The sequence below is a fragment of the Tursiops truncatus genome, chromosome 12 (genome assembly GCF_011762595.2).
Source record: "Tursiops truncatus isolate mTurTru1 chromosome 12, mTurTru1.mat.Y, whole genome shotgun sequence".
NCBI lineage: Eukaryota > Metazoa > Chordata > Mammalia > Artiodactyla > Delphinidae > Tursiops > Tursiops truncatus.
The window spans coordinates 59439480-59727837 of NC_047045.1; the positions used below are offsets into that span (position 1 = coordinate 59439480).

General features: G+C 38.9%; 4 protein-coding genes, 3 non-coding genes and 2 pseudogenes across 14 annotated transcripts; 7 read left to right on the forward strand and 2 right to left on the reverse strand.

Annotated features, from left to right (window-relative positions):
- Window positions 1-641: 641 nt before the first annotated feature.
- Window positions 642-34920, reverse strand: VNN2 (vanin 2). The gene is given in 10 exon segments (XM_033867738.2): window positions 642-1398; window positions 2008-2181; window positions 3097-3470; window positions 18060-18165; window positions 22166-22336; window positions 23709-24079; window positions 25400-25688; window positions 27637-27829; window positions 34440-34570; window positions 34689-34920. Coding segments are annotated over 10 exon segments (2094 nt in total). The 5' UTR covers window positions 34902-34920; the 3' UTR covers window positions 642-1326.
- Window positions 34921-45300: 10380 nt separating this feature from the next.
- SLC18B1 (solute carrier family 18 member B1) lies at window positions 45301-90651 on the reverse strand. 8 transcript variants are annotated; one of them, XM_033867746.2, is made up of 15 exons: window positions 90365-90651; window positions 89918-90014; window positions 71334-71473; window positions 64007-64102; window positions 63614-63687; window positions 62744-62891; window positions 60430-60586; window positions 56359-56495; window positions 53133-53234; window positions 51730-51821; window positions 49222-49317; window positions 47500-47574; window positions 46710-46803; window positions 46561-46613; window positions 45301-46333 (listed from the first exon to the last, which is right to left on the reverse strand). In XM_033867746.2, exons 3-15 carry the CDS (start codon window positions 71373-71375, stop codon window positions 46267-46269), a joined length of 1233 nt encoding a protein of 410 aa, XP_033723637.1. In that variant the 5' UTR covers window positions 71376-71473; window positions 89918-90014; window positions 90365-90651; the 3' UTR covers window positions 45301-46266. The 8 variants fall into 8 exon arrangements, with proteins under 8 accessions (XP_033723637.1, XP_073645708.1, XP_033723636.1 ...); XM_073789607.1 differs by lacking the exon at window positions 71334-71473; XM_033867745.2 differs by having other exon boundaries at window positions 89918-90651.
- Window positions 90652-90961: 310 nt separating this feature from the next.
- Window positions 90962-93632, forward strand: RPS12 (ribosomal protein S12). Its single transcript, XM_004324026.4, has 6 exons — window positions 90962-91059; window positions 91189-91239; window positions 91420-91536; window positions 92479-92581; window positions 93035-93136; window positions 93546-93632. Exons 2-6 carry the CDS (start codon window positions 91226-91228, stop codon window positions 93606-93608), a joined length of 399 nt encoding a protein of 132 aa, XP_004324074.1. The 5' UTR covers window positions 90962-91059; window positions 91189-91225; the 3' UTR covers window positions 93609-93632.
- On the forward strand, window positions 91761-91833 carry LOC117307578 (small nucleolar RNA SNORD101). The gene has a single exon (XR_004521345.1). It is a non-coding gene; the product is annotated as a small nucleolar RNA SNORD101 (small nucleolar RNA).
- On the forward strand, window positions 92875-92951 carry LOC117307586 (small nucleolar RNA SNORD100). Its single transcript, XR_004521353.1, has one exon. It is a non-coding gene; the product is annotated as a small nucleolar RNA SNORD100 (small nucleolar RNA).
- Window positions 93293-93422, forward strand: LOC117307585 (small nucleolar RNA SNORA33). The gene has a single exon (XR_004521351.1). It is a non-coding gene; the product is annotated as a small nucleolar RNA SNORA33 (small nucleolar RNA).
- A 24-nt stretch (window positions 93633-93656) lies between the features above and the next one.
- LOC141275665 (small ribosomal subunit protein uS2 pseudogene) lies at window positions 93657-127841 on the forward strand (annotated as a pseudogene).
- On the forward strand, window positions 93767-198863 carry LOC101321210 (ADP-ribosylhydrolase ARH3 pseudogene; annotated as a pseudogene).
- LOC101325417 (small ribosomal subunit protein eS12-like) lies at window positions 129952-132253 on the forward strand. Its single transcript, XM_073789608.1, has one exon. It carries the CDS (start codon window positions 130012-130014, stop codon window positions 130366-130368), a length of 357 nt encoding a protein of 118 aa, XP_073645709.1. The 5' UTR covers window positions 129952-130011; the 3' UTR covers window positions 130369-132253.
- Window positions 198864-288358: the final 89495 nt, after the last annotated feature.

Genomic DNA, 288358 nt, shown 5'->3' on the forward strand with positions numbered 1-288358 from the left:
GACAAAGGGCATTTTCTGCTGCCCAGAATGTCTCTAGCTTCCTGGAACTGGATTGAATTAAACCGAGTAGAAATGAACACCTGAGAAAAGATTAGGAAAGCAGTTGTCATATCTTTTTTTTTTTTTTTTTTTTTTTTTGCAGTACGCAGGCCTCTCACTGTTGTGGCCTCTCCCGTTGTGGAGCACAGGCTCCGGACGTGCAGGCTCAGCGGCCATGGCTCACGGGCCCAGCTGCTCCACGGCATGTGGGATCTTCCCAGACCGGGGCACGAACCCGTGTCCCCCGCATCGGCAGGCGGACTCTCAACCACTGCGCCACCAGGGAAGCCCAGTTGTCATATCTTTTATGGGACGGGAAAGGTGTCCCCAAACTCAGAGTCATCCTCAACCTCTCCCACACATCCTAGAGAGCACTGCTATTCTCATGTGTGTCTCTTCCCAGAGTTAATAAGTGACAAACCAGCGAAAGGACTCAGGGCGCCAGGGTCAAGGGAACAAAGGTAACTGGGAGAAAGGTAACAGGGTAGCCTTTTCTGAGGAAGTTCCTGTCTGGCACAGGCTGCAATAAATCCATGAGTATGAGGGGCTTTAACCAGGATTGGGTAAATTTTAGGAAAGAATAATTTCAGAAGGAAACAGCGTGCGGTCTGAAGGAGATCATTTATTCATTTATCTCTTTTTAAATTTCCCTTCACAAGTATCTAATTTCCATACAAATATTCCATAAAGGTAGAATAAAGAGATAATGGAACAATTTTAATTTGTTATAAAAGTCATTCATAATTACTTTAAAAGATACCCTTGTTTTTTAACTCCCTGTATCCTAAAGACTAGGACCAAATACCCACCGCGTTTTCAACGCTTACCCTGTGCATTTACAAATGAGAGACACAATATTTGCATACGTTAGAGAAGTTACCACAAAAGGACTCTTCTAGGCTCCCCTCCCATAAATACATGTTGCACTCTACATAGCCATACTGACACATACTTAAGTGCACCCACACAGAAGATGCATGCAGCTCCCAGAAATGAATATGTAAAACGTGCACACACATCCGATTGCTTTTTAAATCTTCTTAAGTTTGTTGTTTCCGCAAAGTGATGACATCTCCTCTAAACAGACACTAAAGACTCTCTCTTTTCCCTCTCTCTTTGCCAGGCTAATCCTGAAAGGATGGCGGTGAAGGAGATCATGGCAGTTGCCCAGTTCCCTGCCCTAAGCGCAGAGGGTCCCTCTCAAACACTCTTCCATACAGGGCCAGAACCAAGAAAGGCAAAGGGGCTCCACCTTGGCTCTGCAGACGTCCATCTCCAGAAACTCGATCAAAGAAAGCAAAGGATTAACTTCAGTGCAGCGTTGGTTCCAGCCCAGAAGCCTTCTCTGACAACATCACTCTAAAAGCAACATGAAATAGTCAAAAGCACACAAAATTTGGAGTCAGAAGACCCCTGTTTCAGCTCTACATGTCTAATAGTATCAGAGGGACTTTGGATGAACGTGTAGCAAATAAATCTATTGCCCTGGGGATTAAGTAAGATAATGTATAAAAACGAGGATTTTTTTTTTAATTCATGAAACACTATACAAGGTATCAATTATTACTATCATTATTATAACTATGTAGAATAATGCACCCATGAAATAAGTTATAGATGCATTATTTAATGTATTCAACTTGGACCTTCTCCACTATGCAAAAAAGGAAAACATTAGTTGCCGGCTATCATTGGCAATCAATATTTTTATTTTAATTTTTCCATAATCTCCTTGTTCCCTTGGATATCAAAATCACATTTATGTAGAAAAATAAACCCCAAATTCTCCACCACAGCCTAAGGACAGTCTAGAACCACAACTTGTCTTCCATATCATAGCTTTTTGTATAAGTTGCTTGAATAAGGTGAACGACAATGTTGCCATGTTGTCTCATTATTTCAACGAGTTTCATTATGCCAGTCTACTGCATCTGTTCAAAGGAATTTATCCCCCTGAAAATCTCCTACCTCATAATGTCTTTCAGGGGCAAGCTGACTCTCACTAAGAATGATCTGTGGGAAAACATAACTCGTTCCGAATGTGCCACTGAGGGAGAATTCTTCAAACTTGGTAAAAGCTGACCCCACAGCCTCTCCACAAGTTCTCAGGTCAGTGGTTTGACACTTCAGTAATGTGCATACCTGTGTAGGAAAAGAAAAGTGGTTGGAAATCTTGGAAATATTTTCTCAGCTAAAAATCCAATTTCAAAGAATAGAAGAATATTTGTTAGGCTGCCTCTTAAGTAGTTTTTTTTTCAATTGCAGCTCATAATCTATTAGTAAATCCTAAAATTAATTTAGTGAGTCAAGATTAGCCCTTTTTTCAATGAAGCAAAATGGAGTAGACTAGAATTTTCAAAATTAGAGTATGTTGGTTATAATTATAGCTATTTCTAATTCTGATTTGAATTATTATTATTATTTTTGTTTGTTTGTTTCGGTTCACGGGCCTCCTCTCACTGTTGTGGCCTCTCCCGTTGCAGAGCACAGGCTCCGGACGCGCAGGCCCAGCGGCCATGGCTCACGGGCCCAGCCACTCCGTGACATGTGGGATCTTCCCTGACCGGGGCACGAACCCGTGTCCCCTGCATCGGCAGCGGACTCTCAACCACTGCGCCACCAGGGAAGCCCTGATTTGAATTATTTTATAAAATGTTTGTTTCAATTAAATATCTCTTTTAACTCAGTCATACATCTTGACTGTACTTGTTTATGATGTGAAATGGACTTCTTGCTCTGGACTCTAGATGAAGACAGTTTGCATAACACAGCTCTAAAATAACCTGACAGAAAAAGAGAGTATATGCGGGTTGTAGCTTTTTAAACTTGAACCCAGTCTGCTGAGAACTAATCAATCTACTTCATGTTTTTACCTTGCAGCTCTAATTCTGTTCTCACTAAGACTGAACAAATAATGTGTTCTAGGGAGAAAAGTTCAGTGACAAATGTAACACCATTCCAATTAACTGAATCCAGCACAATTCTTAAAGAAATGCAGTGATGACCTAGAAGACAAATCAGTAGAAGAGCCATTCTAACATATTTGAGTGTTTCTACCTGTAAGTAATACTGGCCTTCTACCATGTGCAGGCTGTCAAAGGCACCTAGTGCGTACACCTCACTGTTTCATTTCTCAGACATCTTGTAAGTTAAGTGACAGCACAGGTCTTTCTGACAAACTGTGTAATTTCCTGTGTTTCTCTTAAGCTTGGTGAAGGTGAACGCATCAAAATAAATCATCCCTGGAAAATTCAACCGTTCAGATGAGAATGGCTTGACACCTCTGGCATAAGCACTCCAGTGAACAGCTGCAGAGTAACTGGGTTCTCTTCAAGGCCGGGACTTCAATTCTGAGAGCCTCAGCTGGCCACTCTCTGTTTCCATTTCATAGTAATACACCTTGACAGCCTCCGGTGAGCAGATTCCACTTTCTACGGGTGACATAAAGAAACACAAATATTGGTTTCAAATTTTGCATGGTGACAAACTAATAGAATGGCTTCCATAAGAACTGAAATATAAAGTTATGAAAGCACAAGCATTTTCAAGATAAGGAGGGAGAGAGCTTTACATTGACCTAAATTCCAATTTGACTCTGAGTCCTCCGTATGGGACTGCTTACACTGAAACTATATGACTTAGATAGCTTTTTTTGGTTTTAACTTAAACTCCCCTTTCTTTAGTCAATTTAACAGTAAACCAGAAAATCTCTCAAACATGAAGAACAATTTTAGCTCTCCACTAACCTATCTAATTTATGTGTTTGAGATTCTTCACCTGGATCAATGAAGAACAAAGCTGCTTTACCTTGAAAGTGGAGGGGAGCCTGCTTTACCTTGAAAGTGGATACTATAAAGGATAAACTCTAAAAACCTGATTAAGTCTAAAGTGATTTTATCACCTCAACAGCAAGATTTATTTCAATATTACTCGTGGATGTTAGCTGCAGCGTTCTTTAGCTCTGGCTTTGCTTTTTTTATGTAACTTGAATTCTAACTCCAATTTCCCCTCGCGTGAAACTGAGAATATAATGTTTGCCTCCTTCTTTACTCCCAGGAATAATGTTCCTTAAATAATGTTGGTATAGAAGCCCATGCTCTTATTAATTTTGTGACGTTGGAGTTAATAGAAGAATCTTTAAAGAAAAGCGTGGCTTGAAAATGAAGGAAGGCTTCCCAAGACTGTGGCTGCCTGTTGGGGCAGAACCAGGGTGAGGTACGTGTCATGTGCATGCTCGTGTTGTGGGTATTGGTAGCAAGCAGGTTGACTCCCAGGGCTCGGGCTCATGCCGAGTGGAAGGGGACCGCCGAGAGGAGGGGCAGCGTGTTGTACCAGGCCGTGGGGTAGAGAATGCTGTCAACCTGAAACTCTTCCACCACCATCACAGCTGGGTCATGAGAAAAAATGTCAAAACAAGTGAAAATGCCAAACTTCCCAAAAGGAGAGTCAAAAGGCAAAAAAGTTCTGAGTCCTTGGGGAAATCAAATTGAATTTCAGGTGCAAAATGATTGTATTGTTAAGCAAAATGCAAAGAAGGGGAAGATTAGTAAGAAAACTGTCAAATAGAAGTGATCAGTATCTTCAAAATCTTTTCTCGCGCGCATGTTGGTGTGCATACTTAAAACTGTTACACATAAATTAGTGTAAATTATACCCAGTATACCACTGTCTGTGAGTTTTCTCACTGTGACATTCATCAGAACACTTCATTTTCCCACAGCCTATGAATCAACCAATGAGTTCATATCTACAAATGATATTTATTTATTTATAATTAATTAATTAATTTATGGCTTCATTGGGTCTTTGTTGCTGTGCACGGGCTTTCTCTAGTTGTGGCGAGCTGGGGCTACTCTCCGTTGCTGTGCGTGGGCTTCTCATTGAGGTGGCTTTTCTTGGTGCGGAGCACGGGCTCTAGGCGTGCGGGCTTCAGTAGTTGTGGCACATGAGCTCAGTAGTTGTGGCTTGCGGGCTCAGTAGTTGTGGCTCGCGGGCTCTAGAGCGCAGGCTCAGTAGTTGTGGTGCATGGGCCTAGCTGCTCCGTGGTATGTGGGATCTTCCCGGACCAGGGATTGAACACGTGTCCCCTACATTGGCAGGCGGATGCTTAACTACTGTGGCACCAGGGAAGCCCCTACAAATGACATTTAAAAGGTGAATATTTGTCTTAAAATCACTTGAAATTTTGAACCTCACAAATTTCTGCTGGTTTTCCACTCTATTCTTTAAATACCAACAGCACTGTCCATGTGAAGTCTAACACGGTAATAAAATAAACTTTGTCATGTCTCCCCATGGTACTGCTAGGTCTATATAAGTGAGGTGACGTAGATTGGAACTTAATTTAGACAATGTAATAGCTAAACCTTGTTAATTAGTAAACCATTAGAATTTTTTTTCCAGCCTGATTATTGCTACCAAACTCCAACTACCTTGGGCTCAGAACAGCCTTATGTTCTGCTCACGTTTCTATTTGGCCTGATGTGTGCATATGTGCTCAGGCAACACCCCACCCCCACCCGACCAGTGAGCATCCCAAGCTCCTCGGCCCTCGGCTCAGGGGGTAGCCCATCCTTCATCCCCAGGTGATCGACTTGAAGGCGGCATGTGGCTGATTTGGAGTCAAGGAAGGCTAAGGTTTTTGCAGGGTTTCTAGGAAAGAGGAATGCAGTCTTCCTCTGGATTTTGTTGCTATTAGGATATGTACTTTGTGATGAGCAGCCATGTGGCTTCTGAAAGGACAGTGATCCTGGGAAAAAGTTGTAACAAAGGAATAAGAGAGCTAGAGGGATGGATGACATCTTCTGGGCCTCTGAGGGACAGACTGCATCGGAAACTAGACCTACCCTTTCTATGATTTATATTTTCTCAGGTACCTAAGCAAGGAAATTCTGTGCTGTTGTTGTTTTTTTAAGCCAATTTCAGTTGGAGGAGTTTTCTATCATTGCAATCAAAAAGGTCCCAATGAAATGAATGACTACAGCTTAATACCAAGTGTTACAAAATTGGGTCAAAAAACTAACTCTAGTACTAAATCTTGTGATGAAACTGAGCATTTCTCCTTTCTCAGTGAATATTAAAATCCTCGTGCAGCTATCAGAACATCTGCTTTAATAGTCTGATAGATTTGGGCTTCCCTGGTGGCGCAGTGGTTGAGAATCTGCCTGCTAATGCAGGGGACACGGGTTCGAGCCCTGGTCTGGGAAGATCCCACATGCCACGGAGCTACTAGGCCCGTGCACCACAGCTACTGAGCCTGCGCGTCTGGAGCCCGTGCTCCGCAACAAGAGAGGCCGCGATAGTGAAGAGGCATGCGCACCGCGTTGAAGAGTGACCCCGCTCTCCACAACTAGAGAAAGCCCTCGCACAGAAACGAAGACCCAACACAGCCAAAAATAAAATATATAAAAATAAATAAATAAATAGTCTGGTAGATTCTATTTTATGACTAATTCAAATTCAGAACGCTTATACGAAATCAAAGTTAAATCCCTTTTTCAACTAAAGGTAATAATTCAGAAACGCATTCACAACAGTTCCCTCACCAGCATTGACAGACAAATATACCTAGATCTCACAAACAAAAGAAGTAAATCGAGGGGCTTCTCTGGTGGCGCAGTGGTTGAGTCCTCCTGCCGATGCAGGGGACACAGGTTCGTGCCCCGGTCCGGGAAAATCCCACGTGCCACGGAGCGGCTGGGCCCGTGAGCCATGGCCGCTGAGCCTGCACGTCCGGAACCTGTGCTCCGCAACGGGAGAGGCCACAACAGTGAGAGGCCCCGTACCGCAAAAAAAAAAAAAAAAAAAGACAGAAGTAAATCGAGCTTAGCTAAGGCACAAGTAATTCTCGCCTTGTGGTAGGGCGCCACCAGCCTACCCTCAGAATCAAACACCACATCAGTGTTGTATTGGTAACGACCATCAGGGGGACACTGAGGGTCACTGGCATTTCATGGCTTCTCATCCCCAATATTTGCCACAATGTAGATAGAGTTGTCCTTGGCCAGACAGCTGAGCCTTTCTTGCACTGGGCTGCGGCCAAACCTAATTCAATAGATACTGCCTTGAACTCACTGTGTGTTAGTGATTTTGGAACTTCCAAAGTGATACTTCATTTGCCCGTTACCTATAACACACAACAGCTCTAGGTTAAGAATCAACAGTAAAGATTTAAAAACTCACATGTAATACAATCTTCTTCTTTATGAAAACTAACCTATTTTTTAACTGACAGATTCAGGATGGCAGTGCAAGACTGAAGCACAGAGAAAACTGAGGGGGAAGACGAGAAAGAAGAGAAGCAACACATTTTCTTATGATGTTCTTCTAGGAGCACAAATGAAGGGCTTGAAATTTAACACTTTTCTAATGGGGAGGACCTTTTCCATAATCCAAGCCACAGTCCTACTAGGAGGCAGTATAGAGTTGGGCCCAGGCAGATCATCTTCTACAGAGAACAAATGCAGCATTAGGTACCAGAAATATTTTTAAAAAGAAAAGAAAAGAAAAGGAAAAAAGAATTTCACTATGCAGCCTCAGTGTCCCCATTTGTCAATGCAACACAATAGCTTCCCTTCTATCTTAGAGGGCCCTTGAGTGAAACCCTGGGATAAATACAGACTATGAAATTGCTTTTCGGAGTAATGCCCAAACCACCCACCTTGGGGATATTTACCCTAGAAATAAGAAGGGAGTGAGGTGAGGAAATAGCTGGGATTATAGCTGGCTTTAAATAATTGAAAGATTCTAATTTGAAGAAGGTGAGTCACGTATCTTAATATACGATAGGCGCAGTATGAACACCAAAGGAAGTTATAGATAGATGATTTCAGTGGAAAATAAGATTAAAATTTCTAGCAACCAGAACATGCTAAGAAGTGGATTCACTAGTCACTGGAAATTTCAAGTATAAGATGGTGCTTCCAGGCACTCAGAAGTCCATTCCGTTAGTGTGGCTCAGTGGAAATGGCTGTGCTTGAATTCCAGCCAGGCTAATTACCAATTGTGAAACCTTAAGCTCCCTTCTTTTCTTTTCTTTTTTTTTTTTTTGGTGGTACACGGGCGTCTCACTGTAGTGGCCTCTCCCGTTGCGGAGCACAGGCTCCGAACACACAGGCTCAGCAGCCATGGCTCACGGGCCCAGCCGCTCCGCGGCATGTGGGATCTTCCCAGACCGGGGCACGAACCCGTGTCCCCTGCATCGGCAGACGGACTCTCAACCACTGCGCCACCAGGGAAGCCCTCCCTTCTTTTCTTCATATTTAAAATGGGAATAGGGACTTCCCTGGTGGCGCAATGGTTAAGAATCCACCTACCAATCCAGGTTACACGGGTTCGAGTCCTGGTCCGGGAAGATCCCACATGCTGCAGAACAACTAAGCACGTGTGCCACAACTACTGAGCCAGCACCGGAGTGCTGGCTCAGGAGTTTCTGTTCTGTTTGGTAACATAACAGCATGCTCATACACTGCAGCGATAAGAGTGTCCAGTGCACCAACACTCAGGACAAAGACAGCTAAAATGGTACCACATTTTGGAAAATATCATATAATCATAGCTAAAACTTAGTGCGCTTAGATAGACTCAGATTCTTGTACTTTGTATCTCTGGAAAAACTTTTATGTTAAAGACCTTCCTGTCTGCTACCACCTATCTGTACTTTCTCGTGAATAGATTACACAGCACGGGGTTGAGAAAGAATATTGTGAAAGAAATACATCATCAGATTGACATCAGATTGCGATGCTGTTGTTGGCATCGTTCAGAGGTCAACCCAACTCTAAAAGTGAAGTTAATGAGCCAGACAGATTAGTCCACCCCATTCCAAAACACACTGGCTGTTAAACTCTTTTCTTTTAATAAAATATATTTTCCTGGCAGTTCAATACTTCCATTAATAGGGCCAATATGGGATCACTGTAGTAAGAGCTATCGTAGCAACAATTTGTGAAAATTTACATATTTAGCTGTAGGAGACAGAACAGAGTGTTAGGCAAGCCCTGGTTTTAACAGAGCTCACAAAATGGCTCACAAAATATACATGCAAATGACTGAACTCAATGTTCATGACCAGTGACCATAAATGCTTGCATTTATAAGAAGCTATCAGCAGAAAACACAGGAAAGACTGCCTAATAATCTGAGATATTAGAACTTTACCTGAACACTGTGCAAAGCATAGATAGATGATAATGTGGTCAATGATGGCAAGTGTCCAACAGGTTAAAACTTCGGACCTCTTGGGAACCCAGCTAATGCTGTGGAGTTCATGTGCAGAAAACATAACTCCAGGGAGCTAGGCTCTGGGATCATACAATTTCTTCATCTTTATAGAATATGCTCATTTTTCAAGTGAACCCCTTTTCCCTAAATACTTATACTAGCACATCGCTCAAAATCTAATTTTCAAGAGGTTGTTTCCTTATGCCTCGTCTGATGTAGGGAAACTGGTAGGTTTGGGATATTTGTGCCTTTTGTTTCTTTGGTTGCTTCAGTTCTATAATTTTAAGCCCTTTAATTCTTTTTTTTTTTTTTTTTTTTTTTGCGGTACGCGGGCCTCTCACTGTTGTGGCCTCTCCCATTGCAGAGCACAGACTCCGGACGCGCAGGCTCAGCGACCTCGGCTCGCGGGCCCAGCTGCTCCGCGGCACATGGGATCCTCCCGGACCGGGGCACAAACCCACGTCCCCTGCATCAGCAGGCGGACCCTCAACCACTGCGCCACCAGGGAAGCCCTTAAGCCCTTTAATTCTAATAACTTTTTTTCATTATCTGAATATGCCTTTATTCTCCCAGACCCCCTGGTGAGTTTCCATGGGTCCTTATGAAATAATATCCATCAGACACAAATTCATTTCAGAAAAAATTATTCGAGGACAAGATGAGACCTGTGTAAGACAGATAAATTGCTTTAGAATGAGAAGGAACTTATTTTCATATGTCAAGTTGAAATTCTACCTGTTGCTTCAGTTGACCTGACTTTCTGAATAGAAGCAAAAAGAAACAAAGGAATTTCCCTTCACTCTCCCTAATATCAGGAAGTATACCAACTTTTTATTATGTTGAAATCAATAGAAACTTGCATTAACTATTTCGATAGCAAGTGTCCTTAGTAATGCCTTTGCCTCATTTGTACATAAGGAATAGGGATTGTGGATGCAAATTATTTAAACGAGGTTTGAACATAAACATTCAAGTACATAATTTGAATGACAATTCAAAATTATTGTGGGATTAGGAAGTTTAGAGTCTAAAGTTTTGTATTAAAATAAATATAATTCTGCCTTTAAATATGCAAGGGACAAATTTTAAATGAGAGAAGGGCCCATAGAATAAAATCTCTAAGTTTGTTGGCTCTCCCCAGGTCGTTAGTTCCAATATCCATTATAAAACCTGCTTTCTATTTTTACCATCAGAGTCCTGACTCTGTGGCCAAGAGTTACTCTTACAGGCCCTCCATCAGCCCTTGTGATCTCACTCCTCCCAACCTAATCTTCAATCAATACTTCAAACTATTGAGTTCCCTTAACCCTTGCTCTCATTAAGTGAAATGCTTCCCATGTGTATATCAAATCAAGGCAGATAATCAGAGCCTTCTCCCACTCAGTCCCATTTTATCTTTCTTGTTCTTAGCTAAGACCACCCTTCTTATTATATTTTAATACACTTACTACTGCTCTGATCCTGGGTTGATTCCTCGCTAAATCCTGACCTTCCAACTCAAGTTGCTCACCTCTCACCTCTGTTGCTGTTCACTTCTCTGAACTCTGAATGCGCTTATGGTCAGTAGCCACATTATTCATTACTTTTCATTCTGTATTCTACCGTCTTGCCCCCATAGCAGATCCTTTTCTATCTCATACCTTTAACTACCCTCTATGAACTGAAAACTACTGTCTCTATCTTTAGCTCAAACTTCTCTCCTGAACTCCAGGATTGTTTATCCAACTAAATAGACTTCCACGAGCTCCTACAAAGCATCAGTCCACTTGGCAGCATCCATGCCTATGAAGTCCACCTCCCCTCCTCTCAGTGTCAATGACTGCTCATGCCTCTCTATATGTCCTTTCCCTATCCTTGTCCACCAGATCCCAAAGACATTTGCTTTAGAAATTCTCTCTCTTCCTCCTTATCATCCATTTTTCTTTCTCTATTGGGTTAATTCCATCAGCATACAAATATCCTGTTGTATTTCTTACCTTAAATAAAAACAAAACAAAACCCTCTCTTGATCTGACAACCCCTTCCAGTTCCTGTCTCATTTCTCTGTTCTATTGTACAACAGAGCTCTTCTACATGGTTGTGTATACTCTCTGTCTTAATTCCTTCCTCCCCATCAGGATTTTGTCCCCATGACTTCACCGCCTTGTCAAGGTCACCACTGATCTCTGCGTTACCAAGTTAGTTGACATGCTGGCAGCATTTGACACAGCTGTGTCATTTTTGAGATACTTTCTTCGTCCACAATTTCCTGGTTTTCCTCATTCTTTCTTCTTGGTTTTTGTACTTACTTCCTTCAGAGTTTTTTGTGGGCTTTTTTCTTCCTGCTTCCTTCTCATCATCCCTAACCTCTCAACGATGTTTGCCTTGGAGCCCAATTCTTAGAAGTCTTCTCTTCCTATCTACACTCATCCATTTTGTGGCTCTAAATACCATTTATATGTTAGAGATTCAAAGATCTCTATCTCTATCTCAGACGTCTCCTTGAACTCCAGACTTCTGTGTCCTAAAAATTTTGTCTGCCCGGAATCTCCAGTTGGATATATAAAGGCGTATCAGATCAACATAAACAAAACTGAGCTTTTGACCTTCCATTTCTGACATTCCTGAAGTTAGTCTTTCAGATCTCAGTTAACGGCTTCTGTAAACTACCAGTTGTTGAGGCCAAAGCCCTTGGAGTTATCCTTCCTTCTGTCTTTGTCTCTCACTCTATACATGTTCAGTCAGGAGGTCTTTCACTGCTGCAGGTCTGGTCCAAGCCCACCATCGTCTCTGTCCTGGATTATTCCAATACCCTGCTACCCGTTTCGGGCACCGCTTCTTATATTTTGCACAACAGCAGTTAGAGTGATCCTATTAAAATGTAAAACTAATGGTGTCAATCTGCTCAAAAACTTCCAAAGGCCTCCTACTTCACTTTTCAGAGTAAAAAGCCAAGTTCTTGCAATGCCTGCAAGATCCAGCCTTCTGTTACTTCTAGCATCAATTCCTAGTGATTTCCTCCATGTTCATTTGGCTCCAGTTGTATTGGCCTTGGCCTCCTTGATGTTCCTAAATGTGTTATTCTGCCACCACTACCCGGAGGGAACTATTAGAATCGTCTCCTATATGGCTACCCTACATTTAGAATTTTCCCTTCTTATCTATCCTCCAACCTATTAGCCAAGTAATTTTTTCTGGAAATTTAGTTGATTTACAAAGTTGTGTTAATTTCTGCTGTACAGCAAAGTGATTCAGTTATACACATATATACATTCTTTTTTTGTATTCTATTCCATTATGGTTTATCATAGGATATTGAACATAGTTCTCTGTGCTATACAGTAGGACCTTGTTGTTTATCCATTCTGTATATAAAAGTGCAAAATAATTTTTAGAACTATTTAGTTCATCATGATACTTGACTATAAAATCCCTCAATGGGTCTTTTAGCTTCAGGATAAAGTCCAGACTTCATTTGTGCTTCAACGATCTGGCCCTCGTCTATCTTTCTGGCCTCATATTTTTCCATTGTCTCTCCTTACCCTTCCTCCTTTTACCCTCCCCCAGCCTCAATATATTGGTCTCTACTTGCAGCATGCCATTCTTCCATGTCTTTGTATGCATGACTGTCTCTGCCTAGGATGTTCTGATTGACTTACCCAACTGGTCTCTGACAACTCTCTTGTCTTCCAAGGCAAAATTGACCCATTATAGTATTCTGTGATGTTCATTACATGTATTAAATGAGATACTTGAAAATGCATAAGACAGTGTAAGGCATATTCTACTTATTTTGTTTTTGTTTTTTTTTTTTTTTTTGCGGTACGCAGGCCTCTCACTGTTGTGGCCTCTCCCGTTGTGGAGCACAGGCTCCGGACGCGCAGGCTCAGCGGCCATGGCTCAGGCGCCCAGCCGCTCCGCGGCAAGGGGGATCTTCCTGGACCGGGGCACGAACCCGCATCCCCTGCATCGGCAGGCGGACTCTCAACCATTGCGCCACCAGGGAAGCCCCGGTGCCGGTATTTTTGAGGGAGGGTAATGACGCTGGTTCTGAAAGTATGGAAAAAACTGAAAACTAGAACCAAGTGCTACTGGAACAAACTACTGCTGTCAGGTACGGTACTGATGATGGGACGACACTGATAGGTGAGCAAACAGAAGTCTCTCCACTCCTCGTCCAATCTTCTGTTTCCCTCTAGCGTCCTCTATTGGCAGAACCTAACAGGGAGCCAGGTGACAAAGGAGAAATATGTTTGCCTAGTCCCAGCCTCATCATCACAAAGAAGAATACAGAAAGGTGGGTTTGGAACTGAGAGACAATAGCTGAATAACTGGCACACTAAGGCAACTGTACAACGTACACTGTGAAAATGCATGAGGTAGGTTGATGCTTGTTTGCATAGATAAAGCTCAAAGTTTCTCTTGTAAAAATAAGAAATATGCAGAATGATATGTATAATTTGATGCCACGTATACAAAATCTTAAAAAATGCAAAATAGTACTAAGGTATTTATGTACATATGTAATAAACTACCAAGAAGTCATGGGAATGATCTAAAATAACCTTAGGATAATGACTTCCTCTAATAAAAGCAAACAGGGAAAGGAGAAGAATGCAATTGGAAGGAAATACAAAAGGAGCCCATTCTATTCATAACACCTTATTCCATAAACGGAGCAGAGGGTACATATTCTTTCACTTAATTTCTTGTACTATCACTTTATCTTCTTTTCTAGTATATTTGGATTCCTTTCAAATTAGTTAGATGTTTAATTGATGAATAGGTTCCTAGCCATGAGGCATGAGTTAGGACTTAATAGTAAGGCACATATTTGCCCTCCAACTACATACTTCGTACTTCTATTTTCATGTAGTCAAGAGCATGTTTATGCTAGATGTCTCCCAGCAGGAATAAATTATAAGCAATTGCTTTTCCGTCATGTCCAAATGACAGTGCTCTCACAATTCACTGATATGTTCTATGAATTGCTAAGATACTTAAATCTAAATTCATATATGGTCATATTGGAAGCATGATCTGGTCAGTGAAAGATTTATATCTTGTACAGTAGGATCTACAGAACCATCATGTCCTAAATACAAACAGACACCCATTCTGGGCACCCATTCTCTCTGTTCTTAGTAATTTTTTTTAGTTCATTCAGCAGCTTTGTTTCAGGCACTATGCCATACATTAGAAATACATCATGGTGAGTAAGCATGATTTCTGTCCCTGAGAAGTTCATTTCAGTGGTAAATATATCAAATGTGATGCTTTTTATAACATGAAGTGTTACTAGTACTTACCAATGCCATGAGGGTTGTAAGAATTTAAAATGGATGTAAAGTCTTGTAGGAATAATTTATTTTAGGCCTCACATTCTTTGCTTTAAAATCTACCATTTCTTATATTTTTAAATAAGTCTTAGATTTCTTTAGCTCTGGCTTTTCAATTCTAGCACATGGAACCTTACCTGTAATCTTGAAGTTGCTATGGTGGACCTCCTAATTACAGATAAGAGAAGGGCAGGCTAAATGCAGGTGGGTGGGGAATGAAAGTCAAACAAAAAAGCCACCTGAAGTGTCTGTGTAAGGTCTGATGCCCAAAACATTAAATTCCTGTCCTATCACTGGTAACCACATGAATGTCCTTGTAAAGTTGTCTATGAAAACCCCCATTTTAGCCTTCTGGAATTCAAATATTTTATATGTCTGCTATACCCGCTCTTCATTTATAAAGCCCTTCTGGCTCATTAGTCATCCTGGGTAACTGCATTTAAGTTTGCACTTCTGATTCTAGAAGATATATAAACGGCCATTTTTCTTTATCATAAAAAATGAGTATTGACCCTTTTTGCCTCTTTTCTCTTTGTTCATAAAAATCAGACTCTCTTAGGAAACTCATCTTCAAACAGTATAATGAAAAACTCAATATTAGCAATCTCCTAAAACATTTTCATTCTTTATTATTTATTTTATTAAAAAGATTGAAATTATAGTGTAAAATGACCTTAGCATAAGAATTCCTGAGTCTCCAGCTAATGGACTGAATTTTGAGAGTTCAACAGGAAGAAGTGAAGGGTAGCGTATCTTTCTAAAAATTAACATCTGGGATAAAAAGAAAAATGAAAAGTACATAAGAGGAGCAGGGAAACAAGGGCTCACAACTCTTATAACTGATCAAAGCTATCATCAGGGTTGTTCGATCCATATTTATATGAGGTGTCACAAGATATTTGAGGACAGGTAAATTAATATCATGCAGTTCACCCGTATTATTTTTCTCCTTTGACTTATCATCAAGTGACCTGGAAATTCTCTAGGAGATTGTTAAAATATCTTCTTTCCTCCTCCAAGTACTACTTCATGTCTCCAGGTCCAGTAACTCAAGAAATCCTCTTCCCAGTTGTTACTGTTTTTATTCAGTACATCCAAATATCTTTTTAAGAATGCCTTTGTTAGAGGTATCTGTGTGTGGCTAAGTGCTTGAGTGTGTGTGTGTGTGTGTGTGTGTGTGTGTGTGTGTGTGTTATGACCATATTTACTTAAGCAGGCATCAGCCCTAAGATATTTTTAGAACATTATCATCTATGAGATACCTAAGAGAGATGGTCAGAATGGAGTTAAAGAATGTGAATGGAATTTAAGAGAGGTCAAAAGTGAGAAAAAAATGCCACTGGAAATCACTTATGTAGATGAATATGCTAACACCATGTGGATGGGTCAAAATGCAAAGAAGGAATAAAAAAGTAGAAAGTAGAGGTAGTGATCCTTGTAGAGTAGGCTGCGAATATATCACAGAAATTACTGGACTAGATATGACAGGGGCAGTGTCACAGAATGAATGGTAAAAAGATCAAAGAGAATGCATAGACCATGTCCCAGTACCTAGTGCCTGGAACATAGTATGAAATCAACAAATGCTATGTGAATGAAAGAACAAAAGACAGAGAGTGAGCCCTGAGGGAAGGAAGCTGAAGGAGCAGCTTTGCAGTACAGGTGCCCGCAACTGGGAAGCTGTGACAGCGCATTTTAGGAAGAATCCTGGTGAAATTCAGGATAGGTGGAAACCAGCACCTTGTTTATTCCCTCCAGAACCACAGGACACTCGAGAACTAACAAATTTTAAGGTGAGACAGAAAGACGCTTATCACAGAAACTGGACTCTAACATCACATTCGTTAGAAACTAAAGAGCTACTCCCTCAGGTGTATTTCCCTAAATCAATGCCAAATGAAACTACTTGAGTTGTTTGATAAAACACAGTGGGTGTGTGAAAACCACTGATGAGATATGGGTTAAAACATTGTGATGCAATTTTGCAATTAAGTACTCTTTATTTTCCTTGGGACTTGTGCAATTTTTTGTTTTGTTTTGTTTTTATTTTTAATGAGTTGAAGTACAGCTGACAGCTCTAAGTGTGAATGAAGGGAAGAACTGTCCCTTAGAATCTGTGAGGATATCCTTGCTTGTATCTTTCTCAAACCTGTGGGTTTAGTTTCAGCAGTCGACTGGAAGTGAAATACTGTTGCCCAAGAGTCACAGAACACATTGCAAAACCATTGCATAATGTCTAACTTCCTCAAGCGAAACCTGGCAAATCTGAAATGTTCTATATTTTATGAAGAGATAAAAGAACACACAATTTTGATGATTATATGATTTTGGACTATTTACATACATATACGTTCATCATCACTAAAAAAGCAGATACTCAATGTTGAAAATAGTGTTACCATTAACAGTCATGGTGGGGCTTCCCTGGTGGCACAGTGGTTAAGAATCCACCTGCCAATGCAGGGGACATGGGTTCGAGCCCAGATCCATGAAGATCCCACATGCTGCGGAGCAACTAAACCCGTATGCCACAACTACTGAGCCTGTGCTCTAGAGCCCGCGAACCACAACTACTGAGCCTGCAAGCCACAACTACTGAAGTCTTGTGCTCCGCAACAAGAGAAGCCACCGCAATGAGGAGCCCACGCGCCGCAGCAAAGAGTAACCGTCGCTCGCCACAGCTAGAGAAAGGCCGTGCGCAGCAACAAAGACTCAACACAGCCAAAAATAAATAAATAAATTAAATTAAAAACAAAAAACAGTCATGGTCTTTGTGTTATGGGATTTGTGCCTGTTAGATTACACCACAGCCTTTAGGCAGGACTGTTTGGAGCTATGAATACCCATTAACCTGGACTAGCTATTATTTCTTCTAGAACATCTCAAAACAACTTTCATTGTTAAGATAAACATCAACGTTGGAGTTTATGTTTCCAGTGAAACTCCAATGAGTTTATATTTCCATCTGATTAGAAAGCAAATCCTCCCCAATCATTAGCACAGAAAACTAGATGAGTTCAAACTGTCTTTAATGTCAAAGGGAATTCAGTCATAAACGTCTCAATTCCCATCATTACTGTTCTCTCCCAAGGCTACCACTATATTTACAATGTCCCTGAAGCTCTTCACTCTGCTTATGCTCACACACACAGCTAATAAGGCTGGAGCCAGGATTAATCCTCATTTACATGACCCAAACCTCAATTATACCATTATACCATACTGTATTATTTCAGCGTAGCCAAAAAAGAGGCAAAATTACCATAACACTTAAATATAATCCTTGATGAGAAAAAATATATATTTGGAAATCCTTGGTCTATACTGGGGAGCGAGCCATTCGAAGTTTCTTAGTAAACTTGGGATGCAACAATGAATATGATAAAGCGATGTCCTACACCATCACAATATTTTGCAAAGCTATGATCATTAATAATGTGGATATTATCAGGTAAGTTGTTGCTGAGTTGCTGGTCCCACCTGAGATGGAACGTACGTCTTTAGTGTACCATCTGCCAAACAGTGACACTGTTAGGATAGGCTCAGATGATCCATTCTTGTTTACCAAACGCCCATCTTTTAGTACCTAAAGAAAAAGTGGGAAAAGTATAGTCAACTTGATTAGAATATACATTACAAGCAGACTCATGATTTTGAAACCATCCTAGATATCCTGGAAGGTAAGGGGGCTAGGGCTGGGGTTGGGGGTTGGGGAACAGATGGGAAAGATAGGAAACAGCTATTTTAGAGCCATTCTAGAGGGTTCAATAATTGAGTTTAAACAATCAGATGTAACCCTTAATGAAAAGTCAGAAATCATCAGTAGCAAAAATTTATTGAGTCCAATTATATGCAAGATAACCGGGAACCAGAGGAACACAAATAACACCCTTCCCTCAAGAAGCTTAAAAGTTAATGGTGAAACTGAGAAGATCCCACATATAAAGAGAGAAATCAGTATATTAGTATATTGCACAGAGAAACAGGTATGTGCTTAGGAGGTCTGAGAAGGAATAGCTGAACTGCTCTGCTTCCCAAGGTGGGATACAGTCTGCTACAAGGAGCAGTTAGGAATTTCTCCCTGGGGCTGTATGATGGAAGACTTTGTGCCAAGTGGAAATCAAGCAGCAAAGGCTCATTCTGAGATAGGAATGTATGTGACAGATCTAGGCAATGTGCTTTCTCACTCCAATATGGTTAGAACAAGTTGTGTGCTGGAGCCAGTGGTGTGTAAGCTCACAACAACAGACTGTTAAATCTCCAGGAACTTTGACAGCTGGTTGTTAAACATGGCTGTTCTTGAAATTGATGGTGGTGAGAATATTTACATCATGATAACTGGCAAATGCCACAAATCTGAACTTTTCTTTTTCTTCCTCAGAGAGTGGCTTGTTACAATTTACAGCACATCACTAGCTGGAGTTGAAGATTATTGAAGAGGAGACTAAGCCATATGGTCAAAGAGAACTGTAGGGATCGGATTTGTGAAAGCCATGAATGATCAGATCTATATCCTGAAGGCAAGAGGCTTCTCTGTAAGGGAGTAATGTATGCAAAGTAATGGAACAAGAATAGAAAAAAACACAAATAGACAACAGATAGAACAAGAATTAAAGAAAATGAGTTCATCATCAGTTGTGAGAAGGACAGTTTGGATGGGGAAGAGCTTAGAAGGTGAGAAATTAGATACTTTATAACTAGAAGTAGAAAATCACTAAATATCCTCAAAGATGATTATTGTGGTGACACATACACACAAATACATAGCTCACTGACAAGTCGTCAAACACACAACCTGTTGGTAATTAAATGAACAAATATAAAATGTTAAATGTTCATTGTTTATTGTGTTCATTGTTTCTAAATAGTCCCTTGTTTATTAAATTGTTCCTTAAAGAACAAAAATGAAATAACAGAGGTATATTTCAAATTACATTTGGGTGAAAGTTTGAAACAAGTTAAACACAAATATTTAGTTTTCTTGTGACTTTTCATCAATATAGTAAAATTGTGTCTATTTTGACCTTCTTGGAATTAATTGTTCCACATCGGTGATTGTCCCTTGGGTTCTAGTTAGAACTTAGCTTTTTACTGTTTTCTTGTTACAAATTTTCCTATACTATATAATAGTATAATAGTATACTATATAGCTGGCCTTCTAAGTTACACACTCAAGATAATTTGACCTTTTTGACTATTCCCTTAAACTGGTAGTTTTTACCCACCAAAATCACCTGTAGGACTATGAAAAATATAGGTCTCATCCTCAGAGATTCTGATTTACTGTATCTACAGTGGAACCTGGCCTCCTACTCCCCCACTCTGTCTGCACATTGATGTGTACTTCCATGATGTTCAGTACACATGGCCTAATTCTGGCAAGCTTTTCCTCCAGTTGTTGATGAACTTGGTTAACTAGGTAAACCTTTTGAGGTAAGTACCTAAAAATACATCCTGATGCTTGTATAATGCTTCACTGTTCACAAAGTGCTTTCACATGCATTACCAAATCAGTGAGGAAGATATTCTCCCCATTTTACAGGCAGGAAATACAGAGGTTAACTGACTTGCACAAACTTACATAACTAGTTAGTTGCAGAGGCCACACTTCTGATAATATACCAGAGTTAACCTACAATGTTAAAGCAAGATGTTTCCCACAGTTGTGGTGATGGTCAGTAACACTTCATGCTCTTAGCGTAGAACTAAGGATGGGGAAAAGATAGGCAATGAATATGTTGGAATCTCTGCAGAAGTGATCCTCAAAGATAACGTGTAAATATGTGTTGATGGAGAGTCCATTAGTCAAGGAAACTGGGGAAATACTCAGGAAGACATGGTCAGTGTGACTCATGTAAAAATCTTGTCATCTATGGCAGGGGTCCCCAACCCCCGGGCCACGGACTGGTACCAGTACCAGTCCGTGGCCTGTTAGGAACCGGGCGACACAGCAGGAGGTGAGTGGAGGGCAAGTGAGCGAAGCTTCATCTGTATTTACAGCCGCTCCCCATCACTCGTGTTACCGCCTGAGCTCCGCCTCCTCTGAGAATCTAATGCCGCCGCTGATCTATTTTTTAAAATCATACTCAGAAAATTAGATTGTGTGCTAAACGTAAATGGCAGGGCTTACAAGATATAGTGCACCCATACCTAAGCTTACCTGGGTGAACCGTACTTTCCCATCTCTGACTTCCTTGAATTGGCCCCTGAAACTTTCAGTTCATTTACACATATTTGTGCCACTCTAGCCAACTTTCAACTACTGGATTTGAGTTCCAGACCCCTTACTTCAGATCTGATCAAGATTTTCTGTAGTTGGCATTTAAGCTTTTATTCCAGCCTCAATTTGCTGATGAGATTCTGCCTAACTGGGTTCTATGGCAGCCAAGGATTCCCATTCTCTGGGTTTCCCAGCCTTAAGGCTGCACTGTATGTTGAACTGTTGGTATCACAGAATTAAATATTTTTATAAATATGACCAATTCCAATCTGATAAAACAGGCAGACACAGATATATGACCATAAGCAATCTGCAATTTTAAAGATTTCCTTGCTTGATGTTTTGGATTAATTAACTTACATCCTATTTTTTCTTTTATAAAAAAAAATGCAGTGATTTCACTTTAGGTTCTGAAACTCTGCCACTGTTTGTCACAGTTCAGTGAAGACATTAAGGGCCAAACTTGTAGAGTATGTGTATGTACATGTGTATATGTGCCATGTACTGACTAGAAGATACAAACCTACAGAATCTTAATTTTAATTTGAGACTAGCTTAATTTGTGGATTAATTGGCTATGGTCACTATGGTTTATGAAATAAATATTTGATTTTCTGTTTGTCTCCACATGTGACAAAAAGAAACTAAAAATCTGTAAGTAAATATTCTGCAATGAATGTTGCCTCAGGCTCATAGGGTCTAGGTATCTTATGGTGTTATTCCAACAATGTGTCATCACTTTAGAATTAGTTGCTGTATGTTGCAAAAATGGTCACAAAAATTTCCCCTCCTTTATCCATACCCTTTGCAGTATGATTTTACAGCTCTTCCCATTGAGAGTTCTGCAGCATTTATTTCTCCACCCTTTGAATCTACCTTGGTCACGTGACTTGCTTTGGTAGATGAGATATTTGCAAACATGTTGCAAGTAGAGACTTGAAAAGAACTGGCCTATTGTGTTTTTCCCTATTTATGCTCTCGGACTCCTTAATCTAACGTGTGAACAAGACAAGGCTTTCTGGAAGACGAAGGACCACAGAGGGAGAGTGGCCCCAATCATCTCACCTCTCCAAGACTATGCCATCACAAATCAGCCAGCCCCAAACAACCCTCCTGCTAGCGGCAGATGCATGAATGAGCCCAACCAAGATCAACCGAGCCTCTTCTAGTCCAGAAGAACAGCCTAGCTACACCCAGTTCACATCACCAACCACAAAATCAGGGCTAAAGAAATAGTTATTGTGTAAAGCCATGAAACTTTGAGGAGTCTCTTACACAGCAAAAGTTAACAGATACAGTTGTCATAGACTGTTTTATTTGACTTCAGAAAACAGATAAAATGAAGACACTCTTAAAGTTATCCTACCTCAAATTTTCCAGGTGCCAGATTGATTTCAGTAAGTAGCACTTCAGGAAAAACATACTCCGTTCTAAATGTGCCACTTAGGGAGAACATTTCAAATCTTGTCAGAGCAGTGTCTACTGGCTGTCCACAAGTTGCCAGATCAGTAGATTTACATTTCACCATTGTGCATACCTGTGTAGAAAAGACACAAATAAAATGCAATGTCTTGCATCTAAGTTACTTGTACTAGAACTGTTGACTCAGTTTACAAACGTAGCAAAGTAAATATTTTCACCATTTGATAAAGGGATTTGGATCATATAATTACCTGCTTTATTGAAAATGGCAAATGATTAAGAACCAATTCCCACTTCCTGGGTAACTAGTGGGATTGAAAGAAAGAAGCCAGTTTAAAACTAGATTTGTAATAGGAAAGAACAAATCCACTCCATATTGGATCTGTTTCTTTTTATTTAAACCTTTGTAGTCTACTGCTTTTGCTACAAGTTAATCACTAAAGGCATGCTGCCTATAAGCTTTAAATTATACATAATGAACCATCTCTGAGAATCCTGCCTTTCATGTAATGAGCTAAAATACCTTTGTTTAGCTCACAGGAAACTTCCAGACCAGGCATACCTATGAATGGCTGCAGGAAGGAAAAAATAAACACATCCCCTCCAGAGTCTGAATGGAACTAGGATTTTACGCCCTCCCCATTTAGTGTAAAAGAAGCCTGAATTCTACCTCAGGGAAGATGGTTCTTTGGGACACTAGTCCACCATCTTCTCAGTCTGCTGGCTTTCCAAATAAAGTCACTATTCCTTGTCCCAACAACTCATCTTTCAATGTATTGGTCTGTCATACAGCAAGCAGTACAAGCTTGGACTTGGTAACAGATATAAACCATTAGTCTGGCATGTCAGATGATGGCATTTGGTCCAAGAAAGTAGAGGTATTTGGGAAACAGGAGTACAAAAGCCAAAAGGATGATTAAAATTTTGACCATCTCTCTTTTTTTTCATATCTTTTTCCTTAGGAGAAGGCAGTGAGGCACAGAGTAAAATAAGAAAAAACAAATGCATAGCCAACATTATATAAAAAGTTTAAAAAATTTGTCACTGGAAGGGCATTAAATGATCAGGACATTTGGTTACAAGAGAAGTTAAAATAAAAGTGATATCCCTACTTATTGTTGGTTTTAAAAGTTAAAACAAGACTTTATATTCAGATGTGTCAGCAAAGCTACTTAGAGAAGCCTTCTTGAAGTTCATTTCAATATGTAAACTGGCTTCATTAGTCAAATAGAAAATCAGCATTGTCAGGCTAATGTATTCTTTTAATGTGCTCAAAGCAAACAATCAATGATACTTAGCCCCCCTGCAAATGTCACATGATTAATCCCAAAGTGTGTGTGTGTGTGTGTGTGTGTGTGTGTGTGTGACACTGGCAATGCATGCAGTCATGCCAAGGAAAAGCATTTGGTTCCCTGGGACAAATATGAAAACTTAACCCTGGAATTTACTGACATCTAAACATTCCCTTTCTCTTGAGCTGAGATTACCTGCCAATACTCTCTTCTCCTTCTGCCATGAAGTCCAGCAAAAGCTCCTAGAACATACACTTCATTCTCTTTTCCTAACATTCTGTAGCTTAAATGACAGCACAGCTCTTTTTGACAGACTGTAAGGTTTCCTGCATTTTCAAAGAGTTCTGTGAAGTTGAACTCATCCCGGGAAATAAAACGCCTAAAGGGATTTTTCTGTCCTGGGAATGGTTTGATGGTGGTGGCGTAGGCACTCCAATTCACAGCTGGTGGGTAGGTTGGAGAGTTTCGAGGATACGAATCCACCTCTGCAAAGAGGATCTTTCCCAACTCTGTTTCCATATCATAATGGTATGCTTTGGGAGAGTGTGGTGCATAGATACCACTGCCTGTGAATGGAAGACAAGTCTTTTAAAAACAAAAAGCAAACCCAACACCACCAGTTTCCCCATCAGAATTGAGCATGTGGTCATGTCACAATATCAGTCACCATGAGAAAGCACAAGGCACTGAACACCTAAGTATAATACTTCTCCTATTCTCTACTGGAGGAGATTAAACTACATGATCAGTGGTCTCATTTCAAATAAACTTTGAATATAATTTACTAGCATTATAGAAAATTAAGCCAAATATTAAAATCGTTGTACTCAGGCGTTCCTGAGAGGTAGGGAAGTTAATGCAAAATTCCCTCCTGTTCTCCATTGTGGTGGTTTTCAAATATGTTCCAAAATTCTTCAACACTCCTTTCTCCAATGGGTGCATCTAATTCCCTTCACTTTGAGTGTGGGCTTGCCTTAGTGACATACTCCTAATCAACAGAACATGGTAGAAATGATGGTTTGTGACTAGTCATTAATGGCAATGCAGCTTTCCTCTTTCTCTCTCTCTCTCTCTCTCTCCTCTCTCTCTCTTTATCTCCCTCTCTCTCTCCCTCTTTCTCCCATTACTTGTTCTGGAGGAAGCCAGCTGCTATGTCATAAGGATACATCACACAGCCCTATGGAGAGGCCCATGTGCAAGAAATGAAGGTCTCCTCTCAACACCCACTGAGAAAGAGAGGAACCCTACCAATAGCCATATGAGTGAGCCATCCTGGAAGCAGACCTGCCAGCCCCAATCAAGGCTTCAGATGACTTTTAGTCCAGCCAACAGTTTAATGTAGCCTGAAGAGATGGCCTGAGCCAGGACCACCCAGTTAAGCTACTCCCAAATTCCTGACCAACACAAAGTGTAAGATAATAAATGTTTATTGTTTTTAAGCCACTTTCACTTTTTACTTTTAAAGCAACTTGTTATACAGCAACACGTCAATAATACACTACTCTGCCTTGCCAGTTATAGAGCATATCTTGTTTAGTTCCCTGCTTTGCCCCCTACTATCTCGTGGCCTTTGGCAAGTTACTTGCATCTTTGTGTGTCTCAGTTTTCTAATCTGCAAAATTGGAATGCTAGTACTCAGTGCATACATAGAGTTGTTGTGAGGATAGATGAAATAATACATATAAAAGTCTTAACACAGCCATAGCTGTTATAATCAAGCAGTAGCTTTTGTTTTCTTCTTCCTTTTTTTTTTTTTTAATAAAAGGATACAAACATAGTGAGAAGTCTCAACAAAGAACCAAAAAATTACAACAGGTCATATCTGAGGCACAAATTTCTCTGCATTTAGAAATATAATCAGCAAACCACATGTGGTCATGAATTACCTGTCATTTTTAGGTGGACATTATGTGTGTTGGCCACAAGAAGATTAACTCTCATTCCCATTGCCCAAGCTGAATGAAACTCAATAGCTGTCAAAAAGGGCAAAACATTCATCCAAGCTGTGGGAAACAATATAGTGTCCACGTGGAAATCTTTCACCAGGGTCACAGCAGGATCATGGAAGAGGATATCAAAGCATGTGAAAATGCCAAACTTCCCAAAGGAGGTGTTGAAAGTCACCAGCTCCGGCTTTTCGGGGACATCAAACTGAAGCTCAGAGTAGAGGTTGTACTATAACAAACACACGTGATGAAACCAGGAAAGGCTTTTTTATTGAAAAGGTGACACATGAAAACTCTCCAAGTTAGTAATTTTGAGATTTGGCAATGCTCAAGAGCAGGAAATCTATAGAAGGTGAATGACTCTGGTGAGTGGAAGTTAATTTCCAAAGAAAAATACGAAGAAATATAGTCTCTCTCACTCCCTCTCTCCCTCTCTCTCTCTCTATCTTTCCCTCTCTTTCTCTCTCTCTCCCTCCCTCTCTCTCCTTATCTTCCTCCCTCTCTCAATGAGGAGCCAAATACCTCCCCATAAATCCTAAACACTATGTGCTTCATAAAAGCTGAAGACATACATCATTTTTCTTTGAGTCCCTGATAACTAGAAACATAATAGATGCACAATAAATATCTATTAATCAGATGAGGGAGGCCCTCTCCCTCTTTACAGTGTCCCATCCAAAGTAATTTCAGGGACTCTTACCCAGCTTTCAAAATTGTTGTTAAAAATAAATATTTTATTTCATTCTCTCTGATTCCTTCCAAGTAAACTTGAGAAATGAACCTAGTCTAACTTAATAATCAGGGTCAACAGCTTAATAAAATGATTTGCAAAGTAGAAAAGACTGAGGGTTGGGAGCCAGACTATTAAAACTTCTCTCTAAATTTATTTTCTACCTAAAAAAAATTTTTAATTGAAATTTACTAGCATTTTAAGAATTGATTGAAAAAAGTACTCTTATCAGATCCATATGTCAGAGAGCGTGGGTCACAAACTGTTCCAAGGTACCCTGATGGAAGAGTGAGAGCTTCTCACTTTAGGATGACCCAGGTCCTCATTAGCTGTCCACATCCAGTGCTCTGTGCCATCCTGCCGTTTACTGGGCCTGCATAAATGGATTGACCAACTATGCTACCAGTTTAACTAGGTCAACACTTACAGAATGGAAGAGTAGCTGCAAAGAAAGAGCCTTTAAAAATGATACTCACAATGCAAACACAGTCTCTGAAACAAGGAAAATGGAAGTACTGACATTTCTATTTCCAGTCTGAGACACATTTTTGAGAACACAGAAGTTTAATTACATATAAAAACAAGTTGGGAAACCCACAAGTTTATGAAGAAAACTTTTTGAAAGTTTTGTGTTTTATTTATAAATACACAAATAAACACACAAGTAAACATAAATATATTTTATTTTGAGGACTCACGTTAAAATTTTTTTCCATATAGAGGTATATGATCAAAAACATTTGAAAGTCATTGGCTCAATATCACTCTTCTTGAGTAATTTTTATTTTTCACTAGGAGTTCCAGGAGATAATTTCTCCAGTCAGAAGATTTTGAAGCCACAATTAAGATGCTTAGAAAACATATGGGAGAGGAAAAGGAACATTCACACTGACCTGCACATCCCATAACCATTTAAAAGGTCAGCCTCTCTCCCGGTCCAATTTAGTACAAAATTATGACTTCAGGTTATTTTACTCTTTCAATTCAGATTTTAAAGTAAAAATCTTATGATTTGACCTTAAATCAACAAGAGGATAATTAAGTTAACTGGTATAGAAACTAAAAGAGAAAGATCATTTTTGTGACTTGATAGAAAGCAGGGAAATTAATTTCCATGTAACTGAGTCATACAATGTGGAAACATCTTTTATCATTTCAAAATTAAATGGTATCCAGACTACAGTCATCTCAGTATCTTTTATATCAATATTAAAATTACTTGTTTTATATATGCAAAAACTTTACCTCAATCCTGGACTATTACCAAACCTTTCTTAGAGGTCTCTGCCTACAATTTTTTCCGCGTTTCTAAAGTGTCATTTTCTTTATTGCTCGCTTTAAAAAAATCTTGGTAACATTGTGTTATAAGAGAATGAAGCTCTAACTCTTAAACACAGCATCCACCCCCTCATAGCAGGCTCCATATTACACACCCACCCCCTCTTACCTTATGGTAACGTGCCACCAGCTTTCCATTTGCATCATACACCACGTTGGTGTTGTATTGATAATGGCCATTAGGAGGACACGCGGAGTCACGGGAATGACATGGCTTTTTGTCCCCGATATTTGCCACGACATAGATAGAGTTGTCCTTGGCCAGGCAGCTGAGTCTTGCTTGTACTGGTGTATGACCAAATCTAAATCCAGTTTGAATTAAGACATTTCGGTAAGTCAGAGAGAGAAAGACAAATACTGTCTGATATAACTTATATGTGGAATTTTTAAAAGTCAGACTTGGAGAAACAGAAGACAGAATGGTGGTTACTATGGGCTGGATTGTGGGGAACTGGGGAGATGACGTTTAAGGGTACAAACTTGCAACAAATAGATAAATAAGTCCTGGAGACTGAATGTATAACATAGCACTTATAGTCAACAATCCTGCATGATAAACTTCAAAGTTGCTGTGAAACTGGATCTTAATTGTTCTCATACAAAAAAGAAATGATAATTATGTGATATGATAGAGATTATATGTAGAAGTCACAAATTGTGCCTAAACTTGATGAATTTTTTTCCACATTGTATCTATTGCTCCAGCAATTTATTATTCACTCTCCTGCACCAACGGTTGTCATCTCTCTACTAGTTCATTCCATCAGCATGCAAATATGCTCTAGTACCTCTCTTCTTTAATCAAAATAAAATAAAAAACCTCTCTTGACCCCCATGCCCCTCTACTTTATGCTCCATACCTTAGGTCCATCTTACAACAAAACTCCCTGGAAGAGCTGGACATTTTGCAATCCTCAGCCCATCTTCTCCTGTTCTCTTTAGAAGCGCTCAGATCAGCTTCCATAGCTATCATCCCACCCGACAACTCTCACTAATACTGAGGATGACATCCACATGATGTCATCTTCATGTGACATCTTGTGATCTTGTGCTACTTACCTGCAGCAGTTGACACAGTTACTTACACCCTCCTCCCGGAAACACTTCACCTTGCTCATTGGACCCCACGCTCTCATTCTCCTACTCACTGGGTGCTTTTCTCCATCTCCTTTTCTGGTTCCTCCTCATCTGCACTGAGTCTAAACACTGTAGTTTCTTATAGCACAAGCATTAGATCTCTTCTGTAACTCACTCCACAGGTGAACTCATCACGGTGTTAAAAATTGTTTTCTCCCTCTTAGCGGTAAGTTTCTTTTCTTTTTATAAAGGAAGTTTATTCTTTTATTATTTCCAAAAATAATCCAGCTCCTAAAGTCTTGAAGTTTAAGATGTATTTGGGAATTTGTTTCTTGGTAGTTAGGGAATAGCGAAATGAGCTTTCCTTCTGGTGTGAGGGCAGAGGTAGTGGTCTCAGTGTGTTAGTTGTGGTAATCCGAAATGCAGACGTATTACCTGGGTAGTGCAGGAATGGAACACCACTGGAACTCCCCTAGAAATGGTAGTGCTGTGAGCCATTAGACCAAGGCCAGCTCTGAGTGCCCTGAACTTTGGAAGCCCATACTCTGAAGATACCAAGATAACTGACAAATAAATAGCAGACTACAACAGAAGGGACATTATTCTTACCTTTGTGACTTTCTTTTTAGCTGTAACTCTGTGGCCTTATGTTATGCAAAGCGGTCTATAATTCTTATCTTTGGAGATGAAAGGAGTACGAACAGAAATGTTTGCAGGTCTTATAGAAAATTTGACTACTGTGTCTTTACAATGAATTGAATAACTTTATATGATGAAACTAACTTTCCTACTATAGAAATACTTTTAAAAAGTTTATGTTTAAGGACATAAAAATGTGCTTGACAGTGAGTGCCTAGAACTGTGACACTAAAGAAGGGAAATCCTATCTAAGAAGGTACATTTCTGTACCAGAGCTGTGTCGTAACCATCCTTTGGGCCCTCTGCTGGAAAAGTAGAATCAAGTCTCAAATAATATCTTTTTAATTATATCCTATAGCATTACAGATGTAGGACAGTACTGTATCATACCTCTGTGAATGTAAAACATCTTGTACGTGCTTTATGATACATAGTAGTGACCATGCTTTATCAGATCTATTTATAATGATGTTATTCTAGAATGTCTTCTTTCCAGATGATGATTGAGAAGCTAATAAAGAAAATGGTGCCAGGTACCACAACAGTAACAGAACTTTGCTGTTTTCTGAGGTTTTGTTTTTTTACCTTTTTTTCTTGAATGGAGTGCGCTATATGTCTCTATAATTTTGTTCAGATGCCTGCAGAACCTGGAAACGCTGTTGCTGCTAGTGACGTATAAAATACTGCTCTTGGTCTTTGAATATAAATAAATATATATATATATATATATATATATATATATACACATATATATGTATATACATAAAATTAGAATTTTTGGAAACTTTAGCTGTGCTGTCAACTTTGGAAAAAGTATCCCAGTTGTACTGTGTTGGGTTGGCACTGTACAGAAATTAACAGCTATATTGGTCTAGAAACGTTAACACATAATTTTTTCCATTTGTACAGAGGTAACACACTGTATTCAATATGTAAGGTCTCATCTACATGGGTTTGATTACAAAAACTAACAAAGTAATCTCTAAATAAAAATAAAAATTAAAATGTGCTTGAAAGGTCTCTATTTTTACCCTGAATAAAGAATATGTAGAGTGTTTTTTTATTTTTGTGGTTTCATCTGTGAATAGGTAACTCTTTGAGACATTTCTGCTTCCACTGAGGACCAAGATTCTTTGCTCTTTGACATTACTGACCAATGTGGAGGTGGCAATATACTTATTGATAAGTTATTAACCTTACTTGAGAATAGTCACACTACATGTGAAAGGAACAGAGTGAGGGCCATGTTAGGGTATCTTTTTAAAACTAAATATGATTATCAATATTTAAAAATGCAACTTTATTATTCTTGCATAGATGATAGATATTGTTTTATTTCCTAAAGCTTAATAGGTTTGAACATGGAGTTTATTTATAGAAGGCAAACAAGAGGAAATTTATAAACGTGAGTGTCTGAATAGAATGATGATAAACTTATCCATCCTATAAACTACATTATTACATTAGTTTCATTTTTAAGAGCAATGTGATTTGAAAAAAAGGCCTGTATTGGGCTTCCCTGGTGGCACAGTGGTTAGGAATCCGCCTGCCAATGTAAGGGCATGGGTTCGAGCCCTGGTCCGGGAAGATCCCACATGCCGCTGAGCAACTAAGCCCGTGTGCCACAACTACTGAGCCCGGGTGCCACAACTACTGAAGCCTGTGCACCTAGAGCCCGTGCTCCGCAGCAAGAGAAGCCACCGCAGTGAGAAGCCCGCGCACAGCAATGAAGAATAGCCCCCGCTCGCCGCAACCAGAGAAAGCCCACGTGCAGCAACAAAGACCCAACAGAACCAAAAATAAATAAATTTAAATAGATAAATTGATATTAAAAAAAAAGACCTGTATGTGAGAAGATTACTGTGGACCTAGATTTACTTAGGAGATATTTATAGATGATTCCTCATTTGAGCTGCCACTGCTAAAGCACATCCCCGACCTCACCAATGAGAATCTAGTAAGGTTCACCTTTGATTTTTACAGCACAATTATGTGTTTTGGAGCTTGCATTTAACAGGCAATCTGAATCCAAACCTCAGACGCTTCTTTATCATGACTGCACCTCCTGCTTCCTTACTGCAGCTCTTTATACATTTGCTGGTTACATGGGTTAATGCGTGAATGAATGCATGAAAAGGGATGGATTGATAGTTACTCTTATCCAGGTTAGTAAATCTGATTTAAAAATTTTTTCTCCCTGACTTTCTCCCTCCAACACTGACCTTGCCAGACTCTTTCATGCCAGACTCGAATATGCAACTGCCAGGGTTACATCTCCAGTTGGATATCTATTAAATCACAGCTCAAACTTCAGATGCACAAAACTGATTTCCTGAGTTCCATCCCAGACTTTCTATTCCTTCAGTGCTCCTGTAACCGAGAGGACCCTATGGGACCTTCCCAGGACAGACTCCCCCCAACCTCCATGCCCTCTACCTGCCTCTTTTTTTGTGGAAAAGCTTTAGTCTTCCAGGCCTCCCCTGAGTCACAAAAAACTGGCTCAAGAATTAATGATTGGAAGGATGTAAACACATAGTAAAAAAAAAAAGCAGTTGGGCGGGGAGAACTGGTAACAATTTAAATAATAGATTAGCTATACAGCAGAGTCACAGAATCTTTAGTTCCTCCCCAAAGAACATAAACAACAGAGTCTGACACACATTCCTCAATCGTTTTGCAGATACTAAAATCCCCACCAGATGGAAGAAGCTAATTGCATGATGACCATGAGCACATAACCCCCAGACTGGCTGGAGCCTGAGGATAGATGATGTTAACCCCTTTGACATCACCCTGTTACCTCACCATCAACCAATCAGAGAACTGCAAGAGCTGATCACACACCCTGCCACTATCTCCCTCACCTTGCCTTTAAAAACCCTTCCCTAAAATCCATCGGGCAGTTTCGGTCTTTTCAGCATGAGCTGCCTGTATGCCTTGCTTGGCCCTGCACTTTCCTTCACCACAGCCCGGTGTCAGTAGATAGGCTTTGCTGTGCCTGGGCAAGTGGACCCAAGTTTGGTTCAGTAACACTCCCTATGTCTGTAAATGGCAATTCCACGCCTCCAACTGCTCAGGCCAAACACTTGGGAGTCCCTCTTCATTTGTTTGTTTGTTTGTTTTCTTTTGTTTTCTGGTCGTGCCGAGTGGCCTATGGGATCTTGGTTCCCCGACCAGGGATTGAACCTGCCGCCCCTTCAGTGGAAGCATGGAGTCCTAACCACTGGACCGCCGGGGACGTCTCATTAGCAGTAATCTTTTGATGTTGGGCTACCTTGTCTGTTTTTTCCTTTGGGGGGGTTGTAAAAACTCCTATATATCTTGGCTCCTACCTTACCTCTTTGGAACTGTCCGAAGAGGTATCTGAGGGGCTATATCCCAGGCTAAAGTCCTTGGTAAAGCCCCAAAGAAAACATAATTGTCAACTATTAGGTTGTGCTTTTTTTTTTCAGTCAGCATCCCTATTCTTATCTCCAAATGACATTCTATATAATAAATGTTTTTGTTTACATTTATCTTCTCCCACTAGAATATTCATAAGCCACAGGGAGGGCAAAGACTTTGTTTTAATAAGTGCTATATCTCCTATTCTTAAAATAGTATCTGGCACACAGTAGATGCTCAATAAGTAATAGTTAAATGAATTAAATGTAACTGTATTGGGTGACAACGCAAGCCCATTTTCTGACAAAATTTCTTTTTTCTAGTGTAGTGCTATGAAAGAGGTATTTACTAACCATATGGAATAGACCTCTCTCCCAACCTTCACCAGTTTCCAAAGCTACTGTGATATTTGACTAGTCCATAAATTTGCAACATATGTTGTTTTTAATAGGAAGTCCATCTTACAATCCTACTGTGAGATGAAAACAAATGGGTTGTCCCCTTTCTCAAAACTTCTAGGCAGAAAGATTGTCCAGGACTTCCCTGGTGGCACAGTGGTTGAGAATCTGCCTGCCAATGCAGAGGACACGGGTTTGAGCCCTGGTCTGGGAAGATCCCACCTGCTGCGGAGCAACTAGGCCTCTGAGCCACAACTACTGAGCCTGCGCATCTGGAGCCCGTGCTCCACAACAAGAGAGGCCGAGACAGTGAGAGGCCCGCACACCGCGATGAAGAGTGGTCCCCGCTCTCCACAACTAGAGAAAGCCCTCGCACAGAAATGAAGACCCAACACACCCAAAAATAAATAAATAAATTTATAAAAAAAAAGAAAGACTGTCCAGCTATTGCCCCTCTTCTTCCACAAAAGTGTTTCTTATAAACATCATAGGAAGCATCAGCTCAGAACAGGAATGATCGGCAAGTGGAGCGGTTGACTGTCATGTAACCTGATACTCTCCTCGTTGTGCAGTTAGTCTCTTTAGAGCTGAGAAAAGCTGTTTTCTGATAACCCTTATATAAAATTTACACTAACCACGAGTGCCTCAAAAAGCGTGGTATCCATAATCCTCCAGCAGGAACATGGCAAAGGGATGTTTAACAAACTTAATTTGAGGTACAAGAGTGAGAGAAAGTGCAAGAGGGTGAAAGAAAGTGCAAGAACGAGTGTGAAAGAGTGAGGGACTTTTTACTGCCAGTATGGAATTGTGCAATCCATGCCTCAATAATTCAAGCCTTAGTAGATAGTAGGAGTTATATATTAAATATACACACATATATTAAATATTTTACATTAGAAAGTTTCTAGGTTACTTTTTCCCAGGAAAGTTAGCTTTATGAGCCTAGGAAAATGCAAAGTTTCAAAACATAAAGTCTCACTAGAAAGTAGATAGTGAGGTCTTTCTGCCTGGGAAACAGATTCTAGAGCAGAGAGACTATGAATTGAAATATAGTACCTTCAATAGAGACCTTGGAATATTTTCCAAACACAACCCCGTGTGTCCACTTCAGAAATTAATTTTCATGAGAAATTAATATTCATGAGATCGTGTTCCCCTTAGTTTCTAATCCCAGTAATAAATATTTTTATATTTCTCCAAATTTAATAAAGATACTAGATTATAAATAATTGTTAAATGGCATCTAGGTACAATTTTTAAAAATCTAATGAATGCCAAGATATATATATAAATATAAAACAATAACATACACCACATACGTGATCATTCAGAATTTATCATTTTGCTGAAGTGAACGTGTACATTTTAGAGAACCACAGCACTTTTGTACAAACACCTAGGATAACTCAAATACCTGTGTGGGTCTTGACATGGAATCCAATTCACCAGAGGATCTGGAATATCCTCCAGATAAGGGAAAATGGCTTCCCTGGTAAATTTCCATCCATAAATTGCATCTTCCGGAGTCACAATGATCTGAGCACCCTGTTCAAAACAAGTTAAATCAAAATTATTTCCCTATGTATGTAGACAATGCAACACTCCAATCTTCACCAGCTCTCATGCCCCTCATAAATTATGATTAGCAGAAATAAAAGAATACCTGTTCAGCAGCCTGCTTAATTGCTCTCTCCAGAATATCTATATTCCTGTTCATGAGGAGCAAGGCATAATCCTGAGAAACGGGTGTTTCTGTGTCATTTGGCAATATGACAGCATGTTCATGTACTGCAGCTTTGAAAGTAACCAAAGCACTGACATGCAGAATAATTAGCGCAAAAACTGCCACGGAGGTTTGAAAAGAGGAAATGATCATGGTCAAGGTCTAGTGAGTTCTGCAAGTGAAAGTAACATTCATGTAGTATTTATAAAGGAAGGAACATTTAGGTAACATGACTGCCAGCTCTTATTTTACAATCTCATGAATATTATGCCTGATCATTTTGGAGGAAAAAAATTTCAGTTCCCTGAATACAATCAAAAAGTATTACAAGGGGTTTCCCTGGTGGCGCAGTGGTTGAGAATCCGCCTGCCGATGCAGGGGACACGGGTTCGTGCCCCGGTCTGGGAAGATCCCACATGCCGCGGAGCGGCTGGGCCCGTGAGCCATGGCCGCTGAGTCTGCGCATCCGGAGCCTGTGCTCCACAACGGGAGAGGCCACAACAGTGGGAGGCCCGCGTACCGCAAAAAAAAAAAAAAAAAAAAAAAAGTATTACAAGGATTGTACATGTACTATTGATAAGATTTAATGTCAAATTTCAAAAAGACAAAATTCAAATGTAGTACAATTGTACCCTTTTATTAATAGAAAGAAAATAGTAACTAAATTAACTCTCATGTGAAAAACCATAATACAACAAATCTCATTTATTAAATTACAAAAACTAGATAATAATTTTTTTCTGTTCTGTTGACAGATCTACATCATGTTTATTTTTAGAAGAGAAGAAAAAATTTAAAAATATTTGCTACTAGGAAAATGCAATACAGGGCAATATTGGGAAGAAAATTCACCCAAGTCAACACTCTGACTTACCTAGTAAAGACTCTGAACTTGCACTCCATAAAAACAAGATTTTGTGTCCGGTTTGCTCACTGCTGCATCCTTAGTACCCAAAGAACTGATCCTCCGGGTGCTGGTCCCTGGTGTTTGGCCGGAGGAGAAATCAAGTACTTCTGCTAAGGGGGCCCTAGCCCTCCGGGGACTAAGCCTCCTTCCTCCCCCACTCCTTTCTGCCCCATCCCTCTCTCCTTCCTTCCTTCCTTCTTTCCTTTCTTCCCTCCTTCCCCCCTTCCTTCCTTTCTTTGGAGATAGATGGAAGGGAAGGGAAGCATCTCATTCCGGTTGGTGATTATAAAGATCATCTCTATTATAACCCAGATAAAATGTAATTTTCATTTTTGTTAGAGGCAAATAACCACATAAATGAACTTAAAAAAAAAAACGCATATGTTATGTGACCTCTGATAACCTCCTAGGACATCCATATTCTCCCTTCCCCAGTCCCAATCCTATCACACAAGAGTTTAGTGGGGTTTTTCGGTTTTTGATTTTGTTTTTTAATCTGAGTCTCTTCATTCAAATGCTTTTAGACGGCATAGAAGAGTGGAAAGAAAAGAATAAAATTCTTTTATATTTTCTCTCATACTGAGATAAAAGTCTTGATATAGGTGAGATCTAAGGGCTATAAACGAGGTCTGCTCAAACTTTCTGCTTTGAATAGAAATTCTTAGTAAAGAAATAACTTCTTACCTCTATAGAATAGAAAACTGAAAATAATTTTTAGAAAAATGGTCAAGGCTTTTAGTGGATAGTGTGAAGGGAAAGAGATTCTTATAATCTAGTTTTATATAGTAGATTATGAGTGCCTTTAGAGTCTACAGAGCATGTAACGCAAATACCCACACTTTACAGGACAGGAACCTGAGGCATAGAGAGGCAGAGTGACTTAGAGCAGGGCGTAGGACTTTTCACTCCTGATTCCAGAATCTTCCTCGATACCCAAGACATCATGCGCGAGTCTGTACTCTGCTTTAATGTCTGCATCCAAGTGTCTGGACACTCACTTGCATCTTTTTTTTTAAATTTATTTTTTGCTGCATTGGGTCTTCGTTGCTGCACACTGGCTTTCTCTAGTTGTGGAGAAGGGGAGCTACTCTTCGTTGCGGTGTGCGGGCTTCTCATTGCGGTGACTTCTCTTGTTGTGGTTCGCGGGCTCTCGGGCACAGGCTCGGTAGTTGTGGTGCACGGGCTTAGTTGCTCCGCGGCATGTGGGATCTTCCCGGACCAGGGGTCGAACCTGCGTTCCCTGCACTGGCAGGAGGATTCTTAACCACTGCGCCACCAAGGAAGTCCCTCACTTGTATCTTTTAAGGAACCCCATTCAAAATGACCACCTTAGGAAGACCACAGATAAATCTAAATACTGAGTGAGTACTTGATGCAATTGAGAACTGTAAGCTCTTTCATTTCTACAAGTATCAATATAATTTGGATCATGATCTACTTCTTTGTGATTTAATCTCACCAATTAGTAATACTTCATTATCTCTTTTGCTCGTAAATAGTTAAGTAAGCTGGTGAAGATAAGCTAACATCTTTACTTTTGCAGGGTAAGAACAGAAACAATCATATATGTCTCTCGTATCTCAGTGTCCCCAAATTTCCTGGACGTTTTTCTCTCTTTGTGGCTATAAACAAGAGAAATAGTGTCATGTTTATTCAGGTTTTTTGGCTGGAGGGCGAAAGGGGAAATGGTTTCTGATGCGAAGGCAAGGTGATTAAGCTCTTTTTTTTCTCTGCAGCGTTTCGAAATTGTCATAAAAACTGAGAATCTGAGTAACAAAGACAATGGCATGGCAGAGTCAGAAGCTAGTAAATGAAACAATAATTTAAATATGGAAAAATCCATAAGACATAAGGAAAAAAGTGAATTTTTTTACATACATTTGTCATAGAAGCAGTTGATATTGTTTTAAATCTTCAGAGGTAAAAGACTAAATTCAGGACATAGAACTTTAAGAGTTTACATTTTTATGCTCATAAAGGTGGTTGATTAAGTAAGGCTTAATTAACTTCTTTAACTCTGTTATAAAATAATGTTACCTGGCCACAGGGTACATTGATTAAGTATTAGTCACTGCTAATAGGACCTATTTACTAATTTACCAATTTGTGATTAATGGACTTGATTACAAGGGTGAAAATTCCAATCAATTCAAAATTATATGGTCAAAGGGCCACTATAAAAAAAATAGACATAGTTCAAATATTTGTTTCTAACTGGGAATCTGATCATCTCTTAAAATAGTATTCAACTGGACTTCGTTTTCTAGCTGTAATAAGTAAGAAGAGTAGAAGTGTAGTTTCTGCTTTGCACTCCACTTCTCTGAAACCCTATTTCTCACCTAAAAGTTCAGGTAATCATACCTGCTCCATCACCTTCACAAAGTTATTCTGAGAGTCAAAGACATATGAAAGTCCTCTGCAAGATTATGATGGGATGACAATAATTAACAAAAAGGGGAGACAATTTAGTAATGTAATGATCCTGACTCCATAATTCATCGTTAGGTCCACAGAGCTACTATTGTTCAGCTGGACAAATCTGGTCTATCTGCGGCACTGTGCTGAGGATGGGATGGGGAACACAGCCCCTGGGCACTTACTCCTGGACCACGCCCAGCTGGGCCTGGCAGACGTACATCCTTGGCATGGCGAAGGCATCGTAAGAGCACCAAGGCCCCAGCAAGACAAGGGGTGGCTCCCGGCTCTGATTCAGGCCTCAGGACTTCCTGGTCTGGCCCCTCTCCCAGGTGTGAAATGACATTAACAAAGAGTTGGAAATAGCATGTACAGTCACTGATGGCGTTTCCTCATAAGCAGTAAAGATGGCATCAAAAAATAAGTAAGCAAAAGAGAAAATCCAGGCCCTACATTTTTTTTTTTTTTTTTTGCGGTACGCGGGCCTCTCACTGTTCTGGCCTCTCCTGTTGCGGAGCACAGGCTCCGGACGTGCAGGCCCAGCGGCCATGGTTCACGGGCCCAGCTGCTCCACAGCATGTGGGATCTTCCCGGACCGGGGCACGAACCCGTGTCCCCTGAATCGGCAGGCGGACTCTCAACCACTGCGCCACCAGGGAAGCCCCAGGCCCTACTTTTAAAACTATTTTCTCTTGATACTGTATACCAACTACAGGATGATACTGTACCCCTCTCCCCCCACAAAAGTACTTGGTGGTAAAGAACAATATTTCTGTCCCTGTCTGCATCGGAGACTTGCATTGGTCTTTAGCAAGCCTGTCTGAGTTAGCGTTTGAGAAAGGAAATGGCTGCTTGAGCAGAACCAGCCTGAGCTTTAACCATCTTTTGGGGCCACATCCCAGCCCAGGTGAGGTGCTCCTCCAGCTCTGGACTTGGATTGGTGTTCAGCTCTTCAGACAGTTGATGCAACTCAAACCAAGAGAGAATCTGAGAGTAATGATTCATCACAGCCTGCTGCTCCCAAAACGGATGGAAAGGTTTGTGCCACAGGAAGTTGCTAATCGCCACCTGTTTTGGACCTGCGGCAACAGTGATTTCATGTGGTTCAAACTACCCTTCTACTTTCTGCTGTTAGAAGTTTAGGATCGTGGTTTGCCGGGCTGCAGAAGCCCCTTTGAACTGGCAGTGTGCTCCCCCATTGTCTGAAGGTCCCCACTTCCTCAAAAGAAAAATAGGAACAAGCTCTCTTCCTGATGATTTCACTTGCAAATCCTTTATTTTGTTCGGATCCAACTCTGCCAAAGTTCATTGACTTCACCAACAGGAACTTCTGAAATGTCTGTTAGTTGGTGTCATAAACTGACCGTTTGCGTCCACCCCCCCAACAAATTCATATAATGAAATCACATCCCCCGTGTGATGGTGTTAGCAGGTGAAGCCCTTGAGAGGTGATTAGATCCTCAGGGTGAAGCCCTCCTGAATGCGATTCCTGCCCGTAGAGAGAAGACCCCAGAGAGCCACCTGCCCCTTCCACCATGTGAGGACACAGGACCACCATCTATGAACCAGGAACTGGGTCCTACCGGATCTGAATCTGTGAACACCTTGTTCTTGGACTTCTCAACCTCCAGAACTGTAAGAAAGAAACTTCTGTGGTTTTTAAGCCACCCAGTTGATGGTATTCGGTTGTAGCAGCCTGAACTAAGATGATATTGGGTGATGGTTAGGGCTATGGACCCTGTAGCCAGAATGCCTGGGTTTGAAACACTTCCTATCTGTGTGGCCATGAGCAAGTTATATGTCCTCTCAGGGCTGCAGTTTCCCTCACCTGCAAAATGGTGCTAAAATGTGCTGGATAGTTTTGGCTGGTGTTATCATCTCACGCCTGCAAGGTGGAGGCCCTATTGTGAGGGCAACGCCCAGTGCAGTGCTGACCCACGTCTTTAAATCTCTCTGGTCAGATGCTCACCTGTTCTTGGCCACTAACTCACTAAAAGAATGTCAATTCGTTCACATTCTCTATTTTCTCATTGTTCTGTCGCTTTCCGCAAAGTCCTTCATGTTTCCTGTCTACTATGTCAATCTGACCTGAATGGCTTCTCCAGGGATTATCAACTTAAAGTCCATTTCTACGAGCTCATCTGGATGGCTTTTCCTCCAGCAGTCCCACAGGTTCGCCCTCTGATCAACAGCTCTCCCTATTTCACACATCATTCTATTTTTTTAAACCTCACACACACACACACCACACACACACACACACACACACACACACACACCACACACACACACACACAAAATTTACCAAGAAACTGGGTTACTTCTGCGTTGCTGTTGGGAAGATTGTGAAATGATACAGCCACTCTGGAAACCAGCTTGGGAATTTCTATATGAGCTACTTCTTCAGGTTCTTATAAGCTGGGCCATTAACCAAAGTGACTATATTCAAAGACAGAGAAGAAAAGCCAAAGTCTGCGTTTGTCTGCTTTGACCACCCAGAATCCAAACCTTATGCTTTATTAAATGGAATTTGTTCATATGGAAGATCAATTAATGTGCAGCATCTGTTTGGGACATTTTTTTTTTTTTTTTTTTTTTTTGCGGTACGCGGGCCTCTCACTGCTGTGGCCTCTCCCGTTGTGGAGCACAGGCTCCGGACGCACAGGCTCAGCGGCCATGGCTCACGGGCCCAGCCGCTCCGCGGCATGTGGGATCTTCCCGGACCGGGGCACGAACCCGTGTCCCCTGCATCGGCAGGCGGTCTCCCAACCACTGAGCCACCAGGGAAGCCCTGTTTGGGATTTCTTGCTCTTCTGAATCAACTAACCAAAGTCCTGAGAGCTGCATTAAGACACATTCACCAGGTACAGGAATGGAAAAGTGTGGGCAGATCTTCCTTTCTTATGCAGTTTTTCTTTCCAATTAATAATGCTGTTTCACCTCAAGAATATTTGCTCTTTCAGAGAGTTTTCAGTGACACGCATGAAATTAAATCCTGCAGCTTCCTTACTACCAGACGGCAGTGCCACTTAATGCACATCCCTCTCCTCACACTATTCGTGTTTCAGATCTAGAGGTTGGACCCAGCTCTTAGGAATGGACACATCGACAACCAGGAAACTCTGATCTTTATCAGATAAGTAAATAAAACAGGCAAAAGCAAACCAGTAACAGCAAGAGAAAAAAACAGAGGAAATGAATATAGCCATTCATTTCACTTAAGTTCTGAAAGTGAAAAGTATTAGTGTGATGTTTGCAAAAAATTAATAAACAGAAATCTCAATAAAGTTGGGAGACCAGAGAGGAAGCTCTCACACCCTGCGAGGATAGCAGAGCCCAACAGGGAAAAGAAAAATTCATCTTCTTTCCTGGCAAGAACTCAACCAACGAAACACCATGGGCTGTTTTTTTGGGGTTTTTTTTGTTTTTTGGTTTTTTTTTTTTACGTGGGCCTCTCACTGTTGTGCCCTCTCCCTTTGCGGAGCACAGGTTCCGGATGCGCAGGCTCAGCGGCCATGGCTCACGGGCCCAGCCGCTCCGCGGCACGTGGGATCCCCCCGGACCGGGGCACAAACCCGCGTCCCCTGCATCGGCAGGCGGACTCCCAACCACTGCGCCACCAGGGAAGCCCCATGGGCTGTTTTTTTACCAGAGCCCTCCCAACTTCCTTTTTCCATCTATAAAAGTGTTCTCCTTCCCTTGCTGTGTGGGCACTTGTACAAACCCTGAATTGCAATTCTCTATTGATTCTAAATAAACCCATCTTTGTTGAAGAAATATCTGGCTGTCTATTTGTTTCAGGTCAATATGTTCAAATGAAATATATACCTACACTGGTTTTAATTCTCAAAAGAAAAAACCCTATTCATATTCATCCAACAACTGATTTCATGGCTGTCATTTTTTTTTTTTTTTTTTTAGCCTCAATGGTCAGCATGTGGGATCTTAGTTCCCCGACCAGGGATCGAACTGGTGCCCCTGCAGTGGAAGCGCAGAGTCTTAACCACTGGACAGCCAGGAAAGTCCCTCATGGCTGTCATTTCTGAAACATATAATAACATGACTTAACTGATTTGGTATTCAAATTTATCTTAAATGACAAAAACGTAAAAAATGATAATAATATACTGCTTTTTGTACTTGTGCTACTGTTGACCATGATCAACCAGAAATGCATTTGGCTTATTTTAGTACTGTTGATGCAATTGCACTAAACTATAAACCAGAAGTTATTACTGAACATCATGCTTTCTCAGATTGTCACCTATAAATAAACTGGGATTTGAAGTGGAGCTGCGGATTTTCTGAAAGAAACTAGTGCAAGTATTTTAAGAGTTGCTAGTTGTTCCTAATGAAAAACTGAATAAGTAGGCTTTTATTTCATTTGTTAGTACTTTGGATAACATTTTATTTTTTCTGTCTTAAGTATGTTGTTTCTTACTCTCCTGCGTGTTTATTTCACAAGTTGAGGACATATGACAGTGAGACCAAAGGAAAGCTAACTATCATAGTCTTTGGATCATTCCCTTTTGCTATGATCGTATATAAATAAAAGATATCGGTTTTACTTCTCACTTATTAATTGTACTTAATGAAAATTAGTTGGCTATGTCAGTATTTATTACCCACCTCTTTTGCCAGCTAGATATGAGAAGGTATGTTTAACATATTTAAATCTTGATAACTTAATAAACAATAGAATATTGCATTGATGTATGATATTTAATATTTATTGTCCAAATCAAATTTCCCTTGTAAAATATATGGGTTATTTGGGGAAAAAAACTAATCATGCAATTACGACACAACTCAGCAGTTGTATTCCTGGGCATTTATCCCAGAGAAATGAAGACATCTTCACACAAAAACCTGTACATGAATGTTCATAGCATCTTAATTTGTTTTACCCACAAACTGAAAACAATCCAGATGCACTTCAATGGATGAATAACCAAGCCATGGAATACTACTCAGTAAGAAATGAACTATGGACACATGCAACAATGTGGGTGGATTTCAAGAGCATTCTGCTGAATGAAAAAGGCAATCCCCCAAAATAACATACAATAGATTCCATTCACGCAGGATTCTTGAAATGACAAAATTACAGAAATGGAGAACAGATTAGTGATGGCCAGAGAGTAAGGAGGGAGTGAGGGTGAGAGAAAAGTATGGGCATGGGCAACTGAAGACTGGGAATCTTTCTTTATCTCGACTCTACCAATATATCCTAGTTATAATATTGTACTGTTAAGTGTTGCAAGATGTTACCATTGGGGGAACCTGGGTAAAGAGGACAGATGATCTCTGGGTATTATTTCTTACAACTGCATGTGAATCAACAATTACCTCAAACATTTTTAAAAAGTTTTAATTGAAAAAACGATTTGTGATTTAAAAAAATTTGTCCTTTTTATTTTTCCTTGGGATTAGTCTGTATGTCATATATGTATAGGTTGCAACGTGACCTTAACATAAAAGATACTTTTTAATTTATTATATTCTACATTCAGTCTCATTTTTTTAAAAGTGCTTTTAAATTGGGCACTTTGTTACATTTAGATGAATATAAATATATATAAATATAAACACATACACAGGTTTCCTTTGATAATTTTGACCTACCTTTTGGTTTCAAAAGGTTCAAAGTTCTGCTATTGTTTCTCATATTTTTAACTTTTTTTTTGTCATTTATCTTAATACTTCAAAATCATAAAATGAGGAAGGGGCAAAGTTGTTTTTGTACAAAGCGGCTTTAAATACACTGGTATCTACAGTAGGTACTGACAGCGGCATGTTGGGAGGGGGAACAAAAAGTTCTCTAGCCAGTAAGCCTGGAATCTTTGCGTTGACCTTGAACTAGTCTCAACAGTCAACAGCGCTGGTAACGGTAATAGGCTGACAGCCCTGAGTGACGCCGGGACGCCGGGTGGGAACGGTGCGAGCTCGGGCGCCGCGGCCCGGCTTTGAGCTGCGGGATCCCCGCGGTGCTTTAATAGCGGCCCCACGTGGTACAAATGGGAACTACAGGCACTCGGCGGCATCCTCGGCCACTGGGCGGACGAGGGGCGGCCCCGCATTAGCCTGCATCCTGCGCCCAAGGAAGGAAAGCCCTGGAGAGGGGCCAGGACGATTTAACCCGGGAGATCGAGGCCTGGCCCTTTCCGCAGTGCACACGAGTGCAGGGGGCTGCGGTCACACTCGTCCTGGTGCCGCTCCGGTAAGCAGGTGACAGGCCACTTGTGCTTGGCAGGCAAGGGACCAGCCTCTGGAGTTCTCAGGGCGAAGGGACTTGCGGGGAGGAGGAGAGTGAAGAGTTCATGGGAACTGTGAATATTCAGTTTGGGGAATTAATGCCAAACAGTCTTCCGAAACAGTCCGTGGTCCAGTTGCTGTCCATCTTCTCCAACCTGGGTATTGTGATCCTTTAAATTTTATTTATTTTTTCCTTATGGTGGTGTGAAAGGGCATGGTTTAATGTGCCTCTTCCAGATATGTTTCTCTCCCATTCTTCCCCGTTTCACTAAGAGGCACCAGTTGACCACCCATGCCCTCAAGCCAAATCCTAGGAGTCTTCCTGAATTTCTCTCCCCTTCTCTGTCCATTATCAGCAAACCCTGTTGGTTCTACTTCCAAACACATCCTTTTCTCTACTTCAGCACCACCTTCCTGATCCAAACCATTAATGTCTCTCTCAAAGCTTCCAAAGATTTCCCTCCACCCCTGGTAATCCGCATCCCCACTCACTTTGGCCCTGCAAACACAATGACCTTCCTGAAATATGAATCAAATTCTAGAATCCTCCATTCAAAAGCCGGCTCCTCTCCCCCGCCCAAATTCCTCTGTTTACTAGACTCCAGCCATGTGGGCCACGGCCTTCTCTTTGACCATGTCAAGCCGTTTTGCACATGCTAGGGAGGGCTCTCCCCTCAGAATGGCTGCCTCATTCTCATCCTTCAGAGCTCAGTTCAAGGCCTTACCTAAATGAGGATCCTCACACCTAATCAGCTCCAGCCAATTACTCTTTCATATCACCAGGTTTTTGTTTTTCATCATAGCATCTCTGCAAGATAACTAGAGATTCTGGTATTTATTTCTTGCTTGTCCCTTCCACTGGAATATTAGTTCCATAAAGACTAGACTCTGTTTATCTTGATCACAGCTAAATCTGTAAAATCAAGTGCAATGTCAATTCAGAGAAGGCATTCAATAAATATTTTTGAATTAATAAACAGATAAAAAACATTTCTTTTACTAAAAAGGGGTGGGTGGGTAAATGGGGCTACTACAGCATGAAAATGGACCAGGAGGTATGAGAGTTGCACAGCAGAGATTCACTCACTTCAAACGACAGCATGGATTTTACCTGAAGTCAGAGGAACCCCTTCCCTAACATAGAACAAGCATTCCTGGGGGCTCACTTGCTCTGGGAATGGGATACAACTATTGGGAGTACTTTTTTTTTTTTTAAATGATAGAACTAAAACAGAGACATTAAGGGAAATGAATAATATTATACAAAGCATTATTTATAAATCCAGATCCTAATTCACAGCATGTTACAAAATTGGAAGTGTTACGTAATATTATTCTTGTATCTTTCACACAAACAATAGTTTTAGAAGAGCTGATGGCCAGGGTATGCAATAGAGTTTTTCCATGGTAGGCTGGAATTTTGCCTTTTGAACAAAAACAAAAAAATCTTAGGACACAGAGAAAGCAAATATTTTAAAAACTGATTTCACAGTAATTATTATGTATATTTTGAGTTATCTTTATATTATTTTTAAGCATATCAAATCAATTCATTTCTTTCCCTGTTAATAAAAAGGGTACAGTCACAGAATCAGTGCCCTCAGAATAAAAAGTAAACAGAGGAAACAGGACACCCAGAGTCAGTAACATCCTCAGGGCCAAATCTGGTCACTCAAAACCAAAAACTTTTGTTGATTTTCAACAACTCTTCGCATACTTAAGGTTTCAAATACGGCTGGTTCAGCAGGCCAGCTCTTCAGGACAACAGTATGTGCAGCCCAACACAGGATCATCGAAAACTATGTTAACAATTTCAGGATGCTGGTGTGGAGTCCATGGAGTTTTGTACGTAAAAATTAGGAAAATCCTTCCAGCGATGAAGTTCAAGGCCAGGAGCATCCATCTCCCAGCCCCGTATCAGTAGGGATCCCTAAGGTAAGGCTACGTTTCATCAGGCAAGAGAGCAGTCCGTTCCTCCTCTGTGCCGAGGCTATTTTGAAGTTTAGATCTACGTTGAAGGAAAGAAGAGGCCAACCTCAATATTTCTCACCTTAAAAAAAAAACTCAGTACCTACATCTCTATCCAACTATTTCTGTAAATGTGCCTATCAAGTGATGAGGCTCAGAGTGCCCAGAAATCTCCAGAGTGGAAGAATGGATGTAAAATGGTGCCTTTTTTCCACTCCCACAAGCCAACTTTTAAAGGGAGGAAAAAAACTCAAGAATTGACCATACCTCCTTCTTCTCCTTGAATGCTCCAATAGATAAAACAAGCCCATCACTAGTCCCTTGAACACAATGAAAGGTACTGGTTAATGTCAATTATCCAAGTCACATTTCTCCATAAACATAAGGAAAATGAAAGTAAAAGACTAATTACTCACACTTGTCAGAGCCCAGAGACCCTGCAGAGCAGCTGCCCATTCAAAACCAATTTTCTCATACAGAAATCCTCCCAGCGTTGGTCCTACAAAAGCACTAACAATGAAAAGAAGAAAGAGGATTATAGTGCGAAAAAAAAGTTACTCCTTATAGGCTGCATGACTGCTTCAATTCATTATATTGAAACTATAAACACTAACGAAAAAAGCCAATTCCTGGACAGAGCATTAGGTGTAAGAAAATAATTCTACCTGATAGTGATGATGTTTAAAATTTTTAAACAATCCTAAAATTATAACTGCTTCTGAAAAGTTGGTGCCTTATATGAAAATTTTTAAAAGATGATATGCATTCAAAAGAACCTTTATATTATTCTCTCTACTCTTCTAGCTATTTGTATTTAAAACAACTCAGTACATACTTAGTGATGATAGCTACATGGCCAGCATACAGTTATCCCTCTGTTATAATAGAGAGTTAAAAATAAATACACAAATGAATGAATAAATGAATACATTTTCAAAACTGAGACAGGATCCTGTTAAAGGAACTTTAAAATATCACTTAAATAAGACAAAGTATATGAGACCATTTTGATTATGTATTAAAACTGCTGGTATAACCATTGATCTTGAAGTCAGACAGCTGGATAAGAACTGTAGCTCTGCCCTAAATGAATTACGTGCCTTCTGGCAACTCATCTGACCTCTCGGTGTCTCAATTTCTTCATCTGTAAAATGGGGATAGCATTTTCCAACTTGCAGGTGTGAATGAAATTCAATAGCTACTCACCCAACTGACCACAGTGCACCAAAGAGACCTGACACAAGTCCCAAGGTACTTAATCCTTCTTCAAATCCATTTTCACTGCAAAGAGAAACGAGTGTGTCTGTGGTTAAAAAGGAAACCTGAGTGAAACAAAAGAATAGTGTATGGTATAAAAATAAACCAGGGATAATCTGGATAAACCCAACAGCAAGAATACTCCATTTCTAAAATAAAAAGCTAATCTCACTTGAAGATATTACTCTAGTAATATTTCCTCCAGGGTTTTCTAAAAATACTTCTACTGCATATATAGGATACAATATTAAGAATCGTGACCCACTTGCATTAAATGTTTATTAAAGTATATAATTAACTAAGAAATTCTTCAAATGAGATGAACAGGTAGAGAGAACGATGGGCAACCTTTAGAAAATACAGAGGCAGCTCCGCATTGCTTTGAGGCTTGTTGAACTGACAACAGCAGAGCCATCAGGGTTCTCCCTGCTCAAGTTCACTTTGTGTGCTTCATCTTTATGCCTATTAAACAAAAGACTGATGGCCAAGTGACAAAGATACATTTGGCCTTCATCCCCATTTCTGGCACACAGCTCCTAAAACCCGTGGAATTTCTTAAGTGATGAAAGCCATAAAAAAAAATGTCTTTTGTTATGTCAACGAGATGACTTTGGGACTAGCACCCACGTTGCCTGGAGAACCAACATATGATTAGAGGGCTGGAACTTCAAGGCCCACACATCCCTCCCCCATAAAGAGAGGGGGTGGGGGTTGAATCAACCGCCAATGGCCAATGATTTAATCAGCCATGCATATGTAGTGATGCTTGGGAAGCCAGATGCTTCCATGTGCCATTGTGCTGGGCCCCAAACTCCACAAGGACAGAGGCTCTGCTGCTTGGGACCTTATCGCCCTGTATATCTTGTCATCTGGCCGCTGATCTGTATCCTTTAATATCCTTTGCAGTAAGCCAGTAGCTAGTGAGTGAACTGGGTTCCTGAGATCTATGAGCTGCTCTAGCAAATGAAGAGAACCCACGGAGGGGGTCGTTGGAACCTCTGGTTTACAGCCAGTCGGTCAGAAACATAGGTAACAACCTGCATTTGAAACTGGCATTTGAAGCAGAGGCACTCTTGTGGGACTGAGCCCTTAACCTGTGGGATCTGGTGTTATCTCCCGGTAAATAGTGTCAGAATTAGTTGAATTGCAGGACACCCAGCTTGGTGGTGTGAGGGAGGAAAAACCCACACATTGGAATTGCTACTAGAATCCATTTACCTGGTCACTCTGTGCCCTTGTGTGGACCTCCTCTATGAGAGGGAAATGATGCTGAGGACTTCCCACTGTGCTTTGCCTTTATTTTTTTAATTTATTGAAGTATAGTTGATTTACAATGCTGTGCTAATTTCTACTGTACGGCAAAGTGCTTCAGTTATACATATATGTGCTCTGGCTTTTCAGAAGTATACCTGTACCGAGGTATAAACTAAGCCAAGCCTCTGGCCACAACCCATTTTACCTACCATTGTATTAACATTACTATATATTATCATTTATATTATTGTACTTTTGCTTATACTATTTATATCACAATATTGCATGACACGAAATCATGAAGATTTAGTATTGTAAAAAAATATCCAACATCCTACAACATTGAGAAAGTCAAGGAAGCTTGTGATGTTTATTGCTAATCACGATACAGTTCTTCAAGCCATGGAAGTAACTTACTGTGCACAGCTGAGAATCTCTGGAAAAGTTGAAATTAAACTCATTCCAGCAGAGATACCATTTATGACTAATATCAGCACCAACAACCAGAGCTGACTGCAAGAGAGTTTGGGAGAAAAATTAACATTTAAAGAGACAGCAAAGCTTCACACCAAGGAGGGCGGGCAGGATCTCAGACAAGTTCGCTTCACGGATGACATGACTAGTCTGGTCCTTACCCCCATCTGATCCCATTTTGTTCAGTGAAAGCACCTTTTAACTCCTTACATTTTTGAGGGGGGCCAACGATCAATTTCTCCTGCTATCCCAATATCTTTGGTCACACATGTCACATGCCCAGAGTCGACCTGCTTTCTTATCACCATGTAAAAGCCTTTCAAAGTTGGTTAAAATGTCAATGTTGCTCCTTCAAGCACTTGGCTTTGAAATTCCACTGACTGAAAAATGGCAGAGACGGAAAATGGTAAAGGAAGTGACAGGAACCTGCTACGTGTTCCATGTCGGGCCCTACGTCAGTTACTTCATATCCATTATTCTACTGAATGCTTGCAGCAACCCTGCCATGTAAGTCTGTTAAAAATGATTAAGGAAGACAATCTAGGTGATACAAACAAACTTTATTTAACACTTCATGAAGTGGATGGTCTCATTTTGGAGAACTGAAAAATGGGATAGAAGGCAGGAAGCTTTGACAGGATAAGGAAAAAAAAAACAAGGAAGAGGGGCTTCTCTGGCGGCGCAGTGGTTGAGAGTCCGCCTGCCGATGCAGGGGACACGGGTTCGTGCCCCAGTCTGGGAAGATCCCACATGCCGCGGAGTGGCTGGGCCCGTGAGCCATGGCCGCTGAGCCTGCGCGTCCGGAGCCTGTGCTCCGCAACGGGGAGAGTCCACAACAGTGAGAGGCCCGTGTACCACACACACACAAAAAAAAAACAAGGAAGAGAAAAACAGGTAATATCTGATTGTCTGGGGCTACGCAGTCCATCTTGTTTGGGGTGAGCGGCCCACAGTTGGTGGCTTGGCGTTTGGGGGTGACTGGGTGACGGGATAGGCTGCTTTTCTGGTCAAGAGGAGCATTTACAGGGACATGAAAGTTTTCTAAGTTTTGGTTTGCTGACATGGCACCCTGGGCTGCAGTCACTCTGTCTTGAGCCTAGAAAATTATTTCAACAGTACTATTATTGGCTTTTTTGGTGGATAAGAAAACTGAGGCTCTTGGAAGTTAAATTATTTGCTCAAGTTCACATACCAAGGAAGGGGCAAAGCCCAAATACAAACCCAAATCTGAAAGACTCTGAAATCATTCCTTTATCCATATCATGTTTTGTCCCAGAGGTACCTAAAAAGCTCTAAGTAGCTCATTTTATTTTAGAAAATAAATGATAATAAACAAGCTTGAGCTTCCCTGGTGGCGCAGTGGTTGAGAATCTGCCTGCTAATGCAGGGGACACGGGTTCGAGCCCTGGTCTGGGAAGATCCCACATGCCGTGGAGCAGCTAGGCCCGTGTGCCACAACGACTGAGGCTGTGCGTCTGGAGCCTGTGCTCCGCAACAAGAGAGGCCACGATAGTGAGAGGCCCGCGCACTGCGATAAAGAGTGGCCCTCGCTTGCCACAACTAGAGGAAGCCCTCACACAGAAACGAAGACCCAACACAGCAAAAATAAATTAATTAATTAATAAACTCCTACCCCCAACATCTTCGTTAAAAAAAATAAAAAATAAACAAGCTTTATTAAGTAGCTACCATATGCTAAGGATGATACAGAAACAAAAATGATCTAGTTCCCTCCTCAAGGGGCAAGAAGGAATAGAAAAAACAAAAGTATATTCTAAGAACTATCAGCTAAAGGTAGATAACAAATGCTACTTTTAAAATAAAGTACAGGACTTCCCTGGTGGAGCAGTGGGTAAGAATCCGCCTGCCAATGCAGGGGACACGGATTCGAGCCCTGGTCCAGGAAGATCCCACATGACGTGGAGAAACTAAGCCCGTGCGCCACAACTACTGAGGCTGAGCTCTAGAGCCCACGAGCCACAACTACTGAGCCCGTGTGCCACAACTACTGAAGCCCGTGCGTCTAGAGCCTGTGCTCCGCAACAAGAGAAGCCACCGCAAGGAGAAGCCCACACACCACAACAGAGAGTAGCCCATGCTCGCCACAACTAGAGAAAGCCCGCGTGCAGCAACAAAGACCCAACGCAGCCAAAAATAAATAATAAATTTTAAAAAAATTAACTAAAATAAAGTACAAATGTGCAATTGAAATACAAAGGGAGAATAAGCATTTTTATCATTTGATTCAGATTTTATGCATTCCTGTTTGCCTAGATCACTGCTAGCATCCAGTAATACTGTCAGTAAAACAAACAATTCAATATAGTCCTAAATCTGGTAATTATTTAAATAAGATTCAAAGATACTAAGCATATCAGTGTTACACCAAAAATTTTTAAAATAATTCCTAATGTTATTTTGCCACAAATTCAAAAGAAGAAAAAAAATTACCTCTTAATGTGCAAGAATGGGGCAGGTCCTAAGAGCATGTAGCAACCTGCTGTGATTAAGTTTCCAAAAACGAGAAGCCATTTCCTTAGATGCTGATAAAGAAAGACCACAGAAACTCTTAGAGGTAAAGATCTTCCATAGTTCAGGAAAATAACGAAATCATTGAAGAACACAAGTCATGATATTAAAAAATCCAAATACATTGGAGAAAGCAAAATTTTACATGTAAGAGAAAACAGGTAGATGGTAAACACAAAAGCAAGTGCAATATACCCCAAGACAGGGGTTGAGCAAAGGACAAGTATTCCTTGGAAAGGGATTGTCTTGTAGATTTTGCACATGATAAACTGTTCCAAATATAACAATTTAAAAAGCAGTCACCACAAGGAATGACCAAGTGGATGCACTATCTAGAAAATTCACATTATTAAAAAGTTCCAAATAAAATGTTTCCTTATAAACTACTCAAACACAGGCTAACAGTTATAGAGGTACGGTATCTGTTCAGTTATATTAGGCTATGCCTTAACACTAAGTTACAAACACTGTTTAAGACACTTGTTTTTTTCCACCTGGATTACCAAGTAACCTCCATGTGATAAGTCTTCATAAGTATATACCCACATCTAATTAAGAGGGGAAACACAAAAATAAGCACTAAAGTCATAGAAGCTTGAGACCTGGCTAACAGTACTAGCTCTGTATACTAGTCATCTGGACTGAATGGTTTAGACCTAGTTAAAGGAGACTAGAAAGGATTTTCTGTCAGGATGGCTATGGGATAACTGAGGCATATTTACACAACCAATCCTTTCACTCCCACAGAAAAACTGAATTCTATCCTCTCAACTTGGTCAAGTCCTAACTACTTTTGGGGCTCTGCCCTACTTATTAAGGTCAAACCACTTTTTTGCATCAAGGGAACTTTTTCCTTTAGAAAGTCTAATCCAAGAGTTTTTCAACAGTTTTAGCATAAGACTCGTCCTCTTTTCCCAGATTAAGCAATTAAAAAGTGAACCTGTTCAGGGTGATGGCAGGTTGGCACATACTGAGACCTCACACTGAAACCTCTCCATCAGCTTAAAAAATTGAATATATTAAAATTTAAATGTTCTCACTGCTCTCCACCCCCCCCAAAAAAGGTAACTGTGGTGATGGATATGTTAATTAACCAGGTGGAGGGAATCCTTTCTCAGGGTGTATGTATACCAAATCACCATGATGTATACTTTAAATATCTTACAATTTTATTTGTCAACTATACCTCAATAAAGATAAAATTTTTTAAAAACTGAATATTTTAATTCTAATCAGTGGACCTCTAGAGTTCAGGAAGTACAGTTGGACAACCACCAGTCTAGACATACAAAAGTAACTCTTAAATATCGATAGAGCATACATACTGGCATTTTATCACTGAGTAGGCCCACCAGTGGTGAAGAAATGGCGTAGGATAGTGCCAAACCCAGGAATACCAGTCCCACATATCCAGCTGGTAAATTAAACTGTAAAAGAAATCCTGTGTTAAAGTTACATGGTTAAGTCATTTTTTCAATAAATATCTATCTTTTCCTTCTACCATTTCTTCAGCTCTTACTATCTGCCATGAGGCTACTACTAACAGTCAGCAACCTTCCTAATTTTTGTCTTACCCTTTTTTTTTTTGCGGTACGCGGGCCTCTCACTGCTGTGGCCTCCCCCGCTGCGGAGCACAGGCCCCGGACGCGCAGGCTCAGCGGCCATGGCTCACGGGCCCAGCCGCTCCGCGGCAAGTGGGATCCTCCTGGACCGGGGCATGAACCCGCGTCCCCTGCATCGGCAGGTGGACTCCCAACCACTGCACCACCAGGGAAGCCCTGTCTTACTCTTATAAACGGATTACATTTTCTCTATAGGGGAAAAAACCTAACCACAGGTCAGAAGTCCTGGATGTTTTTGATTTGTAGCATTTGACATTAAATATAGTATAATTATCCTTCTATGAATCATAGCATTTTTACATGTCAATCAGTGCTTTGCAAACGTTAGTATGCACAAAAAATTACCTAGAGAACTTGTGGGTTTTTTAAAAAATAAATTTATTTATTTATTTTTGGCTGCATTGGGTCTTCATTGCTGTGCCCGAGCTTTCTCTAGTTGCTGCGAGCGGGGGCTACTCTTCCTTGAGGTGCGTGGGCTTCTCATTGTGGTGGCTTCTCTTGTTGTGGAGCACAGGCTCAAGGTGTGTGGGCTTCAGTAGTTGTGGCACACGGGCTCAGTAGTTGTGGCTCGTAGGCTCTAGAGCACAGGCTCAGTAGTTGTGGTGCATGGGCTTAGTTGCTCCGAGACATGTGGGATCTTCCCGGACCAGGGCTCGAACCCGTGTCCCCTGCATTGGCAGGCAGATTCTTAACCACTGCACCACAAGAGAAGTCCGGAGAACTTGTTATAAGAGGTTCTTGGACACCAGCCCTAGAATTTCTGATTCAAAAAGTCTGGGATGAGGTCTGCGAATGTGCATTTCTAACAAAAATCCCAGGGGATGCTCACTGCCCGCAGACTGAAGTGCACTGGTGTCAAAAACACTGACAAGAATATCTATTCTATCCATCTCAAAGAGATATAAATTTCTAATTAAAGAATTAGATGGTATGACACATTTTAAAAGCCTTCTAAAGTAGTAAGCTACCTCATAACTCTGCTGCTGTTCCTGTTACCAACATGATATACATGCCTTTCTTGGTTATCTGAGTTGTTCTCATTTTCCTTAATTTCCTTAACTAATCCTTAATTAAGCCCATGAGATCCATTTATACATCAGTATATGTTTGAATAATTTTAATGACATAACTCAAGCTAAAAATCAGCCCTTTAAAGACAGTAGCAAGATACAAAAGTCAGAAATGTCCTTTTCTGATTTTACAACGGGGGAGACAGGGTGGAACCCTCCTTCCCTAAAAGGCTGAGCGACTGGATAGCAAACAGCCAATACAAAAAACTGTTAAGAAGGCAGAAGAAGGGCAACAGGAACAAAAATGTGATAGAAAAACCAGAAAGTACATTTCTAAGGATTTTTTAATAAGTTAGACACGAGCAACTTGGGTTTATGAGAGATTGGTTACAAATTTTTTTTTCATTGTTTGGACACACTTCTTAAAAGAACAGAAAAATGACTTAAAGAAACACGTTGTTGGGCTTCCCTGGTTGTTCAGTGCCTGCCAGTGCAGGGGACACAGGTTCAAGCCTTGGTCCAGGAAGATCCCACATATTGCAGAGCAACTAAGCCTGTGTGCCACAACTACTGAGCCTGTGCTCTAGAGCCCACGAGCCACAACTACTGAGCCCATGTGCCACAACTGCTGAAGCCCACACAGCCAGAGCCTGAGCTCCGCAACAAGAGAAGCCACCGCAATGAGAAGCCCGCGCACCGCAATGAAGAGTAGCCCCCGCTCTCTGCAACTAGAGAAAGCTGCGTGCAGCAATGAACCCAATGCAGCCAAAAATAAATAAAAAAATAAATTTATATTAAAAAAAAAAGAGACACGTTGTTGATAATGTGAATGGAATGTGTCACCATAAATACAAAGTATTTTTCTTATGCATTACCGCATAGATGCTTACTTCTTAAGTGTGATATTATATTATTTTCCAAAACTTGGGTCTGGCACTAAAATAACAGTCCCCAAGTTTACCTGTGAAATACCCAAAACTGTCTTTACTGACTTGAAGGGGTTGTGTTTCTGGTAACTGTGCTTTTTTCATTCTAGGGCCTCAAATAAAGTGAGTATGGACTGCAGCTAGTAGATTTCTGTCTTTATAAACATAGATTAATTCTCCAGGATAATTAACTATCAGACTTAGTAATTTATTGCATTATTTATTAATAATCTTTTTTCAAAAATATCTAAGAACAAATTGCTATAACATCAAACTTTAAAATTCAGTATATAATTTTCAGCATTAAAAAGATGGAGGGCTTCCCTGGTGGCGCAGTGGTTGAGAGTCCACCTGCCGATGCAGGGGACGCGGGTTCGTGGCCCGGTCCAGGAGGACCCCACATGCCGCGGAGCAGCTGAGCCCGTGAGCCATGGCCGCTGAGCCTGCGCGTCCGGAGCCTGTGCTCCGCAGCGGGAGAGGCCACAACGGTGAGAGGCCCGCATACCAAAAAAAAAAAAAAGATGGAGAGAGATTCTTGGTTCCTTTCTCTCATCTCAGATTAATATAGCCCACAGTCTTTTGAATATGTATGCAATAGACTAAAAAGTAAATGGACCCAGAGGGGATCTGCTAGAAAAGAAGGGACACCTCACATTAAATGAGCCACTAAGTATCCCAAATGCCTCACTGGAATCAAAACAGAGGAAAGTATCCTTATTAAGCAGCCAGGATGTTGCCCAAGCCAGACCTATGATGACTCGAGCAAGGCCTTGGAAAAAGGAGACCAGATGAAAGGCTTCTTTCATTTACACCAAATCAGACCCCTAGTTATAGGGACATCACAGAGGGAAGGTACAGGCTGTCTTGGTGAGTAGCTGTCATTCTGCCTCCTTCTTGAAGCCACTCCTAGGATTTTCCATCAAGCAGGGCCCAAGAGCAAGCAATTATGTCCACCCGCTACAATGGGGAGGTCTGCATCACCAGCATACTCACCTTCTCCAAAACAAAGAGGGACAGCGTAGGATCAAGGAAGCCAAAACCTGAGCTGAGTGAGGTAATGACGAAGGATATAAAGGCAACCTTGGGTAAAATGATGAGTTTCCAGAATGAGTGTTTCCCTGGATCAGACTCTGTGGGGTAAAAATAAAAAAAGAAATTAAAGAAAATTGCTTAACTTTATCTTTCAATCTATTTTGAAAAGTAAAATTGGTAAGGTCACCTTTATCCAGTAATCAAAATAACCACACTTTTGAGTTTGCCTAAAATTTGCATATAAGTTATTCAAACCTAGAGGCCATTTCAGTGTTCTTAAAAATAATTTCTCTAATTCAAAAAGAATCAACTGGAATCAAGAGTGTGAGAAGAAGCAGTCTTGGTTATGGGTCATAACCTAGAAGTCAGTGAGGCCTTCCCAGATGGGGTAGAGAATATGTAAAGTTTGATTTGGTGCATAGGAAAAGCCAGACGCTTTATCAGGGAACAATGTGTGTGTGCTGAGGAGGAATCTGAGTTAATCAAAAATACAAAACAACTTTTTTCTGCTCGTGAAAAAAAACACTGGATTGAAAGGGATGCTCGGGACTTCCTTGGCAGTCCAGTGGTTAGGACTCCCTGCTTCCACTGCAGGGGGCATGGGTTCGATCCCTGGTCAGGGAACTAAGATCCTGCATGCCGTGTGGTATGGCCAAAAAAAAAATGAGATGCTACTGAATCATGTGTACATTCCATTTGGCAGTAAAGGTCAGTTGAACAGCAACCTCAAGTCCTGCCATTCCAACAGCAACACAACTTCTGCACCATCCCAAGCACCAGGTATGGTGTTCCCAAGCCGCCAATCATATCCTACAACTCCCTTCTTTTTCCCCTGCTAATTTTTCAAGTTCTATTCACTCTGTAAAGTCTGGCTGTGACCCTAATTACCCCACAAATTTTACTTCTGTTTCCTACTGCACTTCTAATCTATACCATGTAATTTAGCACTTAAACTGTATTTCATTTTACGTGGTTTACTACTGTTTGATGACTTTCCTATCTTCCAACTAATTTACTGAACAAAATCTATGCTGAGTCAGATACCATGCAAAATGCTGGGCAGACAAAGGCAAAGGAGACAAACCCAGACCCTGACCTCACAGAGAAGATACAGTAAGGTGTGGAGAGAGCTAGGATGGAGCTAGGAGGGTATGGATTGGCGCATATGAGAGGGTTGCCTTAAAAAAACAGGGAAAGCTGTTTAGGAAAGAATTTCCAAAAGAAGTAATATCTAAGTTGCTGCCTAAAAGATGAGCTTGAGAGGAACAAGCAAAGAAGGAGGAAAGAATAATCCAGGCATATTATCCAGGAATGGCTCATTCCAAGACTCAGAAGTGAGGGAAAACTATTCTGTTTGAGGAAATGAAAGAGCAGAAGCAAAGGTGGAGGATGGAAATTGGAGGGTAGGGAAGAGAGATCACATTGGAGAAGGATGTAGTGATAAGATTATGCAGCACTTGTAAAATAGGCTAAGAAGCCTGGGAAATCACTAGACACTGCAAACAAAGACTGAGAATCAGATTTGTGGTTTAAAGAGACCCCTCTGTGGTCTCCTGGGAAATGCAGACAGGGGGACGAGTTAGGAGACTGTGCACTGAGCCAGGCCAGGAATCTCTCTGAGGGCCAAATCAGCACTGACATATCCTCATTTCTCCAAAAGCACCCACCACAGTTCATTACTCAATAAATTCTTGGTGAATAATGATCCAGTAGGGAGCAAAGTACCAGAAAAGCATAAAGTGTGGTTCAACTATTTTAAGTACTACACTTGGACTTTGTCAGGAGATGAGGGATAAAGTTAAACTGTGGTGTTAGTTTCTTAACTATTAGCCAAATATTCAATGATGAACCAATTGTGAGCCCAGCCTAGGATGTTTAACTACAGATTTGACTTAGAACGGGGATAGGCACCACCATGTGGCTCAGTGTGGCCGTGCCAGCAGGGAGACTTCATTGGGTATGGATTTTGGACTGTATATTACAGATGTTTATTAGTCACCTTTAAAATATAAATGATAAAAGATCAACTGTAATCAATTACATTTATTATGCATATAGAAGGTATTATGGATGTATGGTATAAGACAAATTATTATGGCATAAATGGTCCCTTTCTCTAAATCCAGTGGGAAAGGGGATTATCGCAATAAGAACATACAGGAACATACATGAAAATGAACACATAATGAGTTTAACTAAGCTGCTGATGAAGCCCAAGCAATGAAAACTTATGGTGATACCTACTTCCAGAGGCACGTGACAAAATCACCTGGGAAGCTTTTCCAAGCTACTCAGGTATTCTCTCTGCTTCCTCCAATTCTGATACATTCTTCTTGGAGGGACAGAACTCCATGGTTGACAATGCCTGCCACAGGAAACTGCTCTTAGAGATGAGGAAGTGGTGTGGCCCTCAGGTGTGAAGGGGCAGGAAAAATGCAGAGCACTGTGGCACTAGTGACTTAGCATTTAGATCATTGATTGAGAAGGTTCAGAAAAACTTCCCAGAAGAGGTCATACAAATTAAGTTTTGAAGGATGAGTAGGAGTTAGGTAGAGTAGAAGTGGGAGATAGTTCAACTCACGTGACTCCCCTGCTGACACCTAACAACAGCTCCTAGTGGCTTTCAGGATAAAGCTCTCATTTCATGGATTTAGGGATTTTTATTAAGAGGATTGTCATGTACTTGACTGTGTTTTAAAAATATTTCTTTAGTGCAGTATGGAAGAGGTGACTTGGCGAGCAGATATAAAGGATGAGAGAGAGGGAGGGACCGAAGTTGACTCTTAGACACCCAAACCTAAAGCTACATTGTTCATGGGTCTAGAAGCAGCTAAATGAGTGAGGTGGAACCTATAGAACAAAATTCTGCCAATATCATCAAAATAAAAGGAAATTTAATTTTCTAGCTTCTATCTATAAGCTTTCCTAAAACATTAATATTTAAAGGTACTCAATGGGAACCCCTAAATCAATATTTATACCCTTAACATTATCAATTTTTGAGATTTAAAAAAAATACCAGATTTTTCCATTCAATCTAAAGAGAAGATCCTTCTTTAGATAAACAGAAAGTTTGCCAAACCATTTTAAATGGGCAAAAGACCTAAATAGACATTTCTCCAAAGAAGATATACAGATTGCCAACAAACACATGAAAGAATGCTCAACATCACTAATCATTAGAGAAATGCAAATCAAAACCACAATGAGGAATTACCTCACACCGGTCAGAATAGGCATCATCAGAAAATCTACAAACAACAAATGCTAGAGAGGGTGTGGAGAAAAGGGAATCCTCTTGCACTACTGATGGGAATGTAAATTGATACAGCCACTATGGAGAACAGTATGGAGGTTCCTTAAAAAACTAAAAACAGAATTACCATATGACCCAGCAATCCCACACCTGGGCATATACCCTGAGAAAACCATAATTCAAAATGAGTCATGTACCACAATGTTCATTGCAGCTCTATTTACAATATCCAGGTCATGGAAGCAACCTAAGTGTCCATAGACAGATGAATGGATAAAGAAGATGTGGTACATATATACAATGGAATATTACTCGGCCATAAAAAGGAACGAAATTGGGTCATTTGTAGTGAGGTGGATGAACCTAGAGTCTGTCATACAGAGTGAAGTGAGTTAGAAAGAGAAAATACTGTATGCTAACACATATATATGGAATCTAAAAAAAAAAAAATGGTTCTGATGAACCTAGTGGCAGGACAGGAATAAAGATGCAGACGTAGAGAATGGACTTGAGGACACAGGGTGTGGGGAAGGGGAAGCTGGGACAAAGTGAGAGAGTGGCATGGACATATATACACTACCAAACGTAAAATAGATAGCTAGTGGGAAGCAGCCGCATAGCACAGGGAGATCAGCTCGGTGATTTGTGACCACCTGGAGGGGTGGGATAGGGAGGATGGGAGGGAAAGGCAACAGGGAGGAGATATTGGTCTCCTACAAAAGCATAAAAATACTTAAATTTAAGGTTCTTAAAGTGAGTAATATATGAGGCCTTACCATAATTAGGTAAAATACACATGTTGAGGGGAACCATCAGCAGAACTATGCATCCCAGAAGAATGAAAGGCACCTCATAGCCAAAGGATTGATACAATAAGCCACCCAAAGGAGGCCCTAGTACTAGACCCAGTCCAGAAAAAGACTCAACACTTCCCTACAAATGGGAAAACGAAAGAAAATTGAGTTAATATGTTTTGTTTGAAAAATGAACAAAGATTTAATGGGCAGGATCTGAAAAAAATTCTATCCACTTTACAATTTATACACATACCACACACACACCCAAGATGGACCAAAAATTTAAACATACATATTAAAATCATATAAGTACTAGAAAAATTAAAAATGAGAGTTTTTTGTTTTCTAATCCTTATGGTGAGGTAAATTTTCTAATTATGACATAAAAACTTAGAAGACACAAAAGAAAAGACTGATAAATCTGATTACATGAAAATATGAAAAACTATGAATGGCAAAAAAAAATCAAAAGACAAATGAAGAATGGGGAAAAAATATTGACAAAGAACTAATTTCCCAAATGCATCACAAGAGCAACTACTAATCAATGAGAAAAATCAACAGTCCTATGGGAGGAACTTCCCTGGTGGTGCAGTGGTTAAGAATCTGCCTGCCGGGCTTCCCTGGTGGCACAGTGGTTGAGAGTCCGCCTGCCAATGCAGGGGACACGGGACATGCCCCGGTCCGGGAAGATCCCATGTGCCGTGGAGTGGCTGGGCCCGTGAGCCATGGCCGCTGAGCCTGCGCGTCCGGAGCCTGTGCTCCGCAGCGGGAGAGGCCACAGCAGTGAGAGGCCCGCGCACCGCAAAAAAAAAAAAAAAAAAAAAAAGAATCTGCCTGCCAATGCTGGGGACACGGATTGGATCCCTGGTCCGGGAAGATTCCACATGCCGTGGAGGAACTAAGCCCATACGCCACAACTACTGAGCCCACGAGCCACAACTACTGAGCCCGCATGCCACAACTACTGAAGCCCACGCACCTAGAGCCCATGCTCCGCAACAAGAGAAGCCACTGCAATGAGAAGCCCGTGTACCACAACAAGCAGTAGCCATTGCTTGCCGCAACTAGAGAAAGCCTGCGTGCAGCAACGAAGACCCAATGTAGCCAAATAAATAAACAAACATATTTTAAAAAATTTAGAGAAAAGAAAAAACACAATCCTATGGGAAAATGGGAAAATGTTGTAAATAGACTGTTGACACATAAAATGAAATACAACTAGCTCTAATGTGAACTGGCCATCTCTAAGTTGCAGGACAGCAAAGGCACACTCCAAACATGTTTAGCCACAAAACCTTGTCTTACAGAGCATGTCAATGGATTAGCATCCTTCTGAATCCTTCTTGAGAAATGTAAAGAGTACACCTGTTACAGTGGCCACCATTGCATGGCAAATGACTACAGAACCTAAAGTGAATCTATACAGATATATATACATACATATATATATATATATATATACTTACATGGGTGTATAAATATATGTGTACATATATTTAATAAAAGTGTGAAGATTTATATTTTTACAGCAAACAGTTTACCTGAGTGTCAAAACTTTCAAACTGCAGTATTAATATGGGTAAATGGGAGAATCCTTGGTACTGAGCTGATTAGACCCTGAGGTCTCTGAGGGTGGTGCCTGCTCTGTGATGCAAACCAGGAGTCCTTCGGGGATGTCTGGGTCCAGAGGAATGAGCTATGGGAAAGGCTAGTTGGGATCAGGGAGACAGCAGCCAAGAGCTAGGACAGGAACCTGGTATGTCTCTAATACCTGGTGTCGAGGCGTGGAGGCAATATATGAGAATGTACGCCAATACGATGCTACCAGGCTCTGGATTTTTTTGGTAAAATAAGAGGGCGCTCCTCAGACTGACTGCACAGAAGCAGTTATGGACTTCAGAATGATCTCTAAGGTCCTTTCCGTGAACCTGGGAAAAGTGGAGGAAGGACTCTAGTATAAATCTGCTTCAGGCGGCCTAGCTACAATCTAGGCTATAGAGAGACAACGAAATACTATTAGAGAGGGTTTTTCATTTTTTAAGGGGTAAAAAGAACATTTGGTTTTGCCCATTCAGGGGCTTCTAAGCCCAGGAAGAGCACCTAAGTAGACTAAGGGTATCTTTATTGACAGCTTGCTGCTACAGGCAGAAATTGGGGTAAAAGGTAACAAAAACAGAAAGTAGAAAAAAGGCAGGTCTAGAAGAATGGGCCCCAGGTTTAACTTGAAAGGCCAAATAAATATTTTAGCCTACACTAAAAGGAAAATAGGAAAAGTGTATAAAATACCTACCATTACTGTAGCCACGTTATTTGGAAAAGCCTTTGCAAGGATAGAAGAAGATGCGGTTATTGCTGCAGCAAAACTGATTGCGTCAATTATTCTCACTAGAAAACACATAGCAATAAACATGGGTCCTTCTGGAACTTGGTCCAATACACTAAAAAAAGAATAAGATGACTCTCAAGTGCCAAATGGATTTTGATTTTTTTTTTAACTGTACTCACTGAAAACAGTAGTACCTCAACCACAGTTATTAAAATAAATCTCTTCAGAATACAAATTTTTTAAGAGTTTCTTTGTTATATTTTTAGTAGGAAGAATCTGAGTTATAATGACAGCCTCATTGCGCTTTTTTACTGATATATTTGATGCCCTAAATAATAATCCTAAGTAGGCCTTTTGAAAAATGTAGAGCCACTCTGATAAGAACATACGTAGAAAGCCTTCTTAGTTTTAGGTCTCCCCCCAAACATAAAAAAAACACAGGAAGAGGAAAGCAAAACCAGGAACCTGAGAAAGATTTCTGATGACATTATCTTAACATTTGTATCCTTATGTTCTTCAGCTGATTCTTTAGGTAAGAAATTCACCTTTCTGCTTAAGCCAAAAAGTTTTTGTGACTCAGAAAAGGGAGTTAAGTTTCTGTCTCTCACGATCACAGGAGTCCTAAAGAACAGATTCAGCAGCCGGCTTAATGGTGATCCCCTAGAGGACTCCTTTCTTAAGATCAATGTCATTCATTCCATTCACTGTATCATTCAACTCCCTTCAACATTAGTCACATGGTATTGACTGATTTACATAAACCATTAACATTTTAAACTGAAGATAAATTATGAAATCTCTTCAAGATCCCAAACATATCAGAACATGACTTACCCAAAGAGAACTGTAACTCCTCCTGAGACAGACATTCCTGCTACAAACATAAATTTTGCTCCAATATGTACAAGCTATAATAAATGTCAAAGAAAAGTGTAAATTGATGACTGCTACAAGTCTATAGTGACATAAACAAATCCACTGTATCAGGAAACAAAAGATTTGGGGAAGATATGTACAGTTAACAAAACATTATAAGTCTTTAATGGAATGACAACATGCATTGCTTACAAACATGGAAGAAGTTAAAAATCAATCAACTTTAAGAATGGAACTGTCAACTGAAGCATGATTCATAAAATATAATGGTGGTTATTTCTGTATCAGTGGAAGTTCTAGACTAGTAAATTAGAATAACTCATTACACAATTTTAAAAAATTAATACTTACATATTTTCCAAATACCAAAGATGCCAGCAAGTTAAACAAAGCATAACATCCAAAGATCATACCAATAACTGTATTGCTGGCTCCCTTCTTTTCAGCCTTTAAAGAAACAGAAAAGAAAACAAAGTTTGAAAGGCAAATTAGCACCAATATAGAAAAATGGAGCTATTAGATCAGAGCATCATCTTCTTGTAACCTTTACCCGTAGAGTAATTTCAAAGATTATTATTTTAAAATAAACAGGGTGAGGAAGGAAAGGACACTATTAAACCTAGTCTCTGACATGAAAGTAATTCACTCACCAAGCCTATAAAAAATTGTTAGCTTTACGATCTTGAGAGAAAAAAGAACAAAGCTGGCGGAATCACACTTTTTGATTTCAAAAATAAGTTACAAAGGTACAGTAATTAAAACAGTGTGTTACTGGCATAAAGACAGACATATAGACCAATGGAACAAAATAGAAAGCTCAGAAATAAACCCACATAAATATGGTCAATTGATCTTCCACAAGTGTGCCAAGGACACACAATGGGGAAGAGATATTCTCTTCGACAAATGGTGTTGGGAAAACTGGATACCCACATGCAAAAGAATGAAATTGGACTCCTATCTTACACCACTCACAAAATAATCTCAAAGCAAATTAAACATATAATCTGAAACTGTTACACTTCTGGAAGAAAACAGGGGGTGAGGGCTTCTTGACATCGATCTTGGCAATGATTTCTTGGATTTGACACCAAAATCTTAGGCAACAAAACAAATCAGACAAATGGAACTACATCAAACTAAAAATCTTCACAGCAAAGGAAACAATCAACAGACTGAAAAGGCAACCTACAGAATGGAAGAAAGTATTTGTAAACCACCTCTATATAAGGGGTTAATATCCAAAATATGTAAGAATCTCCTACAACTCAATAGTCCAAAACACCACCACAAAGAACCTGATTTAAAAATGAGCAAAGAACGTGAACAGACATTTCTATAAAAGAGATACAAATGGCCACCAGATATATGAAAAGCTGCTCAAGATCGCTAATCGTCAGGGAAATGCAGATTAAAATCATAATGAGATATCATCTCGAACCAGTTAGGATGGCAACTATTGAAAAAAACAAAAGATAACAAGTGTTGATGAGGATGTGGAGAAATTGGAACCTTATACACTGTTGGTGGGAATGCAGAATAGTGCAGCCACTATGGAAAACAATATGGAGGATCCTGAAAACATTAAAAATAGAACTACCATATAATTCAGCAATCCCTCTTCTGAGTATATATCCAGAAGAATTGAAAGCAGGGTCTCAGATATATCTGCACCTCCCATGTTCACTGCAGTATTATTCGAAATAGCCAAGATGATATAGAAACAACACAAATGTCCATTGATTGATGAATAGATAAAGAAAATGTGGTATACACATAAAATGGAATATTATTCAGCCTCAAAAAGAAGGAAATTTTGGCATTTGCAACAACATGGATGAACCTTGAGGAAATTATGCTAAGCGGAGTAAGCCAGTCATAGAAGAACAAATGCTACATGATTCCATTTATATGAAGTATCTTGGGGCTTCCCTGGTGGCGCAGTGGTTGAGAATCTGCCTGCTAATGCAGGGGACACGGGTTCGAGCCCTGGTCTGGGAGGATCCCACATGCCGTGGAGCAACTGGGCCCGTGAACCACAACTACTGAGCCCGCGCGTCTGGAGCCTGTGCTCCGCAACAAGAGAGGCCGCGATAGTGAGAGGCCCGCACACCGCGATGAAGAGTGGCCCCCGCTTGCCACAACTAGAGAAAGCCCTCACATAGAAACGAAGACCCAACACAGCAAAAATAAATAAATTAATAAACTCCTACCCCCAACATCTTCTAAAAAAAAAAAATGGGCAGAAGACCTAAATAGACATTTTTCCAAAGAAGACATACTGATGGCCAAGAAGCACATGAAAAGCTGCTCAACATCACTAATTATTAGAGAAAATGCAAATCAAAACTACAATGAGGTATCACCTCACACCAGTTAGAATGGGCATCATTAGAAAATCTACAAACAACAAATGCTGGAGAGGGTGTGGAGAAAAGGGAACCCTCTTGCACTGTTGGTGGAAATGTAAATTGATTCAGCCACTATGGAGAACAGTATGGAGGTTCCTTAACTAAAACAGAATTATCGTATGATCCAGCAATCCCACTACTGGGCATATACCCAGAAAAAACGATAGTTCAAAAACACACATGCACCCCAATGTTCATTGCAGCAGTATTTACAATAGCCAGGTCATGAAAGCAACCTAAATGCCCACTGACAGATGAATATATAAAGCCATAAAATGGGATGAAATCAGCTCATTTGTAGAGATGTGGATGGACCTAGAGACTGTCATACAGAGAGAAGTAAGTCAGAAAGAGAAAAACAAATATCGTATATTAATGCATATATGTGGAATCTAGAAAAATGGTACCGATGAACCAGTTTGCAAGGCAGAAATAGAGACACAGATGTAGAGAACAAACGTATGGACACCAAGGGGGGAAAGTGGACGGGGGCATGAACTGTGAGATTGGGATTGACATATATACACTAATATGTATAAAATAGATAACTAATAAGAACCTGCTGTATAATAAATAAATAAAATTAAATTTTTTTAAAAAAGGAGAAACACACAGGAGGAAGGTTTGAGTGCAAATAAATTAAAAAATCACTTTGCTGGTCAAAAAAACTCAAGAACAGGAAGCTCCTTAAGCTGGCACATGAGTCATCCCAAAGACTGTTCAGTGTGGTTCTGTTTCTAACACCCACTCTCAACCACCTGACAGTTCAGAGAAGATGAAGTTTCCTTTCCTGACATCAATAACACAGATGAAAGAAGCTCCCCCAGCTCCCGACATTCTCTCTGTTCTCCTGAAACATTTGGAGTAGTTTATTGCCCATCAATGATCCCTATTAATATTTGTAGCCTATTCTATCAGTGAGCTCCTAAATTTGCTACAGATGATATAGTATTTATTCTAAATCTACTTCTTTTGAACTTCAAATGCTACTATTAGTTGTGATGTACAAATGAATAGACAAAAGGTTTGAAAACCTTTTTAAAACCCTGGAACTATGGTAGATCCTTAGATCAGGTTCTAGCTATAACCATGTAAGGGGTTAAAATATGAGTTTAATTTCTTAAAGATAAGATTGGCAACTTGGCATACCATGAAGCACTAAGCCTGAAACACACATCTGTCCTCTCAGGCAGTCAGGAATCATTTACCGAGCACCTTCTATGCATCACGCGTGGTACCCAGGAGCCAGCAGTGAATAGCTATGGTCAGAAGATCCGACTTAGATTCATCCTTCTGCCAGAGCTTCAGCTCTTCCACAAATCACTTTACTCTGAATACAGAAATGCATGTGCATACACACACTCCCTTTAAAATCCGTCCTCGACAACAGCCATAATTCTATTTCTTTACCTTTTCTCCCTAACTACAATTTTAAGATAAAAATTTACTTTATTGCTTCCCATATGAAGTTATGATCATCATTCAAACCTTGTCTTTTAAAGAAAATGTTCTTCTTATGTTATTATGTCTCTAAATAAACCCTACAGTTCTCAAAGCAGCATACCACAGGAAATCAGATAGGTGAACTCTACTTTTCATGGCTAAACTATAGGCAGGAAAGGTCCCCTCACTCTAGGAAGCACCCCCTACCCCTGAAGTGTGGTCCCTAAGTGCCTGGTGGTGGGAGACAGTGGAGAAGTTGAACCCAGAGCATTGTAGAAACTGCTTGGGCAGGATTTCAGCCCATAATTCTATGAGACTCAGGATTAGCCATTCCCCTTCCATTACTAATCATCACACGAGATAATGGTGTGGAGAAAAGAGAGATCTCACTATGAACGATGCCTTCATTGGTATCCTAGCAAAAGGTTACACTGTGTGTAGACAGGAACACAGAGTCCACATTTCTACTACACAAAGGTCAGGTGGTGTTACGGGGTTCATTGTGTCCCTCAAACTTCTTATGTTGATGTCCTAACTCTCAGTACCTCAGAACGTAACCTTATTTGGAGATATAGTTTTTGCAGGGGTAATCAGTTTAAATGAGGTCGTTAAGGGTGGAGTCTAATCCAATATTACTCATATCTTTGTAAAAAGGGGAAATTTCTTCACAGAGACACGTGTAGAGGGAAGATGGTATGAAAGGACACACGGAGAAGTTGGCCATCTACAAGCCAGAGAGAGAGGTCTGGGACAGATCTTCCCCTCACGGCCCTCAGAAGGAACCAGCCTTGCCAATGACACCTTGATTTTGGACTTCTAGCCACCAGAACTGTGAGACCATAAATTTCTGTTGTCCCCAGTCTGTGGTACTTTGTTACAACAGCCCTAGTAACATAAAACAGGTACCTTGAAGGGAAGGTATCAACAAAGGGGTGAATTAAGATGTACAAAGAACATTCATTGGTCAAGTCACATCCATGTTCTTTGCTTAATAGCTCTGAAAGGTATTTAATTCTAGAGCCTGGCAGAAAATATATAATAGTCACAGCAACTAACATTTATTGAACCCTCACTATGAGCCACGCTGTTCTATATGGTTTCTAACAACAATTAAATAAGGGATGTATTTTTAGCTGGCCCCATTTTACAGATGAGAACACAGACTTGCAAAAGTTACTTGTGTCATGGTCCCAGCAGTCATGTCAGCTTCCATCTTGCACGGGTTCCCACATTCTCTGTGGAAGCAGGATGGTGACTTAGGATGTCCTAGAATCACATACCACAGCAGTAACTGAATACCACTTTTGGCATGCGGATCCTGCTTCACATTAGGACAGCAAGAACAGCTATTAAAAGCAACTTCTAGTTCACTTATAATCCTCTGCCAAAGAAGGAGGGGGCCACAAAAAGGATGAGTAGAAATAAGAATCCTGTGCCAGAAATTAAGAAGAAGGGCCTTGGGCTTCCCTGGTGGCGCAGTGGTTGAGAGTCCGCCTGCCGATGCAGGGGACATGGGTTCGTGCCCCGGTCCGGGAAGATCCCACATGCCGTGGAGTGGCTGGGCCCGTGAGCCATGGCCGCTGAGCCTGTGCGTCCGGAGCCTGTGCTCCGCAACGGGTGAGGCCACAACAGTGAGAGGCCCGCGTACCGCAAAAAAAAAAAAAAAAAAGAAGAAGAAGGGCCTTGCTCTCCCTTGATCTAGTTGGCTCTAGCTAATAGGAAGGTTAACAGAATACGAAGGAGAAAGAGCAAGTTTTGACAGTGCATTTGTCAACCCTAAGGCTGTTATTAAAAATGAAAAAGAGCCCACTCTTCAAATCTACACCTATTAAAGTTAGAGTGCTCTCTCCCCTGCCTCTTGGACGCAATAAACTAAATCAAAAACTTTGAGAAAGAAAAAACAAAAAAGGCACACAGCAACAGCCTCCTTTTCCTTTGTCTGTACTCCACTAAGAGGAATCTAACACTAGGTGCCCTTGCTGAGTTCCAGCTGAACAGGGAAATACCCTTCTAACTTGATGGCCCACTTACTCCCGTTCTTCTCCATCGTAATTCTACAGGCTCCATCCATCACTATTTTTTTCCAAAACCGGTATCTACTCAGTCTACTTACTCTGTCTTGCCCAAGCACCTCTGATGACTTCTTACTGACTACATCTTTGGCCTACATGGAAGGACCCTTGCATTCGAGCACCAACCTGCCTTCTCAGATCCTCTGCTCCCATCGGACCTAACTGAACCCCAGGCCTAAGCCCCACCTTCGTCCGTGCTTCCCTAAGAACACGCTATTTACTTTGCTAATCTCGTGACTATCCCCTGCGGGTTTCTAACCTAGAACACCTCTTTGACTCATCTTAGGGTTATGCCGCCAAGCCCCTTTCAGTATTACTCCTTCTCTCCCTCCCTTCCACACCAGCCAGCCTCTCCCGTGGCAAAATTAACCATTCCCTTCCCTAGAGCCTCCTAACATTTTGGACATCCTCTTCAAGGAGATCCTAATACTCTGCAACTTTTTTTTTTTTTTGCGGTATGCGGGCCTCTCACTGTTGTGGCCTCTCCCGTTGCGGAGCACAGGCTCCGGATGCGCAGGCTCAGCGGTCATGGCTCACCGGCCCAGCCGCCCCGCAGCACGTGGGATCCTCCCGGACCAGGGCACGAACCCGTGTCCCCTGCATCAGCAGGCGGACTCTCAACCACTGCGCCACCAGGAAAGCCCCTCTGCAACTTTTTGTTGTCATACTTTTTCACTCCCAATGGACAGACGAGAGAGGGACATTTTCCTCATCTTTTTTCCAGCCCTAACACATCCAACGCCTAGCACACTCTAGGGTGGGAAGTCGTTAAACCTCCCATTCCCATTCAGTAAACGGAATTGAACTGGGCCAGTCACTTAACCTCGGAATCTGTTTCTTCATTTGCAACATTATGAGATTCTGGCTATTCTGCCTATCTTATGGAGTTGCTATGGAAACCAAATGGGATAATGTGTGGGAAAGTACACTGAAAACTAAAAAGCACTTATGGCTACAGAGCTGTACTGCTCCTTTAGCAGAGAAGCCATGTTTCTCGTCTTTTGTAGCACACAGAAGGAAGGACCACATGTTATCAAAGAAGTCAGAGGACTGGGAGGGGACCGTGCATCATGAGGCTTTGGCAAAGAGCATGAAGCAAAACACATGGGCAGGTTATCTCCACTCAGACAAGTCAGTACCATTCCTTCCATACTATACCTCACCAACCTCCAGATTCCAGGTGGATTCTCTAGGGGTTATTCCTTCGAGTCTGTGCCATTATCCATAGACCCTAACACCACATAAAACACTATGATTAGAAGGACCTAATCAATACTAATCAGAATTCCTCCTTGGCACAAACACTGCCACTACATTCCATACGAAATTCAAGTCAGAAAAGGGTATTTAGTGGACCATGCCTTCCTAATTCCAAAATATTAATAAACCCAAACTCCAGGAAACACTGTCTTCACGTAGATCTTTTGCAATAACGTTAAAATCTCAGTTATTCAGTGCACTTCCTTTTTTTTTTTTTTTTCAGTTGCAGAAACCAAACACATGAATCAGACTACATGGTAAGCAAAGTAATCCTCAGAAGGTCAATTATACTTAGGTGAATTACTTCCCAAGATGATGTTATTTTTACTGAATTTTTTTTTTCTGGTATCAAATATTCTCTAAGAAGTCTTCTGTTGGCTGAAGTTCTATACATCGTCTTTGCCATATGCAGATTTTTACATCCCCCAAATGAAATATTTCAAAGGCTTTTTAAAAGCACTAATAGTTCATAAGGATATAAAAATGTCTTACCTCTTTGGGGAAAAAAGGTCCAAGGATAGAATAGCACATCATGGAACCTAAGTTAATGGAAGCTGCTGATATCAGTACAAAAATCTGTTCTCTTGAAAGCTGCCTGGATGTCTCCCTTGCACCTCCTGGAGGGCCATCACCTTGAAGGCAAACATGCTGTAATTACAGACATGTAATTGGGGCTACGGATCAAAGTACAGAAATGTCACTTCTGTGCACAGAAATAAACTCAAGTTAACATTTGCTGAGCTAAGGGCTATTTTGAATACAGCACATTTGATCAAATGTAACACAATCCCTGTATATCACTGCAATTTTCAAAATATATCACTTTCATTTACATACTATTCCCTATTAGGATTTCAGTGCACAATTTATCAAACCATCTGCTTTGTTTTGCCTTCACCATAAGGTCTATTTCTTTCACCTTTAATAGATTCCTTCAAGAAGGATGAGGCCACAGGGTGCTCTCCAGAGTACTGTTCTCTGAAGTATAGTGTGCTTTCTCAAGTTACTAGCTTCATATGCTACATGGACTCAATCACATTTTAAGCATGTCATGTTAGCGGTTTATTAAGAGGGTACTATTGAAGTCAAGTGAAGTGTAAGTAGGAGAAAATAAGCTAAATCATTCAACTGGAGAATTAATACTTACAATGGCAGCTCCTGGAAAGACAAGTGCCATGAATCTGTAAATCAGTGTTTTACAATAATTACAGGTCTTCTGCATCAATTAATTTAATACTTATTCCCAGGGCTAAATTTCCATTTAATTTAAAGACACGAGGTCATTTACTCAGTTCCAAACATCCAGTAAATCTATTTGCTATTTTTAAATTAAATGGTTTTGAGATAAAAGAAATTTAAGTAAGAAAAGTATATTTGAATTGCTCTATTTTTTCAGAGGTTGCCATTGTTGTCTAGAAAAAGAAATCTGTGCAACAGGAGGAAGTCTTAAGACTTAAAAATTTTGGTAGTGGATGAGGAAGGGAACTGAGAGAAAGTTAAAGGGGCGAGAGGGACAACAGTGGGGCTCGTTTTCGTTTGTCGAACAGGCACACTTATTTGAATGCATTCTTAAACACATAGTACTTAAAAGTAGAGCTACAGAGAGAAAGTCATTAGAGGCCACATCCGCACCACCCCAGTGCGCAAACTTTAACCCTTTCCAGAGAGAAAAAACACGCTGACCCGAGCCCCACTGCCAGGCCCCTCCTTTTCGAATCTCTCGCAAACAAAGCACGCTAAAGCTAATTGAATTGCTGTTAAAGAGACACGACCCAAGCCACAGAGGTACATCCGGCCTCGCTGCTCTCTGTAACCTCCTGGGGGGCGTGGGCCTTCGGGGTCCCCCGACGAGTCCATGGGCAGTGCGCGGACTCCTGCGCCGCAGCTCCCGGGTCCAAGCCCGCACCCTCGGACTCGACCTTGAACGAGCGGAAAGGCGGGCGGCGATTGCTCAGCCGGGCCCAGGCATCCCAGATTCCCTACGGGAAGCGCCCCCGGGAGTTCCACGCGGCCCTAGAGGATAGGGAGGTGCTCCGGGAGGGGGGGCGAGGGCGGGCGGAGGGCGGAGCAAGGAATTTTTTTTTAAGGCATAGGCTGTTTATGTCCACCACTTAGGATGTGCTGTACTTTTTCTCTCTGTATGAGAGGAAAAAAAAAAAAAAAAAAGGATGAGTCTATATTTCATATAGTTGAACCCCCTACCTTAAAATGAGTAAAATTTAGGAATACTAAGAGTAAGAAAGGAAGCTAGGTAGACACAGAAAAGATAGGGAACACCTAAACTTAAAAACACAAATGTGAATTAGAAAATTAGGTTCATAACGACCCCTTTTTTTTTTTAAGTGAAAGCAAGTTTATTTAGAGAGATACACATTCCATAGGCAGAATGCAGTCCGTCTCAGAAGGCAAGAGCAGCCCAGATTTTTTATTTAAAGTGTGTTATTTTTCGTAGTGGGTAAACGATGTGGTGTTTGTAATCACTGAAGCCAGACATTAGTAACATGGCAATGAATTAACTGATGTGAAGTACCCGGATTAGAAAAATATTTGCAGGAATGCTGAAGACGCATGGCGGAGTGGCTGGGAGTATCCCCCCTGAGGCAGAGGCTTGAGGTTCAGTTCAAGGCACTAGTCGGCCCTCTGTATCCTGCTTCTGCATTTCTCGAATTCAACCAAGGAGGGAGGGGACTGAAAATATATTTTTTAATTTTTTTGGAAATTTCCAAAAAACAAAATTTGAATTTGCCAAGCAGTAGCAACGATTTACATATCATTTAAATTCTCTTTACAACTATTTATACATCGTTTACACTGTATTGGGTATTATAAGTAATCTAGAAATGATTTAAAGCAAATGGAAGGGTGTGCTGTAAGATATATGCAAATTCTATGCCATTTTGTATAAGGGACTTGAGCATATGCACTGGGGAACCGATACCCTCTGATACCAAGGGATGACTGTACTAGCTGTATGTGACTTTGGACCACAGGTCAGTTTCTCCATCTGTGTGACTGGGATTATAATGCCTATCTTGTAAGATGGCTGTGAGCACTGGTGATAAACTATGTGAAGGGCTTGGCACTCGAACATGACGGCTGCTATGTTACTCTCACCCTCACAATTTTCTGGCACAAAAAAATAAGAGGCTTCACTTATCTTCAACTTATTTACTATTTGGGAAGGGTTAATGTTTGAAGACTGGGAAATTCTTAATTTGGGGCCAAGGTGAAATAAAGTAACTCAAGACCATTGAGTTACTACCTAGTGCCAAGCATTGCAAGTTCAAAGATAAGTGAGCCCCATCCAGCCTCTGCCCCTAAGCATACATACCTCCTTCTAGCAGATAAAACAGACACTGATTAACAATTTATTATAATGCAATGAGTTCTATAAGAGAAACATATTGGAAGAACTGTTTACTTTGGCTAAATGAGTCCAGGCTGGCTTCCTGAGGAAGTGATGTTACAGTGGGTCTTGAAGATTATGTAAAAATTCCTGGGTGAGCAGGCAGGTTAGAAGAGGTTTTAGAGCCATTCTAAACAGGATTAGCTCTAGCAAAGTTTCCTTGAAGCAGCCTCCAGAATCTTTATGATCTAATCCCTGCCTGTTTCCCCAATCTTATTTTATTCTGCATTCTCGCTCCAGTCTAACATCAAGTTATAGAGGAGAATTTTTTTGAATTACTTCTTTGATGACTACACCCCCCTTTTTTTTCTCTCTCTTTCTGGATTGCTCTTTATGTAGCTATTGGGTCGCTAGACTATTGGGTCCTCTTACTTATTACTCTTTTTCTCTTCTACTTTTCATCTCTTTCTCTCTTTGCTTCATCTTATTGGAAGTTTCCTTAACTTTATGTTCCAATCCTTCAACTGAATTTTTCATTTCTGTTGTCATGTATTTCCCTCTATCCTCATTCCCATTCCCTCCCCATCAGCAATCCTTCTTGCATGTTTAATACAAATTTTTTGTTTTTATATATTTTAATAAAATGCATGTTCTTGTTTTGCATCCATCTACTTTTTTTTTTTTTTGCGGTATGCGGGCCTCTCACTGCTGTGGCCCCTCCCGTTGCGGAGCACAGGCTCCGGACGCGCATGCTCAGCGGCCGTGGCTCACGGGCCCAGCCGCTCCGTGGCATGTGGGATCCTCCTGGACCGGGGCACGAACCCGCATCCCCTGCATCGGCAGACGGACTCTCAACCACTGCGCCACCAGGAAAGCCCACATCCATCTACTTTTAATTTACAATAAGATTTTGTGGTACACATATTCATACTCCTATCTTCCTCTCACATCTAACCTCTCTTTCCCATCCTCCTTCCAGATCCTTAGTGTTACGGTCGAAAATATTATCTCATTCGTCTTCTGTGGCTGCTATAACAAATAACCACAAATTTGGAGCTTAAAATAAGCTGCAGTTCTGCAGGCCAGCAGTTCAACATCAATTTCACTGAGCCAAAATCCAAAATGATCTCTTCATCTCAAGATCTTTAACTTAATCACCCTTTTTTCCAAATAAGGTAACATTTATAACTTGCAGGGATTAGGATATGGACATATCTTTGGGATCAATTATCAGCCTACCACAATCACCTATTCATATTTTTATATGTTCATGTAGACATATATACACATGTGAAACATTTTTTCTTTACAAACTAAAATGGAATAATATCGTCTCTGTTTAAATGTCACTTCCTCAGAGTTCATTCTTACCCCATATCAAAACACAGACCCATAACCTTTTTTTTTAACATCTTTATTATAGTATAACTGCTTTACAATGTGTGTTAGTTTCTGCTGTATAACAAAGTGAATCAGCTATTCATATACATACATATATCCCCATATCCCCTCCCCCTTGTGTCTCCCTCCCACCCTCCCAATCCCACCCTTCATTTTCTGCTTAAATGAGCAAAAGTTGTTTCTTTTAATAGCAACAGGGAACCCTGATTGCTACAAATGCTAGGAAGAAAAATAAAGAAGGATTAAGGGACACCATAACCCTTTGTCCCTTAATCCTTCTTTATTTTTCTTCCTAGCATTTGTAGCAATCAGGGTTCCCTGTTGCTATTAAAAGAAACAACTTTTGCTCATTTAAGCAGACACTGAATGTATCACAGGTTATTAGGTAAGGCACAGGGTTATCAGGAGGATTATGCACACCACTTAGAGGCTACGTGCCTAAAATCACAGCACAGGAGCGGCCCAGTACCCAGACTGCGTCAGCACTGCTGGAGGTAGGCACCAGACACTACAGTCAGAATCTCATCCCTACTCCCCTGGAATGCTGCCCTCCCTGCACCGGGGGGATTTCAGGTGAGGCCATCTGCTTCCACTTACTTGCTTCCATCACGTGTCAAAATCTGGTATGTTTGAAGTCAGGGAGTGAAAATTCTCCAACTTTGCTCTTTTTCAAGAGCAGTCTAAATATTCTGGGTCCTTTGAATTTCAATAGAAATGTTAGAATCAGCTCTCAATTTCTCCAAAAAAACCTGGGGGGGATTCTTATTGGGATTTTGTTGACTCTATAGATCAATTTAGAGAGAACTGACATCCAATTAATATTGTTTTTTTATTCATGAACGTGATATATCTCTCCACTGACATCAATCTTCTTTAATTTCTTTCAGAAATGTTTTGCAGTTATCATTGTAGAGGTATCTATGACATGCCTCACGTCAAGTTATTCCTAAATATTTTGGTTTTAGAAGTTATTAAAATGGATTTTTTTGACATTAACTTTTCCAATCACTTGTTGATTATATATAAAAGTAAATTAATTTTTATATTAATTTTGTATCCTGCAATCTTGCTAAATTTCCTCATTAGTTCAAACAGTTGTTTTATAGATTCTTTTAGATTTTCTGCATAATCATGTCATATATGAATGAGTTTTACTTCTTCCTTTCTGAAGTGTATGCTTTCATTTTTCACTTACTTTATTGCACTGACTAGGATTACCAGGAAAATGTTGAATAGAAGGGTTGAGAATGGAGATACTCACTTTGTTCCCAATCTTAGGAAGAAAACACTAGGTCTTCTACCATTAAGTATGAGGCTAGCTGTCGATTTTTCATATGTACATTTTATCAGATTGAGGAAATTCTCATATTTCTAATGTATTGAGGGACATTAACATGAATTGGTGTTGGATTTTTATCAGAAGTGTCTTTTGAATTTATTGTAAATAATTTTTCTTATTTATTTTTCTGATATGATAAACTGATCAATTTTCTACTGTTAATCCAACCTTGCATTCTTGGGATAAACCCAATTTAGGACATACAGTATTATCTTTTTTATATAAGGTGGGTTCAATTTGCTAAATTGGATAAGGATTTTTTACCTATGCTTATGAGTAATGTTGTCTTGTAATTTTCTTTTCTTTTGTCAGGTTTTGGTATCATAGTAATCCTGGACTTGTAAAACAAGATGGAAGTTTTGCCTACTCCCAATATTTTCTGGATGAGTTTGTATGAGATTAGTGTTATTTTTTCCTTAAATGTCTGATAGAATTCACCAGCGAAACCACTGCTTTCACTTTCTTTTGACTTATTTTGCCCTTATTTTTTATACTTTAGAAACATATCATTGATGTTAGCCCTTTCTTCTTTTCTAATATTAGCACAAAAGGTTTTAAATTTCTCTCTATGCACTACATCCTGCAAATTATCATATAATTTGAAATATTTTCTAATTTTCCTTATTTATTTATTTTTCCCATGGATTAATAAGAAGTGTGTTTCTAATTTTCAATTATTGGGGGATTTTCCAGATATCTTTATATTATTGATTTCTGATTTAATTTTATTGTGGAATATTTCTATCCTGGAAATTTCAATCTCTTAAAATTTATTGAAAGTTGTCTTATAGCATGGCATGCATCCATCTTTGTAAACCGTATCATGTGCACTTAAAAATAATAATATTCTACTGTTGTTGGATGTAGTATTTTATAAAAGTTATTAGGTCAGAGTGAAGGAACAAGATAAAAACCCAGAAAAACAACTAAATGAAGTGGAGATACGCAATCTTCCAGAAAAAGAATTCAGAATAATGATAGTGAAGATGATCCAGGACCTCGGAAAAAGAATGGAGGCAAAGATCGAGAAGATGCAAAAAATGTTTAACAAAGACCTAGAAGAATTAAAGAACAAACAAACAGAGATGAACAATACAATAACTGAAATGAAAAATACACTAGAAAGAATCAATAGCAGAATAACTGAGGCAGAAGAATGGATAAGTGATCTGGAAGACAGAACGGTGGAATTCACTGCTGCGGAACAGAATAAAGAAAAAAGAATGAAAAGAAATGAAGACAGCCTAAGAGACCTCTGGGACAACATTAAATGCAACAAGATTTGCATTAGAGGGGTCCCAGAAGGAGAAAAGAGAGAGAAAGGACCCGAGAAAATATTTGAAGAGATTATAGTGAAAAACTTCCCTAACATGGGAAAGGAAATAGCCACCCAAGTCCAGGAAGTGCAGAGAGTCCCTGGCAGGATAAACCCAAGGATAAACATGCCGAGACACATAGTAATCAAATTGACAAAAATTAAAGACAAAGAAAAAGTATTAAAAGCAACAAGGGACAAATGACAACATACAAGGGAACTCCCATAGGGTTAACAGCTGATTTCTCAGCAGAAACTCTACAAGCCAGAAGGGAGTGGCACAATATACTTAAGGTGATGAAAGGGAAGAACCTACAACCAAGATTACTCTACCCGGCAAGGATCTCATTCAGATTCGATGGAGAAATCAAAAGCTTTACACAGAAGCAAAAGCTAAGAGAATTCTGCACCACCAAACCACCTCTACAACAAATGCTAAAGGAACTTCTCTAAGTGAGAAACACAAGAGAAGAAAAGGACCTGCAAAACAAACCTATAATTATTAAGAAAATGGTTATAGAAACATACATATTGATAATTACCTTAAATGTGAATGGATTAAATGCTCCAACCAAAAGACAGGCTCATTGAAAGGATACAAAAACAAGACCCATATATATGCTGTCTACAAGAGACCCACTTCAGACCTAGGGACACATACAGACTGAAAGTGAGAGGATGGAAAAAGATATTCCATGCAAATGGAAATCAAAAGAAAGCTGGAGTAGCAATAGTCATATCAGATAAAATAGACTTTAAAATAAAAAAGGTTACAATTATAAATATATATGCACCCAACATAGGAGCACCTCAATACACAAGGCAAATGCTAACAGCTATAAAAGAGGAAATCGACAGTAACACAATAATAGTGGGGGACTTTAACACCTCACTTACACCAATGGACAGATCATCCAGACAGAAAATTAATAAGGAAACACAAGCTTTAAATGACACAATAGACCAGATAGATTTAATTGATATTTATAGGACATTCCATCCAAAACCAGCAGATTACACTTTCTTTTCAAGTGCACACGGAACATTCTCCAGGATAGAACACATCTTGGGTCACAAACAAAGCCTCAGTAAATTTAGGAAAATTGAAATCATATCAAGCATCTGTTCTGACCACAACGCTATGAGATTAGAAATCAATTACAGGGAAAAAAGTGTAAAAAACACAAACATATGGAGGCTAAACAATATGTTACTAAATAACCAAGAGATCACTGAAGAAATCAAAAAGTAAATAAAAAAATACCTAGAGACAAATGACAAAGAAAACATGACAATCCAAACCTATGGGATGGAGCAAAAGCAGTTCTAAGAGGGAAGTTTATAGCAATACAAGCCTACCTCAAGAAACAAGAAAAATCTGAAATAAACAATATAACCTTACACCTAAAGGAACTAGAGAAAGAAGAACAAACAAAACCCAAAGTTAGCAGAAGGAAAGAAATCATAAAGATCAGAGCAGACATAAATGAAATAGAAACAAAGAAAACAATAGCAAAGATCAATAAAACTAAAAGCTGGTTCTTTGAGAAGACAAACAAAATTGATAAACCTTTAGCCAGACTCAACAAGAAAAAGAGGGAAAGGACTCAAATCAGTAAGATTAGAAGTGAAAAAGGAGAAGTTACTGCGGACACCGCAGAAATACAAAGCATCCAAAGAGACTACTACAAGCAATTCTATGCCAATAAAATGGACAACCTGGAAGAAATGGACAAATTCTTAGAAAGATATAACCTTCCAAGACTGAACAAGGAAGAAATAGGGAATATGAACAGACCAATCACAAGTAATGAAATTGAAACTGTGATTAAAAATCTTCCAACAAACAAACACCCAGGACCAGATGGCTTCATAGGCGAATTCCATCAAACATGTAGAGAAGGGCTAACATCGATCCTTCTCAAACTCTTCCAAAAAACTGCAGAGGAAGGAACACTCCCAAACTCATTCTATGAGGTCACCATCACCCTGATACCAAAACATGATAAGGATACTACAAAAAAAAAGAAAATTACAAACGAATATCACTGAGGAGTATAGATGTAAAAATCCTCAACAAAATACTAGCAGACAGAATCCAACAACACATTAAAAGGATCATACACCATGATCAAGTAGGATTTATCCCAGGGATGCAAGGATTCTTCAATATACGCAAATCAATCAATGTGATACACCATATTAACAAATTGAAGGATAAAAACTATTTGATAATCTCAATAGATGCAGAGAAGTTTTTGAAAAAATTCCACACCCACTTATGATAAAAGCTCTCCAGAAAGTAGGCATAGAGGGAACCTACCTCAATATAATAAAGGCCATATATGACAAATCCACAGCCAACATCATTCTCAATGGAGAAAACCTGAAACCATTTCCACTAAGATCAGGAACAAGATAAGGTTGCCCACTCTCACCACTATTATTCAACATAGTTTTGGAAGGTTTAGACACAGCAATCAGAGAAGAAAAAGAAATAAAAGGAATCCAAATCAGAAAAGAAGAAGTACAGCTCTCACTGTTTGCAGATAACATGATACTATACACAGAGAATCCTAAAGAAGCCAGAAAACTACCAGAGCTAATCAATGAATTTGGTAAAGTTGCAGGATACAAAATTAATGCACAGATATCTCTTGCATTCCTATACACTAATAATAAAAAATCTGAAAGAGAAATTAAGGAAACACTCCCATTTACCATTGCAACAAAAAGAATAAAATAGCTAGGAATAAACCTACCTAGGGAGACAAAAGACCTGTATGCAGAAAACTATAAGACACTGATGAAAGAAATTAAAGATGATACCAGCAGATGGAGAGATATACCGTGTTCTTGGATTGGAAGAATCAATATTGTGAAAATGACTATACTACCCAAAGCAATCTACAGAGTCAATGCAATCCCTATCAAATTACCAATGGCATTTTTTACAGAACTAGAACAAAATATCTTAACATTTGTATAGAGGCACAAAAGACCCCGAATAGCCAAAGCAGTCTTGAGGGAAAAAAATGGAGCTAGAGGAATCAGACTCCCTGACTTCAGACTATACTACAAAGCTACAGTAATCATGACAATATGGTACTGGCACAAAACCAGAAGTATAGATCAATGGAACAGGATAGAAAGCCCAGAGATAAACCCACGCACCTATGGTCAAGTAATCTATGACAAAAGAGGCAAGGATATACAATGGAGAAAAGACAGTCTCTTCAATAAGTGGTGCTGGGAAAACTGGACAGCTACATGTAAAAGAATGAAATTAGAACATTCCCTAACACCATACACAAAAATAAACTCAAAGTAGATTAGAGACCTAAATGTAAGACCGGACACTATGAAACTCTTAGAGGAAACCATAGGAAGAACATTCTTTGACATAAATCACAGCAAGATCTTTTTTGATCTACCTCCTAGAGCAATGGAAATAAAAACAAAAATAAACAAATGGGACCTAATGAAACTTAAAAGCTTTTGCAAAGCAAAGGAAATTACAAACAAGGTGAAAAGAGAACCCTCAGAATGGGAGAAAATATTTGCAAACGAATCAACGGACAAAGGATTAATCTCCAAAATATATAAACAGTTCATGCAGCTCAATATTAAAGAAACAAACAACCCAATCCAAAAATGGGCAGACCTAAATAGACATTTCTCCAAAGAAAACATACAGATGGCCAAGAAGCACATGAAAAGCTGCTCAACATCACTAATTATTAGAGAAATTCAAATCAAAACTACAATGAGGTATCACCTCACACCAGTTAGAATGGGCATCATCAGAAAATCTAGAGGGTGTGGAGAAAAGGGAACCCTCTTGCACTGTTGGTGGGAATGTAAATTGATACAGTCACTATGGAGAACAGTATGGAGGTTCCTTAGAAAACTAAAAACAGAATTACCATATGACCCAGGAATCCCACTCCTGGGCATATACCCTGAGAAAACCATAATTCAAAAAGACACATGCACCCCAATGTTCACTGCAGCACTATCCACAATAGCCAGGTCATGGAAGCAACCTAAATGTCCATTGACAGACGAATGGATAAAGAAGATGTGGTACATATATACAATGGAATATTACTCAGCCATAAAATGGAACAAAATTGTCATTTGTAGAGACGTGGATGGATCTAGAGACTGTCATACAGAATGAAGTAAGTCAGCAAGAGAAAAACAAATATCGTACAAATATTCCACACGTATATGTGGAATGTAGAAAAATGGTACAGATGAACTGGTTTGCAGCACAGAAATAGAGACACAGATGTAGAGAACAAACGTATGGACACCAAGGAGGGAAAGTGGTAGGATGAATTGGGAGATTGGGATTGACATATATACACTAATATGTATAAAATAGGTAACTAATAAGAACCTGCTGTATAAAAAAATTAAATTAAATTTTAAAAAATTGCATCTCTTCCAAAAGAAAAAAGGGAAAGTCCTGGCCATCTGCTTTCACTGCAAGGGCATGGGTTCAATCTTCAGTCCCTAGTCGGGGAACTTAGATCCTACAAGACTTGCGGCCAAATAAATAAATATGCATCTCTTATAGACAGAATATAGTTGATGTTTTAAAAATCCATTCTAATGATCTCTGTCTTTTAATTTGAGCAGATAGTCTATTTACATTTAAGATGAGTATTGACATGGTTGGATTTAAGTCTACTGTTTTATATCTCCCCATCTGTTATTTTTATTAATTTCTTCTTTCTTTTCTTTTTATTTAATTGAAAACAAGTTTTGGAATTACATTTTAATTTATCTGTTGTGTTTTTAGGTATGTCTCTTTGAATTATATTTTAGTGTTTGCTTAGGGTTTACAAAACACATTTCTAACGTTTCTGATCTATTTTGAGTTAATATTGTAGCACTTCATGCAAAACATAAGAACCTTACCCCCATATAGGTCCACTTATGCTGTGCCAGCTGCTAATCATTTATATTCTAGTTTTCATAAGCATTATATCTAGAAATGATATAAGTCCATAATAAAATGTTATAACTTTTGCTTCAAATGTTTACATGTATTTTTTAATTAATAAGAAAAATAATGTATCATGAATGATACATTGCAGAGACTCTGGATTCTCTTTTATTCTTTCAAAGAATATTGATTTTTTTTTTCTTTTTAAATTTCAGCAGAGGTAATCCACCTTGACTCAAACTTTATAATCTGTTTCTCCAGTGATGGGAAGTAGCTGAAATCTCTGTGTATTTTCTTTAGCTTTAATTGTGCTGCTTTGAGTTTACCCCATGCATGTGTAGCTTGGGGCCAGTCAGAGATTTAGCTGGGTCTATACACAGAATATCGGTCTGCCCCTCTCTGGCTCTCTCCTTTCTGGGATTTCCCCCCTGCCCTCCATTTTCAGCAGCTGCGATTGCTCTAAACTCTGTCCTCTGGTTTTCAGGGCAGTAAAACTGAGGACCTCTGACTATTAGTTGTTCCATGTGGCACTGGGGGCTCCCCTCATACTAAAAGCCATAAAAATGGGAATTCAGCCAGTGCCATTCCTTTTCCCCGCCCTCCAGTTCTGTCTGCTTTTGGTCACTCTCCAGTATCTTCAGGAAGTTGTTTCTAAAATGTTTAGGCTTACATTTATTATCTGCAAGAGGGTTAGTCTTGCAGAACCACTAGTAATTAATATTTATTGTATTTTATTAAATTATCTGTTACGGACTGGGTGAAAAATCTTCATTTAGTCAAACAGTTAGTCAGATAGTTTGAGAAGCACTAACTTAAGAGACTTTGTAAAAGTTCCTGTAACCAAGATCCCTGGAACTATCCTGTTTCTACCACTCCCTGAACCTGATTGCTCAGCAAACCCTTTTATTTCCTGAGCCACTTTTTTGTTTGTTTAATGTTGACCATAAGTTATTCTGTTCCATACATAAGGACTATAATTGATACAATATTGAAAATACAAGTTTTCTATAATGAACATGCTTACTTGTCCTAATATAAAAAAGCAACAGCTGGGACTTCCCTGGTGTCCAGTGGTTAAGACTCTGCCCTTCCACTGCAGGCGGTGCAGGTTCAATTCCTGGTCAGGGAACTAAGATCCCCATGATGCGCTCACAGCCAAAAAAAAAAAGGAACAGCTGTACTTACAAATAAAGAAATCACCTATAACCTGGAGACACAGGAGGGAAGCTGGCATCAGCTACAGCTCAGTGTCTTGTGGCTGAAGTCATATGATATCAGAAAATGACTATGGCAGACCACACAGATGTTCAACATTTACTAAAAGTTAAAATTATTGTTTCAGGGCTTCCCTGGTGGCGCAGTAGTTGAGAATATGCCGCCAATGCAGGGGACACGGGTTCGAGCCCTGGTCTGGGAAGATCCCACATGCCACGTAGCAACTAGGCCTGTGAGCCACAACTGCTGAGCCTGCGCGTCTGGAGCCCGTGCTCCGCAACAAGAGAGACTGAGATAGTGAGAGGCCTGCGCACTGCGATGAAAAGTGGCCCCCGCTCGCCGCAACTAGAGAAAGCCCACGCACAGAAACGAAGACCCAACACAGCCAAAAATAAATATATAAATTAATTAATTAAAAAGTTATTGTTTCAAAGTGGTGACACAGAATATCCAAACCAAAAGAGTGTTTAAAAGCATCTCATTCAATTCTCTACTTCATTTTACAGATGAAGCACTTGAGAGGCAGAAACTAGAAGTGTTTTGACCAGAACTACAGAGTCAGAAAACGGTAGAGGAGTGATTATGGAACTAGGACTTTTTTTTTTTCTTTAATATAGCTCTAGTTTTAAGCACAGCAGTGGTCCTGGCTTCATTTCAATGATTCTGCAATAAGAACTGCAATTGTCAAACACATGTTAGATCATAAGGACCCATTTTTCAAAAAAAAGTTACACAGATAACAGCAGAGCTGGTCTACAGGAAGTAGCATTGGGATCCGGAGTCCTGCACACCCAGGTTCTCCTTGTACCCCAAGTGAATAAATTTAATGTTAATTTAGGGTTTGCTCTATTAGCCACTATTTACTTCATTTATAAATTGCTTGTGTTGTTGGTTTATAATTAGTTTATTCATAAACTTTAAGTATTGCCTCTAATTATCTTCCTCGGTACGTTTCGTTCCTACACGTCCCGAATCAGCCCTGTAGTGAGCAGCCATGGTGCCCAGAGAGCTCTGCATAGCATCCGGTAGCAAGAAAAACAAGGGCTGAGGAAACAATGTTAGTAATACTTAAGAACACTTAGGTGAGAATTACACAAAAACCTCAAAATATATAGGCTTTATACTTGGCAATACAATAAATTAGCCCCACTGTCCCGCACAACCTTTTTTTTTCCTTTAATAAACTGGGTTTTCAATGGAAGGCTTTAAATAGTAATTTTCCAAACTACTACTTACAGCCTTTATTAATCTATTCCACTCTTATGCGTCTACTTTATTTATTTTTTATTCTCTTCCCTCTCACCAACTTTCTCCTTTTCCTTTGATTCATCTCTTGATATAATAGGATTCTTTTTTCTTTGGCCCAAACCTTTTTTCAGCTACAACTATTTTTCTTCACTATGTTTAAAACCATATGCTACATAAGCCAAGGCTAGACCTATATGTTCTGGAGCTGCAGCAGGATAATATTTTTGAGTTTTCTCATGTTTCTTAACTTCCATTTCCATCCATTATATTTATTTCTACCCCCAAAGGTAGGAACATTTTAAAAGTTTTCAAATGAAAAGTGGTTTTCTGGGATGCCCAAAGCCTCCAGCTAACTCACAACAGGCACTCATTTATGACAACAGTTGCCAACATGGTTTTATTGTTGGTGTGCCGACTACACAGATGCTTAATCTTATTTCATTCCATGAATTCATTCAGTACATGTTGGTTTAATGACTCCAATATGTAAGTCACTGTACTAAATGCTAGATGCTTTAGGACAGGAGGAAGGTAATATTAAGAATCTTTCCATATATTCTCATGTGAAGTTCTTTATAAGGTAAGTAACTACTTAGCAGGCACAGTGGCAAACACTTTCAACAACTATCTCTTTTTACTCTTCACGATATTCTAGCATTATCACCACTTTACTGACTCGGAAAAATAAGTCATTTGCCAAAGGCCACAGAGAGGGCTGGAATTGGAACTCAGCTCAACTGGACCCCACCACCCCATGATATAAAATCTTTCGTGTGTACTGGTTTAGCTTCTGTTACCAGTGCTGGTCTTTCTTTCTTTCTTTTTTTTTTTAAGTTAGCTTTTATTGGAGTATAGTTGCTTTACAATGTTGTGTTAGTTTCAACTGTACAGCAAAATGAATCAGCTGTACATATACATCTATCCCCTCTTTTTTGGATTTCCTTCTCATCTAGGTCACCACAGTGCATTAAGTAGAGTTCCCTGTGTTATACAGTATGTTCTCATTAGTTATCTATTTTAGACATAGTATCAATAGTGTATATATGTCAATCCCAATCTCCCAATTCCTCCCACCCTCCTCTTCCCCCTTAGTATCCATACATTTGTCCTCTATGTCTATGTCTCTATTTCTGCTTTACAAATAAGTTCATCTATAACATTTTTCTAGATTCCACATATATGCATTAATATGCAGTATTTGTTTTTCTCTTTCTTACTTACTTCACTCTGTTTGACACTAAGTCCATCCACATCTCTACAAATGACCCAATCTCATTCCTTTTTATGGCTGAGTAATATTCCATTGTATATATGTACCACATCTTTATCCATTCCTCTGTTGATGGACATTTAGTTTGCTTCCATGACCTGGCTATTGCAAATAGTGCTGCAGTGAACATTGGGGTGCATGTGTCTTTTTGAATTATAGTTTTCTCAGGGTATATGCCCAACAGTGGGATTGCTGGGTCATATGGTAGTTCTATTTTTAGTTTTTTAAGGAATCTCCATACTGTTTTCCATAGTGCCAGCTCTAGTCTTTCAACTAAACTTTTTGCAGTTCAACTCAAAGATCTTTCCTATCATTTAATCTGTTCCACATCCCCTTCTTCTTTCACATCTGTCGTGGGTTGAATCGTGTCCCCCCAAAATACAAAGCTTAAAGTCCCAACCTCAGCACCCCATATCAAGACCTTATTTGGAAATAGAATTGTTCTAGACGTAATTAATTAAGATGAGGTCATACTGGCATAGGGTAAGCCCCTAATCTAGTATAATGGTATCCTTATAAAAAGGAAAAAATTTGCACACAGAGACAGATATGTACACAGGGAGAACATCAGGTGAAGATTGGAGTTACACTGCCACAAGCCAAGGAACACCAAGTTTGCTGGCAAACCTCAGAAAATAAAGAGGAAGGCATGGAACAGATTCCCCCTCACCGCCTTATAGGTAACCAATGCTGCAGATACCTTAATTTCAAACTTCCTGCCTTCAAAACTGTGAGAGGATAACTTTGTTGTTTACGCTACCAGTTTGTGATACTTTGTTACGGCAGCCCTAGCTAACTAATACATCTACACTTGGATGATTCAGAAACCCACATTTCTACTGCTCTCTCTTTTTCTAACACTCCAATATTCCCTTTCTCCAACTGCGCGACTTTTTAGCACAATAAGGTAGAACCAGTCATACCGTTGCCAAATGTGAGGTGCAAAGAGTTATCTTTGAAATCTACGATCTCCCTCCCACAGTTGGGCAATCATCCAAATGGCTGAAGGGTTAGAAGCATGAGCTTTGAAGTCCATTGGGCTCAAATATCAGTTTCCACATTTACTAGCTGTATGATCTTGGGCAACTCTTGAGTTACTTTCCCTGTTAAAGGGGGCTAACACCACCACTATCACATGGAATTTCAATGATTAAGGGAGAAAATATATGATAATAATTTAGCACACAAACTGGCATGTAGAAAGTACTAAACAAAATTACTTATTATCATTATTGTTTCTAAAATAAACTTTAGAATTTATTTCTCATATGTATTTCAGATACACATTTGTGTACATTATGTAAGTATGATGATCTGCTGGTATGAGAGTGACTCTACCTATTATGTTCTATTTGGTTTGTCTTTCACCTTTGGCAATATCTAAAATGGAGAGGGCGTGACCTTAAAATAGTGAAGTAGGAGAATCTATATTAGAGAATCCTTGAATCACTAGTGTGTCCTTTAACTTTATCCCTGAGATTAGAACCAGTTATATAACTAGGACATCAAAACAAAAATGCAGCTCCAGTTCTAAGAAGGGAAGTTTCAAACTGATAGAAAAAGCATTTATTAAGGTGAAATATTAACGCCCATGATACCTGAGTCTAAAAGGTATTTAATCATTTTTCCCCTACATAAATACGTTGTTTGGCAATGATTATTTTCCCATGTCTTTACCAAATTCCGTGCCTCCTCCTTAAGATTTTTTTGGGGGTGGGTGGGTTAGAAATCTACTAATATGCTTAGCATATTAACTTTTATTAACTTTAGATGAAAAATTTGCTGAAACACTATCACATTTCCTTTCAAAAATACGTGTTGGGCTTCCCTGGTGGCGCAGTGGTTGAGAGTCCGCCTGCCGATGCAGGGGACACGGGTTCGTGCCCTGGTCCGGGAGGATCCAGCATGCCGCGGAGCGGCTGGGCCCGTGAGCCATGGCCGCTGAGCCTGCGCGTCCGGAGCCTGTACTCCACAACGGGAGAGGCCACAGCAGTGAGAGGCCCGAGTACAGAAAAAAAAAAAAAAAAAAAAAAAAAAAAAAAAATACGTGTTAAGGTAAAAAAGACAAGGGGGTATCCATGCCTTTGGCCTTACTCTTTTCTTCACTTAGAATAATTTCTTTCCTTCTACCCTTCCTGTTTGAAATCCTTTCTCTTTTTTTTGTTTCTTTCTCTTTTTTTTAGACAGTTTCTAACGCTGCCACAGCCTAAAGGCCTTCTTACCTTCCCACTTTGTACATCCCCTGAGGCCTTTACGTATCCTCATCTTTGGCTCAAATCTTAATCCCACCACAAACATGAGAGCAGCAGAAATAAACATTCTCATCTTCATAAACTCTGCAGTATTTTTTAAAATTAATTTATTTATTATCTTCGGCTGCGTTGGGTCTTTGTTGCTGCGCATGGGCTTTCTCTAGTTGCGGCAAGTGGGGACTACTCTTCGTTGTTGCGGTGCGCGGGCTTCTCATTGTGGTGGCTTCTCTTGTTGTGGAGCACGGGCTCTAGGTGCCCGGGCTTCATTAGTTGTGGCACGCAGGCTCAGTAGTTGTGGCTCATGGGCTGTAGAGCACAGGCTCAGTAGTTGTGGCGCACGGGCTGTAGAGCACAGGCTCAGTAGTTGTGGCGCACGGGCTTAGTTGCTCCGCGGCATGTGGGATCTTCCCGGACCAGGGCTCGAACCCGTGTCCTCTGCATTGGCAGGGGGATTCTTAACCACTGTGCCACCAGGGAAGCCCCTGCAGTACTTTTTGTTTTTAAAGCAAAAGTTCAATAGTTAAATGAATAAGTAAAGTGAACAACATTTTAGGATGAGTCATGGATGAAAAGCAGCAGTTTCAATTTTTAAAATGAAAACTTAATAGTTAAAAATGAACGATATTAATTTATTAAAATTCCAGTATATCACTATTCTGGCTAACTCTACCTCACACTCTTACCACGTTACTCATTTTTGCTTTCTTCACAGCACTCAAGAATCTAACGTTACCTGTTTGCTCTTCGCTGTTCACTGTATGCACAGTGCTGGCACCTAGGAACTGCTTAATTGCTGTCTTGGCGACTTGTCAGAAGAGGAAGACAAAACACTAGAAAAAGGACGGTACTGATTACATTTGGCTGTATTTCATGTATTTGCGTTGCAAGTGCTGGTAGGGGAATGGCCAATCAATGCAAAATTCAGAATGTTGCTTCCCGGGAAAATCAGAGTTAAAACTGACTTCTCAGATTGCACTAACTCCGTCAGTCCTGGAAGGCGAAATTAACGCCGGATTTCTCAAAGACTACGTTTTCATCTCTGTATTTCCAGACCCTGTCCCTGTCCCTACCTGAAACATTGCAGGTGTTTCAATGCACCTGTTAAATCCCGATTTGGACGGGGTTACGAATCCAGGGGACAATTTAGTGTTAAAAAGAAAAAGAAAACAAACAAACAAACCTTATTTTAGAACGAACTATATTAGGAAACTGTAACCAACCACCGGGCTGGCCAGAGGTTCCACTTAACTAACAGTCGCCGGGAAAGTGGAATTTGCAATGCGCTCAGAAGTAGCGAGCTTTCGTTTCATGAGAACAGAGAGACGCGCGCGCGGGCGAAGATCACCCACAGAATGAAAAATTCATGAACATTCAGAATGACTTAAAATTGAAGGGAGAGAGTGTGCAGCTCAGGGAGGCCCAGTTGGTGGGGTCGATAAGAAATTACAATTATAGTGTCAGAAGGGGTTAAAACTGGTGTTCCGACAGAGCCTGGGCTCCGCGGGACTTACAAGATCGCGCAGACAGGAGAGCTTGGCCCTTCTCGCGCTCCGTAGGACGAGTTCTCTGGGCCTCCGCGGGCGCCGGCTGGGAATGACGTTGGGAGGCTGCCCGCGTTAGTGCCTGTTGTGCGGGCCAATGACCGCCGAACAGAGTCATGACCGGTCCAGCTAGAAGGCTAGCAGGACCCCTGTCTCAGAACCGCCTCAGTCCGGAAACAGAAATTCTCGAGACCGGCACTGCCAGAGCCAGCTCTTGCACGGAAGGGAGTGCACATGCGCCTAGGGGTCCTGGGAAACCCTTAAATACCGTCTTGAGGGTACGTTCGTTCTCTTTCCCTGCCGCCGCGGAGCCGCGCGGAGGCGGAGGCGCGGGGTGAGTGGAGGAAAGCTAGGGTGGTGTTTACGAAGCGTGGCTCGCTGTTTTTTGCCAGGGATTGACGTTGAATATTTGCACCTAAGTTGAATCTATTAATCAACCACTTTTTTGCTTTTTGTATTGTAGTGCATTCAAGATTCGACTCCACCCGTAACCCACCGCCATGGCCGAGGAAGGGTGAGCCCAGGGCCCGGGGTGGTGGTGCGGCCCAGGCGTGGGCTTCGAGCCGGTAGTGCGGGCTCTGGGTCGGCCGTGGCGCCTTAAGCGCGTCTGACCTACCTCGCTGATGACTGCCAAGTGCAAGGCGTTAGATGGTGTGCGGGAACTTATTAATAGCTTAATTTTTTTGTCTTTCAGCATTGCTGCTGGAGGTGTAATGGACGTTAATACTGCTCTGCAAGAGGTGCTGAAGACCGCCCTCATCCACGATGGCCTAGCACGTGGAATTCGCGAAGCTGCCAAAGCCTTAGACAAGTACGTGTATCAGTCTCAATACGGTGGGGTGTTGGAACCGGAACAAAACTGCAGCCGAGGGAAGAAAGCGTGAAGTTCATGGTGTTAGCACAGAGGTTCTGAATGGCATCCGTTCTACAGGAAACCTAGGAAAAGGTATCAGAACTCAGATCTCTAATGACCCACTTAAAGTGTGTGGGTTTGGAATGGGGATGAGCACTTGATTCCTAAAGTGAAACTACAGTGTTTGAATGATGACTTAAATTGTCGGATACCCCTTCACTCCTTTTATGAGTGAAAACTAGCAGTCTGACAAACCTGTAGCTTTTGGGGCTAATTTCACTGTTATTTAGGGGATAGGTGGGAACTTTTATTTAGCACTTTGCAAATTAAAACCATTATATTAAAGTGGCAGAAACATCTGGTTTTGGTATGAACTTTGTACAGTAGCTGTGGAGACCAATGTGGGTGTGGGATAATTGTAAATTTACTCAGTGAGGTCTCTGGGTGGGTAACATTGGCAAAACAGCTGTTAACTATTAGAGCTGAAAAATGTTGTGAAAGGGTTATTAAGTTAGGTAAATTTAAGTTTATTCAATTTGGTGTAGGTTGGCCAGTTGAACCCAGTGAAGACAGCACTTGCTGGAAAGTTCCTGATACGAGTCTACTATTTGTACCTTGAAAATACTCTGCAATATTAAGGGTCTGGGCTAGTAACAGGTAACAACTTAGTAAACTAGTTCCTATATATAACATTTGAAGTTTTAAGAGTTACTGAAGACGGGGATTCTGTAGATGAAGTTAAGGAATATATGCCTGGTGGTAGCTACGTCAAACTAAAGTTGTATTCTTCAGTGGCTGCTTATGTTTTGCCAGTGTAGCCAGTGCAAAGATAACTCTTTTAAAGCACAGTAGTGGATTTAGATCTGAATTTTAACATCTGCTGTTGGATTTGCATTTCAGGCGCCAAGCCCATCTCTGTGTGCTTGCATCCAACTGTGATGAGCCTATGTATGTCAAGCTGGTGGAGGCCCTTTGTGCTGAGCACCAGATCAACCTGATTAAGGTAAGTTTCTCATTGAATTTGGTTTTTCTGAAAGCCAAAGTAGCTTAATGGAAATTGGGCCAGTTAGGGACATGTGTCCACATAAATGCTATCCATAATGATTTTTGTCATACCGGAGCAAATTTTGTAATGAGCTCTTTGTTTTCTGCAGCTGTGAAAAGCGTCACAAATCTGGCATTGTTGGCTATGATAAAACTAGTTCTAGAAACTTTTTTATTCCTGCAGAATTAAATGCTAATTTTATGCTGGTACAGAACAAAAGATAGGTAGGGTGTTGATGGGGGGGTCTTGGTGCTGTGCATGATGACAACTGGCTCCCTCTACTGAACTGAAATGAGGAAACTGCCATGTCACCCTCTCTGACTACAGCTCCCTTTCATATAATGTACTGTGTTACCAATAGCATTAAAGCCTTGGAGTGTGGTGATCTTTGTTTTTATTCCCCCCTGATAGGTTGATGACAACAAGAAACTAGGGGAATGGGTAGGCCTCTGTAAAATTGACAGAGAGGGGAAACCCCGTAAAGTGGTTGGCTGCAGCTGTGTGGTGGTTAAGGTAAGTCGGTACCGGTGTGCGGGGTGAAGGCTGCGCTGGGTAGATGCGCTTCACTGTGAGTTAAGTCAAGAATCTCTTCGAAGCAAAAAATGCGTAATCCTCAGCAAACTTAGAAAAAGCCTTCTGCCTTGCAGAAAAGGGAAATAAGACATAATTAAGCCAGCCAATGAATCTGCTTATCTGAATGTGTTTCTGCAGAAATTTAGAAAATGCTGGCAATAGGAAAGCCGTGTTACGAGCCTTAAAGACATTGAAGTCTTTAAGGTCCCTGAAAATGGCTACAAGACATTTTAATGGTGGGAAGCGTTTTCACGAGACGTGCTGATATTTTTTAAAGCTTCATTATAACTAGTGCTAACAATTCAGTTGAGTTTCTAAATTTTAGTAAAATCACATATGTTTTTTTTAGGACTATGGCAAAGAGTCTCAGGCCAAGGATGTCATCGAGGAGTACTTCAAATGCAAGAAATGATCAAATAAAAAAACTAGGCTCTTGTTCCTCATCTCTGGTTTTTTATTTGGGGCAGAAAGTAAGGTCCCTGTTAATGAAGAACAAAAGATATTCATTGCAAAATAACTGGAAGCATGCTCTCTGTCGCCTGGTTCTAAGTGAAAGCCTTTTCTCCCAACCAGTAAGTAACTTCAGTGTTGGCAAGTAGAAGAGCCCAAGTGAAGATAGGCTTACAGTGAGGTATTGGTGACAGGGTTTCTTGGGTGTGGACATTTATCACGACTATGACGAGGCCATCCTAGGACCAAGAGAAATGGGTTGAGGCTAGTCAAGTGTGGGTGTCAATAACTTAAAATCCTAAAGCTGGATTGGATTTAGGCTGTGGGACACTAGAAGGTACATGAAGTCCAGGTGCGCTTATGCACATGCCCAATAGGGAAGGTCAGAGTGTCTTATTTACCTAAATATTAGCCACAGAAACAAGATGTGTTTCTATGTATTTCTAGTCCCTCTAGAAACTCAGTAGGGAGAAGTAATGGTGACTCATGTACTTCAAGCCTGGATCAAGTTGGGTTTGTGTGAGTACGAAATGTTGAGCCAGGTAGGACTAATGGAAATCTTAAAATTGGAATCCCTCGTAAATTGCCAACTGGGGTACTTTTGAGTTTCTCTCCCCTGGTTTGCCTGTCCTACTATACAGTTATAGGGCACATGTGAAGGGAAAATGAATTTAGTTTGCTTTTAATTGTGATTTCTTTATATCACTGTCTGCTTAACATTTTGAGTCCCTATGCTGTATTTGGTGCTGTTTGAGTCTGTTGATGCAGTGGAAAAACCATATTTTTGTTTGATCCTTTATGGGAAATTGTATAATTCAGGCTAGGGAAAACTGTTGGATTACAGCATTTTCATATTCACCCCTTTTTGAAATTAAGTGTTGGGAAGACTTTTTGAAGCTAATCTGTTTGCTGAATGTTAACTCTGATTTGGGATTACATCAGCATTGGTTTTTCGATATTTCCATATTCGCTGTCAGCTGAGCTACAAAACACACTTAAAGAAATATTTCACCCTTGACCCTATTTTACTGTAGATAATACCTGGCTAAGTCCATTGTTGAAAATTAACTTTCAGTGTGTTTTCTGGCTTCTGTCTGCTAGAATGTTATGGTCACCAAGACACTTACGGTCAAACTAGCTTCTTAATGACCTTTTTCTTTTGCCCTCTTCCTGACTTTTTAGAAAATTTTATTTGTGGTGTACTTTGGCCTTTGCCATGCTGTACCTCAGTCCCTTGTTTCTCCGTCTGCCCACCCCTTCTATTGTAATAGTTCCAGAGTTCAGACTGGTCCTATTTACTTCTCTAAGGCCAGCCTGGGACAGTTTCCACTTGTTCGTCTTTGATCAGCACTACACTAATGGTGCGCACTAGACAGCACCCTGTGAAAACCTTCAAGTTTTGTGTGCCTCAGTGAATTTTATCTTCCCCTTAAGGTCAGTGCTTTTTGTGAGAGGAAGGGGAAGAGCTGTTGACCTGCTAATGTATGCCAAGCTCTGCACCAAGTGTTAACATTTTTTTGTGTTACTTCCTGTCGATTTCCCAAGCCAGAGCCCTCCGATGTCCTCTGCCCCACCTCTGCCTTTTATAGCCTGTAGACTCCAGGTGGCAATGACCCCAGTTTTTCATCCGCACTGCTCAGTTGCAGTGAAGTGATTATCCTTTTTCTCATGACTAAATCTATTAGGTCTTTCTGCCTTTGCCTGAAGTACCTTTCTTTTTTGTCTACCTGGCAGTCTTCAAAACCTAGCTCAAAGGAACATAGCTTTAGCCTTGAAATTGTGACTTGTCTATAGCTTCTATGGGATTCATGAGGGAGGCCATCCATGCAAAGGTGCCAGGGCAGAAGCAGATGTCTTCATTCTCTTACTGGGGAAAATAATAGTTAGAGGGCATCCCTCATGAGACTCCCCTTTCACTGGGTTGCAAGAAAACCTCCAAGCCAAATCCATTTTCTTTGTTCTTAACTCTTACACTTAAAAAATTTTTGCCTGGTCCTGATTTTATTAAAATTTCTATTATGTGTGTTTTTGGTAAACCACTTTAAATTCTTCGAAAAATAATCAGGACATCCATAGAAAAATTGTAAAAAGGCTGTATTAGGTAGGTGTCCATTAAAAACAAGAATTTATCTTAAACTGGGTTGTTGAGGCAATGAAAACATAGGCAGAGGTGTTATGAACCTAGAAATGTGGAAACATCTGTCTTACTGAAGACTAGCCCTTTAAATGGAGCTTGAATTTCTTTTTTCTTTATGGATGAGAGTGCAAAAAGTTGTGCTCAAGGAATATGTTAAGCACAGGCAAGCTTTGCGTCTTCCTGCCCTCTTCATAGAGGAGGAAGGAGAGGATATTTAACCAAGGAGGGGAAGTAAGAACACAGCCTTCATTCCAGGCTGAGGGTGGGGCAGGGTGATGGCTCAGTGGGGTAGGGCATTGTCCTCCCAGCTGGGGTCCTCATAAAGCCCAATCCACAAGGCAATATGGAATTTCAGGAGTAATTTCTAGCAAGAGCAATGGAGGCATCATGGCTGGGCTATGCAGGTACCCAAGAGATGCCACCAGGCTTCCCCAGCCTCCCAGAGAGAAACTTGGATGAAGTTACGACTCGTTGCCGGTGGCCAGGTGCTGGGGGCAGAGGGGGATGGTCACAGTCAGAATTGAAGAATTGTACAGAGGGTGATCAGGTATTTAGGGCTTGGGCTACATAAATATTAACACATCAGTGTTCAGAAGGATTGGTGGTACTGGTGCTCCCCAGGCAGAAATCAGTCCTTTTTAAACAACAGCGGCTTACACTTCAAATGGCATAAGCACACCTAAATTAAAGCTTTATCATACCACAAGTGAGATGTCTCAGCCAGTTTTTTTACCCAAAACATAACAGGGCCGAGTCTGCTGATTGAAGTTGCATTACAACCTGGCTTTTGCTTGAAAAGGCTTAGAAATGAGGGAGGTGGGTGACCCTAGGAATTATTAAGACCTGCACTAAAGGGGCAATCTTTTAAGCTCTCTTATGAAACATGCCTTAAGAGTGTCGTTTCTTGACATTTCTTTTGCCCCTTTTTCACTGACCACTTTCATCACCGCATTCCTAATTTGTTTCCAGTGGCAAATTGGCTTTGGGAAGGGGATAAACAAGAGTAGAGAAGTGCTTTTATAGGTAGAAGCTGAGTCTGTGGTTTCCTCTTTGGGGACTAAACTCAGTTGTGAAACATGAAGGTGGAGACTGGTGGTTATTTTGTGGCCCTACCAACCCGGGAGGTTCTGTTAACCTTTCATTTTCTGGTAAAGGGTGAGAAAAATTATAAAGCATCAATTTAGTTAACCCATTCATTGACCAATTACAAATGAAAGAATGGTTATAGCTATAAGTATGCTTACTACAGAACTCTTGGTAGGACTTGTTGGTTGAAGGAGGGGAACAATTAGGTGAAATGTGATACATCTACATAATGGGGTATTATGGACAGAATGGAAGGGTATTTGTCAGTGTATTCTTAAAGCAATAGTTAAAACGTACAGTAAGACCACATTTTGTAAAAAAAAAAAAAAAAAAAAAAGTTTGGAAGGATATACATTAAGGTTTTAATGGTTACTTCTGGAAAGGTGGGTATTTTGGTTTTCCTTTTTTTTCTTTAATACGTATTGCTTTTGTAGTAAGAAAACATTCTTAAAGAAATGAAAGAATGGTACAAGATAGTCTTAGGATTAATTTTAAGTAGCATTAATATAAAACTAAAAATTTTTGTGTGTTTTGTGAACATGTGAATTTACTTGTCTGGTAAAATAGCACTTGGATAAGACAGGGCACTTTTAAGAGGGAGTTCAGACCTACCCAGCAGAGGGCAGTAAGAAGCTAGTGTCAGAGGGACCTATCAGTAAAAGAAGTGGAGATAAGCACAGACTGTATAGCAGGCTCCCCTTAGGAAAAGATTCTCCTCCCACTCCTTGAAAATTGTTGGGCTTCAGTTTACTATTTCTCGTTGCTCTTGCTCTTTGTCTTGATATTGTAGAATCCACACTCCCCAGCTGGTGAGGTCAATTCAACTTGTGCTTTGGGAGGTTGTCAGTAGAGGTGACTAGTTATTTTATATACAACTAAGAAATAGAGACTACAACATATTCCTAGAGGAAAAGGTTTTGCTCTGTGATAGTGGACTGTATGTTAGGCCCCTTTCTCTTCCACTAAATGAGAATTTGTCTGAAGCTACCTGAAGACTAAAAGGTTTCAGAGCAGGCGTATTCTGGAAAAATGGGCATAATTTGGAGAGCGTCAAGGCAACAGCCATACTCTGGAGATGATAATCCACAGTATAACTCCATGGAAGCACTGACATTGTTCTGTGCTGTAATCTCTGGTGCCTAGAGTAGTGCTTGGTGTAATAGGCACTCATAATCTGTTGGATGAATAGATTTGACCTGCCTATTTGTTTAGTCATTTAATTTGTGGGTTTCCTTCTCGGGCTTAAACTCCCCAGCCTCTTTTGACACTTTAATTTCTCATGTTCCTTTTTTTCTGGCAACAAAAGTGAATCTCAAGCTGGGCCTCTTCTAAACTAGAATGGTGCCAAGTTGTCTCAACTTCCCATCCCTCCAGCTCTACTCTAGGGAGCAGGGTAGAGAAACGTATCCTATCACAATATGGGGTACACACCTCTAAGAGTCTGAAAATTTAAAAGCCAGTATGAGGCTTGGGAACAGTAAAAAGCATGTGAATTCAGGGAAACTTTTTACACTGCAGTAATTTCTCTTTGAAGCTTGTTTATTGAGACACATGCCAACAGCACAGTATTGTATGAGTGATGTGAACTAAACCTTACACAAATGTAGTATTTGGCTTTTTATTTTTCCTTCTTTCAACTCAACTGCTCCCAACTAAAATTTACAAACATAAAAAATCCTGTTTGTACCTGGATGGCTTGTTAGAGAAATGTGGGGTAAAAGACCTGTGATATTTCACAGTGTTGCCACCAGGTTAAAAGGAGCAAAATGCACATAAATACGAGATCCGTAAGGGGAAAATGAAGTATTGACATACAGGATGCTGCAAATTAAACATTCTGTCTTCTCTTAGATTTGATGCTTGCATATACTTGGTGAGTTCCGGGGCTCAGCAGATGTTTTGCTACATAGGTGCATGTTGTGTCTTGCTGGGAGGTGTTTACCCACACATACGTCATAAAGTGTTGCAGTTACCCCAGTTTCAGGAGGGAGTACATGTATAGTTTTTAAGCAGAAATAAAACCTTTTCTATCCCCACCCACAAGCTAGGGTTTTGAAATTAAATTTTCCAGTTCAAACTTTTATATTCCAATTTTCTGTCACGTAAAGAGTCTAGAAATTTAATTTTCAAATAAACATGAAAATGATAATGTGGATGATATTAACATGCAAAAGCAAAGTTCAGAGCCCTACGTGGAGAGGAAACAGTTTATGTGAAATTTTTTACATTTTAAAATAACTTATCAAGGCATAAATATCCTTTATTGTTGCCTAGTGTTGTCCTGTGAAGTGAGGCTCATTCAAAGTGTCGCAGGTTGCATTGTTGCCATGTGGAGTCTTGGGTAATAGACTGCAGGGCAGATGGAGGTTTAGCTAACCTTCAGTTACAGTTTGAAACTTTCCTTTTGGGTGGTAGTAAAAATAAAGCAGGTAAGAAATGAGCTGCTCTTCAAAGAAACGTCTGTGTTTTGGTAAAACTGCTGAGGGTGTTTCTCCCGTCAGAGCCGTATAACAGTCAGAGCCGTATAACAGTGCGCAGCAAGTTTCTTCAATGAAGCAGAAACCTGCCTGCCTGATAAATCCCAGGACCGTCCAGGGCATAATGACCATTTGCAAGTAAGAGTACAGATTATTTGTGGGAAGTGAAGGCAACATTTTAAAAGCAAGCTGTGTTTCTGAGGGGTGGGGGAGAGGAGTGGGGGGAGGAGAGGGAGACAGGGAGAGAGATGGAAGGAGGGAGATGGGAGGGGAAGGGAGGGAGGGAGAGAAGACGTTCAGTTGCCTATAAACTAGTACAAAGGATTGATTTATTCTACACATTATTTTCTTCAGTTAAAAAAGAAAATGTGAACATTCACCTTTGATTTTGGAAGGTGAGCATTCACTTAACATTATAAATCAGTCGAAAATAAGTATAATTGAGTTGAATATTAGCTGACCAGTTATCTTTTATTGCATTGGGTAGAACCCCAGTAGTTATTTTCTTTGGTGAGTCTCAACTGAAATGGTATATTAATCAAGTGAAAGTGCTCGTAATCATTGCCAGTCCCCAGACTTGTACTTGTGTGTTGAAATTTTTTCTCAGCAGCAAAGTAAAATATTTTACCCTACCTATACAGTTTAACTCTTGTCTTCCTAGTAAGGCATTCACATTTAGAAATTAACAGCCAGTTTGGATAATAGATGCAAACTCTTATTTAAGGGAGAAGATATATTTAATAAGATTTATATTGCTTTATGTAGACTAGAAAATAAACAACCAAAGCAAAATCTCCCCAACATATAAACAATATGTAACAAAAACAGAACCCCTATGTAGCGTTGAGTGGAAGAGCATGTAAACTGTTCCTTTAACCCTATAATTCTGATTCCTTGATTTTTGCTTTGATACTTTGATAATGAAAGGTAAACAGTTGTGCAAAGAAATACAGCTGTTTCTTTTAACATTTTGCTCTCCTATGCGATTCCCAAACTGCTTCATGTTTTTGGTTTCGTTTTTGTCCGCACCACGGGGCATGGAGAACTTCCCTGACAAGGGATCGAACCCACGCCCCTGTCCCTCAACGTGCTTCGTGTTTTTTGTTTTCTGTTTTTTTAAAAAAATTAATTTTTGGCTGTGTTGGGTCTTTGTTGCTGTACACGGGCTTTCTCGTTGCAGTGAGTGTGGGCTTCTCATTGCGGTGGCTTCTGTTGCAGAGCACGGGCTCTAGGCGAGTGGGCTTCAGTAATTGTGGCTTGCAGGCTCTAGAGTACAGGTTCAGTAGTTGTGGCGCACGGGCTTAGTTGCTCCGTGGCATGTGGGATCTTCCCGGACCAGGGCTCGAGCCTGTGTCCCCTGCATTGGCAGGTGTATTCTTAATCACTGCGCTGCCAGGGAAGCCCAACCTGCTTCATGTTTGATTTTAGTCCTTTGAAGAGGCCCTACCAGGAAGGGGCTCTTATGTAATTCTGGGCTCTGTGTAAAAAAAAAAGTATGTTTCTATAATATCTACATGATTACCTCTCAAACTTAGTTTATTGCTAAATGATACAAAATTTAGGGAATTAAAACAAATGATTCGTCTTCTACTTAATAACACAAGTGATATTCTTTAATACTGTCATCTAAAGTAATCATTAATGATGATTGTGGTAAATTACTTTCTAGAGTTAGTAGTATCATTACTGGTTGTGTTATTTTCTAGAAGTAACTGTGGCCTGACCAAAATGTGGCCTTGCTACTTTCTTGCTGTATTTCTGGAGAAGATGCTCTCTCTTGCCCAGAGAGAATTGGGCCGGGAGTTTAGGCCTGAAGTGATGAGTCTCGCATTGCAGACTCTACTTGCAGTTAGAATCTGAATTTTTCAGTTGGAAGGACCTGAAAAATGATCTCATTTGGTTCCCTCATTTTCCGGCTGAGAAGACAGAGCCTCCACATCCCAGGATATGCTCCAAGCAGACTTGGACATGTGGGTAAACTGATTATAGGATTTGTCATTTTGTTGAAGATTAAAATATTCTATCTTTAATATATGTGGAAGGAATAGACTTTGTAAATTGATATGGGTGTATTGGTGAAGAATATCAGGGATGAGGACTTAAACAAACGTACTATGAGTCCAGAAACACTTTTTTTTTTTTTTGAGTTACGCGGGCCTCTCACAGCCGTGGCTCCTCCCGCTGCGGAGCACAGGCTCCGGACGCGCAGGCCCAGCGGCCATGGCTCACGGGCCCAGCCGCTCCGCGGCACCTGGGATCTTCCCGGACCGGACTGGGGCACGAACTCACACCCCCTGCATCGGCAGGCGGACCCCCATCAGGGAAGCCCCAGAGACACTTTTTAGTGCATGAAAAATAAGCTAACAAGGGCAATATATTGGTTTCCACAAGAGGTGTGTACAGATGTGGAAGAATGTTTATACAAAGCCAGAATACACAAGCATCATCTCCCACAGGTCATTTGCACTGTGCACTTTGAGTTTGTGCAGTGTTTCCTGATCTGTACTTGTCCCATTAATTTAGGCCACCAACAGTGATGTAGAGCGATGAAGTCTCCAGAACTAGGGATCTACCACGGAACCCTTGTTGGGCCCCTAATACACAGGTGAACTAGCAGATCCGAGGGTGTGTCTTAAAAGAGAAGGGAAGACGAGGGGAGGCATTTGTCCATAAGAACGTGATTTGAAGAAAACCTGTCTCAAAGTGAATAATGAGTGTATTTTACAAAAGATTGCAGCTAGTTCTTTGCCTTGCCATTAAAGTTAATAAATTAATGTTAATTTTCAGAAGCAGTTATAAATAACTTTAAAGGAGTATCGTTATCTATAGTTGGTTGGTAGGGGAATTGGCCTTAAAAATAATCCTGGATTAGGTATCCATTCTATAGTGTTGGCAGAGAAGAACCTGCTTCTTAAAGATCTCTTTAAGATGAATGAGCATAAGATGCAGATTCTCATCCTAGACTACAGTGCAGTTCCTGTCCACAAAAATCTGGGGAGACAATTGCATTAACACGCCAGTGTTACTGATTTATAGTTGATTCTGAGAGCAGAAGAAAAACTACTTTTTGGAGATACGGAATTCTGGTGGGTATGTTTTCAGATTCTGAAATTTAGAGATGAAAAGAACCTTTTGAAAACTTCCTTTATTTTCTTGTATGTGTGCTTCGGTAAAATTCCAAAGGAAGACTAATTTCTGTTGTTAGCTTTTCTCATCCACTTACTTGCTTTTTAAAAAAAAAAATTAACCAAATTTATTTTTGGCTGTGTTGGGTCTTCATTGGTGTGTGCGGGCTTTCTCTAGTTGCGGTGAACAGGGGCTACTCTTAATTGTTATGCCCAGGCTTCTCATTGTGGTGGCTTCTAGTTGCAGAGCACGGGCTCTAGGGCTCCTAGGCTTCAGTAGTTGTGGCACGTGGGCTCAGTAGTTGTGCACGGGCTTAGTTGCTCTGCGGCATGTGGGATCTTCCCGGACCAGGGCTCGAATCCATGTCCCCTGCATTGGCAGGCGGATTCTTAACCACTGCGCCAACAGGGAAGCCCTTACTTGCTTCTTTTTGAGTGTTTCTAAATTTGGATTCATTGGAGAGAAATCGATTTCCTGAGAATTCTTTAGCTAATATTAAAATTTAACATATGTTATTTTTAATGTTTTAAAATGTTTTATTTTTATATGTTTAAAATGTTTTATTTTAATGTTTTAAAATATTTTATTGTACAAAATAGATCATTACAATTTAGGTAATATGAAAACAATATTCAGAAAAGTCAACTACCAGTTTAATGTTTAAATAAAGACTTCAGAAATTCTCTGGAATAGCTTCTATCTAAAACCAAATTTAAAATTACTATGGCATTGCCATCTTGATTAAAATTGGTTTTGATTTACTGGCTTAAAAAACCTTTATAATAAAGAGTGAACAATCTCTAGTTGTTAGTTTTATCCAACACCACTTTGCATTCCTTTTGAGCGTCATTTCAGTACATTCTGTGCAGTGAACAGGAGAGGGCAGCATAACCTCAGCTGTTGGAAAAGCAGTGCAAACCAGTCTTTCTGAACAGAGAAGGCTGGGAGCTGATGAAGAGCAGAGTTATAGCAGCAGGTGCTGCAGTGTGTCTATCAAGCAGGATACACAGGAAACAAATGTGAAGTAAAACTGTTTAATGCCTCTGAATGCTGCGGAGTTTTACGCGTATTTTCCAGAGTAATAGCCCCTTCCCTTGTAAAAATGAAATGGGTCAGATGTTGAGATTTTTATGGGATTTAGAAAGCTGTACATGCCTAACAAAGAACTTGGCTCTACAGCTGTGGGTTTTCTGATCTCTATTTTTTTTATGGAGTAGTAATTTTCTAATAATACTAGACACTCATCTTCCTTATTTCTTCTCAAATTTCTGAACCAATTTTAATAATAATAAGTAACCAGATCTCAGGTCAGTAAAAGTACATATATGCACCTGAACTGCTACTGTCTGTTTTGTTGTAGTATTAGTGCAGGAGAGAAAAGGTTAGATTGGTAAATCCATGGATCTCAAGGTCTTAAGACCTCAGCTTCTGTTTAACATCCAGTTTGTACCTCTCCTTGAGGAGGCAGCCTCCAGGGAGTACAAACCTGCAGTGTGCAACCTGGATATATTTTGCTGGAATATGTGTGTGTGTGTGTGTGTGTGTGTGTGTAAATAAATTTACGCATGTGTATAAAGAACTTGTATTCTTTCTTAGCTTCCTTCAGGAAATTTAACCAGCTATTGGAAAAGTTCCTGGAGAATCAACATGTATTGGCTTTAAGAAAAAAGAGGAGAAAATGAAGGCCTAAATATGAAAGTTTTCTTGCTGCTTATGTTATGTCTTTACCCTGGTTAGGAAAGAAAAGATTCAAAGGATTATTTTAAATTGACGAGTTGCATTCCAGCCTCAACTTTCACTTAAAAATTCTATATTCTTAGAAATCTCGTTTAGGAGATAATTTCCGAAAATCTGACCTCTAAAATATGGATCTCTGTTGCTCATTTGCATTAACTTTTGAGCTTTAATTTCCTCATGTCTGAATATAATCTGCTTTGGGCAATGCTTGCTGTTTCTTCCCACACCCCACCAATTTGAGAAAGCAACCCTTTTGTAATGGCATAAATTTGACTTTTGTGCACTGAACAGAACATTTTTAATATGCTCACTTTCCGTTAAAATCCTTGGCTAACAAATGCATAATACAGCACTTATGGATTCAGCAGAGATCCAAAGGTGAACCTGAAATTTCATCTACCGCTTGGTGGCTTATATCCCTGGCAGGGTTACTACATCAGAAATAATGACTTGAGTGTGAATTTGAATGAGTGAAAACCATAGATGTTGAATCACAATGCAGTCAGAGGTTTATCCTGGCCTCCATACGTAGTAGGGAGGGAATATCTAATGTTAAAACCCATTTCACCTTTTTTCAGTATGCTGGGTCTCATTAAATAATTGTGAACAAAGACACTGGTACTAATTTTCATCCCTTTTGACATACTAAGGACTTCAAAATGGGATTTGACAGGTTTTTGGTGTGTCTGTAGGGCCGACTGCTGGGCATCAGATTGGTTACTAAAGGTTGTTATAGTGCCTGTACCAATCCCCTTGAAAAGGGGATGGCAGTGGTGCACACACGTGCGCGCGCGCACACACACACACACACACACACGGAGACACATACGTTGTAGTGGTTGTTCGGCCCACACTGGCTTTATAGTCAGGTGAGTGGGTGGAGTCCTTGGGTGTGAATCCTGGCTTTGCCAGTTAGTGATTGTGAGACCCTAGAAAAGTCATTTAGCTTATTTATTTATTTTTGAATTTATTTTATTTATTTATTATTGGCTGCGTTGGGTCTTCGTTGCTGTGTGCGGGCTTTCTCTAGTTGCAGCGAGCGGGGGCTACTCTTTGTCGAGGTGCACAGGCTTCTCATTGCATTGGCTTCTCTTGTTGTGGAGCACAGGCTCTAGGCACACAGGCTTCAGTAGCTGTGGCACGTGGGTTCAGTAGTTGTGGCTTGTGGGCTCTAGAGCACAGGCTCAGTAGTTGTGGTGAACAGCTTAGTTGCTCCGTGGCATATGGGATCGTCCTGGACCAGGGCTTGAATCCATGTCCCCTGCATTGACAGGTGGATTCTTAACCATTGCGCCACCAGGGAAGCCCTATTTAGCTTATTTAAATCCCAATTCTTTTTCTCTAAAATAGGAATACTAATACCGTCTTAGAGTTTTCTTGTTTTTGTGAAGATTAACTGAGATAATGTGTAAAGTGCTTAGTCCACTGTCCAGAACATAAATGATGGTGGTTATTATGGTGATAATAGAATTAGCACAGCAGATTTAAATACATACAGCAAGTATAATCAGACTACTTTTTCCTTCCAAATCCCTAACCTACATAAAGATAGCTTTAAGATCTGTTAAAAACTCAGGTATCCCCTAAGGAATAGGTTATAACTTTTTGTTACACAGTGCTTGAGACAATATGTATGTGTAACCTTCTCAGAAAAGTTTTATAAATAGCTTTCATAGGCCATGGACTTTATTAGGGTCCCAATCCTACGGGATTCATCGAAGCTGGTCTAAAGATTATTTAGAAAGATTATAGAAAACTGTTCTGCCCAGTGGGAGTTTATGTCTGTTCAGACTCCTGTTCTTGGCTTCAGCTCTCAACTGTGGCTTTGTGCCTCCATAGATAGCATGTTCATTTAAGAGCATTGGTTGTGGCCGTTTGGAGCTTTTATCCTGAACAGTATTTCCCGAACAGGAAACTTTTGCACTATGCTAACATACTCTATGTTTAACACAATGTGTTCATTTTAATTCTGTTAGAATCTCTTTGTTGTTGTTTTTTACCTAAGAAACAAAATGAGTTTAAGTATTTTGAAAATCTAGGTCTTCTTACTTGAAAGCTCTTTGATTTTGGGTCCTTTGTGCTTTCTTTCAACTACAATTTAGGTCTTGGAGCAACGAGGTCAGATAATCATTCTTTCCCTGCCCTTCATTCTGGTTGCCCATTTGCACTGCCCATGTTAGCTTATAGATTGCATACTTGAGTTTCTTGAAGGTAGGAAACACTCTTCTTATGTGCTTTCCCTAATGCCTAATAAGATGTTTTGTTCAAATAGTGCTTAAAAAAATGAGGACGTGAATATGAACTGTATATTTTATGTATTAGGGATGTGAGCACCGCCAAGGATCCTGGAAAGATGACAACTGAATACTATGATAGGGAATATGTATGGTACAGATTAACAAACACAGTCTTTAATTTCAGCTAATTTAGAAAAGAAATTAAACAGCTACTTTACATATTGAGTAGATAACATGTTACTCCAAGAGGTGATATGGGCTGAAAAGAGTAAGTTTGGTTAAGTGTAGAGGCAAGATGTAGAAGGAATAGTTGAGGGAAGCTGTGGGTTTTAAGAAATCTGAACTTTAAAGCTAATGTGAGCTGCTGCCATCTTATGGCATTTCTGCCAAGATTGAGTCATTCTATTAAACTGGCAGGGCCCTGGCTTTGACAGTAGGACAGTTCTTATATTTTTAGGAATCAAAAATAATGTATCAGTTATAATTGTTTTGTTCTTGTCCCCAGCACTCTTCATTCTCCCCTAGCAAAACCCCAACCCTGGATAATACAATAGTTCTGGTCCATCCCTGCACCCACATAGCTAAACACCATCACAGAACAGCACACAACCAAACCAACTAGTTTCGTATTGAATATGGATGCAGGTAGGAGGTTAGAAATTGTGGTGGCAACTTGGTGTAATTCTTCCTGATTGTTTCTGTTTTCTCTCATTGAAATAAGAAAGCAAAGTTACCAGCTAGAATCAGCATGAGGGGAGGCGGTGATGAAGATTTGAGGTGAGAGGAGAGTGACAGAGTGAATGGGCAAAAAGCATGTGATCCCACATCCCCTTCAGATACTGTCCCCATTTCTCAATTCCCATTTACAGCAAAACTACCCACAAGAGTTGTCTATACTCTCCGTCTTCAGTACTGCTTCCACAGTTCATCTTAAAACCACTCCAATCGGGTAATCACTCAAAATTCCCCTGAAATGTCTCTTGTCAAGGGCACTGGTGAATTACATGCTGTTAAACTTAATGGTCAATTCTCAGTCCTTAACTTTTTTTCAGTGACATTTGACAGTTGACCACTCCCTCCTCTGAAGTACTTTCTGGTCTTCTGTTTTTTGCTACTTCATTGGCTCTTCCTTCTTGGTCTGCATTACTAATTCTTCATCCTGTCTCTGACCCAGTCTTGGAGAACTCAGCTTTCATTCCCTGGATCTCTTCTTATCCACCCACTCTCTTGGTGGTCTCATCCATATAGATGTGGAGGGCTTCCAATTTATATCTCGGTCACAGACCTTTCCCTTGAACTCCAAAAGCATTTACCCAACTGCTCACTTGACATCTCTACTTGAATATGTAACAGGCTTCTTTAATCAAACTTCTGATATTTCCTCAAAAAACTTACTCTGCTCCTGATTCCTCCCCATTGCAGGAAATCACAACTTTATCCTCTTAATTGCTCAAGATAAAAGCTTGGGAGTCAAGCTTGCCTCCTCTCTGTCCTGTATACTCCACATTCGGTTCTGTCAGAGTATCCTGTTTTTACCTTCAAGATACAGTCAACATGTGGTCATCTCTTACCCCTTCACATAGAAAATAGAGCAGCCAGATGTCACATGGTCCAAATCCATGCTGATCATCACAAAGGTAGGAACAGGAATTAGGATACATTTTGGAGAAGTTGATAGACCGATGTTGCCTTTTTCTCAATATCAAGCTCCAGCCAGTCAAATGTTCACAGAAAGGTGATAATAACTCACTTTTTCTAGTTCTTTGGCATCTACGCTGTCCAACCTTAATATCTCCTTCATTGTTACATTTATTTAGCATGTCCTATGATTGCATGATATTGATTTGTAAATAGGAGTAACAAACAGGCCACCACCAGTTCACCTGTGTCAGAATAGCTCTAAAGGAGAAGCCATCTGCGGAGGATAAATGAGAGGCACTTACATGGCCAGAGGAACCTAAAATAAACAGAAGGGGAAAAAAAAAAAAAAAACCTGAGATGCTGCAGAACTTGGGAAGCAATTTTATATCAGTTCTACAAAGTTAGAGGGAAATTCAGGAGAAAATCTCATATTCACCTGTGATAGGGACAGCAGCAGGCTGGGCACTTAGGGGATCAGTAGGTATAGTTTTTCAAATATGTGTGTGTTGGTCTTGTGTTTGTATTTGCGAGTATGCGCAGTGCTCATAGACTGGACATAAAGAACAAATGGTTCTTTATTATGGAACTTTCCTGGTGGTCCAGTGATTTAAGACTCTTGGCTTCCACTGCAGGGGGCACGGGTTCAATCCCTGGTTGGGGAACTGAGATTTCGCATGCCATAAATAAGTACAAAAATTTTTTTTAAATTAAAAAGAACAAATTGTTCTTTATTATAATTTTAACTTAGTACAGCACCTAACAAAGGGCTTTGCATATTAAAAATGCAAGCACTAGTTGAATGAATAAAAATCTACTGAAAAATGAGCATAAACTACAGCATATTAATAAATTAACACTTGTTATCAGTGTAATGTTTTTCTTATTTAACTGCTGTCTTGATTGAATCTGTTAATTGAAAATAGTCAATTAATAGTCAATAATTTAACCTATCCAAGAGATACATTGAGATACATATCTGTTTTCTTAGCTAAAAGTTAATTGCTGTGATTTCAAACACCTTTTGGATCTATCCCTAAAGAAGTTACAGAAAAATCTATTCATTTGTTAATCGTTAATAATACAGCCATTGTGACTTAGGTGTATAAATATACAAACTAGATGCTCATGTTGTCAAGTTACTGCTTATTTATAATTTGGATCCTGAGTTTCCTTGGCCACTTCTAACCTGAGCAAAAGTATAGATGGCAGAGCAGTGAAAATCCAATGCCTCTATTGGATGAAGGAGTAAAAGATGTGTCTCCAAATGGAGGATCAAGAACATCATTTTATGTATTTTTGAATTGGCATGTTAAAGAATTCAGTTTTAAATTGAATTGTTAGAACTTTATCATTGCCTCTGTGGTTGCTCCAAAAGCTGATTTTGAGCCATCTGAAGTCACTAGGTAAGAGGAAAATGAAAAAATGTATTTCATATGTTAAATTCATACGTAAATTGAGTGCAGTTGTAGGCTTCAGAAGAAACACTTGGCTCCCATAGATTTTTTACATAGTGTATAATGAAAGTCTGCAATATGATACCTCACACGTCCCCATTAACCTCTGACACGGAATTTGTTCTATTCTGATTGTTTTTTCATTGATACAAGTGTTTGGTGAGGAATTAAGGAGCTTTCCTTCACAAATGTTTTGTTTGATTTACAGCATTTTTGGCTGTGATAGTCCTGGTTAGAATACTTTACTGTTGAAATCTTAAAAAAAAAAAAAAAAAAATTAGTTAAATTCCCAAAGGATAATGTGCATCAGTTCTATGTTAAGCTCTTTGTTCAGATTTATGATTTCAGCCTCCAAAATGTGTTTTCACTAACATTATAGCGTGATAGATGAAAAAGTGTGTGCACAGCTTAAAACATTTGGAAATGCTTCTATAAGTTACTTTTATGCTGGGCAGTTTACTTTTTCCATAAAGGTATTTATTCCATACTCTACTGTCGCACAGGTTTCTGAAAGGTGAACATGAGTTCCGTAGGAATTCTATTTTTGGACTTAAAAACTGGAGTTGTGTGGGAGACAGTTTTTACTCTTGTCTAATTGAATTGTCCAGCTTTTCCCCTTCTTGCGTACACAGACATCAGTTTTATTTGTTTTTCCTTGAATATTTATGTGTGCTTCCTTCACTTACAGTACAAAACCCTCCCAGTTAAAGAGTTAAGTGTCATATTCATCCTTCATTTTTCATGCTGTTTCATTCTCCTTTTTGACTTTTCTAATCACCTTCTTTCCTCCATCACTTAGTAGTTGTGAACCATCAAAGTATAGTACCATCACCAAGACAGCGTACATCGCTAAGATGAATACCGCTTTACACCCCGGATCTGTTCTTCCCAGTGTGGCTGCCGGTAGCCCTAGGTGGCTGTTGAGCACTGGCAGTGGGGCTGGTCCAAACTGAGATGCACTGAGTGTAAAACACACACTGGGTTTCAAAGACTTAGTACAAGTAAAAAGGACGTAAAATATCTTATTAATAATTTTTATGTTGATTACATGTTGAATTATTTTGAGCTTATTGATTTAAATAAAATGTCTTAAGTTTTCTTTTTTAAATGAGGCTACTAGAAAATCCTTTGGAAAATGTAGCTACCAGAAAATGTGGCTTGCATTATATTTAGGTTAGACAGCACTGCTCAACATCAATCTTTCTCAAACCTGGTTACCCATCAGAAGCATCTAGGAAACTTAAAAAAACCCCACAGTTTCCTGGGTCCTACCCCAGACCTACGATTTCCAAATACTGGACATGGGTCTTAGGAATCTGTACTTTTAGAAAGCTCTCCTGACAGTTTTGAGGATGCCAGTTAGTAGAGCAGCGCTTGTAAACTTCTATTCCAAATGCCCCTCTTTTGCTACCTCAGGGCAGCACTTCTTGGCCTGGATCTCATGTATTACAGGAAATGCTATTTTGTGTGACTGAATATGGTGTGGGTAAATCACAAAAACAAGTCCCTACCTACTTGCTGAAGTAGTTCCCTTTCCCTAATGTATTTAAATTTACAACTCTGAAAAGCGGCTTAGTGAGTAAAGGTACTTGAATAATGATATATCTAAGTCAGTTGGGACCAGCAATGGTCATTTACTTTTCGTTTTTCTTTTTTTTTTAAGACTTTTATTTTTTTAAGAGTAGTTTTAGGTACACAGCAAAACTGAGAGGAAGGGACATAAATATCCCATATACTCCCTGCCCACACACATGCATCGCATCCCCTGCTTTCAGCATCCCTCACCAGAGTGATGCATTTGTTACAATTAATTGATGAACCTATAGTGACACATCATCATCACCCAAAGTCCATAGTTTACCTTAGAGTTCACTCTTGGTGTTGTATTGTTTGCTTTCAAAAATAGCAGCTGGGTAGGGGGGGGAATGATATATTCATACACCAAACATTTTAACTTAAAAAAAATGTACGGACATTCCATTGTCATCTTTTGATGTAGGGCCAGAGTGTTTTCTTGACATACTGGTCTGCTGATTAGAGCTCTCCAGTATCTTTCATAAGCAACATCCAAAATGCCTTCTTTACAATTTCCACTTGTATTTCTTTAAAATGTAGAATGATCTTAAATATACATATGAGGCAATCTACGTGCAGTACTTTCTAGATTATTGTGATCTTTTCCCCTAACCTTCTGTAGTTTTGTCACTTAATTTGGCAGAAATTGTTTTTCTACTTATCTTTCCAAAGCATTTCACTTAGCTTCCACAGAGATAACAACTCTTTGTTTTTGCTCTTAGGCTTTATAAGTTTACATAATATTTATTAAATTACAAAATTCCAATAACTATTACAATGGTCACAATCAAGTTTGGCAATAAGTTTATGTGGCTTTTGTTAAGCATAAAACTCAGTGTACAGGTTTCCGAGATGTAGGTTGCTGTCGAGAGCATTCAGAGTGCTGTGGACATCAGTCTTTATGCTTAACAGGAGGAATGGATAGTATGGTGAATTAATCTGGCAAATCAGTTAATGGAAGGTCATTGAGAGAAGTTCTATTATAAAAACAGTGGTATTAATAATAGTAATAGTAACTGATATGTATTGAACACTTACTGTGTGCCAGACATAAACACGTGTGTATATTATCATACCTCACTTTCACTCACAAACATCCTTTGAGGCATGATTTATAATTAGCCTCCTTTTACGCTGGAGGGAATTGAGACTTCCAGAGGTTAAGTCACTTAAGGTCATACAACTTTCAGTTTGGAGATAAAATTCAAACCCAAGTCAGCCTGATCCCAGAGTCAGGGACCAACTTTTAGCTTCAAAAGCCTAACCTTGGCGAGAGGGTTCATGCTGTCCCTTTCTGGAGATCTCACTTGGCCTGACATTGATCTATAGGACTGGATCAAGGGCAGAGACTCTGCAAAGCAAGCAGTCACCATAACAAATAACTTGCATGTGTGTCTTAGATCAGAGGACAACTCTATAAACCTTTTTTAGAATATGATGAAGCATCATGTAATTAATATATCTAATGTCTTAAACCAATGAGTAGATTTGGGTATTTTGAAGCAAATTTTGCTGAGAATATTATTTGAGCTAGAGCCCAGGCTTCAAGGAGATAAATTCTTATCCTCATTTCTGGACACACTATCCTGGGATCCCCAAACCAGGTATTTATCATGCTGTCTCCTTCGTGGTGCTTTTCTTTGGTGTGATAAATGTGGCTTCCTGGAAAGGCTGCTTTATGCCAGCCTTGAGGCAGAACACTTTTTGCTCAAAGAAAAATAAACTGGCTTCAGAAAAAAAAAATCATTGTCAACCTTTTAATCCTTCCTTTTCCATCTTCTTTTTCCTGACTGTGGTACCATGCATAGTTCAGTCTTCAGGGATCCATTGTTCATTTCTGGAAGAGCGTCAGGTGACCCACACGTGCACTTTGAGTGCCTTTTACATGCTTTGTCACACCCATATTTGTACGTGATAATCGTGCATGGATCAGTCAGCTACAACACTGCCCCAGGTTATCTCTGCCCCCACCACCATTTTCCTCCCCCAGGACAGCAGGGTGGATAGCTTTGCCAAGGTGTCATTTGGTAATAAAAGATTTTTCCAAGATGTTTTCTAGTGAGCTGTGGAGCACTTACAGCGGTCTGTACCTATTTTCTTGTCTTTGCAAGCGAGTAATAGCATTTACTTTCTTTGAAGTATAATTATGCCCGAAGAAGTCACTCTATTAATTTGGTGGCTCTAGATTTTCTGAGACTTTACTTTTGAACCTGCCCCACTGGAAATCCGTTTTTCTAATGATAATTTTGATCTGACCAAAAAAAACCCACCAAGCTGTGTAGCTTCTTTGTTGCACTGGTAAGAGTAATCAGAATTATTCTGTAAAGTTTTCAGTTCATAAAAACTTGCTAGGGAAGTGAGCAACTTTGTGCCTTAAACTCGGACATAGATTGGCCGTGCCGTGTCATTTGAAGTTAAAAATTTCTGAATGCCAGAAAATAAGCAGCTGCCACAAGTAGGTCCAAAGGGAATAAAAATACTGAAATTTCTCTTCTTTCAAGCCTGTCTCTGGGTGTCTGTGAGACAGTATTAAACATCAGTTTCATTTAATTTCAAAAACGTTAACTTTATGGTTAAATAGCCGTCACGATGAAAAGAAATTCTGTCATTGTTTTTCGCATTTCAGGGCTGCAAATCAAATTGAATATCAAGAGTGGATGGGAAGCTTGCACATAGCTTTGTAGATGGACAAACTCAAACAATTTGCAGAGGGCACCAGAATTTGGATAATGGCTTACATGTGTTTTGTAAAATAAATGCTGCTTGTGTAGTAGACCAGCAGCCCTCAAAACTGTGGTCCCTGAACCAGTGTATTAGCATCACCTTCCTCTGAGGAAGGCAAATTCTCAAGCACCACCCAAATCATCTTACAGCAAAAACCCTGGGGAATTCCCTGGCAGTCCAGTGGTTAGGACTCGGTGCTTTTGCTGCCGGGGCCTGGTTCGATCCCCGGTGGGGGAACTAAGATCCCACAAGCTGTATAGCGCAGCCAAAGAAAACAAACAAACAAACCAAAAACCTCTGGGGGTGGAGTCTAGTGATCTGAGTTTAAACAATCCCTCCAAGTGATTCTGTATACTAATGTTTGAGAACCACCGCTGTACACAATTATTTTGTTTGGAAGGAAATTTTGGCATCCTCTCTCCAAACTCGTCATTTAATAGGTAAAGATTTAGGCTCAGAGAAGTTATATAGTTCATCTAAGGTGGTGTTTCAAGTTGCAAGAAACAAAGTCAAACAACGATTTAGTTAATGGACATTTTGTGTGGTGTCACTGATACCAAGTCTTAGAATCTATTGTGTGGGCTCTGGCATCTTTTCCACTATCTCTGTTATTTCTAATACTTCTGACTAAAGAAGGACCTTCTCTCTTTCTACCTCATGGCTTCTGCTTACATCTTTTCTTGCCTAACTGCTTTTGCTTAATGCCTTTCCTTTCCATTCGTAGTTTCGTTTTGTTTTGTCTTGTTTCTCAGGTTCTGCATAGTTCACGGCCTGTATCCCACTCCGTGTATTACTATTTAAAATCCCTAAGAGATGATCTGGTAGACATTATAGAGTTCTTCCATTAGGCAGAGCTCTAGTGCCAGACCATCTCATTCATTCATTCATTCATTCATTCAACAACTGTTTACTGAGATTTTGTGTCTGTCATTATTCTGGACTTTGGAAACACAACAAAGAAGATAAACAAAATATTCAGGTCTCCACAGCTCTTAAATCTGGACAGAAAATAGACAAAGGATAAATATTTACAAGTCCACAATCTTTTATCTGCAATTCTGAAATTCAAAAAGCTCTTCAAACTGAAAGGTATTTCCTAACTCAGTTGGCAGCAAAACCTGACCTGACTTGAACTTCTCTGGCAGCAGAACGTGACCTGGGGAAAGATGAAGTCTTTGTTTATCCCTCTTGGTATGAATTCCCGTGAACTGCATTGAAGAAATGTTAATGTTTGCTTATGAGGAGCTGTCACAAAACTTGATGGGAGTATGCCATAAAGCCTTCCTAAAAATTCTAAAACAATTAAATTTGGAAGCATAGATGGTCCCAAAGGTTTTGGGTAAGGGATACAGATCTGTGGTCAGGGTTGCTAAGCGCTATGAAGAAAAATTATCAAGGGAAAAGGATGAGAGACAAACACGGAATGCTATGTAGATCATAAACATTAATGATTGCTGTTGTCCTCAGCATGCATCCAGCTCTGGGAGCGCTCACTAACGTGCAGGGAATGTAATCACCAGTACAAGACAGAGGGGCTTTTGCAAATAAGTTATGCAAAAAGAACATGCTAATTTTGAAACTTCTAATCCATTTCCACCAAGTAATTCCTTAAATACAGTGGAAAATATTATTAAAATTACGGCCTGATGTAGTAGGACATTAATGCTTTTAAAGCATGTGGAGTCCAAGGAGATGGATTTAAATGATGCCCTTCGATAGTGAGGGCATACATATGTTTAGATAAATGTTGACTAAGTGGATTAATTAGTGACATGGAGAAGAGATTATAAAGAGCAAGGGAATTTGAATTATCCCTCTGTGTGTGTGGTCCAATCTAAGCAAATTTGTGACCCTTTTTTATATGCAGAAATAGCATATGGAAATCTCCTATGCAATGTTAGTGATAGCATCAGTCTTGCCAACTTCAAATTCTGTGCCACTGTTTAAAATTTTTTCTCATTTTACACTGCATGCAATACAGTCTCCACCTGCTAGGAAGTATTGTTACTAAGCTGTTATCAACATGTTTCAAAATATAAGTGCTGTTGACTCTATTGCCTTTCCTTATTATTTTATCTTAAGTGTATAAGTTGTAACAGTATCTAATGTGCAGTGAACTGTATCATAAGCCCAGAATAAACTTAATGAATATTAAAGGATGGATATGCATCTTGTCATAGGCTGGATTTAAACTTTTAAGTGATTTCTGGCTTTTTAATCTCTAAAAATTTTAAATAAAAAGTTATGTTTGGCAAAGGATCATGCATTGAGATCTACGAAATCACAGTGCTGGGTGAAAAGTTAAGAATTTCTTCATCATCCCCCTTGGCACATGATCACACGATCTCTGCTTGGATGCTCGAAGTAGTAATACTCAGCCACCTCTATTTATTTTTTACCACTTCGTTTTTGCTCTATGTGGAGTAAAATATATTAGCAAAACTGCTCGGTTGCGTTCTCTGAAGTTACAGAGACTGGTCTACTCTTCCAATTTTTGATATATATCACCATAGTCTATCACCATCTTTTCTTTGCCAAGTTGTCACGAAAATTAGTTCGTGTAACTTTTCTTCATAGCTAATGGTTTCTAAACTGATTGGTCTCCAGTAGACACTTATTTTGTATTGTCTATTTAAAGATGTAACACCCAGATCCAGGCATTTAGTGTTGTTCTGATCCACATAGAATAGAATGACACTAAAAGTTTCCTACCTCTGGAACCATACTGTTACTTCACAGTCCTGTTATATATTTTCTTATTTATGTTCTTACTCGGAGCTGTTGTCTTTGGCACTTGCCTGGCACCTTGCTTGGGCTGCTCTGTATCTTAGAGTTTTTTACATCCTATCCTACAGATTCATGCTTGTTGGTATAAGCGGTAGGCAGAAATTAGCCAATTTACTAGTACGTTGGTAGGTTGATATGATGCTACATCCAGGAATGGTTCCAGATTAACTGGAAAAACTCTGATTACATTAATTGGAATTTTAAAAGCAGGATTTTCATTCTGTTTTAGATTTTGAGGGGTAATCCAATAGTTAACTGTGCTGTTCACAGTATTCTCATTACTGTGTACCCTACATTTATTGATTTCAGAAAGTGTTGGTGGGGATCCATGTTCAATATATTAAGCCCTGAACTAACAAGTAATAGCTTCAAGTAGTGTTGATGCATAAAAAGTTTTCCGAGAAAAAAAAAAAACACCTACCTTATCTTTGTATTTGTTTTCTAGAATTGACCATAAGGATGTTAGAGGGTCTGTTTTTTTTAACTTATGTGGTTAGAAGAATGAGTTACAGTGTTGATTACAGATCTTCATTGCAGACCCTCAGTTTATGAGGTTAGAGAGTGATTTATAATGTTGACTATAGGTCAGATTGTCTTTGAGAAAGCTGTGCTTTCAACACCACAGGATTAAAAGGAAGAACCGAAAGGAAAAACAGTATATTAAAAACGACTCTCCTCCCAGCTCCTATTCTCAAACCCCACTCTCCCCAATATCCTGGTTTATAAACCAGTGGAAAATTGATGCTGGTGACTGATGGTCTTTGCCTCCATGTGCTGACTGCCTTCCCTACCGTTTTACTTTTCCCAAGCTTCTCCGTCTGTGCTTATAACTTTCACTCATGCTGGTTCTATCAGGATTATTAAACTGGCTGGGTCCTGCTTTGTGGTCTCTTCGAAAGGAAACTCATAGCTACAGCCAAAGACAATGGAGGAAATGTCACTTTCCCGGTTTTAGCACCACGTTGCTAAGGGAGTTACACTGTGTCATGAAAAATGGGTTGGTTACCCGATTTCCAAGACCTCACTCATGGATGTAGCCCTCAGGAAATATCAATAAAGGCAAGAATCCAAGAAAGCCATATTCAACTCCCCGAAGGGAGTCATATTTTTAAGATAGTAAACTTTGAAATGTAGTTTGTATGATCCTTTTAAACATTATAACTGATTTCCTGATTGTAGAGAGTGAAGTGGCCAAAAACACAAATAAAAATACAGAAGATAATAGTTTGGAGAAACTGCCATTTAAGTATTCATACTGACTGGCTGTGGCAATAATGTGTACTGCATACTTTTTCATAAATTAATTAGACATTTATTTTAGGTTTTAAATGGTCTTAACTTTTATTCCAACCTCTTCCCTCATCCCAGAGTTTTCAAATTGACAAAAACTTTCTTAATTATATCTCTACCTAACATGGATAATTTAGAAATTAGAAATTCTAATTCATCTGGTATAGAACCAAGTTACCAACATAAATGGGTGATATTATTTTTCAGAAAAATTATTCTCCTGGGAAAAACCTATTGACAATGATAAACTGCCCAGATTTTATTCTTATAGTAGGTAATATAATCAGAAGATTTGGGGGAGTCAAGTCCTTAAGAAATGTAAAATATTTCTTTGGAGGAGTCTAATTATTGACAAATTATAAGGATCTTCAAATGTGCCCCACTGTACAAATAGGCTGTATTTCCACTGAACTTGCCTAATGACCTTGTAAACGAAAAAATCCCCAAAGTCGAGTGGTTTTTCAGTGTCAGTAACACTAAGTAGATAAAACTTGAGTCACATAAGAACTCCTTAAGTGTGTATATGTTTTTCATTATAATAATTTGCTTTTTAAAAGGCATATCTGTATTAAATGTATATGTGAAACAGAATTGCCTTCTGGAAAGGGCTAACCAAATACTGAAGTGTAGGCCAGAGATGATCTTGAGGTGTGAGCTCTGGGTGGTAGAGGACATTGCAGGAAAGGCCAATCACCAGAGGGCTAGAGTGGCATTTGGAATTATTGTTGATTGTCCCTCCTACCAGTTTTTAGTTTCTCTGATTCATTAGGTAACAGAGTGAAAATTTTTATTTAGATCAGGGGATAAAAGATCTGTGGCAACTCAAACATGGGCTAGATGTCAGTTAATCTTTGCTCTATGAACAAGTAGCTCATTAAAAGCAGTGAACAGGATTATAATAGAAATGTGTGCTTTAGCATCAGACTAAAAATCTTGCAGCTATCGAAATGAATCTTTCTAGGTAGTCACCGTGTTACTTACAAGTCTTCCCTAGTCTTTTCATCCAACTGGAATTTTCCACTTAGAACTCAACACTTTCTCTCTTCCTACTTCTGAAAGCAATGCAACCCATTCGTAAAACCAAAACCAAAACCAAAACCAAAAAAAAACAAACAAACAAACTTCTATAGTTTTGATACTTGCTTATGCCAGTGTAATGTACGAATTTTGTTTATTCCTAACATTCAAGTTCTCTATTTAGATCAGCTTTGCTCCTTTCCATCATTGCCTTAGATCCCAGTTCTGGGTGGCACAGGCACCAAAGCTTGGTGCAAGCAACAGTGAGGATTAGGGGTGGGCAGCGGTAGTGGGTAAGGGAGGCTCAGAAATGGGCCATTAGCCGGGAGCTAATAGACTCTCAGGTCAAAGTGACATTAAGGAAGTGAATCTTTTAACTCTTATGTCCCCAAATCTCCTCTCTTCCTAATTGTTTCCCCACTCTGGGAGAGGGCCAGTTATGAGACCAAATCCAAACTGGGACAAGATAATATAGTAGTCCAGGTCCCCTCCAGCCATGGAAAACAATGGAAACTCAGAGGACTAAGATGGGAGCTGTCCAGGATTAAGGTGAGGGGTACTCAGTGTTAGAGGCAGAGCTGGATCCTTCAAGCATTTCTTTTGGAAACTGAGCTTGGACAAAAAAAAAAGAGAACAGGACCTAATCCCAAAGTTTTGTGACTTGGATAACAATGTGGGAACCATGAGGTATTTGGATGGGTAGGAAGGAATGTGGCTTCCCTGGGTAGCTGGAAGAACATACAATAACTTCTGAACATTGTCAAAACTCCTCATTCTGGTCCATGGTTAGTTCCTCTCCTTCCATGTCTCACTGCAACCCCAGAAGTCTACCAGATAATTCTTCTGTACACTGATTTCTGGATTTCTCCCTTGACATGGATGCCAAGATGCTGATTTTTATTAGAAGAATTACAGTCAAGAAATACTGCCGTATTTTCCTCAAATACCTGAATAATTTTAAGGTAGCAAGAGGCCACTAAGAGAACGGTTTTATTCTCATTACACGTTGAATTAGGGAAGGTAAGAAGGGTATGTATGCCCCCTCCCCAATTATTCGTAACTGAGGTCCTGTGTTGAACCTTTCTTTCAAAACTGCTGCAACACAAAAAAAGTGCTACCTCGCTTCATCCTCTTACCCATCTTACCTTCCCTAGGCCTTTGTCACCCTACCTGGATTTCTCCTCAATGGCTTCCCTGACTCCAGTTTTGCTACTCTCCAAGCCAAACTGCATTTCTGCTAGACAGGTAAATTTCCTAAACCTCTGTGATGACCTATATGGGAAAAGAATCTAAAAAAGAGTGGTTATATGTATATGTATAACTGATTCACTTTTCTCTACAGCAGAAACTAACATGACATTGTAAATTAGCTATACTCCAATAAAAATTAAAAAAAAAATAATCTGGGTTTTGGGGAGTGACCATCATAGTGCTCCACCCTGGGAGAAGAAACCGACTTTATACATTTGGAGAAAGCAACTCAGTGTCTTGGTTTTGTGTGATGAATCTGCATGACACAGCTAGTTTCATTACTGAGGCTTTGGGCTCCAGCTGGCTCCACTAACAGGCATTCTGAAAAGGTTTTTCTAAGAAATTAACTCCATGGAATATTGAGGCCTGTCACCTCTCTGTTGGTTCTAATCTTTCTGACATGATTTTACTTGCCAAGAGTATGCATGTCAGTTTTATATTCATCACTTTGGTTGAAAATGTTTGGAGCAGGAAAACCAATTCTATGGCCGGGGCTTTCTAGGTGCATGGATTTCAGTGGCCTCAGATGGTTGCCACACCATAATTCCTGCAAGCTCCCAAACTTCTTGTCCTTGAAGTTCTTTAAAAGCAAGCCTCAAAACCCTAGGAGATAATGTAAGCAATTGGTCAGGCTTCTACTGTCCCCTCTTCTTGATCCTGAACTAAATTAGCATGATCTCATTTATTCTCCAACTTTTTATTGACAGCCTATTATGTATCAGGTTTACCCCCATGGAGAACACAGGGTAGTGAGAAAGTCAAATAACCAGACTGACAATAAAATAAAGCCTCATACATACCATGACAGGTGCAGTGTAGGTTAGGGCTCTGGAGCCAGACTGCATTTGAACTCTAGCTCTGCCACTTACTGGCTGTGTAATGTTGGCCAGGTAACTTAACATCTCTGTGTCTCAGTTTTGCTATCTGTAAATGAAAATAATAATAGCACCGCCTTTCCACACTACCCAGACAGGGGTCCACATGGCTTGTTCTGCATTCTCATTGTAACTTAAAGGGAAGCTCTCACAATGTCCAGAGCCCTTGATGTCCTGAAAATGAAGCAGCAGGATGTCCTCATTCCTTGCAGCAGGAACCTACTTAGGTGGCACCAACCTTGACTCCCAAATGGAACAGTACATCTACAAAAGGAAAAGTGATGGCATCTACATCATAAATCTGAAGAGGACCTGGGAGAAGCTTCTGTTGGCAGCTCGTGCCACTGTTGCCATTGAAAACCCAGCTGATGTCAGTGTCGTATCCTCCAGGAATACTGGCCAGCGAGCTGGGCTGAAGTTTGCTGCTGTCACTGGAGCCACTCCTATTGCTGGCTGCTTCACTCCTGGAACCTTCACTAACCAGATCCAGGCAGCCTTCCAGGAGCCAAGACTTCCAGTGGTTACTGATCCCAGGGCTGCCCACCAGCCTCTCACAGAGGCCTCTTACGTTAACCTGCCTACCATTGCTCTGTGTAACACAGACTCTCCTCTGTGTTATGTGGACATTGCCATCCTGTGCAACAACAAGGGAGCTCACTCATTGGGTCTGATGTGGTGGATGCTTGCCCGGGAGGTTCTGTGCATGCGTGTGGCACCATCTCCCGTGAACACCCATGGGAGGTCATGCCTGATGTCTCCTTCTACAGAGATCCTGAAGAGGTTGAAAAGGAAGAGCAGGTGGCAGCTGAGAAGGCTGTGACCAAGGAGGAATTTCAGGGTGAATGGGCTGCTCCAGCTCCTAAGTTCACCGCTCCTCAGCCTGAGGCGGTGGACGGGTCCGAAGGTGTGCAGGTGCCCTCTGGGCCTATTCTGCAGTTCCCACTGGAGACTGCAGTGCTCAGCCCACCACTGCTCAGGCCACTGAATGGGCAGGAACAACCGCTGAGTGGTCTTAAGCTGCTCTTCCACAAACTCAAAATGGAAACAGGTTGATGGAAAATAAACAGTTTCTAAAGAAAGAAAATAATAATAGCACCTAATTTATAGGATTATCTTGAAAGTTAATTGAAATGATGTAAGAAAAGTGCTTAGAACAATACCTGGCACAAAGGAAGTACTCGGTAAGTATCAGCTAATATATTCCAGCCCAGAGGAAAGGTGGGGTGCAGTGAAACAGAGCATGGGCCAGCCGATTATTGTTGCTACAGACTAGTACATATGAGAGTCTGATAGCCAGAGTCCACTTTGACTGGTCATGGCATCTGTCCTGATTGGCCAGTACGTCCATTTTTTTTTTTTTTTTTTTGCGGTACGCGGGCCTCTCCCGTTGCGGAGCACAGGCTCTGGACGCGCAGGCTCAGCGGCCATGGCGCACGGGCCCAGCCGCTCCGCGGCATGTGGGATCTTCCCGGACTGGGGCAGGAACCCGTGTCCCCTGCATCGGCAGGCGGACTCTCAACCACTGCGCCACCAGGGAAGCCCAGTATGTCCATTTTGATTGGTGGAGAATTAATTGTGCTGTGTGGGTTGTTTATTATTATTTATATCATCCCAGAGTCTAAATCATTGGTCCTGAAACATTAATATGCACTAGAATAAGTGGAATGCTTGCTAAAAATGTGGTTTCTTGGACCCCAGCCCAGAGAGTTTGATTCAGTTAACATGGAGTGGACACAAATATTTTATACAACCACTGCAGGTCTGCTGTCTGAGAAACTCTGATTTGGAGGGTCAGGGAAGGTCATCTAGAAGAAGTAACATTTAAACCAAGATGTGAAATTCTAGTTCCTGTAGGCAAGGAGATGGAGAGAACAGAATGGAGTAGAAGATTATTCTTCTCAGAGGGAACATTGTGGGCAAAGGCACAGAAGTTAAGGGAGAGAAGTTCAGAACGGCTGCAGTACTGAGTACAAGGGTGGAAGCAACGGGAAAGGCTCTGGTCATAAAGGCGTTGTAAGCCATGGATTTTTATTTTATCTTTGGGACAATGAATAGGAAATCACATATTTTAAGGAAGGGTGACAGGATTGTATTCACACACCGGAAGAGCTCTGGTTTTGTGCAAAGGGGAGAAGTCCAGCAAGTCAGAAACAGGAGGCCAGCCAGTGGGTTCACTAGTGAAGACTGTTACCTTGACAGGTGGCCTGTCTTCTGTCCTCACTCTTGCAGTTGGCACTCTCCCTGACTCCTTCCTCTCTTGACCCCCTGGACCTCTCTTGACTCGCTTAGCCACTCAGGTCTTATTGGCTTTCTTCACATCAGGTGTGGCCTCCCTGCTCCTGTCTCTGGCAAGAAAGATGCACTGGTCTCAGTGCCTGGTCACATGGGTGCCTGAGGAAGAAGAGAAAGAGGAGGGAGAGGGTGGAGGTGACTCTAATGTAAGATGTGAGAGGGCAGGTCATGTCCATCTCTTTGTGGCTACAGAAGTGGCAACGTGTAGCAATAGCATCTAGGGGAGTAGTATATAGTAGGTGCTCAGCAAATACTTGCTGAAAGAAGGAGAGCTCTGCCTGCAACAGTGGACCCATCCGTAAATACCCGAGGGTAATTCTAACTGCTACAACCTTGTCATTGTCAATTAGGAGTCATTTTAATTCATACTTTCTTCTCTTTTTTTCTCCTTATTCTTTGCATATTTCCTAACAGGGAAAGGCGGTTGGACATCATTTTTTCATTAGTTAGTCAACCTCAAAATATTGTTATTTTAGCGATGCATGTTATCCTGCTGTTGTATCTTGGGCTTTTTGGAATTACTTTGCCAAAGCAGAGAAAGTACAAATCCTAGAAACCTGTTACTCTCTAAACTCGCTTCATAAACCAATCCAGAGTCATTTTCCACAATGGGATTGAGAAAGAAAGAACAGTCAGTAAAGAAGCGTAGCACTTACTAGCTTACCCTTCAGATCCCATCCTTCAGCTAGCACTTTGGTGCAGGATCCCAGGAGGGCAAGAAGTAGAGAATGGGGGTTAAATAAACTTCAAAACTGCTATAATTTTCCAAGGGCCATGCTTTGAAACCCTGGGATTAGTCCCTGGAAAATCATTTATTCAATTATTAAGACAAAGTTATGGATAATGCTTTTTCCTCCACCTGACTGGATATTTGCTAAAGCTGAGTTGTACCCATTGACAATAGGGATTAGGAGGCTTTCGCTATTAAGTGCCAACTGTGTTTAATTGTTACTGCAAGAAAAATAGAATTTACTAGTAAACTGTGCAGAATTTGAAACAAAGTACCCTTTTTACTTTTGTAGGAATGTGGATGCTAACCAAATGTGTCCGCATGGTTTCAATTAAGTGGAGGAATGTTAAATGTAAAGCTAAATTGATGAAAATAACCAAACTTTCTGACAAACCTATAAATTGGAGTCTAGAACTCATTGCCCGTACTGTATGGCAGCCAGAGAAACGTTGCTAGATCATCAATTTTTACTTAATTTTTTGAGTTAGTTTATACTTGAAAAGAAAAAAGGAGTGCTAGGCAAGTAATTTAAATTCTTCCCAGCTATAAACAGAATATGCACATTGGATGTGGACTTTATTCTTCACTGTATGCAATTGAACTGATTGTTTATTCTTTTAGCAATTTCCTCAGAGAAATTTTCGGAAACCTAAGACAAAGATTTCAGGGAACTTTCATGTCAACATTTTGGCAAATGATCTGGCAAAATGCTAGTCACTGGACTATTTTTCTAAACTCCTCCGACTGCTCCATAGCAATCCTTAGTCTCTTAAAATAATGTTTTAATTTTCCTTCCCTCAAATTTTTTTACTCCTTCAAGTTGCTGTCATGGTGAGATGACAGTGTTCTCAAAAAATTATGAGTTTGGAGAAAATTCCAAATTTCTTGCTGAAGACAGGATAATATTACACAGTCAGAATCTAACTCTGTGCACGTTTCTGCATATGTCAGAAATTTCTACTATAGAAATTTACCTCTGAATACATCTTTTTATTTTGTGGGAAATGGCAGGAAAGAAACTGTTTAAACAAAAAAAAAATGTGGAGGCTAGGGCCATCATCTTTACTGTTGTGATCTTCGTGTGATGTGAAATGGGCTCTCCTCGCTGAATCATGGCCCGGGAACACTGTCCCCACATCTTGGTCCCCATCGCCCTACAGATTCAGAGGCCTCCTGAGATCCTCTTGCTTAGGAAGTAGAACTGCCGCCAAATGTAGGGCGGAGTCTCTTGGTTTTCATGGCCCTGGCTCAGGTTCAGAGATTGCCAGATGGACCCTGTGTTCTAATTTGGTGCATTCCCAGCCAAGGGCCTATTCACAACCTATTTTATGCTGTAATTTTAACAATTTTTGTTTTTAATTAGATGATCATTCAGCACATGTTTTTTGTGACCACTCAATAAGTGTTATTTTTGCCAAATTACTTTTTGGGCACTGTCATGAAATGGCTCCTTTAAATGCTTTCAGATCAAGTTTTCAAACCTTTTTTTCAAACTCACCCAAAATTTTAAATCAGACATAATTAAATATATTACATATTTACATTAGACTCTATTTCAAATTTTCACTACCTATTTAAATGGCATCCAGAGGGGGAAAATAAAGTAATCTTGTTTGAGAGTAGGTAACACAGTTTTCCCTAAATTTACCTTTGGATCTAGTTGTTTCTAATGGTTCTGACTTTACTCAATTAATATTGCTGCTACCACCCCCATTAACTGCTATATTTAATATGTATTAAGATGCTCTATCGATAATAAAGTATTTGAGCATTTTATGTAATGATAACCATCCAAAAGTTGTATCATCTGCACATTTGACTAGCTTAAACCTCTAAGGTATTCATTCACATCACAGATAAAAACGTTGAGCATTTGAGTTCTGTGATGAGCCACTGAGCATCTCCCTCCAAGTTCAGCTGATCTGAAAATACTTATTGTGCATTCTCTGCTCTGCCTTGGGATGCAAAGATAAAGAATATTACACGGTCTCTGCCCTATTTAGAGTTCAATAGGGATGTTAGTAATGCGCTGATTGATAAATGTATTCCAGCCAGCAATGAATCCATTTAGTGTTGTATTCCTTAGGTCACATTCCTGATTCTTTCAATTTATTAAGTGCCTTCTATATATCAGGCAATATGATAGGTCTTGGGAAAAAATAAAACATGGTCTGTGATCATTATTTCATCTACAGATTTATCCTGAAAGACTGTATCAAGGGTTTTGCTATAATCAATATCCACTATGCCAGTTGATTTAGGATAGTTTCCACCATGTGGCTTTACTAAATTCGGATAGCCATAGCTTGTAGAGAGCAAGCCTAACGCTCAAGTTTAGGATGGTACCTGAAGCTTTCTGATACTCTGTCTCCTTAGGCATCCCTTTGACTTTATCAAGCTCTTTTGTAGGTTTTATATTTTTCTTATTACTTTATTTTTAGAAAACTCCATCGTATATTTGTATTTCCTTTTTTAATATATACATTTATTTATTTAGTTTTGGCGGTGTTGGGTTCGTTGCTGCGCACGGGCTTTCTTTAGTTGCGGCGAGTGGGTCTACTTTTCGTTGTGGTGCGTGGGCTTCTTATTGTGGTGGTTTCTCGTTGTGGAGCATGGGCTCTGGTTACGCTGGCTTCAGTAGTCGTGGCACGCGGGCTCAGTAGTTGTGGCTTGAGGGCTCTAGAGCACAAGCTCAGCAGTTGTGGCGCATGGGCTTAGCTGCTCTGCGGCATGTGGGTTCTTCCCGGACCAGGGCTCGAACCTGTGTCCCCTGCATTAGCAGGCGTATTCTTAACGACTGTGCCACCAGGGAAGTCCTGTATATTTGTATTTCTCATTCATCCTTTCTTCTCTAGTCTTTCAAAGCTCCCTGCTCTCCAGTTCTATCCAGGACTTCTCAATTTTCACACTAGTGTTCAACCTTAAGTCAATTTATCACCCATTCCAACATTAGTACTTTCAAGAGATATGTAAGGACATCTGATAAATGTGTTGGGCATGATATTTATCAGTTGTTGTACATTATCACTCTCATCATACATTTGCTTTAAATATACCTGAGATCACTTTTGTCTCTAGCCAAAAGAAGTTGTCATGTGTAGTATGGGGTAAGAAATGTAACTCTTTACACCACAGAATCAAGGCCTGATAAATGCAAGATTATTATGAGGATGGTGGGGCAGTGTATTTCAAAGAGGGGTTTTCAGGAAGGTCTTAATGTAACATTCTGCACTAAAGAAATACCATTAAGCCCACTTCATCCAATTTGCCCTTCAAGGCCCATTTAGAGTACTTATGAACCTTCCTATCACAGCATAAAATTTAATACAGTTTAGAAGGTTTTCCACTTGAGGGATGGTCAACCTTTTTATAATCCTTTAATTACAATTCTGTGCTGTCATTTTGGTGCAGAAGTGATAACATTCGGATCCAACAATCATTTATTATTGAGGGCCTATTGAGTATAGGCGCTCTGATAGGCGCTTTCATAATAAATTGTTATTCTCTATTTCAACAAGTATATTATCTTGAGAACTTATTATGTGTCAAGTTTGTGTACTATATGGAAGATTTGATATTTTGTCTAAAATCTTGGGAGAATCCTGTTGAATGTAAAATATGAAGTTAAAGCCTCTAAGAAAGTTCTTTGTGTTTATTTTGCCAAAATAATTGTGTGAAAGTTTCTCATATTCCAGAATCTTAGATACAGAACAACAACAAAACAAAATGAGAAACTTTTATTCTAGGAATATTGTTAATATTTTTATTTGATTTTCTCAACAGAATAAAGCAAAGATCATGTATGAGAGGAAATATATACATTTTTCCTTTTTACATTTTTTCTTTTATTTTTGTCTTTTTTCTGCTTGAAAGTCACAATAATGTACAATGAATATAAATATACAACATATTTAATAATTTTGTATTTTATATGAATTTTAATGTCAAATTCAAACAATGGTTTGGATGAATCCAATATATATATGAATGACTCAATTTTGGTCACCAGGAAACTTGTGTAACTCACTTTTTGGTGGATTCCCTTATATTTGCCTTTCAAAAGTGCTGACTTGTCGGTGTTGGTTAAATTCTAAAAAGAGATCAGCATGGAACTCAGAATAGGGTCAGAACTCAGATAGAAAACCTTGTTCCTAGTTCTAATTTAGGCTGTAACATTAGCCGTATTCTTTTGCTTCTCCATATTTAGCATTGGTAAATTTCTATTGAATAACAATCTATAGGGATTCACTAAAAATAATTTTAATTTTAAGAAGTTTAAAATAATAATGATAATAAAAAACAACAACAGCAACATCAGTAATATTAGCTAATATTTATAAGGCTAATTGTTTTAAATATACCCTCTTTTTATCCTTAAAGCACTTTATGATTGTAGGTTATCAATATTATCTCCATTTTACAGCTGAAGAAACTGAGGTTTCAAGAGGTTAAGTATCTGCCATGTTCTTAATGCATATTTTATTGAGCCTCCTTTGGATCTTTTCTCTCCATTTTATTTGTCTTGTATGAATATTACAGTGATAACAGGTATACCTAAAAATCTAAAACCGGTTCTCAACACCATTGTTTGAAAGGTTTTGTGTAAATATATGTGTGTGTGTGTGTGTGTGTATTCATACAAATGCTTACCTAAATAGTGTATAAAATCTGATTTAACATATAAAAATACTAAAGAAATGCTAGATTTGAAATTTGAGACTAAAAATAATATTGTTCAATTGTTAGTAGCATCAAAGAAACATTTGAAAATAATATTATAGAAGGTTAAACAAATGGGAGAGGGGCTATAATCTCAGGCAGTTTTTGAGATTTAGTGAGAAACCAATAGGGTCCTTGGGACAACCTTTAGAAAATGCTTTTGCACAGGATGACCTCTTTTTTTTCCTTCGGGCTGTAACAAAGGGCATTTTGTTAATAGAGCAATTTATGTCAAATCCTTTTTTGAGCTCAGGAAGACCAGATTTTTGCTCCCAGGTTGTATTTCTCTCATCCTTCTAAGGCCAAGGTTTGAAAAAAATCTCTAAAAGCAAGATTCAATAAATACACGGGCTTGCTAGAAATATTTAGTCACTTGGTCTTGTGATTGCAGCAAATCATCCACTTGAGCAGAACCCAAAGGGCTTGTATTTCCCGTTATGGGAAATACAATCTGGGTAAGATGGACAAAGTTCTTGAAGGGGAGAAGTTTGTGGGTCACTTCAAAGTTACGCATGCTTACCTAGGGTTCTCTCCTTGAGGAAACTCTGTTAGCGTCAGCATCCGTATTTCTGTTTTTAGTTTAGAATGCTCATTTCTCCTCCCCACTCAGCCTTCCCTTCCTGTTTTTTTTGTTGTTGTTGTTTGTTTTTTTTGTTTTGTTTTTTTTTCTGATAGTTTTGCAGACTCAAAATGCCTCTCTCAGGACACAGTGCAGAGGTCTGGGATGTGATGCTGAACCACCAGCGGTGATTTAGAACAATCAAGACCCCCTGGATGTATTTTTATACTTTACCAGCAGTTTGATAACTAAGGACTATAAACTTTGAACGGTGATTCCAAGTCCCCGTAGACTGTCAGGCTTACAATTCACCTTCCACACTATTTTATAGAGAATGACACTAGCTCCTGCCTTTTTAAAAAAAGTAACTTCTGGTTCATTAGAAAAATTGAAACATGATATGTTATAAATGTTGAAAAACTATGATGGTTGACAGTATTTTTATGTATAAATTCCTTTTTAGGATGGCCTCTCCTTATTTGTTACTTACAGTAGCAAATAATCAGCCCAAATAAGTTATTTGAATGTACATATCCATCACATAAAACCCATTAAAAAACTCATCATAGCTCTTTCCCTGCCGCCGCGGAGTCGTGCGGAGGCAGAGGCGCGGGTGCACTCAAGATTCAGCTCCACCTGTAACCCACCTCCATGGCCGAGGAAGGCATTGCTGCTGGGGGTGTAATGGACGTTAATACTGCTCTGGAAGAGGTGCTGAGGCCCGCTTTCATCCGCGATGGCCTAGCACATGCCCAGCTCTGTGTGCTTGCATCCAACTGTGATGAGCCTATGTATGTCGAGTTGGTGGAGGCCCTTTGTGCTGAGCACCAGATCAACCTGATTAAGGTTGATGACAAGAAACTAGGGGAATGGGTAGGCCTCTGTAAAACTGACAGAGAGGGAAAACCCCGTAAAGTGGTTGGTTGCAGTTGTGTGGTGGTTAAGGACAATGGCAAAGAGGCTCAGGCCAAGGATGTCACCGAGGAGTATGTCAAATGCAAGAAATGATCGAATAAACAAACTGGGCTCTTGTTCCTCAACAAACAAACACACATAAAAACTCGTCATATCCTTTTGGTATAGAGTGAGAATAGCTTTTCTCATGCAAAAAGAAAAATGGATTCTATTTTGATTTTTAAAATTTAACAAACATTCACTGAGAATTGGCTAAATGCCTTGTACTCTGCTAAGTGCTGGAGAGTAAAAAACAACAGCTCCTGTAGTCAAGAAGTTTCCAGGCTAGAATATTTCATTTCCACAAAAGTAGTGCTATGCGATTAAGATTACATTAAATATTATAACCAAAAAAAGACAGTGATTTTCAAGATACGTTCTTAGTGGAACTACTGTTTAAACTGCAGTGTATTAATAGGCAATACTGCAAGGAAGTGTTCTGCAGTCAAGTAAGTTTGGAGAATGCTGATTAGGCAAATTTAAATCGGATTCTTTTTGTGCCCCTCCTCCAGGAGGCGGGGTGGTGATCAGCCTCCCCAGTTTACCTGAGCTCAGAATTCTTAAACACCTCCAGGAGCAGGGTCTTGTGGAAAACAATTTTTAACAATGAAATATTCATTTTTAATAACTTTAAAACTTTTGTTAAAGGACACTTGCTGAACTAGAAAGTTCCAAGTGACAGTTCTCAGGGGACTGAAAGATCTGCTGCGTGACAGTTTGCTTTCATGGTTGGAGAGCGCCCTGAGCCTGTCAACTTTTTACCTGACATGCTACTCCTCAGAAGATCCCAGCTCCTGCCTTGCCTTGTTTCCTCAGCCATCCCATAGTCCTCCGATGATAAGAGATGGGAAAAATAGAAAGGGAGTAACCAGGAACGTCACAGAGCGGTGACAGGTGCACTGACACGAGGGCAAATTCCTTGGCTTGATTTGGAGAGCAGCTGGGTCAGGCATCACCCTATGAATCTCCTGGGGTAACTCAGCTCCATGACACTTTCATAAACCTGAGTATTTATTTTACCAAGTGAGATGTTTCTCTGAGGCTTTGTTTATATACAGGGATAGTGGAGGCAGCTGTGAGGGACGTGGCCAAGACATTCCAGGCACCAGCCCTGGCCCCTTGGATTTTCCTTGAACACAGACGCCTGTTTTAGGGGAGATTTCTAGTGGTGCTTTATAGCTTTCAAAGTGCTTTTACATAGTTCATTGCATTTGATCCTTTTATCAACCCCCTGAATTAACGTGGCAGGAATCCTTTCCACTTTAGAGATGAGCAATTTAGGTCTAGAGATGAAAGCACTTGCCTGGAGTTACATGCTAAGGAAATAACCAAATCAGCATTAGGACACAGGTGCACTGCTTCCCAAGAATCACCTTGAGATTTAGTAGGTCGACGATGTGGCCAGAGGTTCTGCCTTCCTAACAGTCTCCTAGGTGATTCTGATATGGCTGGTTCCTGCTAGACCATACTTTGAATAGCAAGGTTCTAACCTAATTGCCTTACATAAATAAAAATTAATTGAAAATGTATGGGCAATTTATTTCCAAAAAGCCATCTTACCAAGATGTCACTTGAGTAACTCTGACTCATGATGGCACTAGATGTGTCTCTGTGGTCACTTAGCTATGCTGCTCATTCTTTCAGCCATATCTGTCATTTCTTTGGCCAGGGATGCTCCTGCCCTATGCTTTGCATTGAACACTCTCTTTTCTATTTCATATTCTTTATTCACATCTGTGCATCTATCTCCCATGTTTAAATAGTTCGTCTCATCTTTCTACTAATTTGGATCCATCTAATTCATCAAAATTCAAAATATATCTTTACCAAGAATTTCCCCCAATTGAATTAAACCATCCAATCCATATCTCAGGGACTCAATTAATAAATCTCTACAAATATGATATGTATTAAATTTTTTTGGTAGCCTATAATATATTCTATGTAATACACACATTTGTATAGAGTAATATTTACTATAAGGAAATAATAGATTTTTAAAAATATCTTTATTGGAGTATAATTGCTTTACAATGTTGTGTTAGTTTCTGCTGTATAACAAAGTGAATCCGCTGTATGTATACATATATCCCCATATCACCTCCCTCTTGCACTCCCTCCTACCCTCCCTATCCCACCCCTCTAGAGGGGTCACAAAGCACCGAGCTGATCTCCCTGTGCTATGCGGCTGCTTCCCACTAGCTATCTCTTTTACATTTGGTAGTGTATATATGTCAATGCTACTCTCTCACTGCGTCCCAACTTACAATTCCCCCTCCTCGTGTCCTCAAGTCCATTCTCTACATCTGCTTCTTTATTCCTGTCCTACCCCTAGGTTCATCAGAACCATTTTTCTTTAAATTCCATATATATGTGTTAGCATACAGTATTTGTTTTTCTCTTTCTGACTTACTTCACTCTGTATGACAGACTCTATGTCCATCCACCTCACTACAAATAACTCAATTTCGTTTCTTTTTATGGCTAAGTAATTTTCCATTGTATATATGTGCCACATCTTCTTTATCCTTTCATCTGTCTATGGACACTTAGGTTGATTCCATGTCCTGGCTATTGTAAATAGTGCTGCAATGAATATTGGGGTACATGTGTCTTTTTGAATTATGGTTTTCTCAGGGTATATGCCCAGTAGTGGGATTGCTGGGTCATATGATTGTTCTACTTTTAGTTTCTTTTTTTTTTTTTTACTTTTAGTTTCTTAAGGAACTTCCATACTGTTCTCCATAGTGGCTATATCAATTTACATTCCCATCAATAGTGCAAGAGGGTTCCCTTTTCTCCACACCCTCTCCAGCATTTATTGTTGGTAGATTTTTTGATGATGGCCATTCTGACCAGTGTGAGGTGACACTTCATTGTGGTTTTGATTTGCATTTCTCTAATGATTAGTGATGTTGAGCATCCTTTCATCTGTTTTTTGGCAATCTGCATGTCTTTGGAGAAATGTCTGTTTAGGTCTTCCGCCCGTTTTTGGATTGGGTTGTTTGTTTTTCTTGAGTTTTGTTTTGTTTTGTTTTGTTTTTCAGGAGGATAATGTAGTAATATATTTCATAAGGCAGAAAAAAACACATTCCTTGACCCAAAAATTCCATTATTTTTAAGGAAGTAATCAGTTATACAAATGACTTTTTTTCACACACACACACACTGTATTTTATTTTTACAAGAGATAAATAGACTGACACCAAGCATTGTAAATGGATGACCACAACAAAAGCAACAATGATTGCAATTACCAAACATGAAACACACTCATACTATGTCATAATATTGACATTCAGTCCAGTAATCCTCCACTGTAACAGCTCCTTTACTTTGCAGTGAAAATTGATTTGTATATTTTTTGCCTCTGAGTCCTTGTGGGAATTTTTTTTTATTCAAACAGAAAGTCACAAAAATTATAATCATCCTCATCAGTTCACTCAGTCCCATGTAATTAATTTTTTTTATCTTGATCTTTTGTTAGCACTTTTATTAATTTACCAGTTTTCCATTAGAGTTCTGAAAATGCTTATTCATTCAGTTCAGCAGTATAGTCAATTACCAGAAACTTGTACTTGTCAGAGTCTTTTCCATGAATTCCTTGAAGACGAAACCCTTTTATGAACATTTTTGCAAAAGCATCAGAGTACACCCAGAACTGTCTGTAAATGACAAAAGACTTAAAAATGACCATGGTTAACGATTTGATGACAGTTCGTAATAATGCAATTGACAAGGAAATTTAATTATTTCTGAGATACACATTTTAGAGTAATAACTAGAATTATGACTTATAACATTATACCAGAACATATGAGATTTTTAGAAATTTCATGTAATGTCTGAAACGTTTATATTAACATATTTCCATACAAATAACCCAAAGAAAGTTTGTTATTAGTTGTTTTTTGTTGTTGTTTGCTTGTTTATACTGCAGGTTCTTATTAGTCATCAATTTTATACACATCAGTGTATACATGTCAATCCCAATCGCCCAATTAAGCACACCACCATCCCCACCCCACCACGGTTTTACCCCATTGGTGACCATACGCTTGTTCTCTACATCTATGTCTCAACTTCTGCCCTGCAAACTGGTTCATCTGTACCATTTTTCTAGGTTCCACATACATGCATTAATATACGATATTTGTTTTTCTCTTTCTGACTTATTTCACTCTGTATAACAGTCTCTAGGTCCATCCACGTCTCAACAAATGACTCAATTTCGTTTCTTTTTATGGCTGAGCAATATTCCATTGTATATATGTACCGCAACTTCTTTTTTTTTTTTTTTAACATCTTTATTGGGGTATAATTGCTTTACAATGGTGTGTTAGTTTCTGCTTTATAACAAAGTGAATCAGTTATACATATGTTCCCATATGTCTTCCCTCTTGCGTCTCCCTCCCTCCCACCCTCCCTATCCCACCCCTCCAGGCTGTCACAAAGCACCGAGCCAATATCCCTGTGCCATGCGGCTGCTTCCCACTAGCTATCTACCTTACTACGTTTGTTAGTGTGTATATGTCCATGACTCTCTCTCGCCCTGTCACAGCTCACCCTTCCCCCTCCCCATAACTTCAAGTCCGTTCTCTAGTAGGTCTGCGTCTTTATTCCTGCCTTACCCCTAGGTTCTTCATGACATTATTTTCCTTAAATTCCATATATATGTGTTAGCATACGGTATTTGTCTTTTTCTTTCTGACTTACTTCACTCTGTATGACAGACTCTAGGTCTATCCACCTCATTACAAATAGCTCAATTTCATTTCTTTTTATGGCTAAGTAATATTCCATTGTATATATGTGCCACATCTTCTTTATCCATTCATCTGATGATGGGCACTTAGGTTGTTTCCATCTCCGGGCTATTGTAAATAGAGCTGCAATGAACATTTTGGTACATGACTCTTTTTGAATTATGGTTTTCTCAGGGTATATGCCCAGTAGTGGGATTGCTGGGTCATATGGTAGTTCTATTTGTAGTTTTTTAAGGAACCTCCATACTGTTCTCCATAGTGGCTGTATCAATTTATATTCCCACCAACAGTGCAAGAACGTTCCCTTTTCTCCACACGCTCTCCAGCATTTGTTGTTTGTAGATTTTCTGATGATACCCATTCTAACAGGTGTGAGGTGATACCTCATTGTAGTTTTGATTTGCATTTCTCTAATAATTAGTGATGTTGAGCAGCTTTTCATGTGCTTCTTGGCCATCTCTATGTCTTCTTTGGAGAAATGTCTATTTAGGTCTTCTGCCCACTTTTGGATTGGGTTGTTTGTTTCTTTAATATTGAGCTGCATGAGCTGTTTATATATTTGGAGATTAATCCTTTGTCTATTGATTCATTTGCAAATATTTTCTCCCATTGTGAAGGTTGTCTTCTCATCTTTTTTATGGTTTCCTTTGCTGTGCAAAAGCTTTTAAATTGCATTAGGTCCCATTTGTTTATTTTTGTTTTAATTTGTATTTCTCTAGGAGGTGCTTCAAAAAGGATCTTGCTGTGATTTATGTCATAGAGTGTTCTTCCTATGTTTTCCTCTAAGAGTTTTATAGTGTCTGGCTTTACATTTAGGTCTTTAATCCATTTTGAGTTTATTTTTTGTGTATGGTGTTAGGAAGTGTTCTAATTTCATTCTTTTAATATAGCTGTCCAGCTTTCCCAGCCTCACCTCTTGAAGAGGCTGTCTTTTCTCCATTGTATATTCTTGCCTCCTTTATCAAAGATAAGGTGACCATATGTACATGGGTTTATCTCTGGGCTTTCTATCCTGTTCCATTGATCTATATTTCTGTTTTTGTGCCTGTACCATACTGTCTTGATTACTGTAGTTTTGTAGTATAGTCTGAAGTCTGGGAACCTGATTCCTCCAGCTCCGTTTTTCTTTCTCAAGATTGTGCTGGCTATTTGGGGTCTTTGGTGTTTCTAAACAAACTAAAATTTTTTGTTCTAGTTCTGTGAAAAATGCCATTGGTGGTTTGATAGGGATTAAATTGAATCTTTAGATTTCTTTGGGTAGTATATTCATTTTCACAGTATTGATTCTTCCAATCCAAAAACATGGTATATCTCTCCATCTGTTTGTATCATCTTTAATTTCTTTCATCACTGTCTTATACTTTTCTGCATACAGGTCTTTTGTCTCCTTAGGTAGGTTTATTCCTAGGTATTTTATTGTTTTTGTTTCAGTGGTAAATGGGAGTGTTTCCTTAATTTCTCTTTCATATTTTTCATCGTTAGTTTATAGGAATGCAAGAGATTTCTGTGCATTAATTTTGTATCCTGATACTTTACCAAATTCATTTATTAGCTCTAGTAGTTTTCTGGTAGCATCTTTAGGATTCTCTATGTATGCTATCATGTCATCTGCCAACAGTGACAGTTTTACTTCTTTTCCCATTTGGATTCCTTTTATTTATTTTTTCTTCTCTGATTGCTGTGGCTAAAACTTCCAAAACTATGTTGAATAATAGTGGTGAGAGTGAGCAACCTTGTCTTGTTCGTGATGTTAGAGAAAACGGTTTCAGTTTTTCACCATTGAAAACAATGTTGGCTCTGGGTTTGTCATATATGGCCTTTATTATGTTAAGGTAGGTTCCCTCTATGCCTACTTTCTGCAGGGTTTTTATCATAAATAGTGTTGAATTTTGTCAAAAGCTTTTTTTTGCATTGATTGAGATTATCATATGGTTTTTATCCTTAAATTTGTTAATATGGTGTGTCACATTGATTGATTTTCGTATATTGAAGAATCCTTGCATTCCTGGGATAAACCCCACTTGATCATGGTGCATGATCCTTTTAATATGCTGTTGGATTCTGTTTTCTAGCATTTTGTTGAGGATTTTTGCATCTATGTTCATCAGTGATATTGGCCTATAGTTTCTTTTATTTGTGACATCTTTGTCTGGTTTTGGTATCAGGGTGATGGTGGCTTCATAGATTGAGTTTGGGAGTGTTCCTCCCTCTGTAATATTTTGGAAGAGTTTGAGAAGGATAGGTGTTAGTTCTTTTCTAAATGTTTGATAGAATTCACATGTAAAGCCATCTGGTCCTGGACTTTTGTTTGTCGGAATATATATATATATATATATATATATATATATATATATATATATATATATATATATATTTGTCGGAATATTTTTAATCACAGTTTCAGGTTCAGTGCTTGTGATTGGTCTGTTCATATTTTCTATTTCTTCCTGGTTCAGTCTTGGAAGGTTGTACCTTTCTCAGAATTTGTCCATTTCTTCTAGGTTGTCCATTTTATTGGCATATAGTTGCTTGTAGTAATCTCTCATGATCCTTTGTATTTCTGCAGTGTCAGTTGTTAGTTCTCCTATTTCATTTCTAATTCTGTGGATTTGAATCTTCTCCCTTTTTTTCTTGATGAATCTGGGTAGTGGTTTATCAATTTTGTTAGTCTTGTCAAAGAACCAGATTTAGTTTTATTGATCTTTGCAGTTGTTTCCTTCTTTTATTTTCATTTATTTCTGATCTGATCTTTATGATTTCTTTCCTTCTGCTAAATTTATTTTGTTGTTGTTCTTCTTCTTTCTCTAATTGCTTGAGGTGTAAGGTTAGGTTGTTTATTTGCTATTTTTATTGTTCTTTGAGGTAGGATTGTATCGCTATAAACTTCCCTCTTAGAGCTGCTTTTGCTGCATCCCATATGTTTTGGGTTGTCATGTTTTCATTGTCATTTGTTTCTAGGTATTTTTTGATTTCCTCTTTGATTTTTTCAGTGATCTCTTGGTTATTTAGTAGCCTCCATGTGTTTCCATTTTTTACAGTTTTTTTTCCTGTAATTGATATCTAGTCTCATAGCATTGTGGTCAGAAAAGATGCTTGATATGATTTCAGTTTTCTTAAACTTACTGAGGCTTGTTTTGTGTCCCAAGATATGATTTATCTGGAGAAAGTTCCAAGAGCACTTGAGAAGAAAGTGTATTCTATTGTTTTTGGATGGAATGTCCTACAAATACTAAGTCCATCTTGTTTAATGTGTCATTTAAAGCTTGTGTTCCCTTATTTATTTTCATTTTGGATGATCTGTCCATTGGTGAAAGTGGGGTGTTAAAGTCCCCTACTATTATTGTGTTACTATCGATTTCCCCTTTTGTGGCTGTTAGCATTTGCCTTATGTTTTGAGGTGTTCCTATGTTGGGTGCATAAATATTTACAATTGTTATATCCTCTGCTTGGATTGATCCCTTGATCACTATTTCTTTATCTCTTTAATAGTCTTTATTTTAAAGTCTATTTTGTCTGATATGAGAATTGCTACTCTAGCTTTCTTTTGATTTCCATTTGCATGGAATATCTTTTTCCATCCCCTCACTTCCAATCTGTATGTGTCCCTAGGTCTGAAGTGGGTCTCCTGTAGACAGCATATATATGGGTCTTGTTTTTGTATTTATTCAGCCAGTCTGTGTCTTTTGGTTGGAGCATTTAATCCATTCACATTTAAGGTAATTATCGATATGTATGTTCCTATTACAATTTTTTAAATTATTTTGGGTTTGTTTTTGTAGGTCCTTTTCATCTCTTGTGTTTCCCACTTAAAGAACGTCCTTTAGCATTTGTTGTAAAGCTGGTTTTGTGGTGCTGAATTCTCTTAGCTTTTGCTTGTCTGTAAAGCTTTTGATTTCTCTGTCAAATCTGAATGAGATCCTTGCTGGGTAGAGTAATCTTGGTTGTAGGATTTTCCCTTTCATCACATTAAATATGTCCTGCCGCTCCCTTCTGGCTTGCAGAGTTTCTGCTGAAAGATCTGCTGGGGATTCCCTTGTATGTTATTTGCTGCTTTTCCCTTGCTGCTTTTAATAATTTTTCTTTGATTTGAATTTTTGATAGTTTGATTAATATGTGTCTTGTCATGTCTCTCCTTGGTTTTATCCTGTATGGGACCCTCTGTGCTTCCTGTATTTGACAGACTCTTTCCTTTCCCATATTAGGGAAGTTTTCAACTATAATCTCTTCAAATATATTCTCAGACACTTCCTTTTTCTCTTCTTCTTCTGTGACCCCCATTATTCAAATGTTGGTGCATTTAGTGTTGTCCCAGAGGTCTCTGAGACTGTCCTCAATTATTTTCATTCTTTTTTCTTTATTGTGCTCTGCGTCAGTTGTTTCCACTATTTTATCTTCCAGGTCACTTATCCTTTCTTCTGCTTCATCTGTCCTTTATTCTGCTATTGCTTCCTTCTAGAGAATTTTTAATTTCATTTATTGTGCTGTTCATCATTGTTTGTTGGCTGTTTAGTTCCTCTAGGTCCTTGTTAAATATTTCTTGTATTTTCTGCATTGTATTTCCAAGATTTTGGATCATCTTTACTCTGAATTATTTTTCAGGTAGACTGCCTATTTCCTCTTCATTTGTTTGGTCTGGTGGGTTTTTACCTTCCTCCTTCATCTGCATATTTCTCTGTCTTCTCATTTTGTTTAACTTACTGTGTTTGGGGTCTCCTTTTTGCAGGCTTCAAGTTCGTAGTTCCTGTTGTTTTTTGTGTCTGCTCTCAGTGGGTGAGGTTGGTTCAGTGGCTTGTGTAGGCTTCCTGTTGGACGGGACTGGTGCCTGTGTTCTGTTGGGTGGGGCTGGATCTTGTCTTTCTGGTGGGCAGGGCTGCATCCTGTGGTGTGTTTTGGGGTGTCTGTGAACTTAGTATGACTTTAGGCAGCCTCTCTGCTAATGGATGTGGTTGTGCTTCTGTCTTGCAAGCTGTTTGGCATGGGGCATCCAGTAGTGGAGCTTGCTGGCCATTGGGTGGAGCTCGATCTTAGATTTGAGACCGAGATCTCTGGTAGAGCTCTTGCCGATTGATATTACGTGGAGCTGGGAGGTCTCTGGTGGTCCAATGTACTGAACTTGGCTCTCCCTCCTCAGAGGCTCAGGCCTGACACCCGGCCGGAGCACCAAGACCCTGCCAGCAACACAGCTTGGAAGAAAAGGAAGAAAAAAAAAACTGAAACAGATAGAACCTGAAACCAAATGGTAAAAGCATAACTAAACAGACAAAACCACACAAAGAAACATATGCACACACACTCATAAAAAGAAAACAAACAAACAAACAGCAACAACAAAAAACGAACCGTCAGAACCCTAGAAAAAATGGTAAAAGCAAACCTAAACAGACGAAATCACACAAAGAAACACATATACACACTCAGAAAAAAAAAAAAAAGAAAAAGAAAGAAAGAAAGAAAGAAGAGAGCAACCAAACCAATAAACAAAGCCACCAATGATAACAAACACTAAAAACTAAACTGAGTTAAACATAAAAACCAGAAACAAATCAGACGCAGAAAGCAAATCCCAAGTCTCCAGTTGCTCCCAAAGTCCATTTCCTCAGCTTAGGGAACATTTGTTGTCTATTCAGGTATTCCACAGATGCGGGGTTCATCAAGTTGACTGTGTGGATTTAATCCACTGCTCCTAAGGCTGCGTGGAGAAGTTTATCTTTCTCTTCTTTATTCGCACAGATCCTGGAGTTCATCTTTGGTTTTGGTCCCACCTCTGCTTGTAGGCCGCCCTCAGGCGTCTGTTCCCTGCCCAGACAGGAGGGGGTTAAAGCAGCTGCTGATTAGGTTTCTCTTGCTCACTCAGGACTGGGAGAGGGAGGGGTATGGTAGTCATAACTGGAGTGTGGGCCAAGCTTTTGGCAGCTGAGGCTGGCGTGACACTGCAACAGCCTGAGGTGCTCCATGTGTTCTCCTGGGGAAGTTATCCCTGGATCACGGGACCCTGGCAGTGGTGGGCTGCACTGGCTTCCAGGGGGGTGTGGATAGTGACCTGTGCTTGCACACAGGATTCTTAGTGGCAGCGGCGGCAGTGTTAACGTTTCATGCTTGTCTCTGGGGTCCGAGCTGATAGCCGTGGCTCGCGCCTCTCTCTGGAGCTCGCTTAGGCAGTGCTCTGCCTTCTGTGGGTGCACAGAGCAGGAATCCCCTCTCCTCGGGCACCCAGAATCAATGGTCTCTTCCCTCTTCAGCAGGTCCAGACTTTTTCCCAGACTCCCTCCCAGCTAGCTGTGGCACACTAACCCCCTTCAGGCTGTGTTCACACAGCCAACCCCAGTCCTCTCCCTGGGATCTGACCTCCAAAGCCCGAGCCTCAGCTCCCAGCCCTGCCTGCCCCGGCGGGTGAGCAGACAAGTCTCTCGGGCTGGTGAGTGCTGGTCGGCACCAATTCTCTGTGCGGGAATCTCTCTGCTTTGCCCTCTGCACCCCTGTTGCAGTGCTCTCCTCCATGGCTCTGAAGTTTCACCCCGCCCCACCGCCCACCCTCCGTCTCCACCACTGAAGGGCCTTCCTAGTGTGTGGAAACTTTTCCTCCTTCACAGCTCCCTCCCAGAGGTGCAGGTCCTGTCCCTATTCTATTGTCTCTGTTTTATCTTTTTTTTTTTTTTTGCCCTACCCAGGTGCGTGGGGATTTTCTTGCCTTTTGGGAAGTCTGAGGTCTTCTGCCAGCGTTCAGTAGGTGTTCTGTAGGAGTTGTTCCACATGTAGATGTATTTTTGATGTATTTGTGGGGAGGAAGGTGATCTCCACGTCTTACTCCTCTGCCATCTTGAAGGTCTCTTGGAAAGAATAGATTTTTAACTGTAGTTCTCTTGTGGCTACATTTTTTTCTAGGTAGGTGAAGTGTCTTGGAATTGTATCTTGATTTAGTAGATGTGTAAGGGGTACCATGGTACAGATAACAGTGTGAGGTAATGGTTTCTATCTGGCTTCTGGAATCACACAGGCTTGATTTGAATCCCAGAACTTCTATCTATGTGATCTGGGAAGTTTATCTAACTTCTTCTATACAACGAGAGTAAATGATAGTACTTATCTCTTAACATTAGATGTTTAATAAATGTTAGAACAACATTTTCTGTTTTACAGAGAATAATTGATGTATGCATGTTATTGTCAAAATATAATATGTTGAATTTCACTTTAATATCAATTTCATAAAATTGTACATGAGGATAAGGTGCTGAGTGAATAGATAAATGATTAATTGACAATTATATACCTTTGAGAGCTACAGTGTATGATCCTGGAGTCTTTGCTTTCTAAAGCTGTAAGATTTATTTTCTAATTAAAATAATTTAAGATTATTATGTATATTTAAAAATCCCCAAATAGAATTCTTGAGTTTTAAAAATAAATGTTTATTATTTTTTTAAATTTGGAAGGTTCTTGTTAAAAAATTCAAAACAAAAATAATCTGTGACCTTTGTAATTATCAAGTTTGTTTTCAGTAAGGTATGAAATATCAAAAGAGGTAACTCATTGTCATAGTAAATTATATAAAGCCTTTCAAAATAATTCTGAAACTTTTTTAGGGGTCAGAAATCTAGAGAGAGTTTGAATGTACACCATATAGTAGAGAAGGGGGGACAGGTTCTAGGGGGAAACCATGTCCTTTTTAACCAACAACATGTCTCTTAACATTCATGCATACATTACTACTTCATGCAACCATAGTGTAAACATGACAATATTTATTATTGAATACATTTCAAAAAATAGTGATGAAAAGTTGAGCAAGATTACTTATTCTTGATAAATTAAATTTATATTGTGTGAGAAAATTGGCAGTCTTCTTAACAAATAAACTTCTAAATTTCAGTAAGAGCAGTGTAGGAATAATTATAAAAATCATGTAATATATTGAGAGATTATAATCATAAAAGCATGGATGTGGATGAACTTTCCACTCTTCTAAGACCATCTTCTTCACTATATTGCCCTCTTTTTTTTGCAAAAACAAACTTCATCAGTTCTTTGCTTTCTAATGAGTCATTCCTATCAACAGACAAACATGTTATTTCTTCAGTCTTAACCTGTTATGAAGAAAATCTTCCTCAGCCCCACTTTCTCTTTCAGGTTTTGCCCATTTTCTCTGCTTATAGAATAATTTCTCAAGAGTTGACTTGTTGCCTTTGATTCCTCTTTCCCCATGCCTCTTGAATCCACACTAATCAGCCTTTCACTCTTATCCTTTTACTCCACCAAAACAGCTCTGTTAAGGTCCCCAATGACCTCTACATTGTTGAATCCAATAGTAAATTCTCAGTCTTTATGTCATTCAGCCTCTCAGTAGCATTTGATGCACATGATCACTCCTGTGAAAAATGCTTTCTCCATGCCCCACACTGAACTCTTGATCTTTAAAACATGCTCCTCCCATAGTAAATGGCAACTCCATCTTTCCCATTACTTGGACCAAAATTCTTGGTGTTATCCTTGACTTCTTTCTTTCTCTTAAACCCCAAATCTGATCTGTTGTCCAATCCTATTGGCTCTATGATCAAAGTATATCCAGAAATCTGGGCACTTCTACTCTTGATGGAAGATACCATCATCTCCCACCTGGATTATTACAGATCTCCCAAATTGTCTCCCTCTTTCCACCCTGTCCTTTCCTATGGTCCATTCTCCATACAACAGCCAGGAATGCTTTCAAGAAGTTAAGACATATAATATCATTTCTTTATTCAAAATTCTCCAATGACTTACCACGTCATTCAGAGTAAAAGCTGATTTCATCATGATGCCTATGAGTCCTGTATCATCTGGTGCCTGCTACTTCTATAATCCTGACACCCCGATAGCTTTGATACACACGTGTCAGGGATATTGAACTTGTTGTGTCCTTTGCTTGGATCTCCTTGTGGCTCACTCTCTCAATTTCTTTAAGAGTTTGTTCAAATTTCACCTTTTCAATGAAGCTTCCTTGGCCTGCTTATTTAAAATTGTAAGTCCTAGCCCTTTATACTCCCAGACCTCTTCCATGCTTTATTTTTCGTTACTGCACTTGCTACCATATAATGAAATATATATTTTATGTAAATGCCATCAGAGTAGGGATTTTTTTCCATTGCTGTATCCCAGCACCTAGAACTTGTTCTGGCACATTATATGTATAATTTGGTCCATTCATATATATGAATGGATCAAATTAAAAATAAATTTAGCCTAATTTGGTTGAATAAAATTACTTGCATTCACCTTATATTGAACATCTGGAATTTTGTTCATATTGACTGTAGAGTATTTTAGATCCCAATCCAGTGATAATCCAATGATAAATTTCAAAGGTTGTTTAAGGGGCTTCCCTGGTGGCGCAGTGGTTGAGAGTCCACCTGCTGATGCAGGGGGCGTGGGTTCGTGCCCCGGTCCAGAAGGATCCCACGTGCCGCAGAGCAGCTGGACCCGTGAGCCATGGCCGCTGGGCCTGCACGTCCGGAGCCTGTGCTCCACAACGGGAGAGGCCACAACAGTGAGAGGCCCGTGTACCGCTAAAAATAATAATAATAAAAACATAAATAAATAAATAAAATATACTTGGGAGGTATGGTTGGTAACTTTAAAAAAAAAAGGTTGTTTAAGTATTTTAAGAAATATTGGTTTCAATGAGAACATTACTTTATGGGAAGTATTCTACATTTGTAGTAAATGCATCAAGGAACTAGTGTATGTGAGAAGGCCCTGGCATGGATTATCAGTGATTATCAGCTTCTCAACAGTGTTCACCTGGCTGTAAATATGGTTCTTTCCATAGTCAATGATTTAATGAGAACACTGTAGTCAAATGGAAAGAGCCTGAGATTTTAAGAAGCCTAAGCTACCCCTCATCTGTTGTGTGACCCTGGGTGAATTATTTAACCTCATTGGGTCTAAAAAAATGGTAACAACAGCAGGTTAATTGTGATGATTAAATGAAGTCTAAAAAATTCTTTGAGAGCAGGGACTTTGTTTTGTTCACTGTTATATTCTCAGTAAGTATGACATGTGAACAGTGTGTATCCAGTATTTATTCAATAAAATAAATACTTGTTAAATGAATGAATAATGTGTGTAAAATACATAGACCAGTCCATGCCACAGTGTAGACACTCAATAAATGGTATCTATGTGATAGTTATTAGCAAATTAACTACATATCTTTAGTTACACAGAACACTTGGAGATTTAAGGGCATATAGTAGATTCTAGCTGACTTTAGTTTTTGTTTTTTATTGGATAGAATTAAAGATGTTTGATTGAGTTTATAAATCAGAATTTTAAATGTAGAGTCAGAAAGTATTTTTATTTGCTTTACCCTTGATGACAAGAACCATTCAACACTGAAACTATAGCTGTGGTTAAAATAGAAGCTGCAGTACATTTTTGTTAACAGTAATGTCAAAATACAATTTCCTTTGGTTTTTCTATGAATTTGATGGTAGAACTACAAGTTAATGGTCCTGATGCTTTTAACTGAGTTGATAACCCACGGTCTCCTCACATAGTGCTACCACAGCAGAATCCAGATGTAGCAATTATCCAGTTACACCACCTTGTAGACAGATCTTTGCTGATGTGTTCAATGGTTACCAGCACAGTGTTGGCCATATTTACCTCTAGACACAGAAGAGTTAACAGGAGAGGAACTGGAATTGAAATATCTAAATTCCAGTCACAGGGCTACAGTAAGTAAACATATGATGTTAAATTATTTGACTCAGTTCCTGATCTATTAAAGGTGGATAGAAAGTACATGCTTTATCCATATTTTAATGTAATTTAGAAAGGACAAGTACTTATTTACCCAGGGATGCTTTGGTTTCAAGCAACAAAATAACATCTAAAGTTTGTTTAAATAAAGGGTGAGTTTTAATAAGATAACAGGCATATCTCATGAAACCAAAGATGAGATGTGTCACTAAGGTGTGAATGAGGTTTTGGAACAGAGAACTAGAAAGCCCTCAGAAACCATAGCTCCTTAATCAACTGCCTCTTCTCTGCACCACTTTTGTTCTTTATGTTGCTTTGTGTTTCTAATTCATTTTCTTGGTTTTCCCCATAGATTGGCTCTATTGTTTGGCTCTTTATCACACCAAGTCTTCAGTTCGTAGTCTTAGCCACTAATCTAGCAACTTGACAAGTAGAGTGCCCTCAGAAAATCAATTCAGTCTCTCTGTGTTTTACAGCAAATTCCCAGAAAAGAGAATCTCAGAGACCTTGCTTGGATTAGGTGTCCTCTCTGGTCCAATCAGCCATGGCTCAGATTTGGGTTACATTTCTTGCTGCTCATTCAGTGGGTTCTGAGGGAACTATGGGTAGACTGTTTAAAAGAGTGTCAGTGTGCAAACAAAATGATTAGCTTTTCCAGTTCATGTATAAACTTAATTGGAGATTAAAATTAAATATATGAAAAATTTAAATTGATTATCTGTGTGTTTTTCCCAGTATATTGATACTTGATGTAAAACATTTCTATTGTCAAGAAAATTGACTTGATTATCTACGACCTGAAAAGGTTAATTTACTCAGAGAAGTGTCTAATTTACAAGTATGGAGTTATAAAGTGTGGGGGGGGGGCAGTGTTCAGAGTGCTTCATTTGAGGTTTTAACACCACAACTTCCTTCTCCCATCACCTCAGTGACACCCACTCACTTAACTTTCAACTCCTTTTATCTGATATTAAAGAGAATATGAAACAGAGCAAACTAGCAGACAAAAAACTCTGGGAAATATTTAGATCCTTATAAAAACACAGGAAGAAAGAGCTTGCTGGAAATGTTTTCAAAAAGTTATATCTCTGGGGTATATGATCTATCTCAAATAATTTGTTTTTATTTCATTTTATGTAAACATATCTATACACACTCACACTACCAAATTAATATTGACTGGACTCCAGTGTGCTTTTGGTTACCTGAGTACTCTGGAAAGTCTCTTTTCAAAGATTTCTAAATGAACTTTACTCATATCTCACTGCATATGTGGCTATAGAGAAAAGTTTGGGGCATATGGAATGGTATAAAAAATGGAAAAAAGCCAGAGATAATCACACTACTTATAGGCACCAATTGTTCATATTTTATCATACTTCAGTATTTTTTTCAATATTTTTTATGAATTTTTTTCAGACTGCTTATATGCCTTGGTACCCTGTTTTTTCCACTTACTATTTTATTATGTGATGCTTCTGTGTCATTAAATGCTTCATAAACATCTTTAATAGTGTCATAATGTTCTGCCAAATGGATGTGCCCTGTAGTAAAAAGTTTTGTTTACCTTTATCCTAACAGTGGACATTGAGGTTGTTTTCTATTTTACTTTATTAGAACTGCCATATGTGACAATTTTTTAGCATACAGTTTCCCAATTTTTGTTATTACCATAAGGAAAATTGCCAGAAAAGAATTGATTGATCAAAGTTTATACACTTTTTTCATGCTTCTGAAACCATTTCCGAATTTCTTTCCAGACTCTCTGTACCATTTTACAAATTCATCAACATTGAAAAGATGTCTTTCCTTGTACCCTTGTAGTATAAAGTATAATCATTAGAAACAAAACAAATAAAAAAACAAAACAACCCTCTGCTACTTTTATAGGGAAAAATAGTATTCTGTTTTCTTTGACAACTAGCAAGGTTAACTTTTTTTTTTTCACATTTAGTCACTTGAATTTCTTCTGAGGAGCATCTGTTTGTATCTTTTGCTCATTTTTTATTTTGAGGTCCTAATGTTTTCCTTAACAACTTTTATGAACTTTCTATTTATTAAGTGTATAACCATTTGTCATATAATTTAGAAGTATCATGTTGTTTTACATACAGATGATTTACATTTTTAGTTCATTAAATCTATTACTCTTACTAGAAAATTTTCCTTCTGACTTTTTATTTAAAAAAATTCAAACTTACAGAAAAAAACAAAAGAATAATCCACTGAGCCCTGTATACTCTTCAGTTAGATTCACTAGCTGACAATGTTTTATCAATTTTTCTCTGCCACTCTTTCTATCTCATATATATGACACATACATACATATGTATGTGTGTGAATATATATTTTTGTGTGTGTGTATACACACACAATGAAAGATATTTATTTATTATTGTTGAACTATTTGAAAGTAAGCTTCAGACACTTGACTGCTAAGTTCTTCATTGTATCTCTCTTAAGAATAAGGGTGGGTTTCCCTGGTGGTGCAGTGGTTGAGAGTCCGCCTGCCGATTCAGGGGACACGGGTTCGTGCCCCGGTCCGGGAAGATCCCACATGCCACGGAGCGGCTGCACCCGTGAGCCATGGCCGCTGAGCCTGCGCGTCCGGAGCCTGGGCTCCGCAACGGGAGAGGCCACAACAGTGAGAGGCCCGCGTACCAAAAAACAAACAAACAAACAAAAAAAAACCAACCAAACAAACAAAAAACCCAAACAAACAAAAAGAATAAGGATATTTTTCAGCATAACTAGCTACTAACTACTACTAGCTACTAACATACTACTAATAATACAATTAAGACAATTAGCAATTCTGTAATATCTAATGTCCATTTCATATTTGAATTTTCCCTCTTATCTCGCCAATAAACCTTTTATATTCTTTTATTTTTTATCCAGAATCCAATCAAATTTCATATATTGTTTTATCATATGTCTCTTTAGTTTATTAAATACTTTAAAAAATTTAAGAAAGTCTTTTCCTAAAAAGAGATTAAACAGGTTTCACCTATATATTCTACTAGTTTTTTAATTCTTTTTTTTTAACAACAAATTTTCATATCCGATTGGAATTTATTTGGGTTACGGTGACTGCTGAATATCTCAGATTATTTTTTCTTTCTAAGTAGCTTATTTTCTCCTAGCAAAATTTATAAATGTTTCTTGAACTTCTCACTTATTTCTAAAATCTTATTTCTAAGATCTTAGCATTTATTAAGTTCATATACATATTAACTAGAATCTGTTTCAGATAATTTCTCTGCTCCATTGATCTTGTACCAGATCCATATGAATTTAACAATTGTAGACTTGTAACGGATTTTAATATATGATGACTCTAATCATCAGTGTTCTCATTTTCCATTGGCTTTAAAAAGTTATTACATAAGTTTTTTTCTTAAATAAGTGTTAGGATCTTTTTTCATTTCTACCTCCATTGTATAAAGAATACCACATTGATATTTTCATTGAGATTCTAATAATCCTTTAGAATTATCTTTTATTAAAGTTATATATTTCTCTTACTTGATAACTCTTGGTACTTATAGGAATGTTCATCTCTATATTAACACCACTCAATGGCCCCAAAAGCTTAGGTGAATGTGTATGGAATATTGCTTGAAATACATGTTGTTTACCCAGTCATAGATGTTCTAAATTCTAAGCCAAGATTAAGCCACAGAGGGCCACAGTTCTGTACAATATTTATTATTACCTCTCTCTTCTGCACAAATCCAGCCTCACTGTGCTTATGAAATTGTACTTTAGATGAGGCCATTAGCTTTGATTATTAAAAAGATGCCTCTATTAAATTTGTTGCTGTTTCAACATTAAGGATGCTGTTTGTGACATTATGTAGGGTCTTACTTGTGAGAATCTGTGGGAAACTTTTTTCTCTAGCCTCACTATAAGGAATGCTTTTCCCAAATAGATGCTGTGTTTTAATCTTATGGATACTGAATCTTATAGTTTACTATATTTGAATTTGTACTTTGGTTGTTTGAAATCATAGAGCCAAATTTGTGAATCCCATTCCTTCATTTATTCCTTCAGGTCCCCAATCATTAATGAATGATTTTTAAAAATTCCTAATTTCTTGACTTTTCTTCTATGAGTACATACTTGGATCCAAAGGGAGTTTCTGATACCTGTTTAAATTGCTGCCTTAAATGGTTTATTTGTGATTTTTTTGTCTTTCATTTTAACATATTTCACACTTACCTATAAACTGAAGGAATGGTTTCAGGGAGCAGTAAAAGAATGGAGAGAATACCCACTATGGTAATAATGAGCTTGAGTCTCATGTTTTAAAGAGACTGTAAGTTTCAGCTTTGCTCTGCCACTGGAGCAGGAGTGTTGTAAACACTTGAAAACCACTACATCCAGGGCTAAGCTGCCTTTGCTCCATTCATTCTATAAACCTTCACTCACGCCCTTCAAAATATGAGAGAATTGACCTCATTACTATTGATAGAGATTTTACTTCCACAAAAGCTCAAGGCTCTTCGGGGGCTCTTAGTATTACAGCACAGATTGCAAAGATTTAAATTAGTGCATTGTTATATATTCCAAAATGTTCTTTTAAAGAATGAGTGTACCACAGTCCCTCTTCCCCAATTCAAGGAAGAGAAAGAGTTCTGATCCCATATTTAAACAGGTGCCTGAAAGGAAAAGATATTCTAGTCACACTGGGCAAAGTCTCCTGACATGTCACAGACCATTCTGCCTTCAGACAGAATAAGGTGATGACAAGCTACACACATGTATCAGGAGAAAGGGCTGTATGCTCCTTTCCCCTTCCTGCAACTTTCTCTTTTGATGAATGGCTTTCTTTAAAAGCTAATAACCTCATTGTAATATAAGGTGCTATAAATATATGTATGTGAACATATGTACGTGTACCTCTTTTTCTCTTGGTATTTTGTAATAAGTCAAAAGTCATATTTATCGTGACATCCCTTCATGTAGAAGAAAGAACCTAGAAATTTTTTTTTAAACCATTGACTTGTGTAGTTTATTTATTTATTGGCCATGTGGCTTGTGGGATTTTAGAGATTGAACCTGGGTCCTCAGCAGTGAGAGTGCGGAGTCCTGACCACTGGACTGCCAGGGAATTCCCTAGGAAAAAAACATTTTGTTTTGTTAATAAGTAGTATTGCTAGAGGAAATAAGATTACCTTTTCACAAGCTGAAGTAATAGGCTGATAAATTCAGGACCAGAAGTCGTGGAGACAAATGTTTGGTTTTATTCCTAAAAGGGCAGAATAGGGTTATCAAACCTCACACCGTTGCGTAAGAGGTTAAGCCAATCCCTCTGAAGAGCAGGCGGACATTTTTCTTTTACACCTGGGGGTTAGGCCTCCATCTGGACTTTTTGTTCCTTGTGTGCTTTTTAGATTTTGTGTGCATGTAGCTAAGCTTTGAAGAAGTTCACTCAAAGTAATTATATCTCTGAAATTGTAGAGTGTTTTGGATTAAAGTCATAATTATTCAGTTGCCTAGTTTTTCTTCCAATAAAAATGGTAACCATCAAACTGACACGACTCAAGAATTTCCAAAAAGCACTTGGCTGTACTATTTGCAACTTTTAAATAAGGAAACCATTCATAGAAACATAAGAAGAAAGGTCTTTTTAGCAGACAAACTTTAGATATAGATGTTATTTTACTGTTTTGCTGTCAGTTTTGGGTTCCATAGCTAGGTCCTTGCTTTATTCTGAATAGGAATCGATATTTATTGGTTTAAGGTGATACTGTGTAGAAATTATGGATTCATTTCCTTGAAGAAACACCAAATATGAAGGGGTCAGGGTAGAATTTTCATTATACTTTAATATCAAAGAACTATATTTTATAATATTCAATAAAATTAAACTTTAACTTCATCATACATTTTTCACACTAACAGCCAAGTGTTGTTGCCTTTGGTGATCTCTGTAATGCCTGTTTCTGCCTTGTGATTGTTACCACGGTTAGTGGGAATTCTCCTTTAGCCACCTAGGGTACCTTATTGGATGACAACGCCAAATCTGGAAGTGCCTTCTTTCCTTCAAAAAAAATGTGATGTGCATTTTGTACTTACTGAATGTTCCTGTAGCCCATATTTTTGAAAATGGGTAATATAAAAATAGTATGTGAATCACTGATAGCTTTCTTTTGATTTTGATTATCATATGTTTATCATATGTACATTTTTGATTTGTTTGATTATCATATGTACATTTGATTATCATATGTACATTTCCCCAAATCTTCTGGGTAGGCATTTGCTGTAACTTTCTGGGAGTCATTTCCACATATGTGTCCATCCTTGACAAAGCAAAAGAAAGAACAGTGGCCAGATTTTTCTAAGCCAGTATCTGACCTGATTTCTTTCTCCCAAGGAATTATCTATCAATCAGGCTTAATTTGTAAGACATGCTTTGTTGTTTGAAGCATAACTATTCACTACTTTTAATAGAAAAATACAGGAGCTGAAAAATGCATTTTTTTAAATAGAGCCAGCCCATGTAACTTATGAGCATAATCTTTTTATAAAATATTACAAAAATCCTTCCTTCCAACTTTCACATTCCAATTGAGCCTAATCACTTTGCAGGTTTTGATGATCCAGCAGGTATGAAGCACTATACATTAAATGCAGTGTTGACAAAGGAAATTCACTAGCAAGGGTTTCATTAACTGGGGATTAAGCTAAAACCCTTTCCCAGAATTGCCAATAAATGAGACTCTAATCTAAAATTTCACATTAAGTTTAGTACAACTAAAATGTGTGTGTGCACATATGTGTGTGTGCTTGCTGAATGAGTGTGTATATGAGTAAGGGCAAATCCTAAAATGAGGTTTTTTTTAAAATTTTTTAGTTGGCTGGAAGAGTACAAATTTTTCTGGTTATTTTGTAAGTATAAGGTACTAAGTGAGAAAAAGTTTTACAACTTAAAGCATACTCTGTAAATTCGTCCAAGCAGATGCAGAAATACATAACTGAGAGATTTGAAAGATGAGCTCTTTACTATGTCATATGGGTGGATTAGGCCTGATTTGAAAAAATAGTTTTAATATTAATTTTATAGAATTCACTTTTTAAGAAGGATGTTTGTAAAGTTGATCCTGAAAATGCCATTCTGAAAGAATACTTTGCAATTTTTCTTGTATTTTCTATTATATTTGGACTTGGTTGTAATTATTAAACTACTCTAAAGTTAGAATGAAGATGTCTCAGATCTTATTGATTTTTTTTGAATACTGATTTAAGTAAAGATTTTTGAGACAAAATTGGTTGTAATTGCACATATCAATGGAAACCTAATTTTATGATTAAATTACAATAGTTGGCTATTTATTAACTGTATTTTTTAGTTAAGGGTATGAGCTTTACCAATTGTGGGTCTGAATAATATGAGCTAATACTGAATCCAATGGATAATGACTTATTAAATTCCAGTTTGTGCTGTTGTGATCTAATTTCAATCATGAAGGCTGTGATAAGTTTGGAGATGTTTATCAAATAATCGTCCTGAGAGCTTCAAATCAACTCCATGGACAATTTGGTTTAGTTTCCCTACTTTGAGGCTGGTACCTTTTATCCCGTCTCTGCAAATGAGTCAAAAAAAACTTTGAGAAGTTAAGTGACTTGCTTTTGGCCTTGCATCTTGTTTATATATTGTAAATGGGGGACTAGAATGCAGGTAGGTTTCCCATCATCCTGTTTAGAGTTTCCCTCATTGCATCACACTGCATTTTAATCAATTTATTAATTTTCACTTAAAAAGGTGAAGTAATTCCAAATATATTCAAAATTACAGAATAGTATAGAAACCTTCATATACTCAACATCCAGATTAAATAATTATCAACTCATAACCAGTCTTTTTTCCATCTACACCCCAATTTACTTTCCTTTTCCCATATTATTTTGAAGTAAACCCCAGATATTACATACAACACACACATGCACACATATACAAAAGATGAAATTTAAGTTTATACTGATGTTTCCACAGGACTACAGGATTTTATTCTCTCTGGTAAATGTGTATCTCTTTTCTCTCAGGCTGAAATTCCTGGTGCTCAAGAGTTTGTTAGAAGTAGAATATGATCTAATTTGCTAATGACTAATTTGCTTTTACATATTACCCACTTAACAGCCTCAGAATAGCAATACCAACAATATCACTGACAATATTATTGCTGAGAATTTTTAAATTTATTGTGTGTTTTTGTGTGTATGGGTCAGTGTGTGGTTCTTTTTATCCTTGGGGTATAAATTATTTAATTTAATTCTTCTTCAGTTACTTGGAGATGGCAATAAACCACTACAAAAATAAAATTAGGGCATGTTCAAACATAGGAGAAAATTCTCTAGAGAGCCTCAGAAGTTTATATGGTTACAAAGTTAAGCACAATGTGAGGAACTGTGTAGGTAATGAAAAGCAATTCCTTTATATTTTGCATTGGTCCGTTGTGGTGAAATTATAACCAGAACACCATGCATACTCCCTAGTTCTTTTCTTTTTTTTTTAATGTAAATTTATTACTATTATTTTTAATTAATAAATTGATGAATTAATTAATTTTTGGCTGCATTGGGTCTTCGTTGCTGTGCGTGGGCTTTCTCTAGTTGTGGCAAGCGGGGGCTGCTCTTTGTTGCGGTGCGTGGGCTTCTCATTGCAGTGGCTTCTCTTGTTGTGGAGCACAGACTCTTGACGCGTGGGCTTCGGTAGCTGTGGAACATGGGCTCAGTAGTTGTGGCTCGTGGGCTCTAGAGCGCAGGCTCAGTAGTGTGGCACATGGGCTTAGGTGCTCTGTGGCATGTGGGATCTTCCTGGACCAGGGATCAAACCCATGTCTCCTGCATTGGCAGGCAGATTCTTAACCACTGCGCCACCAGGGAAGTCCCCTTAGTTCTTTTCTGGTGAGACAAATGAAACCATTACCAAAAATTTAAAAAGTATTCTTAGAGACTAGGAAAATACAAGTAGGAAGGACACAGGGGGGAAAAAAAAACACTGGAATTACTCAAAATGGAGAAGTGAATCTTAGGGGAATAATTGTGTCACAATCCTCAAGTATGAAATATTTCCTTCTCCACTAAGAATAGAAAGCTGATGAAAATTAAAATCAACCAACATTTTTGAGTATTTTTATAAACCCCAAACAGGGGTTTCTTTTCTAAGGGAGGCAAGAATATATGAAACCTAGTTTCTGGTTTTAGAGTTAATGCTATAATAGACATTCTTGGGTTATCTTCCCAGTTCCTCTTCTCTGGCACATGGTCTCAAAGCAGGTGTCCCTGGACATAGCTCATTTGTTCAGAGGTGGATATATGGACCTAAGCTGGGGTAGTCATATTGTCTCTTTCAGGAAATATCAACTGAGACTAATAAAAGAGTTAGGTCTCCATCTGAATAAGTCTCTTAAACACAGGAGGTGTATAAGTCTGGTATGTATGGTGTGGTCATTTTTTGTTAGGTGGATAGAATTGCAACCAAAAGAAAAGAAGAATATAGAAGAAAGTAGGTGTACTGAGAGAAACAGTGAGAAGAGGTGGAAAGAGCAGTCCTCTGACTCCCAAGAGCCTCCCAGTTTCTACTTTGATTCCTTCTGGAGACTTAGCTATATTTCTGCTATTGGATTCTGTGAGACACTCCTGCACACTCTATTTGTGGTTATCTGTTTATTTTATCCTTTCTTTACTCACAACAATATGTGAAGAACATGTTACGGCTAATATTCTAGGATTCACATGGAATTATGACCAAACTGATTATACTTTGCAATTGTACAGTAACTTGGTAGGACTTCTTGAATTCCCTGTGTTGGTGTTTCACACTTTTCACCCAACAAAGGATAAGAATGGATGCTAAGAAGCAAAAGACATGTATCGTGCTGGGTATCTTCTGTTTGCTCCTCCAAATCTATTCCCTACCCTTCCTTCTCTCCCATAGTGCTGACCTGTATGGATTCTAAATAGACATCAATGTTCTTATCATTGCACAGTTTTTTTCCTTTCAGATTTCATTATTTTGTTAACTTTTCCTTCCCTCATTCCTTTGGCCCAGGATGGTAAGCTCTGTTTTACTGGACTGTCTTTGTTGGTTCCCCTATAGCGACACACTTGTAAGCAGTATCAACTCTCCTTAAATTATGCTATGTCAAGTGTATCAGCAATTTCCTTGGGGACCCTAGCTAATGAAGATGGTGAGTAGTTTGGGATGTGTTGAATTGAGGTCTTGGAGATTTACATTGAGGGAAGTTCCAAAGAGAAGAGATGGGGAAAGATCTGAACTGGTGACATACTTTTGGAAATCAGTAGCAGATAAGTAGAAGATGAGATCACCCATGTGGAGCACCAGGTGGAAGATAGAATACTGGGAACACAGACATTGATGGGGCAGGCATAGAATGGAGGGGGAAGATCCACAGGCATCACATTATTGAGAGAACCAGGAATGTGCAGCATAAGGGTAATAAATGGGGTGGAGGGTTTTAAAAAGGGCTGTCATTATCAGTGTCTATATGTGGCAAACAGAGCTAGTAAGATGATAGTTTAAAAAAGAAAACTCTATTTTATGTGGCAATTGCAAAGTGAAGATTGTGGAAGAAATTGAAAAGTCAGTATAGACCCAGTAAAGTTGTGGAGACAGAAGCTAGATTGAAGATGGTTGAGGAAGGGGTGGGAACTACGCCTTCCTCAAAAATAATAAGGGCTAAATATAAATACTGAGTATAGAATTGGCTAATTTGAAAACCCCAACCAGACATTTAAACAATGACCTGTAGGTGGGGGAAGATACAGTCAAACTTGAACCATTTTACCTAGTTACTAAATTGTTAATATGGAATAACTTGGGCTATACCAGATTAAATATATGAGAGTCATTATTGATCAGATGAAAGAAGGTGAAAATGCATTTGAAGAACATATTACATGGTGACACTTACATACTACTCTTGTTCAAAACTTTTGGAAATAAAACGACATTTAAATAAAGAGGAGGGAAATTTCCAAAATGTTTGAGTAGCAGATCCAGTCTGCTGCTGTATATAATTTGAAAAATCACACACTTTACTTGTTTATTGTGTCTTCCTAGTTCTCAGTACAAGTTTCTCTTTTTAATGTTTGGTGGGAAAATGTTTGGTGAGTTTTTACTTTGACCTTTTCTCGATATAATCAGTGGAATCAAAACTCCTTGGGACCAAAAATATATAAAACAAGTGTACATGACAGTACTTTAAAATGAACTCTCGTTCATTAGAGTCATATCCACCACTCTTATTTGTGTCAAATAGAAAGGTGAGATGGCTTAAAAAATAATAAACATGTTTTCTCTCAACAAAAACTCCATTTTCTACCTCAGATAAGGGTGGTCTCAAGTCATCAATAGCTGATCTGACAGAGTAAATCTCAAATTGCTGCCACGATAATCCTTCTTTGGTATGACAGACTGATCAGGAAAGAAATCACAAGTGTCTCAGAAATGAGCTTAGTTGGCGAACAATACTTTCATTATCATCTAATGAGGTGAATATAATCTCTTTTTTCTTTATACATTAAAATAAAGTATTTTTTAAGGAACAAGTATGTTTATCTGGATAAAATAAATGATCACCTAATTATCTTTAATAATTTTGAACCCGATAGGAATAATTTAAAATGAATACATTTTGTTTGTTCTTTCATTTATTTAAATTGCTTATGATCTCTGTATGAAATGTCATTAAATAAAATAATAGTCATGTGAAAGTCCAATAAGGCTTAATGTATAAGTCTACCAAACAAAGAAGTGTCATTGTTCAAATGTCTCTTGGGGTGAAAATGGAAAACAATTAAGTTTTAATGCCCAAGTTTGGTTCTCGTGCCTGATTTTGTACCTAATGATCATCCTACCTGCCCTCTAGAACCATGTTTTATATGACATTTCAGGGCTCCCATAATAATACCATGATTATTGACTAAATCACAGGTCTAGTTGTTGAGATACGTCAAAAGGCTTGATCTGGAGACTAGAACTAAAAGCCTTTTTTTTTTTTTTCAATTACAAAAAGTCTTTATTTTAGTTGCTTATATTTGGACTTAATACTTTATTTAGTACATTTCATTTTGGTTGTCTCAACTCCAGACTTTTGACTAGCTCAAGAAATTATTCCAACTAGAGTTACAGAGGGACTGTTTCAGGTGGATTAAAATATGATACTTGTAATATATGTTAAATAGCTTATGAGACAACAGTATTTGATGCAATAAACAATTTTTTAAAAATATATGAGAAATGATTTAAATATGGATCAGATTTGAAAAGTACTATGTTAAAGCCTCAGAAACAAGTTTTTTTTTTTTTAATTCTAGGATTTTAGAAAACTCTTCAATAGCAAGCAATTACAAAATATCAATTTTTCTGAGCAATTGATACCGGTAAAAATCCAAACGTACCAAAAAATGGTACTTAGATTTCCTTGCAGACCAATTCATGTTAAGTTTCAAATCTAGCAAGGAAGACCCAAGTGTGTTTTTTATTAAAGCTTAAACAACCAGCTAGTGTAATGTTCCTGAAGTTTCATCCATCATGTTACCAATTTCTTCATCCTAGAGAAACATTATATTCTCTTGTTATGTCTCAAAGACAAGAAATACGTTCAAGAAGTTTTGCAAGTAACGAATAATTGAGAGAACAAAAGTCATAGGCAGCATTGTGCTTGCTAGAAGGTGTTCAGAAGGCAGGGCAGAGATTTCCAAAGCATTTTACTGTAGTGTGAACCATGTCCAGTTGCTTTTAAGTGGTGAAATCTATGGACTTGCTTTTGCATTTTTCCTGGTCCCGCAGAATTCAGAGCTCATTCGACAGTTAGCAGTGGAAATAGCCCCAGAAATCACCATGTTTTAGGTAAGGAAAACATGTCATTATGCAGAAGGTGTAACACAATCGTAGACAATTAAGACAAAGTTTCTGTTAGAAATGATAGCATCATGTGAGTTTTGTAAGAGAGCTCATTGCTCTCATATTGTTGGCAGATTAAGAGTATTTGGATGTTCCTTAAAAATGAGGAAATATTTGAAAATTAAAAATCAGACAAATGCGGTGACTTTTGCTACTGAAGAAATTACTCATTCTTAGTTCAGTGGAAGCAGGCTGCTATTCCAGACACGTTCAAGAAAATTCACATGTTTCCCACTGTTGCTGGCCCTGCTCTGGATGTCTCATTATGTGAAGTAGAAAGTTTTGATCTCAATATTTTAAGACTGTACTACTCTGCCATTTTAACTCAGAAAAATAGTCTCGATAAGTAATTAATAAAAAATAAAATGAAGATCAAATCTGCACACAATTCTTTTCCTAACCCAAATTTAGATGTACAAAATGGGATCAAAGGACATTTTTCTTAGAGAAATAACAGTTACAGCATAATTTAAAAAAACCAAATACCCACAATGACTTAGGTAAAAATTGATATGGATAAAAATACCATAAATTAGCTAAATCTTCATTTATAATTTATATTGTAAAATTATTTTGAAAATAAGTTCAGTAAACAAAAAAATAACAAAAAATGGAATGGTTAACTGTGCCACTTTGAAAATTATCAGGGGATTAAACAGACAATAAATTTTGTAAAACAATCAGTGTATATAAATATTGATCACTAAAGGTAAAATCCTAATTAGAACGCTTATTTTCATAAACATGGATTTAGATAGCACTCAGATACAATATGGTAGATCCAAATGACCATAAATTATAATATTCTATATTTAATTTTATGAATTATTATTCACTTACTGATACAATTTAATGCTATTTTAACAATTACTTGTGAGGATAAGACCAACCAGTTATTTCTGTGTTTCACCCAAAAAAGTTACATTCTGTAAGTCACTCTCATCCAGTTTTGATTTGGTGAAGCATCATGATCGTTTTTCATAATCATGGCATTCTGCCATTGTTTATTTTTAAAGACAAGAATAATTTATGCCTAATCAATAGTCTATTTTGCTAGAGCTCATAATAAATCCAAAGAGAATTTCTGCATTTATTTGAGTGTTTAATTCAGAAAAAAATGGAACTGTAAAATTTAATTCCAGCAGTCCAGGACAAGCCCCATGTTTAATAACTAAATTCTTACTAATAAGTCCACTCAGTGTATAATATTTTTAGAATATTTAGGACTAGGATTTATTTCAGTTGGCTTTTCACCATTTTCATGGTTATTCAGGCTTGAAAATGTAGTCATCTTTATTTTCTCTCCCTTATTTTTAATATCCTCTATGTCATCAATCTCTTTATGTATGATTAATATCTATTTTCCTCCCTTTTCTCACAGCCACAGTCAGCCTGGGTTACCGATTGAAGAACACTTCATGCCTGGATTACTCTGATTTGCCTGCATTTAGCCTTTTCTCACTGCTCACTATCGTTTATATTGATTCCTTTCAGCCTGGATTTCCTTTAAGTAATTAAAAATGACTCCTTTTATATCAGACTCAAATTTCTGGTTCTAGTATACAAAATGTCCAACATCTGGCTCATTTTGCCATCCGATATTCTCTTCTCCACTTCAGCAATCTTCTTTAATCAGATCACTGCTCTCGGAATTCCCATGCAGGTGTCACATCCTCATTTTGTTCACACACTGTCTACCTCTCTCCAACTAGAATTCCTCAATCTTTTAAAATTAATCAATTAAGTTATTTATTTTGGCTGCATTGGGTCTTCGTTGCTGCACGCAGGCTTTCTCTAGTTGTGGCGAGCGGGGGTTACTCTTCGTTGTGGTGCTTGGGCTTCTCATTGCAGTGGCTTCTCTTGTGGAGCACAGGCTCTAGGCAAGCAGGCTTCAGTAGTTGTGATGCATGGGCTTAGTTGCTCCACAGCAAGTGGGATCTTCCCGGACCAGGGTTCGAACCCGTGTCCCCTGCATTGGCAGGCAGATTCTTAACCACTGTGCCACCAGGGAAGTCCTAGAATTCCACATTTCTTGTTATTACCACTCTATTATTTCACATCAACCCAGATTTGAATACATATTTCAATTTCTACCTCCCCCTTAGAGTATTTTGTGGACAACCCCAACTTATGTTGAAACTCTACATTCAATTGTCCCTCCACTACAGGATTAACCATGGAATTTTCTTGAATTGCTATTTTAAAATGAAATCTTTCTCCCCAGATTTTAAATTCCAAAAGGAAAGTTAACAATGCATCAGCCTATGCTGAGCAATGGAAATCATTAAGTCAGTGAGTAATAGATGGATTTGAAATGAAGTAGTGAGACCTAAAGAATCAAAATGGCTTAAAGCATACTCTATCAGTAATACCAAATATACGCTATGGTCAGGTTTTACAGACCTTAAATTAATAAACAAAAGAAAGGACTTAAAATGGAAACTTAAAGTTCAGAGATTCACATTTTCCTTTGTAATTACATAATATACAACACAAATAATTTAAATTTAAGATGGAAAAGAATTATTCAATAAATATGGCTTTTTCTACAAAGAAATTTATTTTATAAGAAAGTAATTAGAATTTAGATCAAAAAAGGACTTCATAGATTCCATATATATGTGTTAGCATACAGTATTTGTTTTTCTCTTTCTGACTTACTTCACTCTGTATGACAGACTCTAGGTCCATTCACCTCACTAAAAATAACTCAATTTCATTTCTTTGAAATTTCTTTCAATTTCAATTTCAATTTCATTTCATCCACGCGGCAAGGATCCTTTCAGATTTGACAGAGAAATCAAAAGCTTTACAGACAAGCAAAAGCTAAGAGAATTCAGCACCGCAAAACCAAGAACAAACAAAACCCAAAGTTAGTAGAAGGAAAGAAATCGTAAGGATCAGAGCACATATAAATGAAATAGAAACAAAGATCAATAAAACTAAAAGCTGGTTCTTTGAGAAGATAAACAAAACTGATAAACCTTTAGCCAGATTCATCAAGAAAAGAAGGAGAGGACTCAAATCAATAAAATTAGAAATGAAAAAGAAGAAGTTACAACAGACACCGCAGAAATACAAAGCATCATAAGAGACTACTACAAGCAACTCTATGCCAATAAAATGGACAACCTGGAAGAAATGCACAAATTCTTAGAAAGCTATAACATTCCAAGACTGAACCAGGAAGAAATAGAAAATATGAACAGACCAATATGAACAGACCAATAGCAAGTAATGAAATTGAAACTGTAATTGAAAATCTTCAAAGCCTAAGCCTCAGCTCCCAGCCCCCACACCCTGGTGGGTGAGCAAACAAGCCTCTCAGGCTGGTGAGTGCTGGTCGGCAGTGATCCTCTGTGTGGGAATCTCTCCACTTTGCCCTCTGCACCCCTGTTGCTGCGCCGTCTTCCGTGGCTCCGAAGCTTCCTCCCCACCCACTCCCTGTCTCCAACAGTGAAGGGGCTTCCTAGTGTGTGGAAACTTTTCCTCCTTCACAGCTCCATTCCAGACGTGCAGGTTCCATCTGTACTCTTTTGTCTCTGTTTTTTCTTTTGCCCTACCTATGTACGTGGGGATTTTCTTGTCTTTCGGGAATTCTGAGATCTTCTGCCAGTGTTCAGTGGGTGTTCTGTAGGAGCTGTTCCACATGTAGATGTATTTTTGATGTATTTGTAGGGAGGAAGGTGACCTCCCCATCTTACTCCTCTGCCATCTTGTAGGTTCCCACCACTACATACATTTTTGATCTGACCTTCTGCATGTGATGCAGAATGAAGAAAAGGTTCATCTGTGTTCACTAAAGAAAAATCAAGAGACAGGAAGTTTGGATGAGTTTACAAACCTTAGCCTGCATGAGATGTCCTTTATCTACCTTTATCTACCTTATCTACCTTTTCCATCACTGTTGGCAGCAGTATGTTTGCACAATTCATTTATTCAACTGTGTTTATTGGGTGGTTACTATTTGTTAACCCTCCATACACCATTAAGATATTTTCTAATGGTCATGTGATAATATTCAATTATTTCTAAGAAGTGTCAAAATTTTGACCTGTTACTCTCTGATTTAGCACTAATCTATTACCATTAAGTCCACTGAGCACAAATATGAAAAAACATTAGAAACAATAGTAGTATTATTGAACACTTAATAGTTTTAAACAAATATTATCATTATTCTCTTATATAGCAATCGTAAGAACAAAATGCAGATTAATCTCTACTTATTATTCTTTCCTCAGTGGCGTATAAAAACCAGGGTGGTGGGAGTAGTCTGCTTTGAGGGAAGGCAGACAGGGCTGTGCTGCCCTTAGAAAATTTAAAAATAATAATACAATCAACTTTTAGTCGATCTGGTTTTTATTGTCACCACTTGCTAGCAATCCTAAATAAAGTTAGCTATAAAGTACTCCTCAAAAAAAATCTTTTGTCTAAATTTAAACAATTGATACGGTTACTGTTCAGTTGTAATTACATACATGTGTGAGCTTCAAATTAGCACATTTTAATTACTTATTCTTTGATAAACATAATTTTCTACGTAAAAGTTCATTTGGAAAACTTCCAGTTTTATAGTCCAGTCCGAAGACACAGAGAGTCAGCGCTTTGTGACCACCTGGAGGGGTGGGATAGGGAAGGTGGGAGGGAGGGAGACGCAAGAGGGAAGAGATATAGGAACATATGTATATGTATAACTGATTCACTTTGTTATAAAGCAGGAACTAACACACCATTGTAAAGCAATTATACTCCAATAAAGATGTAAAAAAAAAACAAAACCACACATTCATTTTTAGAGCAATTTCTTAAGGGCTCCAAATCCTTCTAGCTCAGTTTGGGCACAGTTTGTGTTCACAATTCCTGTGATACTATGTACTCTTGTTTTTAAAGCACTGGATTAGAAATAAATGATGAGAGGATGGTGATGGCTAAGAGGAAGAAATAGAACTTGAATTACTTTAATTCTGTCATTCTGTGTATTCACTTAGAGTTTTTATTTATATTTAAAAATTTCAACCTGTGGAAACATATGAAAGCCTCTAAACCTGATTCCAAAGAAACAAAAGCAGAACTGCAGTTTCTGGAATTTATTGTGAATTGGGATTTTTATGATTCTTTGTCACACTTACCCTTATGGTTAAGAATTTTCCCTTTTGTATATTTGTTTCTTTATGTGAAAGACACTTTCCAAAGATAAAATTAATAAAATTGTTCTTTAATCAACTCCAAGCAAAGATAGATTAAAAAATCTAACTATGTTCCTTATGATTACTCAAAGGTCAATTCTGATACAATTATTTACAAGTTTACAGAAGTTAAGCTTCCAAAACAGAAAATGTGCTGTTTATTACTCACTATTGTAATTGACTAATATGCACTATTGTAATTGACTAATATTTTTCTTTTTCAAAAAAATACATTAGTTTATAAATATACAGCTAATGTATAAAAATTTTAATTCATTACATTTTCCCATATTTTGAAATTTAATATTTATTTTATTTTTAATTTTTTAAAATAGCATGAATACATATACAAATTTCAATAAAAGAAAAATTCACTACTTACATTTTTTCTCTGACCATATTTTTGTTTCATTACATGATTACAACTGGGGATAATTTTGTTGATGGGGGAGGTGTTAAAAATGATTTGCTCCAAGCATGTCACTGTCTCTTCATTAGTAGTTTAGATACCTAAAAGCAAATGAGAAAAATAAATGGTATATTTCAACATCACTCCAAAGGATGCCAGGGAACTGAGGAAGAAGCCCTACTCTTTTTTAAAAAGAGTTTAAACAAAACACATAGACTATCAAAAGTAGACATTTTTATTTTAAAAATTATTTTCTTGTTGACAGACAAGAAAGAACTAAGCAAAGAGTTCCATGTAGAGATAACTACCAACATTTGAATGGCTAATTATCATTAAAATAATTCCAGGAATTGTTAGGTATTGGTGCCACAAAAAATTTTCCCCGTCTTTAGGAGATGTCAGTAAAATGATTGGCTATGGAAATTTTTAAAGAATATTTCAAAATTGTGTTTAAAAATTTGTTTAACCCAGGTTAAAAAATCCAAAGCAGACACTAATAACATCTATTTTTCTTTAGTAGATTTTATGATCTAAAAAACAAAACAATCAGAAAACATTTTTTATTGAAGTATAGTTGATTTACAAAGTTGTGTTAATTTCTGCTATACAGCAAAGTGATTCAGTTATACATATATATACATTTTTGTTTATATAAGAAAACCTTTCTTGTCCAAACATGGTTTAGTTCCTTATTTTCGATTCCCCATTCCCTAACCACCTCCCCCAATCAGGGGACAAGACTAAACTAGATTAAATCTTTTTTGGGGGGTGGGGTTCTCTCTAAACCAGATTTTCTCTTTTACTCTGGTGAAGCTATTTGATATATGAGGAACTCAAAGCAACAGAGAAAACTGAGAGCTAATTGCAAGCGTTTGTACTGCAGGTGAGAGCCCAAGGCCAAGGCCTACAGCTTCCAAAGGCAGAGAGACCTGTCTTCAGGTTGATCATATTGTTGTTTCTATTTTTAAGCATGGACATCTTTCTTAAGTGATTAAATACCCATGTAACATATCCTGTCTCATCAAGACACACAGATTTCTTTTTTTTTAAGTTTGAATATCCCAGATAACACAGCCCATGCCACCAAGGTCATGAGGAAGACTTCAAGGTAAGAACAAGCCTAACTCCTTCCAAAATGCTTGGAATTTCTTTAATGAGAAGTAAAAACTTTCACTCTAGAATTAAAAGAAGGCTTAAAAATCAAGGGATAAGTAGTTTGCATCTACTTTCAGATGCTTTTTCTGAGTATAGTTTTTGCTAAGGAAAAAGTTACTAGCTGTACAAAGGGACATTAGATACATGATGGGACACATATGAAGGGGATGGCATGAAGGGAAGCAAATTTTATTTTTAAATAAATTAATTTTATTTATTTATTATTTTGGGGGGGGCTCTGTTGGGTCTTCATTGCTGCATGTGGGCTTTCTCTAGTTGCAGCGAGTGGGGGCTACTCTTCGTTGTGGTGCGTGGGCTTCTCATTGCAGTGTCTTCTCTTGTGGAGCACAGGCTCTAGGCACACGGACTTCAGTAGTTGTGGCACATGGGCGCAGTAGTTGTGGCTTGTGAGCTCTAGAGCACAGGCTCAGTAGTTGTGGTGCATGGGCTTAGTTGCTCCGCAGCATGTGAGACCTTCCTGGACCAGGGCTCAAACCCGTGTCCCCTGCATTGGCAGGTGGATTCTTAACCACTAGGCCATGAGGGAAGTCTCTGGATCTGTTTTTCTGGCTCATTTCAAGCCCTAGAACACTCATGTCCTCCTCCTAAAATCAAATTGACTTCTGCATCTGATTACTCAAAGAAGGTCTTGAGGAATAAGAAATGACTAATCTGAGCAATGAATCTCTGCCACAGTGATGATTTCGGGGTATTACCCCATCCCAGCCATATGAGTCTGTGTATCCTGAAATTCTTAATACAGAGCCATTCCAATGGGCAAGTAGGAAGAGAGTTTGTTTGGAGTAGGGACAAGTTCCTTAAACAATTCTGAATCAGCAACTTCTTACTCTGCCTATGGATGGGGCTGGCCCTGTGTCTAGATATTCTATAATAGTATGGAGAAATCTACACCAGACTCATGCCTTTTGCGGCCAAGATGAAGGCTTTCCCAATAAACAGGAGTCTTTGGTATGGATCTAGTAGTCTAGCATCTCAACAGAAACTTAGAACATTTTATTAGATCCACATGCTTTCATGGTAACTTAAATAAAAATAAATATCTAGGGTATCATAGGCATTGATTTAAGTGTTTTACATGCATTAATTTTGCTAATCCTTACAATAATCTATTGTTATTATTCTATTATCCCTATTTCATAGATAAAGAAGCCATGGCAAGCAGAGGTTTGATGACTTGAACTGGAGTTGCTGGAATTTGAAGCCAGAGAGTAGCTTGTACCAAAATCCATGGTGTCAGACACCACTCTAAACATCCCTCTGCCCATGACCTAGGGAATGCTTCATTCACTGTTAAAGGAGATGAAACCTCAGGCAGGTATCCCCACAACACTGTTTATCTCTGTTATTACAGTTGCCACATCATTCTGTAAATTTAACATTTCTATCCCAATGGTGTAGGATCTTCTTGAAGACAGCTATTTTACTGTATTTATCCTTGTTTACTGTTCACATCATTTGTTTTGTGGCAGCCAACCAGCGGGACAGGTCAGAGTTACCTAAAAGATCTGACCTGTGTCTGAGGAGCCTATATATTGCTGTCACAGGACCCCTGGAGCTGTTTTGTAACTGGTTTCATAACCAAGTCTGAGCTGGGCTTTGCTCTCACAGTAATAAGACAAACATATAATGTACCTTTGAAGACCCAAGCATTTGATGTCTTGAAAAAACCTTCAAAGCACCAATCTTTAGCAAAATGAAAAAATCTAACCAGAGTATACCGAGTTCCTGAGTACAACCACCCAAACATGGGGGACAGAGGAACTTAAACCACCATAGACCTACAGTCAGCAATATCCAGCATATGAGACACTGGGCAGGACAAGTGACTGGGGCTCTCCAATAAATAAAATAAAGGGAAAAATAAAGCTAGAAGGAGAACCCATAGATTTTTATTTTATTTATTTATTTTTTCACTTTTATTTTTTAAATTTTATTTATTTATTTATTTTATACAGCAGGTACTTATTAGTTATATATTTTATACATATTAGTGTATATATGTCAATCCCATTCTCCCAATTCATCCGCCCACCCCCCCACCCCCCCCACCGCACTTTCCCCCTTGGTGTCCATATGCTTGTTCTCTACATCTGTGTCTCAATTTCTGCCTTGCAAACCGGTTCATCTGTACCATTTTTCTAGATTCCACATATATGCGTTAATATACCGATATTTGTTTTTCTCTTTCTGACTACTTCACTCTGTATGACAGTCTCTAGGTCCTTCCACGTCTCTATAAATGACCCAGTTTTTTTCCTTTTTATGACTGATTAATATTCCATTGTATATATATGTACCACATCTTCTTTACCCATTCATCTGTCAGTGGGCATTTAGGTTACTTCCATGACCTGGCTATTGTAAATAATGCTGCAATGAACATTGGGGTGCATGTCTCTTTTTGAATTATGGTTTTCTCTGGGTATATGCCCAGTAGTGGGATTGCTGGATCATATGGTAGTTCTATTTTTAGTTTTTTTGTTTGTTTGTTTGTTTTTTTGCGGTACGCGGACCTCTCAATGTTGTGGCCTCTCCCGTTGCGGAGCACAGGCTCCGGACGCACAGGCTCAGCGGCCATGGCTCACCGGCCCAGCCGCTCCGCGGCATGTGGGATCCTCCCGGACCGGGGCACGCACCCGTGTCCCCTGCATCGGCAGGCGGACTCCCAACCACTGTGCCACCAGGGAAGCCCTATTTTTAGTTTTTTAAGGAACCTCTCCAGCATTTATCTGTAGATTTTCTGATGATGCCCATTCTGACCCATGTGAGGTAATACTTCATTGTAGTTTTGATTTGCATTTCTCTAACAATTAGTGATGCTGAGCAGCTTTTCATGTGCCTCTTGGCCATCTGTATGTCTTCTTTGGAGAAATGTCTATTTAGGTCTTCTGCCCATTTTTGGATTGGGTTGTTTGTGTTTTAATATTGAGCTGCATGAGCTGTTTATATATTCTGGAGGTTAATCCTTTGTCTGTTGATTCATTTGCAAATATTTTCTGCCATTCTGAGAGTTGTCTTCTCCTCTTGTTTATAGTTTCCTTTGCTGTACAAAAGCTTTTAAGTTGCATTAGGTCTCATTTGTTTATTTTTGTTTTTATTTCCATTACTTTAGGAGGTGGGTCAAAAGGATCTTGTGCTGATTTATGTCAAAGAGTGTTCTTCCTATGTTTTCCTCTAAGAGTTTTCTAGTGTCTGGTCTTACATTTAGGTCTTTAATCCATTTTGAGTTTATCTTTGTGTATGGTGTAAGGGAGTGTTCTAATTTCATTCTTTTACATGTAGCTGTCTAGTTTTCCCCACACCACTTATTGAAGAGACTATCTTTTCTCCATTGTATATCCTTGCCTCCTTTCTCATAGATTAGTTGACCATAGGTGCACCGGGTTTATCTCTGGGCTTTCTATCCTGTTCCATTGATCTATATGTCTGTTTTTGTGCCAGTACAATATTTTCTTGATTACTGTAGCTTTGTAGTATAATCTGAAGTCAGGGAGTCTGATTCCTCCAGCTTTGTTTTTTTCCCTTCAAGATTGCTTTGGCTGTTCAGGGTCGTTTGTGTCTTGAAACAAATTTTAAGATTTTTTGTTCTAGTTTTGTAAAAAATGCCATTGGTGACTTCATAAGGATTACATTGAATCTGTAGATTGCTTTGAGTAGAATAGTCATTTTCACAATATTGATTTTTCCAATGCAAGAATATGGTATATTTCTCCACCTGTTTGTGTCATCTTTGATTTCTTTCATCAGTATCTTATAGTTTTCTGAGTAGAGGTCTTTTACCTCCTGAGGTAGGTTTATTCCTAGGTATGTTATTCTTTCTGTTGCAGTGGTGAAGGGGATTGCTTTCTTAATTTCTCTTTCTGATCTTATGTTGTTAGTGTATAGGAATGCAAGAGATTTCTGTGCATTAATTTTGTATACTGGAAATTTACCAAATTCATTGATTAGCTCTAGTAGTTTTCTGGTGGCATCTTTAGGATTATCTATGTATAGTATCATGTCATCTGCAAACAGTGGCAGTTTTACTTCTTCTTTTCCAATTTGTATCCCTTTTATTTCTTTTTCTTCTCTGATTGTCATGACTAGGACTTCCAAAACTATGTTGAATAATAGTGGTGAGAGTGCACATCCTTGTCTTGATTCTGATCTTAGAGGGAATGCTTTCAGTTTTTCACCATTCAGAATGATGTTTCCTGTGGATATGTCATATATGGCCTTTATTATGCTGAGGTAGGTACCCTCTATGCCCATTCTCTGGAAAGTTTTTATCATAAATCGTTGTTGAATTTTGTCAAAAACTTTTTTTGCATCTATTGAGTTGATCATATGGTTTTTATCCTTCAATTTGTTAATATAGTTTATCACACTGATTGATTTGCGTACATGATTTGCATCCTTGGGATAAATCCCACTTGATCGTGGTGTATGATCTTTTTTTTTTTTTTTTTTTTTTTGCGGTACGCAGGCCTCTCACTGCTGTGACCTCTCCCGCCGTGGAGCACAGGCTCTGGATGCGCAGGCCCAGCGGCCATGGCTCACGGTCCCAGCCGCTCTGTGGCATGTGGGATCCTCTCGGACCGGGGCACGAACCCGTGTCCCTTGCATCGGCAGGTGGACTCTCAACCACTGCGCCACCAGGGAAGCCCATATGACCTTTTTAATGTGTTGTTGGATTCTGTTTGCTAGTATTTTGCTGTGGATTTTTGCATCTATATTCATCAGTGATATATGTCTGTAATTTTCTTTTTTTGTAGTGTCTTTGTCTGGTTTTGGTATCAGGGTGATGGTAGCCTTGTAGAATGAGTTTGAGAGTGTTCCTTCCTCTGCAACTTTTTGGAAGATTTTGAGAAGGATGGGTGTTAGCTCTTCTCTAAATGTTTGATAGAATTCACCTGTGAAGCCATCTGGTCCTGGACGTTTGTTTGTTGAAGATTTTTATCACAGTTCCAATTTCGTTACTTGTGATTGGTCTGTTGGTACTTTCTTTTTGCTCCTGGTTCAGTCTTGAAAGGTTAAAACTTTCTAAGAAATTGTCCATTTCTTCCAGGTTGTCCATTTTATTGGCATAGAGTTGCTTGTAGTAGTCTCTTATGATACTTTGTATTTATGTGGTATCCGTTGTAACTACTCCTTTTTATTTCTAATTTTATTGATTTGAGTCCTCTCCTTTTTCTTGATGAGTCTGGCTAAAAGTTTATCAATTTTGTTTATCTTCTCAAAGAACCAGCTTTAGTTTTTTTGATCTTTGCTATTGTTTTCTTTGTTTCTATTTCATTTATTTCTGCTCTGATCTTTATGATTTCTTTCCTTCTACTAACTTTGGGTTTTGTTTGTTCTTTTTTCTTTAGTTCCTTTAGGCGTAAGTTTAGACTGTTTATTTGAGATTTTTCTTGTTTCTTGAGGTAGGCTTGTATTGCTATAAACTTCTCTCTTAGAACTGCTTTTTGTGCATCCCCTAGGTTTTGGATCATCATGTTTTTGTTGTTATTTGTCTATAGGTATTTTTTGATTTCCTTTTTGATTTCTTCAGTGATCTCTTGGTTATCTAGTAGTGTATTGTTTAGCTTCCATGTGTTTGTGTTTTTAACATTTTTTTCCCTCTAATTGATTTCTAATCTTCTAGTGCTGTGGTCGGAAAATATGCTTGATATGATTTCAGTTTTCTTAAATTTACTGAGGTTTGATTTGTGACCCAAGATGTGATCTATCCTGGAGAATGTTTTGTGTACACTTGAGAAGAAAGTGTATCTGCTGTTTTCAGATGGAATGTCCTATTAATATCAATTAAATCTATCTGGTCTATTGTGTCATTTAAAGTTTGTGTTTCCTTATGAAATTTCTGTCTGGATGATCTGTCCATTGGTGTAAGTGAGGTGTTAAAATCTCCCACTATTATTGTGTTACTGCCAATTTCCACTTTTATAGCTGTTAACATTTGCCTTATGTATTGAGATACCCCTATGATGGGTGCATATCTATTTATAATTGTTATATCTTCTTCTTGTATTGATCCCTTGATCATTATGTAGTGTCCTGCTTGTCTCTTGTAACATTATTTTAAAGTCTATTTTATCTGGTATGAGTATTGCTACTCCAGCTTTCTTTTGACTTCCATTTGCATGAATATTTTTTTCCATCCCCTCACTTTCAGTCTGTATGGGTCCCTTGTAGACAACATATATGGGTCTTGTTTTTGTATCCACTCAGCAAGTCTGTGTCTTTTAGTTGGAACATTTAATGCATTCACATTTAAGGTAATTATCAATATGTATGTTCCTATTACAATTTTCTTGAGTGTTTTGGGTTTGTTTTCGTAGGTCATTTTCATCTCTTGTATTTTCCACTTAAAAAAGGTCTTTTAGCATTTGTTGTAGAGCTGGTTTGGTGGTGCTGAATTCTCTTAGCTCTTGCTTGTCTGTAAAGCTTTTGATTTCTCTGTCACGTCTGAAAGAGGTCCTTGCTGGGTAGAGTAATCTTGGTTGTAGGTTCTTCCCTTTCATCACCTTAAATATATTGTGCCACTCCCTTCTGGCTTGTAGAGTTTCTGCTGAGAGAGCAGCTGTTAACCTTATGGGAGTTCCCTTGTATGTTATTTGTCATTTGTCCCATGTTGCTTTTAATAATTTTTATTTGTCTTTAATTTTTGTCAGTTTGTTTACTATGTGTCTTGGCATGTTTCTCCTTGATTTTTTCCTGTATGGGACTCTCTGCACTTCCTGGACTTAAGTGGCTATTTCCTTTCCCATGTTAGGGAAGTTTTTGACTATAATCTCTTCAAATATTTTCTCAGGTCCTTTCTCTCTCTCTCTTCTCCTTCTGGGACCCTTATAATGTGAATGTTGGTCTGTTTATTGTTGTCCCAGAGGTCTCTTAAGCTGTCTTCATTTCTTTACATTCTTTTTTCTTTATTCTGTTCCATGGCAATGATTTCCACCATTCTGTCTTCTAGGTCACTTATCTGTTCTTCTGCCTCAGTTATTCTGCTATGATTCCTTCTAGTGTATTTTCCATTTCAGTTATTGTATTGTTCATCTCTGTTTGTTTGTTCTTTAATTTTTCTAGGTCTTTGTTAAACATTTCTTGCATCTTCTTGTTCTTTACTTCCATTCTTTTTCTGAGGTCCTGGATCATCTTCACTATATTAATTATTCTGAATTCTTTTTCTGGAAGGTTGTGTATCTCCACTTCATTTAGATGATTTTCTGGGGTATCTTGTTCCTTCATCTGGTTCATCATCCTCTGCCTTTTCATTTTGTCTATCTTTCTGTGAATGTGGTTTTCATTCCACAGGCTGGAAGATTGTACTTCTTCTTGCTTCTGCTATCTGCCCTCTGGTGGTTGAGGCTATCTAAGAGGCATGTGCAAGCTTCCTGATGGGAAGGACTGGTGGTGGGTAGAGATGTGTGTTGATCTGGTGGGCAGAGCTCAGTAAAACTTTAATCCACTTGTCTGCTGATGAGTGGGGCTGAGTTCCCTCCCTGTTGGTTGTTTGGCCTGTGGTGACCCAGCACTGAAGGCTACAGGCTCTTTGGTCAGGCTACTGGTGGACTCAGGGAGGGCTTACATCAAGGAGTACTTCCCAGAACTTCTGCTGTCAGTGCCCTTGTCCCCACGGTGAGCAATAGCCACCCCCCGCCTCTGCAGGAGACCTGCCAACACTAGCAGGGAGGTCTGGCTCAGTCTCGTATGGGATCACTGCTCCTCCCCACTGGGTCCTTATGTGCACAGTATTTTGTGTGTGCCTTCTAAAAGTGGAGTCTCTGTTTCCCCCAGTCCTGTCAAAGCCCTGCAATCAGTTTGATTCTCTGGGAATTTCTCCTCCTGTTGCCAGGCTTCCAGGTTGGGAAGCCTTATGTGGGGCTCAGAACCTTCACTCCAGTGGGTGGACTTCTGTGCTATATTTGTTCTCCAGTATGTGAGTCACCCACCCAGTGGTTATGGCTTTTGATTTTATCGTGATTGTGCCCCTCCTACCATCTCATTGTGGCTTCTCCTTTGTCTTTGGATGTGGGGTATCTTTTTTGGTGAGTTCCAGTGTCTTCCTGTTGATGATAGTTCAGCAGTTAGTTGTGATTCTGGTGCTCTCGTGAGAGGAAGTGAGCGCATGTCCTTCCACTCCACCGTCTTGAACCAATCTCCTGAACCTATAGATTTTTAAATGACACAAGTGATGAATCGAACTAAATCCTCTGTGTAGATCCTAAGAAACAAACTGAAACAAAAGAAAACACTTAAGTGACAATGGGGGAGGTTTGAATAGTGATAGGATATTTGGTAATATTAAGGAAATGTTAAAGATTATTGTGAATTTTTCTTTTAGATGTGAAAATGTATTGTCATGATTTAAAAAGAACTGCTGTCTTTTAGAGACACACTCTGAAGTATTTAAAAATGAAATGATATGTCTTGGATTTGCTTTAAAATTCATGGTGGATTTGACATGAGTTGATAATTATTTAAGCTGGGTCTTGGGTACATGCATGATAGATAGACTCATTTCTCTATTTTTGTATGATTTAGACTTTTCCATAATAAAAAAGTAAAAAAATAACTGTTTTTTTGTTTTGTTTTGTTTTTTAGCAAAATACCTAAATAGTCCAGTATGGTTTACTTATATGAAAGCTTGGTCTGGAATTGAGCACTTGTCATTCATTAGTCAATTATTTGCTCTATCAGTTACATATGCTCTTTCCCAAACCACTCTAAAACTTAGAGGCTTAAAATAACAACAGTCATTTATTTTGGTCCCCAATCTGCAATGTGGGCAAGGCTAGCAGGGACAGCTCTTCTTTGTTCCATGCAACATCTGATGGGGAAGTTAGCTGGGGTCTGAAAGATTTACTTTCAGGATGACTCATTCATATTGGCTGTGTTAAAGAAAAAACTATTCAGTGACATTTGTTAATGTTGGTAAGGCATAGTTTATTCAGGACTATCACCATAAGGATGGGAACTATTGCAGTGGGCTTTAACACTGGGGGAGAATGTTTGGGCTCAACTCTGAATACAGCACATGCAAGTGGAAATTTGTAGCCAAGGAGAAGGGTTGAGGGCAGTGGATGGAAATTTACTAAGAGGAAACATCAGTGGTAAGGGGGATACTGGCTAAACTAACCTAACAGGATTCCCACTGAAGACAGGCCAGGGTGATCAGACATCACCTGGGGAATGATGGCAGATGAGAAACTTGATCAGATATCAAGGGTGATCAGATATCAGGGGTAGAGGAGGTTCTGGTTAAACTGACTTAGCAGGGTCTTTCCTAAAACTAGATTTTACAAGGAAGTGCACAGACAGGCCCAGGAAAAAGTTCAGGAGCCTGACTAAAGTTTGTTCAAGCAAAAAATCTTTGTCAGCTGGCAAGATGGTGCTGGTTGTCAGTTTAGGAGTTCAGCCAGGGCTGTGAGCTGGGACCTTTAGTTCCTTTCTATATGAGCTACTTGAGCTTCCTAGGGGTATGGTGGCTATGTTCCAAGAGCAAGAGTCCCAAGAGACAGGAAGTAGAAATTGCCAGTTTCTTAAGGTCTGAGCACAAAAGCACAGCAGCATTTCCTCTGGCTGTGGGTCAGGCAATCACACAGACTAGATTCAAGAGACAGGAACATAGACCCACCTCTCAACAGGAGAATGTCAAGAATTTTGAGGCCATGTTTTAAAATTGACCTACCAGCCTTCTTTACAGTCAATCACAGAACCTCAGGACAGGTGTCAAACTATGGAACTGTCTTATGGAAATGACTAGAATGAATATTACTGATGTTTGGGGCTGGAAATATAAGTGTCTCTCCTGATGGTAGGCCTGGCCTATGTGTACAGATGAGTGTAGTCTTCACATAGATAGCATTCAGGTTAAGGTAAGAAAGGGTGAAACGAATCACTGGAATTGTTTGGCATGGCTGGAAGTTAAATATGGAGCCAAGGAAGGTAATCTATTGCTGAAGCCCTGAAAGTAAGTGCCCTCCCAATATCCCAGCTGGGTCATAGAAATGTCCTCAACTGGCTGGGCCATCAGGAACTGGCCTCTCATTCCTTTTTTCTACTCTGGTTTTGTGATAGTGTCAAGTAGTCACTGCCACCCACTTTTGCCCATGAATGTGGATAGAAACGGGATTTGGAAGTAGGGTGAAAGGTTGACAATGGACACATTTTTGGACCAGATCAAAGACTAAAAAAGTGACTGGGGCAAGTGTGGGTAAAAGGTAAGGGGTAGTTGGTGTACTCCTTGGTTTATACCAGACAATGAAAAACTTAGATTTTCCACCACAAGTCTGAACACATTCATCCACCTAAAGTGTTCTCAAGGTTAGAACCACAAGTAAATAATGATTTGAAATATAAATTTTTCTTCTGAGACATTTTTAGGCTAATTTTTAACTATGTTTTGTGCCAACCATATTTTCTGGGAATCTTTTTCCGTTTAACTGATTTCCATCCACCATTAAGGAATTATTTTAATTGATACATTTGCTTTGTTACCTGCTTCTGATGGAACTGTCATTTTAGACACCTCTAGATTCAGTTGTCCGTTAGACATACATTAAGTATATCCCATGAATTGTACTTGGCCTTAGAGATCCTGGCTATTGAGATTTTAAATGAAAAATATATTTCATGAGAGAGGTCCAACAATGCTGTGGGAACACAGTGAAGAGGAATAAGCTTTGCCTTGGGAAGTTGAGGAAAGCTGCATAGAGCAGGTGACATTTGAGCTGAATCCTGATGGATAGGTAGGAGCCCGCCAGTTGGAGAGAGAAGAAATAACATGTTCAAATGTCCAGAGTTGTGAAAAATTCATGGTATGTTGTGTGATAGAGAGAAGTTTGATGAACTGACTCAATGGGGAGCAATGTGATTGGTGAGGTGCTCTTTCTCTTGTCATTTTTTTTTCTGATCTAGACTGAGAAGAAAAAATTCCAGAGAAGTAAAGCACTCTTCATCACAGACGAAAATCAGCCCCAGTAAGAATCCCCCATGCCTGTCTTGGGTACTGTAAAGAACCACATATGCTGTACCAAGGAGTTTGAACTTCCACTTACAGGCAAAGGAGTGGGTGACTTTAAGCAGGTGGATGAAATGATTGTATGTCTTGGACAAGGCAGTGGCTAGGAGGGGATGGGCTATATAGATGTGACAGAAATGGAGGAGGCAGAGTCAACATAATTTACTATTTTATTGTTTAAGGAGGAGACTGAAAGAGAGAAAGGGAGGCATTGAGTTTGGACACTTGGTACTATGATGATGTCATTTGCGGACAAACAAGGGGGAGATTTTTGGAGGAGTGGGCAATGAAAGAGACGATGGGCTAGTGATGCCTGAGGAGTCTGAAGTACGTCCAGGTATTGTTATGGGTCAGATGCCCATGAGAGGTCACGATGAAGTTTGTGTGCATGTAGGGCAGTAACTGTTGAAGTCGTGGAAACAGGTATCTTTTAACATTCTTTTCTTTCCAAAATATTTTGAACTTAACTCCTTCATTCTATTTAAGATAATGCTTGTGTACTTTACGTATCTTTCTGGACTTTAAATTGAGTTTTAAATAGATTCTGTACAATTTGGTTGATTTGACAATATATCAGTACTTCTCAGAACCTTGCTTCCCGATAACTCTATTGAAGATGGTTTGGGGAAGTCACGTCCTTTTAATGGTTATATACTCTCCTTTTAATCTCCGGGTTCAATGGTGCTTCACCTGTTCTTACCTCATTCCCTTGACAAACATTTTTTTTTCTTTCAATTTTCTCTTTCTTTTCATTCTCTTGACTCTTACGAATGATTACCTTTAGTCTAAGGCTTTTCTCACTCTGTTGTATGTCTCAGAAACAAGTCATTCTTAGTCATCTTAAGATTTCTCTTTAAGAAATGCTTCTTTCCTTTTTCCATATTGGTGAGCTGTCCACAGGCCTCTAGTTACTATTACTTGTTTTGGAATTAAATGAGTTTACATTGTTGAAGAATCCTCTGCAACCTATCGCCATTATTCAGCTCCTTATAGAAATGCCAGTAGAAGTTATAGGAAAGTTGTAGCTATTATATGCTGTGCTCCACTGGGCATGTTGGTTTCAGTAGCAATAGCAGCAGTAAACAAAGACTTGTATATGTTCCAAGCACAACTTTAAGGGTGAGATATATATATACATATATATAAAGTCACTTGATACTTACTGCAGTACCATCAGGTAGGTATTATTATTATTCCCACTTTACAGCTGAGGAAAGTAAGACACATCGAATATGATGTCCAAGGTATCCAAACTAGTGAACAGTCAACAACAAGATTCCTCTCTGTACACCAAACCTGCCTTTTGCTTCATCACCTTGGTACCCATAAGTTGTTCTTGTTCAATCATAGTGTCTTGCAAACGTGCAGCACTGTTTTTTAAGTACTGTGGGTGCTGGCACCTTTTCTAAAATCTAGATAATGTCACAATCACATAAATGCAGTAGGTAGTCTCATTTACCTAGGTCAAACTCACAAATACTACGGATGACTTGTCATAGGAAACAAGTCCTTGAATTTGACCTCTGTGAGCTCCATGTATGCTCATCACCTGTGGCTTTTTCTCCTAAAATCCCATGTGGCTGAGGAACTCTTATTGAAACCTCATTCGATGATTTAGAGGAAGTCAGTGAACACTTCCTGTTAACTCTACCTTCCCAGTGTCAAAAATATGCAAAAGCATAGATGAACACCGTGATGTTTGTTGTCTAAGACACTTTTCTGAAAGTATCTACAGAAACTACCCTTCTGAGTTATCCTGAGGATTTAATTCTATGGGTAGGCTATTATTGGTCATTCTGATTACAGCATAAATTACTATGACCACTAAGGCCTGATCAGTATTATGAAGATTATACTTCTTTTTGTTAGGTGGCCAAGGGCAATCTGTTTAAAATATATTCCCTGATGAATATTTCATATTCTAGCACCGTGCAGCCAAATGACACTTCTGTGTGAAAATTTGGAAATAGCAAATTTACTATTTTTTGGAGAGTCATGGTAATTAATAAACATGACTTTTTTTTTTGCAATGTGTCTATTATGCTTAACTATTTAAGAAAAATCTTTGCTTTTTAATGTCTTTTTTTAAAAAACGTCTACATACAAAAATAAACTTACTGTGCCAATATATTGCACTTGACCAATTCCAGTTACTGGTTATGAGAGAAACCATTTCAAGAGCAGTATCAAAATTCTATACATTCTATGAATTGTATTTCTGATGGTGGGAGTTGAAATGTGAATGGTCAGTAAAGATTTCTTCTATTTTCTGATTCTATCAGCTGCGTTAAAGGCAAAAGTCACGTGGTCCACTTTCTTAATATTATCGGAAACAAGATCATCTAGAATATTTTTCTCTCTCTTTCTTAAATCTTATGATTCTCCAAAGTATATCAATCACTGCATTACATCTTATTTTTCATTAAAAAAAAATTGCCAGGGGTTCTCTTTCAATTTTGGTCAAACAACTCTGTACTTGATTGCTTTAGGTCAAATCCACATAGAGTTTCTGAAGTGGGCTCCACGCTGTCTCCATACCTGAGAGAATACTAGATTTCCTGCTTCCTCATTTACATGAGTTCTCAAAGTCAGCATTTTGCTAATGACTTATAATGAAAACGATCCTTTTAAAAGGAATGTCTTGCTCTTGCTATGGGCAGGAGGTATTTTGGGTGACTGAACAGTTTAAGCCATCTTTCTGTTTGAGAATAAATGATGAACGGGAATTTGAATGGGTTACCAAGTTATAAATTAATCTTGAGGTACTCAACTGATTGTAAACCACCTGAGCTTTCCTCTCAGCTTTTAAATCATATGATATCAATCTTTGCTCATTTTCCTCTGGGTAATTTGTTATTATGCTTATGGTAACCAACTCCACGAGACATTAACCGGCAATCCACATTACCAGTGAGTATACATTACAGTGCTAAAATAAAAATAAACTCATTGAAGAAATAGCTGGAGACCTCGACCATGCTTTTCCGTCTGCAAAATGGCATGACAGTTTGGGGATTTGTAACTGAAAATAAATTTAATTATGTCACTACCTTGCTGCTGCTAATTAGTGCGTGAGATGTGTATCAAGAGGGCAGCACAGACCCGAGGTGGAAGAGAGGGCTCATTACAAAGCAGGATGAAGAAGTGGGCTGCCTCTCTCACTCTTACTATCTGAAGGAACATTTAAATTAGATCCTGGAAATTCCCCTTTCTGTTTATATTAGCGAGATATTTTTCTCTTTTCTTTAGTGGAATAGGGAAACAGCTTTATAACATTTTGCATCGCCTGCATGAAATGTTTTGCATACCTGTAACCTTTCAATTAATGTTATTTATGTTTCAATAAACCGCCATGCTACTTTTCCAGATGTTCTAATCCTTCATGTAAATGAATTTATTAGATCCAGCCACCAGACTCAATGAAATCTGCCAAATTCACTGTCTGGGCCACATACCATGGCGTTTAAGCTATATTTGCATAAGCTTGTTCTGTAAGTGTAATCTTATGTATCATCTGCAGAGTTAAAGTTTCACTAATGTAAATCCCTGACAAATCAAATACAGATGTAGCTTTTTGCCCTAAGGGTTGAGCCTGTCAATTCTCTGCTCTCACATCGACCTCCTCCTCTTGGCTTGGGCACCCCATCCTCAACGTTTGTTTTTTTTTTTTTTTCAAGAAGACTAATCTTTTAAAATTGTTTATGTAAATACATTGCAGGTACTAAACATGGTAGTGAACAATGGTTGCCCTGATCTTGTTTTCGTCATTCTGCAGACCAAAATAAGTTTGGCAAGTCATTTGAGGGGAGGTGGCTGTACCACCTGGAAAAATTTGCCCTGCCAATCAGTGGATGGCAGACAGATTGTTTCAGTTTGCCTAGAGATGTTTTAGATAAGGAGGAGTCAAGCTCAATAAATGGATTAATGTCAGCCGGCAAATTCCATAACGTGGCCAAGGTAAATTCAATAATGGGCCAATAGGGAAGCGGGGGGGTTGGCTTGAAGAGGCTGGGGTGGGGTTGGGGGAAGGGTCCATCTATTCGTGCCCAGTCTTTTTGGTTATTGTCACAACCTCAGTGAAAGGCAGGCTTCTACTTTAGTTTCAGTGATTAGCTTCACAAACTCTTGACAGGTTTAAGCCCTGTATAAAAAGGGAAAATATGACTGCTGAATGTGGAAGGTGTTAGTGTTCTTTGGGTTTGTTTTTGATTATTTTAAAGTCTAAATATGTTTCCTCTGCTGGTGCCCAGTTGCTATTTATTTGGCTTTAGCCTTTGATCCCCCTTATGCTGGCACATCATAAAAAACATATTCCTGCTCAAGTCTTATATTATGTAGTTTGTTTCTGCTCAGGGTGCTCAACAGGCAGGGCTGTACCCACTGAATAAACCTCTCTTTGTTTTTGATAGACTCCAGGTGTTTATCGCTATAAGTTAGTAATGGAGTGAACCGCAAGAAGCTAACTGGAAAAAGAAGGAATTGAGGAAAATTCTGAGTTTGATAACTTAGGAGTCTGCTTTCTGGCAAAACCCTCAAGGGAATAAATAGTCTAAGAAAAGGGGGCCTTGCTTCTGCTTCCTAATCTAGTTGGATGAAACTGGGGTTTTAGTAGGCATAGATGTTCATTCATTTTATTTCTTCTGTGAGTTTCTCTGAAAGTGGCGCACAAGCCTTTTTTCCCCCGTGCATTTTCATCATGGTACTGAAATGAATAATGATGGTGATTCCAGAAGAGATTACTGATATGTGTATTCTTGATCTCAGCTAGAGGGATTAATGCCAGAAGCAATTTTCTACCTGTGGCAACTTTTTCTTTCCTCTTTTGAGGTGGGAGGACAGGGGACAGCAATAATATTGGCATGAATGTCTAATAACTAGTGAAAGTAATCAGAAGAGTTCCCCTCTTTTCCTTTCACTTTTCAGTTGGAATTCTTATTTTTGCATTTCTTTTCTGTTCAAACAGGCATGCTTTTAGGGGGTTAGAGGGCAATTTAAGGGCATTTTGTGACTGTGAACAAGATTATTGAAAAGTTTGCCCATTTGGAAATGTCTACTTTCCTTTCTCTGTTTATACAAACATATATGGTTCCTTCTGTGTTAAGGATCAAAGCTATATTTTGGACACCTTCAGGACCCAAGAACTAAGGTCAAGTCCTCTGGGAAATGCAAATTTGCTATCAGTAAACTCAGACTCCTGATTTTTCATAAATTATTTTTTCATCTGGTCTAAGTATTACAGTCTTAGGCATAATAAAAATTTGTGGGCAAATAAGAAGATTGTGGGGTTAAAAAAGCACTCAGATAAAGTGTATTAAAAAAAGATACAGAGTCTAAGGAATGTACATTCCATAAAGTACTACTATGATGAAATAAGAAAGTACTACTTTAAGAAAATTTTGAGCATGTGCTAGACATTGTTCTAATATCTTTCCATGAGTTAAGACGTTTAATTCTCCCACTGACTGATCTATGAGGTAGTCACTAATATTATCTTTATCTATTGAGGAGGAAACCGAGGCATAAAGAACTCAGCTCGTTTGCTCCAACAACAAGAGAATGGCATAGACAGGAATAAATCATAGGCAGTTTGGCTCTAAAGTTTGGGTTTTGTGCCAGCTTTGTGTAAGCTGCAAATAAGAATGGGTTAAATTTCCTAACTTCCAGAAATGTATGCTGCTTAAACAGAATTTTTAGTTAACAATATTTTATTTGAAATGTTTAAGAGAAATAAGCTTCATAAAATGGATAATTGAATGCTAAATGTTCTATTATCTTGCTTGATGTTTTTACCACACAATATATAGTGGGACTGACATGATAACGTCAACTCAAAAGTTAACATGTTTGACTTTCTCTGCACAGAGTTTTATAATATCATTTAAAAACTCAATTTGGTGTCTACTTTCCATGTCTAAATAGTGTGAACAATAAATGTCTATATTTCATCTCAACCAAAAATAGTACTCATAAAAACACAATTTAAAGAGACAAAAATCTATTCTTACTTTGATCTTTCCAGAGCAATAAGTTGTTTGCCCTTTCTTTCTTTCTTTCCTTTTCTTTCTCTCTCTCTCTCTTTCTTTTTCTGGGCTACAGTGTTAATCCGATTGAAAGTCGTCAACCTCAAATTAGGTTTTTAAATTCCCCAGATAAAAAATTAAGAAATTCCTATTTCTTTATTATCTTAGGAAAAAAGGGTAGCTATTAAGTAGAAATTGGAAAGAAAATCAGACCCTAAAGAAACTCTTCAGTTAGCTGTCCCAAAGGAAAAGGAATATTTAAGACACCAGCAATCAGGTTGGGCATTTGAGTCCTCTGTTTATGTGCCAATAAAAGGACTAGGTTGGCATTCTTTTAAATGAAGTTTTATTTTATTATTATTATTTTTCTGGCTGCACCACATGGCATCTTAGTTCCTGGACCAAGGATCGAACCCGTGGCCCCTGCAGTGGAAGCGTGGAGTCCTAACCACTGGACCGCCAGGGAATTACATTGGTTGGCATTCTTAATAACCACACACCCCTACTTATTGAAAATACATTTTCCTGTTTGGAGCCATGTGGTTGAGAGGGAAGGATTGAGAAGGTAGCAAAAATTTTGTTTTTAGGATGCACTATTTGGAAGTACTGTGTTCTTGGGCCCTCTTCACAGACATTTCTCGATCCATTTATATTCTATTTACAAAGACACAAAGTCCTTTTTGGACATGCTCCCACCTCTCTACTCCACAACACACAAATTGTTTAAGAGTGTACGTGAACAATGGCAGAATATGGCATTTCTTTCTTTCTTCTTTATGTTTCTCAGAATATATATGGTGGTATTTACATGTGTGTGGAGCAGGTCTTCAGGCATCTCTGTAAAGGTCAATACAAAGGGGTTGAAATTGCCCCTGGACAGTCCATGCAAGATGCCCTTTTAGGTACCTTGCCGTTCATGAGTTTTACCTGGCTAAAGCTTTTCCCAGGAGTGGACCTGGGCTTAGCATGTAGGTCAACAGAAAATCCGCCATTTAATCAGCTGGAGCCCTATCCAGCAGGCGTTGAACTTAACAATTCTCCCATGGAGAGTACACACAGCTGGTGCCAAAAGACCAAGGGTGGCTCCAAACAAGGCCAGGGTTGCCTGCTCATTTGCACCGTGATGAAGAGTCGAGGAATAAATCACTTCTTCTCTCACTCCAAGCTGCCGCCTACTGCAACGCCTCCCACAACAGTGATAACAACACCCACCACCAGAGCAGCAGCACCGGCGGAAAGGTGCACACCCCTAGTCTCTCCTTGCGTTTATCGCTGCCTCCCCTTTTCCTCTCCAGCTGCCCAATTCTTATCATAGATTTTTGTCTCAAGAAACAATATTTGGAGACTAACACCCAAAGGATATGCATTTTATCCATGTCTTCAATTTTTCTAACATTTGCCAGTCTACCAGACAGTTGTATACTTTACCAAATTATTTTGTCACCCAGTGGAATTTACTGAACTGTATTTGGCATCATGCCCTCAGTAAGCACTGAGGCAGGTGAGGAGAAGCATTCATAAGAAATGATTGTAGTCTTCTTTTCTTTTAATTAAAATTTTTAAATTTTATTTTATCTTTGGCTGCGTGGAGTCTTTGTTGCTCTGCGTGGGCTTTCTCTGGTTGTGGTGAGTGGGGGCTACTCTTCGTTGCGGTGCACAGGCTTCTCATTGCAGTGGCTTCTCTTGTCATGGAACACGGGCTCTAGGCATGAGGGCTTCAGTAGTTGTGGCACACAGGGTTAGTTGCTCCAAGGCATGTGGGATCTTCTCGGACCAGGGCTCGAACCCGTGTCCCCTGCATTGGCAGACCGATTCTTATCCATTGTGCCACCAGGGAGGTCCCTGTAGTCTTTATTGAATCAATGTTCTTAAGTGTGTTGTTTATCAGTGTCTTCTTTATGAGTCCCCAAAGAGATATTTCTGTTAAGCCTAGGCCAGGGAAGGCTGTCCTCCTGAGCAACTCGTATATTTCTATCTTACGGACAGGAGGCATCTTATGACTGCTAACGCAACAAATATTCAAGTAAACAAAATCTTAAGATCGTAGCAAGAATATGCAACTTTCATGTTGCTGCCAATTATTTTGTCAAACAAATGAGCTCCAATTCATTTGAAATAAAGCTGTTCTATTACTGATCATGAAACATGCCAAAGTCTTTAAATGCTGTGGGGAAAATTGTCTGGGTTTTGGCATTTCCATTCATGAGAGATATCTATGCTTCCAGGTAGATAAGAATGGTGATGATGATGATTTTTTTTTTAAGGAGATTTTGTTTTTTCCTTTTTTAATCTACTCATATGATTTCAAGGATTTTTGCTTTTGGTTAATTAGTAAGAAATTGGAGGTACTGAGGAGGTAAATGGTAATTTAGAAATTCTGTTGTGCTAAGGCAGAGAAATTTATCAAAGTAAAGAAAGAAAATAAATCCCAGGGACTACCAGGCTCCAGAGATTCTACCATAGTATTGAAATTTTAATTGGCTGATTTACTTTATATCAATTTCATTCGAATCAAAAAGGCATAGGCTTTAAATTGGGAAAGACTGGACTTTGAAAAATAAAGAACAAAAGACTTGAAAAATTAGGGACAAAAATTAACCTCAGTACCCATGGAATAGTGGTCCTGGATCAGCAGCCTCAGCATCACCATCACCTATGGACTTGTAAGAAATGCAGATTCATCTAAGACAATACAAACTCTGGGAGAGGGGCCAATAATCTTCTTAGTAAGGCCTGCCGGTGATTCTGATGCTCGATATAAAAGTTGGAGAACCGCTGCCCTAGAACAAATCTAAAATTACCCTATGATGATGGTAATGAGTCAAACATTCTCTCACCCAGAATGATTATTCATAGGCCTGATCTCTCAGAAGGAATTGTTCCAGGCTATGGTATAAAAAAATACCACTTAGGGAAGTTTATAGCAATACAATCCTACCTCAAGAAACAAGAAAAATATCAAATAAACAACCGAAACTTACACCTAAGCAATTAGGGAAAGAAGAACAAAAAAACCCCAAAGTTAGCAGAAGGAAAGAAATCATAAAGATCAGATCAGAAACAAATGAAAAAGAAATGAAGGAAACAATAGCAAAGATCAATAAAACTAAAAGCTGGTTCTTTGAGAAGGTAAACAAAATTGATAAACCATTAGCCAGACTCATCAAGAAAAAAAAGGGAGAAGACTCAAATCAACAGAATTAGAAATGAAAAAGGAGAAGTAACAACTGACCCTGCAGAAATACAAAGAATCATGAGGGATTACTACAAGCAACTATATGCCAATAAAATGGACAACCTGGAAGAAATGGACACATTCTTAGAAAAGCACAACCTTCCGAGACTGAACCAGGAAGAAATAGAAAATATGAACAGGCCAATCACAAGTAACGAAATTGAAACTGTGATTAAAAATATTCCAACTAACAAAAGCCCAGGACCAGATGGCTTCACAGGTGAATTCTATCAAACATTTAGAGAAGAGCTAACACCTATCTTTCTCAAACTCTTCCAAAATATAACAGAGGGAGGAACACTCCCAAACTCATTCTACGAGGTCACCATCACTCTGATACCAAAACCAGACAAAGATGTCACAGGAAAAGAGAATGACAGGCTAATATCACCGTTGAACATAGATGCAAAAATCCTCAAAAAATATGAGCAAACAGAATCCTACAGCGTATTAAAAGGATCATACACCATGATCAAGTGGGGTTTATCCCAGGAATGCAAGGCTTCTTCAATTTACACAAATCAATCAATGTGATACACCATATTAACAAACTGAAGGATAAAAACCATGGGATAATCTCAATAGATGCAGAAAAAGCTTTCGACAAAATTCAACACCAATTTATGATAAAAGCTCTCCAGAAAGTAGACATAGAGGGAACTTACCTCAACATAATGAAGGCCATATATGATAAACCCACAGCCAACATCATTCTCAATGGTGAAAAATTGAAACCATTTCCTCTAAAATCAGGAACAAGACATGGATGCCCACTCTCACCACCATTATTCAACATAGTTTTAGACCACAGCAATCAGAGAAGAAAAAGAAATAAAAGGAATCCAAATCTGAAAAGAAGTAAAACTGTCACTGTTTGTAGATGACATGATACTATACATAGAGAATCCTAAAGATGCTACCAGAAAACTACTAGAGTTAATAAATGAATTTGGTAAAGTAGCAGGATACAAAATTAATGCACAGAAATCTCTTGCATTCCTATACACTAATGATGAAAATTCTGAAAGAGAAATTAAGGAAACATTCCCATTTACCACTGCAACAAAAAGAATAAAATACTTAGGAGTAAACCTACCTAAGGAGACAAAAAACCTGTATGCAGAAAACTATAAGACACTGATTAAAGAAATTAAAGATGGTACAAACAGATGGAGAGATATACCATGTTCTTGGATTGAAAGAATTAACATTGTGAAAATGACTATACTACCCAAAGCAATCTACAGATTCAATGCAATCCCTATCAAACTACCAATGACATTTTTCACAGAACTAGAACAAAAAAATTTCACAATTTGTATGGAAACATAAAAGACCTTGAATAGCCAAAGCAATTTTGAGAAAGAAAAATGGAGCTGGAGGAATCAGGCTCCCTGGCTTCAGACTATACTACAAAGCTACAGTAATCAAGACAGTATTATACTGGCACAAAAACAGAAATATAGATCAATGGAACAGGATAGAAAGCCCAGAGATAAACCCACACACATATGGTCACCTTATCTTTGATAAAGGAGACAAAAATATACATTGGAGAAAAGACATCCTCTTCAATAAGTGGTGCTGGGAAAACTGGACAGCTACATGTAAAAGAATGAAATTAGAACACTTCCTAACACCATACACAAAAATAAACTCAAAATGGATTAAAGACCTAAATGTAAGGCCAGACAGTATAAAACTCTTAGAGGAAAAAAGAGGCAGAATGCTCCATGACATAAACCACAGCAAGATCCTTTTTGCCCCACCTCCTAGAGAAATGGAAATAAAAACAAAAATAAACAAACAGGACCTAATGAAACTTAAAAGCTTTTGCACAGCAAAGGAAACCATAAACAATACAAAAAGACAGCCTTCAGAATGGGAGAAAATATTTGCCAACGAAGCAACTGACAAAGGATTAATCTCCAAAATACACAAGGAGCTCATGCAGCTCAGTATCAAAAAAACAAACGACCCAATCCAAAAATGGCAAAAGACCTACACAGACATTTCTCCAAAGAAGATATACAGATTGCCAACAAACACATGAAAGAATGCTCAACATCACTAATCATTAGAGAAATGCAAATCAAAACTACAATGAGGTATCACCTCACACCGGTCAGAATGGCCATCATCAAAAAATCTACAAACAATAAATGCTGGAGAGGGTGTGGAGAAAAGGGAACTGTCTTGCACTCTTGGTGAGAATGTAAATTGATACAGTCACTATGGAGAACAGTATGGAGGTTCCTTAAAAAACTAAAAATAGAACTACCATATGACACAGCAATCCCACTACTGGGCATATACCCTGAGAAAACCATAATTCAAAAAGACACATGTACCACAATGTTCATTGCAGCACTCTTTACAATAGCCAGGACATGGAAGCAACCTAAGTGTCCATCAACAGATGAATGGATAAAGAAGATGTGGCGCATATATACAATGGAATATTATTCAGCCATAAAAGGAAATGAAATTGAGTTATTTGTAGTGAGGTGGATGGACCTAGAGTCTGTCATACAGAATGAAGTAAGTCAGAAAGAGAAAAACAATTACCGTATGCTAACACATATATAGGGAATCTATAAAAAAATGGTTCTGATGAACCTAGCGGCAGGACAGGAATAAAGACGCAGATGTAGAGAATGGACTTGAGGATATGGGGAGGAGGAAGTGTAAGCTGGGATGAAGTGAGAGAGTGGCATAGACATATATACACTACCAAATGTAAAATAGATAGCTAGTGGGAAGTAGCTGCATAGCACAGGGAGATCAGCTTGGTGCTTTGTGACCCCCTAGAAGGGTGGGATAGGGAGGGTGGGAGGGAGTCGCAAGAGGGAGGGGGTATTGGGATATATGTATACATAGAGCTGATTCACTATGTTATACAGCAGAAACTAACACAACATAGTAAAGCAATTATACTCCAATCAGGATGTTAAAAAAAAAAAATTACCACGGACTTCCCTGGTGGTCCAGTGGTTAAGACTTTGCTTTCCAATGCAGGGGGTGAGGCTCTATCCTTGGTCGGGGAGCTAAGACCCACATGCCTTATGGCCAAAAAACCAGAACATAAAACAGAAGCTGAATTGTAACAAATTTAATAAAGACTTTAAAAAATGGTCCACATCAAAAAAAATCTAAAATAATAAAAATAAACAAACAAAAAAAGCATGAAATCATTGTACAAATCTTCCAGCCTCCCCAGCCCCAAGGAAAATATTTCTCAGAGCATCTTCAGGGCAACTGAGCCCCAGTTTTCTACCGGGGTTATTTGACTATTTGCAAACTTCACTGACATTTCTCCCATCTCACGTCTCTGATTTTCTCATGTAAGTTTCCTGGCCTCACTTTCCCAAATAAACTAGCTGTACCCAAATCTGAGTCACAAGGTCTGCTTTTCAGGAAGTAAGCTGGAAATCAAAAAGGCAATGCTGGGCTTCCCTGGTGGTGCAGTGGTTGAGAGTCCGCCTGCCGATGCAAAGGACACGGGTTTGTGCCCCCGTCCGGGAGGATCCCACGTGCCACGGAGCGGCTGCGCCCGTGAGCCATGGCCGCTGAGCCTGCGCGTCCGGAGCCTGCACTCTGCAATGGGAGACGCCACAACAGTGGCCCGCGTACCGCAAAAAAAAAAAAAAAAAAAAAAAAAGAATGCTGTAAACAACAAACACATTTAATGAGACATAAGTTAAAAAGAAATGTTAAAAAAAATACTAGATGAAGGATCACTGATCAATTTATATATTCCCCTGCATTACAAGGTATTGATTCAAACAGAGAAGTTATACAAATTTTATGAATCATCAATACATTTATCTCCATATGGTACTTTTTCTTCAAAGAGGGAACAGTTTGCTATGATCTGGTGAGCTTTTCAGTGCGTATATATTAGCTGTGGCTGAACTGGCTAAACTGTCACGCCCAGAGGTCTCCTGGGGGAAAGGTCAGACCTTGTGATTTAGAATTGCTGAGCAGCACCTCTAGAAACATGGAGTATTCATAAAAATGGAAGTTAGTCATACAATACTTATTAATTCTGTCTTTTGCTAGTTTTTTTTTTTTTTTTTTGCGATACGCGGGCCTCTCACTGTTGTGGCCTCTCCCATTGCGGAGCACAGGCTCCGGACGTGCAGGCTCAGCAGCCATGGCTCATGGGGCATAGCCGCTCTACGGCACGTGGGATCTTCCCGGACCGGGGCACGAACGCGTGTCCCCAGCAACGGCAGGCGGACTCTCAACCACTGCGCCACCAGGGAAGCCCTGTCTTTTGCTAGTTTTGAAATTATGAAAATCATAATGTTCATTCTATAAAATAAAAACAAACATTATAATATTTTTTCAAAGGAATATTAAAGCCTCTTATAGTTCCCATCACTTCTCGCCATCTTGCCAAAGTCCTGCTTACTTATTTATTCTTCAGAGGTAGTTGCTGTGAAGTTTGGGGGTCTAGTAGCTTTCTAGAATTTTTCCAGCCTATGGAAATGTAAAAATATAACATTTTTTAGCACGAATTAAAATATATATCCTATTTTGCTACTTGTTTTTTTTCCATTAAATTATATTGTGGGACAAGTTTCTGTAGCTAGAATTTTCAGAAAATATAATTATGAAGAATCAATCAATGTACAAGGTACGGTAGCTCAAGTTGCTATGTTATGAGAGGATCAAATTATTTGCTCTCTGTAGGTCTATAGTGTGGTTAGGAAAAAAGCACTAATGTTAGTGAATCAGAACAATTAAGAGCTGAATTGCCAGGGATGACTTATGTGTGGTTTGGTAATGAAGACATGTGAGATATATCAGTTAGGCTTGATTGCCAAAAAGTTGTTTATATAAGAAGAGGCAGTCAAAATGCAAAGAATCAGGACAAGTAAAACAGAAGTGATGGTGGGATGGTCCTAAATGTTGCAACTTTTCACAAGCAGGAGTAAAGTCATAATAATAAGAATGGCAGAACTGAGCGAGGCATCTGGAAGGATAAATTAAAAGACTGGTCTGGGGCTTCCCTGGTGGCGCAGTGGTTGAGAGTCCGCCTGCCGATGCAGGGGACACGGGTTCGTGTCCCGGTCCGGGAAGATCCCACATGCCGCGGAGCGGCTGGGCCCGTGAGCCATGGCCACTGAGCCTGCGCGTCCGGAGCCTGTGCTCCGCTCTGCAACGGGAGAGGCCACGACAGTGAGAGGCCCGCGTACCACAAAAAAACAAACCAAAACAAAAGACTGGTCTGGAGGGAAGGCGATTGTTTGGGATTAGTGGGAAACCCATTGGATTAGTGGGAGAGTGGTAGTACATTTGACAAGAAGGCAGATGAATTTAGACTTGAATTTAAATGTTTAAATAAAATACTTAAATAAAAAGAAAAATGAAGACATTATGTAATATGGCCAAGAAGGAATATCTTTCCTTTTCACACTTATCTAATAGATACCTCAGCTTTTTGAAAAGCAAACACACATACACACACAGAGCCCTTCCTTTTCAAGCAGTTTCGTAAGAAGAGTAATTTTTAACAGTATCTAGTTTTGTAGGATGCATATTTCAGTAATTAATATTTAAATTTGAACTAGCATGATTTTATTATGTGATAATCGAGAAACTCAGCTATTGATTTGCATAAGAGTTAACCCCAGGGGACTAGATGTATGGATTTAGAAACTATTTCGGGTATGTGTTGAAGTATAATTTGTATCTATATTTTTTCTAATAAGATGGTTCATTCTGAACCACAATCAACTCACCACTTGTCACTCATTAACTACTGTTCATGGTAGTAGTTTTATTTTAAAAATATACAAATGGAATAAGGCATATGTTTGGTAATTTTCCAAGACGAAACTTTTTCTGGCAAAATTATATATGTATATATAGTTTTCCTTTGGCCCACAGGATTCCTGAACATTATGGCATCAAAGTATAATCATCGTTGTCTAAGATTCCAGCACTGGATAAGCAGTGTTAGCTGGTTTTGAAACTGACTGAACAGTTAGCAAGATTTGTTTACTTCTGCTTCTCAGATGAAGATCAAATGAACAAATTCCAAGCAAATGGTATAATAGAAGGAGACAAGAGAAAATGAGTAACAATATTCTGCTGCTGACCTTTCCCCCTGTATTAAGATGTGATGTTCAAGGATAAATATGATTTTCCCAAGGAAAGCAGCAGAATGTTATGGTGTTACAAATGTGTATTTTTATGCCCTTCAGCCTTGTATAATGTGGTTGATTATCTTCATAAGAGAAGACAGCACCACACTCTTCATAGGAGAAGACAGAACCTCTCCAGGCTTTATATAATAATAAAAGATGTTGGGTGTGTTTTGTTTATTCCCTTTCTAAGTACTATACAAGTTTAAATACGTGATTTGTTTAAAAAAATTCTGAAAGGATGAATTAAATCATTTTCAATAGGATGGAAACATCTTAAAGGCAGAAATTTGGAAAAAGCCAAAGATAGCCTCAATCTACACATACTGCCCAATCTACCTCAGCCTTGTTTTTCAAAATCCAGCTTGTATTTTAGGATTTAAAAGTATTATACCTAAAACTTTCCTCTCTCCCTCTTTCCCATGTTTCTTCCCTTTTTTTTTTTTTTTCAAGCTTTACGCTGTTGAGAATTTGGTCTACAAATCTGGGGCAGTTTATGGGCACCATTTGTTTTGGTCTACTAATCTTTCCCAGGCTCTCCCTATTTTTAAGACACATTCTAATTTGGAGTCACATGGATCACTTATAAGGAAATGCCTTTTTGTAATCCACTTGCCCCTGCATATATTTTTATTCGTAATATTTACACAGCTAATTTGACCAGAGGAGAAACTGCTCTTGGAACATGAGTGATTTCTGCACAGAGAACAAATTTAGTTCCAATCAAGATCTCCGTGATTAGGAACGGGTGTGCAGGGTAATTTGGAATTCAGGGCAGCTACCAAGGCAGCACACACATAGATTTTTAGAGGTAGTGGTGAACTGTTGAAAAGAAACTGGCTAAGATTTGAGCATCATTTGAAGTGGAAAAAGAAAAATAGCTTGTTTTCGGGCTTCCTGCCATTTTCTTCCTTTGGTAACTGAAGTTTTTTTTTTTTTTTTTTTCTGTTTTGGGAAAAAAGTGAGGCACTGAGGACTCTAATCATAACAAAAAATTGTTCCTCTATAAGCAAGGGATATCTGTCCAGTACACCTCAGAAAAATCAGATATAGGAGATTATAGATGGACTCATTGCTAGGATTAGAATAAGATGAATAGAAGATTACAGTGTTCTCTAATCCAACATGTTTGATACTGGGTTGTTTAGAATTGTTTTGGCTGCAAGTAATACAAACCTGACATAAACTGGTTTCAGATAAAAGAAAATTATAATATTACATCCTAGAAATTCCAGAAGTAAGTGAGACTTCAGGTCTGGCTAGTTTAGTAACTTGGAGACGGCATTGGGACCAGAGTTCTTTGCACTGTCACACTCTGCCTGGGACCATCCAGGCTGTTTCCTCTCCTGGGTGTGAGAGAACAGCCAGGGGTAGTCAGAACTATCCCTTCCTGGGTCACTTCCAGTGGTAGAGAGACAAAAATAATCCTCTCTTTCAAACAGGGTAAGGATCTTTCCCTTCAGTCTGGCTACACTTCTGACTCCATAGGAACAGTCAGGAGAAAGTCACATGCTCAGGGACTCAGAGTAGTTGAGATCTACCCTAGGAGCTGGGCCGAATCTCAGCTCCTGTTTTGTTCATTGCAGTATGGAAATACTATTTGTTTGCTGCCATTTGTGGAAAATATTTTTGTGTGCCACAACTTAAATTTTATTCTTATTGGAGAGAATGAAGTTAGTACTTTTACAGTATAGGATTGGGAGCGGGGAACAAAGAATAAAAGTAATAGAACTATATGATATATAAATTGATTTGTGGGGTTCATCTGGGAAGCTAACCTCCTTTAAAAGTACCGCTTCTGTGGAATAATGCATTCTAAATTTAAAAAAAAATCAACTTCCAATTGAGTAGGCTGTGTTTATTCCCTATATTTAACACAGAGGCTGGCATGGGAATAGGTGATCAATAAATATATGTTGAAAACATGTATGACTTTAGGAATACAACCCATTTTTAAATTAAGAATGGCTGTCTGGGGGGCTTCCCTGGTGGCGCAGTGGTTGAGAGTCCGCCTGCTGCTGCAGGGGACACGGGTTCGTGCCCTGGTCCGGGAAGATCCCACATGCCGTGGAGCGGCTGGGCCCGTGAGCCATGGCCGCTGAGCCTGCGCGGCCAGAGCCTGTGCTCCGCAATGGGAGAGGCCTGCGTACCGCAAAAAAAAAAAAAAAGAATGGCTGTCTGCAACTCAACCCCTCTTTCAAGGAACTTTCATTGGGAGGTACGGCATATATAAGAATGTATTAGTGATCAATAGAAGGAAGAGTATAATTAAACACTAAATCGAATACTACCAAGAACTCCAAGTATACAGTGTAGCCATTAAGATCTAAGAGCAACAAGGGACAAAGATAGAAATTATTGGCAGAATATGTATTTTTTGGAAGTTAAGTGAATGTTGGACCTGAAAAAAAATAAAAGGGACAATCAATATTTTATAGTATTTTAAAAACTATAACTTAATAAACTGAAATTTAGAAGAATTCTCACCCTATGTTTGGTAGTTAGGTTCTGTAGCTACAGGTGTATGCTAAAAGTATCAATAATAATTTCTTAAATCAAACTGGTATTGTTAACATGTGGTCAAATACTTTTTCAGCCATGTGATTGCAATATGTGTTAGAATTTCATCAGCATTAATTTTAAGAAAAATATTTTTCAGTTTGAAGAACTCACATCGTCAAGGACAATGTCCTAGATGTACTTTCTTTCTTTAGAGCATAGCAAGACCTCGTCATGTTGGAGTAGGTCATTGCCGTGGAGTAATGAATTGAGGAACCTAGGAAACCTCTCTTGCCTCAAAATATCTCTTCTATTCTACTGTCTCCCTAGCACAATGTCACCACCAAATAGTCATTCCTTTGAGTCAGCCTATGTGCTTTTTGAAAAGCTAGTCATTCATCCCTTAATATAAAAATAGCCCTAATATATTCTTCCCTCTCTATAATTAAACCTGGTCACTGGGGGAATTCATTAACACATTACTGTTGATTGACACCTGCCATGAACTGGACATTATGTAAATCTCTTGGTTACAAAGATAGATGTAAGCAGTCTCTCTTTGCTTTTTTTTAGAAGCCCATCATTTAGTTAAAAGGCAAGCTTAAACACTGTGATGTGATGGGAGGTGTTGCAGGGACGGCAGTGCTGATACACATAATAGGGAGGAAGGAGTGACTGTTTTGTGAGGATTTGGAAGTGTAGCATAAGGCAGCTGACGAAAAGAAGGCTCTGAGTTTTGGTGGGATGAAATTTCTAGGATAAGGAATAGGGACTGATGTGGCAAGATGAAGTAAAGATAGCACAGGTCGTATCTTAATTATTTAAAAATAATTTTATACGTGAAACCTTTTATTAAAATCATCTCTTAAATTGAGACCTTCGTGTAACATTTGTTTTAAATTTAGAATCAAGATTGTAGTCAAACGGGGGCCGGTCCTCGCGGATGGCGGCGGCAGCGGTGATGACGGCGGCGGCAGCGGTGATGACGGCGGCGGCCCGCTCCCTCTGCCGCTTCCAAGGCTGCCTGGCGGGCGCGCTGCTCGGGGACTGCGTGGGCGTGGGCGCCGTCGACGAGGCGCGCAACACCGCCGACCTGACTTCAGTCTCGCGTCAGGTCCAGGATCTGGAGCCGGACCCCGGCTTGTCGGGGAGCGCGCGGCCAGAAGCACTCTGCTACACCGACGACACGGCCGGCCGGGGCCGGGCGCTGGTGCAGTCTCTGCTGGCCAAGGGGGCCTTCGACGAGGTGGACACGGCTCACCGGTTTGCTCAGGAGTACAAGAAAGACCTTGACGGGGTTATGGTGCTGGAGTGATCACCGTCTTCAGGAAGCTCCTGAGCCCCGAGTGCCGTGATGGCTTTGAGCCGTCCCGGCCCAGTTTAATGGCAAAGGCTCCAACGGCAACGGGGGCGCCATGCGGGGGGCTGGCATCTCCCCGGCCTATAACAGCGTCCAGGATGTGCAGAAGTTTGCCCGGCTCTCGGCCCAGCTGACACACGCCTCCTCCCTGGGTTACAAGGGTGCCATCCTGCAGGCCCTGGCTGCGCACCTGGCTTTGCAGGGTGAGTCGTCCAGTGAGCACTTCCTTGAACAACTCCTGGCCCGTATGGAAGAGCTGGACAGTGACACCCAAGAAGTGTCAGGTGCCCGGGAGTTGGGCATGGAGGAGCTCGTACTCCAGCCGACTGAAGAAGATTGGGGAGCTTCTAGAGCAGAACGCAGTGACCAGAGAGGAGGTGGTGTCCAAGCTAGGGAGTGGCATCGCTGCCTTTGAATCTGTGCCCACCGCCATCTATTGCTTCCTGTGCTGCATGGAGCCTGACCCCGAGATCCCCTCTGCCTCCAGAGGACTCTCATCTATTCCATCTCACTTGGTGGGGACACAGACACCATTGCCACCATGGCCGGGGCCACTGCTGGTGCCTACTATGGCATGGAACAGGTGCCAGAGAGCTGGCAGCAAAGCTGTGAGGGCTATGAGGAGACTGATGTCCTGGCCCAGAGCCTGCACCGGGTCTTCCAGGAGAGTCTGTGAGGGCCACAGTTGCTGGGGCTCCGCCATACCCAGCAGGACCAACTACAGCTCCGATTGGAAACCCTGGGCTCCCTGCCTTGGTCTTCCTGCAGCGTGGCCGGAGTGCACCCTTGGGGCTGGGGACTCCTTTGGGGAGGTCACTGAACAGTGAGGGAGGGGCGGGTGCCTTCTGGTGCTGGGTTCCTGGCTTCTGCAGAGCCTCGGTGCTCCTGGCTCCTCTGTCAGACATAAGGGACCGGGGCCGGTTTTATTTTGGAGCAGTACTTGTGGCGTTTTCCTTTATTATCTAGGACATGGGATTTGGGGAGGTGGAAATGATCTGCAGCATCATTTCTCCTTGTTGGGATTTAACCAATTTGCCAGGAAGCCTGCCTTTGACTGCTCAGGGCCCCTGAGTGCCAGGTTTATATGCATCAGGAGGTGGACACGTGAATCTAGCTGATCTAGATGCACACCTGGCCCTTGGCTGTCATGGGTCTTGTTAACAGCTTCCAGACGAAGTCACAGAGCAATAAACAGTTTTTTAAATCCCACCCCCCCCCCCAAAAAAAAAGATTGTAGTCAATTAATAACCCTTGACAACAGAATGTGTTAAGACAAATATTACAAGATATGTCTGAATATTGTGGTGATGTCACTCTTGTTCTCCTTCATCTCCCAAATACATAACAGATGAAGGTAAAGTGACAGACATGTACACAAATGATGGTAATAACTGTAGGAGTTGAAGTTACTCATGACTGACAAACCGTCAGAACATTCCTTGCTTTTTTTCCAAATACTCCTCCTCAAGTCAGCAACAATTTCCTGTGCAAAATACCAGAACAATTTCTCCCAAGACTCTGGCTCACAGTCATCACCCAGACATTATTTCTAAATTATTGTAAATATTAATTTAGACCGTAAGTTCTGATGGTAAGATACATGAATGTGTATGTTGATTGGTCAATAAACCTGATTCACAGCACTATCATCAATCATAGGTTACATTTATGTGATTGTCAACCCATAAGAAACCACCATCCATGTCTGAAGCCTGAGCTGTAAGACTTACATCTCAAAGCACTTGCAGGGTTCCCAGTCCTCCCTTTAAGTATGAATCATGGGATCACAAGGTTTCTCAATCTTGGTACTTATTAACATTTTGAGCCAGATAATTTTTTTGCGGGGGTGAAGGGGACTTCCCTTAGCAACATCCCTCGCCACTACCCACTAGATGCCAGAAGACCACCCTCCCCCTGACCCCACCAAGTTGTGGCAACCAAAAATGTCTTCTGACATTGCCAAATATCGTCTGGGGGGCAGAATTGTTTCTGGCTGAGAACCACTGGGTTACATACCATACCAATAGTCACTCTTCAGTAATGTAATTGATATTGTTTATAGATATATTTTATAGGGCCATAATGTGTTGAAAGGAAGTCTACATATGACTCATTGAGAAAGAATGGCAGACCAACCAGATCAACACCCATGGCCAATAATACATCAGAACTCACTTGACCACAGATGACGGTATAGAACTCAATCAGGAGGCAGTGAAGTGGGAGGTGAACCACGTGGTGTGATACAACAGATTTCTTTCTGTGTGTGACTTATTTTCTGCTTTTAAAAGTAACACATGAGTCCGTTTTAAAAAAAAAAAAACATATATAGGAGTATGAAGAAGAAAACAAAAATTAGCCCTATTATCACCACCAGGAGACAATGGTTATTGTGGTAAATTATATATTTTTTCTAACGTTCACTGCTTTCCCATGTGATGTGCAGGGTCTTCTCTGAGAGAGATTATTCCTCTGGCCTCAGTGAAGCCAATCTTGTCCCTGGGGTTTGCTTTGGCCGATGAAATATGAGCTACTTCTAGGTACAATCTTTAAAATCATCACATGGTTTCTCCTTGGCCCTTTTCTCTCTGCCATGAGAAAAACAAAGTACTAAAGAAGGGATGTTCTTTAAGAATAAATAGTAGGACAAAGAGGACACATGAAGGAGAGCTATACTGACTCTCTGCTGGCATGAAATTTAACCTTTACTGTTTAAAAAAAAAATTTTTTTTTTTTAATGTGGACCTTTCTTTTAGTCTTTATTGAATTTGTTACAATATTGCTTCTGTTTTATGTTTTGGTTTTTTGGCTGCGAGGCATGTGGGATATTAGCTTCCTGACCAGTCATCGAATCTGCACCCCCTGCATTGGAAGGCTAAGTCTTAACCACTGGACCACCAGGGAAGTCCCACCTTTATTGTTACACCACTAAATTTTAGGATTATTTGTTACTGCAGCATAACCTCATAAAATCTAACTTATAGTATATTTTATTCTAGTCTTCTTATATACATATGTGTGAATAATGAATAAAATATAAATATATTATTTAAAATATGTACATTTCTATACAAATATATATTTATAATTGGGGTAATTTTTACTTTACATGTTTCTTTGTGATTTTTTTATCTCTTTGATAATTTTCAGGTATAATTATCCCTCTGTAACATGAATTTTGATAAATGCCTGGCATTCCATTGTACTAAGTCAACCCCCCCCTACGTTATTATACTTTTAGTTTATTTTCAATTAACACTTACATATAACATACCCACACAGAAGTCTTTGGTGCATCTCTGATTATTTTCTTAGGATAAGTCAAGGAAGTGACATTGCTGGGTAAAGAGGGTGAACATTGGGAAGGCTTTTAGTAGAGATCAGAGTTGCTTACCATAATTATCACACTCATGGACTCCGTCCAGGGTGGATCAAGGTGTTATTTCTTCACATCCTCAGCAACACTGAAGATTGACATAAAATTCAAGAAGAAGAACTTTGAAAATGTCCGGGAGTAAAATACTATCTTTTTTTCAGTTTCTTTTCCTGACTTGCTAGTGAAATGATTTTTTTTTTTGCATGTCATTTTAAATGTTCTGCCCCTTATTTCCAAGGTCAATAGGAAATAAGTTTATAAAACCTGATTTTCCTACTCAAGTAGGATGACTAACATGGATAGGACCAAGGGTCCAAATCAATAATGCAATAACGAGCTCCAAGTAATTTGGAACAATAAAATACAGTGGAAATGTCAGTATAGAAAAAAAATCATGTAAAGATGATTTTAAGTGGGCTTGAAAGGAATGAAAAGGCTGAGAAGCAAAGCTATATGTCACTCATTCATCCATTAATTCATTCAACAAGTGGCTAGAAAGAGCCAGGGATTATACAGATGTTGAGGACATGGTGTTGCGCAAGATAGACAGGCTTCCTGCCCGTACACAGCTTGCAGCCTAATGGCCAAAGACAAACAATTATACCACCAACAGCCATTCAACTTGATAGCACCCTGATAGGATAAAGTCAGAACCAAGAGATTGGGTGGCAGGAGTTCCAAGAATGCCAGACGCCATCTTCAAAACGTTCCTGCGAGAGAACATGCCTTTTAGCAAGTGGCAGATTTAAGATTTGAATCCAAGTCTCCTTGATGCTCCAAGTCTGTATTTAGCCAAAGATTTGTACAGTATAAGTTAGGAGGGCAGTATATAAGATATGTAGAAAGAGCAAATATGTTGACAAAACAATATGACCTTATATTTCAGGTCCATATATGTGTATCTCTAGTCTAGAAAGTAGCATGTGTCTTAGTTCTTTACTGATACTGCTTTAACATTTCTCTATGATGGTTCTCTGTCATGATCATCACTTCCTCAATGATTTCCCATACGGGACATTGGGAAGTTGAGTTCTTTGACAAAAATTATAATTACCATATGTTTACATGCACAAATATATTTATTTCGTCTTCATGATTAAATGTTAGTTACCAAATCAGAAATGGATTTTTATAACAGGGATGGCTGTTCAGGTTTGTAAAGCAAGTTAAACCTGACAGTAAGGCATGTGCTTTAAATTTCCTTGGTTTGAGGCACTGTTTACTCTGGTGGCAGCGCTGTACGTAAGTCAAGCTTTCTTGCTTTCCCCCATAAACTGTTACATGGTAGAATGATTTCGGCCAACCCTGAAGGAAATATCTGAAAACAGCACATTTATTTTTGATTTAATACTGATGAGTTATGCCTCAAAGTTCCTCATTAGACTGTGTGGAAAAGCTTTCAAAATCTGGGAGAACATCGTAACCTGAGTCGCCAAAATTTAAACATTTTCTAGAGAGGAGACCATCATAATTTAAGTGTTACTTTGCAAAGTTGGCTCTTGTTTACCTAGCCCAGAGTCTCAATGTCTTCATTAGCTTATTTTAACTGTATCCTAAAGCAATGGTTCTCCAGATAATAAAAAATATATATTTTTATAATTTGTCACATTTTACATTTTAATTGATGGTGTTGATTAGTCTTGATGCTTGAGTCTTGGCTAAGCAGAAAAGGCATGTTTTATATGTATATATTTGTTTTCTTTATTTGTGTGTGGCTGTATGAGATAGCTCCTCAGTTAAACACAAACTTAGACAAGAAGGATCCTTTGAAAGTTCAGATAACTTCTTGAACAAAATGAAGCCTTAATAGTTTTTCAAGCTCTTAGATAATTTTGGTGGGAGATGGGATTCTGCATGTCATTATGGAAGGAATGCTTTTCTTTTTATTGAAGTATACTTGATTTACAATGTTGTGTTCGTTTCTGGTATACAGTAAAGTGATCCATATATATATATATATATATATATATATATATATATATATGAACATATATATATTTTTTTCCAGGAATGACTTTTCTGCTTATATTTTCTAGACCCTGTTCAGTCCTTTAGTACCACTCTAGCTGGGTGCTTCCACTCATTTCCAGCCAGAGTCTCCACCAAACCAAGCATTTTCAGTTATTCATTTGTTCATGCATTTATTTGTTCAACAAGTGACTGTGGGCAATCTACTATATTCTAGTTCTTTGAGTTTCACTAAGGCTAGATTAAAAACTACCAAAAACCATGCCTTTGATTCATAGCCTAGAAAATCATACTTACGTGTGTGATGCATTGTGGCTTACAGAAATATTCACTTGCGTTATGTCATTTGATTCACAACAACCCTGTGAGGTAGGGAAGACAGATATTGTTTGCATTTCACAAATTAGGTAGCTGATTGTTGTGTTTTTAAGTAGAATTTTATCTACTTAATATTAATCTAGCATCATGAATTGAAATTGTATCTATATGGTACCTACAAATGTTGACCTGGACAATAGCTGTCTCAGTGGAGTGGTGGGGAGGAAAGGATGATTGGCTGAGGAGACAGGAAAGTGAGTAAGTGGAGACAAAGACTACTTAGAGACCTCTTTTGAGGAAGTGGGGGAATAGGGAGACAACTGAAGGAGGACATGAAGTCCAGGGAGGTTTTTCTCAAGGGTTTTTGAAGAATGTTTCGCATGCTGATAAGAATAAGCCAATAACAGTAAGTGTATTCATGGTATAGGATAGAGAAAGGGGAAAATTGCAAGAAAAAAATCTCTGAAGAAGCTGGAAGAGGAAAAATCCAGGGTGAAAAATAGTCCTAGAAGAAAAAAAGGAGGAGTTAATTCAGTTTAACAGGAGGGAAGACAAAGAGGACGGGCATGGGTAAGTAGGTTGGTAAATTTGGTGGCTGTAAATGAGATAATTTTCTTGTCATTGGTTCTACTTTCTCTGTAAAATAAGAGAATAGTTAGCTAAGAGTGAGGAGCAAGCAAATGGTATTTGAATTATACGGAAGAAGGAAAGGTATAAGACAGTCATTACATATTCTGTTTTACTTTTTTTTTTTTTTTTTTTTTTTTTTTGCGGTACGCGGGCCTCTCACTGTTGTGGCCTCTCCCGTTGCGGGGCACAGGCTCCGGACGCGCAGGCTCAGCGGCCATGGCTCACGGGCCCAGCCGCTCCGCAGCATGTGGGATCTTCCCGGACCGGGGGCACGAACCCGTGTCCCCTGCATCGGCAGGCGGACTCTCAACCACTGTGCCACCAGGGTAGCCCTGTTTTACATTTTTAATCTAATAGTTTTTCCCTTCAATTTCCTGTATAAAGATAAAAAAAAACACTGACTCCTAGAAATTTATATAATTGTAAAATCTTCACTACTGTCATTATTATTCATTTACTTTATATCCATCCATAGGAATGCTTTACCTTGATGTAGGATCATATAAACTACTTGAACATCTTGCCTATGGAACAAATTTACATTGCGGCACATGAAAAACAGTGCTTAACATGTCAAACATTTTATTGCTGATAATGACTACTTGCTGGTTTTGAGGTCAAAATATTTGTTGAATTAATAGTGGTTGTGTTTGTTGCTGAACTCTGCAATATGTTTTATAGAGTTGAGTGATAGTCCTTAAATATGTTTATATTTTTAAAGACTACATCAAGGGATGGGTATTGTTCAGGTCAACTCTCCATGGCATTAGTCCTTAAATATGTTTATATTTTTAAAGACTACATCAAGGGATGGGTATTGTTCAGGTCAACTCTCCATGGCATTTCTACAAGTCTTGTGACAGCTTTTGTTCCATACTATCTTTTCAAGGCAATTTGCCATGAACAAAGAGAGATCCTTTTGGAATAGAGAGCAGATTTGTTTTCTAACTAGGATACTAAAGATAAGAGCTCCCTCTAGAAAAGGTTGGGTAGATTTTTTAGCAACTCCTTATAAGACTGGGGTTTTCCTAAGCTTAGAATTCCTCAGTTGTGATACACGCTCACCATGCATGCAGCACCCACCTAGACCCACCTACATCACTCCCATGGGACTTAGGGCAAAAGGTGAACTAACATGAACACGAGATTCATGCTACCTGCTGTGCTCTGAGTAATGAAGTCTTTTGTCTTTGACCCAGGAGTCTCGTGTCTTCTGACAGCATATATGAAACTGTAACCCGCTAGCCCGTTAACTTACAAGTAAACGTCTCAGACTTTTCACAATTCCTGACATTTCAAAAGGTGACATCGGCACAGCCATTTAATATCATTTAAGATACAAAGCACTCTTCATTTATTTTTTGGAATTCCACTTTTAACCCTAATCTTTTCCTTTTCCTATTTTCTCTTCTTTTTCTTTTTCTTTCTTTCATCATTTTTAGTTTGCAGGATGGAATTTAAGCACTTAATTATCTCATTCAACATTTAAGACATATAATATGTTTTAAAGTCCTTCAGTAATAATGTTTAAATGTTTGGCTTTTAAAAGTAACAACTTTTCCTAAATTTGTTTTTTTTTTTTTAAAGGATAGTTATTTCAGAAGAGTTTTCTTTTGGGTGGGAATAGTAATTGCTTCTGAGTCACAGTAAACAATGGATTGAATTTTAAACTCTGAAGATCACATTCCAGCCAAGATATTTCCCAAGGAATAGAAGCCCATGTACCTCCCTAAATATTAAGCCAATGACAGCAATAACTAATAGGGGATTGCTTTGAACCGATGATGGAGAGCAGCTCACTGTGGTTTACCAAATTTCGACTTGGGAAAATGAAACCTAGTAGGTACAGGTACAGTGGACACCAGGATCAGTCAATGTGGCTGGTCAGGGAGGGCCCAGATGTATTCTTTCAAAGGACACAACCAAAGAGAGGGTCTTGGAAGCCATCAAAGAGTGAGAGACATGAGCAGAATAAAATGCTCTGAGACGGCAAGAGAAAACTACATCCTGTGTTTTTAGACAGCAGGATGTGGGTTGACAGAGTCAAGCATGGAACTTTCCAACTCAAAAGGAGTCAGGAGATAAGAGTGGTGATCAAAGGCAGGAAGTAAATAAAGGTCCCAATGCAGCTTGGACCCATGATGCACAGTGAAACCCAACTAATTGTTTCCCAACTGGTAAGAAAACATTGATGAAACAAGTGAGAGTGTGCCTAATTCTGGAAAACTTGGTGGGTCTTGGTTGGGCCCCCTGAATTGCCCAGGTTAACACTTTACTAAGTATAATTAACTAATTATTTGAATAGGAAAATATTCGTCTGTTTTAAAGAGTTTAATATAAATTTGAGGAATTAAAGTACTAGACCATTAAAACACTCTTATTGTAAGATGTACTAATTTAGTATTCATTGTGTTACATTTCTTCCTGAACTCATTAAAGTAAAAAAATATTCATAGAAAAGATAAGCTTTCATAAGTATTATTTTGGGGTGGTAAATAAAATGTCAAATAAAGCTATTTTATTGTGCTATTTCTACCTGTTTATAAAAGCACTTGGATTTGGACATCTATTTTGCATAATTCTAGATGCTAAGCCTTTTTAATTGAAAAAGAAGTCAGAATGGATCACTATTGTTTAAGTGGCTTTCCTTCATGCCAAATGAAAGGAAGCACAAGAAGAATCTTTATTAAATTTTTTAATCCTCATTTTTATATGATGTTGGCTACTCCACCAAAAGAGGTTCTTGAAGAAAAGGCAACCAAATAAATGCATGAGTCTGAAAGTGAGAAGTTGTATGAAGTTTGCTCCATCTGCTATTTATTTAATGAATGTTTAAGGTAAGACAGGAACCTATCTGTCTGTCCTTATGGAACTTACATTATGGCAGGGGGAGACTGACAACCCACAAATCAAATAATATGTCAGGCGGTGATAAGCGCCATGGAGGACAAAGGAATAGGAATGCTGGGAGTGAGATGGGGATGTTTTCAGTCAGATATTTTGAAAACACGTCTGATTTTTTTTTTAATTTATTTTTGGCTGCGTTGGGTCTTGGTTGCTGCACGTGGGCTTTCTCTGGTTGCGGCGAGCGGGGGCTTCTCCTCATTGCGGTGTGCGGGCTTCTCACTGCGGTGGCTTCTCTTGTTGCGGAGCACGAGCTCTAGGCGCGCGGGCTTTAGTAGTTGTGGCTCGCGGGCTCTAAAGCACAGGCTCAGTAGTTGTGGCGCACGGGCTTAGTTACTCTGCGGCATGTGGGATCTTCCCGGACCAGGGCTCGAACCCGTGTCCCCTGCATTGGCAGGCGGATTCTTAACCGCTGCGCCACGAGGGAAGCCCCGGGAAGCCCCCGGCACACCTGATTTTGATGTTGCTTTGTTCAAACCCTTCAAAGCCACGCCATTACCTTCAGCACCAAGATCGCACTTCCAAGCCTCATACACCACACCCTGTAAGGTTTGACCCTTGACAAACTCTCCATTCTCAACTCCTTCAATGCCAACAGAAACACTCTTCATTTTGGCCATATTTAATTACACAAATTCCCAGATTAGGTCGTGCTATCTCATGCTTCCATGTATCTCCTTTATGCACCTGAAAATACCTAACCCTTCCTCCCCAATTCTGTCTACCTAGTTAACTGCTTCTTATCCTTTGACTCAGATCTAGCATCATATCTTCTTAGAAGTGCTTTCTGATCCATTTTGTCTGCTATCACAAGTCACTTTCAAGCCCCTCCTTTTTTCAGGGTCTTGTACAAAGACTCCCCCCAGCTATACAACCTGCTCACAGTTCCACAACAGTATACTCTGTGCTTCTCTCTGTCCTAGCACCTTTCACATTGTGTTGTTATATACAGAAGTTTGGAACTAGGGAACTAGGTGGGCATCAACAAATGATGTCCTCACTCACTTTTAATCGGATCTTCTCGCCACAGTGTGAATTACTTGAGGAAGCGTGTGCATATATTTGCATTTATACTCCCTGCGTGATCACAGTCCCTGGTACACGGTGTACATCTCGCAATGTTTGTTTCATCAATGAGTTTTATACATCAGCTTTCCAATCAAGCTCTAGGTCTTGATTGATTTAGTGACAAAGATCCTTTATAGTATTTTTCTACACACTAGTATTAAGATATGGTTACATGGATATTTCTACCCCAATGTCTTTTTTTTTTTTTCTCTTTTGCTATTGTAGATGCCATGTCATATTCTGAGGACATAATAATATCTAACATTCATTGAATTCATACTATGGCCAAACACTGTTCTAAGAAGTTTACATCTAACAACTTATTTATTCCTCGTGACAACCCTAGAGATGGGTATTATCAATTTTCCCATCTTGCATGGGCACAAAAATGCTTAAATAATTTGTCCAAAGTCAGTCACATAACTAGGTTTCCAACCCCCAGTAGCCTGACTCCAATTTTTGTGCTTTTAAGCACTACGATACCATATTATCTAATTTTTATTAAGCTTCAGAAAGTTTTGTTATTCATTTCCTAAGAGAGGGAAAAAGAAGCAGCTGAGAAATACTGGCAGAGAATTTGAACTACTGAAATTTTTAAGGGTTGTTGGGTTTGGTGTGGAGGGTGCAGAGTACCTTAGGAATTGTGCCAAAGCTTTGAACTTAAACCTCTAGGTACAGTAAATTAGACACATGATATTCTTGTCATCTGCTGTCTTCAATAATAATTCACTTAATCCAGTGAAGGATAGTAAATGCTTTGGAATAAATACAAGATGCTGTGGTTTCCATGGGTTGAGGTAAGAAGATATAAAACAAATACCCAACTCTTTGTGGCCTGCAAGTAGTTTTTCCACTATATACTATATGTCCTGTTGGTCTAGTAACAACAAACATTTGAAGGGCATACTCACATGCACTATTTCATTTGATTCCTTCCACAACTCTGGAAGGTAAGTAGCGCATAGATGATCCATGTCTTACAGATGCAGATTTAAAATGTACAAAGCATGAGTGAAGCATGTGAATTACATTACTTCTTTTTTTCCTCATCTTGATTTTTATAACTACATCAGATAAGAGTGTTTAATTGCAATGAATGCTATTTATCCAATATAAAATGAGATCAAAATTGGTAGAGTTTTTCATCATGATAAGAAAATGATTCATTGAGAAACCACTCCTGAAGTGGTAAAAATTAATATACAGACCATCTCTTAACTTTTAGGAGCTTTTAATTGCTGGTCTTACCTACCAGCGTTCCAGCTCTTCTATGCCCATCCTTGGAGTCTCCTGTCTCCTACATTCCTATCTGGGGAGAGAATGGAAAAACCAAGAATGGTGATTCTCAGAAATCTGTGTGAAGTTCTTAATGATGTTTTAGTGATCCACAATTTTCTGGAGAAAATAAAACCCTTCATATCTTTTAACACGTTGGATTATTATCACAACCCTCTGAAGTATGTATGTGTGGTAGATGTTAGTGTTCCAGGTTTACAGATGAAGAATTGGAACATAGCTGGGTAAGTGATTCCATGTTCTTTTCAAAGATTTCCCATTGGCCTCTCCGTATATGCTCTGTGAATTTAGGTCTGCTCTGAAGCGTGAGAAAAGGCTTTTCTTCGTAAACCTGCTCCTTCTCACTTTCCCCATCTAAATAAACAGCACCATCATCTACCAGTTGCTTGAGGAACCAACCTGGAAGGATTTCTCTCCTTTTCTTTTCCCCACATCAAATTCATTGGCAAGTCCTGATGACTTTATTTCTAAAACAACCGGAACCTGTCAACTTCTTTACAGTATAAACGTTTTGGTGATTTCATTTAGGGCTACATTCCTAGGGCCTAGGAGATTATATGTTATTTCATAGGTGCTCAACAAATACTTGTAAAATGAGTGTTTCCATTCCTACACAAGCAGTTATATTCAAAATATTTAACAATATATATGGCAGGAGTTTGGACCGTTAACAGGAATACTGAAGTCTGTAAGTTCTCTGCTATGCCAGATCTCCATTCTTCCATTACTCCATCATGAGGCAATTTGGAGGTCCTGAGAGAGAGGATAGAAAGTTTGTGACAGGAAGGCGGTAGCATTCAGGGGACACAGGACAAAGGCTACTTATCAACCCGTAGGGAAATATTCCATATCTTAACAACCGCACATTGTATCATGACTTTATCTGTGTGTGACGGCCAAATACCAGCTGTCACTTAGTCTAAGCTACCATCATTGCTCCCAGGGCCTCTTAGTTTTCCACTATCTGCCTAATTTCTAGAGTGATGATTTAAATACAGTAATCAGATCATGTTATTCCGTTATTTGGAATGCCCCAAAGGAATTCCCATTACCCTTATAATAAACCCCCAAACTTTTCAGCCTTCCAGATCTTTTTGGATTCCTCGACTCAAAGTCTTTGAACTAGCTATTTCTTCTCGAATCCTCATGTGGTTGCTTTTTTCTTATCTTGGGGAAGAACTGAGCTGTCATCGCACTCCGTTGTAGAGGGCAACTCTTTTGACCGCTCAGCATTAAGGAGCTTTGCCAGCCATTCTCTCTCTCACCTCCCTGTTTTAATTCTCTGCCTGGAACTCCTTGCTACAAATTGTGTTTGTATTTTTAGCTTCTGTCTCACTCTTCCCACTTAAATTAAGAAGAACACTGGAGATTTATCTCCCTTATTCATGACAGTATTCCCAGGACCCTCTAGAACAGTGCCCAGCACACAGTAGGCTTTTAACAAATATTTATCTTTTGATTGAATGAATAAACCAGATAAGCATCATGAGTCAGAGTGTTATGATTCTTCACTTTGGTATCACCATTTCTCAAGTGTTAGGAGATATTTAATTTCTCTCACTTTTTTTTTTTTTTTTTTTTTTTGGGCGCGCCACATAACATGTGGGATCTTTGTTCCCTGACCAGGGATTGAACCCACACCTCTTGCATTAGAAGCACAGAGTCTTAACAACTGGACCACCAGGGAAGTCTAGGAGGTATTTAATTTCTATCATTGTACTTATGCATATCACAACAGAAGTAGTATATGTACCTAGATTTGGGAGACGATCCCTTCATAATTCACTAAAATTGAAGTATTTAAAAAACTATAAAGATATTAGAGAAGAATGTAAAATACTTCTCTTATAACAGAAACAATTTTTTACCTGAATTATGCAGTTTGGGAAATGCTGCTGAAAACGTATCCTTTCTCCAAGAAAAGGAACTTGAGTACTTATCTCATTTTATAGAAAACAGTCTAGTAGCCAATATAATCACCTTGCAGCAATAACAAATGTATTTACCTAAATTATTCAATCATCATGAATACTCCCTAGATTACAAAAAGATATTTAGGGACAAAGATTAGGAATATAAAGTACTTTATTAAAATAAAGCAGAAAGAAGAAATATGGTAAACTTTTAATTCTATTTTAATTTTTACTTTGTTTTGTAAATTCTAAGTAGTATCAGACAAGAGTGCATTATTGCTTCATAATCCAGCAGCTCTGTGATTTGTAGACTATTTATTTACTACATCAATAAAAGACTGGACAAGCAAAAAACCCTGTGAATCCTGAATTCATATATGAATGTGAAAATATTACTACTTTGCTAGACTTAACTTGTCCTCAATTTCTCGGGAATAATCAGTTTGAGAGGGTCCACGGAGAGCTTTTCCTGTTGCGGACTTTCTTTGTCTGTTTCCGTCAGCTGTATCAGATAGGAGTTAGGTTAGAAGTGAAACATGACATTCTGACAGTGAATCCAGCAGACAGATTCTTGGCTGCATTCTCAGCTACACTTGAACTTCTGCTAAGTATGTGATGAAAGAGTGTTTTCAACTGCACCAGCTGTGGAGAGGTTAGTAAAACAAAAGAGGAGAAACAAAAGTGCTCACAGCAGAAAGCTTCTGGCTTTGCTGATTTTTCTGGTTACAAACAATATGTCAGAGAGCTGTAACTGCTGTATTGTTTTAGCCTTAAAATCGTTTGAAACGAGTTGAGCTTCTGAATTAAAAGTTGCAGAAAAATAAAGAAGTTCTACATCAGATGCCATTTCCATACTTTGGTCCTAGAAATGGAAAAGTCTTACTTTGCTGTAGACAACTGGAAAGTAGAAAAATTGTATTTATTTTACCGGTAAACTGGAGAGTTCCTCCCATCAATAAAAAACAATACAAGCTTTCTGATTCTCAAGATATGCGGAAGTCACGATGGTCTTAATGACCTGGAACCAGTGACTTGAGTTTTCTGTCCCTCTCCCTGTGTCCCACTGCTCCAGGACAGGACCATAGATATGGAGCCTTGCCTAGTCTGCGTCTCAGAAGGTGATTTCTCAATCCTGTTTTGTGTAGAGTAGGTCAATTGCTGACCCATGAACAATTGAAACTGGGAAGAGGAATTAAGCAATGCCCTAGGAGACCAACTGCAAAGGCCTTTCCCTAAAAGTTAGAGTGTAGACTGTGGGACAGGATAGCCATTCACTACCTTTCCTGTCTCCTCTCCCAGCCCTCTACTTCCCCACAGCTAACTTGCAGTGGTCAGTGTGCTGAAGTCAGCTCTGCTATCCTTGCATTCCTGGAAGCTGAGGAGGGTGGGATAAGGAGTCTTATCACCTCACACAGGCTTTTGCATCAGGAGCAGAGAAATAAAACCAACCTTTTACTGTCAACTTCACTACTGGCTGTCAAACTGGAGACCTGTTATATATACATGTTTGGGGGCATCATGAATGTGATTTACATACGTTATCTGGGAGACTCGGTGTTTATTGAGTTGAATGGGGCAGAAAAAAATTATGGATATCTAAAATTTGCAAAAATGGAAGCAACTTTATTATTTATTTATTTAGTTTAACATCTTTATTGGAGTATAATTGCTTTACAATGGTATGTTAGTTTCTGCTTTATAACAAAGTGAATCAGCTATACATATACATATGTTCCCATATCTCCTCCCTCTTGCGTCTCACTCCCACCCTCCCTATCCCACCCCTCTAGGTGGTCACAAAGTACTGAGCTCATCTCCCTGTGCTATGCGGCTGCTTCCCACTAGCTATCTATCTTATATTTGGTAGTGTATACATGTCCATGCCACTCTCTCACTTCGTCCCAGCTTACCCTTCCCCCTCCCTGTGTCCTCAAGTCCATTCTCTACATCTGCATCTTTACTCCTGTCCTGCCCCTAGGTTGAAAGAAACTTTAAAGGTTATTTCTCACCCTAGTTTGTCTACTATCTATCTTCATTTCATCCACCGGTGACTTAGGAAACTCAGAGATTCAGAAATTTCGACTGAGATAAAATGGATGTGTTGGAGACTGTTTCTGAATAGCAGCAGGACTCTATCCAAGTCCTAACCCTGACTCCTTCCCCTTCTCCTCCTGACCCCCAGGCCTTCAGCTGCTCAAGCACTCCATCCTCTCCCTCTGCCTGTCTTCTCTTCACTTGGGCAGCTCCTCCAGGAGCCTTCTCCGTGGCTCCCGGTCTTTTCTTAATCTCTCAAGCACTGGAGCACGATGGAAGCAAACACATGTGCTCTGCACCAGAAGACAATCAATTGTACCAGCATCTTGATTTATTAGGTTTGTAAATTAGAGAATGCTTAATCAGAGTGCTGAGGAATCTGTCCTTTTAAGTTGTATTTGCTGCAGGATAATAAATGTGATTTGTTTCATACAAATGTAATCTGCAGGAAGGTCTGTCTCAGACTACTCTAAGTCAGGGGTCCCCAACTCCTGGACCGTGGACCGATCAGGTCCACAGCCTGTTAGGAACCTGGCTGCACAGCAGGAGGTGAACAGTGGGCTAGCGAGTGAAGCTTCATCTGATGCCCTGCCTTGCTCCCCATTGCTTGCATTGCCACCTGAACAATCCTCCTCGTCTGTGAAAAAATTGTCTTCCATGAAACCAGTCCCTCGTGCCAAAAATATTGGGGACCGCTGCTCTGAGTCACAGAGTGAGGTATACCTTGCATAAAGATAACTAGAAGAGAATATGGAAATAAATTTATATAGTAATAATTTTATAAATAAATTTGTAAATGACATAAAGAGAGCAGTTGAACAAAGGTGGGGAAGATATTGAGTTGGTGGGAACAGTACTTGAGATGCTCAGTTTCCCCTGAATTCCCTACGGTGGAACCATGAAACTATCAAATACTGATCTGCATACCAAGATAATGGTAATTTTCACTTCTCCTTTTTCACTCTGCAGCTAGCCTACGAAGAAGAAAGCAACACAGTAGTTTTCCATTCCCCACCTTTCCCTCAAGAACTCAGTTATCCAAATAACATGACCTTTACCTGTGTATCACTTATGAGAAGTCACTGGCAATTGAAGAAAAAGAACAAAAAAAGCAGTTTCAGGGTGAGACATCATCAAAGATCACATTTAAAATATCATTCTTAGCATCCAAGCAAAACTGTATTTTTAACATGAGTAACATTTTTCTGGACTTCCATTTTCATCTCTAAAATAAGACTAAGAGTGTCTGGCTAAATGTAAAGAAGAGAATTCAATATATGTGTAAAACCAAGATACCTAGCAGAGAATATGCAAATAAATTTAAGGTTCTGCATCTGTCCATATAAGAAATATAACACCTACTGAATTTGATAGCAGAGGTGAGTAAAATTAATTCCCATAATACAGTCTTTACAAACACGTGTAACATAACAACCCAATAAAATTAGCTTTGAGACTCTATGACATAAATCACAACAAGATCCTTTTTGCCCCACCTCCTAGAGAAATGGAAATAAAAACAAAAATAAACAAATGGGACCTAATGAAACTTAAAAGCTTTTGCACAGCAAAACATAACAAGATGGAAAGACAACCTCAGAATGGGAGAAAATATTTGCAAACAAAGCAACTGACAAAGGATTAATCTCCAAAATATACAAGCAGCTCATGCAGCTCAATATCAAAAAAACAAACGACCCAATCCAAAAATGGGCGGAAGACCTAAATAGACATTTCTCCAAAGAAGATATACAGATTGCCAACAAACACATGAAAGAATGCTCAACATCACTAATCATTAGAGAAATGCAAATCAAAACCACAATGAGGTATCACCTCACATCTGTCAGAATGGCCATCATCAAAAAATCTACAAACAATAAATGCTGGAGAGGGTGTGGAGAAAAGGGAACCCTCTTGTACTCTTGGTGGGAATGTAAATTGATACAGTCACTATGGAGAACAATATGGAGGTTCCTTAAAAAACTAAAAATAGAACTACCCTATGACCCAGCAATCCCACTACTGGGCATATACCCTGAGAAAACCATAATTCAAAAAGAGTCACATACCACAATGTTCATTGCATCACTGTTTACAATAGCCAGGACATGGAACCAACCTAAGTGTCCATCGACAGATGAATGGATAAAGAAGATGTGGCACATATATACAATGGAATATTACTCAGCCATAAAAAGAAATGAAATTGAGTTATTTGTAGTGAGGTGGCTAGACCTAGAGTCTGTCACACAGACTGAAGTAAGTCAGAAAGAGAAAAACAAATACCATATGCTAACACATATATATGGAATCTAAAAAAATGGTTCTGAAGAAACTAGGGGCAGGACAGGAATAAATACGCAGACATAGGGAATGGACTTGAGGACACGGGGAGGGGGAAGGGTAAGCTGGGACAAAGTGAGAGAGTGGCATGGACATATATACACTACCAAACGTAAAATAGATAGCTAGTGGGAAGCAGCCACATAGCACAGGGAGAGCAGCTCGGTGCTTTGTGACCACCTAGAGGGGTGGGATAGGGAGGGTGGGAGGGAGATGCGACAGGGAGTGGATATGGGGATATATGTATACACATAGCTGATTCACTTTGTTATACAGCAGAAACTAACACAACATTGTAAAAGCAATTATACTCCAATAAAGATGTTAAAAAAAATTAGCTTTGAGGAGACATTTGACTTTTAATTCAGAGAAGACTTCATCTTTGCGTTTTCTTCAGAATTTCTGAATGTGTTCAGTGGGCAATAAGCAAATGGAAATTTCACATCATCTTCATCTTGGTTTGGAAGAGGTAGAAATAGCATAACCCTTGGCCACAGAGGCTCTGTGGCTTTCCCAAGAGATGAGATGTGCTGGGCGTGGAGCCTTAGATGTGAAGGAGAAAGATTACAGGGCTTGGAACAAAATATTATTCTACATGGCCCGACAAGGCATGTTATCAGATACTTAGTACTGGCTGCCTACCTGGGCAGCGCACCAAGAGAGAGAAGCGCGTGGGGTAGAGGAAATAATTATTTGGAGGCTGTTATTCAACACTTAAGACCCATGTGAAGGAGCTAGAGTACAATGTCTCTATTGCAGTTTGTATTAAAATGTCCCCTACTTCCGGTTTTAGGGATATGTTGTTTGATTCGAATAATTATTTTAAAATTTTAAAATGAAAAAAATAGGATAATAGGAATAACAGCATTAAATTTAGCAAACAGAAGGGGTCATCTATTGTCCTTTTCAGTGTCAACCTTGGGGAGAGCCATTCTGAGTTGAATCAATGAGGGGCACAAAAGGGTCCCCATTTCCCAGCTGTGATTCCCTGGTCCCAGGGCCCTTCTCCCCTGGAAAGCGAGTAAAGCGTTGAACACATAGAGAGACGACTGGCTGCTGGCAAGGTTACCTTTGGCTTAGAACTAAACAAAATAAACAAAACAAGGCACCCATTGCAACAATGGAGAACTTTGCTTGATAACCAAAAATCTAAAAATGTTTTTCCGGATAGTTTCACCAGTTTGCTCTCCCACAAGAGCTTGCTATCCTGCTTGCCTTTGATTTTTTGCTTATTCTAAAATTGTCTCTGAGGATAAGCATTTCTCTGTATGGACCATAACACATAGAATATGTGCGTGTCTTTTCTTACCAGCGCTCAGATTCTCCCTGGAGTATCCGCTGTTTAAAATCGTGAAACAGATACAACATGGTAGAATGAAACTTGACAAATAACTTTCTGGAAAGTACATTGTGCAGTAAATTTCAAATGCTTCAAACTCTCTGCTTTATTTCCATTTACTTCAAATGGTGAACTATTAAAAAAGAGATTTTATGTTTTTTTAATCATGTAGTGCAAAATGAAAGACTTCGGGGAAAACATTTTAACAGACTAATGAATCCCTATAAAATTCCATAAATTGCTTTTTAAAATTATTTATTACATCAAGGCTGAATATACATATTTATAGATTTATCAGATTAGTGTCTGTGGGTCTTGTTTTAAGAGTAAAGTTTTTCTTTTCCCTTAGAAAACTTATTTAATGAAACACCAATCTCATTTCTAAATTGCTGTTACCCTTTACAATTTTCACAAACATTATTTTGTATTAGTTATATCTGCTATTAAGATTTACCCCAAAGTTTGGTTTTCTCCTCTTCCTCCTTTAATCAATGAGAGATCTCAGTAACGTCATCATCGTCATTGTCATCGTTATCATCAATCATCATATCACTCACTGGGAACCCATTATGGGCCAGGCACTTTGTGTATATTATTTTGTCAAAACAACCCTGCAGTGTTTACAGATGAGGCTCAGAAAGTTAAATGAAGCTTGAAGGACACAAGGCTAGTAAGTGATGACTCTAGTAGAATTTGAACTCAGCTTCGTCTCTTTCAAAATTCTTCACTGTCCCTAATTCTAAAATAGGTAAAATTATCAAAATCTAAAACACTGGCTAACTTTGCATGGTAAATAGTATATTTATAAGCATAATATATCCAGTGGAGCAAATCCTTTGCCTTTTAAGTGCCCGGTGTTTGTGTCAGAATCTCTGAGGATCTGAGACACCACCACACCATAAACACTACTGGTTTTTGTTCTGTTCTCAAAGCACTTAATTCTCTGCCAGAGAATAGTTCAAACATGTTGGAAGAATCAAGCTTCCAGAATTAGGAAACACATAGCTTGGCTTAAAACTGATATAACAATTGGAAATTCTACTTATCCACTGAATCCTGTTGATTACACACTAGAGTCTTGTTTTTATCCTAACCACACTCATCCCATTTTTTTTTTTTGCGGTACGCGGGCCTCTCACTGTTGTGGCCTCTCCCGTTGTGGAGCACAGGCTCCAGACGCACGGGCTTAGCGGCCATGGCTCACGGGCCCAGCCGCTCCGCGGCATGTGGGATCATCCTGGACCGGGGCACGAACCCACATCCCCTGCATTGGCAGGCGGATTCCCAACCACTGCGCCACCAGGGAAGCCCTTTTTTTTTTAATCTACAGGATTCTCATAGTCTACAAAGCAAATTTCAAAACAGATATTCAAAAGGATGAAAGGGCTTAGGTAACTTGATAAAAATTATAAAGAGGAAATCAAATTCAAAGATAACTATAAGTATCTGGAATATACAAGAAGCATCCAAGTTCTTGATGATGAAGTCATGTTACTTTATATTTTCAGAAAATCAAAAGAGAAAAAAAAACTTAGAATAAAACAAAAGTAGAGATAGGTCTAAAAGTGGAAAGCAGTTATGGAGATAGAGTGAAAGACACACAGGAATGCTTAGAAAAATCAGAAAACAATGATCTGAAAGAGACAACCCTTGGGACAGAGAAACATACAAAGATAAACACTGATGGAAAATAATCAGAGCACAAAGTTATAATTCAAAGTAAATTTCCCAAATTGCATATCCTGTTTGAAATGTGTGTCTTGGAGTTTTACACGAGCCTGCTGCAGTGGGAAAGCACACTGGATTTAGAATCAGAAGTCCTCCTTTAGGTCTGGCTCAGACCTTTGTTATCTATGTTTTCTTGGATGAGCCACTCAAGGCCATGCTTTCTTATGTACAGATCAAAGAGATGCTATTAAATGCCTGCTATTGCTAAAGAACTCCATTTAGCAATGAGTAGAATTTAGAATGACGCCTTATTACATGGCAAGATATCGTTTTCTTACCATTTACTGATACTCTACAGATGACAAGCTGCATAAGACCCAATAGCATTCAGAGAACCTATTCTTTTAAATAGTTGCTTTACCCTGTCACTGTCATAACTATATTTTGCCAACATTATGCCAACATCTTCTCAGATTTTATTGTATACAGTGCATATTTGATCTTCCTTACTATGCAAATAAAAGGTTGATATTTTAAGGTCTGTTGCTGTTCCTGAGGTCTAGATTAAATCAATGTACAACTGGTCACTACTATAATTTGGGTCCTCTGTAGAATATACTTTAGTTTTTTTGCTTAAATTCTCCCTATAATTGCCAAAGCAGTAAACCCTTTAATTACAAATACACAATAATGCATAAAAGTATAGTGCTATAGTTAGAATAAATTTTAAGATGGCCTAATGGAATGCATGTTAGAAAAAGGGCAGGGTGAGTTTGACATTGTAATGTTCATATAGGCTTTAAGGTAACATGGATGGTTTTTTTTTCTTCTGGCAATAAAGAAAAAGAGATCTTTTTTTTTTTCCCCATCTCTTTTGGTGCTTTTTAAATGCAAATAACCATCCCTGCCTGTACACTTGAAAAGTATAAAAATAAGTTCCCTCTCCCTCTGTCTCTCTGTCTCTGTCACACACACACACACACACACACACACACACACACACACACACCACACCCCTGAGCACATCAGTGGAAAGTACGGGCAATTCTCCTATGGGGGATGATCACTGAGGGTTGTGACTATTGAATTGGACTTCTTTATGCACTAAGGAAGGCTGGTGTTAAATATGGGTTCATGCTGGAGTTTGAAAGGCTGGTTTGAGGGAAGGAAACAGAGAAGGGAATCAGTATTACTCTAAACAGCACTATACTTTGTCTTCTAGTACCATAAGTTTTAGCTATACAATCTTAGAAAAGCACAGTATCCTATTCTGTAATGGGAATATAAACATAGTAACTTTGTTACAGGAATATCAGTAATAAATGAAAATACGCACTTTCGTGCTCTGTAAGCTCTCAAAAAAGTAACCTGTTTATTCTGCTTTTGGAGGTGGGTGGGTCGACTGTTTTTTATCAAATGAAAATAAGGGAATATTCAAATGAATAAAAGTTAAAAAGGCAAATGGGAAACATTTATAAGGATTATAGGAGAGATTTTTGAATTCTAGATTAACAGATGTTTAGAATACAGGAATTAGTAAAAATCAAGTCATGAACAAATCAGATCCTTTTATCTTCATAAAGAAAAACGTAAATAATTAATTCTCCAGGAAGTATTTACACAGAAGTCAGAAAAAAATAACTTACCAATGAGGCTGAAACACATTTACAGAAGTGGGGCTAACAAAGGCTGGTCCCTTTGTTCCCTCAGAGAGTTTACAAAATCAAAACTGTCCCCTAGAGCAGTGATATCTAGTTAAAACTATTCTTTTTTTGTCAGCTATCTTAACTGGGAAGAATTTCTTTCTTATTGGTTTACTCAGCCATCATTGCATGGGCAGGTATTAAAAGTTCTCATGTCAGCTCATGTTAAAAGACTCAATAACTAGTCACAAAACCATCAGTAGGAGAAGGCAGAAGACAGTGAAGTAGAGGGAACCCATGTGCTTTATCTCCAAGGTGGGAGTCGTCATGGAGGGGAAGAACCTAGGTCAATGAAGACTCCTGTTTTCCACTCACTGCCATTACTCAAGCTTTAGCAATTTCAGGACCCAGGGTGGGTGAACAAGGCAGTGGTTCAGGATTAACGAACTTCCAGTGACAACGGGGAGTCTGGTCAGTCTCCAACTACAGAGGTACACAGAGAACAGGTACATGGCTTGCTTAAGGTGATTGAAAAAGCGGAGATTCCACCATGACATAGATGACATGGGGCCATGAATAATAAAGAGTCTTTTCTACCATATCTCTCAGCTGTGGGATTCTTGAAAAATATCACGGCCCTGTATTTTTACTAATCTTTAATATTATTCTATTATACCTGAGGGTGTGAATTCATGTCCATTTATGTTTCTCATAAACTAAGCAGCCACTTTGATTAATTGAAATGTTGCATAATTAGAATCTTGTTTTATATAAAAATTATTTTTATATGGAAAATACGGTATGGGCAGAAAATCAGACAGTCTCTTAGAAATCAGGCTCTCGAGTATCTTACAACAGTGGAAAAATACAAGAAATTGATAGAAGTGTAAGTTTTATATTTATTTTTGGATACTTAAATATCATCTACCCTTTCAGTTTGCTTCTAGCGTGCTGATTAAATTAGTTTTGCTACATAATTTGAGACTTTTAAAAAGAGGTCTAAAGCTTATAAATATAAAATCTATATTCCTTCTATATTATGAATTGTAATTTCCACAAAATGAATATTATCCTTGCCTCTCTCTACAACATATAGAGGCAATTAGGGAACACAGACAAGAAAAGATGGTACGTTGGTTTATAAAACCCTCCTTTATTTGGACTTATTTAATGCATACCCGAAGCACACATTATAAAGGCAATTTATACATGTTGTGTATAAATAAAAAATAAAAGCAGACATATTGAAGGAACAAATAATAAAAAAGTTACAGCATTTACCAGATTTCAGAACTGTTGTTTGCATTTGTTTTGATAATATTTTAAAATATTTTCCAAAATGTACAGTATAAAATGTTTGACATTGTACTGAAGGGAATTTGCTTCAAGTAAATGCTTAAGATGCAAATGCTTAAGAAGCAGGAAACATCCTGTAGTTTGCTGTCACACCACAATAAAAATACTGTTATTTACCTAAAGCATAAATAAATACAGGTTTCCCCACTATTTGAAACTGTATCGTTGATTTGAAACCTTTCCTAAGCTGAAATGGTATAAAGCAAAGAAACAATTGCTGCTACCAGGAGCTTGCCTTGGGAACATCGATGTGGCTTTCCCAAGGTAAGTGAATTGGGTGCATCTTTATTTTCATACTATGGTCTCTCTTCCCTCTATAATATTTCTGTTTTTCTGTTTTCTGTGTGTGTTTCTTTCTTCCTTTTTTTTTTTTTTTTTACAAGGCTTCATTAGTTACAGTCATGAGAGAGGGAATTGATACCCACCAGAGGAAGGACTCTGAAGAGTTTTAAGGATAATAACTAACATTTTTTGAATGTTAGGTATCAAGTACTTCATTGAATCCTTCATCTGTAAAGACACTCATTCTTTTCTCTATTGTTCAATGCCTTGGACAAAGAAGGAAGTTTTATCAAAATTCACAAGTGACGCAAAATTAGAAAGATTAGCTAAAGAGTTGGAAAACAAAAAGAACGAACCAAACGTATTTTATAAGGTAGAAAGATTGGTTGGAACGAAGAAATTGAAAGGTAACGGTACAAACAAAATAACCCCTTACATTTAGATTCAAATCATCAATTTCTTGTGTGGACAATGGTACAAATCATTTGCTAGTAAGTGTAAAAATATTTTAGGTTTTCATGAAAGTTCACGTAACCCAAGAGTGTGGCTTTGTGCTAAACACCTAACTCAGTCGTATCCTCTATTCATTGCAACATAGCATCCACGTCAAGGTGACTATTAGTCTAACCTCCTTTGCTGCCAGTCGCACAGGAAGTGCTGTATGGAGTCCTGGACACCACATTTTAGGGGAGAAGTTGACAGCAAACTGGACTGTGTTCAAAGGAGGGATGGTGAAGGGTCTGGAAACTATATCACATAAGGAATAACTGGAGGAATGTGTTCATTTAACCCGAGAAAATGACAAGTTGTGTTAAAAATGTCAAAGGCTGTTCTACAGAAGATGAGGTCGATTTTTCTGCAGCGTTCCAGAACTAAAAATGAATGGGGGTAGTCACAGGGTGGTAAGTTTGAGCTCACAGAAGAAATTACTTTCCTGACAATTCAAATGATCACCCACAGGCTGTGACGATAACAACCAGGTGCTGGCTGCTGGGAGTGTGGGCAGCGTCAGTGTGCCCACCTGTCAGAGCAGTAAGAAAGACAGTCAGGGCTGCCAAGGCCTTTGGAGCAGAGGAAGAATCTAGGACGGTACTTTTGTTTACTTCCTCTAAGAAGCGTAGTCAGGGTCTCCCGCACAATTTTCTCCTTTAGTAATGAAGGCCCGTTTTCTTTTCAGTGATAACCCACTCAGGATACTTTTAGCGGTTCCCTAAAGGTGAGGCTCCTTCTGACACACACGGACACACAGACACACACCCACAAACACACGGAGACTCTACACTTAGACTTTACATCTTTCCTCCTTGGCCGTCTCTTAGGTTTTACAAAGGGGGACAAAGTCGGTAGATGAGTAAACAGTAGGATACGTTTACATCAAAGTCATGTTCAGCAACTGTAGCAGAAATATGTTCCCCAGGTGTATTTCTGGTTCTAACTGCAATGGTTCACGATCCAGCGTGGCGCACATCAGGCAGGCTGTTGCCTCGTACTTTGTGTAGGAAAAGGGGTCCCGGAGACAGAGTAAGATGTAAACATGAACGTTTGTTCTAGAACAAAGTCATGAAGGTGTGACATTAAATTACAAAAAATAAAGTTGCAGATGTGTATCTTCTTGGGGATTGTAGGGTGGGAACAACATATGAAAAGACTAAAATGCACTTTTGTCAGCATCTGTCTTCACCCAGTTCTCTAAGGCTCTGGGGCCATGTGTAATAGTGCCTATTGTATTCTTAGTGTAAATCCTTCATGGACGCTTAATGGGAAGAGCAGGTCATGTATTGATGAATTGAGAAATAGACACGGTGGAGGTGAGATTTTCTCCTGGGTCGGCTCTCCCTCCCTCCCTCCCTCTCTCCTCCTCTTCCTCCAGCTCCTTCTCTTCTTTTTCTTCTTCTAACAAAGGGGCACAATTGTTTTTTGAGCGTCCGCCCTTTTCTCCCACTGGTCTTCGGTCTAGAGATTAAGAACGCTTTTGGGGGGTTTAGGTCTGGCCTTTTAACTTTTTCCTGTGCGTGGCTGTTTGCTGACTCCACAACTTGACGGTGTGTATCATTTTTTTCTTTTTATAAAGCAAACAGGACAGCGTAAACTATGGAGAAATTATTAATAAATTTCAAGAAGTCGGCTCAGCACGTGTTGAATAATGAATGCGGAATGTTTTTCCTATTGTTGTGTGGTTCCGCTGGGCAGCCCTGGCCAGAGGGGCTCAGCCCAGCTTGCGCTGTGCGGTTTGGGGCCTTTAACCACGGGGCAAGTCGTTTACCGGCAGGTGAAGCAGCAGCACATTGTTCTGTTATTTTCAAACCACAGCAGCCTCTGTGGAATGCAAGAGCCATAAAGACATAGGTCTGATGCTGCCTGACACAGGCATAATTCATGAACTCTGTAATTTAAAGGGATTTCAAGGCAATTGTAAAACGAATAAAAAATGAGATGCTTTGGGGGAACACTGGTAGTTTTTTTAATCATTTGATGTTACGCATTTAAAAATACCATCAGCCTGGTAGCTCTGTGTGTGTGTGTGTGTGTGTGTGTGTGTGTGTGTGTGTGTGAAGATAAGTCAGATTAAATCTGATGCCAATAGTTTCAAGTAAGTTCATAACATGGCTGTCGGACCCAAGAGGAAAAAAAAAAAAAGAGAAAGAAAATCCCAGAACAATTTATGGCCTGTAGCCAGTAACAAAGTGTTTCTCCCTGTACCTTTTTATCATTTCCCCCTCAAATGTTGATTATGCCCAAGTTAAAAAAAAATTGGAGGGGGGGGTAACTTTCTATAAGGTTTAAATTTCAGTCTGGATTGTTAAAAAAAAGCCTCAAATGAAAGAGTCTCTTTAATCAGATAATTGACTAGTCAGTAATTTTAGCCCGTCTGTGACACACCAGTTGGCAGGTACAGAGGTATGCAGTCCTGAGCCTTCGCCTCCTTTCCCCCTTCCCTGCCCCCTGGGATGGTCACAGAGCTTCCCTGTCTTACTGCCGTGTCCCCAGAGACTGTCCCCAAACATTTTGATGTTCAGAAAAGGAGAGCCAGCTGTCAGAGGTGACCAGGCAGATGGCACAAAAGGGACTCCATTCCTCCATTACCCACCTGGGGAGAACGGAGAGCCCCGCCGGACAGCTGTCTTAGATCCATGGCACCCACATTTCCAGTTGATCCCTGGTTTCCTGAAATCCTGGTTCTGAAGTTGTTTGGGAGGCTTTGGTGGGCCTTTAAATACAAGCACATTACCTGCTCTATTTTAACTCCCCGCCATGAGTAATGGCAGCTCAGATATGCCCTCTATAATGTCACGTCACAAAAGGCTCAGAAAATTATCCTTTACCCCTATTGTCTGCCTGTTTTCTTTTATTCCTCCTCTACTCATCACGTTCCCTGGCAGCCATGAATGAAATGTAACATGCTAAATGACTGACAGCCATTAAAGCTCCTCGACAAACCCTGGACTGGGCTTTGAAAGGCCCTTGGAAGAAAAAGGATTGTGTGCTCTTTGAATCTTGGTCTGCTGAACGGCTGCCAGGTGAGGTCTGTTCCATTCAAAGGGCCGAGTGAATAAATGAGAATAACATCCTTGGGGACGTGCAGGATCGACTTACTCTGAAAATGCTCAGCTTCACAAAGGGTCAGAGTCACAAGGTAAATGAAAATGGCTAGGAGGGGGCTTTGATGGCCGAAACATGGTAACAGTAGAGGACTTGAAAGAAAACTTTATTTAAAAAAAATTAAAAAGAAGAAAAAGCAAGAACGGGGGTGGGGGAACTGCAGAACTGTGAAGTCAGTCGATGAGAGCAAACACTTTGACGACGACATCCAGGCATATTGGTTTGTAAGTTACACACAGGAGGTATACAAACAAGTATATATGCTTATAAAATTGTATAAACTCCCCATCCGTCCACATTTGCAAACATCATGAATTAATTTTATTTTACACGTGAATAAAAACTGGGTCAAAGCCTGTTAGCTCGATTTCTTGGTGGGGTGTGACCTGAGGACTTGAATTTTCCTCCTGGCTGCAAGTGATAAAATCTAGTGAGCCCCCAAACGTGCCATTTCTTTGGATCACTCCTTGTTTTTTTCTCTATACGCTATTTCTCAACTGGAATGATTTCTATTAGAGCACTTTAATGAAGGTGCCTTAGAAGCAGTTTCTAGACAAGGATGTTAGAAGAACCACGGGAATTCTTGACACGTTTCCACAGAGACCCTCCCTGGTACCTGTCATGGGGTTACTCCTAGGAAGGCTCTTTGGCCCCTGACTTGTTCAGATCATTTTTAGACAAGTAGGCTGTGGTGGCATAAAGAAATCTTACAGAATGAGTTACATCAGATGGTCTGTAGTGAAGGTGCAAACGGAGTTCTCGTCTCTCCTTTTATTCAGCAAATGACAATTTATGATGTAGGCCGAAGAGGATGAAGACTTGTGGAGACTGGCTGCCTTTCCAGTAGAGCTGAGATGTTATCCTACAAATTCAAGTTCAGGGGGTGCAGTGGATTGAATGGGCCTCCCACTGCCCAAGAAAGATATATCTACCCAGTGTCAGTGAATCTGAGCTTATTTGGGAAAAGGGTCTTTGCAGAAGTAATTAAGTGAAGGAATTCAAGATAAGATCATCATGGATTAGGGCACGCTCTAAAATCCAATGGCAGGTGTCCTTATAAGAGAAGAGGGGGGAGAAGGAAATTTAAAGGCAGAGCCAGAGATTGGAGCAATGTGTCTGTAAACCAAGGGATGCTGAGAGTTGCTGGCGGCCACCAGCAGCTAGGACAGAGGCATAGAACAGATTTGCTGCAGAGCCTCAGAAGGACTCAACTCGCTGACACCTTGATTTCAAACTCCTAGCCTCCAGAACTGTGAGAAAATAACGTTTTGTTGTTTTAAGCCACCAAGTTTGTGGTAATTTGTTATGGCAGCTCCAGGAAACTAAGACAGATGGCAATGGCCATGTGCTATCACAATCACAGAGCCGTCCAGCTTGGGCTTGCTGCTTTCCAGTAAGACGGAAATTACAATAGTGCCTGGTGAGGCAGCCCATTGAGTTATTGGGTCACTCTGCCCACGTTCTCCCATTAGCATTTTCCCAGAATGCTTCCTGGTTTTCAATAACAAAACGTGCATATATCCTCGATACAACAGTATTTAGACGACGTTTGTAAAGGAAAAAAAAAATGTTCCCCCAAACTCATAAATGTGTGGGAGACGACTCATGTAATATTCCAAATATAATTGGTGTATAAAAGCTGCTGGGGTTAAGGAAGGCCATGGTACTCCACAAAGCAACTGTGTGTTAACAGCAAAATTAACTGCTCAGTAATTAAGAAGTGATGTTTTCAGCATATGATATTCTAACGTACTCGTTTGTTATTTATATATAGGGATCAATGCCTTTTGATAATTTGGTTGGTGTTTGGGGGGTTATCATGTAGCATGTTTTAATTTTTTCCCTTTAAAATAATGGGAAATGGGCTTTTAGTTACTGTTTTCTTTCAGAATGTCTGATTCTCAAGAATGGACAATGCATGTTATACAAGAGAGATTGGTACTCCCTTTTATTTGTACATGTACACATTTTAAAGGAGCATGACTGTACCCTTGGAGAAAATCTTTTGTTAAAAGATGTGAGTTACTATATTTACCTAATTTTTGGATTCACAGCTTTAGAGAGTGACCAATTTAATTTAGATTTAGAATCCATCAGTATTTTCAAATTCTGGTAAATTATTCTTTGGTTTTCATTTATGATACTGGCTAAAAGAAACTTTTGAATAAAAGTTAATTTATTTAAATAGACAGTTTTTAGGACATAAAAATGTTAAAAGAACACATTAATTAAGCTTGAGTTTTTGGGAAGTAGATTGATAGCCCCAAATGCTCTCTATTTATTATAAAAATTTCAAGGAATACAATATTTGAGAAAGAGTTTCAAAGATGACTAATTATCAACAAAAAGTTTTTAGGTTTCAGTGGCCTGAAAAAGTTAATCTATTTTCCTACTTTAATAATTCCCAAGGAGTAAGATATTGGAAAAAGTGGCCAAAAGTGTAATTTATAAAGCAGGAGTTATAACCAACAGTAAATATGTAAATGCTTGGTTGTTTAAAATTTGTATGTGGAAGGAATCCTAGTTAAAAAAAAGGAAAAAAAAAACACATAAATTATCCAGAGTGGATTTATCACAATTATGTGTTCTAAAAATCCTATCTTTTAAAAAAAATGCCAAAGAAGACGGACACATGGAATTCATTACAGTCTAGCTAATGGTTTCAATCAAATTTATAACAGAGCTGAGTAGGTAGGAAGCATTTCTGGACCTGTGTCTCCAATCACAGGGTACCCAGAGACACAGGCATTCACACACAGAGGAAGTTCAGTGCCCAGACTACTGAAGGCCTCTGACACCCACACTTTTTACTCCAGGGATAAAATAAGTTTTTATTTTTAAATTTGGGCTCTATGAAAGGCCAAAATAAAGAGTTGGTAGGATAATTTTTTTTTTAGCACGATAAGTTCATAGTAGAGTTGGTTAGAATGGAGGGAGAATATTACATTTCTTTTTTTGTGGCATGGCATGGTACGTTTTCAAAACTTGGTAGTTTATACATGGAGGAAATAACAAAGATTTATTGACACTGGTGGTGCAAATGTGTGTTCATTCTTTTTTTTTCATGCATTCAAATGTGATTTAACATTGACATTTATCTAGATAGACTTTGAATTCTAATTTTTATTCCGAGTATTTGGTGAATTCTTCATGTACTATTTAATATACTTTGTTAACTTGGACAAATGAACTATCCCTTTTACTTCCTTTGGGCTGTAAGGGTTGGCGAAGAGCAGAACTCTATGTGAGTGTTTTATTTTGTGTATTAATTTCTTTTCACAAGGTTACTTTGAAAGGAATCAGCGTTTGAAACTTACAGTCAGCTATGGATTTTGTTGGTGGGATGGGGGAATTCTTTGCCTGTGTGTACAGTTTTGGCCTTCAGGGGGCAGCCAAGCGCAGAGAAGCTAACTGAAGTGGCATGCACTGCCCCGTTTTCATGCTACCTGAGTAACCCTAGTTCAAAAAAAAAAAAAAAAAAAAAAGGCGCAGCAAAAGCCAAAGTAAGCACTCCTTCTCCATCTGTCACTGCGTGGAGGAGAGCTGAGGCAGCCATATTTAATCAACGCTGAAGTCTCCCCCTGGGTGATGTTCGTGCCCTTCTGCAATATTTTATTCTAAGCCATTTCCCAGACAACATTATTGATTCTTGTCATTATTCTCCCCCAAGCTCCGGGAGCTTGTGCAATGGGATACCAACTGCAGTTCTCCTCGTGAACACAACCTCAGACCAAAAAGTGAGGTGAGGCTCGCCCAGATGGCATATTATGCGGTGCATCATAGACATTCTAAACTCTTACACTCTGACATCAACTGTTTATAATGCTTTTGCAAAAATCGAAAATTACCAAAGGAAAAAAAAAAGAGTTTGGCATTTGTTTCTTATTTCTGCTTTTTTACTTCTTTGACTTATGCTCATCGTGAGAAGATACTGTACTTTAGGTATTTTGCGTGGGTGGTTAGGATGAGAAACTCCCCTCCCCTGGAAGACTCATTAAAAATAATAATACATCTGATATTTATCTTGACTAGAGTTCTGAAATTCTCTCCTCTCTCTTCTGTCAGAGGCAAAGGAGGATGGTGAACATTTTCTTTTTTCTTAATAACAGATACTGGGTTGTAAGAGGAGGACCTGCTTGTTAAATGAATAGTGAGGGAAGGAAGGCAGAAAGCAAGATAGGAAGGGAGGAAACAAGGAAAATCCAGTCACTTTCATTATTCCCCAGATCTCTTCTTGCTCTCAGGAAATGGCTCATTGATCAGTTTTCTCAAAGCCATTTCAATTTTGAGTCCATGAGCATCCTTCAAGGTGTGCTTTTTTTTTTTTTTTTTTTGCGGTACGCAGGCCTCTCACTGTTGCGGCCTCTCCTGTTGCGGGGCACAGGCTCCGGACGCACAGGCTCAGCGGCCATGGCTCACGGGCCCAGCCACTCCGCGGCATGTGGGATCTTTCCGGACCGGGGCACGAACCCGTGTCCCGTGCATCGGCAGGCGGACTCTCAACCACTGCGCCACCAGGGAAGCCCCAGTGTGCATACTTTTATTTGCCTTTTAGATGTGGTGTCCTAAAGAGTAGCAAACCTCCGCAGCATCCCTTATCTGTACCCCTATTCACGTATCCTGGCGAACAAGGTCTGTAAAGTACTACCTAGAGATTTGCAATGCATCACCAAGTTTTGATTTTGTCTTGGGCCCAATGGAGTAATGGAAGTTGAAATGCCCATTCTTTTCTTCCTCCACCAGCAATATTTTTCTAATTATTGTATAAAGAAACAGCCCCTGTAGTACTAACCCTGCATTTCTGGTTGTATGCACTTCAGGAATCTTTCGGTCTAGTTCAGTTTAAGTTTACTATTGGAATTTATTTCTGTACAATAGTCATTGTCAATCTAGCATTCTGCTTGCCACTTTCTAAAACATAAAGTTCTTATGGTAATAATTTGCCTGGATTCCATGGTAGAGAATAAGTCAAGATTACAGTAATCACAATACTACCAATTATGGAACATCTTCTCTGCTTCAGACACTGTATTAGGCAATTAATTTACATTAACACCCAACCCTCACAAAAACTATAAGAAGTAGGTATTACACCCAATTTGTATATGTTTAAACAGAAGCTCAGAGAGATTAAGTCATTACTATTGTTTTAACTATACCACTCAAGTTACTTCAAGGAAGGTAATTATTTTCTAAAGAATAATTATATAATAAAGGCAGGATGATTCTAAGAAAAAAGTAGTGCAAGACACTTACCTTAATAGGTATGAAACTATATGATAAAGACATAATCATTAAAAGTAAGTTTTTGGCACAGGAATAAGCAGATTGATAGGACTGAAAAGAAAATTCAGTAGTAAACACGAGAACAGCTAGTGACTATTTTTACTGAAACTTCCTTAATGACAGATGCCTGGATAAGTGTTCTGTATACTTTTTAATCACTTAATCTTCATGTGATCCTAGAAGGAATTATTATCTCCACATTTTAGAAAAGGAAACTGAAACTTAGACAGATAGATTTAGTAACTTGTCCAGAGTTATACAGTTAGTCAGTGTGAACATAAGTCTTTATAATTCTAGCACCAAACGGCTTTACCCTTATGTGCACAGTTTCTCCAGTGCTTCATGGAATTTAGTATACGACAAAAAGTAGCATTTTAAGTCAGCCAGAGGAAAAACAAAACATTATTCAATAAGTGGTGCTAGGATAATTCTATCAGTTGAGCATTTAGTTTAATCACACCAAAATAAATTCCAGATGGATCAAATATATAAATAATGAATCCATAAATGTCCTAAATGAAAATTAAAATGAATACTTTTATATTCTTGCGAAGACTATTTTAACTATGACAAGAGAACCAGGAATCGCAAAAGAACATGTTGATAACCTTGACTGTAAAATGTTTTAAACTTTTGACTGTAAATAATTTAAAAGGCAAACAACTTACTAGGAAAATATTTGCAACACATATGCTAAGTGAAGTATTAATGATCTTAATATGTAAAGGATTGTTCAAATCAATTTTAAAAATCAATAATTTAATAGCAAAGTGGGAAAAGTTTAAGAACAAATATCTCTCAAGAGGAGAAATACAAACAGCCAAAAAATGTCAGTAATAATCAAGGAAAAGCAAATTAAAACAGGAATGAGATAGGAAAAGATCAGTGCTTTCTGTTAACAATGGTTTGGGAAAAATTGGTATCTTACGAAATGTAATTTGTTAATACTACTACTGAATCAAAAATAAAACTATATACCATTGGTTCTAATGATTCCATTTTAAAAATCTTAAGTTAAAAAAAAACTTATATAATTAAATAAAAATATGTTACAAGATATTTAGAATGTTCAAGTAGATTTATTGCCATATTACTTATTATAGAGTATAATTGGAAACAATATAAATGTCTATCATGAAGGCATTTCTGTTAGAGTTTATGTTATATGGATACAGTGGAAAACTATGAGCCATTAGAAGTAATATTACAAAGTTATATTTATGAGCATGGAAATGTGTTCATGACATTTAAGTTGAAAAAATGCAAGCTACAAACCAGCCGTGAAAAATCATATGTGAATGCTTTTCATATGTGTAAAGAGAGGTCTAATAGCTATTCAACAAAACATTATTAATATTACTATAACTGTTTTTTTTAACTTTATCGTATTTAAATATTTTGTTTGCTTTACGACATCTTATTTTTACTGCTAGGAAAGCAGCAAAGCTATTTTCCTTTTGGGAAACTTGGGAGGATGTACATGGACTGGAGCTGAATGAAGTGGGATGGAAAGAAAGTGATTCTGAGACTCCTCAGGCTTCCCACAGGCTTTACAGCCTTATTGGAGCATCTCTGCTTCTGCTGGGCAACCACTCTGTTCTCCCTTTTAATGCTAATGTGCTGTGCTCTGCCATTACTTTGGTTTGCCCGTGGCTTTGGTTAGTCATGACGCATGCCGTCATGGTGCCATTTCTGCATTTATGGTAACTGGTCTTACTGCTCTCTGGGTATTTTCTTCTTAAGATCATGGAGAAAAGGAATCATTGACCCAAGTTATCTGTTCTTCGACCTAAATTCTGTCAAAATGTCATTGACAGGCTTGTGGCTTGGTTATCCTTGGATCAGGTGCTCACTCAATACAATTACTGGGGCTGATTAGGGTATTTCAAGACACCCAGGCCACCCAGGCCAGTCCCTCAAATAGCTTGGAAGCAAGGCCATATCTTTTACAAGGGCATTCTGGTGGGCAGGCAGGGATCAGCCATTTGGCGATTAAAACTATAGTATAGTGACTCTTATTTACTTCCTATGACTATTCATTTAACAATTGGGGGAAGAACATATCAGAATGTCCCTTATATAACTGGGTAACCTTGGAAATCTGGAAAGAAGAGGCAACAGAACCACATTCAGCAGGGAAACTAGTTTTGCCTAGTTTAGGAAAGTTTGGCATTGAAGTAATCAGATGTCATTAGCAAATTTGACCTCAGGTGCAAAATACACAGATTATTTAACACTCTGGTATATATTTCTGAGAACCAGAAATTCTTCACAGTGTATATAATATGATAAATTTTTGCTTCAAGAAATGTAATAGGTAACTCTTTACAAAATTAAAAATCAAAAAAGATGGAAAAATAGCATTTAAGATGACAATTTAAATAGTGTTGTCTAAATCTCTTTAATAACAATTTATAGCAACATTAATTTGTCCACGTATCAATTAAAAATTTGAATTTCTTATAAATTCTAAATGACAACGATCTGTGTTGGCCAATTACTATGACTTATTGTCTCTAAATATCTTATTGCAAGTCACAAATCTTACTGATTCATAAACTGAGATAAGAAATTTAAGTAATGACTTTGTTCAATTCATATATTTAATTATTTGCTTGAACAAAACAAAATTGAATCTTGTGCAGGGGGCTAATTTGCATGGCCAATGTCAATAACACTGTGAAAATTTCCTATGCAAATAGAATACATGTTGATATTACCTCATAAGGCCAGTGTTTCAGCCCAAATCTGAGGATTAGATTCCATAATAATACTTTTTCAGATTGTATTTATGAAAGGTTTTAATGCAAGTAAACATAATCCTTTTATTTTCTCATTCCATTATTTCAAAACCATGATTAAAATTCCCAATGTGTCTTGGAGTATGCTAGCACTAGGGCTAGAAATTTTTAAAGATACAACCCCTAATATAAAGGAACTTAAAGTTTAGTAGAGGAGAGAGACAAATAAAGAGATTACAGCATGTACTTTCCTAGAAAGTGCTCAGGATGTTACGGGAAGCCTAGACATTATTCCCTTCCTCATTCTGGTTGGGAGTCATTTATATGTTAATATTCTCATGAACATTCAAATGTTGCAATATCCGGGTGTTGAGTGTCTTTTCAGGGTAGAACCATAACACGGTTTTGGAGTTAATACATAGTCTACACGTATGCACACAAGCCCTTAGGCATAATTTCTACTGATATGAAACATGACTTTAGATTTCTTGCCAAACAATACTTCTGTAGTGTTTTTTTACTCGATGAGAACTGTTGTATTGAGTTCTGACAGCAATAAAGGTGTTTCATCAATCCATCTCATGAGGTAGTGGTACCCATCTAATGCAACCAACCAAACACTTTATAAAGTTTAATATTCTCATTTCATTTCCAAACACTCACTAAATATACGGTAGATTTTTCTTTTAACACACACATTGTTGATTTTCTATGTAGGGTAAAATGTAGGTGCCTTACTCAGGAATTGGTATTCAGTCTCCTACATTTACCTTATTTAAAATTCCTTCTTTTTCTTACTCTCTGTTATCAACTTACAAGTCACTTTGTAGTGCCCTAGGTCATCTTATTTTGTAGATAAAAATCACTTAATTCAAAAAGGAGAGAAAAGAAGGAAAAGGTGAATTGGTACATGAGCTAAACATTTCCTTTATGAGTAGTGCAAAAAACCTAAGGAGTTTCCTAGATGATCTATTTCATTTCCTAGTTATACAACTTAGAAAAAGATAACCTTCCAAAAAATCCACTGACAAAGTGCTCTTCTAACCTAACTTCTTCAATTAAAATAGGACTTTTCTCCACACAGTCTGAAATGAAGAATGAGACTGGGATCTCTCTTTCTCAGATAAGGCTGTGAGCCAGCAAGACGGCCATGAAGGATAGAAAAATGGTTAGACTAAAATGCTGAATCTTCAGAAAATGTGTTACTACTCGTTGAGATAAATATCATGTAGGAGAAGAAAGATATGTTTTTCAAATATATAAAACTCAATTTACAGCCACTTGCTTCAGCCCAGCTAATAGAAACATAGACTATGGAAAATAAATATATGTTTTTTTCAGAGGTCAAAATGCTAAAAGATATGTGAATTGTTAGAGAACTGAAAGCTAAATGGTCATGTTATATCCATATTTTGACTTGTGTAGTACTTAAAATTCTCCTGATTTGAATCGTTTTTCTTTCTCCCTCTCTCCCTCCCTCCCTCCCTCCTTCTCTCCTTCCCTCCCTCCCTCCCTCCCTCCCTCCCTCTCTCCCTCTCTTCCTCCCTCCCTCCCTTCCTTCCTCTCTTTTTTCCTCTTGTTCCTCTTTCAATCTGTTGAGAGAGAAGAGAGTGGAGGCATGTTGTCACTTGTGCCCCATGTCTGCCTGTATTTATTTTATTTTTAAGCCTGGGACAATACCCACTTACCCACCTGGAGGTTCCTGTCTGAATTAAAATAGTATCATTGCTGAAGCTTCCTTTTAAAGAATTAGAGTAGTCCCTGTTATCTTTAAGTTTAATTAATTCTTATGTATGCTGATTGGAGACCTACTAAGGTAGAATAAAACTATCTTGGACCTACGTGTTCCTTTGAAACACTTTCAGTTGAATTGAGAGAAAATGTGACAATAAATGGAATGAGTAAAGAAGTTTTCTTACAAGGAATTTAAAAAGGTTTACCAAAGCTCCTGAGAGGATCCGTGGCCTGTTCCTAGACCCACAGCTCGCTTTTGCAGGAATCTGCCCTTGATCTCGACACTGGCAGGCTACGTGACACTTGCAGGCTACGTTTCCCAGGTGTTGGTTTTGGCCAGGTTCTGGCTGAGCTTGACCAGTGGGAGGCTCTGGTGGGAGACTGGAGGGCAAGAGAAGAGAGAAGCCAGGGTACTTCTCAGCCCATCTATCTGCCTCTGGTGGCATCTCCAGCAGTGACTGCTTTTCCTCCATAATTCCAGCTCCTACCAGACGTACCTGCCACCCCTGCAGCTTCTTCTGAGTAATTTTGTCCCCTGGCTTTTACAATAGGATCTTCTCCCTTTGTCTAACCAGCCTAGCGGTGGCAATGCATTCCTTTGATTACTAATCTCTGGGTTTCCTTATTGTCACCTATGTAACCAATTCCCTGCATTAAAATCACCTGAACTAATTTCTTTCTTCCTGGTTAGACCTTTCTTGATCGAATTTATTTTTGTAAGTCATTGTTGAATAGATTTTCAAACAGTTACAAATTTCAGGGGGAAAAAAGTCTAGGTTATGCCGATAATATTGGCTAAATATTGCAAAAGTTACAAAATAAGTCAATAGCTATTTTTTCTACGTGAGACCAAAGAGCTAGTTGAATAGATTTATTTTCTTCCATAATTGAGTACTTTTTTGGATTTCTGTTGGTGTAATTTTATCCCATAGTTGCTGTCTCCCCTGTGGTTACTTAGAGAAAAGCTACTCAAAGCATAAAATTTGGAATTGAATGTCCAATTGGCTGTCTACAGCTTCCTGGGGTCATTTTGGTCTCTCTCATTCCAATGGATATGTTGCAGACAAAATGGGTATTGGCTGTTGGAAAAATTTGAAATGGTCATATTTACCGTGAGTTTAGTTAAGAAAAGGAAGGAGAGAAGGTGAGAGGAGAATAAAGGAAGAGAAGAAAGACCTAACCCGAAATGCATGGGTGTTGTGAAGCCTGGCTCTGTCACAAACTGCTACTTCGGGCACATGATTTACCTCCTTTGAGCCTCAATTCAACAGAAGGGGCTTTGCATGAGTTCAGATGCCACTCCGTGAATAATAGAACAGTAAACTCATACAGTTTAAATTTTAAGGACTATTTATTATTGCAAATGACAAAAGTCCCCAGGTGGGGGCTTCCCTGGTGGCGCAGTGGTTGAGAGTCCGCCTGCCGATGCAGGGGACACGGGCTCGTGCCCCGGTCCGGGAAGATCCCACGTGCCGCAGAGCAGCTGGGCCCGTGAGCCATGGCCGCTGAGCCTGCGCGTCCGGAGCCTGTGCTCCGCAACGGGAGAGGCCACAACAGCGAGAGGCCCGCGTACCGCAAAAAAAAAAAAAAAAAAAAAGTCCCCATGTGGAGCTGCTCCAAGTCATCCAGGTCTGGTAACTCGGGAGTTCACGGCATCCCCCAGGGTGGGTTCCTTCCATTCTTCTCTCTGCCATCCTGGACTGCCCTGCGGTCACAAAGTTCAAGGCGGCACCTGCACAGGAGACAAAATCGAGCAGAAGAGATGCCTTCTCTTCTTTGAGTCTCTTTTTTAAGAATGAAAGACCCTTTCCCAGAAGGACCCCAGGTGACTTTTGAAGCTGGAACAAATCACTCTGAAATTTGGACACATTTTAGAAATAATTTTAACTGCTGTATTTTCTTATAAGTCTTAGGAAACAATAATCATATAAAAGTTTCTGATAAAAATCAGAATTTTTAGATGATGTAGCAAGAAAAACATATCTCTTATTTCTTATTTGCAAACATGTTTTAGGGTTGATACACAGAGAATGGTTTGGAATTTTCCTCTCTAGAAAAGAGTGATAATTACTAAAGTTTATCGAGCATTTACTATATGCCAGGAGATGGAGTAAGCACTTTAATCTCATTGCTCCTCACAAACACTCAGTGAAGTAGGTGCTATTAATATCACCCCATTTTACAGATAAGACATTGAGGTACAGAGAATTTAAATAATTTTCCCACTGTTCCTCTACTGGCAAATCTGGTAGAAAGCTAGGATTTGAACTCAAAGCTTTTAACAGCAGAATTCCTGCCTCCCAAAGCTATAGGGATGCCAACACACGTTTTATCCAGAATTAACCAAACAGAAATCTTGGGGCATTATGGATTTTGCAGCAGTTGTTTGAGGCTGCCTTGAAACATCATAATCATTGGAGGTTTTATCTAAAATGCTTTTGATTTTACCCTTTTAAAAAGTGAGTGTGGGGCTTCCCTGGTGGCGCAGTGGTTGAGAATCTGCCTGCTAATGCAGGGGACACAGGTTTGAGCCCTGGTCTGGGAGGATCCCATATGCCACGGAGCAACTAGGCCCGTGAGCCACAACTACTGAGCCTGAGTGTCTGGAGCCTGTGCTCCGCAACAAGAGAGGCCGCGATAGTCAGAGGCCCGCGCACCGCGAGGAAGAGTGGTCCCCGCTTGCCACAACTGGAGAAAGCCCTCGCACAGAAACGAAGACCCAACACAGCAAAAATAAATAAATAAATTACTAAACTCCTACCCCCAACATCTAAAAAAAAAAAAAAAAAGTGAGTGTGTATATACATCTTTGCCCCCTCCATTACATAATTTAGCATCCTCTCAAGTCATTCATTATCTCAGTGCTTCTCAAACTTTAATATGCCCAAGAGCCACCTGGGGATCTTGTTAAACGCAGATTCTGACTCAGGAGGAGGGGTGGGGTGGCGGCTACCTAGCTGATGCAGATGCCGCTGGACAGAAGGCCACAGTCAGAGTGGAAAAGTATTCAACGGCCATTCACAGGTGCTGGTGGACCGCAGCGTGCTGGAGCCAGCCTCTACCGGATCGTGAGAGCCAATTGTTCAGTTTTCAGAAATATTCAGAGCGGGTCGTTAAGCACAGTCATTATCAACAAATTATATAAATGTCCAGTTAAATAAATTGTAAACAGAGGCAATAAATACTCCTAACTCACATCTCACTAATCATCGAACGACATTTCTCAATTACTGATGTTCTTGACATTTTTATGTCGATTGTGGAATTATTCTACAACGGTACGACACCATTCATCTCTTCCCATCTCTGCATTCAGTGATGTCATGTGGAAAGCTTGAAATCAATCAGGGTGAGGAAATTTACATCACAGAAACTGGAAAATACTACAAGTCAGGGCTTTTTCCCTCCAGAGAGCCTATTGTTAAAACATTTACCAGCAAACCAACTCTGGTAAATCTATGTTGCGTTTACACTTATGTTTACTGATTTAAAAAAGAAAAATCTGGTTGTCATTTCAAACCTAAAACTAGTTGACATGGAGCTATATTTGCTTGAGTTTACAGGTTGGGTGAGGGTTTGAGGGAGGGTCTTTTAGGTTCAAGCTGTAACTTAGCTGGACCATCGTTCCTGAGAGCACATATCTGTGTTCTTACTTTGGGGAGGGGTGGGCTCAGAGCTCACGCTGTACCTGCCCTTCAGGTGAGTTATTTATGAGAGGGAAGAGGGTACAAAAGGAGTGACATTGGACGTGTCCCATCTATGATCACGGAAGCTGCTACATATGTGAAATGTCAGCTCTCTGGATCGTTAGTAATAAGCATCCCGTCTTCACAGTCATTTGCTCTGCATGGTCCGGGCACAGATCCATACGTTTCCTTTGGCAGCTGAGAGCTATGATTGGGCCCTACAACATCTGTTTCAACAACAGCGGGTTCCTGGTCAGAAAAACTAATTAAAAGAGAAGTCCGAAACAAAACGTCATGACTTATATGTAGTACATCTACAGTAAACATGGTTACCGGTAAAAGAAAGAAGATCCTTTCATATGGCTGGAGTTATTTACAAAACTATGACAAGTGATGAAAGGCCTGAAAAGCCGTTTTTAAGTTGGAGGCTGCAGGAGAGGATGCTAACAAGCAGGCTTTCCTGATCCCGGATGCTTTGCAAAGGCTGTGCTAATCGGCAAGATCCTTCTCCAACGTGACCAACTGTACGAATGACAAAATGTAATGGGTCCCAAAACATTCGCTCAGTCCTCCTGGTTCATTCTTCGATCAAATTTTCACTCATCAAGAGTACAACGTGCTGGTGATTTCCTGGAAGGCTAACTAGTTTTTCCTAACCTGGCAGCAGCAAGAGCAGTGATGTTTACAGTGAGCTGATGAAATGCAAGTACTAGACAAAACATAGAGAGATGTGGAACCAGGAACCTGTAAAAATTCCATCATTTTTTCTTTGTTTGCTGCCTAAGAAATGATGGGAAAAACTCAGAATCTTTCCTTTTTCCTTTCACATCTATAGGAACATGCTTCCTACTCTTTTATGATGAACAGAGCCTCAGTGATGTTGAGAATGCTGTGTGTGTGTGTCCAGTTTGGAGAAGTACAAATTTCTTCCTAAGATTTTGAGCATTTAGAAGCAAACCAACGACTAGTTTTTCAAAACCAATCAATAAATGTCTCTTCTAGAAACATTTTCTTTCCTACAGGGGCTGAGGCAGGGTTGGGTCCTGCTTGCAATTGTGCTCAGTTGTATTTTAAGCCTCCTTAGACCCACAGAACAGCTGCACGAGTGTCGGGACCCCTGGGGAATACAACCCACCTGGTTCTGTTCTTTTCCTCCCACCCAGATGAAATTTTTAGTTTTTTGTAGTTGCTAACAGGGCAACTACCCATTTCCGCGGTGCACTGCCTTTAGCCTAGATAGTTTTGAAACTGGTGATGCTTTAATTAAGTGGTTGCTTCCTGCACTCATTTTGTGTTTAATGGTCTGTATCAGCATGACTCCAAGGCAGTGGTGCATGCAAGGCTGTCGACTACAGGTACGGCTAAACTAATGGGTTAGAATCCCTGTTCTGCCACTTACTAGCTGTGTGATTTTGGATGAAACATTGATTTTTGTTTGTTTGTTTCTAAACAATCGCTTACATGGAACGTCCTATATGTCAGCACTATTGAAGAAGTTTACAGATGTAAACTCATTTAAGTTTTACAACCTGGGCTGAGTACTTTCATTATTCTCCATTTTCCAGATGGGAACACTGAGGTAAGAAAAGCTAGTAGGCTCTGGAGTGGCCTTGCCTGAGTTTGGCTTCCAGATTTGCTGCTCTTTGGCTGTGTGTGACCTCAGGCAAAAAACCAATACATCTTACCTATCCCATCACCATAATTCTAGAGATTTTTTTTTTTAATACCAAGAGAATGGGAATGACACATATCAGAATAAATAACAAACTTGTAAGTAGAATACATTTAGTTTTTTAAACAAACTACTACGCTCTCCTAGCTTTTCTTACTTTGTAATGTACCAGTAACAATTTTAGCTTGATCTTGCACCAGTATGGACTGGTATTTGGGAACCTATCTCACTAGGGTATCTCTAGAGTATCACTGTTACTGTAATTATTACTATAGTATGTAGAGAGATAATCATTGCATTGTTATCATTATTGGCCCAATCTGCTAAAAAAAGAAAAGGCAATATCATTCAGACAAAGAAGCACAAAACCCACCTACTCTTACTTGGAAAGTAATAGTACATATTCCATAAGTTCCCTAATATATATGGAAAATTCTAAATTTAGTCATTCCAGAAAGTACATATTCACACCATAAATTCCGCCTCCCTTAATTTCTGGATACCACAGAGCACGTCTTTGAGCAAACACAGTGTATCTGGGATTTGACGAGGTTCTGCTCTGCAGGTGTGTGGCAATCTGTAATGATCCGTGGCTGCATACACTGCGCCGTAAGAGCCCAGCTGTCAGCCAACCAGAAAGCCCCGGAGACTTCTCTGGACATCTGAAAACACTGCTGTGAGGGGAGGCTCTGCCTGGCTGTTTGACTTTCTTCCTGGGAAATATGGCCAATTTATCGCTGTCTTGTTCTGAGGCCGCAGAAACGTGGTCATCTATTCTTCTTCTAACGGACGCTCCATAAAGTTTTTCACCAAGAATTACTAAATACTCTTGACCTTCATCAAAGAGTGGTCTTTTCCCTCAGACATCTTTCACCATCTGAAAACATGTCAAGATAGGATGGAGACCGTGGAGCTTTCGTTTTTCTTTTAGGAATTGACTGGGATGCGGGACTTATCTCCTGGGCAAACATTCTTAGCAATGGAACTGATCTGATAGATGTTGCATGTTAAGTAAGTGGCATTTTTATTGTCTTGTTTAGAAATTGTGAAAAACAGCAGGTCACTTATTGTTGTCATTCCTCTGTGTTTTTTAGTTTTTCTTAATTCACCCTTTTTGGAATTTCTTGGATTTTACATTTATTCGTAGAGCCCTTTTAACATATACATTGAAAGGAAATATGTGGGCGTACGTGGCTCTTAAATTCCCACTGTGGACATCAATGGACACTAAAAAGAATCCATTCATGCCTTGAGATTAATGGCAAAATCAGTGCTTTTCAAAACGATTTTATTTCCAAGATGTTTGCCTGCCAAAAACTGAATACGATTTAGTGTAGGTAATTCAGAGTTATGTGTAGAGGGAGTTGGGGTGAAAGGCTTATCAGACTCACACTCCTGTAGTCTGAAACCTTTGGTGTGTGTGCTGTGAAAATGGGTCGGCGAGCATCGTGGTCAGAAACCGTTATGGGCTTCTCCATGCACTGGTACAGGCCACAGTTCATATCTTCCGTTTCTGTGGTGAGCGTAGAAGGTTGAGAGTCCAAGAGTCTTTTTAGACTCTTTTTAGTTTTTTACTTTTCCTACTATTCATGAACACTTTTGTTTCATTTCTTTATAAAACTCAATAAAGTGTATTCACACAGGAAGACATTCTGGATCTTCCTTTAAGATCTTAGGCCACGTTGGTACCAGTGACAGCCCATGTTGTGCGGCGTTGTCACTAGGGCTTTAGTTTTCTAAAATTCTAACAATTTAACTTCTATTATTCTCAGCAGAGAAAATTCTAATCAAGGAGCAAATTGGAGAAAGAGAAATAACTTTGATGGAATAATCTGAACCAAACGCAAGGTAGTAAATCGACGTATGTTCATAATTCCCTTCATAATTTTTGGCACCAGGCATGTTTCAAGTTTAGAATTATATGACATCGTGGGGGAACTTAGAAACCAAACATTTCTGCAGCAGAACACACATTCATAAAAAGTGCGATCAATAAAAACGAATGCATTGATATTTCTGCAGCAAAACATGAATCTATACAAACTGGGATAAAAACCAAGACATCATGTTAGTTAAGATCCAGTTTGCTGCCCATGCTTATGACAAATTTTCTCTTCTCAGACTTTTTTTTTTGGTTTTTGGATTTCAGAATTATAGATAAGGGATTATGGGCCTATCTTAGAAAAGTAATTGGGGTACAGAGAGTGGAGATCAACATTAGTCTTATTTACAGGTTTTTATTGGTATTTTCACCAGGACATGAAATGGGAAATTAGGCATGATTTGTATCCACTTGATTTTGTAAAACATCCTAAACCTTCAGATGAATTAAATATGGATGGCATCCACTGACTGCCTCCCCAAGTAGAATTGAGTACTCTCTCATTTCTTCTCCCGTTATGCTAAACAAATTCTTTCACTCAGTAGGTATCTATTGAACTTGTACTGGGTGCCAAGTGCCTGAATTAGGTAATTAAGCAAATGGGGATATAAGAGTAAATATGCCACTTACTTATCACTGTCCTTATTGAACTCATCAGTGAAGTAAGGAAAAGGGGCGTTACGCAAGTGTTTGCAAATTAGCAGAGAGACTTAACCTAGTCTTGTGGTTCAAGGAAGAACTTCCTGAGAATAGACATTTAGGCTGAAATCTGAAGGCTGATGTGATGCCAGCCACATGAGGAGGGTAGGGGAGAGGCAGTGTTCCAGGACCTGAACATATATAATGGGCACAGATGGGAGGACTCTCCACAGTGAGCTCCCCAAATCTAGTAAGTTTGGAGCATAGAGAGAAAGATGGACAGTAGCTAGAGAGGTGGGTTAGGGGTCAGAGAGGAGAGGATCATAAGCCCTATTAAAGAGTTTGGACTTGTTGGCTACCATGTTGATCTTCTCTACAGATGAGCTGTTCTTTGGACCATATTCTATTCTTTGTATCCCGGAGCTCATCACAAAGACTAGCATGTGGTAAAAGAATATTTATTGAAGGAAGGAAGAAAGGAGAGAAGGAAGGAAGGAAGGAGAGAAAGAAGAAAGGAAGAAAGAAAGGAAAGGAGAAAAGGACAGGAATGAATTTAAGAATGGATGACTAAATATAAACATTGAAAAAAACTCGAGGATGAGACATGGTGTTAACCATTTTTAAGAGTAGGGTTGGTGGTCTCTAGGCTAAGGGTTCAGAATCTGGATTTTTAAATAAATCTTTGACCTGTTCTATAGCTTCAGGCAAATATCTTTGCTCTCAGGATCTATTTCCTCTTCTGCAAACTGAGATATTTCATGTATCATCTCTAGCTTGGAAATTCAATAATTCTATAAAAAGAGATTTCAAATGAGTGTGGAGGCAGATTTCTGTCATTCAGGGCACAATTGGTTGCAAATTGCAGTGTGATTCTTGTGGATGCCACATCATGAGGACAGGATCATGGGAAGAGTCTGTTTTCAGGAAGGTATATGCCCACATACATAATCTAAACTTTCTGATTCATCTTTGACTGAATATTCATCCTACTTCTAACAATATAGTAGGAAGAGTTATTTTTCTTCAAATTTATATTCAGTAACGCCCTCAACATTTCTTAAATTACTAGTGTCAGTTGAGACAAGAACAAAACAAGAATGTTAAAAATACATTGTGTCTCTATGCCATTGCCACAAAAACTGAACAGCCAACTTGCCAGCAACGGCTTTCTTTTCAGGGAAGATAATTTGCATGTGGGGCTTCATTCAAGTACTTTGAAAATGTGTCCAAGGAAACGTAGCAATTGAAATGATTATCAGACACTGGTTGTATTTCATCCTAAATCACTTATTTCCAAGACACTTTGGGGAAGCTAGAGGACAATCAGGGGAGACTACTCGGAACCTACTCTTCTCCTCAAACATACACAAAACTTTTGATTATTCCGTAGTTTGGTCTATGGCAACTTGATCTATTTCGCCATTTTGCTCCTCCAGTGATTGCAGGTAAAATTCACATTATTAGGCTTAGAACTGAGAAGAACCTTTGTGGGTGTCTACATGGAAGGCAATGTTGGTATTCAGTAGACATTGTAGCTGATACTTTGGAGAACAAGTTTGGAAGTCTGTGGAGCCAGTGGGCTTGAACATAATTTTTTTGAACTGGTTTTTCCACAAGGGAGATGCAAGAAAAGAGGCCAGATCAGTGTCACTACAGGTGCAGACAAATCTCAGTATCTTAGCATTTATGATATGGTTGAAATAGTGAGCTGCTGAGGCAAGAATGGAGAGGTTGAAGTCCAATGTCATCTGCAAGGTCTTGATTGAAGTTGCATGACCCTGGGGAGTTTACTCCATCTCTCTGGGCCTAATTGTCCTTTTCTGTATGATGAATGAGTCAGACCACAGGAAGCCCAGGAAGTCTCAGTTCTAAGATGCTCAAGTCTTATTTCCTACAAACTCAGAAAGACGAATTTATTTACATACAACATTTTTACAGTAGCCTATTCTGCTTCTGAGGTAAAAATCTCAGAGAGTCAAGCTTATTCTAATAAAAAAATATTTACACCTTTTATTTAAGGAAAGACTGTCAATTTCAGTCAAAAGAGGTATAATAGCTTCTAGTTCATTAATTATCTTCTTACTTTGGGAGAAGTTTTGTTTACTTTCCCCAGTGAGTGTGCTTTTAATCCCAAAGCCCAAATGTGATGAATCAAACACTGTAATTACAAACATATTTGACTGTTTCCTCCACACACACACAATATGTATATATATGTATATACGTATAGTGTGTATATATATATATGTAATTATATTTACATATTTATATTTGGTTCACTATTTGAAATATATTTTTACTATTAAGAGCTTACAGTTAATTCATGGTTTAAGGAATAACGTTTTCAGGCACAAGCATGCACAACAATGTTATTAGTCTGTGACAAATGAAAGAGAGACACTGGTACAATCTGGAGTTTCTAGGAAATTTCCTCCAGGAGGTCAGCATTCCCTAGAGTAAACTTCCATCTGTCCACGTTAACACTTCACCAGAGACACAGGATCCAAGTCTGCTAGACTCAGCTCTAGAGGCTTCAACATATCATGACATGATTAGTAGCAATGAATTATTGTTCGGATTTTGTTTGTTTGCTAGTTTCTACGCTGTACTCCTGGTATGACCTTTTGCTTCACATTGTACTACTCCAGAGTAGGTGCCTCGATTCCTCTTCTATAAAATGAGAGGAAAATGGGATTCTGCTCACAAAAGAAAGAGGCTGTAAGGAAAACATTTCCAAAGTATTCTTAATTCTCAGGGGAAGGCAATACAAAATATAACTTGTAATTAAAAGAACTGAATCTCCACTGATGACCAGAAAAGTTGATGTGGCTTATAGTAAAACACATAAGGGCAATAACATGGAAGAAGTATTAATACAAGAGCGAAAAGAACCCATCTGTAGGAGAGAAAAAAGCAGGAGTCTTTTGTTTGTTTTCAAAGTTGTTCTGTTCATTTTCTTCAAAGAACTGAAGATCAAACATTGAATTATTACTCTCAGGAATTTTTACGTACTGACAAAATTTGTGTCCCTGTGGGACAGTGCTGTTCGGTGGCATTACTACAGGATGTGAGAGTCTCTGTCTTGGAGGCTGCCGAGCCTGGCAAGTAGCGACTATCAGCAGTTACCATCTGACAGTTATTCTGTGGCTTAAGAAAAAATGGCTTGTGGTCACAGTCCAATCGCTGCTGGACAGGTATCCACATCATAAGAAACCACCACTAAATGTGGCACCGAGACGAACTATTATTGGCAGCAAAGAGAGAAGGGCCTGAATCAGCGTTCAGACTTGAGAGCCGTGACCATCTAACCTGGTCACTCCAGGTCAGGGCTGAGGGAAGCAGGTTTGTGGGGTAAAATGGGAACAGGAAAGAGCTCATTGCCCGAGAGCCTTTGACGGTCTGCGGACAAAAAATCATTCTGATTTCCAGGCTTTCTTATCTGACACATTTCATGTGCTTAGTTTCATAAAGAAAAGGAAATTCCCTCTTCCTTTATAATGAATATGATTTTTAGCAGCCAATTTAAAACTACAGCAGACCCTACAGGCACTGTTACTATAGAGCAGTGTATCTAAGCACTCAGTGTTGTTTTCAGCACAGTCACTGCTGAGAGAGCTCACGTTTTTACAGAATAGCAAAGTGATGATGAAGAAAAGCAAAGAAATCTATGCCCAAAGTTCCCTCAGCCATGAAAGCGTGCCTCTCAGTGAGCTGGCAAGTTCATGGGCATTTCCTGCTGTACATCTCAAAGGCAACAGAAGACCTATGGTGGGTCTATCCAGAGAGCAGACTCCTCAGGACCTTTTTCTTTTTTCTTTTTCTTTTAACATCTTTATTGGAGTATAATTGCTTTACAATGGTGTGTTAACAACACACCATTTATAACAAAGTGAACCAGCTATACATATACATATATCCCCATATCTCCTCCGTCTTGCATCTCCCTCCCACCCTCCCTATCTCACCCCTCTAGGTGGTCACAAAGCACCGAGCTGATCTCCCTGTGCTATGAGGCTGCTTCCCACTAGCTATCGAATCTACATTTGGTAGTGTATATATGTCCATGCCACTCTCTTACTTAGGACCTTATTTTTTCTTAAACTTGATGTCCTCGTAGGCCCTGGTATCTACTGCAGAGAAGTATAAGTGACTTATTCTTCCAGTAGGAGCTCCCTTTGCTTCTTCCTCGTCTCTATATCTTGTTATTTTTAATCCACACACAGTTAAATACATCCCTGAATGGAGAGAGCATACTGATGGATCAAAGGTGTGCCAAGGGCATTGCCACCAATATGTCAACAGTGGAATTCATCTGGCCCAAGGGGCCCAACAGTCATTAAACATGGGAGCAGTCTGGGGCACCAGTGAGTTCCCTGACATAGTTAACGTTGACCCCAGTAAGGTGGGTGCACCTCCTGCTGGTCAATAAATGAGGTAAATTTAATGGCAGCCTTTGAGGTGAACCAATGTTTCATTTCTTGGCCAAGGCTGAAAACCGTGGCTGGCCGTAGGGAGCAGAGGGTGACATGTAGGGGTGTGGAGAGGCAGGCAAAATGCTCGAAAAGAGCTTGGAAAACACTTAGAAACATGCTTGAGAAGTGAGGAGGCATTGGAAACCAAAGCAGATATTCCAAACCAAATCTCTGAGATGCAATTATATTTTTCTTTTTTTCTTTTTTTTTTCTGGAGACAAGCTCTGGTTGAACTGTGTGGTACAACTGCTAACAGCCTTTTGCCAGAAGGAGTCAAGTAAACATGGCAAAAAATGTTTTTCTCCTTTAGGGAATATTGACTTTTCTCTTTCCTGTAACTGCTTTTTTTTTTTTAACCCTACCTGGAAACAGTCATAGTTGTTATAATCATATCCAACTAAATGCATGGAAATGAATTAGCCTTGAAAGGACTTAGCATTAGTACATGGTGGAGTCAACACAGAATAATTAAAGGTTCGTGAGGTTTCTCCTTTTCCTTCACACTGTATTTGCCTAGTTTCTGTGGATAATTCTAACTTTGGGCATTTAAATTAAAGATGTATCGGCTTTCACACTAAATCAAAGAATTTTTTTACTACCTTTCAATACAGTTTCAAAGTGAAAGGAACAGAATACAGTTGTAAACAAAAGAACTAGGACTGACATGTTGTAGGTGAATATAATCTAATTGCTAGATTAAAGGTAAATTATCATGATCGAGGGTAGAATTTAATTCCCAATGGCCCACGATACTTAAAATATATTTACCTGTCTTTCCACAACAAAAAAATGATTTCCTTTGCTTTTTCATCTTGCCTGACTTTTGACTCTCAGAGTTTTCCCTGTAAATGATTTTTAAACTGAAGGAAAGGTATGGGGAAAGCCTCAGTAAACTTCTAGTGCTTTGTTATAACCAAAATCTATATTTAGGAAACATCGGAGCATATATAATCTAATATTTCTGGTAATTTAAATTAGTCATGTGCAAAGGGAACTCTTGGCCTTTACTAAACGCTTAAATACTTCCAATTTTATCTATTTTCTCACAGTAATGAAAGTAGAAGTCCTTGCCTTTTTAAATCCTTCGACTTGAAGCAGGCTAGGAGTTGACAGTGTTTATGCCAATAAAGCATCTGATTAATGCTACTTCTTTTAAAAATCAGCATGCCCCCTTAAGCCTCAAAAAAGCAGTGTGTTAAAGCTATAATGCAACAACGGTGGGTGGATTGCTTTTCCCCCTGGTGAACAGCAGACAGGGCTCTAACGGGGAAAGTTCCCACAGTTAGCATTCTTACCTTCAAGGGCCACGTGGGAAAGCGAGTGTAAAAGCTCTAGCCACCACCAGGGGGCGCCAAAGAACAGCAACTGTTTGCATAATAGGCTAAAGGGCACTACAGAAAGAGAAGAAGAGAATTACCCCGAAGGGGAAAAAATTGGTAATTGGATCCACCTTGGGCCGTAGTGGAGAAGCTTCTTATGACTTGTGCAAAGATTCTTCAATCACTAAAGATAGATGGATCATTGAAATCATATGGCAAACCTTATTTTATAAAGGGGTCTACTGAGATCCAGAGATATTAAGGAACTTGTCCAAAGCTCCCACTGGGGGGCTGTGGCAGAACTGGGACCAATACTGGGATCAAAACTGAAGTCTCGGGCTTCCCTGGTGGTGCAGTGGTTGAGAGTCCGCCTGCCAATGCAGGGGACACGGGTGCCCCAGTCCGGGAAGATCCCACATGCCGCGGAGCGGGTAGGCCCGTGAGCCATGGCCGCTGAGCCTGCGCGTCCAGAGCCTGTGCTCCGCAACGGGAGAGGCCACAACAGTGAAAGGCCCGCGTACGGAAAAAAAAAAAAAAAAAAAAAAAATTAAGTCTCTAGATTCTTCCTTCAGAATTTCTTCCGCTCCCCCAAGCTATCTCCTCACAGGAAAATGCCACAAGGGAAGTCCACACATTGCATTTGACCTGGTTCCATTGTTCTTTGTAACACTTTGGTGGATGGAAAATCATCTCCTTCCTGAACCTCCAGGTTTTAATGAAAAGATATTGAGAATTTTCCCTTCCTACCCCCTCCGTAGAGATTCTTATAGAAGGGAACAGAATTCACTCTGAGGACTTTGTGTTCTGTTTAGGGAAACCACATTCCTATTGGAGTGTATTCTAATTCTTTCCTCACTTTTTTATCTCTACTTTTCCAGTGAGGGCCAGCTGCAGAATCTTTCTTATTTCTATAGTCAGGACCCTGCTGGCCTCTTGTCAAAACTAACAAAATCACTCATGCCAAAAAATACATTAGGAACTAATATTTAAAAGTATATTAAAATGTCTGTGTTATAATGCATGCTAAAAACCCATTTTCAACTGATACAGATCCAAACTCTTCAGATAAAACCTATGTTCTTGCTTTATGATAGAGCCTCTGCTTTCTCCATAAACAACCGATTTCAGGCCCATATCATGGATCTAGGTGAAAAGCCCACCTCATAACATCATTTAGAATTGGAATCATAACTGAAACCTTTTAGAGTGTCTATCGATTTTAACATGCCTGGTCCATAGGCGACTTCAGTGAGTCCACTTCTTCCTAGTTTGACAGCTGCTTTGCTATGGCCAGAGCCTGGACTAATGAGGTTACAGCTGTCAGCGTTAATCAACAGATCCAAATATGAAGTAAGAATTGGGTAGCTGGTTTCAGTTAATTTGTGCAAATGTACAGATTGGGTGGGCAATATTTACACTGGTGACTCAAAACAAACTTTTAGGAATTGAGCCAAGTATGATCTCACCAGTTTTCAGTTCTACTCTGGGGAGATAAGGCACAAATTACAGAAACAGGAGACGGAATACAAAACAGTTCAGAACTCTGAACTACCCATGAAAAGCCCATTTATCTCCAGCATATTTTCCTCTTAATCGAGGATCTAATTTAATTTCCAATACTTGAGTCTGGTCATTCCTGAACAAGTTCTCAAACCGTCCTGATGATTCAGCTTGGGATTCGTGCATCTTTCACCCTTGCCATGGGGCTTTATGTAAGAGCTACCCCTCCCCCGATCTGCACACTTATGAGAGCATCCAGAGAGAGTCCCTGATTGCTGCACATCCATTTTGTTATGAAAACATCATTCTATTAATATAAATACAGGCTGCATTTGCCAGGGCTAACTAGAACAGGTGCAAAGTCTTTAGATGCTTGCTGGTACTGAGAAATGAAAAGGGTGGACAAACAGTTTTCTGTGGTGGAACTGCTAGTGTCAATGTAACATTCATCTCTGTTGCATTCCTTGATGTTCATGGAAGGTAGCCCGGGAAACTCAATCCGACCAGCTTGTAGGGTGGAGAGGGAGGAAGGAGGAAGAGAAAGGTAGCGATGACACGGTCTCTAGGATTCTGTTTATGCAAATACTCTCCTCTTGATCTGGGGCTCACATGGGTTACGTATAGAGTGCCTTCTGTCAAATCTCCTGCTGCGAGTTACGGGATGCTGCCAACATAAATATTCTGCTGACGCTGAATTTAGAAAACAGCTTAAAGACTCCTGATGTTTCTGTGCTTCCTCTTTTTTTTTTTTTTTTAATGTCATCCATGTGACTGGCACTGTGTCGCTGGTGGTTTCAAATTCACTTTGTAGTTTTCCAGGCAAGAGAAAGTCATCGCTGAAAAAGGCACATCTGGGGTCCTGTCCCTGTCATTAGACTTATCTCAAGATTTCACTTGGTTTCGTGGCGTGAAAGCCTTAAATGCATATGCCGTTTGTGGAATAGTCTTAATAAACAAGCAAGAAATTCTCCATGTGACAGTTGTGGATCTGAAGTGTGGGATTTTACGCTTTTGGGGATCCTATCCTCAGAAGTGAGTCCTAAAGGGTATGAGTGTGTCATATATATATATATATATATATATATACACACACACACACACACACACACACGCTCATATATAGTAGTTTGGGATTAATTGTTGACAACTCCGTCATGATAGTCTTTCCTACAGTGGTAGGCAGAATTCTAAGATGACTCCCAGGATTCCTGCTCCTCGGGGTACACAGCCTATAGAATCTCTTCTCCCTGAGCATGGCTAAGACCTGTGAATGTGATGGGATACATCCCTGAGATTATCTTGTGTTATATGGCAGAGGGGAAGGCACTTTAAAGATGTAATTAAGGTTCTTAATCAGTTGACTTTTAATTAATTAAAAGGGGGATTATTTCAGTGATCTGACCTAATGGAGTCCTTTAAAAGATGGACTGGGGCCTGCCCTGAGGTCAGAGATTCTCCGGCTGGCTTTCAAGGGATCAGCTACCATGTTGTGAGAGAGCCCATGCAAGGCCGAATGGCAAGAACTACTGGGACCCGCAGGAACTGAGACAGACCCTCAACTGCCATCCAGTAGGAAACAGGGACCTCAGTCCTACAGCAGCAAGGAACTGAATTCAGTCACAACCTTGTGAGCTTAGAAGAGGATCCTGAGCCCTAGATGGCATCACAGCCCTGACAGGCACCTTGATTTTGGCCTGGTGAGGCCTTGAGCAGAGAAACCAGTTGAGCTGTGAAATGCTAAATGAGTGTCACTTTAAGCAGCTAAGTTTATGGTAATTTGTTTCACAGTAATAGAAAACAAATAAACCCAAGTTCAGTACAAATTGCATCTCGGCTTTGAGTATCAACAGGACTGGCATTCTCAAGAAAGGGAAAAGTGTACCTGCACTGTGCATCCCACAAATTACCTGCTACAAAGAACATCCGGTTATAAATGGTGGCAGTGGTTGTTACATTCTTCTTTTTTTTTTTTTTAATTTTTATTTATTTATTTTTGGCTGTGTTGGGTCTTCGTTGATACGCGCAGGCTTTCTCTAGTTGCAGGTGAGCGGGGACTACTCTTTGTTGCAGTGTGCGGGCTTCTCATTGCAGTGGATTCTCTTGTTGTGGAGCACAGGCTCTAGGCACTCGGGCTTCAGTAGTTGTGGCGCAAGGGCTTCAGTAGTTGTGGCACGTGGGCTCTAGAGCACAGGCTCAGTAGTTTTGGTGCACGGGCTTAGTTGCTCCGCGGCATGTGGGATCTTCCCAGACCAGGGATCGAACCTGTGTCCCCTGCATTGGCAGGCAGATTCTTATCCACTGTGCCACCAGGGAAGCCCTACATTCTTCTTATCAAACGTCTCATTTTCTTCTCTGCCTTAGGGTTAGTAGCTACTCTTTCATTTCTCAGAAGGGAGAGGAGTTTGAATTCTGATTGAATGCTTCAAAACACAACATCATAATCAAGATGCATCATAGTTTTGTTATGGTATTAAATAATTATTCATGAGGATTCCCAGCTTTTTCTCTGTGCTGCCTTCCAAGAACAGTCTGGCTTGTCTCTAATCTTTTGGCTTTATAATAAAGGACTAGAAGGAAAGGGAGAGGAAAGGATGGCAGGAGACACACACACCAGGGTTGGATATTTTGCTTGGGGGAATTTGTCATGGCAGGGACCTTCCTGACCATGAAACCAGGAATCCCATACCACTGGTTCAAGGAGCATCGTCTAGGGTGTAGTTGGGATTAATAAACAATTTTTAATTAACTGCATTAAACAAAGACATAGATGGCAGACGAAAAGGGAGATTTTAAAGAGGCATTTTCTGCTTGGCAAATCCCCTTCATGGTATTAAAAACTGAAATAAATGACTGAAAAATTTTTGAAATGACTTTTGTGAACTGTTCTTTGAACTCTGACACTACTCGAAGTCTGGATCATGGGGATGAGAGATTTGTAAACATAAATTGGGCACAAAATCTTGAGTGCTTATGACATGCCTGGCATTGGGCCCTTATGGTCACCATGATGTATAAGATGCAGGTCCTGCCTTAGTGCTTCTGGTGTCGTGGGAGTTCATACCAGGAGATCCACCTTCACCTGTTTTTGCTAAAAGTAGCAGGAGAAGGGCCAACTCGGACAAACCCACAGGCGTCAGCACAGGCTTCTCCAGCCACACTGTGGATAGGATGTGCAGTAGGCCTGCAGCCTAGCCATGACCAACTGGTTCTCCTGAGCAGAAGTGAAACAGAAGAACCACCCAACTTTTTCTTTACTACAATGAATCGTTGATCTTCTCAGCCCTGATTTCATCCCACGATTTACAAATCCAATTCAATTACTACTATTCTGAATCACATACAGGAATGTAAAGCTTTAAGGAGAAAGGAGAAAGCATGGTTTATATCTGTAGTGATTTTTAAATAAATCACCAACATACAAAGCTTGGGTAGTGACATATGAAAATGGAAAGCTGCTCATTCTTTTTAGAATAAATGTTAGCAAACCACAGCCTGTGGGCCAAACCCAGCCAGTCCCCTGCTTTTGTAAGTAAAGTTTTATTGGAACCAAGCCATGTTCATTTGGTAACATAGTGCTGACAGCTGTCTTTTTTTTTTAATTGAAGTACAGTTCATTTACAATGTTGTGTTAGTTTCAGGTGTACAGCACAGTGATTCAGTTATACAAATAATATATCTATGTGTCTATATATATCTATATCTATGTATCTATATATCTCTATGTCTATCTACTTTTTCAGCTTCTTTTCCCTTATAGATTATTACAAGATATTGAGTACAGTTCTCTGTGCTATACAGTAGGTCACTGTTGGTTAACTATGTTATGCATAGTAGTACGTATATGTAAATCCCAAACTCCTAATTTATCCCTCCCCTGCTTCCCCTTTGGTAACCATAAGTTTGTTTTCTATGTCTGTGAGTCTATTTCTGTATTGTGAATAAGTTCATTTGTAACTTTTTTTTTTTTAGATTCCACACATAGGTGATATCAAATGATATTTGTCTTTCTCTGTCTGGCTTACTTCACTTAGTATGGTAATCTCTAGGTCCATCCATGTTGCTGCAAATGGCATTACTTCATTCTTTTTTTATGGCTGAGTAATATTCATGCTATAATGGCAGAGGTGAGTAGCTAAGACACAGACCACCCAGCAAAGCCTGAAGTATTTCTACTAGTTCCTTTAGAGGAAAGTTTGCTGACCCTTTTGGAAAGACTTCCCTTATTTTTGTTGTCATGGAAAACCATAGGAAAAAATCTTTGTGGCAGGAGAGTATGGTCATTTAGGAAGATTTAGGGAAAGAAGACATTTATGTGGATCAATTTGTAAAATGTCTAGCTCTCAAAAAATATTAGCAGTAACTGTGCTTTCTTATAACCAGGCTAAGTACTTTGCAAGCATTACTCTATTGATTCCCATAATAGCTCTATCAGGTCCTGTTATTCCCATTTTACTGATAAAAAAAGTCGAAGCTGAGGTGGGACAAGGAACTGGTAAAAGACAGTTGCATCTAGGATTCAAGCCCATGTATCCATGTCTGTTTGATTCCAGAGCCTGTGATCTGATTATCACGCTACCATAAGGTAAGGTGATAACTACTGGTATCTCCTACACGGGCAATGAAAAGAGAAGAAAATCTTCCTAATTTAAGCCAAATGCATATTTTGGGATTAAAAATGAGTAATATAAAAAACAGTGAGGAGTAAAAGATTTATTTCACCCGCTAACATGCCCTTAACAATATAGCAGCTTTTCGGTATGTCTTGCCTGAAACTTCCTATTTTTATTTCCTGTTTTTGAGGAATAAGAGCCATTCATTGACGTAGCAAACATTTACTGAGTAGTTACTGTGTCAAGGCACCCCACAGCCATGGAAGACAGTCCTTTTCTCCAGATGGAATTATGTTTACTCACATAAACTTTTATTTTCACCCTCAGGACAAGGAGAAGATGGTGCTTGCCAAACTGACACATTTGTTAGGCAAAAATTTCCAGCTACAAAAAGGCGGATACCTTTTTGAGGCCACTCTAGTAAGATCCATGTGTCAAGGAGTATCCCCCTTCATGTGTGTTAGTCTCCTCTGCCTAACCTAGGAGGTCAAGGGGAAACCCTCAGTAAATGGTCCTAGAATTGAATAGGATTGGCTAGCCTGCAAATAAAACAAGACTTTTGTTACTAAGGTTTGGACAGTCTCTGAAGGCCACTGAAAACCAGGGATCATGGAATATCAATTGAAACTCATTTGTTTTTTTCGCATTACAAGATTGCAATTGCTCCCTGAAAATATGTTTAGAGCAGGCATTCTCAACTGGGGGTAAGGTGGGTGGTTTTACCTCTCAGGGGATGTTTGAAAATGTCTGCAGACATTGTCACAACCCCAGGGAGAGGGTTCCTGGCATCTAGTGTGTAGAGACCAGGGATGTTGCTAAATGTCCTACGATGCATAGGGCGGCTCTCAGCAAAGAATTATCCAACCCATAATGTTAATAGTGCAGAGGTTGAGAAACTGGGGCTTAGAGATTTTTTTAGCTTCTGAGGGCACTAGAACACTTCTCTTGCCTAGAGAGTCATGCAGGTAGGAGAAATCAAGCCCAGTTTGCTTGGGAAGAAGCTTATGTAACAGCAGAATGTAACCCATAATTGTGTTACTACCACTGACTTGTTTGTTGGCATAGAACAAATTTTGAAATCCATTTTATTTTTTTAATATCCTGGTATTTATTATTAGAATTTATGTCCCTGTCTTAGGCCTGCTGTAACAAAGTACTACAAACTGGGTAGCTGAAACAACAGAAGTGTGTTGTCTTCGAGCTTCTGGTGGTGTGCTTGTCATCTTTGACTCCTCCCACACCATCCCGATCTCTGCCCTCACCTTCACATGGCATTTTCCCTGTGTGTGTGTGTGTGTGTGTGTGTGTGTGTGTGTGTGTGTGTCCACTTTCCCCTTTTTATAAGGACACTGGTCATACTGGATTAGAGCTCACCCTAATGACCTTATTTTAACTTGATGACTTCTGTAAAAGACTCTATCACCAAATAAGGTCACTTATTCTGAGGCACTGAGAGTTAGGCACTGAGAGTTAGGACTGAGAGTTAGGACGCCAATCTCTTTTTTTTTTTTTTCGGTGGAGAGACCAATTCAACCTGTATAGCACCATAGGGCAATCCTATTTTAGAAATAGCCAGTTCAGTAGTTATGCATTTCCATAATTTACTGAGTGTCCGATTTACTGCTTTTCCTTTCGAAGAGACTGAGTAGGAGAGATTTAAATGAACGTTCCACGGCCAAATGGTAAAATTGATATGAAAACGAAGCAGCGTTCAGTTCATTCATGGCACATTTCTCTTCCACAATAAGTGATTTTAAAACTCCTTGTAAATATTCAGCAACGTCTAGCATACAAGCAATAAAGAAGAGGTTTGCTTGCAGAAAAGCTGCATTTCTCCTGAAACTGAATCTGAGCAATTTCATTTGGGCTTAAAGAGAGACAGAGTCGGGCAGACTTGCTCCGGTTATCGCCTACTTTCCTAAACGGTCTCCCCTCAGCTTGTGGTCCCCTTTGGTGGTCAGCGGGAGGCTTCAACAAAAGAGCCCAATGTGCTGGTCGCAATTCTGCCACCCTGAAGTGACCAGCCCAAATTACCTGTGACCTTTCCCAGGAGTGTGTGCAGAAAAGCTTTCTGGAAAGAAGGAGCGATAAAGAAACTTGGACTTCATTCTTTCATGGGTTTGCTCATAGGAATGTTTATGGGCGATACACTAAGAATAAACCCAGTTACTGAAGAGGGAGCTGGGAAGTTGACAAGCATGGCTAAACCCAGCAGAGAAATTTGATGAGGAAATTAGATGCTGTGTCGATGGTGTGTAGTGATTAGTCTTCTGAAAGCCAGGATTATTATATAAGTAAGTGGGGGAAGGGCAGCTTATTGTGTCCAACAGATCCTGTTTATACAGATATTCTTCCAGCTAATTAGACCCATCAGGCTGCATTTGTATATAAGTTTCTCACGAACCCTTTTCCATGGTGTACTTTAATGAGATGAAACACCAAAACAGCGGCATGTTCCCCTGAAAAGTAGATCTCAGCAAAAGGAATTAGGATTAATAAAAATGTTCAGCTAAAATCTATTCCTGTAATAGGGTAATCCAATGCATTTTAAACTTTATGTATTCATTATTAATTAAGCCAATGCATTTTAAACTTTGTATATTCATTATTAATTAAGGCAATGCATTTTACACTTTATATATTCATTAATATTTGGATTTGAGTGTACCTATGGCAATGAAAAATCCTGGTCCTACAAACATATAACACAGAGGAAAAGAGACGCATTAAAACCCTCCCCAAATGAGCCTTTAAAAATCTTATTCAGTGACTTCTATCCCAAGCAGCACAAACAGCTCATCTCTGCAACCTCCAATCCTCATATAATTGTTCATTCTGAAAGGCTTTTCTAATTTTGCTTTTATTCAATTGATCTAATGAGATAATAGGTAATGGACTTACCTAGTACAGTACCTGGCACATAATAAGTGCTCAATAAAGTGGATTATCTTCTCCTCGTTTTAATTCCCGTCTTCACCCCAGCTCCCGCTCCCATGGTGACACTTGGTAAGCAAAGGTACCATGTGTTGGCAAGAAATGGTGTAAAAATTCGCATCTGGGCTGTGCACACCGTGTGACTGTGCCGGTGCTTTGCTCAGCACCCTCTGCACCGTCACATGCAGCCAGACCAGCTGCAGATTAAATGGCTTGTTTAAACTGCTGTAAACAAATTTTATATGTGGATTTCTTTGACAGCCATTATGACCCTTTTGTGGGAAAAACTCAACCTTAGCAAAGTAAAAATTCAAGTGAGTGCAAGTGCGGTCCATGTTTCCGATCGTACAGACCAATTTTTCTGTCCCAAGTTTTGAGATGCAGGGAGAAAGCATTTTCCTGCCTGATTTCAAGCATGCAACTAGCAAAACTATTTCTTGGGGTGTCTCCTCAAACAACTTAATCCTTGAGTTTTTTAAATTATGCACTTCATATGGCCTGTAGTCATTGCTTTAAACGAACTACAGCTGGCCCTCCGTATCTGTGGGTTCCTCAATTCGTGGATTCCACCAATGAATCAAATATTTGGGAAAAAATTCCAGAAAGTTCCAAAAAGGAAAACCTAAATTTGCCGCTTTCCAGGCAATTGTTTACATGGCATTTACATTGTATTTACAATTATTTACTTAGCATTTACATTGTATTAGGTATTATAAGTAATCTACAGATGATTTAGATTATACTAGAGGAGATGCATAGGTTTATGCAAATACAATGTCATTTTATACAAGGGATTTGAGCACCTGTGGATTTTGGTAGATGTGAGTGTCCTGGAAACAGGGGATAACTGTATTTGTTTTTGCACGTTATTTTTTTTTTAAACGATATACCCACCAGATTACCCAAAAGAGAAGGAATGTAGACTAGTAATGAATTAATTTTCTGGAGCTTAATTAGCTAATAAGGACAATTATACCCAGAGACTTCCCCAATCTCTCTGTGTTGAAATTGCATACAATTGGCTTAGAGACCATCACTGGGTGACAGATGTCATCACCATCACAAATAGATTTTTCTCTTCTTTCCTAAATACAATCCAATATTTTGTATATACAGTGAGAAATGAGGCACCCCCCGCCAAAAAAAAAACCCACAGGAGTTTCTTACTAAGGCTGATGTGTTATTTAAATGAAGTTAGCTTGTTTAATGTGCAGTATACTTGATGTATGTTCTACAGATCTTATGAATGCATGCCGCTTGCAATAATAATAGCACTCAAATTGCACACATTGCAAAGAACTTCTTAGTTCTTTACATATCTTTACTCACTTTTTCTTTAACAATCTGATGGGCAGAAAATATTTTTAGTCCCATTTTACAGATTAGGAAACTGAGGACCAGAGAGCTTAAGTGATTTTCCTAAAATCACACAGCTAGCAAGTGGCAGAGCTCAGATTCAAACTCAGGCTCCAGATCTCATGTTCTTCAACACCATACTACCTCTTAATGAAAAAAAGAAAGAAAGAAAGAAAGAAAGAAAGAAAAAAAAAAAGAAAGAAAAAGGACTTGTAATAGAAGAAAGATCTCAAAAGAAGAATAGTCCCAAATCAACTAAGCTTTCACTTTAAGAAATTAGAAAAAGAAGTGTATAATAAACCCCAAATGAAGAAAATAATTAAAAGAAAAGATCAGAAATCAATGAAAGTGGAAGGAGAAAACAACAGAGAAAATCAATAGAACAGCTTAGACATGAAACTAGACAAAAGAGTTTGGGTCTATTTATGCATTGCATTCAGATAATTGATTTTCTTTTTTAATTCATAAGGTAGAAAATTCATTTTTAGAATCTTCATATAATATTAGCCCTTGCACATCATATCGAGTCACTGTATTTATAAACTACTTAGAAGTTTATATTATAAGCTTGACTGTTATAATCAGAGTGTTTTTTAGCCCAACAATTTTATATTTAAATAAAAAGCCTGTATTTTGAATATGTATTAAAATTTTGTGCACACCCTTTCTCCATTTCACAGTGGTTTCACATATTGCTGAATTAATTGTTTTAGGCATAAAAATAATCAGCTTTCGCTGAAGTGAACATCTTGCCTTACAAAAGATGCGGAAGAAGTACAGCGCCATTGAATTAGTCACGAATGCTTGCTTTGTTTTTCTTGCAAACTCTGCCAAACCAAAAGTGTTTCAGGGGGTTATTTTACCTTTAAATGGAAGGACCAATTCCTCAGAGGGAAATTATATTTTGCACATTACTGTTAAAAATTATGTTTATTTTATTTTATTTTTGCATCAGAAGTATTGTGACAAAACAGTTTTCTCTTTGCAGTCATTATTTGCCAAGATAGCCTTGAAAATGTTGCTCATTTTCCTTTCTGAGGACTCTGTTATTTCAAGTATGTTTTCTCTCTCTCTCTTTTTTTTGCCAGCTGTGCAAATTTTCGTAAAACAGCTTCAATATGAATCTTTTATGACTGTTCTTCAGTCATCTGAGTTATACTAAGCACGAAAGACATAAGAGATATCCACTTTGGATACTGGCTCAGAGAGAGGAGAGCATGCTATCTACACAAAGGAAACTCAATCCTCTAACAGCTAATTAAAAAAGCATTACTTTCCACCAGGGCTGACCTCCAGCCATATAAAGGATAAAGATGGCTGTCTGTCAATCATGTTTACCTAACAAATTCTGGCACGGGATCATGATGAATGGACAGATCTAAAAAGGGATGATACTGCTCAGAACTCCTAGGTACTCTTAATACCACCTTTAAAGAGGCAGAAGACTTCATCAGTAATTTGAAACCCCTGCCTCAGTGCTAGGGATACACCAGGGCTAAATTTGCCGAGGACGGCAGATACCAGATACAAGAAAGTAGGAGAAACATATTTTCACATCTGCAAGGATTTTGATGTAAGGGTACTTAAGATACCATAGTGAGTTCATGTACCTTAAAGTTTTTATTCAGATATGTTAAAAACTTTTCAATCACTTACTTAAGGGTAAACCAAAGACCTAACAGTAAATGAATTTGTTTTTCCCTGTAGTTATCGCAAAAGCAACCAGCAGGAAGGAGTACTTGAAATCATTTAGTTCATTCCCCTGTTTTCCTGCAGGCCAACAATATCCTCTTCTCCTTCCGTCATAAGAGTACTAGGAGAAGGTGGGTCCTTGGTTTACTTTGCTGTACTAATATAGAGACTGTAGGTTTTTACAGCCCAGATATTTCTCCTAAGACTAAACTACCATTTTCTACCGTTTTCAAAGCAGCATTTCATTTTGCCCTTCATTTAAAAAAAAAAAAAAAAAGGCAGCAAATCTTTACCATCAGGCATAAAATATCCCTTCACAACTTTGCACTCTGGGGACCACTTTGAAGAGAACCCTGAGAAAGAAAAAGTTCACGTGTGGGAACAGTAGGGCACCTGGATTCTCCCTATCAAGTGAAGGTATGGCTGTCTCCGCAGGCTTTCTGACCTGTGTGTTTCAGCACAGTCGTTACTTCATCCAAGCTGTCCTTGTCATTCTTGCTGAGCTTACCTTATCCTCCTTAATACTGACTTTGGACCTCAACAGGGAAAGTTGATTTTTTATCATTAATCATAATAATGGAAGTAACAATAATACTTCCAGACACAGTGCCTGGAGAATAGGAAATATAAATTTACTAGGTATTTGGATGGTTTTTACCTGCACTTTTGAGCTCCAGGTGCTGTATACCAAGATGGTACAATGACAAAGAATAATCTGAACAAGTATGGTGGTAGGACATCTTTATGGTTCTGACCTCTTGGGGTTCTATTTATGCTTTTTTGATTTATTTTATTTGGTTGAGACTGTGATCTATCATATCTCTTTTTCTGTATCATCTTTGTGCAGATTATTATTAATTCATTTCTCTCATTTATATAACCTCTCAGTGCCTCAGTTTATCACAAGTAATACCATTGTAATAACGATACTTTCTCATAGGATTGTTGTGAAGATTGCAAAGACTGATGCAGTGCTTGGACAATTTCTAATACATAATAAGCACTGTAAATATAGTTATCAAGAGCTAACCACCCATTTAATGTTGTAATAATATCATTCGAAAGTCCAAACAGTTGATAAACATACAAAATTCTTTGAAGTTAATTTCTTTTTTTTTTCACCATTTCCTTTGTCATGTGTGTGCCTCTTTTCCTCCCCTCTGAGTGACAGTCTAGTATAAGTAGTTATTCCTTGGTCAGGAACCCTCTCAGGTGTATGCTCCTTCGTAACCTGCAAAACTACATTATCCCAGTTCTTGCAATGCATTTATGGGACACATTCAAATAATTGTTTGTTAGAGTCAGCTTATCATACCTATTTTCTTCTGTTTGTTAGATTTGCAGTTCTTTGAAAAACATTATCAGGCTAATTTGTTTTATTGATCTCACTCATCACATTAAAATTTTACTTAATTCAATGGTTTTGATCCTCGTAAATAAATTTTAGGTAATGAGTTTTAATATATTTCCAACCTTTGGTTTATAATTTTAAAGGCCATGACTTGTTACATGTCCATTCTCCTTTAACTGGAGAATGTATCAGTGGTCTTTTTTCCAATTGCTAATAAAAGGTTATGTTGTAATTACCTAAATATTCTGATTGATGAGATTATAGCTCTTTTTAAAACTTCTTGCATGTCCGCAAACCCATTCTTTTAGTGTGCAAGGAAATGAAGATATTGGGGAATTCTACTTAGTGACATGAATTCAGTGTCATCTTGGGACTCTGTGTGTGTGAGATTTCCTTGCTGCTTCTAAGAAGGGAAAGAAATTTTCTATAATTTATGACATATTAATGATGCCTCATTGAAATACATCTGTAACTTGTAATATTTAATAGTGGTGAGAAAGTTTAATTTGCCCTTTCTTTTACTCATATTATAAAAAAGAAGAATATTTGAGTTGAGAGAAACTGAAATGCTAAGCAGGGAATATTATGTGGCTCCTTCTTTTTATTTGCTTTCCACGAGCTTTACCCTAAAATTCCTCTAAATGTCTGTCTTCATAACAGCTTTTGGCACTGTTATTTTTGGGTGACCTAATAAAGAATGCAACACAAGAAAAAAAGGGTAAGGGCTTTGGGCCCTGTGGACAAATATCTGCAATCAATCATGAAATTTACAACAGATACTAAAAGGAGAAGCGATTTTACAGAGAAACGATCTAGAATGGCATAATGTCATCATAGGAAAAGACTCTAAATGGCATTTAATTCCAGTGTACTCCAGAAGTGCAACTGATATTCCTTAAATCATCTGCATGTAATTTAAAATGAAGTCACTCCTTTGAGAATGGTGAGAAACAAAGCTGTCTCCTACACAAAACTTCATGATAGAACTTGTTTAACCTCAGAAAGGCCATGGTAGAAGACATTTTGAAGTGTTCAATCAGTGGCTTGTAGACTTCAAAATCAGAGAGTTTCTTTCCATTACATGCAGCTCTTACATGATATGACCATCAAACACCATATTGGAGGGGGTCGGGGAAAGAGTAGGCCAGTTGTCCAGGTTAAACTTCTAGGACGGGGATATACAGTATGGCAGAAAGTGGACTGGCTATCAGACAACCCATAAGTTGGCCATATAGACATATGTAATGCATTATATGAAAAATGTTAAATGAATATTTCAGTTGAGGCCTCAAGACAGTGCCACAGTTCAAAGAGAGCTGTGAGAACATGAAGCAACATTTTCCCTTTTTAGTTCCAAGGAAAATTCCCACCAGATACTGACAGAAGTTGATAGACTAGTATAACGGATCCTTAGTATCTATCACTTGGCTTCAACACAGGACCAGTCTTGCTTCATCTCTAACTTCATTCTTTTTTTTTTTTCTTTGCGGTATGCGGGCCTCTCACTGTTGTGGCCTCTCCCGTTGCGGAGCACAGGCTCCGGACACGCAGGCTCAGCGGCCATGGCTCACGGGCCCAGCCGCTCCACGGCATGCGGGATCTTCCCGGACTGGGGCACGAACCCGTGTCCTCTGCATCGGCAGGCGGACTCTCAACCACTGCGCCACCAGGGAAGCCCTCTAACTTCATTCTTGGAACAAACTCCAGACATCATAGCACTTCATCTTTAAATACCTCCTTACTAACATGTAAGGACTATTTGATGTTTGACATTGCCACAATACCACTATCCCTCTGAAAATTTTAACTTTATTTCCTTAATATCATCAAATATCCAGCCGGTGCTTACATTTCCCTAATTGTCTCATAAGCTTTTTTTTTTTGTAGATAGTATGTTTGAAATAGGATTCAAAGTCCATGAATCAAAGTTGGTTGATAGGTCTCCTCGTCTCTTTCAATTTATAGCACCCCCGTTCTTATTTTCCCCTTTTGTAAGTATTTGTTGAAAAAACTGAGGTATTTTTCCTGTAGTTTCCCACATTCTGGATTTTGCTGATTTTGTTCCTGTTCAATAATTACTCTGTTCTCCCATAAACTGACGATAAGTTTTAATGGCTTGAGTAACACCACATTTTCAAAGAAGATGGCCCCAAACTAGCCCTCTTAACCCTTCACTCACAAAGAGGGTCGAAAGAGTAAGGGTTAGAAGTGGGAGATGATGGTCGAAAAGAGGAGTTGGTATGCTATGAGTCCTTTTCACCTTAAATCAAGAGAAAAGGGCCTTCAGGAGACCACTCTTAAAGCTTAATATAAGCCCCCTGCAGGGACTTCCCTGGCAGTCCAGTAGTTAGGACTCCGTGCATTCACTGCCGTGGGCCCAGGTTCATCCCTGGTCTGGGAACTAAGATCCCGTGAGACAAAAAAGTAAAATAAAATTAAAAAATTATCATCCTGGATTTAGTCAGTGTTGAGTCAAGGAGAGCTGTCTGCATTGAGATTAGCACTCCAGAAGTTTGTCAGACTAGAGGATGTGTGAGGTCATCTTGTGGACCGTAAGTGTGAAAGGGTGGCATAGGATTAATTTAGATTCTAACAAGAAGGCTACCAGAAAGAAGGCACTGGATGCCCGTGGACAGGAGGAGCGAGAGACTGAACAGAATACAGATGGATTTGCCCTTGGTAACAGAACGTGAAGGAGACATCTGAAGGCTTTGATGTGCTGTGGATTTTAGGTTTTTAGGTCTCCCAAGAACCAAAGAAAGTTCCTAGGAGTACGAGTCAGATCCTGCCTTCTGTCTGTTTCACTGTCCAGAAAAGCAGAGTTGAATCTTTGTGGTTGGAGCACATAGGAAGAAAGACAAAAGTTACAAGAAATGGACTCATTGCTTAAATGCCTTCAGTACAACCCCAAATCATGACGATGGTCTACAAGACTGTCAACATTTTCACCTCAGCTTCCTCCAGTCCTCATGGCTATTACAATGGCTTTTGCTCCATTTTCTTTTTTAAAATACTTAGGTTGCTCAAAGCTCAGAACGTTGGCACTTATTGTTGGCTTGTTAATAAACATTTTCTAAAGATCTTTGCATGGCTATTTACTTCTAAACACTTGGGGGAGAGCTCTGCTCAAAAGTCATGTTTTTTAGAAAGGCCTTACAATAGCAATCTACAGCAGCCCCTTCCTCCCTTCCCCAGTCAGCATCTATCACGTTATCGTACATTGCTTTCTTCATAGCACTTATCAATACCTGAACTGAATGCTTGTTCTTTGGTTCACTCCACCCCAGTTGTAACTAGAGGAGGTCCATTATGGACAGGAACTCTTGCCTACAACACCAGCAGCTATTACAACATGCCTGACATGAATAGTTGCTCGAGAAATATTTGTTAACTACTTTACTCATACTTTAATCATGTCTGAATTAAATCTTAATTATTTGTATCACTTCAGAAGTGCTTTGCAAAATTTATATAATGACCATCAAATTGATCTCTTATGCATTCTTCGGAAGGAAAGAATATACAAATTGCTTAAGTTTAATTTACTCTAAGACATAGCTCTTAGAATTTCAAAATTTGAGGAGAAAATCAACCTTCTTACTTTACAAATGAAAGAACTGAGAGACGATAAGTGTCTTATCCAAAGGCATAGAAGATCCATTAGGATATAGTTTTATAAATCAAATGAACTATCTACCATTTCTTTTATTTGAATTAAATGTGTTTTATTAATTAGATTGTAAACTTGTTGTTGATTCACTGTTTTATACTTTTTTATACTTCTACCACTGCTTCTATCCTATTGCTGGGCACATATGATGTCTTCAAAAAATACAAGTTGCTCAGTTGATTTATTGAAATATCAGAATACCTCTGAATATCAAGATAAATTACATTACAAAAAATGTGATTTTTATCCAAGTCTCTCCTTCCAACATTTAAATATTATTACAATGATAATTATTTTAAGTAAAATATTTTATATTCAGAACTGTCTTTACATGAGTGTGTAAAGCCAAGGTATTCAAGAAAACATTTACCCAGAGATCTGTTTTTGCTATTTGAGCCATGGTTTTCCCATTGGGAGAAATAAAGGAAAATAAAGAAAAAACTTGTTTAGAAAATTATTTTTATTATGACATATAAAACATCAAAAGTTCTGAATAATTCTTCACTAATGATGAATTTAATTTAATGAAATTAGTGTCAGTTTCAGGGTTGATTTGTAGACCTGATCTATCATGAACTAGCTGTGTAATACTGGGCTTAAGGCAGCCTATGTGCTTTTAATTTCTCATCCCTACTATTCCTATGCAGAGCTGAGTGGGTAAAATAAGATAATAAAAGTAAAAACAAGTTTGAAATGATAAAAGTGTGTTGATACAGAAGGTTCTATGTGGCTACATGAATTTCTCTACTTAACAGCAGAAAAGAAAAAGTCATGCTCCAGCAACTATCAACTATTTGGAATCATACCTCTCAAAAGGAAAAGAACATTCAAAGTGTCTCTGTATGCTCAAGTGTCTTTTACAACAAGTTTCCTAGAGTTGAAATGTGTACCTGGTGATACTTGAGGTGCCTTTAGATGGTACATGAGTGAATGTTCGTAAGTTATGTGCTTATTTTAAACTATTTTAGAAAAAGATAAAACACCAAGACATCAAACCTTTAATAGGACAGATATTATTGATTTCAACAGAATTTATTTAATCATTTTAATGTAAAAAAGTAAAACATGGTACATAAATATAGTCAATTCATGGTATAAGATTTTAAATTGACTAAAGCTGGGGAAACGCTTTTCTACAACCATCTATGAAGAAGAGTGGTCACTTGACCTCTGTTTGACAAACCATCTGGAGATAGAAAATTCTCTGCTGGACCAGGAGGCTTACTCTGTCTTTGGAAACCTCTGAACATCTCGATATCTTGCTCTTATCGGTGCAAAATCCACTTCATTGTTGGCATCCAACATCTGATGTCAGATTGCAACATTTGTTGCAAAATGAGGACACCCAGAACGAGTCTAATTGCTTTTCCTCACCTGTCCTTGGTCCTTTACCTCCCTGCCCAACTAAAATATCAGTAACTAAAGAGGGCTTAAATAGTTGGGCTTTAATTATACAGATTGGTGAAACTGTCATGGTTTAGGTTTCCAGATTCTTTCCAGACCTTTTTATATATTTTGATTTTGGCCAGTTTTACATGGACTAATAATTTCCTTTTCAAATATAATTTTTTTTAATTGGGAGAAAAGTATTCATATGCTTTATTACCTTAGATAATTGCAAATCTGTTTTAGTTTCTGGGGGAGAAAGGATCATTCCAAATTTTAAAATGATTTTTCTGCGTGATATTTTTACCCCTTTAAAATTATAGTTTGTTATTTACTGAAGGCAGCTAAGCTTGAGTATTTCAGCCTCTCATTATCTTCTAAACTTGATTTACATTGAAACTTTTGTCTTCATGCTTTCATTTTGGGGGGAGATGTCACTTATATTAGGAAAAAGAAGAGAGTTGGTTTAATTTGTTAAAAAACTACATTAGCATATTTTATTCTCTATCACTTCCTTGGACTGAGACTTCTGAGATTTCATGAACACAGCAGGTTTTGACTTTTTCCCATGTGTGCAAAGGAACTAGGAAAGAAGAATAATGCAAAGGAACAAAGCTAGGACATCACCTCTCTAAGAAATACTGCTTTCTGTCTATTTCATTGACCAAGTGAGAGGAGCAACTTGATTGGAGAAGCAGAGTTGATACCCTGTGACTAAGGCATATGGAAAGAAAGGCAAGTTGCAATAAATGAAATTATGTAACTTATTTATGTCTAAATCACTCAGGCCCACAGTCATTATAATTCTGCCAATCCCATGGCAGTCCTCATGAAAAGTGGGCTGACCAACTTCCCAAAGCAAGCTCGCAGACTATGAGGGACCTTGAATAACCATCGACTTCTTGTGAGATTTTCCAGTGGAAATGAGTTTCTCCTCTAAAAATATTATTTTAAAAAAGAAACTCTTACTACCTTGATGGAGATTGATACTAAACTTATGACCACTAGAGCAAGAAAGTCTACCACGTGACTCTTATAACTGAGGTGAACTTCTGTTGCATGCCAGAACCCCAGTAACAGAGTGTGGTTGAGATGGAAGAGGCACTGAGGCTAAAAAGGGATGATGGAGACAGGGAGCTGAGAAACCAACTTGGCTAAAGGAACTGGATCCCCAAAGCGAGTAGCAAGAATTTAAACATACATTGTACAAAAAAGAGGAGTGAACTTGGACTTGATTCTGTCAGATGCTAATGTCATAGGTTAGTTAATTTAATGGATGGGGCAGATCAAGGAAGTGAGTGATATATTAAAGTCAGTGAAGCAATGACACCATAAATCTGGGAGTGACCACTCCATTTGCAGTGCACCCTCACACACACCTGTAATGGTGCATTTTCACGGCCCCCATGATATCTGACCTCTCTTCCTCTTACACCACCCCCCACCTTGGTTCAATCCTTTCCAGACTCACTGTCTTCTTTGATGTGTTCTGAACACACGAAGTGTGTCCCAATTCAAGTCTTTGCACATATTATTATGTTAGTGATGCTTTTATGGACTACCCTATATTAAACTTGTCCTGTCCTCCATTCAGCACACACTGTTTCTCTTCCTTGCTTTATGTTTCTTCACAGAACTTGTCCCCTTTTGAAATGCTATGTATCTCACTCATTTATTGTATTGGTCTTTTCATGCTAAAATGTAATCTCCCCATGACAGCATGTCTGTTTTATTCACTGCTGTAGTTCCAGAATCCCAAAAGCACTTGGAACATAGTAAGTGCTCAAATATTGGTTGAATTTCCATTGAAACACTTCTTGATACCTGACCTTCTTTGTCTCTAGATTATTTCTTCTTCTTAGTTTTCTTGTACCTTAAAACTGAGGTTAATCCGTAACCACAGTTTGTTCACAGATTCTATCTTCCTATAAACTTTCTCTGGACTTCCTTTTAAATTTGCTTCTGCTTTCTACAACCTGAATCCTTTTGTATTTCATAGCCCTAATTACTGAAACAGACTGTTCAAAATTAATTCCTACTGGGACACTTTTTTGTGTCACCAAGCCACTGGTCAGTCTATAAATTGACTTTCTTGGATCCCACACTGAGACCCTTCAGCTGTGGCTCAAGCTTCAAACCATGGCTATCCAGGGCTATCTGTCCTCCCTCCCTTGCTTGAGGCAGATAACTAATTTATTTAGGTGTTAAAAATATTGGTTTAGTTTTATAAGATCTGGAAATGTGATCTAAGTTGGATATCAAAGGTTTTCAAAATGTTTTCATGTACATTACACTTTCTCAACCTACTTATGGTTAATTCTCTTTCTTTTTAAATGTTCTTGATCTCATGCAATGGCTGGCCACCCTGGCTAGAGATCTCAGTCCCTATAAAAGATGATCATCCCTTGTCAATTCTGTTTTTGAAAGATCTCTTGAATGTGTGTCTTTCTCTGGAGTCCCACGTATGCTTCTTTAGTTAGATTTCTCTAGACCTAACTTCCCACTTCAATTCATATTATGCACCTCTACCAGAATATCTTTTAAAAATACTAAATACTAAGTCATTTTTCTCTTCAAAATCCTTCCATGATCCTAGGTGGTTCAGTAAGACAAGAAAAAGAAATAAAATCTTAAGAAATTTGAAAAATGAAGGAAAATGTAGATTACATGATTGTACAAACAGAATCCAAATAATCTAATAGAATGAGTAAATTTAAAATAAATATGCAAAAATCAATTATTTTAATCTATTAGCAACAATGAAAAAAATTATAAAACAAAATAATTCCATTAATATTAACATTAAAAATTAAGTACTTAAGAATATATTTAATAAAAGATATGTAATATCTCTACACCAAAAATTATAAAACATATTAGTCAATGTCAAACAAATGTTTATCAAATTAACGCCAAATACTTGTGTCTAGAAAATACTCTCCAGTCACTTTTGGAGATGTTATATATACTTAAACCAAAGTAGAAACACAAAAGGTGGTGTCAATTTACTTGGAAATACAAATGTGCTTTGCTCATCTTCAGGAAATAGATTCTTATACTCTTGTGGGGATTGCAAGTAATTTTAAAAATATCTTAGTGACAGTCCACATATTAAATTTTCTTTTCTTTTGTCTCCATGAATAGTAAATACATAAAGAAATAAAGCTAAGGATGGGGCACATTTCCATACATTTGAGTACATGTGTGGGAAAACAAGCCTCAGATTCAAAGAGTTATTTATATTTCTGACAACATGCTTGCTTCATCAATAACCCGTGATTCCATAACACAGGTCTGTTATGGAATTGTGTCAAAATTCCAAATTCCAAAATGACAAAATTATCAAATTAAATAGAATTTCTAAAAGGTGCATGAAACAAGATTTGTTCGTATTTTCCTTGACTGGGGCCTTGTCAAACACTCGATTGGGTCCAACTTTGCTGAAAGTTTGCCCTTGTTTGTGACTGCCCTTTACAAATGTAGGAGAGCAGCCAGTTTCAACACATGATTCTTGGGGTTCATTTGGGGTTTTGATGGCAGGGTGCAAATAATAATATATATTTGTTGTTGGTGGTTAAATATCTCAGTTGGCATCTTTCTAGATGTTGTCTGACTATACAAATTATTTCTGGGTATTAAATCATCAGAAGAAGCATTTCCTATTTTGAAGAAACTAATTAGGTTGAAATGACTAATTCCCAGTGGCAGTGTCATGACCACAAAAATGATTCATGGAAGTAGGAATGACTTCACATCCAGGACATGGCAACACTTTATTTGTGTGCATTTAAGGAAGACAGGGGCAGAAAGTTCATTTGCTGCACCTGTTACAAAAAGTTGTGAAGGCAAGTAATAGTCTGGAATCGTCTGTACATCATGCCCAGTGGCACTTCAAGAATGACGGCATGCGCCAGCCACACATTGGCAAACCTCCTTCTTCAGAATTACCATGACACACACAGTTAGTCCTGAAGCAGGAAGGAACTGAGGAGAGGGACTCAAAACCTCCGCTAGAATCAGGGTTAAAAGAGGAGGCTGTCGAGGTGAGGGCTGAAAAACACACTTTCCTCTCAGTTTTATAGCCAGTGGCAGGTTTGCACTTGTTGATTTAAGAATATGTATGAAGTGTATACATTATTCTCATTAGTTATGCTTCTGAATTGGAACCAGGGGTTATCTGCATCCCACACATATATATATACATTTTTTAATCATTGGCATTTTCTAAGAAATTCAAGCCTAGGGTTTTAAACAAAATCTTGGTTCATAGTAGTTTGTAACTTTTATCTGCTCTTCCCTGTAAAATGCAGGGCAGACAAGCATTGCTTACTGAAACTGCTATGTATATGGTAGGGCTTCTCGGCTGAGGATCATATGCTTAGCGAACACTTGTGGAAGTGTTAGAGGTTGCATATTATATGCCTTTCCAGAATGCAAGCTGCAGTGGACATTGGTTTTGCTTTGCTTTATTTCACTGCCCACTGTTCATTTTTCTTTACATTTCATTTCTTTTTATTTATGTTTGTAATTGAGGTATAACTGACATATAACATTGTATTAGGTTTGGGTGTACAACACAATGATTTGCCATATGTATATATTGCACAATAATCACCACAATATATATAAGTTTAGCTAGCATCTATCGCCACACATAATTACACATTTTTTGCGTGTGTGTGATGAGAACTTTTAAGATCTACTCTCAGCAACTTTCAAATATACACTACAGTATTGTTAACTATAGTCACCATGCTGTACATTACGTCCCCAGGACTTATTTATCTTATTACTGGAATTTTGTATCATTTGACTACCTTCCCTCATTTCCTTTCCTTTTGTTTTCTTTTTTTAAACAGCTCCCTCACTGCTATCATCTGAAACCTGATATCTTCTGGCCAAAGACAAAGTGAAACCAATTAGATGCTCTGTTTTAGAATTTTAATCTTGAGTAGGAGAACAGACAAACCAAAACACTTAGCTTTCTTCCCTCTTTTGGTGAGGTCCTCATCGTCTTTGCTCTGAGACTACTGTGGTTGTTCCTGCTTCCTCACTTTGGGAGCTGACTTGCTTCCTGTGTATGCTGAAGCCTTATTCTTTATCCTCTGATACACTTTGAAACCTTCCTCCCTACACCCCAATATCCTTCCAATAAATTCTATATCTTTATGCTTCAATCAAAGAGATTTCACTGATATATGACTTATAATTTCATTTTTACAATTTCACACGGAATGCAAATAATCATAATGCAAGTGACTATGAAATAAGAAGCAAATAACTCATAAATATTTTATATTTATCGTTAATGACAAAGTGTAATTATCTCGCAATTATTGAAACAAACATGAGTCATAACACTGTGGTTGAAAAATTCTGATAGTCTTAGAAGCTACTGCTTAGCGGCAACCTGTTTCTCATTAAGTTTGAGTAGAAATGGTCTCAGATGCTTTATAGGTCTAGGGCTCTGGGAATTTGTTGACAACATAATCACACCATTTGTAGGAACCTACTGAAGTTGGGGGAAGTCTACTCAGGGGGAGCCTTTTGCTAAGCTGAAGTGGGAATGGAGTAAGGAGGGTAGGATGTATCTGGGAAAGGCAGGAGCAAGAACCTCAGAGAACCAGATTGGAGTAGGTGGAAACAGAACAATCAGCTTTATTATACCGACTTGGGGGTTTCTCCCTTGGTGTGTAAGTCACATTACTGGGTTTTCCAAGAATGGGAATGTACATATAGGTAATTCGAAACTATAGCCATTATATAAAAGAACTGCCTCACTGAGAGAACCTGCTGAGATAGTGTTCATTCTCTGTAGGAATGACAGCACTCCATGCTCACTGATGCCTGGACTGAGGGGAAAGTGATGGGCAACTGACACTGGGGCAGCCAATCCACAGTCTGACTAGCGGCCTATAGAGATGGTCTGGTATGTCTGCCTAAACAGGGAATAATGGTCATCAGCAAGGAGAAGCCCTCTTTTTGCTGTTTTGTTTTCCACATGTGGCATGTGGAATCTTAGTTCCATGACCAGGGATCAAACCTGTGCCCCCTGCAGTGGAAGTGCAGAACCCTGACCACTGGACTACCAGGGAATTCCCAAGCCCTCTTTTCTCCTGAGGATATAAATAGGGAAATTTATGAAAAGACGTAAAGAGAATGGTAAAAAGAATGTATTTTTTAGCAGGGGCCATGAAGAGTCAAAGCTCTGGATAAGCTGAAATTAGAAGTAAGTAGAAACCATAAAGTTAAAAAAAAAAAGACAGGTGAAGTAGACAAGAAGACTTCCATTTCTGGCAACATGCTGGATTAGACAACCTGAAAAACCTTCTGTATCACCTGGAAATACAAAACAACAAATACCAACTCGTATATACTTGTATATCAACTTGTGTATCTACAAGCATACACATATGCGTACATAAAAGCAATTTCTGGGAGCTAGAACCCAAGGAGAAAATGAGAAAAGAGGGTTAAGAGAGAATTTTTGTAGGAGTTGTCTGGGATATTTGCCAATTTTAGTAGCCAAGGATTGGTTTCTAAACTATTTTAAATTAATTAATTTATTTTTGGCTGCGTTGGGCCTTCGTTGCTGCGCGTGGGCTTTCTCTAGTTGCGGCGAGCGGGGGCTACTCTTCCTTGCGATGCTCGCCATGCTTCTCATTGCAGTGGCTGCTGTATCAGTTGAGGTACTGGCAGCAAGCAGCTGGTACCCTGAAAATTCTAATTTGAAGAGATTATTAAAGGAGGTATTTATAAAGATGTGGGCAGATTTAGGGAAAGCAATGACAGTTATACAGGAACCCAAGGCTAAAAAGCAGTGGCGGTAGAAACTATTATCACCCCCAGACCTGAGAGGCAAGGAGAGAGTAACATTATGGGAGCTTGGGGAAGATCTCATGACCACATCACAGAATATGTGCTTTTTGCATAGGGACGCAGTCAATCCACGGAGGGAGAGCCTGGGGAATAAGTACCCAATGTCACTCTAGTCTTTCCCTCCTGTTAGTGTCCTCTATTAGTTCAAACCAAGCAGGAGCCAACGGACAAGAATACATTGATTCAGTCTATTCTGCTCAGGACCAGTCTCCTGGAACACAGAGCCAGGTGGAGAAGGGCAGAAAGTAGATCTGGAGGGGCAAATGGACAATATTCAGTGCACCAGGTTACACCTAGGAAACGAAAGACAGTCCTCTATACCTATGGTTTCAAAGTGTGTTCCCTGAACAGCAGCAGCAATATCACCAGGGACTTATTAGAAATGCAAATTCTCAGGCTCCACCCTAGACCTATCGGATCAGAATCAGTCATTGGGGGTGGACCCAGCAATCTGTGGTGATTCTGATGCAAGCTAAACTATGATACCATCATCCCATATTCTCAAACATACAAAATGTGTCTGAGGCTTTTAGTTTTATCTCCCCCACCAGTTCGTCAGCCCTGCCTCTTCTGTGGTCCTGGCCCCAGGGCTGGGGACAGGGTGCACTATTCCTGCTGGGGACACTCATCAGTCCAGACTCCCTGGCTTCCTCTTCAACTCTCATACTCCCCTTTTCAGTCCAAAGATCCTCCAAATGGATTATTTATGCACTCACTTTGTTACCTGGGTCATTCAGGGCCTTGCCTTTTGACTCTCAAATGTTTTGAGTCTCAAAGCCTTTTTCTTGCACTTTTGTCTGCTAGAAGTTACAAAAATTTAACACTTTTAATAAGGACCAAACTCTGATCTGATGCAGGCAGCTGGAACGAGGGCTCAAAAAAATTTTTAAGGGGTTAGTGTTAGAAAGAGGGGTCTTTGAGAAGTCTTACTGTATGATCTTTTTCTGGAGGCAAAAATAGCTTTCGCTATTTCTTAAAGAGAGTTGAAAGTCACAAATTAAGAGAAATTGCTGGACCAAAAAGCACAATATTAAATAATCAAATACGATGCTACACTATAATGGCAGAGGCGACCAGTTGTCTCTCGAATGGAGCTTGAGACAGATATTTGGTTCCTAATTCAAAAAGTTCCTCTCATCTACTTTGAAGTATATTCACTTTTAAAAGTAAAAGAAATTTTAATATTAATTTTCTTATTTCAAAAGAAATATATATATATATTGTATCTAGTAAAAGATGGAATAAAAGGCACATTGATTCCATTTGCCTGATTAAAACATACTAATATAAATCAAAGTTAAGCTCTGTACACTTCCTCCATTTTCAATGAAACCAGAAAAGAGAGTCACTACCTTAAAATTCAGTCTTCAAAAAATATCTGCTCAAGACAATGATTCTGAAATTAATAAAAAAAAAAAGACATCCAAAATCTTTTACTCATATCTCTCTCCAGGTCTCAAGGAAGGGATAGATTTCTATGAGAGAGGAAACTCTGAGCTGCTGGGACTTAATGAATTATTCTTTCATTAGAACAGCAAGAAAGGGGTGAGGGAGGATGACAGAAAACCAGCTTGGAAGAAATCTTCCTGTTACTGGGAATGACATCCATTCATTTACCTATAAGATAAAGAAAATAAGAGGGTCCACAAGAGTGCACCCCTCACAGTGGTGGTGTGAGGATTAGATGAGTTAACACACGTAAAGTGCTTGGCTTGATGGATGTGGTAGTAGGAACTCGGCTGATATTAGCCGTAACCACAGTTCATTGTGATGAAGAGTATGGACTCTGAAACTAGGGTGCGTGGGTTCAAATCCCAGCTCTGCTGCTTGTTAGGTGTATGAATTTAGGCAAATTACTTAATCTCCTTGTATGTGAGTTTCCTCAGTGGGGATCACAATAGTACCTACCGTATAGGGTTATTGGGAAAGTTAAAAGATGTAGAAGGATAGTTTATGTGTTAGGTATTTTTATTTATTAAAATCAAATAATGCATATTGTTGGACTTTTTGATGTTTCTGACATTGACCATTATAACTGCTATGATGGATATCTTTGTAAGTAAATCCTTGGACCTCCATTCCCTGAGCAGAATTACCCAGTTGAAGGTATGTGCGGTTTAAGGGCTATCACTTGTTACTAAAATATTCCAATAAGAATTTACTCTCTCATCAACAATGTATAGGTGTCCATTTCCTTGTATTCTGACTTTTACCAAGTTAAAATTCTTAAAAATATTTTCCAATTTGTAGGTTGAAAATGTGAATCCTATAGAAAACTCACCCTCCCCTCCACTGGCTAACTGATTTCTAAAGGACTCAGGGAAGCAAAGTCTTAGATAATTCGAGCATTCTATGTTCCTGCATTCTCAGCTCCCTAAATCTTTTGAACCTAAATTATTCCCAAGTCTGCCATTTTTAAAGCAATGTAGTTTTAGCCAAGACATCTTGAAGACTTGGAAAGCGATGTCTGTTCTAAGAGGAGCCAATAGATATTTATTTCTCATTATTTTTAGGTAATGAAGAAAAGTTGAATTTTTGGGCCCAAATCTAGAAGCCATAATTCAAAACTATAAACTTCTTTGATTAGTTTTTTTGCAAGAAATGATATAACAATCTTCTTTCCCTACAGAAAAAAAAATTTTTTTAACATCTTTATTGGAGTAAGAAAATTTTTTAAAAAGTACAAAAGTCTTCAGTAGTTTCGTTTTATTCCTTTTAGAAAAACAGCCAAAAAGTTCAGAAGCCCAATCTAAAATTATTCTTAGTTTTCTTTGCCAAAAGATCAGATTAAATATCGCATAAGAATAGGCTTTCTTGGAAGATTTCTGGTTCAGGACTTCCTGGCTTTGGCATGAAACGAGGACACCACAATATTACCAGTAGTTGACTTAGATTGGAGTTAAGCGGTACCTAAAAGTCTAGAATCGAAACACGATTTGCATCTTCTGTCTGGATAACTCATAAGGCTTTATTTTTTTTTAATCTATATCTATACCAGTATCAGATTTAAAGAACATCTTGCTACCTAGAGACCTTAATTTAATAGTAACGAAGAACATTTAATGGCTTGAATGTACTTGTTTGTCTAAATGCTGTTTTTCAGGAAACAATCGTTGTGCTTAAGTAGAATACATACCCTTTAACCGCTTGATCATTACATTTCTTTTTTCATGCTTCTGTGTGGTATAATTTTTGCACTTTAAATAGTACACTATTAAGACATGTGGAGGCTATTTTTAACTGTATCATACCTATGGGTATTTGGTTTTTAAACATAATATGGTCTCTTAAAGAGTCTGGTATTGAAAAAACAAATTTAGAATAAAATTACTCTCTTAACCATATCCCTGAAATGGCTTGAATTCTAGCTGTGGATAAATCCTAGTTCCTTTAGAGGTTACCTCTCCCCCTTAGACCAGCTATTCCCAGCAATTAGACTGCACTCTTGCTGAACCTTCCTGCATTGATTTACAGGGTTTAGAATTAAGGAATTTTTCATGAAGGATGATTGCTGAGTGCTTCCTAAAGCCTCCAAGTGCTATAAAGACTAAGTATTTTAAATTTAGTGTTTATAAGTTTTAATCCATACCAGATATTTAGATTTCTTTTTTCTATACTTTACATCAATTGTTTTCTAATTACTTACTTTAGATTTTTTTTTCTCTAGATGAAACACACCAGTCTGAAAAGGCTACGTATTGCATGATTCCAACTATATGACATTCTGGAAAAGGCAAAACTATAGAGACAATAAAATGATTGGTGGTTGCTAGGGGTTTAAGGGAAGGGAAAGGGATGAATACGTGAATCAAAGGGAATTTCTAGGGTAGCAAAACTATTCTGTATGATACTGTAATGGTAGATGCATGATATTAGGCATTTGGAAAAAAACCCATAGAACTTTACAGCTCAAAGAGTGAACATATATGTATGAAAATTTAAAAAAATTACTTAGAAGTTTGGAGGATCCAGGAAAGAATGCAGACTGGAAAAGAGAATATCTGTATTACAAAGGTATGACACAACCTCACTGAAGGGAAAGGGGGGTAAAGATGCTGACCTAAATAACTTTGGAAATGAGTAGTCTATAAGACTAAAGGTGAAAGGCACTGCACATAAGTCCTATAATCTAGTTGATAAAGTTGTTTTTTATGGAATTACAGGTAAACTATTCTGATACTGATATATGTACACTGGAATTGAAAAATTAAGTAAATGGATGGCAGATGGTGGGAATGAGATTTTTTCTTGTTGGAGTGGAATCTACAGATAAACTAGGAGAAGAGGCTAAAGTGATCCATGTGGTAATAGCTGAGAATTGGAGACAAACAATATGAACTGATGTTTAGCTTTATATAGATATGGTTGATTACATACAGAAATATTTATAGATATTTGTATATACAGGGGTTAGTATATATACATGTGTTTCTTTGCTCTGTGAGGTGAGAGGGCCTAGAAGCGATATCCCAGTAGCAAAGAGCATATCCAGTGCCCAGATCTTGGTTTCTAATACCATTCTCCAATAAAAAGAACTAGAGCTCCTTGGAGAAATGGTTGATTCTACAGCTGGGGAAGGAAATATGCAAGATAAGCCTAGAGAATCTTGTGGTGCCAAAAAGTAATGAACTACTCACAGAAAACAAAAACAAAAAATCAAAAACAAACACTAATGGAGGTATGTCTAAGAAGTACAGGAGTCAAATAAAAATGCTTCCAATGGCCAAAGTGGTACAATATGAGTAATAAAATTAATAAAATAGTATTGGTTATAACCCAAAGTATACAGTAAATATCCATGAGTCTGTACTTATACAAATAAATGATTGAATAAATTAATAACTCTGGACAAGTGACAAATCTCCTGTGTAGAAGAATTCCAAACAATTTATGTAGATACTCTGCCCTCAAGGAGGGGAGCATAACCCTCCACTTTTTACATGTGGTTTGTGCATAGTGACTTCCTTCCAAAGAGTACAGTATAAAAGGGGGGAGGGGCAGTGTAACTTTACAGTGGAGGAACCTGACAAATGCTACTTCAGCCAGGTGATGAAGGTCAACATCAACAGTCAGAAATCATGTTGATAGTATTTACCTTTGACATCATGTGATGAAAATGACACTTAACCTTTGTGATCTTCCTCCCCCAAATCCAAAACCCCAGTCTTTTTTTTTTTTTTTTAATTTATTTATTTATTTATTTTCGCTGCGTTGGGTCTTTGTTGCTGCGCACAGGCTGTTCTCTAGTTGCAGCAAGCAGGGGTTACTCTTCGTTGCGGTTGCTTCTCTTGTTGCAGAGCATGGGCTCTAGGTGCGCGGGCTTCAGTAGTTGTGGCACGCGGGCTCAGTAGTTGTGGCTCATGGGCTTAGTTGCTCCACGGCTTGTGGGATCTTCCCGGCCCAGGCCTTGAACCCGTGTCCCCTGCATTGGCAGGCAGATTCTTAACCACTGTGCCACTAGGGAAGCCCAAAACCCCAGTCTTGCCATAAGAAAATGTCAAACAAATTCCCAAGAGGGACACCCTGAAAATACCTTACCAGTACTCCTCAAAACTGTCAAGGTCATCAAAAACAAGGAAAGTCTGAGAAACTGTCATAGTTAAAGAGAGGTGGCAATTAGATGTCATGTGACATCCTGGATGGGATCCTGGAACAGAAAAAGAACATTAGACAAAGCTAAAGAAATCTGAATAAATTATGTACTTTATGTAATAATAATGTATCAATATTGGTTCATTAATAGCAGCAAATATACCATACTAATATACACAAGGGGAAACTGGGTGTGGGATTATAGGAACTCTGTACTATCTTCCAATTTCTTTGTAAATCTAAAACTATTCTAATAAAATAATGTCCATTTAAAGAAAATTGTGCAAGTAGCACACGCTTTGATTAAAAAATGCATTGAAGCAATTGAGATGTATGGAAAGTCTAAAATGAAAACTCCTTAGCCCCTTTTTCAGTTTTAATCTCTAGTGATAACAATATTAACAATTTGGTTAGTATCTCATCTACTTTTCTAAAAATTTTCTGGTCGTATATAACATAAATGTGTGTGTGTAGGTATGTGTTTGCTTTTCTTATAGAAGTGGAATTGTATTAGGACATATTTTGTAATTTGATGATTTTATTTGACAGCATAATATGGACATTGTTCTATGAGGTATATGAATATCTATTTCGCTCTTTTAATGCCAGTATGATATTATATATTACGGATGTATGTATATGTACAAAATATGTCTAATTTTTGGCTGCTAGAACTAATGATGCAGTGCACACCTCAAGGATACATTCTTACCTATATCTGCCACATCAGTCTGTTTCTTAGAAGAAAAGCTTAAAGAATATAAAACTTCTCTTATTTCTTTGCACTATGATTTTGGGTTTAGGTCTTGATTACGGAGATTACAGAAATAGTTTTAATATATTATTTTCTATTATTCAGTACTTTTCATTTTCATGTTAGGATGTTTAATTCATCTGGAAAGTATTCTTTGCAATTTATTGTTCTCCTAAATGGAGATTTTTTAAATAACATCATTTATTGAATAGCCCATTATCCCGTGAGATTTGCAATGCTACCTCTTAAAATATACTAAACCCTTATATAAGCATGGAATTGCCTACTGTCATCATTTTATCCTATTATTTGTCTATTCCTTTATCATCAAAGTTTTAATTAATGTAGCCTTATAGTGTGTTTTTTTTTTTTGTTTTTTAAAATTTATTTATTTATTTTTGGCTGCATTGGGTCTTCGTTGCACGGACTTTCTCTAGTTGCAGTGAGCGGGGGCTACTCTTTGTTGCCGTGCGCGGGCTTCTCATTGTGGTGGCTTCTCTTGTTGCGGAGCACGGTCTCTAGGCGCATGGGCTTCAGTAGCTGTGGCACGCGGGCTTCAGTAGTTGTGGTTTGCGCTCTCCAGAGCGCAGGCTCACTAGTTGTGGCGCACGGGCTTAGTTGCTCCGCGGCATGTGGGATCTTCCCGGACCGGGGCACGAACCCGTGTCCCCTGCATTGACAGGCGGACTCCCAACCACTGTGCCACCAGGGAAACCCTATAGTGTGTTTTGATAGCTAGTAAGGATGATTTTCCCCTTGTTATTTCCCCTTTTATAAAATTTCTTCTTATTACTTTGCAAGAAAAACTTAAGGATTAACTAGCAACGTTATTTTCCATGTTTCATCTCTCTCCTCGTTCCCTTTCCTCCTCCCCTTCTCTTGCTCCTCCATCTTCACTTTCTTGTCTTCATTTTCATTGATAAGTTTTGCCTAGAAGATTTTGTTGGGTTGTTTGCTTTGTTTTAATTTTGGGGGCTGGCATTTTAAACAGGATCTTTTTGTAAACATTTTTCTTTTCAAATTGACTATTGTTATGAAACATCTGCAAAAGCTATTTATTTCATATTTATAATTTAACTGACTACCTTACTGAAAACTATTTTATTAGTTCTGGTTTTGTTGTCTTACTCTTGGTTTTTCTATTTGGAAAATGATACCCAATTCAAATAAAGGAGATAATTAACTCTGCCCACAGAGTGAATCTTATGGCAAGAAACCCATCAATAAGAAGGGCACTATCCCAAATCCACTTAATTTACATATTCCTTTGAAGGTTGTTAGTTTAACCTATTAATTGATTTACTTTAGTGAAACATATTATATTAAAGCAATGGTGTTCTTTTGTGTTTGTAATTATAATTAATTTTTTTCTGAATGTGGCATGAAGTCACATTTCTAGACTAATGGGTGACTGTTTCATATGGAACCTACATTCTGATTAAATTTAAGTATTTACAAATGTTGGGCCAGAATTATGTAAATGATTTTAAACTTGTACCATTCTGTCCTGAGACAAGAGTCTGATTGTTATGAGAAAGCCTAGTTAAATCAAACTAACAGATTACCTTGATTAGAGCATAAGCACTTTGACAAATAAGATCTCATTTAATCCTCATAATAACCTTGTTAGTTTGATATTATTATTCTCTATTCTTCATAATTCCCAGGTAATCAAGTTAAGAAAGAGACAAAGTCAACACATGTGTAATTCTTCAATTCATACAAATCTGGAATGGTTTTTTGCTTTGGGTAAAGGCAATAGATCTTCATTTGGTTGAGATTTTAAAGCCAGGAATCTACTTATACGTTTCTACTTATATGTCCTCCTTTCCCAGCAATGAGGGTTTTCAGTGGGTGTGTGTGTGTGTGTGTGTGTGGCATAGGGACCTAAGAGAAAGAGAATAGAGAGTTAAAAAGGGATGAAATAGGAAGAGGGCTGTTAGAAATGGGGACTCGGGAGCAGCTGGGGAGGAAAGTCTTGGTAAGACATAACAGGTTGGTCTCAATAAGCAAGTATAGATGGGTAAAAGTATGTATAGTGATTGGTAATGATGTATAGTGATTGGGTAATGATGGGTAACATTTGATTCAGAGAGATTATAAGTCAATTGTAATGTAACATGTCTCAAATTTACTGCTAAATGACGCTGAAAGACAACCACAGTTTCAGAAACTCTATTGCTGCCAATATTAATTAACATATAGAATTTCCTGTGCCTCCTTTCCAAATGATACTGCAACATTTCAACAGAAGCATTGCCTTGTATGTACCAATACTCATCCTCTGTCATCTCTCTGTTGCCCTAAAATATTTTTGTTGATTCCTCTGAATAATTTAATAAGAGGATTCTTGGTGTTGATATTTATATTAAAACTCATTGTGTCTATTAATATGAAGACAGATACTACTGATATTAGTTGATATGTATTCAAATGTATCTGGGAATATGCATATTTGAGGAAACATGGTTGTTCTAGGAATTTTCCATGAACTATGTTACTGTTCTTAAGGCATTTTGGTCTCAACAGTGAAGTCAAGATGGTGGCAAGATTTGTTATAGAACTTTTTCTAGAAATTGTCACTCCTGAGAACTAAGAAGGAAAAACATAATAGAAACAGAAACACTTTATAGTGAAAAACACTTAACTAGAGATCATTAGAAAGTACAGTTGGGATGTGGAAAGCATTCATTTTGTTCATTACCCAAGTACTGCTGGGCGCAAGAAACTGTCTTATTACCATCAAAATCGTGTAATTCTACCCGTTTAGGAAATTATAGATTAATTGCCATCTAGTCTTGTGTGTGTGTATCTATATATGTGTTTGTGTGTGTGTGTGTGTGTGTTTCTCCACGGGAAAATTGACTTACAGATAGGAGTGTTACATTAGCATTCTTTTTTGTAGCATGCAGTTATGGGGACATATCCAAGGGTTAGGAGTTAAGGGTGAGGAGGTAAGATATAAGAAACGTTTGTTGTTGGGCACTGCTTCATTAAAGTAGTCAAAAGGAGTCAGACTGGGACTTTCCTGGTGGCACAGTGTTAAGAATCTGCCTGCCAATGCAGGGGACACGGGTTTGAGCCCTGGTCCGGGAGGATCCCATATGCTGCAGAGCAATTAAGCCCATGTGCCACAACTACTGAGCCTGCGCTCTAGAGCCCATGAGCCACAACTACTGAGCCTGCGTGCCACAACTACTGAAGCCCGTGTGCCTAGATGTCGTGCTCTGCAACAAGAGACGCCATCGCAATGAGAAGCCCAAGCACCGCAATGAAGAGTAGCCCCCGCTCACCACAGCTAGAGAAAGCCTGCATGCAGCAACGATAACCTGAGGCAGCCAAAAATAAATAAATAAATTTATGTTAAAAAAAAAAAAGGAGTCAGACTTGGAAGGACTGATACCCAGAACCAAAACTGCTGGAAAGATGGTTCAGATGGTGAAGAGACAAATTCAACCTTATGCTCTGAGAGGCTGTCCAGTCCAGCAGAGTGAAGATAGCAGTTCTGACTTCAACCACTTCAGACAAGTCAGCATCCGGGTGTTTGACCTGGAAGGTGAGTCAGAGGCTGTCAGCCTCGGGATGAGTATATGGGACCTCAGCTATGAAAAGGGGCTCAAGGTCAGAACTCTTTTCCACAGGATGGAGGCTGGTCAGAGCTGAGCATATTATCAAGCAAGAGATTCAGGCACAAGAAACAGCCAAAACTCAAATCTCAGAACCAGGATAAAAGCACTGGACTGCACTGGTGCCATGATATTGAGTCCTTGAAAAATGGCTTCTTTCTGATTACATACTCAAGGCCAGAACTGACCTTAGAGATTTGATGTGGTCTAAGCATGCAGGATATAGATTCAGCTGAGGGGAGTGGAGGAAAAGACAGATCCAGACATGGCACAGTTTGAGTTGAAGATTGTTTTATGTTGTTGTTTGTTTGTTTTACATATCAATGTATGATGAGTGGTGAAGGCCATTTAGGGATGTATAATTCAATTATATATTCAATTTTAATTTTAAGGGGATGTATTTTATCAGGTTTGGCAATAAATTTATGCTTTCTTTATAAAATGAATTGGAGAGATTTCCATCTTTTTCTATGGACTGGGAGAGTTTAGTGATGTTGGAATAATTTTAAAATTTGGCCTTTTGCAGTGGCAAACTACTTTTCTTAGCATTTTGTGTTTATTAAATTTATCCCTCATTTCTGAGCAATTTGAGGAAATACACATAATCCACTTTCTTACACAAGAGGTATAAATTGGAAGGTTGAAAAATGGAAAAACAACGTTGAAGACTCACAAGAAAAGAGCAATTGAGTCAAGGCCAGACAGCATCTTGAGGGCTATTCTATAAATACTTTGGGGCTTTTCAGAGAGGCATTGCTTAAAGGGCAAAAATCCTGTCTTTTCTTTTGATTTTGACCTAAGCACTCTTTATCTAAATTACATGATAAATATAATTTATTTATATTTATTTAAATAATATGATCTTTTGGGGGTAAAAAAACATTTTCAATCCTAGAAAAGCAAGGCTCTGGTAACCACAGTAACCTTGGCAATATATAAATGCAGTTCAGAATCACTAAAAGAAGGTGGGAGTTTCCACAGGTTTTAAATGATTTGTGAGTCATGCCTCCTTCTTATAATGGGATGACTTTGGCCAACTATATACATGTAAAAACAGGAAAATGACAATAGACTTTGCTTTTAGTAAAGTTTTAACAATAGATTCTTTCTATTTCTTAGATACATATACACACAGACATTTTCTGATGTTCAGAATCTAAAATATATATATGCATATTAACACATTTCATTTCTTTTTTAATACAGGAATTTAATACACGAAAAATTCTTCAATGCCAGTTATGTGCTATATTTATCATTGTCCATTAAAAAAAAAAATCTCTACATAGGCTCCTAGACTGAACATGAAAAGATACAGTTCATGTTTACTCTGGTTGAATTTAGGTAGGAAAATTTAACCCTAACATTACTTAAAGAGAGACTCTGGATTTATTAAACCAAATTTCTTAACACAAACTGTATTAAATTTTGTTTAATTTTTTGGGGTGGTAAATTTAAAGCCTACTTTACTTTTAAAGTGAAGGAAACGATCAACAAACAAAAATGCCACCTACTGAATGAGAGAAGATATACACTTGACAAAGGGTTAATATCCAAAATACGTAAAGAACTCACACAACTCAACATCAAGAAGCAAAAAATGCAATTAAAAAATGGGCAGAGGACCTGGATACACATTTTTCCAAAGAAGATATACAGATGGCTAACAGGCATATGAAAAGATGCTCAACATCACTAATCATCAGAGAAATGCAGATCAAAACCACAATGAAATGTTACCTCACAGGTGTCAGAATGGCTATTATCAAAAAGACAACAAATAACAAGAGTTGAGGACTTCCCTGGTGGTGCAGTGTTTAAGAATCCGCCTGCCAATGCAGGGGACACGGGTTCGAGCCCTGATCCAGGAAGATCCCACACGCCATGGAGCAACTAAGCCCGTGCACCACAGCTACTGAAGCCCGCGTGCCTAGAGCCCATGCTCCGCAACAAGAGAAGCTTGCGAACGGCAACAAAGAGTAGCCCCCGCTCACCGCAACTAGAGAAAGACTGCGCACAGCAACAATGACCCAATGCAGCCAAAAATAAACAAGTAAATAAATAAATTTTAAAAATTAAATAAAATAAAAAAGTTGGTGAGGATCTGAAGAAAAGAGAACCCTCACTGGTGGGAGTGTAAGTTGGTGCAGCCACTATGGAAAACAGTATGGAGAGCCCTCAAAAAATTAAAAATAGAATTACTATATGACCCAGCCATTACACTCCTTGGTATTTATCTGAAGAATGAAAACACTAATTCGAACAGATATATGCACACCTATATTCATTGCAACATTATTTACAATAGCCAAGATATGGAAGCAATATATATATATGATGGAATATTACTTAGCCATAAAAATTTAGAATGAAATTTTGCCATTTGGAACAACATGGATGGACCTAGAGGGTATTATCCTAAGTGAAATAAGTCAGAGAGAGACACATAACTCTATGATTTTACTTATACATGGACTCTAAAAAACAAAACAAATGAACAAACATAACCAAATAGAAACAGAGTCACAGATACAGAGAACTAACAGGTAGTTACCAGAGGGGAGTGGGCTGGGGGGTGGAGAGAAATAAATGAGGAAGATTAAGAGGCACAAACTTCCCGTTGCAAAATAAATGAGTCACAGGTATGAAATGTACAGTGTAAGGAATATATTCAATAATTATATAATATCTTTATATGGTGACAGATGACAACTAGACTTATCATGGTGATCATCTTGAAATGTGTAAAAATATCGAATCAGTATGTTGTGTACCAGGAACTAACATAGTGTTGTAGGTCAATTATATTTCAAAAACAAACAAAAAAACTCATGGAGAAAGAGATCAGATCTGTGGTTACCAGAGGTGAGGGGTGAGAGAAAGAGGGAACTGGATGAAGGTAGTCAAAAGTTACAAACTTTCAGTTATAAGGTAATTACTAGGAATGTAATGCACAACATGATAAATGTAATGAACACTGCTGTGCCTTATATATGACAGTTATTGAGAGAGTAAATCCCGAGCTCTCATCACAAGGAAAAATATATTTTTTTCTATTTCTTTAATGTCGTATCTACATGAAATGATGGATGTTCACTAAACTTATTGTGGTAACTATTTCATGATGTATGTAAGTCAAGTCATTATGCTGTACGCCTTAAGCTTATACAGTGCTATATGTCCACTATATCTCAATAAAACTGGATGAAAAAATATACATATTTGCAAGGATTACAAGATATCACTTCACACCCATTAGAATGGCTATTACCAAACCAAACCAAACCAAACCAAACAAAAAAAACCAGGAAAGAAGCGGTGTTGAGAGAATGTGGAGGAATTGGAACTCTGTAATTTTGAACTGTTTCTTAATTCTCCAAATCCTTCATTCCTGCTTTTCCCTCTACCCAGTACTGTGTGTCTTTCTCCCTTCTCTTTGCCAGAATGATTCTATTAAATCTTTAAGACTTGACATAGTTGCTATTCTCTCCAGGGAAATATCTGAATATCACCCATACCTGCCCTTGCTACTTTTGTTTTATTTCCCTAACACTCAAGCATTACTATCAATGGACTTACCACTTTACACTGTAATAATTATTTTGTCTCCAGAGGTTCCTCAAAGACTAGATTCATATTAGGTATAACTTTTTATACTTAACTTAAGAATGTTCTCAATAAAGTTTGTTGATATAAAAAAAACAAAGCATATTTTAATTAAACAAAACAAGAATCTTTTCAATATAAATAATGAGTTGAGGGAGAAAATAAAAACGGCTTTAAAATTTTCTCTGTGTTTTTAACTTGTATGTTACTCATAATACTACGAGATTTTCTGTGTGGAAAAGGCATAAGGCTGTGGTCTTGGGGACATGGATCTGTCAGCATAGCTAACTCAGGCACAGAATGAACAAGTCTTTTTTTTTTTTTTTTTTTTTTTGCTTTAAGGCAGTTTCAATTTAGAAAGGAGTTGTATATATTGCTTACTTTGTCTTTATTGTTCATATTGCCAAACTTGGGTTCTGATTTCCTTGAAGAAGACAGAAAAGTGAAATACACAATTCAAATGCATTTTCTAAACAAGACTTATAAACAGATTTTGTATATTATATGTACTTTTTACTTGAGAAACAAAATGCTGAAGCCACTTGACAATATAGATATTTCTATTTTGATTCTTTGTCCGTAAATTCCACAATTTAGGAGTTGCACACATATCTTTTTTAATAATACTCTCAAGCAAACCATTTTTAACCAGTCAGAAAACACTTTTAAAGGGACATACTTCTTTTGGATTTGAACAATGTTTTGCACGTGGACATTGCCCCTAGTGTTGAGCCTCTGAATGTGTTATTCAGGTTAATATAAACTTTGTGTTAAATGTGATTTATGTTTAGGAGCTAGGCATAAGCTCAATTTGAATTCCTCTAAAAATCTATATAGTACAAAGTATATACTCTTTATATATCTTCTGTATATAGCACAATTTAAAAATAATTTAAAAAAGAATTGAAAGACAACTGTGCTCTTCGTCCGCAGAGTGGATATTGTTGGTTATTTCCCCAGTATCCATTGTCCTTCCTAAGAATCCTTCCTCAGAAAGCCCTGATATTCATGTATGTGTCCACCGCTCTCCTGGGAAGCCCCAGAGCTTCAAAGAAAGCTCATGTCTGGTCCAAGGTAATCCCATTATACTTGTCACAGGAATGGGTTGAAACCCAGAGCTAAACCAATGAGGCCACAGCAATTATTTCACTTATGACATGTGATCTAATTTGGGCCCGTGAGCTATGAGGAAAGATTGCTGAGGTCTCCTGAGAAAGAAGTCTCTTCTCTTCTAAATATGTGTAGTGGACTAATGTGAGGCCTAGAACTTCTGTAGAGCCATTCAGCTACCAATTTGTGGATGCAGCTCACACACAGGGGCACAGCTAAGACACAGCAAAGAAATGGAGACTCAGTTGCTAGATTAAGCCAATTCTATCATTTGCTCTGCCTCTGAAATTCATTATGTAAATGTCCACATGGCCTAAGCCAGTTTGCATTTTCTCATCGAAAACGTCCTAAACTCATACACTTACAGATGCAGAAACCACCCATCTCAGATTTTCACCTTAGTTCTATTCCCTCCAAATTAATTATTTTTAAGAAAGATAATTCAGTAAGTGTCAAATTAAATATGATTTATTTTTAAACATGTTAAGTGCTGATATATCTATAAATCATAAGAATCATTTGTCAGACCATCTATTTTGATTTGGGGTTTGAAAAGTATGACCTCCAATTTTGGAGCTAACTTATTGGTATGATACTTTCCAATTTTGGTAAGATATTGGAAGCACAGCTTCAGAAAATCATTAAAACATTTTCCCATATATTAATGGTTTGTGGTATCCTTGCTTCAGTCCATCATGAAACAACTACTTTTATATTGTAGCTCCCTTACTATTCTTCCATTCAGAGTTTCATTAACAGTAGCTACTGTTGAGTAGTGAACAATAGTACAATTTTTTGTACATGTTTAGCTGAACTTTTTCATTCATTCAACATTAGATTATTATTATTTTTTAGTAGACTACCCAGTCTGGGCCAGCACTATGCTAGCCATTGGTATTAGCCATGTTGCAGATACAGACCCTGATGTCTAGGGGCTTATTCATTTGTGATTTAGACAGAAAAGGAAGTGAGCAATAATTCAAGGTGATAAGAACACTATGGGGATAAGTATAGGGTTTTGAAAACACCTGGTGGGTGACATGTAATCCAGACTTGGGTATTCAGAGAAGGAGACTCAGAAAAAGTGCTATCTAAGCTGAGACTGAAAGGTCAAGTAGGAAATAGGCATTTTAACCATGTGAAGTTCTCCGAGGAAAAAGGAAGGTATAGAAGTGGGGTTCTGGGTGGAGGAACAGTACAGAGGCACAGAAAGAGGAGAGAACATAGCACAACTGTGAGTAATTCAAGTTGTTGGGACATACGTAGGGCATCCTCATGTCATCAGAGGCCTGGTGATGAAGGGTCTTGGAGACCTGTT

Excerpts from the sequence above, each read along its gene's own strand:
- SLC18B1 (XM_033867740.2), bottom strand. The coding sequence starts at position 72,698 with ATGGACTCGTCGGGGGACCCCGAAGGCCCACGCCCCCCAGGAG. Across the intron at positions 51,822-53,132 it reads TACTCAGTGATAAAATGCCA|CATCTAAGGAAATGGCTTCT; the intron begins GTATGTATGCTC and ends TTTCTTTATCAG. Across the intron at positions 47,575-49,221 it reads GAGATTCTCAGCTGTGCACA|TGAAAATGGATTTGAAGAAG; the intron begins GTAAGTTACTTC and ends TTCTCTTTGCAG.
- RPS12 (XM_004324026.4), top strand. Across the intron at positions 91,537-92,478 it reads GCTGCCAAAGCCTTAGACAA|GCGCCAAGCCCATCTCTGTG; the intron begins GTACGTGTATCA and ends TTTGCATTTCAG. Across the intron at positions 93,137-93,545 it reads GCAGCTGTGTGGTGGTTAAG|GACTATGGCAAAGAGTCTCA; the intron begins GTAAGTCGGTAC and ends TGTTTTTTTTAG.
- LOC101325417 (XM_073789608.1), top strand. The coding sequence starts at position 130,012 with ATGGCCGAGGAAGGCATTGCTGCTGGGGGTGTAATGGACGTTAATACT.